Source organism: Chiloscyllium plagiosum, unplaced genomic scaffold (assembly GCF_037043375.1).
Source record: "Chiloscyllium plagiosum isolate Xiang-an unplaced genomic scaffold, Cpla_swu_hap1 HiC_scaffold_8, whole genome shotgun sequence".
Lineage (NCBI taxonomy): Eukaryota > Metazoa > Chordata > Chondrichthyes > Orectolobiformes > Hemiscylliidae > Chiloscyllium > Chiloscyllium plagiosum.
In genome coordinates this window covers 84,323,873-84,548,134 of record NW_028270146.1, presented here as the reverse complement: position 1 = coordinate 84,548,134, position 224,262 = coordinate 84,323,873, and the positions used below count along the sequence as shown (strand labels likewise).

At 41.2% G+C, this 224,262-nt stretch overlaps 2 protein-coding genes across 3 annotated transcripts; both read right to left on the bottom strand.

Moving 5' to 3' along the window:
• Positions 1–1,397: 1,397 nt before the first annotated feature.
• gpx2 (glutathione peroxidase 2) lies at positions 1,398–5,780 on the bottom strand. The gene is made up of 2 exons (XM_043698079.2): positions 5,473–5,780; positions 1,398–2,637 (listed from the first exon to the last, which is right to left on the bottom strand). Exons 1-2 carry the CDS (start codon positions 5,737–5,739, stop codon positions 2,287–2,289), a joined length of 618 nt encoding a protein of 205 aa, XP_043554014.1. The 5' UTR covers positions 5,740–5,780; the 3' UTR covers positions 1,398–2,286.
• Positions 5,781–8,466: 2,686 nt separating this feature from the next.
• Positions 8,467–167,285, bottom strand: rab15 (RAB15, member RAS oncogene family). 2 transcript variants are annotated; one of them, XM_043698077.2, is made up of 7 exons: positions 166,915–167,285; positions 42,989–43,049; positions 14,335–14,395; positions 12,793–12,870; positions 12,578–12,667; positions 11,362–11,427; positions 8,467–10,419 (listed from the first exon to the last, which is right to left on the bottom strand). In XM_043698077.2, the coding sequence occupies exons 1-7, from the start codon at positions 167,036–167,038 to the stop codon at positions 10,261–10,263; spliced, it is 639 nt and encodes a 212-aa protein (XP_043554012.1). In that variant the 5' UTR covers positions 167,039–167,285; the 3' UTR covers positions 8,467–10,260. The 2 variants fall into 2 exon arrangements, with proteins under 2 accessions (XP_043554012.1, XP_087846179.1); XM_087990053.1 differs by lacking the exon at positions 166,915–167,285 and adding an exon at positions 55,508–55,527.
• Positions 167,286–224,262: the final 56,977 nt, after the last annotated feature.

Sequence of the window (224,262 nt, the reverse complement as noted above, 5' to 3'; positions counted from 1 at the left end):
GCACTTTGGATCACATTAGAAATTTTATACCAATCCACTTTACTTATAGATGTATCTAACTGTGGTTTTATAGTTCATTTAAATCTTAGCTTTCTTTCTAATTCCCAGAGCTCTTGAGGCTCAAACATGAAATATGTGCATAATGAGCTAAATGCATAGGTTAACAGAGTCAAAGGCAGAAATGGCTTATTGCCCATAATTTCTCACTTTTACAAATTGTTTCTGGATTGGTTACTTTTCAGTATTGTTAATGGAAAATCACTCAAAATGGTGCTTCTCATTTTTGTCACCATAATTAAACACTTCTTGATAAGGATTTCTCACAACTATTTTACCAATTAAGTGTGATATCTACTACTTTCTATTACTGTCACTTTTAAATCTTCAGCCTGCTTGACAAACAAATCTTATCATTCCTCATAATTAGTCAATTCATTTTAGTTTATAGAAAACTTGCAATATTAGAGGAGTTTTCACATGCATGACTCTGCATACTTACAGGAAAAAGGATACAATCTGCAAGAATTAAGCATATTTTGTGGTTAGCAACTGATTGTGAACAAGAGTTAAACATAATGTTTAAGACTTCATTGGAATGAAGTTACTATTTTGATCCCCAAAATATTATTTTCTTTCACTTTTTAATATTGACTGATCTGTTGCACATCTATTTCTTTGCTATTAGTGATAAGCTTGATAATTCAAAACTATGCCAAAGATTTATTCTAAGTACTTTTCAAAATACCCATTACTTATCAGACATGACAAAAATCAGAGGACTTGTTGGTTTCCTTGTCCATAGTGTAATTAAGATTAATAATTTTCATTTTAAGCCCTTCAGCCTTTCTCCAAAATAAAGGCAATCAGCTTAACCACAGATATACATCAGTGCTGATTTAATTGTCCACCTTGATTGGACAGTGTTTTACTTGTCTCCATCAGAAAGTTTCACTTTTTCTCCACAATATAGCTCACACCGGTTACTGGCTGTCTGGAATACAAGATTAGTTTTGATGTGAAAACAAATTAAGACTGGGAAATACTTTATATTTCATACAAGCATCAAGGTTAGAGATACATGTGCCAACTCAGCAAGTAGTATGGCCACTTTCTTTGTGGCTTTGGAATTCCATTCATTCCTGCTAACCTAATTCCAGGTGAAATATGATGACTAATTACATATATGAAGAATTTATTGTGCTGCAGATTGAAGGTCTTAAGAATAAAGTATAGTTTCAGGGAACAAATGTTCAAATAATTAAGAGCATGAGGCCTGTTCATCCAGAATGACCAAAGTGACTGATTAATTTCAGGCAGGTGATCAAGAAATTGTTTTTATTTTGAGAAATTAAGTACATTCTTAATTGCTGGAACTGAACCAAAAAGAAACAAACAAGTTTTATTTTCAAAACATTCTTTATTATTCATTTCTCATACACAATGTCTACACCAAAAAAATTTCAAACAGTAACATCCTGAAAATTCAGTAACTTTCCTTGGTTTTTCTGGCAGCTTCCTTATTGGATTTAGGAGGATGCCTTCATTTATGAAAGTTCTGAAGAACAGAAGAACTGTTTAAAAACTTCTAAAGGAAGTAGACCTATTTCTAAGATCCATAAATTGGGACAAAAGCAAATTCTCAGCACTTCTGGCAACTTACTGCACAACAATTTTGAAGTGTAACAGATGGTTGACTTATTGGAAGCACATTTACCCTCTTACATTGGGAAAACTGCTTTATTTTCCTTTTATAGTTGAGGTTTTCAGTAACCAGTACGTTCAGGAGGTCCAATCAACAACTAAAATCTCAGATTATCTTCACTATGGCAGGTACTGATCAGATTAATTTTCTAGTTGATTAGATAGTGAGATCAACATGATATTTATCCTTTCTTTCAACATTTGAAAAAGATGTACTAGCTAATGTGATGAGAGAACACAAAGGCTTTTGTTGCAACAAACAGCATTTAAAGATGTTTTTTGAAAAGAAGGAAGCAGCTCAAGTCGTGAGCAAAGATGAAAATTAGTAGAAGACAAAGTAAATCAGTCATGCACTGATCTTGAAGGCAGATGAGAAGACGGAAAGCTATGCAAGGAGCTCAAATGATTGGATGAAATATCTCAACCTCCAATTTTTGTGCACAGCAAACAAGTTCTGTATTTAATTTAGAGTCCGAATTGATAAAAGTCAACTAAAAAAGGTTATTGCAGTTTTCCCATTAGTGAAGGTAATGTGTAAAGAAATATAACTCTGCCTCCTTGCTTATTCCACTAAACTTGGATTCTTTATTTGATAACTTTCAAAAGCCTTTTGATGTCAGGTTCAATCTGGATGGTTTGGAATGTTTTGCTGTAGCGTTTGAAAGGCTCCCCTTCAGGGCCAATAAGAAACTTTTCAAAATTCCAAGCGATATCTGATCGGCTGACTGGACTCCAGATGAAGAATTTGGGATCATTCATAAAGGATGTAGCATCATCTGAAGGAACGGGCAACTTCTCCTTCAGAAATGCAAAGACAGGGTGTGTGCCAGCACCGTTGACGTTGATCTTCTGGAACATGGTGAAATTGGGCTCAAAACCACCACCAGGACGGACATACTTCAGAGAACTGAGTATCTCTTCATTATGACAGTTTTCCTAAAAAAGGTTATAACAAAATGCATAACACATGAATTTCAAATTTAATTCATTCATTAGCATTATACACAATGACATTTACACCTTCGGCCACTGAGTAGATGTTTCTCAAGGTAGGATACAAAGCCCAATCATAGTCATAGGGGTGTATAACACAAACGTTGTTTGTTGCAGACCCAATGGGCCAATGAAGAACAACAAATCTAATCCCATTTTCTAACACTGTCCATAACCTTGCATGCTTTGACATTGCAAGTGCACATATAAATATTTCTTAAAATGTTAAGAGTTTCTGCCTCTAACACACTAAAAGGCAGTGACTTCCAAATTCCACCACCCTCTGGACGAGCTACACAAATACTTTGGCTACAAGAGCAGGTCAGAATCTGGGAATTGTGTGGATATAAACCTCCTGACTACAGGTCAGGAGATTGATGGCATATTCTTTACCTACTTGGAAGGGTACAGCTCTAACAGCACTTAAGAGGCTTAACAATCCAGGACAAAGCAGACTGATTGAAAGTGGTGGATGTTTTGCTAATCAATACTCATTCCCTCCAGATAGCTCAAATCAGTGCACAGTAGCAGCAAGGTCTTCCATCCACAAGTAATTAATTAACTTCAAAAGCACCTTCCATAACTGCAAGCTCTATTGCCTAGTAAAACAAAGAAAATAGGACCACAGGAATGTTATCATTTACAGGTTTCCCTCCAGACTGCCTACCATTCTCATTCAAAATACATTGTCATTCTCCATTAGTCATCGGATCACATTCAGGAACTCCCTTTTTCACTGCGGGTGTACTTATGTCATATGGTCTGCTGTGGTTCAATACGACAGAACTTTAAGGCATAAGAGAACATTATCTAGATTTTTGGATAATGAGGATGTGAAGGGATATGTGGAAGGGGATTGCACTACGTAATAGAGCCAAACTAGATATAGCACTGGTGTAGGCACAATGGGTTGAAATAGCCTCCTTCTGCACTATTGTAATATTTCTGATTCTATGATTAGAGTTTGATCAAAGTGATAATTAGTATCTTAAAGTGAGGTTGCAGAATGTAGACTAGTTTGGAACCAAGGTAACTGAAGATAGTCACTAATGGAGGAGTAATTAAAACTGGGGACACAAGAGGTCAGACATAGAAAAGTGCAGATACCTCCTAGGATGGTGAAAAGGGAATGGTACTTACTACAAGCCAAGACACTGGCAAACCAGTTTACTGTATTTAGATTAGTATTTGGGAGACCAGTTAAGAATGGTGTTGAAACTATCAAGTGTAAAGGCAAATAACAAAAGCACAGGAGGGTTTCAGCAAGGTTCAGAAAAGTTTTACAAAGATGTTGCTAGGATTGAAGGGTTTGAGCTAGAGGAGAGGCTGAATAGACTGGGTTTTTTTTCCCTGAAGCATTAGAGACTGAGGGATGATCTGAGGGGTTTATTAAATCATGAAGGGCATGGATCACGAAAAGAGCCAAGGTCTTTTTCCCAGGGGAGGAGACGTGAGTCCACAAAACTAAAGGCTGTAGGTTTAAGGAGAGAGGGGAAAGATTGAAAAGAAACCGGAGGGGTAACACAGAGGGTGGGTGCATGCATGGAAAGAGCTGCCAGAGGTGGTAGAGGCAGGTACAATTACATCATTTAAAAGGCCCCTGGATAGGTATATGAATAGGAAGGGTTTAGAGCAGTATGAACCAAATACTGGCAAATTAAACTCTATCAGTTCAGAATAATCTAAACTTTTCATGTTGGACCAAAGGGTTGTTTCCATGCTGCATAGCTATTACTTGGTAAGCAGAGATAAGAGTGAAGTTGGAATGATGATACAGTGGTTAAAAAAAAAACCGATGGGTTTTTGTGATGGCATGAATATAAGTTTGAAATTTCATTAGGGCCAAACACGACATAAGGGATGTGAATACTATCTAACCACATTGTTGCTCAGCAGAGCTCAGTGGTTAGCACTGTTGCCTCAGCACCAGAGTTTCAGGTTCGATTCCAGCCTCGGGCGACTGTGGAGTTTGTACATTCTCCCAGTGTCTGCGTGGGTTTCCTCTGGGTGCTCCGGTTAAATTTCCAACTTTGCTGACCTCAGTTTGTGAAGTAATTTATTCCCAGTCTAAAGCTCCAATATCAAGAAACATTGTATACATTAAAAGGATATTCAACTCTCTCCCTCCAAGATGAATGTTAAAAGTTCATGGGAAGAAGCATTTCCATTCCAGTAAAACAAAACCACAAACATTTTATCATGGGCTTGGGCGACAGCCATTAGCGATTACGATGTACAAAGGAAAAACATTTGGAGTGTAACGATTTAATATTTAACAAATTTTAAATGCACTCTTTAAACATGGAAGGCGATAGGTTGCTCTGGGTGTTGCAGTCCATGCCCAGATCGAGATAGTGCAGAAACAAAAAACCCAGGCTCCAAACCCCCACTCCCCCGAACAGGGTTCTCTGGCCCAGACACCAATCCCCAAAAGGGCGACGCCAGGCTAATGAGACCATGTTCAGAATCGCTCCAGTAATTTTCCATGGTGATAGTTGAAGTGAAACCCAGCCTTTTTTAAAAAAAGCACTAAATAAAACACGAGGGTGCGCTCAGAATTTCCGCTCGAAAGTGCACAACTAACCAACCCCCAGAACAGCCACTGAATGAAGTCAGAGAAAATGACCACGGGTTTAAAAATAAGCATAGACTTGAACATAATAAGTAGGTTTGCGCTAAAATGTCTCGGTTAAATCGAGCGAGTTCACTTTACGTTAAAAGGAGCGGGGATTGGTGGCATATGTTACCATAACTCAGCTGGTTTGCGGACTCTCTCACCTGGTGCCCGAATTGGTTACAAGGGAAACCCAGCACAACGAAGCGGTTCGGGTGGCGACTCTGGAGCTCGTTGAGCTGGGTGAAATCCCTTGTGGTCGTGCCTCAGAGAGAGGCCACGTTCTCGATCAGGACCACCTTGCCCCTGAAGACATTGAAGTCCAGCTTTTCCCCGGCCAGGGTGACGGCGCTGAGGTCGTAGAATGACTTGATGCTCTGAGCCATGGTGCAAAACAACCGAGTGCAGACTCGCTGAGGGACAGCACTCATCCAACGGCAGCTAACAGCCACCTGACTACAACTATAAAGAGTTCTGTCTCTGAGCAATGACTGTGCGAAAATTTAGCCCCTCCCTTTCCAGAGGTTGGAATACTTAATTATCCAGAATAGCAGGAAACAGGCTGACCTCAGATACTGGTGAGGATTTTTAGACTACTCCCCACGAGAATCAAAATCTGACACTCCTCTGTTAGGCGGGACTTAAGAATGTTTCATAACTGGTCATGTTTTAAACAAACCAAATTTGGAAGAGGCAGATTATTTGTCTGCACAACCGTCTTGTGAAAAGTGCGGTAAATTAACACTTCCGCAAAAGCGAACCAAGACTACCCGAAACCAAAAAATACATTGAAATTCCAAATTTAATTAACACATAGCCTCAGCAGTTTTGTGGGCTTGATTTAGACATAAGTGGGAATTTTAAGTCATCCTTTCTAAAGAATAGTTTTAACAAGGCAGTTCCGCCAATATTTGTTCAGTCATCAGAAATGAATTAAATCAAAGGTGCTTAATGTATCACTTTCCATTCTGATGTGGACAGGTTCCCCAGTGTCATCGAAACAACCTTTTTACACATAACCTGTATGGTCAACAGGGACTACAAGTGGTGACTCTATTTTTTTCTTTTTGGATGGGAACACTCCTTTTTTTTTTTCTTTTTTAACCCCCACACTACCGCCTAACCGCGGTAGTGCTTATTTTTCCCCAGCACCCATGGTGTGTGTGTGTGTAAGTGTGAGACACAAGGTGCACAAATCTTTATTCAATTTCCACCACCAGGAAGAAAGGAAAACACCCAGGTAGCCAGTGACAAGCACTGCCCTTCACATCAAGGGCAGTGCTGTGTGATCAAAACAGTGAAGGGGAGGGTAGGGACTAAATCAAGTGGTGACTCTAGATGACTGTTAACATGTGTTCCAGTTTAGTGCACTGATTAAAATGGTTTGCTGTAATTAAAGGTCCTTTTGTCGAACTAAACCAACTAGTTATTTTTGAGCTCGGTGAAAATACTTAAGCAATCGACAATACTCATCTCCCATTGGTTTCTGTCTTTATACTTACTGGGCGTTAACCGTCAAGGCCTGGGAATTAGGTTACACGCTTCAGGTATCGCTGCAATTCTCTGATTCAGACTAATGGCACCAAAGGGATTAATATTTAATAAGAAAACAAAACAATCAGACTAAAGCTGCATTGTACACTTGATTTGAAGCCTAGGCTTTGTTGATTAAATTTAGTCTGGAATGAAACAAGATATTTTGCTGGAAAACAAATAAGTTAATGTTCAATTTTGTTCACGTTTACAACTAAGCTCCGATGAACACGAGTCTTTCTGAATGCATTCACATTGTAGGTAAACTCTGTTTTGGGGAAAGAGGGCAATTGTTGCACAAGCTTCTATGATAAAATACATGGATTTCAGCGACAAATGTCATCTTCTCATTAAGTGAATGCTGAAGTAATTTTTCACTTCTGCCCCGTCACTTTCTGCTGCATGTGATTTCCTTCGTTTATTCATTCTGTCAGATACTATTATTGAAGTTGCACCTATTACCATATGACAAATCCGAACTGGTTACATATTGCATCGAAAGTTTTTCCTCCTGTCCCCTCAGGTTCTCTGGTGGATCATCTTAGGTGTGTCTCCTGGTTACTAATCCTTCAACGTTCAGAAACTGTTTCTCTTTAAAATAATGTATGGTTTCAGACAGAATTAAACATCACAATCATTTTTTTTCATAACCTGCTCTATTCTATCCCAACTTTTCCAGTCTATTCATTTAAAAGTATTTCTTTATCCCCTGGAGCTATTCTAGTAAGTTAGTTTTGTGTATCCTTTCCAAAGTTTTTACATCTTTCCCATGGAAGAACTGAATACAAGATTCAACTGGGCTGAACGAATGCTTTATACTGGTTCAGCAAAATGTCTGTATTTTGTATTCTATGCCCAAAAATTAGATGTTACATCTCTTCCATTCATTCAGCCCTGGAATTCTTAATGAAATTGTTATGCGTGGAATTACTGATACACCCTATTTACAACTCTAAGTACAATTTTTAGGGGTCACACTGTCTTGTACAATGAAACAGTTCAGCTTTCTGCACAAGAATGTATACACATAATGTAGCATGCATAATAGCATTTTAACCAAATGTTCAAAAAGAGATAGATCATTAGGAAACTACGAGAGCGAGTCACTTAAGGTTTCAACACATGCAGCGCAAGCCAATACTTAAATCTTTTATGGAACTAAAGGATTGTATAGATGAAATGGTGGTATAATTCAGTGTACAGATGTCAATAGATGCACAAATATTTCTGAGCACTGCACTTTTCAGTAAGACTCTAGCAATGAGTTAAACAGATTGAGCATTTCAATAAGGTAAAAACAAGGACTGCAGTTGCTGGAAACCAGAGTCCAGATTAGAGTGGTGCTGGAAAAGCACAGCAGGTTAGGCAGCATCTGAGGAGCAGGGAAATCGAGGTTTTGGGCAAAAGCCCTTCATCATGAAGGGCTTTTGCACAAAACATCGATTTTCCTGCTCCTTGAATGCTGCCTGACCTGCTGTGCTTTTCCAGCACTACTCTAATCTAGACTGAGCATTTCAATAGACAATTCATGTACAAGAACAGATGGCAAGATGCTTTCATAGACAGACCAAGATTGAAAACTGTTGTGATATTAAGTCAAATACTCTGGTATATTGACATAGTAGCACAATTAAACCCTTGATGAAATTTATTTGTAGACATCTGTGAATAAAATCATGGTTTTTCAATAGCAGGTAATTATAATTAATTTCAGTCAAATTCTATGTTTTCCTTCACAAATACAGTAATTAAGAAAATTAAGATGCTTTAATCAGCATATCACATTCATTTGACTCTTCCAGGCAGAGTGAAGTACATTGGGCAATCGTTATGTTCATACAATCTTTGATTACAAGAGGAAAAAAGCTAAAAGCACAAATATTCAAAACATCAGGTTCAAATCTCTGTAAATCACATAATTACTTCAACCTTTATCATGGATGTTGCATTCTACCACTGAGAGGAAAGTAATTGACACAGGCTGTGAACTGAACAACAGTATTCGCAGTTATGAAGAAATGTTAACATCACCACACTGCAATACTATATCACTGAGGTAGCCAAATCCTAATTTATTTGAAACAGGATATGCCTCATTTGGGTTCTTAGCCAAATGATGCTGCACTAACCATTCAAACATGCAATGTCTGAGAATACAATTTTATTTACGAATACTTAATAGGAATTCTTGCTGTTTTCTTTGCAACACCAGTCTGTTTCCACTGAAAACATATCTAACCTCTGTCACTTTACTGCAAAAGGGATATTGTTCTTCGAAGTTTGTGATGCTGATATTAAAAAGGAATTCACAAACAATCATAACTATAGAATTCAATGCATAGAATATTCATCCTTGAAAATTCTAATTACTCATTTTTATAGTAATTCTTCATTCAAAATGTTAAAGTGCAAAAGAAAAATCATTAATTTCACAAGGACTGTAAAGTAAAACTTGCAATGAAATGGAATTTGGATGGAATACTGGTTTCGTTACATAGTTTGTCACTTAGAAAATAGTTTAATTCTCTGTTTCTGGCACAGTCAATTGTGATGAATGAGAGAAAGGTGTATCAGTCATTACTTACCCCAAGCAACAATCATCTATCAATTTAGTCAGTATTGGATATTTTTGAATCAAATGACAAAATAAAAGTAAAACTGAACACAGCTTTGTAACTATTATGTCAAATCAATCAAAAGCATCACTTAGATCATGAACCTAGCAGGGCAGTGCAAGTCTTAGAATACACAAGAGAGATAATGCTTATTTCACAACAATGTTTCAAGATACAGAAAAATTGAAATTGATAAAATCACCTTTTGACAGTGTCCACAATAACATGTTCTGTTTCAGGAGTCATAATCTCAAGCTTAAGTTGAATTTCTAAATTGAGCAAGATGTAATAATCATGCTGGGTTCAAAAATTCTTAATTAAGCAGCAAAGGTGACAAACAGAGCACTTTTATTGAGCTTGGCTAAAAATATTTTAAAAGCATACTGAAGAAACTACTTATTAATTACACAAAAAGGGGAAATCCGGGCAATTGTAATGATAAGTATCTAATTGCAAAAACAATGGTGTCACAAAGTCTGGAAGGGCTGTCCACATAGAAAACAAATACTGAAACAGCAGTCTTGTAGAAACCAGGCTACTGAACCATCAGTTGAGCACCTGAACACAAATTACAGCACAGTAACTGTACAAAATGCACAGCACACAAGCCAGGTCCAAGACGTGGTTGAACCACAGAGCTGGGACAAAAATACAACACCTATTTGAATCAGCTGGAAGAATCAGTCCAACTCCAGAGAGAAGCAGGATTCGTGTGAATATTTAAGGTGGCACAAAATAACAGCAGGCAACCAGGTCTTGAGGCATGATTCAGACCGCTGAACTGGATTTTGTTTGGCTCCGTTTCTAGCACCAGCAAACTTTCTGTGAGTTACTCGTCCCTTCAATTTTGCTGTCATCCTCCTCTAAATCAGCAATACTAAGTTCATCAGGGGTTGATAGTCGAAGCCCATCTAACTCCTTCTTGTGGGCCTGTAACACTAGTTCTGTCAGTCTAGTAAATGACTGTGGAATAAGAACATGCCAAAATACCACAACATTACAAATGCAACAATTCAACTTGCGCTTTTTACCTGAAATTAAACTTACATATGTACATATATGTTTCATCATGCACATTAAACAAAATCTCACTGCAATATTCAAAGGACGAGAGAGGGGAAACAATTCTCTGCTAAAGCAATATTTATTCTTGAAAAAAGCTTTCATTTATGGGTGCTAAGTCACTTGAGTGACTTTATTGAAAGATAACATCAATGTAAAAGAATGAATTGTCATGTGAGTTTAGATAGGTTATAATTGGGGATTAAATAATTGGCATCTTACTTGCTGTACACGAAGCCTAGTTCATAACCTGGTCAATGGCTTACAAAGATTAGCATAAACAAAAGTGCCAAACTATCTCCTATGTTATACACATGTTTGGTTCTATTATAAGTGGTGTTGTTATATATTTTCCTTTAAAAAGTCTAACAGACAATATAATTAATGGATAATTTAATTAACACATTCAATTACAAAATATTCATATTTTACATTCAATATTTACAATTAAGTTTAGATTTTCAGTGTTCATAGTCAACAATAATATCAGGGATGGAGAACTGTAATTACAAGGTGCATAAATACTAGGAGCAAAGTTAGAAATTCAGCCCATTTGAGCCTGCTCCATCATTTGAGATAACCATGGTGGACTCATCTTGGCCTCAGAAGCAGAAAAAAAGGTTGGCAATGATTAGTAAATTTAAAACAGCTACTCAGACGATAAGAAGCTTAGGAGGAATTTCTTTCCAATTGGTTGTGGTTGGGAGATTTGGGAAGCAAGTAACATAGTGAGATTAATTTTAGATTATACTGGGAGGGCATGGGAAAAGATACAACATGCCAAATTGCCTCTCTCTGTGCTACAAATATTTACATTTCTGTGATTGTAATGCTTGCACTGACCTCTTTAATATTATAATTGGTGCAGGCACTTGTTTCGAAGAAGTCCATTCCATATTCTTTTGCAAGCTGTGGAAGCAAGTGTTAATAGAACTTTTAAAACCAGGTAGTGATTCCTAAATTATACAGCACATTCTTAATTTATGGTGTTACATATCAGAACAGGCGTAAGCTATTCTGCCCTTTGTACCATTCAATCAGAACAGTTTGTTACTACTCCAATACCAGAGATTTATAATCCTGGATACCCCAACCTAGCACAGATGATATTGTGTTTTACACACACTGATAAAGGAACCAGGATAGGAAACTCAATCTTTGTTGGAATTTATTGTGTGGTGTCTTTAAATAGTGAGTCCAGCAGCATTCAATCTGTCTTCAGAGTATTTCTGCTTTTATGTTAGACATGTTCCTCCCCTAAAAACGGCAATATCACCAAGTACAAAGAATGTAAATTTATCAGTTATAATATTAACCTCTATTTTACAGATTATAGGCACCAGCTAATACTGCTGACTAGATTGCTAGTTCAGAGTAAAGTGAAATAGTTTGGGACCGACATTCTGACCTTGTCCCAGAGCGTGCAAGGCAAATTACTGCTGAGAATAAACTGCCAAGAAAAATGAAACAAAAAGCAGAAACTGTTGGAAAAGCTCAAGCAGGTCTAGCAGCATCTGTAGAGAGAAAGTGGGGCTAACATTTTGGGTTAAGTCAGCTAGGAAGAGGTGGGTACTGCAGATGCTTGAGATTAGAGTCAAGATTAGAGTAGTGCTGGAAAAGCACAGCAGGTCAGGCAGCATCCGATGTTTCGGGCCTTTCTTGATGAAGAGCTTTTGCCTGAAATGTCGATTTTCCTGCTCCTCGGATGCTGCCTGACCGGCTGTACTTTTCCAGCACCACTCTGATTTTGTGTTAAGTAACCATTCTTCAAAACAGTTCTGAGCTGCTGAGTTTAACCAGCAGCTTCTTCTGCTGCTCAGAACTGTTCTGAAGAAGGGTTACGTAACCCAAAATATTAACTCCACTTTCTCTCTACAGATGCTGCCAGACCTGCTTGAGTTTTTCCAGCAATTTTTGTTTCTAATTTCCAGCATCCTCGGTTCTTTAGTTTCTTTGTCAAAAAAATGGTTTGGGATGAAATATCAGCTAAACTTATATGATATTACAAGTAGAACACACATTGAATGGAATAGGAACATAAATGACGGTGAATACTTACTTTTTGACCTTGTTCAGCACTCACTTGTCTTTTCTGTTCCTCATCAGCTTTGTTGGCTATGAGAATTTTCTGAACACCTTCAGGAGCATACTTGGGGTAGGGTGATGAAGAAATACAATGTGAGTACTGTAACTAATTAAACATAGATAATGCTTTTCCTACAGTCTTAACGTTTATTCAAAGATAAAATTATGCATAGTCACTTTGTCTCTTACCTCATCAACATCACTGGCCCATTTCATAATATGCTGAAAGGAGCGTTCACTGGTAATATCATACACCAGAAAAATTCCCTGTAAATAAAAATCAATAAATCCTATTTAGTATATGATTTCGTGGAAAACATGTTACACTTATCCTAGTAACCAAGCCTTAACCATAATACATATTAGCAAAGTGGATTGCTGTCATAATCTAGAGATAGGATTGCTACAGGCTACAAGGAAGTCAGTACCTTCAAGGCCAATGCTGAAAAAAAACTACAAAGCAAAGGTAATTAAAGCAACTCATAAACTATAGGCGGTGCAACTGATGTCTCAAGAGTCTATATAACTTGTCTAAATCTACAATGTTAGATAATGATTTTATCTGATGATTTTATTAGCATTTTGCTTGAAGTGCAATAGTGAATTATGACAGAGACTGGGATTGGCTTTCTAAATTCAGTAGCAACTTAACTACCTGGAACTTTGTTTATCCTGGAATGTACTTAATGTTTCTACATTCAAATTTACTTCCTCGCAGAGGGGTAGAACTTTCTGAGGTAGTTTGCCCCTTTGGCAGCAGCCCCTAAGTGACCATTCTTCCTAAGTACTTTTCACCAGGTGTCTGACAATGGGAGATGATGGCAACAAAACACCACACAGATATTGGCAGCAGTCACCACAGAATTACTGGACCACTTTTTGCTCCTTCAAGTTATTGAACAGCTCACTCTTGTCTTGGCTGATCACTTACACTATATGAGGGAACACAGCAGTTTAGTGCCTCATCTGCATGACTCAGAACTACAAGGAAATAAATTCACCCACTTCAATGAAAACCTTGTTAGTTAGAATTTTAATGTCCATTCCGTGTTGACAAATGCTGTTGTTGACCTACCTCTTTGATTCTTACCACTAAGAGGCCATTATTTATATCTTTGCCCATCCTGTTTTTAAAGGCAAGTGGCCTCCTGCAGTGAGAGCTTTAAGTGACTTCAAATTTGGCAAAGTGAAGGTGATACTAATGGTGACAGTTTGCTGTCAGGCTGGTAAGTGAACAGGGCCTGATCTTCACCCCTCCTTGCACTGCTCTTGTTAGGCAGGCTAAAATGGACTCTTAAATCTTTGCATACTACCTGATAGTGGAAAATATTGTATTCAATCATCACCTGACCCCTGCGCTATCACTTTCAAGGTGCAGTCACTGGGTTGAGGCAAAAAGCAGAATCTCCAGTATAATTCTCCTCTTCCTAGCCATGTTCAGAAGGCTACCTCAGTCACTCACAACTGCAGCCATGATTAAAAGTAAGTGGGGACCAAGCCTGGGCTCTTATGGTTTGCATAGTCAATGTCACACCATTTATTTTGGGTGATTAAAACATAGCCAGAAATAAAAACAACTTGTAACGATTATGGCAGATCTATCAAACAGTTCAGCCACTGAACCACTAGAGGAAGCTTCTTTGTTTTCCATTTCAATTAGTTTTGAACTCAATTGTGTCATCTTGCCTTATTTGCTTTCCCAAATCTGGCAGAGTGTAATGTGAAGCTCACCTGGGCACGTCTGTAGTACTGCTTTGTGATTGTCTGATATCGTTCCTGGCCTGCAGTATCCCTGAGAAATAATTCAAACAAAAGAGGAAAGTATTAAAATTTCTCATTGCCATACTCAGAAAAGTTTTAACTACAGGATCTGCATATTATTCCAAAATCAATCCCTATTTCCTTCATTAACAGTCACAGTCATGGAGTCATACAGCAGAACAACAGATTCTTCAGTCCAACCAGACCACACTGACCACATTTCCAAACTAAATTAGTCCCACCTGCCTGTGCTTGGCCCATATCCTTCCAAATCTTTCTTATTCATGAACTTATCCAAATGTCTTTTAAATGTTGTAAACATACCTGCATCCACCACTTTCTCCGGGAGTTCATTCTACACACGCACCAACCTCTACAAAAAACGTTGCCCCCCCATATCCTTTTCAAATCTTCCTCCTTCCAACTTAAAGATATGCCCCCATCATAGAGAAAAGATTCTTGTCAATCACCTTATTATGCCCCTTATGATTTTATAAACCTCAATAAGAACACCCCTCAACCTATGCTACACTGAAAAACCTTCCCAGCCTTTCAATTTTTATATCTCAAACCCTCCATTCCAGGCAACATCCTGGTAAACCTTTTCTAAATCTCACCAGTTTAATAAAACATCTTTCCTATAACAGGGAGAACAGAAGAGTCCTGTACAATCTCGAAGTGACTTCCCAACTCCTGTCCTTAATGGTCCGGGCAATGAAGGCAAGTGTGCTAAATGCCTTTTTAATCACCCTATCTACCTGTGATGCAAATTTCAAAGAATTATGTACCTGAATCCCTAGGTCTCTCTGTTCTACAACACTGCTCAAGGGGTTACTATTAATTGTGCAAGTCCTGCTCTTGTTTGTTTTACCGAAATGCAATATCTAGCATTTTCTCAAATTAAACTCCATCTGTCACTCCTCAGCCCCATTGACCCAATTAATCTTAGATAACCTTCTTCACTGTCCAATATACCACCAATCTTGGTGTAATCTGCAAACTTGCCAACCATGCCTCCTACATTTTCATCCAAATCATTTGTATAAATGACAAACAAAAGTGGATCCAGTGCCGACCCCTGCAGAACACCCTACCCTCATGAGAAATGGGTATATTTAATTGTTCAAAAGTCGTGCTATGCAGCAAACAGTTTTTTTTTCCCTTTATTTATTTATCCGATGAGGGCATTACTGGCTAGGGAGCATTTATTGCCCATCGCTAGCCAAGGGCAGTTAAGAGACAACCATTGTTGTGGGTCTGGAGTCACATGTGGGCCAGACCATATAAGGATGGCAGTTTCCTTCCCTAAAGGCCATTAGCAAACCAGAAAGGTTTTTCCAACAATCAACAATTAGATTCTTATTTCAATATTTTTCTTTATAGAACTCAAATTCCACCATCTGCTGTGGTGGGTCACCAGAACATTACCTGGGTCTCTGGATTAACAGTTCAATGATAATACCATTAGGCCATTGGCTCCCCCTATTATGGTTATGTATTATGGTTATTTTTAACAACTCAACTATAAGTTTCTTCTTTAAAAGATCTTTTTATTCATGAGAAAGAGTGTCCATTAAACCATTTTTGGATTTTGTTTTTGAACAACGACAGCCTGAAAAGCTGTGCTCGGCAAATATAAATCAGGGCTTTCTATGACATATTGACAAAACAAACAATAAAAGTTTGCCCATGGAGACATTTCTGACATCCATTATGAACAGCCAGATAGCTGTCAAATTGTCTATGGGTTGTAATGTCACAATATCCCTTGAAGGACTTGCTTTTGAAGTGGAGTAAGTTACTACTGGGGAATTCCATAATAAAATTGGAGGCACATGTTCTGCTCACTTCCAATTCCGTGAGTCAGTGATGTAGCTTCCTGGATCAGCTGGCCTTATTGTCCCGCCATTCTCCTGCAACAAATTCACTGGGGTCAAAACTTGGGTAAGGCCCCATCATAATGTAGAGCAGCAGCCGACGGTAGGCTTGCCTCAGTGACAACAACAAACACCTCCATCTCAGGAGCCTCTTACCATTATTCAGGCTCCAACTGTGACAAATGCACTGAAAAGCTCCACTGAGAGTGGAGGGATATGAGATGCAGCTGCTATGTTCAGGATTGGATGGGAGGGTTGGAAAATTGCAGGGCAGAATATTTACCTTGTCTGTAAAGATATTTCACCTCTCTTCAGCTTCCATGTTCCAAAGGTTTGGGACGTGAGTTAAATTAGAGTTTACGAGCTTCAGTAAAATATTTAATCGGCCAAGCCATTTCCAGCCCTTTCCTTGTTCTGCCTGGATTCAACATGTTTGGAAGTTTGGAGGTAGATGGTGTTTGTCTGTCTATTTGTTATTGTTTTAACATCTCATAGTAGCTTACCCAAACTATGTATTTTTGGGTGTTAAGATATAGTCCCTTGCTTCTGTGCCAGCCTGGTATGCGAGGATGCTATATACAGATCATAAGCAAATGCTTAAACTACTGTAAAATGAATGCATCAAGTCAGTTTAAAAGGCTTCACAATTTGAGCAGTGATGAGCATTCAACGAGTTTTATGGATGCCAAGGTCATTCTGTGTTGTAAAAGAATCCTGCCTTTCTTTTTGAAAAATGGTCTATCTCCTATTACACTTTGTAGATGGTTGCTCTAGAAACCAAGCAACTAGATATTGTTCTTTGTAGTGACACTCTGCCAGTTCATCAACGCGGCTGATCTCCCAATGGGCCCTTTGAAATGGTCACAGTCAAAACAAATTGAAGGCGTCACTAGCAGCCTCTATCTGCCCTGGAAATAGGCTGTACACCCTCCAGCAGCACGCCATACAGTTCTGCAAATGCTTCTTTGATAAACTGCAGCTTCCAAAAGGCAATGGACTTGAGATTTCGAGCACACCGTGGTTACTATCTACATTTGGCAAGAGCACAGCAAACAAGATGTCCTCCTCTGACAAGGAGACCTCACTTCACAAACATTCAAATATTTTTCTTTCTCCTCTCTCTCCTTTTACTCTTCCACCAAAAGCTAAGTCTTCAATGGAATTCTGAATGAACATTAATTTTGACATTCTCCTTTCACCTTGGGTGGGGGATTTCAAGACTAGAGGGCATATTTTTAAGGTGAGAGGAGAAATATTTTTTAAAAAGACATGAGGGGCAATATTTTTACACACAGGGTGGTTCATGTGTGGAATGAACTTCCAGAGGAAGTGGTGGATGTGGTTACAGTCACAATGTTTAAAAGACATTTGGATAAGTACATGAATAAGAAATGTTTGGAGAGATATGGGCCAAACACAAGCAGGTGGGACTAGTTTAGTTTGGGATTATGGTTGGGTCAAAGGGTCTGTTTCTGGGCTGTATGACTCTATATTCATAGCATACTATTCTAACATCTACCTTAAAGGTTCTTGATCACAGGGCTTTACAGAATTCAATAACTTTAAAATTGTTCTTAGCGTGCACCGGCAATTAGTATTGAAAGGCTGCTGTGAGAAAACTTTGCATGCACATCAGGCACCTGGCTAAAGGATTGGACCAGGCTGCATCTCAGAACTGCATGCATGGTCTCTTAGCGCTTGCTCACTCAGCGCCAACTTGCACGCTCACAGCATCCATGCCTTGCCATGCTGCGTCAATCCTGTTGGTGCATTGGCAATTCAGTCAGGTCTAAAGGCTCTCAGTAATGTCATATTGACATGATCTTTTGTTGCAGATACTCAGAGAAGCTGCTTGTCATTATAGATCTGTCCAGTGTTAGAGGAAGAGGATGGTGTCCTTCATGTCCAGCACAACGAGAAGTTAATCTAACACCTTCAGCATGTGACAACTTCCCGCATGGCAAACACACTGCACACATTATTCAACCAAGTTGGTGGGGGCTGGTCCTCAGTGAATATAGATTGCTGTAAGGATTATTCTACCATCAGCAGAAAGATCTGAGCAAATACAGGCAAATGACCACACAGAAACAGATCATTTGGCCATATCATTCCATGTTGGTACTTATTTCTGTTTGAGCTGTAACAGTAATTTCTAGGTCCACATGGTTATCGTAAGCATTTCTTCTCTCCTTAAATCGTCTTTGATTAAAGAGATGAGCAATCTGACCACCTAGGAGCTTTTAGAAAAGGACATTCTATCCACTTGCAAGAATCTTAATGCATGAACCTCATACTACGTGTGTTTGCTTGTGAGTTTCTAGTCAGTGGGTACAGCCTCTTCCTCCCAGTGAAGTCTTGGCCTTTTTCTCACAACCCATTATAAACTGCTGTTCTAGCTGGGATTTGCAGTGTAACATGAAATGACTGACAGGCAGAAATCCAACCTGGACTAGACTAGAAATGCTAAATTTGGCTTAGAATATTGTATGTTCCCACCAAAGAGAGTGATCAAAGTTACACAGAAGTATGTAGCTAAATGTTATTCAGCAGGAATCTTTTCATGGAGCAGGTAAAAGGCTCTCTTAGCAATAATCGTATTAACACTGTTTTTCTTTCTATAGATGCTGCCTAAATGACTGAATGTTTCCTATATTTCCCTTCCCTGTCACTGCATCAGGAACCTGGAGTTTCCTTGCTTGCAGTACCTGCACCAGAAAAAAAAACTGCTGCAGTTCAACAAGGCAGCTCAGCACTACCTTCTCAGTTAGGGTTGGGCCGTAAGTGTGAGCAACGCCCGCATCCTAAGAAAAATCAATGAACATGAAGAGGAAAACGAACAATCATTCCAGTATTGATGCAGCAATGTGTTGTGAAATGAACAATGACCTCTGGCCATACCTCCACACATTCTGTATTCTAAATCTTAGGGAGATGATCTGTCAAAATTGTTATGAAATGGGAGTGGAACATTTATGTATACAGCTACTACAAAAATGAAAACACATTTCTGTTTGTTTACATGGCATAAGGAGACGTTTGTAGGTCACTGACTGACTTATTTTGAAATCTTTCATGAGATATGGGCGTAACCGGCTAGGTGAGGGTTTATTGCTGCCCCTCACAAAATTCCATTTACTGCATGAATGCCTCATAAGAGAAGTTTAGAATTGATTAAAACTCCAGCAGAGTACATGCTTCCTTGTAGCAGAGCCAAGGCTTGGCAATTTCTTGGCAACTGTGTATTATTTCATTAGACTGCTCCAGCCAATTGTTAAGACCGTACAAGTGAAATCTGAACTTGCCTGGAACTTGCATATGTTCGTTCAATTCCAAATCGGTTAGTGAGACGTGAAACTAGAGACTAATATTTTTCTTGTTAATAGGTTTATTCACTGAAAATGGCATTACTGATTGGAGGGAGGGGAGAAATGAGCAATTTAGGTTTCTTGTAACAATAGGTATGTTAAATGATATGATTGGATAAAATAATCATGTGTTAGTTTCAATAAATTGGATAATATAGTCATGCGTACTACCTTGAAATATGACTTGTGAAACCAGGTTTGGACAAAGAAATGGGAAAGTGTGTAAACCATTGATTGGAAATGATTACCTGCAGTAATAGTCAGCTTGAAGCTTGTTAACTGTAAAACTGCTATAAAACCTTTGTTTTCCTAATAAGACCATAAGAAATAGAAGTAGGCCATTCAGCCCCTTGAGCCTGCTTTGCTATTCAGTAGGATTGTGGTTGATCCAACATTCCTCATGTCCACTTTCCTGCATTTTCCCCACAACCCTTGATTCTCTGACTTACCAAGAATTTATCTATCTCAGCCTTAAATATACCACAAGGGCTACCTCCATAGCTCTCTATATCAAGGATAAGATCAGAGTTGCATGCCATTTTCTTGATGAGTACATCTCCGCTGTACGCATGAATAAACATTTAAACAAAGATACCCGAGTCTTGTCTGGTCCAAGAGGAAATAAAGGGTTAATACCCACCCTCGCAATTACACATCTCTGTTTCCTAATGACAACTCATAAACTAATGAAAAAGAACTAACATGTGACAACCCCAGTTCATGGCACTGAACTAAAATCAAATCATGAAAGAACACACAGCAAATTTAAAATAGAATCTGTTTTGGAGGGGGTATATAACATACTCTAGTCCCTGCACTGTCCACTGTCACAGCCCCTCAAGTGGATACTGCATACTCCATCTTCCAGGGCTACCTAGGTGTGAATTTAGCTACAGAAGAGATGCAGGTAGTCAGGTATAATGACTGTCTTGCCTAGACCTGTTAATGGACATCCTGGCCAGACACAGCAGCAGATTAATGCAGAGGTCCTCCAGCTTTCCCATCCTCCTACAACGAGGTGCCCAAAAATCAGGACCATGAGGAATTTCTCTTTGTAAGTGTTCCACGTACTTACTAAAACACTGACCTTCAGCAGTGCATCTTGACCACATAATTAACAGACCATTAATAGCAAGTTGCCTTTTGATATCTGCTTGCTGGGGCTGCATAGGAATCTGAATGCATAACATCCCAAGTGATAGAAAGAGAGAATGAAGAAACCACTTTTCACACCCTCAGGACAATAGATCACTTTTGATATGTTGTTAGTGTGTGACAGATGTCATCACCAATTGGCACAATGCAATGCCTGACAAGCAGTAAATGAAATAAATGCTCAGACAGTGCACAATTTGAATGAATAATTAATTAATTTGAAAATGAGAGGATTTTGAGAATGTGTTAAGTAGCAAGGACTAAAAGTAAAGGGAAGAAAGTGCCTCAAATTGTGTTGGTTAAAAAACAACAAGATTTTAGATGGCTGCCAACAGACTATTTACACACGAGAGAGATGAAGCTCACACGACTAAACTGTTCTTCTTGTGGGAGTTACCCTGTGGGACTATCTCGATGTCAGTAACATGGCAGGCCTGTTTAATATAGATAAAAAGCTACACTACATCATATTCAAAGTATCTTTCTCCCCAGCTGCAGCTGACACCCCTTGAAAACCAGAACAACTGTGACTGATAGTCCATACTGTTGTCTGTTATCTTTAATTAAAGTAACAGTTAGTGCTGCTTTTAGTTGAATGCATATTTCTTTGCATAAGTTGAAAGTTACTTTTAAAAATTAACAGACTCCACTTTTGAATTTTCAGTTCTTTATCACTGTAGCTGTTATTCCAAAAGTCCCCCTGTTAAATGAATTAGAGTACTTCGAAGAGCTAAATATCACAATAAAGTTTTCCCGTATAATACCAACATGAGTTTTCATAACATTTAATTGGTTTACCATTGGTCTCAAGCAGAATAACAACAGAACAATAATCTCAGCAAGGAGTTCAGACAAACAACAGGAATGAAACCTGAATGATTGGGGTGACTAGAATCAATGTCAATTATCATTCAGTTGTCTCAGGGCAATGCTAGTAAGATTAAATTTGCGATGTAATCCAAGCAAACTTATCAGAGTTTAATTTGCTGTGGACCACAAGGAAATAAAATTGCTTAAAATATTGATGTGCAAATGTCGTCATCTTTGACTTAATGCCAAATGTTTGCCTGCATAAGTTCTTTTGAAGCACTCCAGGTCATCTCTTTACATTAAAAGTGTAATATCAACACAAAGAGGAAATAACAGAAGTTAATATTTTGGCAACAGTGGCAAAGATCATGGAAAATAAAAAAACAGGAGCAGAAATGGGAATCAGGGGAAAAAAACAATGGCTTTTGGTGTTAGACCGTGCAAAAAGAAAGATGGTTGTGGTTGTTAGAGGTCAGTCACCTCAGCTCCAGGATATCTCTGCAGGAATTCCTCAGGGAAGTGTCCTAGGTCCAACCATTTTCAGCTACTTCATCAATGACCTTCCCTCCATCATAAGGTCAGAAGTGGGAATATTTGCTGATGATTGCACACTGTTCAGCACTATTTGTGACTTCTCAGATGCCGAAGCAATCCATGTTCAAATGCAACAGAGCCTGAATATTATCTGACTCGGGTTGCAAGTGGTAAGTAATATTTAAGCCACACAAATACCAGGCAATGACCATCTTAACAAGAGTGAAGTTAACCTTTGTCCCTTGACATTCAATGGCATCACCATCATTGAATCCACCATTATCAACATCCTGGAGTTTGACCAAGACTGTACAGGAGTAGCCATACAAGTGTTGTGGTTACAAGGTCAAAAGCTCTGAATCATGCAACAAGCAATCACCTCCTCATGTTCTAAAACCCATTCACCATCTACAAGGCACAAATCAGGAGTGTGACAGACTACTTCCTCTTGTCTGGATTAGTGGAGCTCCAAATAATATGCAAAAAGTTTGACACCATCCAAGATAAAGCACAAAGATTGTCACCACATCCATGATAATGCAATTCCCTTGACCACTGACACTCAGGAGCAGCAGTGTGCACCATCTACAAGATGCACTGCAGAAATGCTCAAAGGCTCCTTTGACAGCACTTTTCAAACCCATGAGCAATATCATCTAGAGTAACAAGACCTGCAGAAAAATGGGAATACAACCACCTAAATGTTCCCTTCCATGTCACCCACCATCCCGACTTGTCAATATATTGCTGTATCTTCAGTGTCGCTGGGTCAAAGTCTTGGGACACCCTCCTTCTCAGCATTGTGGGCCTACCTGCGCCAAACAGATTGCAACTTACCATCACCTTCTCATAGGCAACTAGAGATGGGCAATAAATGCTGGCACCTACATCTCATGAATGAATTAAAAAGATGTCATTCAGCGTTTTGAGCCCATTCCACCACTCATGGATGATCTTTTAGTTTCTGTACTATCCTTTGATGTTTATAAATATGCAAAAAGTGATTAATCTCGGTCTTAAACATACACAGTGGCTGGCCCTTTACAGCTGCTGGATGAGAGAGTTCCAAAGATTCACCACCCGCTAAGCAGTGTTTCATCTGAACTTTCTTTCTGGTTGGGTGGGCCACTGGACTCGGACTATGTCGATGCAACATTGGAAAGGTTGTACAATCCCTCCTCACCTCAGTGCTAAATGGCCTGCCCTTTATTCTGGAACTACCTCCCACTGGTTCTAGACCCCCTGAGCCAGGGGAAGCATCGTTCCTGCATCTACTCTGGCAACCCCCTCTCAGAACTTTGCGAATTTGAAAGAGATCACATTGCAAGGGTGAAAGAGCTTGCCATTATATCATTTCACTGTAAATTCTCCAGTCTGGAAACCTGTTGTTTGGATACACCAGTTGTCCAGAAATGTTTTGAGCTGACTCAAATAGTTAATAGCGTTAATTGAGTGCAGTACTTTGGAAATGGAAAAGTGGAAAATAGTGTTGGAATAAGTAAAACAATTTTTGTTATCGCTTTATAATATTTTCTGTTTTGTGACAATATTTATATCTGTAGTGTTTTCCAATTCACATATTGGTGGTTAGGCATTCTATCATCATTTTATAATCCAGAAAATATTAAAATTGAAAAATGACTTGATCCAAAGTTTAGCGCTCACTTTGTATTTTTAAATATCATATTTATAGTTGCTGTTCTTTGTCCAGGGACAAGTGAATCGGATTGTGCAGTTTGGATTAATCCTAACACATTTTTTTTTCTTTATTTAGATTATCCCCAGGATCTGGGTGTCTTTGGCAAAGTCAGTATTTATCACCTGGGCACTGCAGTGATTTTTGATGTCACTAACGTGAGGGGAAAACTAAAATTATCACTGAATATTGTGAATAAAATAAAAGACAAAGAGGAAAGGCTGTTCACCTGGTTAGTGGTATTTACAAAAGGCTGTTGATATTAGTTGGTATGAGGAACATTTTTTAACGATGACACAGAAAAAAGGTGCGCTGTGCAAATGCATCAGTAACCAATATTATTCTTAACGCCGCTTCTTATATAACAATTAGTGATTCCTGCCAGCAGTTAAATAACACTCATGCCACTTCCCTGATTCACTTTTTATCCTGGTGTGATGATGCTTGGTACTGCTTGAAATGCTTCCTTTTCCAAAGCAATTAATTTTGAATAGTAGAAAGATGCGTAGGTGTATGTTTGAGGCAGTCATACAGATCATATTTGAACCAAAGCAATTATACCAAAGAAAGACACATGTAATTTAAATTAAATGCATTGTCAATCGGGGTGTCCTGACAAGGCTGACGTTTGTTGTCCATCCCTAGTTGCTCTAAGAAGGAAAACGTAATTCAATGCAAGAGGGTAACTTCTCTTATTATTAGCACCATATACCATTAAAGGTAAATACTGGACTGTATTCTCAGTAGAGAGAGTTACTGGACCCTGAGGGTCACCACATCTCAGGTGAGGGGAGAGGTTGTGGAGGAGTCATACACCAGTATCATGTCCCAAGTGTGGACCAGGTCTGCCAATCTCTGCTCATCTTCCATGTGAATCTATCGCCCCCTAGCTATAGATGAGATATCTTGCTACTATCCATTTTCTTAAACTGGGCAGTTTGTGGGACTGGCAGGAAAGTTGGCTGGTGTGCATTTAAAGATTGTTGGCATTTTCCCCAAATCTTAGTGGGTGAAACTGGTCAACATTCTAAAACCAAAGTTGGCCAAGAGCAATTGTTGGCCCGGTTTACATTATGTTTGATTTATTTTTGTCATACAATCCCTACAGTGTGGAAACAGGTTATTTGACCCAAAAGGCCACACCAACCCTCCGAAAAGTAACCCACCCAGACTCATTCCCCTACCATAATACTCTACATTTTGCACCTAACCTACACATCACTGAACACTATGGGCAATTTAGCATGGCCAATTCACCTAACCTGCGCATCTTTAGATTGTGGGAGGAAACTGGAGCACCTGGAGGAAGCCCATGCAGACAGGGGAGAATACATCCACACATACAGTTGTCCGAGGCTGGAATCAAATCCAGGTCCCTGGTGCTGCGAGGCAGCAGTGCTGACCACTGAGACACCATGCTACACCACCACCTCACACCAACCTCTTCCAGTAGTCTGTGGAAAAGAAAATCAGACCAATGTTGACGAATTTCACACCAAATAGAGGGATGGAGCAAAGAAACAGGTTGTTTGACCCATTAAGTCTGTTCTGATATTTTTCCCGAAATGAATCACTTGATTTAATCTCACAACTTGCTTGTTCATAGTGCCCTTTAGTATTGCACTTTCCAAACAGTTCTCACATTCCCTTTTAAACCTAAATGCGGGCTTGGCAACAGTGACAGAAAACTCCACAGTCTGACCTTTTGCAATGTCAAGAAAGTAAGGCAGAATTTTTGGCAAGGCATTGGTTGAAGGAATCATGAGAAGGGCAAGTACACAAGATGGATAGATACAGTATCCATCTACTTAGATCAATATCATATTCCAAGGATGTTTCTGTTCACATTCGACAGCAAGGAGTGGTCTTCTGAGATTGTCCTGTAATTGGGTGTGGGGTTAGTCTTTATTCTACTCATGGTACGTTATTACAAAAAAAAGGGTGTCAAAGGTAGAATGGGTCACAATATTAGGTATTCATTATTTGGTTTTATATAAGTCTTAATGACCTATCAGTCAAACAAGTAGGTTGCTACACAACGTCAAGCCATTTCCAACCAATTTTAATGCCATTGAAACCAAACCAGTACCTCCAAATCTCTTTATCCATTTCTATGTTAACATGGTCCACCACCAGATAGGGAAGAGTCTTCTTGTTTTAGCATGTGCAGCCTACCATCATGATCAAAATATCAATGGTAACACTGATTGCAACTAAACTTTTCAAGCACTATTTTCCAGTGATGAAAATCCAGCCATAATACTAAGTCTGAAATGATTAGAAAGTCTAAGTGAGTAGGAGGTGGCATTTATCAAAAGTCTATGGAAATGTGCCAATGACAAATTGCAGCGCAGCGTTAAATTCCTTTGGGATGTACAGCCACCCACATTATCTGACCTCCATCAAATTGTTTGAAAAAGACAGCGTTTATACAGGATGGGAAATAAATATCTGAAGCAATTACTTTAACGAAGGTATTGCATTCATTAGCTCTTCCACTTACGACTAAGATAAGGAGAATATTTTTCTCGCGGGGGGGTTATCAGTCTGTGGAATTCTTCCTGCACAAAGCAGCAAAGGCAGGTTCAGTGAATATGGTTAATGCAGATTGTTGCTGTGTGAGTGATAGACGTGTAATGCATTGAGCAGCATGAGAGGTTGGCATTGTGCTCGGCTGAGGATGCCATGTGTTATTAAAAGGTGTGATCTAAACACTATTTGTGAAAACAATATGCGGACCATATAAATATGTCTTGAACTTTTACACAAAGGACACTTTGCTAAGGAAAAGACACTGGCTACAGCAGCAGCAATGTTGCACCTACAAGGAGCATAGGCTCCAGTAGAATCACACAGTCGAAGAACTTTCAGAGAGATGTCACATGGCTGAATTAGTAGATGGAATACGACAATAGTATTTTTGAACTCAGCAAAACAGATTTTGACTCCCCATGATTAACAACAGTCCATTGCTCCCTCCATGAGTAGGCCATAACACACTGAAATGATAAATGGATATAGTGACTTAGACAGCTTCCTACTCTAGGACTTAACCCTTTCCCCAACTATACCTTAAGTCATGTCCTTGCTCATGTTAAAATTCCCATTTATGCTCCTCCCATCACTGGATGTATAAGACATTGAAATCCTCTTTCAGTACACAAGATGGTTCAATGATTAACATCCAGGGAACTTCCATCAAAATGCTAGAATCAGAGCAAATGGAATTGACTTTTTAAACAAAAGATAGTCAGGTAACTTCAGCAGCTGACCAATATCAATGGACTGGGTAGGGAAATCCACATTTTGTACACTTGGCTTTCTACAGAATGGGATAGGGTTCTATATGTGCTGCCTGTAGTGATTGTAATGGGGTCAGCAAGCTAGGCATCGTAGGATATTAGTTCCCAGATTAACAGCCCCAATCAGGGAGCCCTGGCTGACAGATATAAACAGGAGTGTCAGACATTCTTTCACTCTGAGAGCCGACTCTGAGAAAGCCGGACCAATGTCAAAGACTCTCCATGTGCAACTAAAGGGTGACTTGGTGATGGGATACCATCATCTGTGGAATTATTTCACTGCCAAGGGTTCACTAGGTAAAATTGGCCTTAAAATAGTGTCAATTCCATTTTAAAAGTGATCCATCACTGGTAACCAAAGTGCCTGACTCGATCATGGGTTTGAGCTTGTCTTGATATGTAAACCAGTGTCCTTGAACCCTGACTGTCACTTCAGTTTGATTGACGTATGCGCCACTCAATTCCAACCATTCCCATGGACTGAATGGAGCTGCTTAGTGCCTAAACAATATGTTTGATATTTTGGGGGGATGGTAGCTGTTGTTCTTGAGAATTAGGCATGTTCCTTGGGTCCCACATAAATTACCTGGGTTACTGACTCTCCTGCAGTCGCTGACACATTTTTACCTCAATTACCACCATTTTCCTTAATGGCAAATCAATATTCCCCAGGGTGTTAATATTCTGCAGCTCACAGGCTTCGTATAAATGTATTTGAGGCCTTAAGGTCTTGGTAGTCTGTTCACCATTGGTTCAAGCAACCGGTCACATGGCCCTGCTACTGATTGTCCAAAAGTCTAAATGCTCCCTAATATCTTACCTTCCTCAAATAACTCATCCTTCCAAAAATTCAGATCATCATTCCTTAAATAGCTAAATAAAATAAACCAATGAGGTCCAGTGAATTCTCAGTGGAAGTTATTTTTAAAATAATTTTGACTGCCCAGGAAGTCAAGGGCATGATGCAAGGAAGAGTCTTAATTCTCTAAACCTTTCTTGATCTACTAATTGACCTAAAGATGAAATCAGCTTTTATCTCTTCATTTGAAGCATTTCCATTGCCTCCGTATTTCCGCTTTGGACTGGATTTTTAAAACACATTTGTTCATTCGCAGCATATGGACATGGCTGGCTAGGCTGGCAGCTTTTGTCCCCAGTTGTCCATCAGAAGATGGTAGTGAGCTGCCTTCCTGAACCCCTGCAGTTCATGTGATGTTGGTGCACCCACAGTGCTGTTAGGAAATTCCTCACAGGTCTAATGGTGCCTTCAATTAATTAATCCACTTGCTAAACTTTGGAAGTTGTGGGAATGCATGAAAAACGTACCGTATAAAAATGTAGGCGTTACAAGGAATGTGTTGTATTTAACAAGACACCCATTTGTGATTTGTTTCACAGGCGCAATATAAAAGGGACTGTTGTGACATGTAATTGTGAATGAAATGAGTTGAAATATCTGTACCATGTGTTCTCCAGCCAAACATTTTTCAGGTACATGAGGACAAGGTCCTCATGCTTTAGGTCTTTGCATGCAAGTCGATTTCTGGGAAAACTAGAGCAATATGCAGTAAATACACGTGGAGACCCAAATTCAAAGCATTAACTCAAATGCTGAAACTGCCGTAAAGGGTATACTAAGGGCACGATTGAATGATTTGTTTTGCAGAATCCCTATGCACACCATTTCAGCCGAGTCATTCATACTCGACTCATTTATAGTAAAAGAACATCTCCAGTGTTCACCTGGAACTTTATAAGCTGTAAGTCAAATATCCCTGGAGTAAAATGCTGGAGGTAGATATTTCTAATCAATAACCGAAGCCAAGCTGACATATGGACATTGTTTACTGTGGAAACGTAAATCTTAGTTCCTCTCTGTGGCTTCGGCCAGTTCTATTTGACTTTTCTCTTTCTAGCTACACATCAGCATTGACCGGATCTGTCAGGTAATTGATAATCACAGTGTGCGGGCCCACGGCACTCTTGCGAGAAGGGTGGCAATGGAACAAATTATGAAGCAAAAGGCGAATCCAGGGAAAGCCTAAATTACCAGATAATGTACAATCATTATTGAAAATTTCTGGCTGCAAAGTAAATGTTTCCAGTGACTACAATCAGAAATTGTGGAATGTTGAGCCCTCAAGGATCCTTCGATGAGGTGCTGATCCTTGAGCTCCAGTGAGCTTCATTAGAAATGAAATAGCTAACATTCTGATGTCAAGTCCCGCAATATGGAGCACAAATGAGTTTGATTCTGAGACTGAATAAGATTATGTCAATTCTCTTTCTCCATGGCCAGAAGAAACAGAGAAAGCACCAAGGGGAAACTGAATTAGCATGGGTTTCCTCGTGTTTCAACTGGTGATCCTTTCAGGCAAGAGGTTATAGTTTTAGGCTAAGGATTTAAAAGGAAAAATAAAATTGAGTAGCATCTCTGTTATGGATAGCAGAGGAGGACAGTAAAATTTATTCAATTTGTCTGAGATGTGTAATTGGTCACATATTTCAATATTTTACCCAGTTACTAATATGTTGTAATCAGTAGAGTTATGGAAATTTAGAGGGACAGTGCACTCCTCTGAACTGAGTTGGAACAGAGGCCAGGTGCAAGAAAGAGATTGAAACATGATAAAACATATCCACTTATTGACTAAACAACAAATCTGCAAAACAGAAATAAAAGTGAAAGATTTTTTTTCGAACAGTGTTTTGTATGTGTGTGTTGAGTTTTTCTGAATAAGACTAGCATTCTATGCCACAATCACCTAAACTCCAGTGCATCATCACAAGCGTTCCTCAGGGCACTCCACAAAGTCCAACTATTTCAGATATTTCATCAATGATCTCTCCATTCAAAAGTGGGGATATTCATGGATTAGTGCACAATGTTCAGCACCATTTTCTAGCCCACAGATACTGAAGCATTTGTGTCCTCATGCAGCAATATTTGTGCCACATTCAGGTTTGTGCCCACAAGTACCAAACAATGACCATTTCCACAAGATAAAATCCAACAATTTCCCCTTGACATTCAACACCATAGATCAGAGAATTCCTACTGTGTGGAAACAGGCCATTTAGCCCAACAAGTCCACACTGACTCTCCGAAAAGTAACCAACCCAGACCCATCCCTTTACCCTATTACTCTATGTTTACCCCTGACTAATGCACCTAATTTACACATCCCTGAACACCATGGACAATTTAGCATGGCCAATTCACCTAACCTCCACATCTTTGGATTGTGGAAGGAAACCGGGGCACCCAGAGGAAACCCACTTAGAGACGGGGAGAATGTGCAAACTCCACTCAAACAGTCGCCCGAGGTTGGAATCAAACCTGGGTCCCTGGCGCTGTTAGGCAGCAGTGTTAATCTCTGAGCCACCGTGCTACCCTTACCAGTGTTGAGTCCTGTACCATCAACACTCTGGGAGGTTACCAATGACCAGAAGCTTAACCAGACCAGCTATATAAATACTGTAGTCTTATAACCAGAAGGACAGGACAAAAGTTTGGAATTCTGAGTGAACAATGTACATCCTGAAGCCACGAAGCTTGTGTGCCACCTACAAGACACTAGTCAGAAACATGATAGAATACTCTACACTGCCCTGAATAGGTCCAGTTCTGTTAACTTTCAAGGAGCTTGGCAACCATCCAGGACAAAGCAGGTCACTTGAGGAGAACCCCATCCACCACCTTAAACATTTACTTCCTCCACCATGTGCTAACCAAAAGATGGACTAAGGCTTCGTTGGCAACTCCCTAACCACAAGCTTTATTACGAAGATTGAAAAGGGCATCAGATGCATGGGAATACCACCGCCTCCTGATTTCCACGTGAGTAAAACACTGTTCCAAATTGAAACTATATCACTGTTCCAGGGTCAAAATCCTGGAACATCCTTCCTAATAACACTGTGGGTGGACCAATGTTGCATGGACTGCTGCAGTTCAAAAGGATGACTTATCATCACTTTTACAAGGGCTGTTGGGATGGGCATCATTACTGGCCCAACTGGTATTATACACATCCCACGAATGATCTTTCAAAAAGTTGACTCATAAAACCATTGGCAATATTTTATGTTTTATTGAATTGCTGGACAATTTGGTCACATTTGGGATGACTATGTAGACTGTATTAAAAAGGCAAAGATACAAAATGAAGGGTTTCGAGAAACTACTGGTCACCTGAGAGAAAAATATAAATCCCTTAAGCAAAGAACTCACATAAAGCGAAAAGATAATACACAGATACACATTAAGTTCTTACAGGAAACATTGTGCCCAGAATTTAATGCAGTGGTTTTAATATCCTACCTACAGTGCCCAAAATTGAGCACAATACTCCAACAGAGGCTTAATCAGCACTTGAGAAAGAAAATATCTAATTTCCTTGATGTTGTAATGGTTCTCTTTGTAATAAAGCCAGGGATTCCACATGCTTCTTTATTAATTTGACACTGCCACCTTCTAAGAGTTGTGTGAACACATCCCCAGTTCCCTTGGTTTCTACATCCCATTCCCTACTTAAATATTGTGTCATTTCTTTGATGTTGTATCTCATTTTTCTTACAAAAACACACGCTTTTCTTCATTAAATTTCATCTGACATGTAACTGCCTATTTCATCCGTGCTCTGAGATCTGTTACTACCCGTCAAATTGTTTACAACCTGTGCACTCTGACATTGATCATTTGCGATATTTATGTATATGTTTATGCATATATCATATTAAATACAGGAAACTTTTAATTCAGGCTGATAAGATTAGATTAGATTAGATTAGATTAGATTAGATTACTTACAGTGTGGAAACAGGCCCTTTGGCCCAACAAGTCCACACTGACCCACCCAGACCCATTCCGCTACATTTACCCCTTCACCTAACACTACGGGCAATTTAGCATGGCCAATTCACCTGAACTGCACATTTTTGGACTGTGGGAGGAAACCGGAGCACCTGGAGGAAACCCACGCAGACATGGGGAGAATGTGCAAACTCCACACAGAGGGTCGCCTGAGGCGGGATAAGTGAACAAAAAGTGTCACAATCATAACATAAGAGATTATGCCCTTGATTCTCTATTGAATGAATTCTTGCTATCGTTTCTAACGCCATGGGGAGCACTGCTTTTGGAAGGCTCTTTCTCCCGTGTATGAAGAGAACCTTAAACCAGAAAAGGGTTTTCAATCTAGCAGTCCGATAGCCTTCCATCAGATGGTCCTGACAAATAATTGAAAACAGAAAAGCCAACCATTGTAGCATGTCCAGTTGTGCATATCATTTTAATAACTTTAAACATGACGGTGTATGTATGGAGCTTCAGAAATTTATTTTTATATTTTAAAATGGATGCTGAACTATTAAAATGGCTCCCAAGAGGGTTAGGTTACCTTGTCAACTTTAACAGAGACAATCCATCTTCCAGAAAGTTCTGAATTAGATTAGATTAGATTACTTTACAGTGTGGAAACAGGCCCTTCGGCCCAACAAGTCCACACCGACCCGCCGAAGCGCAAACCACCCATACCCCTACATTTTCCCCTTACCTAACACTACGAACAATTTAGCATGGCCAATTCACCTGACCTGCACATCTTTGTGGCTGTGGGAGGAAACCGGAACACCCGGAGGAAACCCACGCAGACACGGGGAGAATGTGCAAACTCCACACAGTCAGTCGCCTGAGGCGGGAATTGAACCTGGGTCTCTGGCGCTGTGAGGCAGCAGTGCTAACCACTGTGCCACCGTGCTGCCCACCAGAATTGAAACACATTGGGTGGGGATGGAGTGCTCCTCCTTACAAAGACCTGCCTAGATAGCAACCCTTTGTTGAAAAGACAAACCCAATTGTTCAAAGCTACCCAAAAAACAAAATCAATTGATTTTAAGCAACTAAGTTTACATTTATCTTGGACTGTATCTTGAAATGTAGGCTGAACGAAATTAATCAAGTGACCTAATCTGGTATCTGTCTGACTGCTAAACCTGGCTGCTTTAATCTTTAGATCAACAGAGGGTTTAACTGAGATAGAAGTGCTGGAAGTTAATATCTGGGGAGAATGATGATGGTTTCTGAATCCACAATGAGAGAAGTGACTCCGTTGTTGCCTTAAAACCAGAAAGGTGTTTTGATAATAAGTTGCGAACAATTGTGCTGGAGCCTGTGCTATTGTTTCCAAGATGAATGGCAATAGTTATTTGAGAGAGCTGATTAACATTTCGATTTAATCACAAGGCTAGTGTATTTCCTGTCGCCATGGAGATAAGGATAGAGAAAGCCATTTTGAGATGAGATTATCAGCTTCCCAGTAAACCTAGAGATATCACAGAGAGAAAGGTAGGTGCAGTTTCTGATGTGACAATGTGTGCCTTTAAGAGGAATTTGTGTGCTGTAGTTTCTCTTGAAGGGACATGTAGTAAACCTGATGCAAAGGTGCCTGCTCCATGAAGTAAATAGTTTGGAATTTTTTAAAGTTAGACAAAAGAAGCATGAGTGGTGGAGTCAGGCTCACACAGACTCAGGGTTTAGTTTTCCCTTCAGCTGTTGAAATTGGGATTTAGGAGTTGAAGCTGCTGGATACAGCTCTCTCTGCTGCTGCTGCAAAAGCTTGAGCTCTCTCCCTGCTGCCAGATTCCTTCTCTCAATGTTCCTCTCCTGGGCTGGAGAGGATAGCAAGACAGAGAAAGCTGTTTTGTTGAATTTGCCTTTGCCAAGGGCGTGTTTATGGGATGCAAGTATATTAGAACATTTAATGAGTAGTAGTTAAATAATATTTTATTTTGTTAAGTGGTTTGATAGCGTAAGAGGGAATGGCAATTTTTTTGTTTGTATTTTAATTGTAGTGCAAGAACAAAGTGTGTTTTGCTTAAAGCCTTGATGTTTGACGAATCAAATCATATCTGGAATGCAGTGCTTTACACTTACCTTTAAATAAGATAAAACTAGAATCTAGGCTATCTCCTTGATATGTTTTGAGCAGGTTTGATCTGGTCCATTACACTGTTCATGTCCAGTCTAGGTTAACTGTTCCTTGTGAGATCAGAAAGATGGAAGTAAGCAACACCATGCACCATGTGGAATGTGACGAGGAGTTCATGCTTAATTTCAAATCGAGTTTATGAGGGGTTAGGCTGGAGAGTTTGCCTTGCTGAAGCTAGACAACAGACAATAGACAATAGGTGCAGGAGTAGGCCATTCTGCCCTTCAAGCCTGCACCACCATTCATTATGATCATGGTTGATCATCCTCAATCAGTATCCTTTTCCTGCCTTATCTCCATAACCCTTGATTCCACTATCCTTGAGAGCTCTATCCAACTCTTTCTTAAACGAATCCAGAGACTGGGCCTCCGCTGCCTTCTGGGGCATCGCATTCCACACACCCACCACTCTCTGGGTGAAGAAGTTTCTCCTCATCTCTGTCCTAAATGGCCTACCCCTTATTTTTAAGCTGTGTTCTCTGGTCGGGACTCACCCATCAGCGGGAACATGTTTCCTGCCTCCAGAGTGTCCAATCCTTTAATAATCTTATACACCTCAATCAGATCCCCTCTCAGTCTTCTAAACTCAAGGGTATACAAGCCCAGTCGCTCCAATCTTTCAACATAAGATAGTCCCGCCATTCCAGGAATTGACCTCGTGAACCTACGCTGCACTCCCTCAATAGCCAGAATGTCTTTCCTCAGATTTGGAGACCAGAACTGCACACAATATTCCAGGTGTGGTCTCACCAGGGCCCTGTACAGCTGCAGAAGAACCTCTTTGCTTCTATACTCAATCCCTCTTGTTATGAAGGCCAGCATGCTATTAGCTTTCTTCACTACCTGCTGTACCTGCATGCTTGCCTTCATTGACTGGTGTACAAGAACACCCAGATCTCTTTGTACTGCCCCTTTACCTAACTTGACTCCATTTAGGTAGTAATCTGCCTTCCTATTCTTGCCACCAAAGTGGATAACCATACATTTATCCACATTAAACTGCATCTACCATGCATCTGTCCACTCACCTAACCTGTCCAGGTCACCCTGTAATCTCCTAACATCCTCCTCACATTTCACCCTGCCACCCAGCTTTGTATCATCAGCAAATTTGCTAATGTTACTATTAATACCATCTTCTATATCATTAATATATATTGTAAAAAGCTGCGGTCCCAGTACTGATCCCTGCGGTACCCCACTGGTCACCACCTGCCATTCCGAAATGGAGCCGTTTATCACTACTCTTTGTTTCCTGTCAGCCAGCCAATTTTCAATCCAAGTCAGTACTTTGCCCCCAATACCATGCGTCCTAATTTTGCTCACTACAGCAAGAATCCCTAGGAAAGCTCTCAATGGAAGGTAGTATTAGGACATAGAAAAGAAAGAACTAAACAATTGTAGAACTATGAATTCTCTTGGGCTTGGTTTCAGGACATTGATGTCTGCTTCAGAGTCCATGTAACATTTTTAAAAAAGGGGTTCTCAGTTGTCAGTGAAAAGTAGAAAAGGATAAACTCTGTTCAGTGGGTGAAAGTATAAATTACTTTTACAAAAAGGAAATAGTGTTTCATGAATAGTGTTTTATGTTTGGTCATTGATAAACATTTTTTTAAACCTGAAATTTTGATGCGTCATCATGCCGGAGAATAAGTGGAAATTTGACTGGAGGGAAAGGCTAATAAATTGGGCAACTTGCTCATTGGAGAGAGATTCACTCTCTTCTTGCCACCTTAGCAATTTAGTCACAGAGTCATAGTCACAGAGATGGAAACAGACTGTTTGGTCCAACTAGTCCATGCCACCTAGATATCCTAAAAGTTATTTAAACATTATTAGTCTTTTCCAGAGTTTGTAATCTATATTCAAACAGTTTCAGTAAAAGTTTGCTCCAGTATAGTGTAAGAAATTTACAATTACACATCACAAGTACTTCACTGACTGTAAGGGTGTTGGCACAGCCTCAGGTGGTGAATGACGCTTTGCAAATGGAAGTCTTTCAATCAATGGGAGTTACCATAGAGGTATACCTGTCTAAAGAGCATCAATTCCCAGTCCAAGTGTTAGTCCATTTCTGTGCTGTATGACTCTATGACTCCAAGGACAAGGTAGAAATTGCAGATTGTTTTGGTAACTGGATACGTTACTTAACGTTACAGTCTGAGGAACAATTTTCAAATACAGGCAGAACTGATTGTGGTTAGCCAGTAGGTGGGGTTATCTACCAATGAACAGGATTCCTTTGTAAATATGTGGATTCAGTTTAAAGTTTCAGTCAATATTCAGTCATGTTAAACAATTCACCAAGCTTGCCATGGTTTCAACAGTCACAGATTACTATACCTCCCCAAAGTGTGCTTAATGAAAGTAGTGAAGGGATGTGACCAGTGGAAGAAGTATACTGCTTTTAACAATCATAGAAGTGCAGATTTGGAACGGCATTTTGTCGTAAAATTTCCCAGTGCAATTAATTGTTGATGATTGGTCCCATACAGAAGTGATACTTCACCCTGTGTGGTTTATTCCCCACTTATTCTATCACAGTGCTAACACCAGTCCTCATTTTCAATGGCCTTGCTATGCAAAGCAGGAAGAATTACATAAAGAACTGGGTTATGCTGATGATAAGGGAGTTGGCGCTGCCCTGATCCATATTTGGAGGAAGTTTCCCTCTCCATGGAGGTGGAGAGAAAGGCTAATAAACTGGGCAAGTTGCTCATTCGAGAGAGACTCATCCCTTTCTTGCCTCCTTAGCAATTCAGTGCTGAGCGTTTAAGTCCACTAAAGCTTTTTTCTCATATCTGGATGAGTTATCACACAAATGAAAGGCCTTTTCCCCACAGCAAATCATCCGTTGTAACCACTGGGGGCTTTTGTAACTTGCCAGCAATTAAAGTCCTTGATTGGTCAATTAATAGCCACTTAAGCACCTCAACTCACAACCTATCTGTATTCCCAGCAGGTGAGAATAGTAGCTGGTCTCTTGACTTTTTGGTTAGTTGGGGTGCAGCTCATACTTTCTACGTTTAAATGTCTCAAAAATGGCTTGCACATGGGCATTGTGGGCAAGGTTTGAATTGGACAAAGTTCAATCTTCCCACTCAAGGTCACTGCCCAAGCTCACATGAAAAGTGACCAGCTGTGTGAATTTTGAAGAGGATGAGCGGCTAGCCATAGAATTGTACTTTGTAATGGGGAACACGGGGGAAAATTGGGTGGAACAGTATGTTAAGTCGAGCTTCTCAAAGCCTGTCCACCAAAGACAATGCACAAGTAAGGGGTGTGATGGAATACTCCCCACTTGCCTGGATGGGTGTGATTCCAACAATGCTCAAGAAGCTTGTCAACATCCAGGACAAAGCATTCCCACTTAATTGGCACTACATTCACCACCTTCAAAATTCACTCCTTCTTCCACTAACTCAAATCTGTCATGGTTAATACAATATTTATGCACTTATATAGATGAGAATATGGGATGTATGGTTACTAAGTTTGCAGATGACACCAAAATTGGAGGTGGAGTGGTCAATCTAAGATTATAAAGAGTTCTTCATCAATTGGCTGAGGAGTGGCAGATATAGTTTATTTGGATAAATGTAAGGTATTGCATTTTGGTAAAACAAACAAGGGTAGGACTTATAATTTTAATGGTAGGGCCTTGGGTAGTGTTGTAGAACACAGAGACCTAGGGGTTCAGGTATATAACTCTTTAAAGTTTGCATCATAGATAGATAGGGTTACTAAGAAGACGTTGTCTTCAATGCTCACACCTTTGAGTACAGGAGTTGGGATAACATGTTGAGGTTGTATGGGACATTGGTAAGGCCTCTTTTGGAGTACTGTTCTGGTCACCCTGCTGTAGGAAGGATATTATTAAATTGAAGAGGGTTCAGAAAAAGATTACGAGGATGTTGCCGGGAGCGGAGGGTTTGAGTCATAAAAATAGTCTGGACAGGATAGGACGTTTTTCACTGAAGCATAGGAGGTTGAGGGCTGACCTCTAGAGTTTATAAAATCATGAGGGGCACAGATAAGGTGACTAGCAAAGCTCTTTTCCCAAGGGTGAATCTGTTCAAAACAAGGGGGCTTATTTTTAAGGTGAGAGAAGAACATTTTAAAAAGGACATGAAGGGTAACTTTTTTACAGAGTGTGTGGAATGAACTGCCAGAGGATGTCATGGATGCAGGTACAGGAACAACATTTAAAAGACATTTTGGTACATACATGGGCCATGCACAGGCAGGTGGGACGAGTTTAGTTTGGGAACATGGTCGGCATGGACTGGTTGAACCGAAGGGTCTGGTTTCATGCTGTATCACTCTGTGACTCTATGACAGTCAAAAAGACAAGAGAACAAAATAACAATTGTTCATTGTTTTTCAAACACTGGTTATGTAACTGTGCAGAACAAATTTCCTTGCAGTTTGTATGTGGGGAGTGAAACTTTGAAAAGGTCTCACTAAACAGTTTGTAGGTGATTACTTCAGAAGAACAAAATGGTCAGAAAGAATGGTTCTGCACAGTGGAAAATGCACCACAAACACAGGTAGACAATTTTCCTTTGGCTGTGTTGCACTTATATCCTGATTGCTCAAACATAAGAGCTCATTGGAAAGCTGGCGCTGATCTATTTTTTCTTGCTGTAAGTCTGGTCTAAGTGGGTAAGAGCTGGTGAATAACTTACAAAACTGGGGATGCGCTCACAGCACTTAATTTTCAAGTGACAGGGTTTTTGTAATATTATTCAGACCCCTGTAATGCTATGCCTACTGAAGGACCAGTGCCTTTGTGAATTATTTCAGCAACACACTGCAGATGTGATAACGCTTATATCAAAATAGAAAATGCTCAGACAAATTAGGCATGTGGAGACAAGATGGTGATCAGCCTGAAATGTTAACTAATATCTCTCTCTCATAGGATAGAGTGTTTCCAGCATTTTCTGCCTTAATGTTTTCCAAATCCTTTGGCTTGAACTGTTTGAATGACCCTGCTGCCCTCTGCAAGAAGAATTAGGGGGCAGAGCTTAAAGATATTTATGACAAAGTTTAGGAGAAATTATTTCTCTGATAGAAGTTTGGAACACAGACAACCATGGAGGTTGGGTCATCGAGTGAGTATCGTTAAGTCTGAGTTTGGCAAGTGTTTGATTCAAAAGGGTGTCAAGGAAAAGGGATTTAAGGCCACAATCACATCAGCTGTTATCTAACTGAATGGCAGAGCAGGGTCAATGGACTGAATGGTGTACTGTTACTTCTTAAAATCTGGTGATCTGCATTGACCTGCCATTTTTTTTGGAGTCATTTTTTAAGTGGCGTGGGATGGAGTTATCAACTTAACAGAAACATATTCTTATTGCCACCATCAGGGATTTCAGAAAGGTGTTTTTGCATTGGGTGTAGTGTGTGTATTACATGGTAAGTGGAGCTGTAAATTAATGGATTATTCAATTGCTGGAACTAAAATCTGGTACCAATGGGCAAAAAGCAAAGTATTAAATTTGATGACTATATCCTTGAACGGTCAGGGGAAGTTGTCTGACAGTTAATGTAGAATGAATGAGACATGCGAGATTAGTTATCCATTAAGGAGACTCTCATTAGAGAGATGAAGATGTCTTGAGTTATAGTAATAGCAGTTGTGGCAAGGAAGATTTCTTCATCAGCCTAAGGTACTAATTGGGTTGGAAATGAGGGTTTCCCTGGGTGCTGCTTGAAATCTGAACATCTGGAAAGGTCGTGGCTGTGAGCCTAATCCAAGGGAATTGACAGCTGATTTACTGGAACATTGATGCTGATCAATATCACATTTGCAAAGTTTTGAAAAGTGATTATCTTTGCTGACGGGGATCAGACACAAAGTAACATCAAAGATATGCAAAGCTAAGGATCTGAACAAATAATTTTTTGTTGCACAGCACTTTTCAATATAATGTAGAAATGTATAGAGCCCAATGAATTAGCTTCGGAGGCTGTAGTTTAAGCAGCTTTGAAAACCTTTAGTCTTTTTATTGAGTTACTCACATCTTAGTGACAAACATCTCTTGTCGAGAGTGTGGTGCTGGCAAAGCCCAGCAGGTCAGGTAGTGTCCGAGGAGCAGGAGAATCGACTTTTCTGGCGTAAGCCCTTCATTCCAAAACGTCGATTGTCCTGCTCCTCGGATGCTACCTGACCTGCTGTGCTTTGCCAGCACCACACCCTCAACTCTGATCTCCAGCATCTGCAGGCCTCACTTTCTCCAAACATCTCTTGTCTCTAGCTACAGTCTGAGGCAGGGAAAACAATAGCAAATGTGGGATCTATACAAGGTGTTTAATGCATAACAGATACAATATTATTTGGCATTGTGGACAATGGTTAAAACGTTTGGTGACTCATAGACATTTGCCGCAGAGAAAGAGGCTACTTGGGCCATTGTGTCTATGCTGGCAAACACAAATCTGACTATACTAACCCCATTTTGCAGCTGTGGGCCCATTACACTGGAGGCTACAGCAATACAAGTGAATATCTAAATACTGTTGAAATACTTTGAGAGTTTCTGACTCAGCCGTTATTTTAGGCAATGGGTTTCAGACTCCCAACACTCTCTGGGTGAAAAACATTTCTCTCCATCTCTCCAGTTGGTCTCGTACCCTAAATCTACCCCCCAGGTTATTGATCCATCTACTAATGGAAAAAGTGCTTTCCAATCCATCCTACCAATGCCCCTCATAATCTGAGACACCACTGTAATGGTTCACCGTTGTTCTCTAAGATATAGACTTGCAGAGGAGGTGGCTATCTCTGGGAATCATGGTTTTTATTGCAACCTTTAAGGTGTTGGTGGCAATGATCCCTGGGAGTATGCAGAACCAGACCAAATCCTTTCTCGGTTTTGTAAGGAACCTGTCCAAATGCTTTCTGATATTCTGAAGTTCATATTAACAATAAAACATGCAGCCCAGCCTGAAAACAATCCCCACCTTCAACAACAACATTCTGAAACCCACAGTGGGGACTTTTGTCTTATACAATCAACCGCTCTCAATTCAAATCCTTTTGCTCAGGAAGGGCTTTGACCGCTCTCCGTGGATTCCTTTCCATGACAGTGCATGACAGAGTCATCAATCATTCCAGTGGGAAGCAATGTGAGCATAAACTGGAGCGGTAGCATTCACTACTAGTGTGACCTGTCCAGTTCCCAAGTGTAAGAGAAAGATGAATAACATTGCGGGATCACACATTTGACTTCAATCCCAAATTATCTCCCGCTCATTGGTCATTTTCAGCCAGTTTCTTCCTACAGAAGCGCTAACAGTTTTCCTGATTTTCTTTTTTCTTTGGTGACCCCCTTCCTTTGTAATTCCCCATTTAAACAGGAATTTCAAAAAGCTGATTGCTATTACGTTTCACTAACTGTCAAATACAGAAGTGCTGTCCCAAGCACTATGGCATGATCCAGTTGGATTCTCAAACAAATAAATTATGCTCAGTGGTTTTAACTAATTCTGCAGCCAATTTTCTTTCTCCTTTCCTCAGTAAAGGTGGCCACTTTGTGCATACATACTTATATTTTGCTAGTCACAAACAGGCCTTCAACGATGATGCAACCTTTTGCGATCTGAAGAAACCATGAATTGTACAGTACCATTCCGTAGTCGCTACACAGTACGTATGAAGATATTCCAGTCATCTTGGTTTGAACGTTTGGAAGGATAAGCAGAATGAGAAATGTAGAAACTCAGTGTAGATGAGGGCCATTTAGCCTCTTGCGCTTGTGTCAGCTCTTTGAAAAATCAGTCAAGTCATACTTAATCCAATTGTGCCCCACATCCGTTAAATCAGAGAAACTTACAGGAATGTACTGTTCCTCTTGTCCATTTTATCCTTCCACCACCACACCCACCCCACGCCGAATTGGTGGGTGCTGGGTGCAACCTAGTGCTGAATGCCAACCTGCCATTATTCAGATGACCCTCAAAGGTAAGTACTAATCAGCTATTTGATCATGTAGGGTATCACAGCCAAACCTAATCCTGCAGACTATATATATAACTGCAAGATCTAGATCACAAGTTCATTTATGTCTAGGGATCTTCTAGCCTCTGACTCACCCTTACTGTAATTTTTCAACCACATTTTTTCATTCTGAAGAATTTAGCTGATGACAGATTTAGCAAAATAATCTGCATTTGACAGGAAGCAGGATAAAACATCACTTTGAAGGATCACACTGCATACTGATTTTTAAAAATATGTTCTGATGAGATAAGACATCAGAATTAAAATCTGACAAATCCTGTCCTCATGCAATGTCTTCATAGCTGTTGTTGCAACCAGCGTTACTTTACAAAGATAAAAAGAGAATCTGAATTTCTCCTCCTTAATCCAAAGGTGCTGAGGTCACCAGTATTGCCATTGCTGCCACACAAGTCTAGAATCAGCCAAGTCAGCACATTCCTCTGGTCTGGCTGCCTCAGCCTCTTACAGTACAAACTCACTGACATATCCAAGTATTCTTACATTTATCTTGCATAAAATTATGCTTGCATAAAATGCATTTTCATGAAAATACACAAGAAAAACGTTTTATGGAAAGTTTTCATGTACTTAAATTCCTTTTAAGTCCTTAAAACTCCATTACATCAACTAACTGTAAACATAATAGCTCTTCTATAATGCAATGGTTGCGTTCTTGTGCAACCCTGCATTATAGAAAAATCATGCTTTAGAAACAGCGCTAAAAATGTTGGCACTGTTATAGCCAACACACATTTTCAAAGCTCGCGCTTGAGAATCAGTGTCCCTAATTTATCAATCGCATTACAGCGAATTCGTGTTAATGAAATGTATGTTATAGCAGAACGATCTGTACTCAGTTCTGGTTAATCCTTGTGAACTTACCAAATCTGTATTCGCACCTTGATTCCATCAACATCTATTGTCTTCATTTTGAAGTCGACTCCTGTGAATGAGACAAGAACTGAATGATTTTGAAGTGGTGCCAGGAACAAACAGAAGATAACATCAACGTACCGATGTCAATGTTTTCATTGATTTGAATGCAAGATCTTGATATTGCCATAGTCTTGTTGTGCTTATACAATCTCTGGACCATTTACTTTTCTTAAAGCCTGCATCTCATCTCTAGAATACAGCTCTCTGATTCTATGTCAGCCTTTCCTGATGGGAGTTATCTCTATTCCAACCCTTCCCTGCACAGCCTGATCACCACAGCATTTTATTTTTAAAATTTAGAGTTTAAAAATGTTTTTAAAGTTTAATGTGCAGATGAAAGATTGCAATATTTTTACCTTGTACTTTATACAATCTCTGGACCATTTAGATTAGATTACATTACAATGTGGAAACAGGCCCTTCGGCCCAACAAGTCCACACCGACCCGCCGAAGCGCAACCCACCCATACCCCTACATTTACCCCTTACCTAACACTACGGGCAATTTAGCATGGCCAATTCACCTGACCCTGCACATCTTTGGAAACCGGAGCACCCGGAGGAAACCCACGCAGACACGGGGAGAACGTGCAAACTCCACACAGTCAGTCGCCTGAGTCGGGAATTGAACCCGGGTCTCTGGCGCTGTGAGGCAACAGTGCTAACCACTGTGCCACCGTGCCGCCCACTTTTCTTAAAGCCTGCATATCATCTCGAGAATACAGCTATAACCTGTCTTTTTTTCCAAGCCCCACCGAAACATCAGAGAGATTTATTTTCAGTTCCTGTATCTTACTGGTCTTTAAGGTTATCGAACGCCAAGTCATTTGCCATTTTGTATTATCAGTATTATGGGCTGATATTCACGAAAAACAGGATGAGAACAATGCCACATCATATTCATTACGACACTTCAATTTTTTTTCTTTATTAGATCCTAAGGAAATTAAAATCTGTTATTTGACAATACGTTTTTGAAATAACTCCATGAAGACCAGTATCCCATCACCAGGACATGGACATGTGTGTAGTACATGATACTGATCCAGCTAGCACAGACTCTACTGACCCGGTAAGCAGAACCCCTGACTCCTGTTTGTATCTGTCAGCTAGGGCTTTCTGACTGGACAAGATTAACAGCCCCAGTCAGGGAACCCATATTCTATATTGTCCATCTGGCTGACCTTGTTACAATCACTACAGCTTTCTTTACAAAGAAATACAAATCAACTGATGTTTCTAGAAGGCCACCACAGAGTAAGTTCAACTGATATCAAATTGACAATTCCACTTGAAGATGACTGAGGCAGGGAAATGGAGAAAGTCTAGAAGGTTCAGAGGGTGTGCCGTGCTAAGATTATGGAAAAGCAGAGGAAATAAGTACCAAAACAGATGGAGGGGATTTTGTCCCCTTTGCACTGGCATCCCTCAATGACATTGCTTCTATTTGAGAAACATATTTTTACAAAAACTTACATTTAAATTCTACAGGTTAGCTACTTGCGATCTCGTTAACGAAAAAAAACAGAATATCGGAGCAGTTTATAAAGGGAAACATTCTGTGCACGGCAAGTGCTCACGTAATTATAACCGTCAAAGTAATTATTAGAGAATGGTTGGCTCCATTGAGATGGCAAACAAACCATTGCAAGTAACACGTTTCCTAAAGAGATGAAGTGAACATTTCCTGAAGGCAGCACTGCACTGAGGCTCACGTCCCAGCAGCTCTGCATCTGTTCAGAAAACATGAATATTTTATTACCTGATACACTGACTAGATAAGCACCAAAGCTCAGTGTCCATCAATTCTGCTGTCAGCCATAGTTTTCCCTGAAATAAATTTGCATAAAAGCTATAATTCAAATGGACCCTTATCAGTGCAAGATTTTAGAACTGGAGATGTGCTTATCAAAAGTCATAACTTGATTCTTGTTGAATACAAGCTGCCTGATTTAACATTAAAGCAAGGACAGTACTGCAGGCGCAGTCTAATTCAGTTCAGTAGCAGGTTTTATCCCTCTGGTACCAGGGGAAGTGATCGAAGTGACAATGCATCAAGCAGGTTCAGACTAATTAAGTTGATAAAATTATTTAGTTTCAAATCCAGTGGATGGGTTGTTTCCAAAGCTTGACTCTCATGTGATCCCTTTTCCCATTCGCACTATTGTTTCTGAAAACTATACTTCTGAAAACATTACTGCAAGATCTAAATCACATGCTCACTTGTGTCTTGGGATTAAAACATCTTCTAACCTCTGACTCGTCCTTACCATAATTTTCCAACAAACATTATTTCATTCTTGATGGATGACAGATTTGGCAAAACAAACTGCTTTTGACAGGAAGTAGGACATAGCTTTGATACTGATTTTTTTTTAAAAATTCTGATTTCACGGAAGCCTTTTGAGATGAGAGATCAGAATTACAATCTGAGAAAAGTCATTCCCGTTTTGACTTGGTGCAGCCACTTAACAATTACTATCAAACCTAAAACCTCGACCATCTTGAACCATCAGATTTTTACTTAATTCGAGGTACGTTAGACACATTTACTAAACAATATGAAGCGATCTGTCTTCACCAACTCTGTTCAGCCAACTGTTTGGTGAAGGTTTTGCAGCGCACACTTCAGCTTTGTAGACACGACACAGCAGAGATTGCCAACCTGAAGCTATTAATTCACTTCCCGGTAACTCCATTCATTGCTACAGTATGCAGGGTCATGAACTTCTCTATGCACAATCACATACAAAATGGTGAACAACCAGAGTTCAATTAAATGCAATTAAGAAGAAGATTCAGATGTACTTAGCTGAAACTGACTGGATGGAAATGTCACACATTTCAAGGCTGCATTGTTGATTAAATTTGTCCAGTTTGACCACAGTTTTACACATTTTCCAAGGAGTGGCAATTAAATGCAGATTACCTCTCAGTTCCCTCTGTTCATTTTTACATTAAGAAAGATCTCCATGTTTCTAACAGGAGATTTCAGTCAGGGGTCCTTCAAAAATATGGAGTTGTACTTTCAATGTGACAGGTCCCTGGTAATGCAGGATAAGAGCACCACCCTTTTCACAGCAATCTGCTGCTCTATTCTGTGGTTTAAAGATCCAGCAACACAGACAGCCACTTGACTGCTCCTTTGTGTGAGGTTAGAGCACCTGGAGGGTATGGGCAAGAACGCCAGGGGGACAGGGGTAAGGAACCAGGTATTTAGGGTGCCAGTTGAGGAAGTTGCCAGGTAGTTAGGGTGTTTAGGGCCAGGTAGGTAAGGTGCCAGGTGGGTAGCGAGAAGGAAAGCAGATAAGCAAGGGGCCAGAGTCAAGGTGGCAAAGAGGTCAAGTAAATAATGGATTGTTTAGGATAGGTTGGAATGGGCAAATGATATTGGGTCTATTGCGAGCATGGCATGTGTCAGATCCAGGATGGGAAACAGAACATCCGGGATAGCAACGGCAGAGGAATGTTGGGTCTATGGCTGGAATGGGAAAAGCAGAATGAGGACGTTGGGTCCAGTTTCCGGAGGGTAGAGGGGCATGTTAGTCCCGGTGGGTGTCGGGTCAAGGTGTGGGGTGAGTACGGTGTTTCATGATCAGTGGTTTGCACTGCTGCCTCACAGCTGTGAGGGACCTGGGTTCAATTTCAGCCTTCGGTGACTGTCTGTGTGGAGTTTGCACTTTCTCCCCGTGTCTGTGTGGGTTTCCTCTCACAGTCTGAAAATGTGCAGATTAGGTGGATTGGCCTCGGGAAATTTCCCATAGTATCCAGGGATGTGCAGACTAGGTGGGTTAGACATGGGAAATGTAGGGTAACACGGATGGGGTGGGTCCAGAAGGGATGCTCTGTGAAGGGTTGGTGTGGAGTCGTTGGGCTGAATGGCCTGTTTCCACACTGAAGGGATTCTGAACGTTGGTGGGGGTTTGGGGTTAGTTAAATAATTCCTCAGTCAGACTAGGTTTTTAATAGTCTCACATTTTCTGAGTCATTATTTACTTAACTGCAGCAGAACACCCATATTCTGCAATTTAAATGGATACTTTTGGAGGATTCCAAGCTCAGATGTGCTGCCCAGCATTTCCTGCGCAATTCCTTTAAAGTTTATTATGCCATAGGGCCCCCCCTGCCCAACTCCCAACTACACTACTGGCCATCAGAAAATCCAAGCCAATATTTGCAAAGTGCTTCAGTTATTCTAGCAGATCCACGTTTAGCAAATTTGCTCTTGTTTAATGGGAGGGAAATTACAAAGCATTCACAATAATTCCAAACTTTTAACTGGACGACATGGATCACCTTCAGCACTCTTTTAACCAATGGAGTTTGCTGTTTCTCTCCCTCACTATTGTCAAGCTCAATAGTTGAAGGCTGCCCTCCTGAGTCTCGTCCATTTGCCTATTTAGATGCGGAAGCATTGCAAGTTGGCTATCACGCTGTAGAGCTCGTAGTCGCTGATCTCCAACCTATCCTTACCCCCTGTTCACACACTCTCCCATACCTCCAAAGGTGGGAGGGCGATGATGAAATCCTGAATGTGCACCACTGATGTAAACCAAGAAGTTTAGGCCAGTGGTTCGTTAACTGGAACATTTTTACCAAAATCATAGAAACAAAAATTACAGTACATCAACCACACAAAGTATGTTATCAATGCCTATAAAGGCTAAGACAAATTCGACTCAGCTATTGTCCTACTGGCCTAATCCCAGCATCAGTGAACTGTGTCATTGACAATGGCACTTCCTCATTTCCTACATTACTAAAACAAAAGCTGTGTGGGGAGTTGCAACAATTGTTGAAAGCGCTATATTAATGCAAGTATCTCTTTCTCTCAAAAACTGAAATTATTACCATGTAGATGAGAGATGAAAAAATTTGAATGATAATTATACACATATTTAATAACATGCCTTATCAGGACCTCCTTCTCTTGTACCAAGTGTGATGGCTCAATGTTTGCAAACATCGCTATCATTGTGTTTCAAAATGAATTCATTGTGCGAAACATTTTAAGTAATTCTATTCATTTCCTTCCCTTTAGGTGTCAGACCTTGGTTCAGTGGCAACACCATCACTGCTGAGTGAGAAAGTTTGGAGCTTAATGCATCATCCACGCAACCTACTGCAGTGCAGAAGCAGCACGAACTGAGCGCAATTTCTCTCCATTTAGTCCTTAATCAACACCTTAAAACAAATGCTGAAAGGTCACTCGATTTGAAACTTAACTCTGTTTGTCCATTCAACAGATGTTTCTTGGTCTGCTGGGTCTTTCTAGTACCTTCTGTTTTGATTTCAGATTTCCAGCCTATGCAGCATTCTGTTTTTCAGTTGTGTCAGGGATCAATCAACTGATCTGAGCATTTATTCATGCTGTCACTGATTTCAAAGTAGCAACTGTGTTTTTCACGTTGCAATAGCCAATTACAACACCTTGGAGCAGGGAAAGCAAAAGGTAAACTTGGAGGCCAGTTCTGTGGAGGATCACTCATAAGCCATTTAGCCCACTGAGCCTGTTCTGCCATTCAATGAGATCATGGTTGACCTGATAATCCTTAACTCTACTTTCCTGCCTTTTACCCATTCCCTAGAATCCCTTACTGGATCCCTTAAAAATCTATCTCAGCCTGGAATATACTTCATGACCCAGCTTCTACAGTCCTCTGCAGTAAAGGATTCCACAGATTCAATACCCTCTGAAAGAAAGGTATTCACAAGGGGAAGCAACCCAAAGAGTCTTGTATGTTTCAATTAGGTCATTTCTCATTCTTCTATCTCCAATGAGTACGGACCTAATCTACTCAACCTTGCCTCGTAAGACAGTATCAGCCTTGTCTGGACTGCCTCTAATACCATTTTATCCTCTCTTGGACAATGGGCCCAAAACTGTATACAGTAATCCTGCTGTAATCTGACTCGTGCTTTGTACAGTTTCAGCACGATCTCCATACTTTCATATTCCATTCCCTTTGAAATAAAGGCAACTTCTATTTACCTATCCTGTAACCTGCTGAACCTTTACACTTGCTTTTTTTGATGTAGGCATGACGACTCTTACATCCCTCTGTCCTGTAAGTATCTGCTGTCTTTTTACATTTCAAAAATGTTTAGCTTCCTAGCAATAGTTTGCCTCGAACTTTGTTCTCCAGTGATATTTATTGTGTTTATTTGTTTATTTCTGCTCCTCCTTTTTCCTCTTGATTCCTTAATATTTTGGAACATTATTAGTGTCTTCTGTGAAGACTGATCAAAAGTATTTATTTGACTCCTCTGCCATTTTCTGGCTCCCCATTATTATTTCCCCAACCTCCTTCTCTAAGGAGTCTATGTTCACTTTGGCCTTTCCCTATCTTTTTTTTATACATTTAAATAAGTTCTTGTTGTCTGTCTTGATATTACTTGCAATTTTGCCCTCAAAGTTTATTTTCTCCCTTTTCATAATTTTTTCTGTGGTCTTTTAAAATGTTCCCAATTCTCTGGTACACCACTAATCTTTGCCACATTGTATGTCTTTTTTAATTACAATGCAGTGCCATTCTTAACTTCCTTGGTTAAACATGGTTGGCTTTTCCCCTTCCCAGAATCCTTCTTTCTCACTGGGATATATCATTGCTGCGAGCAATGAACTATTTTCTTAAATGTCTGCCATTGTTCCTCAACCGTCTTTGCAGCTAAACTCCTTTTCCAGTTCAGTTCAGCTAACACTGTCCTTATTCCTTTGTAATGACTCTTAGGTAAGCTTAGCACAGTTGTTTCCGTCTTGAGTTCCTCACTCCAAAACTGAATGCTAAAATCTACCATGTTATGGTCACTGTTTCCTAGGTGATCCTTTACTCTAACATAAAGAGGCAAGTTTGATAAATTACACATACATAAAATCCGAGGTGGATTCACAATGTATTATTCTTTGAAGCTGTCCTCAATATATTCTATGAATTCTTCCTCCTGGTTACCTCTGTCATTTCACACAGAGGGTGGTATGTGTATGGAGTGAGCTGCCAGAGGAAGTGGTGCAGGCTAGTACAATTGCAACATTTAAAAGGCATCTGGAGGGGTATATGAATAGGAGCGGTTTAGAGGGATATGGGCTGGGTGCTGGCACTTGGGACTAGATTGTATTGGGATATCTGGTCAGTATGGACAAGTTGGACCGAAGGGTCTGTTTCCGTGCTATACATCTCTATGACTCTATGACTAATCTGATTATCACCAATGCTTAATATTTTAATTGCAAGCCCTCATTAACCCCATTTATTTTGAGGAACAAACCTCTATTTACATTGGGATAGATTCCAGAGTGGCAATAAAGAAATAACTGCTCATAGTCAAGTATCCTGAGCAGCAGATTTTAGTTTAGGCGTTTTCAATGGAAACTGAAGATTTGTGATCAGTTACATCGGAATGCCACTGCTGAAACTATAGCAAGTCACAAGTGCCCCTGCTTTTGTTGCTAATAGCACAGCTCTTCCTGTGATTGTAGCAGTTCACAATGAAAACAAAATAAGTAAACAAAGGGATACACTACACATTCTGGTACCTCAGCTAATAGGGAAGAAAATCTTATGAATGTATTGTCAATATCTTTCTTTTCAGATGGAGTTCAAAGCATATTTTCACTGCCTTCCCATCGTTCTGGTTCCCAACCAGTAATATTGGAAACAGCGCAGAGTGGGTGAAACGCGATCCACATCATAGCCTCACAGTCTCATCATATGTCCCCTGGGAAGATGGAGGTAATACCTTGAGATGACACAGCTGTTGATTTTCAATGACAAAATTATTTACTTGGAAAGAATCAGAATTTGGCATCTGTGACATGTGATGAATTTAACAGCTGCCTGCTTTGGATTTTCTGGGCGTAATTATGGGAAAGGATGAACGATGCCGTGTGTATCTGTTAGCAATTAGCAGATAATATATAAATTATTTACAGCACTTTAGCTTACAGTATTTTGTTACAATCATTACTTTGGAACCCAATGTTCATGCTCTGTTAGACTTCCTGTCACCTAGAAATAAGTCTTCCATCGGGTACCACTTTCAATTGACATATTGATCTTCTCATTTACTCACAAAACCCTCAACCAACCCCATCTCTTAAGAGAGTAATAAATAGTATTATTAATTCTGATAGGTACAGAGTCAGAGGCTAAAAGAATTCCTGGAGCTATGTTGCCTCTATACTGGCTTTATCAAAACTCTTTTCTATTTGTATTATTTTATTAGTGTTTTTACGTCAAGGGAGGATACATTGAACAAAATCCCTCCCATGACTAATGTTCAGTGCAAATAGCATGGAACAAGTAAAGGAGGAATTCTAGAATGTTTCGGCAAATGTTAAGTGGTTCTCATCGATGCATTATTGTTTCCTGTAGCTGCTCCTGTTGAATCCCAAAGATTCAACCAAGGCTCAAAAGGCACGGGAGTAGAGGGCACCCAAAAGTAGTCACATTTACAGGGAGGAGGGGCAGCAAAGCCGGGCGAGGATCGGAAAAGTGGGGAAGGATTGCAAAGCAAGGAGAGACTGCAAAGCAGGGCACAGCAAAAAATGGGAGAAAGACGGCACAGAGAGGAGAAACTGTAAGGGCAACAGGGACACTGCAAAATGGGGTGGGGGAATTGCAAAGCAGGGCACAGTAAGTGTTTGGGAGGCATACCAGGGGAATGAAAGGAGTCGCTAAGGAGGAGAAAGCACTTTTAAACTTGTCAATGAAGGGACAGAATGAACATTATTATTTGTAATGAGCACTGTTAATCAGATAATTGAATACTGAACCAAATTATTTTATAAAGATTAGCATTTGTGTGTTATTCATCTCAACATATCCCACATATGAGACCTGTTTGTCTGTGACCTCATGAGTGTACAACTGTGTCAAGGTGTTTTAGAAAAACAGTTGTTGCCAACGTATGTCTTCCATAACGTACCAACATTCATGTCTTGAAATTAATGCTTACATTGTGTCTTGTAGCTTTAGATTGGAGTGGTGATGATTATTGAGGAAATTGTTAATTAGATTTTCCCATTCTGCTTCTGTGTGTTAAAATATCCCATATATGAACACAAACTCAGAAATTAATTTGACTACACAACAGCATCATCCAACAACGTAGTTTATTCGAATGAGAAAGGAGGCCTTAGTTGGTTGGAATGAGGGCTAGGTGGATATCATCGACTATGAGATCCCTGATTGGACTGCTAACCTGGGCTAATCTGGGAGCCCTAGCTGACAGGAGATTCAGAGGCTCCTCACTTTAGGGACTGGCTCTGAGCTGGCTGGTCAGAGCCCATATACTGTGCACATGTAAATAAAGGGTGACTTGGTGATGGGATATAGGCCTCTGTCCAGTTATTTCAAAGCCCTTGAAAATCAAAAATAAGGAATGCCTGACAATCAGAAAAATAGAGCCTTCATTAGCAAAACATTCCTCTAGCTTCAACATGTTTAAAACATCTTTCTCTCTTTATTTTGGAATTATCCTGGGTTCTATTGCATAGCCAATTTGTATATCATAAGATAAATTCCACACATCAGGATATAAAGGCTTTATCCTGTCTCTGAGCCAGGAAGCCAAGGCTCAAGGCATACCTGCCCCAGAGGTGTGTGATAACATCTCTGAACAGGTTGCTTAGAAAATATCTGTAAAGACTGATCCTGGAAGGAGCTAACCAGTATTTTGCAGAGTGTCTCCAAGTTTTCGTTTCTTGTGCTAAGTCAAGGTAGCCAACAGTAATGTTGACTGACTCTTAAGCAGCGTCTGAAGTTTCACAAGAGACTATCATGTCATGTAAGGAGCTATTAAATAATATGTAATAAACCTACTACTGTTCATCAGGACTGAGCCTATCTTCTACTGAAGACTTTGTGAAGGCATCCTTTTTCGTTTGGTTTTTGCCAATATCAATAAGAATTGGTGGAAGTGCATATGTCCAAGGTTTCTCAGTCACAATATACAGTTAGTTCCAATATAACGTGATTGTTCCTTTCTTGTTCGATCACGTGTTATAAGAAATTGTGCAATAGCAACACCATTTAAACTAATGGAGCCAGAATCATGTTATAGCCAATACATGTCAGGACAGTTCTTGTTCTATAAATAATGGTCTACATTCTTCTATCACGTTAAAGCCAATTTGCATTGAAGAAACACATTATAGCAGAGTCGAATATACTGTGATAGCTGCTTGGAGCCATGGCATGTCAATTATTTTCTCGGAATAAATCTCAGGTCCATGGTGGGGCAGAATCTTCTGCTCTGTTTGGTGATGTTCTTGGCTGAGTGGAATGTAACTGATTCAGTGGGACGGTGTACCTGAAACTTGCCCCTTTCCCAACTCCACCTTCACCTAGGGTTGACCATCTTGTCCCACTGCCAACTAAGGTTCTTACGTGGTCAATCAATGATTGTTCAAGAGCCTCATCCAATCATGAACTCATTTGCAACTGAGAACAGGATTCTTGAGGTTGAGTGGTAATACTCCTACCTCTGAGGTAGCTGCCCGGATTCAAGTTTCACCTTCTCCAAAGGGGTATCATAACATCTCTGGGAACAGGTTGGTTTAAAAAATATCTAGTTGCAGCTGAATCTGTCAGTCTGTCTAATAGCGAAAAATGTGAGGGCCACTTCTCACCTCAGTGCACACCGAAGAGTGATTTGACCACTTTATTGAAGGACTGGACATTAGGAAGGGCAGCACTACAAATTATTCCCTTCATTGTGTGAAATAACAACACCAACATTATGCATCTATAGCCTGGGTCTTTCACTATAAATCTGGGACTCTGGAGAGTATTCTTTTGGGATGAGTCATGGCCTAAGCAATGGTGTTGTTAAGCAAAATAGCTGATGGCAAATCAGGTGATAGTTCCATTCCTGAGGTCTTGATTCCAGGGAAGACTTCACCATTGCCCGATTGACTCGTGATTTGGCAGGCTTTCCCCAAAAAGAAACAGTGCAAGTCTCCTGTTGGCTGTCCAAGTGAGACCTCTAACTCCTTAACAAAATGCCATAGTACTTTTGGCATAGTACGTTTGAGAGTTATTATTGTTACTGCTATCTCCGTTGTCTCAGCATCAGAAACTGTAATCTGTATTTGACTAACATTTATTTTTAAATGAATATGTTTAACAATGTAAATAATGGCCATTAAGTCATACAGTACAGAAATAGACCTGTTTTTGTGATGTTGATGAAGAATAGATATTAGCCAAGACCCTAGAGTTAATTCTTCTTTGTAGTGCCATGGGGATCTTCTATATTCATTTAAACAGGAAGATGTAACACCTTATCTGAATGGTAACATCACTGACAATGTAACACTCCCTCAGTACTGCACTGGATCTATTCAAGCTCTGGTTCAAGGGCACACGTACACTAACTGAGCCACAGCTGACAACTTGTAAAAGTTCCTATTCTCCCTTATATAACAGAAATAATTAGCATCATGAAATTTAAAAAGAGCAACTAAGGAGGTTTAATAAGTAAACGCAGAGCACTAGAGGATTGAGAAACAAAACAGAACTTCGAAAAAAAACAGCAAACCTGAGGGGACAGAAGCATTTCTGTAGCAGAACCAACATAGCCTACATTGAACCTTTCTCTTCCAAAACACAAATCACAAATTAGGATGACATATTTCTGGAGTAGTTAATTTTACATCTGATCATAACATTCACTTCATTTCTGACTGTTATTGAAAGATGTGCATGTTTTGTGGATTCATTGCGTTAAATAGAGGGAAATATGACACTCATGGTGTAAGTGACAGGTTTCACTTCCACAGCTTGCCTCATGCTGTTTTGCTTTTGAACTCTGTTACGACTCTTCCTGTGATAACAAATAGTCATTTCACTTCAATTTAGATACTTAATTCCTTCAACAAAACCTGAAGAAAATACGAACATAAACTAATGTGGCGAGTGTACAACACACACAAGCCTTTCATTACGTTGTCCTCCTCAGGGAATGGCTTCTGTAGAAACAGGTTTGCTGGGCTGGAAGCTAAATCTTCAATCCTTATCCTTCTGGGAACTGACTCAGACAAGTGATGCAATTCCATGCAAAGTAAGTTGCTAGGTGAATGCAAGGTCAGCTTCATACAGTAGGTGAGAGAATTATTATCTGATTTGCTAATGCCACGATATATCAAGGAAACAATGTTAGACATATTTCTGTTCTTATAGCTGAGACATTTTCCAGAAGGTAAACTCTGCCAGTTTGAAAATACAGTGTTGAAAAAACTTACAACATCACAGAAAACTTTTTCAAGATATGAAAATTCAAGATATGGCACTGGTGATGGGTTAGGGTTAGAGTTAGGGTTAAGATAGTGCTACAAGGGGATTTAGTATTTCTGGGCTACAGTGGGAAATCAGAAATGCCTCACATTTCTGGTCACCATTCACCAGTGTCTACTGGAAGCATAGTTGCATAGCCATTGGATAAAGAATGGTTTAGGGCATACACCTTTGCATAGGCTGCTAATCTTCCAAGATAACAGTCTCAGCACCTCACATCAAGAAACCTGTGGAGAAACATAGAAATATAAAAAAAAAGGTGAAGATGTAGGCCATTTGGCCCTTCAAGCCTACACCATCATTCAATATGATCTTGCAATCTCAGTATCCCAATTCCACTTCTCTCCATACCCCTTGATCCCTTTAACTGCAAGGGCCATGCCCAGCTCCCTCTCAAATATAACTAATGAACTGGTCCCAACAGCTTCCTGTGGGAGAAAATTCCAAAAGTTCACAACTCTCTGAGTGCAGAAATTCTTCTTCATCTCAGTCCTGAATGGCTTACCCCTTATTCTTAGACTATCACCCCTAGTTCTAGACTTTCTCAACATCGGGAACTTTCTTCTCACATCTAGTCTGCCCAGTCCCATCAGGATTTTAATATTTCTATGAGATTCACTCCCTCACTCTTCTAAATTCCAGTGAATACAAACCCAGTTGATCCAGTCTTTCCTCATATGTCAGTCCTGCCATCCCAGGAATCAGTCTGGTGAACCTTCGCTGGATCCCTCAATAGCAAGAATGTCCTTCCTCAGACTAGGACACCAAAACTGCGTACAATACTGAAGGTGTTGCCTCACCAAGGCCCTGTATAACTGCAGCAAGAAATCCTTACTCCAATACTCAAATCCTCTCACTATGGAGACCAATGTGCCATTAGGTTTCCTCACCACCTCCTCCACCTATATGCCAACCTTCAGCAGCTATTCCACCATGACACCCAGGTCTTGTCGCACCTTGCCTTTTCCAAAATTGCCACCAATCAGATCATAACCAGCTTTCCTGTTTTTGCCACCAAAGTGGATAACCTCACATTTATCCACATTATATTGTATTTGCCAAGTATTTGCCCACTTAGCCAGGCTGTCCAAGTCACCCTGCAACCTCTCAGCAACCTCTTCACAGCACACATTACCACCCAGCTTAGTGTTGTCTGCACAGACATGTACTGTGCCCTTGATACTATACTGCAGCAAGTGTGGCTGATTACAAAGGTGGTAAATAAAAAAGTCAGGAAACAATGGATACAAGTGTCACCTGGATTGGATAACTAAGACAAGTTTGCAACTTATTTTCTAACATTCTGCAATTGAAATATGTTTAGAAGGCAACAAAGAGCAAATTATTTCAATGCTGTATTCACCATTTTAACTAAGAATACTCTAATCTTCCAAGTACATTGGCTACCACAGTCTTGAGGGAGGGTGGAACAGGGGCATAAGATAAAGAAAAGCATATCCCATATTCAAGAAAATATTTAATAAATATGAACTTCAATCATGGAAGTGTAGCCTATAATTTCAATCTTGCAACCAGAGTCAGATTTGTTTAAGAATAATATGCTCCTTCACAATTTTTATTCCATGGATTTCAGCATCTTTCAGTTCCAGCTTTCTTACGTAGTGGTCAGTAGTGCACAGCTTGACGGGAGCGCAGCAGATAGTTCATCCTTTTGCAGCACAAGGTTTATTTGAGCCACCCACGACCTCCAGAGCCATATATATCCATTGGCCTTCTGTTGCCATTGCTAGGGAATTGAACTCCTTCCCCCAGTCCTGAACAGGCATCAGGACAACTTTGAGGGAGGCATTGCGAAAGTGTGGCTCAGATAACACAAAACCCGCAAGTTTGCCATGGTTAAAAAACAAAGAACTGCGGTTGCTGGAAACTATTGGAGAAACTCAGCAGGTCTGGCAGCATCTGTGCAGAGAAAGTAGAGTTAACGTTTTGGGTTCAGTGACCCTTCTTCAGAATGGAGGGTATCTAGGAAAAGGTAGCATTTATACTGAAGACAGCGGATCGGGGGTGGGGAGGATGGTGGAATTGGGTGCGGGACGGGAGTGAGAGGATAGGTGGAGATGGAGCCCAGAGAGAGAGAGAGAGAGAGCAAGAGCGTGAGAAAGAACCGTAGTTAGGGAGTCAAAGAGATGGATGATAGTGTAGTCCTGAGAAAAGAAATCAAATAATATGCCACATTTTCCTAGCTACTACTCCATTCACCAGGGCCTCCAGGCCCCTCCCTGCAAAGTGGGAAATCGATTTTCACAGCCCTGTGAAGTCTGGGGCAAATGTCTGCAACCATGCAGAGCAGTTTCAGACTAACAGTGCTTGTCCATGCACACAACAACTTTTTAAAGATGATGCCAGCACCAGGGATGCCAGCAGTGCTGAAACTTCTATGCAAACAGCGAATGGTAAGAGAGGACAAGAATCAGTCGAGCTAGGTGTATAGGAATGGGATAAATAGTTAACATGACAATATTGGTAATATATATACTCTTACTGCGCCTTGCAATGAAAAGTCTTCCAAAAAACCCTAGTATAACTGACACTTAGTTAAATAAAAGTAAGATCCATCCCTAAATGTATTACTTTATGTTGATCCTCAGATTTGGGCCAGTTATGATCTTTTTAGGGTTTTTATTTCTTTTCTGGCTGCCTTTTCACGTCTGCTGTATAGGAGGAACTCCCCTCTAACAAAGCAGGAAGGTTTTGAATTAAATCCCAGATTTCTGAGCATGGCTTAATAGCCCAAGCTTCAAGACACAGCTTTGATCTCCTGTTAGGCACTAGAATGTTAACTCACTCCTCTAAGTGACCTAAGTATCTTACATTTTAAGAGAGTCCTCCATATTGTCCAGTATTTAATAATACGATCATTTTCGGTGTAACATTTGGACTACATTGTGATCTGAAGTAGATGTTTCTGTTTCTTGAATATAGGTGCTCTTGTATCATTTCACGGACTGAAATGGAGCCCAATACAAATCAGGAAATGGTTTTAATTCAATCAGCACAACCTGATTTCATATTCGGAATAACCAACACCTCTCAACTTCCCTACATCAGTGAATGATCTTACAGATGTTTTGTCGACGTGTTAAACCAAGGCTCTGTCTGCCATTCCATATTCATGTAAGAAAAATCCCACAGCATCATTCGAGAAAAAGCGACACGTTCTCTCCATGTCCCGGCAAATATTTAATCCCCAAACCTCATCACAACAGATACTGTTTTCAAACTGGATTTTAGGTTTCCCCATATTGTATTACTGAGTACAGCTGTGTTTCAGTGACTATGAAATACTCTAGGATGTCCTGTGCTCATGGACAGGTGCTGCACAGACGCAGATTCTCTGCTCGTTTGGAGATCAACTGTGTAACCTTTCTTGGTTGGGCTGAATGTTCTGTCTCCCTCTGTTCATAGGCAGTCTGGTGTGACCTGAAACATGCTAACAAAATGTTTATTTGTTTTTTTTTAAACCACCATCAAACGCTAATCCTAGTTCCACACAATTGTGCTTGAAGGTGATGTTCTCTGAAGGGTCAAGCCAAATGAATTGGGATGGTTAAATGTGGCCGTACCAGTGTCAACAACATACTCGGTACAAATGCTTTTAAAATGACTCCATCATTTCATAAGCAAATGCATCATGTAATGGTTATCTCCTCAATGTGCTCATTTGTTCTTGATATGCATGGTGTAAACCTTTTGGCAATATTTGATCTACAAAAGTCTGTTTTCCATTGTCATTTTGTGGCAAAGCTTGCTGGGTGTGATGCTTTTAGCGTTTTTACCTACCTGTTTGCATTGACAGTGGGTTGCTATGGCTGTTGTCAGGGAAACACTACAAGGTATAGAATAAAGGCAGTTCTAGTATCAGACCTTGGTGAGAAAAAGTATGATTGGCTGGTAGTCTTCGCATCAAACTGTGGGTCTACACTTGTGTTTGACATTAAATGTTAAAGTTTGACAGTTAGCCTTAGGGTTCCCTTGAATATTTTTCTGATGAACATGAAGGAATCTTGCAAATTCAGTCTTTCTTTCTGAGACTGTATGTACATCTGGATTGTTGTAATCTCAAAGTAAATTTCTGAGAAATGTAAAAAAAATGTGAAAACAGAATTATGTTTAGTTTCAGTTTGCTCATGATATGTAATTATATTATTTAGATACAAAGTGAAGAGTATTGCTTGATGAAGTACCTCAAACACTTTTTAAAGGGAGACTGCTGGGACACTGAGTTTGTAAGTGTGAAGCAGATAAATGCAATCTGTTTGCTGTAAATAAACATACTTTTAAGAAAACTGTTTCTGTCTCATTTGGAATCCAATTAACATAGCAAACATAAACATGATGCATACAAACATATGAATTAGGAACAAGGGAGGCCATTTTGCTTTTCAAACCTGATGCCTAATCTGTGTCTTCAATTCCACTTTCCTGCCTTTCTCTCGTATGCTTTGACTTGTTTACCCATTAAGAATCTGTACAACTCTGCCTTGAAATTATACAATGACACTGCTTTCTGGGCAAGAGAGTTCCATTGGTTCACAATCCTCCGAAAGAAAAGAAGTTCTCCTTGTGTCCATCTTAAATGCGTGGTGACAAAACAGCTGAAAACAAACATACCAGCTCTGCGAGCAAAACTTATGACCTGAGCCTCAACCTGGGCTGCAAATCTTCTCAAAAATCACAAGATATCTCATTTTTAAATTGTGTCCTCTGTGATCTAGTCCTTGGCACAAAAGAGAACATCCTATCAGCATCCACCCTGTCAAGTCACCTCAGCATCCCATGTTTCAATAAGGTCACCTCTCATTCTTCTAAGTTCCAATGTCCCTCATGTGATACCACCCCCATCCCAGGAATCAATTGTCTCTGAACTGCTCCCAAAGCAATAACACCCTTTATAAATACAAAGGCAAAACTATAGGCAATTTTTCAGATGTGACCTTGTCAAAGCTCAGTACAATGGCATCTTTATATTTCATTCTCCTTGCAATAAATGCCAGCAATCTATTTGCATTCTGAATCACTTGTTGTACCTGCAGAATAATATTTTGTAATTCACAGTGAGTGTGAGCTGCAAATGTAAAAGCAAATGAGTTTGGCCAGCAAATCATTGGGATCTTAAGACTGGATATTGTTTCCTTAACACCCAATATTAGCAATTTTCTGTCAATTCATATAATAATTGGCTGCATTATTTAAATTAAGAAGACAGCCAAAGATCATAAGGGATAGTATAGAGGAAGCTGTTTTTATATCGTATTTCACTTCCTAACAGTGAACATGCAAGAAAAGAATGTTGAGATTTCTCGGTTCAAGCCCTTCACAAAGTACAAATAAAGTTTCGCAAGAGATGAACAATAATGATGTATTATTGCAGGGGCCACATTTCATAAAACAGCTGGATTGTGTTCAATTATTTATCTTATAGATTAAAATTGATATTTCCAGATTTCCACTGTATCATCTTCATAGGGGACAGTGATTTCAGACAGTAATTCTGCAGAACTTATCAAGTTCCAAGTCAGCATGGTGCGTGGTTTAGAGGGGAACTTGTAGGTCATGATGTTCTCATTAATCTGCTGCGCTTCTTCTTTTAGATGGTTGAGGGTATGAGTTTTGAAGGTGCTGTTGGAGGGGCCTTGATGAGTTATTGCTGTCCATATTGTAGATAATCCATACAGCTGTCATTGTGCATCAAAAGGAGTGAATGCACAAGATGCTGGATGTGGTGATAATCAAGTGGGTTGCTTTGTTTTGAACAGTGTCTAGCTTCATGAGCGTTAGAATAGTATCCCTACAGAGTGGAAAACAGGCTATTTGACCCACCAAGTCACATCAACCCTCTGAAGAGTATTCCACCCAACCCCACACCCCCATCATCGCTGTAATCCTGCATTTCCCATGGCTAATCCACATAATCGACATCCCCTGGACACTATGGGCAATTTAACATGGCCAATCCACCTAACTTGTGCATCTTTGGACTGTGGGAGGAAATCGGAGCACCCAGTGGAAATCCACACAGACACGGGGAGAATATGCAAACTCCACACAGACAGGCGCCCAAGAGTGGGATTCAATCTGTGTCCCTAGCATTGTGAGGCAGCAATGCTGACCAATGAGCCACCGTGCTGCCCATGTTGTTGGAGCTGCAACCATCCAGTTAAGTGGGAAGTATTCTGTTGCACTCCTGACTTGTACTTTGTAGATGGTAGACAAGCTTTGAGGAGTCAGGAGGTGAGTTACTTGCTACTTGTTATCAGCCTCTGATCTGCTTTTGTAGCTGTAATTTTTTTTGGTTAGATCGGTTCAACTTCTGGTGAACAGTAACTCCCAGCATGTTAGTAGTGGGAGCCTTAGTGACAGTAATACCATCAAGAGCAGTGGTTAGATTCTCTCTAGTTGGAGATGATCATTGTCTGGCTCTTGAAGTATGAATGTTCCTTATCATTCCAAGGCTGGGTGTTGTCCAGGTCTTGAAGCATATGGATATGGACTTCTCTGTATCTGAGAATCTTAGAATGATGATGAACATATGCAATCATCAGCAAAGATTCCCACTTCTTCAGGTGGATGGGAGGTCATTAAAGCAGTTGAAGATGATTGAAGATGAAGAACTGTGGCCCTTGTGGTGCAGTGGTACTATCCCCATTCTGGGTCTGGAAACCTGGGTTCAAGCTTTCCCTATAACCCTTCTCTAGAGGTGTATACTAACATCGCTGAACAGGTTGATTAGAAAATATCTACCCTGAGGAACTCCTGCAGAGGTAGCCTGGGGCTGAGATGATTGACCTCCAATGACCACAACTTGTATAGGTTGGAGCTTTTCCATTCTCTTCTCTGTGACTCCAGTTTTATAAGGGCTCCTTGATACCACGCTCGGTTGAGTTTGGCCTTGAAGTCAATGGCAGTCGCTCTCACCTTCCCTCTGGAATTCAGCTCTTTTGTCCAAATTTTGACAACAGTTGTAATGAGGTTAAGAGCCCAGTAGACCTACGAGAAACCAAACTGAGCATCAGTGAACAGGTTATTTCTTCCCAAGTGCTACTCAATAACACTGTTGACAATCCTTTCCATCACTTTGATGATTATTAAGAGTAGATTCAGGTGGCAGCAATTGGCTGGATTGGATTTGTCTTACTTTTCATGGATAAGACACAGCTGGACAAGTTTCCCTATTGTCCATAGGTGCCAGTGTTGTAGCTGAATTGGAAGAGCTTGGCTAGTGCACAGCTGGTTTTGGAGCAAAAGTTTTCAACACTGTTGCCAGAATCTTGTGAGGGCCCAAAGCTTTTTCAGTATCCAGTGCTTCCAATCTTTTCTTGCTATCATGTAGAGTGAACCAAATTAGTTGAAGAGTGGTACCTGTGAAGTTGGGGATCCCAGAAGTAGGTCTAGATGGATCACCTACTTACGACTTCTGACTGTTGCAAATTCTTCAGCCTTGTCTTTTGCACTAATGTCATCATTGAGGATGGGGATATTTGTGGAGCTTCCTCCTCTGAGTTGTTTAATTGTCCACCATCATTCGCAACCAGATGAGGCAGGACTGCAGAACTTAGATCTAATTCTGCGATTGTGGAATCATTCATCGCTATCCACCGCATACAGCATATGCTATTGGGCTCACCAGTAGTCCTGTGTTGTAGCTTCACCAGGCTGACACCTCATTATTAAAAATGCCTGGCTCTGCTCTTGGCATGGTCTCCTGCACTCCTCATTGGCTTAGGATAGATATCTTGACTTGATAGTAATAGGAGAAGTGGGGGTTACGCCATTTGGTCAAATACAGTTTTGTTGCTGATGGCCTAGAGTGTCTTGTGGATGCCCAGGCTTTGAGTTGTCAGATCCGCCTGAAGTCTGTCCAATTTAACATGGAGGGTTAGTACCACACAATCCGAAAGAGGGTATTCTTAATGTCAACATGAGATTTTGTCACCGAAAGAACTGCACAATCCTGAACAGATGTAACTGTGACAGTTCAACAGGTGAGGACAGAGTCGTGCAAATGTGTTCCTCTTGTTATTTCCTTCACCACCTGTCGCAGACCCAATCTAACATCTATGTCCTATAGAACACTATTACAAATCACACAACACCAGGTTATAGTCCAACAGGTTTATTTGGAAGTACAAGCTTTCAAAGTGCTGCGCCTTCATCAGGTAGCTGCTTTAGAACTCTGCCAGTTCACTCAGTAGTGTTACTACCAAGCCACTCTTCAGGACAGGTATTAAAGCATATTCTGTGCCCTTGCCATACTCTGTTTTTTATAAGTGGTGTTCAACTGATTCATCAACCAAGGGGGAAGTTAAATGATAATCAGCAGGCTTCCTTGACCAAGTTTGAACTGATGCCATGAAATTTCATGTGGTTCTGAGTTGATGTTGAATAATCCACAGAGAAACTCCCTCCTGACTCTACACCACTGTGCTTCCACCTCTGGTGGGTCTGTCCAGTCAGTACAGGACAGGACACCCTCAGGGATGGTGATGGTGGTGTCTGTGCCTTTACCTACAGAGAAAGATTCTGTGAATGTAACTATGTCAGGCTAACATTCGGCTACTCTGTGGAGCGGCTTTCTCAAATTTGGAAGAAGATCCGAGATATGTGGAAGGAGGACTTTGCAGAGTTGACAGTGCCATGTTTGCCATTGTCAATTCCAAAGCCAGCCAGTCGATCCAGTTTCATCGTCATGTAGCGTTTGATTAATTTCAACAGACAGTTCAGAGGGAACCAGATGGATGTATTCACAAATCGGTCACATCAGGTAAGGATAGCAGATTTCCTTATCCAAAGTGAATTCATGAACTTGATGCTTCTTTTTTACTCACAATAATCAACAGTAGTTACCTGGGTGTTGTTGAAGCTAGTTTTAAATTCCAGAGTATATTGAATGCAAGTTTGACCATCTGCCATGGCAGGATTTGAAGCCAAGTCCCTCAAACATCAGAGCCTGGGATTCTGCATTACTAGTGAGATTACCACTATGCCCATCTTATGTTCACTCTTCATCAATAACGGTTGTAGTGAGTTTTGAGAAGACTTGCAGCTCAACTTGAGATTCTGAATGTAGGTTTGCTCGCTGAGCTGGGAGGTTCATTTCCAGACATTTTGTCACCCTACTAGGTAACATTTTCAGTCGGCCTTAGGCGAAGCAGTGTACATGATTCCTGCTTTCTATATATATCTATTTATTTATTGGGTCAATTATGTCATTTCCCCTGGTGACGTCATTTCCGGTTCTTTTTCTCATTGGTGGTAGATGGGGTCTAACTCGATGTTTAGATTAGATTAGATTACTTACAGTGTGGAAACAGGCCCTTTGGCCCAACAAGTCCACACCGACCCGCCAAAGCGCAACCCACCCCAAACCCATTCCCCTACATTTTACCCCTTCACCTAACACTACGGGTAATTTAGCATGGCCAACCCATCTAACCTGCACATTTTTGGAACGTAGGAGGAAACCGGAGCACCCGGAGGAAACCCACGCAGACACGGGGAGAATGTGCAAACTCCACACACTCAGTCGCCTGAGGTGGGAATTGAATCCGAGTCTCTGGCACTGTGAGGCAACAGTGCGAACCACTGTGCCACCGTGCCGCCTATGTGTTTGTTGATAAGAGTTCCAGTTGGAATGCCATGCTTCTAGGAATTCTCGTGTGTGTCTCTGTTTGGCTTGCCCTAAGATGGATGTGTTGTCCCAGTCAAAGTGGTGTCCTTCCCTATCTGTATGTAAGGATACTAGTGAGAGAGGTAATGGTTGTTTTCAGCTGGAATATTATGGCCAATACCGGTCCCCACACTTTACAAAGCATGTTAGTGCTTTGGAGAGATTACAGTGAGCTATTTGAAGAAATTAGAGACCTAGAGTTGTCCACTTTCAAGTTGTTTGTCTTAAGGGAAAACTTAATAAAGGTGTTAAAAGTTATGAGGAGTTTTGATACAGTGCATAGTAAGAATTGCTTCCACTAGGAGGGTCAGTATGCAAAAAACACAGTGAAAATAATTGTGACGAAAGAACCAGAGGAGAGATAAAGAGATGCTACTCTATTACACAGCGGGATGTTATGAACTGGAATGCACCACCTCAGGTTGATGGAAGCTGATTCAACAGTAAGTTTTAAAAGGGAATTTAAAGAAATGCTTCTTGAATGGAAATTAATTGCAAGCATGTGGGAAAGAGCAGAGGAGTTGGTTTAATTGAATAGCTCTAATAAGAAGCCAGCACCAACATAATGAGTAAAATAGCTTCCTTCGGTGCTGCATGATTCTATGAAATTCCATTGTATTAGAGGAAATTATGACCCACTCAGGATTTATATATATCTGTGTATAGAGACTGTCATAGGCATGGTGCTTCTGAGAGATCAGGACCCATGATTGAGGATAATATCTTCATGGATCGCACATCTACTTCATTCAATGAGCTTTCCACATGCCGTCAAATCAAGCAAAGCTTCTACTGATAGGGCACATGACATTCACCCTACATGGTAGTACTTACAAACAGTGAACAATGCAAAGAATATATTAGTGCCATTTCCAAGTGAGAACTCATGCTTCTGACATTACACAGCATCTTTCAAAGGAAATTACAAAATGTACATTTTGCCAGGGGAGTGGGGTGTTGGGAATAAAGTGCTATTTTTCATAATATTATCATCGCGAGAAAATAAAAACAAATTCTCTGAAAAATATAGGGTGTAAACAGAAGGGTATGATGACTCAACTCATTCATAAAATGCATATACTGTATCAAACCAGAAAGCAACCACAATCATGGTTAGACCTGTGTAAAAAATTTACTGGGAGATTTTAATTTAAAATAATGTATTTGTTGTTGGCACTTTAATGGAAAATTATCCATTTACTGTGAAATTAATTATCCATTTACTGTGAAATTTAAAGAGAATGCTTTTCTTCATATCAATGCTGTGCTGAGCTTTGTAAACGATGCTTTGATGAAGGTCTGCAGTCAGCTTTTCTCTACTTGAATTCTGCAAACACTCAACTCAACCTTGCGATACTTGAATTCAATGAAAGCTGAAGAACTGTTATGTCTAGGACCAGGGGATGAGAGGATAACAACTTGAGTTTCCCCAGTCTCTGCCCTTGAGTGTGTGATAAGGAATGCTATAAGGCAGGCGTCTGCGTAAATGTTTTAGTACTCATTGCATTGGCTTGGTGTAATGAGTCAATCTTGCAAGATTTTTAATAAAGACCCTTGCTTTGCTCTTGCTAATTATTGAGTCAAGTCGATTTAATTTCCATGACAGTAAACTTGGAGGCTCGTCCCAGGACCCCGCAACTGGGTGAGATTCTGAAGATTCCCAGGAGGCGCAGGCGCCAGCGCCTTGAAGGTCTTTCACTTCATCTCGAATGCTGAATTGGCCTGTTTGCGTGAGAGGACTGGAAATCTGTGGATTACCCTAGCGCTGGGGTTTTGAATCAAATAAGGCCGGGGTAAGAGCTGTGGGTTAAGTAATCCTGCACAGAAACTCATTCTAAGAGAATAAATTCAGCAGGAAAAGGGTTCAGTGAACTCTCACGTGGTATTAGAGTAAAACCTCAAGGGGAAGGGGCTTGCCGTCTCAAGAGTGTTTAGGAGACAGCAAGGTTAAGGGTGGTTTTAGACTTGGAACCACCACTGGCTGAGTTGGACTCACCTAAGACGTACTGGATACGTGGTTTCTTGGTTTACGAAAACCAAGGCATTAAGGCGGACGCGGCCAATGCGAAATGGGACCTCTGGAGGTAAAAGCAAGTCAAAAAGGAAAAGATAATGGTACCACGAGAGTGAGAGTGAGAGAGAGAGAGAACTGAACACTTTTCCAGCGACACTAAAAATGGGCTCCAGCAAGAGCAAACAAAGGGAGAGTCGACACAGGACTTGGAATGGCCAACCAAAAATACAATACATGTTAAATAATTACAGCCCAGAGTCTGTGAAGCAGTTAGAATTGTGGATTAAGGAATGTGGTTTTCCGGAGGGAGGAGGTTTTAGTAAAAGACAGCTGGAAATATTGAGGTCGCGGTTGGAGGAGAGAGAGAGAAGGAGAAAAGGAAGGAAAAAATAGAACCGGTGAATTGGAGTGCTTACAACATGTGGAAGGCTGAGGCTGATATCAGAGAAAGGAAATCTCAAGTAAAGGATAGATCAAATACACGTACAAACACCAGCGCACATGCAGACATGCACAGAAAACAACCTAACGAAGCTGTACAGTGTCTTAAGTCTGTTTCAGATCCTGACCTTGATGACTGCCCTCCGAGACCTGCAGCCCCCGCTACGAGATCCGCCTGGCGAAGGTTCCAAGTCAGCAGCCCCTGCCTCAGGGTTTGCTGAATCACCGGTAGCATCTTGTACCCCCAACAGATCGAAGCAAGAGGGCCACGAGAAGTATAACTGGCCAGCCGTAAATGTCCATGCCAGAGTAGCCCACCCGCTAGCAGAAGAGAATGGAGACATTAATGCTTTTGTTGTAGCGCTGGCAACCGTCTATAGGGAGGCATTCCCAGTGCGAATGGACATGACCAAAACAGCAATGTGTAAACAACGAGGAGGTGAGATAGTGTCCCAGTACCTTACGCGTCTCACTGAAGTCCACAATGTCCATAGTGGACTGAGACCACCTGAAGACATAATGGCAGCAGAAATTACGCCGTAAGAGGCACACCTGAGGAACAGCGTCATCAATGGAATGAAGGATAAAATAGACAAAAAGATGGTCACCCAGACGTTGGAGGAAGGTGCTGCAGGAAAAGAGATCGCGGAAGGGGTGCTGGTAGAGGTAGATCTGGCGGGTGCTTTGTTTGCGGAGCAATGGACAGCCTCAATCAGCCCTGGAGGCTGGACAGCAGGGTGATTGACAGGGTAAGGCTGACGTGGAGGTGGGCAGCCCACAAGGTACAGGTAAGCCTCTTTCCTTTATGCTTAGCAATGAAGACTCGCTTATGCTAATTTCTTCTACTAACCTTGTGGGCACTGAGACATGTCACACCTCTATGTTGAGCGCTGAGATTGCAAAGTGTGGACAGTATGTCCAATATCACAATGATGCATATAAGTTAATGCCCACCTCTATGTTATGTGTGGAAGGTACATCAGTTACCTTTTTGGTAGATACAGGGGCAACATACTCAGTCCTTACATTAAGCCAGTTTACACAAACGACAAAATAAAGATGAGTGAAAGGTTCCTGAACACAATGGGTGCATCAGGAGTTGTGGTGGGGGAGAGAAATTCCGCACCCCTATTGTGCGAAACTACTAACAGGGAAACCTTCCAATTCTCCTTCTTGTTATCGGAATTTTGTCCTTCAAATCTGATGGGTCGGGATCTCATAGGGAGACTGGGGTTGGACTTGCTCAGTACTCCGACAGGCTTGCAGGTAATTCAAAGGGAAGATTTACCAGTGCAGGCTGTAAAATATGACCCACGACCCCTGATGTATGTCTATGAGTGGCGATTAAGCCAGAGACTGATAAATTCAGTGAGCGATTCACTCACCCTGGAAGCAAGCAACCATGTTAATCCTATTAACACCAATTTTCTTGCTGGAGATATGTTGCACTGCGCAGCACACATACACCGTGACGGCCCTGACAAACCATATGAGAAGGATTGGTTCAGGAGGTTGGTTAAACCAGATCACTTGTTATTGTGCAAATTTTATTGGAGTGATCACAGATGTGCAGTTAGTGTGAACTTATCTAAGGTACCTGTAACAGCAGGCAGACCCTATCGTTTTGATGTGTAAGGCTCCTCTCCTCATGTGTCACTGGCGAAGGCGTCTGGTGACAGGCGGCAGGATTTGGGACCATGGGTGCTAAAGGCACAAAGAACGAAAGGTTGGGTCTTCAGGGACAATGTGGGTATCTGGTTCAATGCAGATATGTGAACATATAAAAATAAACTAAATTGGCTAACTCAGGCAGATAGGACAGTCCAGGTAACCCCCGCTAGCCCTGAGAAGCCTAGGGGGATTGCCTAGCGTTTCCCTAAGATAGAAGTCTCAGACCCCAAGATTAAAAATGGTCCCTTCTGAGGTGTGGGCAAAGGGCAAACATGATGTGGGGCTCATACGGGGCTGTGAATCCATAAGGATAACCCCGAAGTCTGAGTATCGTCCTTGCAGAGCTCAATACCCTCTAAAAGCCGAAGCCATAGAAGGAATTACTCCAGTCTTTGAATCCCTCCTAAAGGCTGGAGTGATAATCCCCTGTGAAAACTCACTGGTGAGAATCCCCATTTTTCCGGTCAAAAAGGCAAAAATTCCTGGTAAACCGGAGGAATGGAGGTTTGTTCATGACCTGCAGGCAGTCAATAGCGCTGTTGTCCTGCACGCCTCAAATGTTCCCAACCCTTATACTATATTGGTTCAAATTCCACCAGACAGTAAATGGTTCTCTGCTGTGGATTTAGCAAATGCCTTCTTTAGTGTTACCGGTACACCCAGATAGGCAATTCTGGTTCACTTTTTCATTCAAAGGGAAATCATATACTTTCACATGACTTTGTCAAGGTTACTGCGAGTCCCCCACCATATATAATGAGGCTCTGCACAGGAGTCTGGAGACTCTTGTTCTCACCCAGGGGTCAGCGCTTTTGCAGTAAGTAGATGATTGCTTGATAGCGGCACCAACAGAGGAACAATGTGAGAAGGATACCCTTACGTTGCTCTGCCATCTCACAAGGGAGGGGCACAAAGTCAGTCTCGCAAAGTTACAATTTGTGCAACAACAGGTGATGTTCTTAGGTCACTTAATATCTGAACAAGCCAAGGGCATTGGTCAAGACCAAGTTCTAGCAATCCAGCAAATTCCAAAGCCTCACACGAAGAAACAATTACTATCCTTTCTGGGCATGTGCTCCTACTGTAGAACGGTTATCCCACATTACACCCCTTGAGGCGCCCCTATGTGACATAGCCCATGGCAAAGGGTTGCAGAACCAGAGTCCGTTGCAGTGGACCCCAGAGGCCGAGAGTGCCTTTGTTGAATTAAAAAGGGCGCTCCAAACTACACCTACAATGGGGATTCCGAATCCAATCAAGCCTTTTGTACAAACGGTGGATGAGAAGCGTGGCTGCATGACATCTGGGCTGTTGCAGGATCATGGGGGAAGATTGAGGCCTGTAGCTTATTTTTCAGCTAAACTAGACCCCGTAGCAGCAGGCTTACCTAAATGTCTGTGCACCGTGGCTGCAGCTGAAAAAGCTGTTGTAGCGTCCAGAGATATAGTTGGCTACAGTGTATTAACCCTACTGGTCCCACATGCAGTATCCTTACTGCTGTCCGTGCAAAGGACCGCACACATGTCAGCAGCACGTTGGCTCAGATACAATACTGTGTTATTGGAGATGTCTAACATTATAATAAAGCAATGTAACGTCCTTAACCCTGCTAGCCTTCTCCCCACAGAAGGAATGGAGTCCCACATGATTGTGTCGCTGTAACTAATGAAATTTGCAACCCCAGACCAGATTTGCCGGATTCGCCACTTCAGAATCTGGATATGGAGTTTTTAATAGACGGGTTAGCATTCAGGGGCAAGGAGACAAGCCAGAGTTGTGCTGGGTATGCTGTAGTAACTACCTACGAGATAGTCAAAATGGGATCACTCCCTTCTCATCTGTCAGCGCAAGCAGCAGAGCTGATTGCCTTGACTGAGGCCTGTAAATTGGCTGAGGAAAAGACAGTAAATATTTACACCGAGAGCAGATACACATTCGGGGTTGTACATGATTTTGGAACCCTGTGGAAACACAGGGGTTTCTTAACCTCCACCGGAAAGCCCATCACACACCCTGGCCTGATTTCTGACCTCCTGGAAGCGGTGCTGTTGCCTAAATCAATCAATGTGTGTAAATGTGAAGCCCACACAAAAAATAATGATTTTATTTCTCAAGGCAATGCAAGGGCAGACTCAGCAGCAAAAATAGCAACTCAGCAGCCGCCAGGTGAGAAGATTGACGTGCGTATGACAACATACGCAGACGTACGGGAGTTACAGTCACAGGCCACACCGGAAGGAAAGTGTGAGTGGACAAAAGCAGGATGCAGTGTGAGGGAAGGAGTATGGTGTGGTCCCAATGGGAAACCCTGTCTACCACCATCATTATTTCCATTCTATGCCAAACTGACACACGGTAAGGACCATGTGTCAAAAGGCAGGGTGTACGACAGTATTTCAGCACACTGGTACACTAAGGGATTTACTCATTACTCCCAGAAATATTGTTTTATCTGTGCAACTAATAATGTGGGGTGGGGAATACAGATGAGTCATGTAGCACACCCCCAATCCCAAAAACCTTTTGAACATTTACAGATGGATTTCATTAAACTAATGCCCAGTGAAGGGAAAAGGTATTGTCTGGTAATAGTTGATATGTTTTCCAAATGGGTGGAAGCATTCCCCACGTCTAAACAGGATGCCAGTGCAGTAGCCAAGGCTTTGCTAACAGAGATAATTCCAAGATGGGGCATCCCTGAAAGGCTTAGTAGAAACAATGGGACGCCACTTGTCAAAAATGCCTTACAGCAGATCAGTGAGTATTTGGGAATAAACATGAGACAACACTGTGCCTACCACCCAGCGAGCAGTGGGGCAGTGGAAAGAGAAAATGCTATCCAAAAAAAAAATTGACAAAACATTGTGAGGAACTAGGGGTGACATGGACAAAGGCACTTCTGACTGTGCTAGTGTATATGAGATCCAGGAGGGGAGGAAGAGCTAATCTTAGCCCGTTTGAGATTTTGTTTGGTAGACCGCCCAAGACCTAAAGTAAGACAGATAACAGGCCGCTGTGAGGATGAGATGTGTTACTGTATAAAACTCTCTACACTTTTGTCTCAAATACAGAATCAAGTGAAAGCAGCACTACCCCAACAAGCAGAAGTGAAACTGCACGATCGAGAACTGGGAGACTGGAGAGTGGTGAAGGCCTTCAGGAGGAAAAACTGGAAGGCGAAGAGATGGCTGGGACCATTTCCAGTGCTCCTTACAACACAGACAGCAGTTAAGATCGCAGAAAGAGCCACGTGGATACACGCCAGCCATTGCAAGCCTGTATTTGGGCCTGAGGAGACATCGGACAGCACCGGAACCAATTAAGTGCAAGTAGTGATTATAAGCCTCATATAAATATGGGGCTGCCCCAGCTCACACTTTTAGCAAGTACCCTGGTAGGACTATTTGTAAGGGCAGGGGCATTGCATGGACCCCACCCTACCATGGTTTTGACGAGTGTAACGTGTGAACATGGGCTGTGTACAGGGCACACCAGAGCAAGTGACGATACCACCACAAAGCTGTGTTTTGGGGAGGTGGTGTCTGAGGAAAAGGCCTGGTGTTTCCTCAACATTTTCTGTTGTTGTTGCTGTAGTTGTCCTTGTTGTCATAAAATGACAAAAATGAAGAAAATGTAATGGAAAATTATCCATTTACTGTGAAATTTAAAGAGAATGCTTTTCTTCAAATCAATGCTGTACTGAGTTTTGTAAACGATGCTTTGATGAAGGTCTGCAGTTAGCTTATCTCTGTTTGAATTCTGTAAACATTCAACTCGACCTTGCGATAGTCGAATTCAGCGAAAGCTGAAGAACTGTTATGTCTAGGACCAGGGGATGAGAGGATAACAACTTGAGTTTCCCCAGTCTTTGCCCTTGAGAGTGCGATACAAATGCTATAAGGCAGGCGTTTGTGTAAATGTTTCGGTACTCATTGCATTAAGGCATCTGGCTTGGTGTAATGAGTCAATCTTGCAAGATTTTTAATAAAGATCCCTGCTTTGCTCTTGCTAATTATTGAGTCAAGTCGATTTAATTTCCACGACAGGCACCAAAAGAAATACCTTTACTTGAACTTGACAAGATCATGCAGTGCAATGATTTTCATTCCATAATTTTGTAAATCATTTGTGCAGATCCTAAATACCCTTTATAAACTGAAGTAAAAGTAGATAAACTTAAAAAAGGTAACTATTGTAAAGAAAGTACTATATATTAAAATGTAATAAATCCATGTATGAAATTTTTCTCCATTCTAAGATGTTATTTTTGATTATTTTTGTTATAAATGTTAAAAAAAAAAAGCTGGAGTATGGAACAACTTATTAACTTTCATTTATTAGTCAATAAGGTTCATCATTGTTGAGTGCAAAAACATTTTCTCCACAAGCGAAAGCAATTTGATTAATAAGTTTAATGGAACAAGTTGGTGCACACTATATCTTATTGAAGTAATGCCATACTTGGTTGATGTTTGACTTTTGATAGGGGCAGCACTTGAAAGGTTTCTCTAGAAACTCAATTTTGCCCATTGGTTCTGGTTTGCAAAACAGATAATCAATATCATTGGTCTATCCCTTCATTTAAAAGGTGAGACAGTGGGACATCACTATAGCCATTTTTAATGGTGAAACACTTTGGGAGAGATAGTAGTACACAGGTTACTACTATGTATGTCAGCAGCTCACCCAAGTGCTGTTTGACTGCCTCAATCCGGAGGTGTGCCACAAATGTGCTCAGCTCATTCTCGACTTGAATTTCAGAGACATTTCTGCATGAACAATATATGCAGAAGTAGATCCCTCTTTATAAAACTTAAGAATATTTTATGAATGCTTTAGTTTTCCAAGTTTTAGTTTGTTCTGAGGTCAGAGAGCAAAGAGCAACTTCTTCTCATTTCTCTATGCACAAACCTATCAGCAAGTCTGTGAAAACGATGAGGCAAAATATAGTATGTTCACCACAGACATCTCAAGTCATGCTCACATGAATAGAATTTTCCTCATCATACGAGATGTCAATATTTGTTAGCTGGCCAAGGTAAGGTAAGAAATAAGGGGGACTATGATAGAATGATGGAAGACCTGGCTAAAGTAGCTGGAAACAAATACTTTTTGGTGCAACAGTTGGCAAGCAGTGGAGGACCTTCACAGTAATTTTTCAAAGTGCTCAGCAAAAGTATATTCTGGTGAGAAGGAAGGACTGTAAGAGGAGGGGTAATCTGTCATGGGTGTGTAAGGAAATAAGGCAGGCTATCAAAGTGAAAGAGAAGACATACAAAATGGCCAAAAACAGCAGGAATCTAGAAGATAGGGAAAACTTTAAAGGTCAACAGAAAGCCACAAAAAGAGCTAGAAAGAAAAGTAAGATAGAGTATGAGAAAGACTAACACAGAATATAAAGACAGAGAGCAAAGGGTGTAGGTTTGCTCGCTGAGCTGTAGGTTTGATATCCAGACGTTTCATTACCTGGCTAGGTAACATCATCAGTGGCGACCTCCAAGTGAAGCGAAGCTGTTGTCTCCTGCTTTCTATTTATATCTTTCTCCTGGATGGGGTTCCTGGGATTTGTGGTGATGTCATTTCCTGTTCGTTTTCTGAGGGGTTGATAGATGGTATCTAGATCTATGTGCTTGTTTATGGCGTCGTGGTTGGAGTGCCAGGCCTCTAGGAATTCTCTGGCATGTTTTTGCTTGGCCTGTCCCAGGATAGATGTGTTGTCCCAGTCGAAATGGTGTTTTTTTTGCCAGAAACCCTAACCACCTTACCATACATCAAAGAGTTTCAGAAATGACAGCCAGACTACTAAGACCCCTCGGAATCCTAGTAGCACACAAACCCACCAACACTCTCAAACAAAAACTAACAAACTTAAAAGACCCAGTACATCCCATGGACAAAACCAACGTCGTCTACAAAATTCCATGCAAGGACTGCCAGAAACACTACGTAGGACAAACAGGAAGAAAGTTAGCCACCAGGATACATGAACACCAGCTAGCCACAAAAAGACACGACCCTCTCTCCCTCGTAGCCCTACACATGGAGGAAAAAAAACACTGATGATGTTACCCTAGCCAGGTAATGAAACATCTGGATATCAAACCTATAGCTCAGTGAACAAAGCTACACCCTAAACCTCAACCTGAGCTACAAACTTTCACAAACCTTGCAACAGAGAGCAAAGTTATATAAATATATAAAACAAATAAGTAAATATTAGTCCTTTACAGAATGCATCGGTCTTCATAGTGGAGGACACTAATAACATGCCAGTGAGTGACGAAGAGACAAAGGTAGGTGAGGACCTGGAAGAGTTAGTGTTGCGTAAACTAATGGAGCTCAGGATAGATAAGTCTCCTGGCCCTGATGGAATGCATCCCAGGGTACTAAAAGAGATGGCGGGAGAAATAGCAGGTGAACTGGCGGTAATTTTCCAAAATTCGCTGGATTCCGGGGCAGTCCCAGCAGATTGGAAAATAGCAAATGTGACACCACGGTTTAAAAAGGAAAGTAGACAAAAGATGGGGAATTATAGGCCAGTGAGCTTAACCTCCGTAGTGGGGAAGATGCTTGAGTCTATTATCAAGGAAGAAATAGCAGGATGCCACAAAGCTAGTCCTTTTTTTCCCTAAAAGCTATTCCTTGACTCAAGGATACTCTGTCCTTGATTTTTTTCAGAGGGGTAATAAACCAGGCCAGGCTCCGATCAGTCTGATGAAAGTGATTTTAAGAGGCCTTTTGTTTATATGTAAACAGATAAGACTTCAGGCCAAAGTGATCATGTTTTAGAAGTGACCTGGAGAATGAAAGGTGAATGGTTAGCTGTCTAGCTGAGTAGTTTAGTTCAGTCAGGAACTAGTTGGGAGTTCAACAGTGAGCTGTGTGGAAACAAACTCTCTCTCTCTCTCCTTCGGCCCCTTTAACTTTAGCCTGTTCCATTTATACGGTTTGTCAAGAGGGTTTGCTTATTGGGACTGTTGTGTTTATTCAGAATAGCACACTTAAATCTAGTTTGGATACACTGAGTTCTGTAGGGGTTCTTCATCCTGTTCGTGGTGTTTCATTGTGTAATTTTGTGAATTCTTTTTCAGTTTTAAACCTGGTAGTCAACCTCACGAACTTAATCCGGGTAATTTTCACTGCCCACTTACCGAAACAAATTGCAAAGTTATGGTCTGGGTTGCCTGCTTAAGAATGTTTGAGTGGTCTAGCCTAGTCCATAACAGACTGGGGGCTCTTTACAGGATTTTGAACAGCGAGTGGTAGGTGCTAGTGTCTTTATTTCGGGTATTGGTTTGGTTGTTATACAAAGCTTGGGGTAGTAATGGCTCTTTCAGTCATTAAAAGCTTTCTGAATGTGGATGCGGTGACTTTGGAAGTTTTGCAAAGAGTGAATAAAACCAAACTGCAGCAGTTAGCAGAGAAGCTTGGGTTGGACCTGACTGCTTCTGTGAGGAAAGGAGAGATAATTACAGCAGTCGCTCAGCATTTAAACTTGCCGGAGAAGCCATCAGAATCTATAGAGATGGCAAGAATTCGATTGCAAATGAAGCAGCTTGAGTTAGAGGTAAGAGTTAAGGAAGGGGCAGTGGGAATGAAACAGTTTGAGTTACAATTGAAAGCAGAAGAGACGGAAAAAGAGAGAGCAGCAGAACAGAGAGAAAAAGAGAGAGCAGCAGCAGAGAAAGAAAAAGAAAAAGAGAGAGCTCTTGAACTTCAAAAACTGACACTTAAAAAGGAAAGTCAGCTTAAAAGGCTGGTGATAAAGGCTGAGGGTAGGCTTAGTGAGGAAGGGAGTGGGGATGAGCAAGCCCATGGTAGTCAGACGCTGAGTGAGAAACTGGTTCGGTATGTTGAAACATTGCTTAAATTTGATGAAAAGGATGTGGAAGTCTTTTTCGTCTCATTTGAAAAGGTGCTAAACCAATGCAGTGACCAGTAGCAATGTGGGTTTTGTTGATCCAAACAAAACTTGTGGGTAGGACTAGTGAGGTATTTGCATCACTATCAAAGGAGGTATCTGGGGAGTATGAGGAGGTGAAAAAAGCCATTGTAACTGCATATGAGCTTGTACCAGAAGCCTATAGACAATGTTTCAGGAATCTAAGGAGGTATCCTGGTCAAACCTATATAGAGTTTGAAAGGATCAAACAGAATAATTTCAATAGATGGATAAGAGCTTTAAAAATCAAGCAAACCTATGCTGCCTTTAGAGAGGTAATTATTTTGAAGGAATTCACTCTGCAAACTTATGTGGAAGAGCAGAGTTAAAACAGCATGATTAAGTCCAGTCTAGATAGACTGAGTTCTGTAGGGGTTCTTTATTCTGTTCTTTGTGTTTCATTGGGTAATTTTGTGAATAAATTTTTTGGTTGTTTTGAAACTGGTAGTCAACCTCACTAACTTACTCGGGGTAATTTTCACTGTACACTTAACGAAACAAATTGCAAAGTTATGGTCTGGGCTGCCTGCTTCTGAATGTTTTGAGTGGTTTGGCCTAGTCCATAACAAGGGCATCTCAAAAGAAATTGTCCCATTGTACAGATGCAGCCTGGGTTCATGTAGGGCAGGTCATGCTTCTCAAATCTTTTGAAGCCATTACGAGCAAGGTGGACAACAGGGACCCAGCGAATGTGGTGTACCTGAATTTTCAAAAGGCCTTCGATCAAGTGCCGCATAAGATAAGGATGCTGCTGCACAAGATAAGGGTGCATGATGTGAAGGGTAGAGTATTAGCATGGATAGAGGATTGGTTGATTGACAGGAAGCAAAGAGTGGGGATAAATGAGTGCTATTCTGGCTGGCAATCAGTGACTAGTGGTGTGCCTCAGGTATTGGGACCACAATTATGTATAATTTATATTGATGATTTGGAGTTGGGGACCACGTGTATGGTGTCACAATTTGCCGATGACACTAAGATGAGTGGCAGAGCAAAGTGTGCAGAGGACTGTGAAACTTTGCAGAGGAACATAGATACATTGAGTGAGTGGGCAAAGATCTGGCAGATGGAATACAATGTTAGTAAATATGAAGTCATACATTTTGGTAGGAGTAACAGTAAAATAGATTATTACTTGAATAGCAAAACGTTGCAGCATGCTGATTTACAGCGGGACCTGGGTGTCCTTGTGCATGAATTGCACAAGGTTGGTCTGCAGGTACAACAAGCAATTAGGAAGGCGAATGGAATTTTGTCCTTCATTGTGAAAGAAGTTGTGTTTAAAAGCAGCGAGATAATTTTACAGCTGTGCAAGGTGCTGGTGAGGCCACACCTGGAGTACTGTGTGCAGATGTGGGCTCCAAACTTAAGAGAGGATGTACTGGTACGAGAGGGGGTGCAGAAGAGGTTCACTAGATTGATTCCAGAGTTGAGGGGGTTGGCTTATGAGGAGAGGCTGAGTGGATAGGGATTATATTTATTGGAATTCAGAAGATTGAGGTGGGATCTTACAGAAACATATAAAATGATGCAGGGAATCGATAAAATAGAAATAAGTAGGATATTTCCACTGGTAGGTGAAACTAAGACAGGAGGGCATAGACTCAAAATTAGAGGAAGCAGGTTTAGAACTGAACTGAGAGGGTCATTAATCTATGGAATTCCTTGCCCAGGTTAGTTGACATTACTTCAGTGATCGCTTTGCAAGCTAAGGTAGATACTTTTTTGAAAAATAAAGGAATTAAGGGATATAGTGAGAGGGAGGATAAGTAGAGCTGAGTCCATGAAAAGATCAACCATGATCTTATTGAGTGGCGGAGCAGGCTCAAAGAGCCGGACGGCCTACTCCTGTTCCTCTTTCTTATGTTCTTAAATTCCTAAGATTATTTATCATTGTGAAGACCTCTACAAAGTCCACTTCATGGATCCTATTGCCACCAGCTAGATTCCTGTGCCTTTTTAAAACTTGAAGTCATCGAGTATCTTTTTAAAAACACAATGCTTCAACATAACTAAGTCCTGAACCATTTTTTTCTGAAAATTGGTCCAGGATTTATTTATATTAAAGCATTGTGTTTTTCAGAAAATTGTCAAAGAAAACTTGAAGCGAGACAGGGGCACAAGCTGAATCAGTTGTTTATAAATGCTTTGGCAAGTCACAATTGCATTATTCTCTGCAAAAAAACGATGTCTCATATTTCAAAATGAACAGTTGCTGCCAACTTGCTAAGGGGCTGACACGACATTAAGTGGCAAGTGGTGTGAGTTTGCCTTCAGGGTGTTTTACCTGATGTGATGATTTGGAGATGCCGGTGTTGGACTGAGGTGTACAAAGTTAAAAAATCACACAACACCAGGTTATAGTCCAATAGGTTTAACTGGAAGCACACTAGCTTTCAGAGCATCACGGCAATTCTTATATTATTCGCTGTAACACAAACTAGGTGAGGATATCATAGCATTGAAAACCCCAACATATTATTTGTGCTAACTATTATGCATTGGCATTACATTCCTCAGACACCTAAGGTCCTGTGCTAACAGTAGGTTAACATGTTACAAAAAAGGAATATGCTTCCTATAACATGTCATGCTTAAAGTAATCCCTGAGCATATGATACTCTTAGGTCATATACTATAATACAAGAGTAATATCATGAGCATGTTTCTATAAGGTATGTTGCTGAAAATGTGTTGCTGGAACAGCGCAGCAGGTCAGGCAGCATCCAGGGAACAGGAGAATCGACGTTTCGGGCATAAGCCCTTCTTCAGGAATGAGGTATGTGTAAGGTATGTAACAAACTGACCATGAGATACAAGACATGTTTTCTCAAAGATTTAAATATTTATTTCAAACAGATAAATATGGTTGTACAAAGGCGTGTACTATCAATTTGATGATTAAACTAACAGGTAAAAATGTTCACAAGAATGACATTTCAGAGTTCAATGTAATGTTTTAAGAGTCTGTCAACTCATCCTAATTTGGTGATCATATACATGCCTGAATAGGTACAGATTGCTCATTATGACAATCTGTTCTCCATTTGTCCACTTGATTGCCATTCCCCTGATTACAGTCACTCAAAATCATAACAATCAATGTCGGAGTGTTCTTCTTTAGTCCCTTTGGTGTGTCATCTATGGTCTAAGCTGGCTTCTGTTCCTTTCCCATACAGAACGATGAGCAGCAATTGCTTTGTATGACCTGGACTGGTTGTCCATTTTAAAAAAGTGTGTTGGTATCAACATACTTGTACTTCTAACTTGCACTCTTGATTCATGAGTAGGTTTGGCAATTCTCTACCTCCTCACTTGTTGCGTACCTCTTTACATTCTCTTCCGTCTTCAATAAAGAATGCCCCATGTCTTAAAGTGTTAGAAAGTGATTCTGAGCAAGATCAGCCACACTTGCCTTCTAAGCATAAGTTGTGCTGGAGATGATAAATCTCCTCCATTGGTATTGCACACAAATGCAGAAATTCAATGTGAAAATTGTGCTTTATTGTTCAATGCTTAATGAACACTGATTTGACAGTAATATACCATTAGTTCTGCTGGCCTGCTCGAATCTAGTGGAAGGATGACTGTGGATATGTTGTGGATGGCTCCATCCTTAGCATATGGATCTTTAAGCAGCTTGCCATTGCCATGTGATCTGTTGACAGACACTGTCTGATACGGTATGTTGAATGAACTGAAAGTAATGCTGATTATTATCACGGGTGTTGTGATCATTGTGCGGTCAAGTTATTGAACAATGAGAAATTTAGAGAAGTAATCTAGTCACAGGAGTATAGTTTTCTCTGCACATTGAGCAGAGGTTTGCAGCTGTTTTAATCTGCGAAATGCATCGAACATTGTGTGGGTGCAGAGTTTCCTCGTGAACTATTCTGATTCATTCCTGGTTAGTACAGCCATTTACATGCTAGCTGTCTTGTGCATTCAATATCTTACATCCCTGGTATAACATAGATATGATATCTTGGCATAATACTTATGGCATTAGGACTTAATTCTGCTCGAAAATGACTGAGACATTTCAAGTTCATCTCTGTCTGATCACAATGAGTAAATCAGGTACTTTAGCACTGTCAGGCCATTCTGAATAATGAACTTTGGCAATGTTTGTTCTTACTCATCTTTTTTTAAAAACGTATATTTTTACTGAAAAAAAGATTTTTTTGGATATTACACCAAATACAAAACACAACATTTCAGTACAGTACAAAGAAATCCACTAATTACATAAATAAATAAATAACAACTAAAAAAAAAGACAACAACAATAATAATAATAATAATAATAATACAGCTCAGTAAGACAAAGTGATAGCCCTCGATCATTGACAACATAAATTTATACATCTTCATGTGTTCATAGGTCCTCCTCTTTGAATACCAGATTCATTAAACAGAATCATTATGGCTATATAAAGGCCCTTACTAATATGGCAGACATCTGTGCCCAGGTAGTCCAAAAAGGGCCGCCATGTTTTATAGCAGTTTTCCATTTTATGGTGCACCATGCTTGTGAGAAAATCCAAAAATATGCTCCATGACGAGCTTACATCAACCTGGCAACCCCAGGGGATTCTCTGACACCCACCCTCACAAAATGCTCTTTCTTGCATAAAAAAGTGAGGATACTGAAAAGCTTTTTTGTTTGTGCGTGTTTAAAGGAGGTACATTAGCTGGGCCAAGAAGAAGAGATACCAGGTCCATCTCCACCTCTGTCCCCAAGACCCTCTCTATTTTGCCTGCCATAGTACCCAGTATACCTGGAGCCTGTGGCAAGACCGCAGACAATGAGTGAGCGTACCCACACTCATTTTGCACTTGGGACACATTGAAGGTACTCCCACTTTAAAGTTTTGAGAGACGATCCGAAGCCAAGTGGACCCTGTGGAGCATCTTCAATTGCAAGATTGATGGGTCCTATTGCAAATGGCGATATTTGTTGCATTTTCCCAGATACCCTCCCATGTCTGAGAGGATATCTCAATGTCCAGTTCCCTCTCCCACACCTTACAGAGCCGCTCAGTCTCGTCAAAGGAGCCCTCTCCCAATAGGCGATAAAGAGTGCTGACAGAAAGTGTGTTTTTAGCACTAAGCACCCTCTTCTTTATGTTGGATCTATTAGAGTCAGTTAAGATTGTAGTCCTTTTTTGAATATAGTACCTCATTTGGAAACAAACGGAAGATATCCCTGCTAGGTAACTCGCATTTCCAAGCTAACTGGTCAAAAGACATCAATGTGTCCCCCTGAAATAGGTCACCCAGGCAAAACACAGCCCTAACTGCCCAAAATTTAGACACTGAGTCCATCACCCCCAGCTGAAAACCTGGCATACCAACTATGGTTGTCAAAAATGATGTTTTAGCAATACTGCCCTCGCTCGGTCACATTGCCCTCCATGCTTTATCAGTATTAATACCTACTGGCTTATGACAATATTCCTTGACTGTCCCCATTTTGTCCAAGAACAGTAAGCTAGAAAGGGGACACCTTGCCTAAGAAGCTTTAATGTCTAACCATAGTGAGTGAGTGTCCCCCCAAGCCCAGTCACTCATGTGCTATAGCAACGAGCTTCATTGATAGCTTTTAATATCTGGGAGGTCCACTCCTCGCAATTTATGGGGTGGCTGTAATTTCGTTCGTTTAATAAGGGGTCACTTGCGACACCAAATGAAAGAACTGAACAAGCCATTCAGTCTCCTGAGCATTTGTTTAGTAAAGATCAAGGGGAGGATTCACATAGGGTACAGGAGACAGGGGAGAATGTTATTTTAATGAGGGGTATCCGACCTAGAAGCACCTCCCATCTTCGAAGGTCTTGTTTAATTTTGTAGAATAAATGGGCAAAGTTTTAAATAGCCAATCAAAGAGAGGAGTAATAAATATACCTAACTAAAGAAAACCCTCCTGTGACCATTTAAAGTGGAAATTGAGATGGGTCTATAGGAAGCACAATTCTTTGGGGCCTTCCCTTTTTTAAGGATAAGAGAGATGTTTGCCTCCCTTAAAGATGGCCGAAGGAGGCCAGGGCTGTGAATCGTTAAACATACTAAACATCGGTCCTGACAATACATTTATAAATTCCTAATAAAATTCACTGGGGAGTCCATCAGGACCAGGTACCTTTCCATTCTGGAGCTGCCTCACAGCTTCCTGCACTGACAATGGGGAGTTAAGGAGAGACTCTTGTTCTGGGGTCACACCCAGGAGATCCAGATTCCTACAAAAAAAGACTCCATCCTAGCCCATCCATCCTCACAACTTTCAGACTGGTACAGTTAGAGTTCCAGCACCTTCCCAGATTGAGGTGAAGGCTTGAGGAGCACTCCTTTTCCTGGCAAGATATGCTAAGTACTTGCCTGGCTTGTCTCCATGCTCAAACAACCTTTGTTTTGCAAAAGGAAGCTCCTTCTTAGTTGTCTGTGTGAACATGGAATTCAATGTGGACTGGAGCACTGTGATCCTCTGTAATTTAGCCAGTTAGGGCCTATCAAAGTATGCCTTCTCTGCTACCTTCAGCTGTGTTTCAAGCAAGCGTTGCTGCTCACCCTTCTGCCATTTCTTACTGGCAGAATAGGAAATAACTAACCCCTGCTTTCGCAGTTTCCCAGAGGATGGATGAATTGCTAGCTGAGCCTGAATTAAATGTCTAGAAAATCCCTGAATTCATTGAAAAAGTACTCGACAAACTTGCTATCCTTAAGAATGAAGGGATCCAGTCGCCAGTCCTCTGAACATTGTTGCCAATTGTACGTGACATCACTGAGCCCAAACGCACTGCGAGAGTCAGAAAGAGATCAATCCCAGTATAACATTTGTGCAGATTGGAAAAAAAAACATGAAATCCCTGCCTGTACGGTGAAGGTGACTCCAGATATCCCCCAGTGCTAGTTCAACACACAAATCCCTTAAGTTTAGGGATTTAGAAAGTGCATCTACCAGGAACCCAAGGGGGTGGACCGGGGGACAGTAAACATCTAACATCCCATATTCTTCCCCATTTATCAGGGCTTTAAGAATTACAAATCTTCCGTGTGTATCATTAATATACTTTAACAACTTAAATGGAGATTCTTCCTAACAAGTATGGCCACTACCCTACTCCTGGTATTAAAAAGATGAGAAATAAACCCAGTCATACTCATTCTGTGGCAATTTCAAATGTTCTGCATCATCTAGGTGTGTCTCCTGCAATAAGACGACATCTAACCTTTCCTTTTTATTCTTGACAGTACCTTTTTCCTCTTGACGGGCAGTTGGCTCCCCTTAATGTTTCAGGTACACCACTTAAACACACCCTTAGCCATTACTTCTATTGGAACACAGACTCCAGAGAGGACAAATTCAAATTACAAATCGCTGAGTTTCAGAAAAAGAAAGTCCACAGAACATCAAAATTACACAAACTAAAACAGCTACAACCAACAAACCTATAAAACTTATAAAAACCATGTGCAACAGAAACCAAAAAACAAAACCATACACAAAGTGCCAAAGGCACTGATTAGGAGAATTTACCCCCCATTCAACGGGGGCGCCCACACATCCCAAAACCCTGCTATCCATCCTAAACCCCCTTTTAAATCCTCTTAGCTAGGGTCATGCCACAAACACAGGCAGTTCAGGATAAAGTAGAACGGGAAAAAAAGAAAAGATTAGCAATGCGCACAAGTGAAGTTAAAATAAATACATCATCCATCCCCTGCTATAGCTTAACTCAGAAATTAAAGGTACATACTCTATCCATTCAAAACAGAATTTAACGGAACTTATTACTAAATCCTCCACTTCAAGTGAGTGTGTCCACAAAGTCCTTCACTTTCACTGGCGAGTCAAATAAATGTATAGATCCATTATAGGTAATCCGAAGCACCGCTGGGTATCTGAGAGAGTACTGGACCCTGAGCTCTCTCAATCTCTTCTTGATACCATCAAAGGACTTCCTTTTCTGGATCACCATTGCCGAAAAGTCTTGGAAAAACATGACTCTACAGCCCTCGCACACCAATGCCCCTGGATCCTTCCCCTGGGTTCTGGAAGCTTCCATGACTCTGTTTGTCCATATAATGATGTTACTTTACCAGGACAGGGCAAGGGATTTGGTCCATACCTGGCCTCCGTGCCACAACCTGGTGAGCTCTCTCAATCTTTATCCTTCCCCTTTCAACCTCTAAGCTAAGGAATTCCGGTAACCACTTTTCAAAAAATTCCATTGGCCATCCACCTTCCTTCCTCTCTGGCAGACCGGCAACATAAAGATTCTTCCTTCTGTCCCAGTTTTCGAGATCATCAAGCAAACCACTGACCTGTGTTTCCAGGGCTTCAATCCAACTCTTGGATGAATCAGTTTCAACTTCCACTCCTGTGATTCAGCGTTCAAGCTCATCTGTCCTTTTCCCGAGGTCTTCCAGTTGCTGTGCGTGTATTTGGAGCATTGTAGAGATCAGAGCCAGCTTTTCCTTCGTTTTTTCCTTCGAGCTGTTTTCCCAAGACTTGGAGAGTTCAGCAATCAAGGCCTGGTGAGTAAGTAGGCCCACCTCCCCAGTGGATCAGGCCTCAGGCAAACTTCCTCCTTCTTTCAGAATTCTCCCCTAGCAAAAGCGAAGGCAAGTAAAATTTTAAAATTCTATAGCCCTTTTACTGTTTTTAAAGTCAAAATGACTTGGTTGGGATGGGTTCCATTTCTGTCCTGCGGATGTTGAAGCGCAGAGCCCAGTTAACGCGATCCTCCTAGACTGCAGCCATCTTGAATTTCCCCCTTACTCATCTTTAATGGTTGATGAGTGCAACTGTTCATACTGGGTCTGGCCAAACAATCTTTAAAGACTTTTGGTATTCAAAATCATTGATGTATCGTACAAGAGGAATACCTTGTTCTCTGTCTGGATTGCTCAGTGTAACCAGCTTGGTGTCAAATTTATATTGCATTTCAAAGTCTCATCCAGGGCAACTGTTGACTGACCTGATTGTGTCATGTGTGGCCTGTTCTGGCACAGTGGATGAGGTTGCAATCTCATGAATTGTGACTATATTGAGTTCTGGGCACACAGTTTGCCACTGCCGAGCTATTGGTATTTGCCAGGTAGAAGATTTTGAGAAGTCAAAGCTATTTTACCAGATGCGTCAATGCTTATGTTATCGCCCATATTCAAGGCAATTTTAATGGTTATGGGGGAAGGCAGGAAAGTGGAGTTGAGGATGATCTCATTGAATTTGATGGACTGAATGGCCTACTTGTGCTCCTATGTCTTATAGTAACCAGCCAGAAACCTTAATTTTGCTGGATATCTGCCACTCTTCAATCTATTATAAATACTTGAGCAAATCACATTTGGATAGCTCCATTAGTGTCGGACAGCTTCCCAGGGAAATATAATCAATCAGACAAGTATTGTGATCTCGTGGCTTCACTTGTTAAAGGGCAATGTCCAGTTATCCTACTGGCCAAGTCAGATCCCAAACAGGGATCTAGCTGGTTTGATCATAATTTTGTTTTAAAAAAAATGTTGTTATTGAAGTGATCTTTCACTAAAACATGAGCACACAATGATACAGTCTGTTAAAAAAAGAAAGGTTCATTACCAACAGAAACGAAGCTAAACAAGAAACAAAGAATACTTTATTCCCTCAGAAGACGGTCCCAAAGACTGAGCAGAAAAAAACAGCTTTGTATAGGAATGGGAACACCCTGGTACAGTTTATAAACATTGTTGCAGTTCCTCGAGCAAGATCCAGTCCAGTTCTTTCCAAAGGAGAGAGACGTTTTAAAAATATTTTGGTAGGCTTGAAGTATTTAAAATTTCAAATAATTTGCTGGAGTTGTAGATAGCTATTCACTAATTGTTAACACCCCTGACTTAGCTTCCTTCCAGTAATGTACTGTCCATGATGCAGCTACAATTACTTTTCTTCCTCTTTATTTTAAACTTCAAAGCTTCACTTCACTTCTTTTCTGCCGAGGTGACAAAGTCTGTGATGTCTCTCGAGGTCTCAGATCTTCATTAAGGCCGGTTCCAGGCACTAGTCCAGGGTCAGTCCACTTCCACAGGATGTTGGTCAAATCTCTATTCGCCCTCTTTCTGTGTGGGGTTTCATCAGAGAGCCCTTTTGTGGCACAGTGGTAGTGCCTTTACCCCTGAAATGAGATGCCTGGGTTCAAGTCCCACCTGCTCCAGAGATGTGTAGTAACATCGCTGAACAGGGTGAACCAAAAAAATAATGGTTTCAAAAATAGAGTGTAGCCTCGTATAATCCAGGAAAGGTAAATGCAGAGAAGATGAGCACTAAGCTTGACAAGAACTGCAGACTCAGTTCTTCAAACGTCCTGGTCTGTCTTACATGAAGATTGACAGATTTAGCTCAGTCTGTCAGTTGGCAAGACATTTGAGAAACAGATAAGTACATGGAGCTGAATAATTCAAGAAAGTGGAGACAGGCAAATGTGAGTTAAGGTAATGGATATTCTTATAGATTGAAAGGGTGCCTGCTGGCAGGCTGTAATCGAAAATACTTGAAGAGACTTTCCCGACATTTTGTTTTTCTGTAAGGCACTTAAAAATCACAAACACACAATATGCTGAGTTATTCAACTGAACGTTAATTAGCAGTCAGCTTGAAGTTATTTCTTGAGGATTTTTTTTGCACAACAAATCCTCACAGAAGTCCCTGTCATCCTCAACTCTCAATTTTTCGAAACCATTAATTGCATTTAAAACATGGAATAATAGTGCAGGGAGCGAGGTGAAGGACTGATTCCCACAGAAACTGTCATAACAACACCTCGTGGAAAGTAATACTCTAATTAATATTTAGCTGGAAAAAGCGCTAGTTTATCATTAGTTTGCCAGTGACAACAGCTGCAGTTGTCACTTCTTCCTGGCTGGGACAGATTATGTGCTGTGATAATTTTTTTTGTTCTTTGGTATATTCACATTGCTCATTCCTGATGAAGGGCTTATGCTTGAAACGTCGACTCTCCTGCTCCTCAGATGTTGCCTGACTGGCTGTGCTTTTCCAGCACCACACTCTTCGACTCAGATCTCCAGCATCCGCAGTCCTCACTTTCTCCTATATTCACAACACTCTTAAAGCCAGCATTTGTTGCCCACGCCTCACTGCCCTGGGGAAGTTAGTGATGAGTTGCCTTCTTGAACCATCAGTGTAGTTAGATTAAGTTCAGAGGTTTGAGAATGTGGTTGTCTATTCTTACCAATTTTACCTTATCCAATGTAGTAAATGAGTTTCTTGCATTGGCTTCTCTCCCCTACTTCAACATTGTTGTTTCTGGAGTCTCTAATGGGTTTACCTTTGGCTCCCTCCTATTTCCTATCTCCATCTACCTCTTGGCAACATCATCGAAAGGCCCAAAGTCAGGTTTGACAGCTACATCTTATTTCAGTGATAATCTCTAGATCACCTCATTAGTCAGATCTCATTCATGACCCATAGATCACCTCACAACTTGTATCCTGTCAATGACCTCTAGATCACCCAACTCCTCATTATTATGCTTCATCATTGAGATCTCCCATTCACTGCTCTAAAGAGAACAATCTTAGTATCCTTAGTCAACGAAAAATATCTTTGATACTGTCTTTCTAATAAAGTTTCCTAAACCTGCTCCAATACCTTAATATCAAGCTTAATGCCCAGAATTGACCAGGATTCTCCACTGCCTCAGCCACAGACAGTTTTTATGATCCACAATGTCCTCCAATTAAAGACTGGGAGGTATAAATGTTTTAGCCCTGCCACACTGAATCCACTACCACCTTCTGGCCCTGGTTGCATGTTGACCAGGTCTGCTCACAATCATGATGACTTTGTTCACACTGTGATGTGCTGCCGGTCCCATTTCCTCAGCTATCACCAAAGCCACCTTTGTCTCTGCCAACGCTTCAGTTTTTCTGCACTGTAACCCTCATCAAAATTTACTTGCCTCTGAACATCCTAATATTCTTCTGGCTGACATCCCACTACTCTATTTACTTCACTTCATGAAAAATTCTGCTGCCCATGTCTAAACCATACTATGCCCAAGCCAAAATGTGATGTTGCCTGATCTACATTGGCATTTGGCCAATGACTTTACTTTAAAGTTTTCATCTTATGTTCAAGCCCTGTCTGTGAACACACCTCTTTATGTCTCCTGTTTCACCCCTACAAGTCTGCAGGAATTCTACTAATGCTGGTACGGTGTATATTTCTATCGCCTTCACTGCAGCACTTGAGGACATGCCTGATGTCATCTCAATCTTTGCATTGTCTTGCTCAGACTAAGTCTCAGAAAATTTATTCATAGAGCAACTAAAATGTATAATAACACTATCATAGGCGTTCGTACAGTTTTGGGCTCAAGCTGGTAGACCAACTGACTTTCCTGATGGGTTACCATTTACAGCAAGGGCTACTCAAATGGGTCAGATTCTTTCAGACAATAACAACACATGGCATGATGTCATCACAACGCTCTTAAAGCTACACGTTTGCTTAGCCATAGAGACAGGTAATATCACAACAGTAATAAGCTTTTGAATTTCAAAACTTCACCGCATCTCTCTCTCTCTCTCTCAAACCCTCCTTAGAATCTACCTCTTTGATCATATTTTAAGGTCCTGCCCTCCTACTATCTCCTTCCTTGGTGCAATGCCAATTTATTGATAGCATGCCTGCAAAACACCTTGGGATATCATCTGATGTTAGATTAGATTAGATTACTTACAGTGTAGAAACAGGCCCTTCGGCCCAACAAGTCTACACTGACCCTCCGAAGAGTAACCCACCCAGACCCATTCCCCTACATTTACCCCTTCACATAACACTATGGGCAATTTAGCATGGCTAATTCACCTAACCTGCACATGTTTGGATTGTGGGAGGAAACCGGAGCACTTGGAGGAAACTCACGCAGACACAGGGAGAATATGCAAACTCCACACAGACAGTTGTCCGAGCTGGGAATTGAACTCGGGTCTCTGGCGCTGTGAAGCAGCAGTGCTAACCACTGAGCCACCGTGCCACTGTAAAAATACAATTTTTTCTTTCTGTTGGCTACACAAAATACAAATGCATTCAGACTCCTTCAAATGTTCTGACAGCACTCATAAGATACTGCTGGTGCTGAAAACCTGACATTAAAAACAGGGAACACTGAAAATATTAAACAGGTCAGGCATCATCTGTGAAGTAGGAAGCACAGTGAACATTCTAGTTCAACAATCCTTTGTCTGAACATAGGACAGATGATTCAGAACAGGATAGTTTAAGTGACAAAAGTTTTCATGGTCCAAAATCCAAGCAAACGGTAATGGATAAAATAAACAAAAAAAAACATATTTTGTGAATCATGGATTACAGGATAGCAGCCATTCAAATGAAAACTAAAACAAAAAATGTCAGAAATGAGAAATAAATGGAGTTGGAAAATACAATCAACTCCATTTTGAATTTCCACCCCATTCTCTACCTTCATCTGGTCTTTTGTGGACTTTTCCCATCCTTTTCTTCAATTTTTTACCTCTATTTCTGTGGAAATCTTCAGATTAATTGCCCTCCTCCTACTCCCAAATCCTAATATTTATCTCTCCTCACTTCTGATGAAGGGTTATTGACCAGAAAGTAAATTGAGTAAATTGTCGGCTCAGCTCTAATTTCTACAAAAAAATTGTTTAGATCATGGATTTCGATCATTGTCATTTTTTAACAAAAAATTCCTTGAATGTTATCTGTATTGATTGAAGATATTTCCAGAATCCGGAAACCTTACTGAATGCAGTTTATGCTCGCCATATGGATCAAATTGGACCACACTAAAGAGGGGTAAGAGTGGATAATACGACCAACCAAATTCAATAAGATCATGGCTGATCTTCTTCCTCAACTACACTTTCCCATCTGCCCACCATATCTCTTGATTTCCTGAGACACCAAAAACCCATCTAGCTCATAGCCAATAAAATGCTGGTCAACCAGCATCGCTCACATTCCACAAATTAATAATTTTAAAAAAAAATGTTAAGTAGCAAAATATAAGAACATAAAAGCAGGGGTAGATCATCCCACTCTTCAAGCTTTGTCTGTGATTCTGGATCATGGCTGATCATCTACCTCAACACTAACTCCCTCCACTAGCCTCATATCCATTAATTTTGCTACCAACTAGAATTCTATCTTGGATAGAGAATTCCAAAGATGCACTAATGACTGAGTGAAGATGTTTCTCCTTGTTACAGTCATAAATGGTTTGCCTTTTAATTTAAGGCTGCGTCCCTAGATCTAGGCCCACAGCCAGAATAAACATCCTTTTGGCATCTACTCTGTTTAATCCTTTAAGAATGTTGTAAATTTCTGGGAGCTTGCTGAACTCCGGAGAATACTGGCCAGGGTCTCCTCATTCTCTCCTCCGAGGCAGTCCTCCCCGTCCCAGGCAACAATCTGGTGAACCTCCTCTGCACTCCTCAACAGCAAGAATAATCCTTCCTCAGCAAAAGGGACTAGCACTGCACACAACAATCCAGATGTGGTCTCACCAATGTTGTCTACAATTGGAGCAAGGTTTTTCGCTCCTGTACTCAAATCCTCTCACACAAAATCCTCTCAAATAAAATCTAGCAAACCATTTGAGTTTGTGTTATGTGCTGCATGTTCATGCTCACACTTATGAATATCAAAACTTTCCTATTATTTATCAGTAATCTGTTCCAATCAATGTGAATAACTTTTTACTTGACCACAATATATTCCCACAGCCATCCTCTTGTTGACTGACTCAGTTGTCATGTCCCTTCATAAATTCACACTGACTATGCCCAATCAGACAACTAGTTTTGAAATATCCAGTGATCACATCCTTTGTAATAATTGCAAGTATTTTCCCTAACTCTGACATCAACTTGAGATCTATAGTTCCCCGTTTTCTCTCTCCCTCCTTTCTTAAGCAGTCGGGTTACATTTGTAATCTTTCAATCATTGCAGAATTAATACAATTTAGAAGATGATTACCAATGCATCTCTATCTCTATGACCACCTCATTCAACACTCAGCCCTAGGGGATATGTCAACTTGCAGTCCTATTAATTTTTCCATTACATTTTTACAAAAACTAATTTCTTTCAAATCCACATTGGTCACAAGACTCTTGAGACATAATTATTTCATTTCATCACAATCTGTGAAGACAGGCACAAAATGCATATTTTGCTTCTCTACCATTTCTTTATTTCCCTACTTTAATTTCTTATGCCTCTGCCTGTAATGGATCAACAGTTGTCTATCCTAATCTTTTTCTTTTCACATATATATAGAAGTATTTATCATCTGTTTTAGGTTTATTGCTTTTTTTCGTATTCTACTTTATTTTTTAAAAATTAGTTTTTTTTTGCTTTTTCCTGAATTTTAAAATTCTGCCAATCCTTGGACTGAAAATGTTTATTTGCAATTTTCTAAGCTTTCTCCTTTCATGTAATACAATCTTTAAATCCCTTGTTAGCCGTGGCTTTCAATCTTCGTGTTTTCCTTTAAAAATATGTATTTTTTAAAATCTAAGCAAGACTTCTTTAGATACTGACCAGTACCTAACCAACATTTGTTCCATTTGCTCCATTCCACCACAGCTAACTTTCTCTTCATACATTAATAAATGCATGTCTCAGTGTCTTCATGTGGCTCAACAGACTTGTTCCCGAGCTGGCAGGACTATCTTATGAAGTGAGATTAAGGAAAATGGGCTAGACTCCAGACGTTTGAAGAATGAGGGGTGATCTCACTGAACCCTACAAAATACTCAAAGGGATAGACAGAGTAGATGAAGGACAGGTTTTGATTCCCTGGTTCAGGAGCCCAGAGCCACCGAACACAATTTCAAAACAAGAATGAACCCACTTAGGAAAGAAATGAGGAGAAACTTCTTTACTCAGAGGATCGTGAATTTTTGGAATTCCCTGCCCCAGGGAGGTCAGTGGAAGCTCAGTCTTTGAGTATGTTTGAACTAGAGTGTGACAGATTTTTGATGACCAATTACGAAAAGGGATAATGGGGATGTAGGCATTTGTGGATGAGCAGCCCTGGTTATACTGCATGGCAGACTTGACCTGCTGAATGACTACTCCTATATACATACAATCTCCCTCCAAAACATGGGGCTCAGCACAATCTTCAACCTAACTTTCAATTAATTTCAGTGTGGGAGATGCCTCGCATCAGAAATGTCCATTTTTGAACATTGTGTTAATGAGTAATCATTTGGTAGGTGATGCTACAAATATAGTAGCAGAATGGGAGCTTGTATCCATAAGGAGCTTGTTCCTGTATCACCAAGGCACTTCTCTGAACCAAAAGCTTCTACATGGCTCAATTGATTTATTAATTATTAATCTGTGATAAATGCAACCAAAATTCTGCTCATTGTTTCTTACAATCTTCAAATCTTCATAATGAAGAACTTAAAAATGAATTATTTACAAAATATTAGAATTATTGAATCCCTAGAGTGTGGAAACTGGCTCTTCGGCCCAACAAGTCCATACTGACTCTCCGAACAGTAATCCACCCAGGCCCATTCCCCTACCCTATTATCCTACATTTACCCCTGACTAATGCACCTAACCTACACATCCCTGAACACTATGGGCAATTTAGCATGGCCAATTCACCTAAACGTGCGCACCTTTGGATTGTGAGAGGAAACTGGAGCACTCGGAAAAAATCCATGCAGACACAGGGAGGATGTAAAAACTCCACACAGACAGTCGCCTGAGGTTGGAGTCAAACCCGGGTCCCTGGCACTGTCAGGCAGTAGTGCTAACCACTGAGCCGCCATACTGCCCCAATCTCAAGCCAAAGGTTGTGTACCAAATAAATTATGTATTAATCCATGGAATTGAATTAATTTGAGTTTGCTGCAAATAGACCGAAATCTACATTTTATGATTAGGATTATTTGAACTCATTTATTTTAAATAGGGTAACACGGGTAGGAAAATTTTGCCATTCAAAAAAATGTGAATTTAATCATCCTTGCCATACAAATGGCTTCATTGTAACTTTATCTATTTCGAATGTGTTCAATTCACTTGTTCTGAAAATGCAAAAGATATTTGAAGACAGATTCTGCGTTCTATGAAACTTACTGTAAATGACAATTTTGTCTGAGGATCCCATTCTAATGGTCCTGAATTGTGGGGAAACGGTCTGAACGTCAGCTCCTTACTGAGGTGGAGAGCTTTTTGGCTGCTCAGAAATTCCTATCCCATTGATGGAGAAGCGCATGTCCAGAACAGATCCTCAAGCTTGCTACAAGTTTTGCTTTGGAATTGAGTGGGGTCTTTTGTTTCTCTATGAAGGAGTTGAAAATTAAATATTGCAACAAAGGCCATTGGCAATGCTGAACTGCTGCTGCTGTTTAATTACTCCTTTTAATAAGCCTGGATTCTGGATCGCATCCTGTGATCAGGCAATCTCATGGAGACACTAGGAGTAAATGAAAGTGAGATTGTTATGGTACAGCAGAGGTCTGTTCAAACCTTGCTGACATTACATTGCCTCATATTGCACATAAATGTCAATTCCTTGCCAAGTGAGGAAATAATCCCTGGTGTTTAGTTCCAGAAAAGTATTTTTAAAAGAGCTTTACAATTTTTACAAATAGCAGTTAAATAACATCGATTACAACAAATCAGAAAAATCTATAAGATTGAGTCATGAACATAACCATATCCAATAAAAATATTTGCGGAAAATCCTATAATTTATTGAGAGTTGCACTGAATTCTTTGTGGACTGCAGATCCAATTTTTTTATGTAACTTGAAGATTAAGAACTGTGGAAAGATGAACAATACAACTGGAATTATTCCAAGTCAATACTGAAATTAACATGATTGCAGTAGATCAGAGTATTCTGCCTTTCGTGCTCAGTTGCCAAGTAACTGATCAATGCAAATCAGAAGATTGAAGGTTGGATTTGGTCCGCACCACTTTTGTCAGAGGAACAGCAGAGAAACTACACATAGCCTCAGCAGCCCCCAAAAGTAGCTAGCAAGGACTGGGGAAAATAATCATCCAAGGTCCTTCCTGGTCACTATCCAGTGGTCACTGCCAGAATGTGCACTTGAGCTCACCGGCCAATCTTTGGCACAACAACCCAACATTGCCCAATTCTGCCACCCTGTCCCCATCAAAACACAAAATGGTGACTGTGTAGAGGGGCCCCATTCAATCACCCGCTGTCTTTGATCGTAACTCCAACAACAGATGAAGCAACGGTGAGCAGACATTGCGCAGACGTTGCCAAATCAAAGATCTCATCAAAGTCAAACACTGAAATCTCCTGAATTAAACAAAAACAAATTCAGTACATCAGCCCATAGGGGAAAGTAGGGAAGGGACAATGTGGATTAGATTTAAAAAGGAGCAGCAAAGAGTGTGAAGAATGACAGGGAAGGGGAATGTGGGGTAGTAAAATGGTGCCAGAATTAGTGTGAAAAATACGCCAAAAGTGACCAATGACTGAGGAAGATGGATCTCTTGGAAGAGTCAGTTACCCACAAAACTATGGGGATCTCTGATTCAGGAAATACAGCTAATAGGAATAAGTAGTAGCTCTAGTAAAGAAAAAGTATATGACTAGCATTAAAAATTAAAGCCTATGTTTAAAAATGATGAGAGGCTGAAGGAAACGGTGGCACAGTGGCACAGTGGTTAGCACTGCTGTCTCACAGCGCCAGAGACCCAGGTTCAATTCCCGCCTCAGGCGACTGACTGTGTGGAGTTTGCACATTCTCCCCGTGTCTGCGTGGGTTTCCTCCGGGTGCTCCGGTTTCCTCCCACAGTCCAAAGATGTGCAGGTCAGGTGAATTGGCCATGTTAAATTGCCAGTAGTGTTAGGTAAGGGGTAGATGTAGGGGTATGGGTGGGTTGCGCTTCGGCGGGGCGGTGTGGACTTGTTGGGCCGAAGGGCCTGTTTCCACACTGTAAGTAATCTAATCTAAAAATAAAAGAAGACAAAGAAAATTAGGCACAGCAGGATGTTGAAATTAGACCTGCAGGTTACGTAGATGATAAAAGCCAGGACAGACTGTTTGAACTGAATGGTAAGTTTTCAAAAAAGGACAATGATGGTGATTTTTATGAATGGAAGTCTCTGAGCTGGAAAAATATCTGTAGCTGGGAGATGATGGGATGAGGATGAGTTGAGGTTAGAATTGTGATGGTCGGTGAAGAACCATGGCTGGCAAAACTCTTTGATGATCAGTGCAGCCTTGGAAAGGTCTGCAAAGGGCCACAGAGGAACAGTGCATATGCAAATTCAGCAGAATCCACAGCATGTTCCAGAGGCTGCATTTCATCAATTCTGGTCTGATTTGTAACTCCATGATAGACACAAGGGTCAGGAATTCACTTATGTAGAATACAGTAACAGATAGATGGAGTAGGGCCTGAATATTAATGATGACTTTGCAGTCTATGGATATTTATTCAAAGAGGTAAAAAGTTTTCATTCTTCTGCTTATCACTGTAGTATAAAAAAATAAAAACAAAGTCTTTTGCTATCCAGTTTGATTTTCTGGACATTGCACGTTGAAAATGTGAATTTCCCCATTCAAAATCAAGTTTTTATTATTCTTTTCATCGGATGCAGGTGTCACTGGCAATGTGTTGCCTATTGCTAATTGTTCTTTGAGGGCAGTGAAGATTCAGGCACATTACCATGGGTCTGGATTTGGCTGGAGGCCAGAACAGGTAAGCTCAGCAAATTTTTTTCTCTAAACAATATAAGTGAATCAGAAGGATTTTACGTAAATCAATCTGTTCCATGATCATTCTTGCTGTTTACGAGTACAAAAGGTAATAAATACGATACGCCCTGATAGAGTGCTGTAAGCACCACTCATTGTGAAGATATCACAGGAACTCGTTCAGAGTAAAGCAAGAGTTTGTAGGAGACAGACTTGAACTGAGTGTGTTCCTAATAGTCTCTGTAATAATGTAAGACATTTTTCTGTACTTTCTCCCATTCATTCAGAGGCCTGGAACTTTGCTGGCTGGACCAGCTATTTATTATCTATCCATAATTGCCCTGGAAGAGATGCCAGTGAGAAACTTTCTTGAACTGATGTTGTCCATTTGATGTAGCTACACCCACAGTGCTGATAAGGAGGGGGTTCCATGATTTTGACTCAATGGCACTATAGGATACATTTCCAAATCAGGATGGGGAGTGCCTTGGAAAGAAACCTGCAGTTGGTGGTGTCCCTATACATCTGCTGCCCTTGCCCTTCTAGGAGAAAATGGTCATGCATTTGGAAGATGTTGTCTAATAAACTTTGGTGAATTTTTATGCATTTTATAGAAGGTACACACTGTCACTGAGCATTCGTAGTAGAGAATGCTGAAGGTGGTGGATATGATGCTGATTTAGGAGGCTGCATCATCCTGAGTGATGCAAGGCTTCTTGAGTATTGTAAGAGCTGCATTCTTCCAGGCAAGTGAGAAGTATTCCACTACACTCCTGCCTTGTAAATGTAACGTTGCCATAGTCACAGAGCACACACTTTCGAGAGAGAAGACTGATGATGAGGTAAAAACAATGACTGCAGATGCTGGAAACCAGATTCTGGATTAGTGGTGCTGGAAGAGCACAGCAATTCAGGCAGCATCCGAGCTCGGATGCTGCCTGAATTGCTGTGCTCTTCCAGCACCACTAATCAAGACTGATGATGAGTCTAACCTGAGGATCATCACGCCTCGGGAGAGGGGTAAGGTTGAGAAGGCAGGACCTTTATGGTAATATCAGCCAATGTGGGAATTGAACCCACGCTGTTGACATCACTCAGCAACACAAACCAGCTATCCAGCTTTGTGCTGTGCAGGTGATGGACAGGCTTTGGAAGTTATTTTCAAATTTTAGCCAATTAAAATTGTTGCAAGGAAACATTATAAATACTTTTGAGAGCCAGATTTGGGGTGCTGTAGCATATAAGGTGCGTTTGTTTATGAACTTCTTTAGTTATAAATTGCCAAATATCTGACATCAATTTCAAAAACAATCTCAATTTGAAATAGAATGAACAATATTTAAAAGCCAAATGCCCCAGGATATTCCTCACATCGCCTGAACATCACACCATTAACACTATAGTATAAGGTTGCTGCGAAGTAGTCTGTATCCATCGGGGACATAAATGACTGTCACAACACAAGAAGGAACAAAGAACAACTAATTATCTGGACCACTGAAAAGCCTGTTTTATTCCAGGAGCCATTACATAAGTCAAAGCTGATCCAGTAGTGAGTTGCAAACTGCAGATATGGGCTCCTATCATTCCACATTTTTAAACGTTTTATTCAACAACAGTGAATTAATATCCCAACATGTAAAACATCCCAAGAACATTATCAGACATGGGGAGATATTAGGACAGGTGACCAAAAGCTTTTTCCAAGAGGTACGTTTTAAGGATTGATTTAAAGCTGGAGGGAGAGGGGGAGGGGCTATGAACATTCAGATAGAGAATTCCAGAACTTGGGACAGAAACAGATGAAAGCGCAGACACCAAAGATTTAAAAAAAAGATAATCAAGAGTCTAGAACTGGTGGAATGCAGGGATCTTAGGAGACTGTAAGGTGGGCTGAGCTTACAGAGAACGGGAAATGAAAGATAATGGAACAATTTGAACACAAGTTGGATAAATTTAAATTGGAGTCATTGTCAGACCAAGGGTCAATCTGGGCACGGGGCTGACAAGTCCAGTTCCACCATCTCCTTTTGCTTTTCTATTTTTTCATTTCTTATATTGCAAGTAGAACAGCAGTAACATGGCTCCTTGCATTATTTACAAGCAGACTGGATGTTCACTCAGCATAATTGCTTGTTTTGTTAACAACCCTGGTTTAGAAGATAAATTGACCTCGTAAGGATCACCAAAGTTTATTGCATTGAGTTGTCTCTTCCCCACCCTAATCAACAGCCATATCTGAGTAGCCTACAGTTAAACATAGTAATTGTCAAGACCAACACCACAACAGACATGATATTTGTGGTTGAGATGTTACAGCTGCTAGTCTCATGCTCTTTCAGGCCTGACTGAACACATTTTCTGTGTGCTTATCGTCATTATCATAGTTATGACAAGTAACATCTCAATGGGAACAAAGGACAGATTGGCATTTCGTGTTTATTTTTTGATTTACAAAATAAGCAAAGGAAACACAATTAAATAAACATGTTTCAAGCAACTTGGTTTCTAGAGAAACCTTCATTATTCACAAGTGAGTTTAGAATGCCTAATTTACAAATCCTTTGCTGTGTTATTTCTTACAATGTTTCTTATCCAAAGATAAGCATTATATTTTAAGCATTCTGTAGACTACTAGTATCATGATTACAACTAGATCAAATGACCAAGGATAATCTGTGAACATTAATAATAACACAACCAGGGAACTACATAATTGAAAGACTGAAGCATGGTCTGATGAACAGGCCAAAAGCACCAAGGTGACCTAAGTCATTTATTTTTGCAATTTTGTTAACAAGCGAGTTAAAGTTTAACCAAGATTGGGAATTCTAATGGATTCCTTTACCTCCCCTTTTAATTTCATTTTGGAATACATGAGAGCACTTTGCCAACCCAGTTTTGATAAGTTAACCGTCAACACAACTTGTCACCCAGTGTGTCTGTAAAACACTGAAGTATTTCTTCAGTTTATAACTGAGTACACCTTTCTGCTGAAATTAATGACATTGTAAATGATACATTACAAAACATACGTACACTTAAGTCTTGAGCTCCTGAAATCTCCCAACATCATTTTTTGAAATCTTTCTTAATACTCAAGTTATATTTTGTGCCAAAATCAATTATGGATTTCTAAATGCCTGTTAATGCTGATTAAAGTGACTGAAGAAATGCTGAGCAACAGACAATGAAGTGCACTCCAAGCTAAGGTCATACAGCTTGCTACATCATGTCACTATGATTTTCTTCAAAACAATGTCAATTCATATCTGTATATGTATTTACTGATGGTTTTAAAAGCAAATTAAATAGCCCAACAAACATGGTTGCCATAATCTTGTGACTGCACATAATAATCTTCCAGAAGCTTCTCAGAAGCCTAAAGCAGCCGTACAGTCATCATCTCATGTAAACTACTGACGGAACTGGAATACTAACATGCCACAGAAACATAGGGAACTCTAAGGAAAACTCCAACACAGTAGAACTATAAGTTACAATCCACAGAGGCTGCCAGACGTGCTGCCACTTTCCAGGAATTTCTGTTTCTGATATCCAACATCTTCAGATCCTTTGGTTTTTACTTTGCAAGTTACACCAACTTTATACCAAATGTTAATGACTTTCAAGACAAACTAGGCTGAAATAGGTGAACAAAATTAAGATCAAAGTATAGCAATCCAGTAGGCATAATGTCAAGGAATAGTTTGTGAAACTAATGCCGGAACGGGACAAAGCTGCAAGGACCTCTTGGAGTTCCTTTTTGAGGTTTGGCAAATTCTCTAATGTGGCAGAAGAATTTAATCAGTAATGGGGTTTGGAGCTGTGTTATCAATACTTCAAGCTATTTCATTGGTTGCAAGAGAGTTTTGGGATGTTCAGAGTACAGTAACATCTAATTGCAAGTTATTTCATTTTCTAAACTTGTTAGTCTCATTGTCTGGATGGTTAGTTGATGTCTGCATTTCTGCATCCAATCAGTGGATACAAGTGTTGCACTTGCATACAATGAAACAATGTTCAAAACCAGAAAGCAGCATGGAGTTCATTTCCAAATTATAAAGTCTAATCTTGGCCAAACTTGGGTTAGCTGTCAAACAACAGCCTGACATAATTCCCTCCCGAAGGGTATTGTGGGACAATGGCAGTTAAAGAAGGCAGCTCATCACCACGTTCTCAAGGGCAACTAGGGATGGGCAATAAATGCTGGGCCCAGCCAGCGACACCCACATCCCACTAATGAATAAATTTTAAAAATCCTTAAACCCTTCCTGTTCATGTACCTATCCAGATGCCTTTTAAATGTTGTATTGTGCTCTCTGTAAGTATTCAACTTTTCTTCAGCAAAAACAGTGACACAGAAGTTCAATTGCAGCAAAACAAAAATCCAAAGACCACCTTCAAGTCATTTTTTTAAAGAGAAAAAAACTGCCAACAACTTCTCAACTGCAGGCTACCCCAATCAAACGCTCCCACTAAAGAACTGCAGTGTGCTAATTCTAGTTGTTGAATGTTTAGACCCAGTCTTAAAAGCAAGGTCAATGGTCAACTGAATCCACTTGGTTATTCTTCTATTTAAGTTGTTGGCAGTTGAATAATATCTTTATCTTTTTGATTTGATCTCTCCTTCCATGTTTGCAAATGTACCTGTGCTGAGCTGTATTCATTTACATCGAAGACTGGAATCAAAACCCTTCTTCTCATTTAACAGTGTTGTTGCAATGATTCCAAATTAAGGTCCTCACACAGAGGGAGTAAAGAAGACATGTCCTCACTCACTGTCTGCTTCTGGATTCATGGCGAGGACAAAGGGAGATGTTGGTTGTACAACACACTAACAACCTATCCGTAACAACAGCTTCAGTGTTGCACCTCAACTTAAAAATCAAAGGGTTCGGCCATGACTTTTTTTTTGTGTACCTGTGCAACATCACTTTGGAATGTACGTAAACCCTGAGTGTCAAATGAATAGCAAAATTGGTTCAGCTTTTGCTCTTCTTTAACCCTGTCTACTTTTTTCAGCCTTGAAGACAGTGACTGTATGATCCCACAGGGAGATTAAAGATAGCACTGACACCGAGTGACTCTGTGAGCTCTCTACAGCATATTTTATTCTCATTTCTTATAACCGTTTCACACTTTTAAACCTAATTTCTAAGTATCTTGCTCTGTGCACCTCCTGTGCCACCGTAACCTTGTATGTCTCGCTCTGTCTAAGCGACCTATGATCTGTGTGTCCTTGTTCGCTATGATTTGCCTGTACTGCTCGCAAAACAAAGCTTTTCACTGTACTTAGGTACATGTGACTCCAATAAATCAAACAAACGACCAAGTAAAAACTGAAAGAACTGGAGATTCTGGAATTCAGAAACAAAAACAGAAATTGCTGGAAAATCTCAGCAGGTCTGGCAGCATCTGTGGAAAGAAATCAGAGTTAGCATTTCGGGTCCAGTGACCCTGCCTCAGAATTGCCCGTATATGAGCCTAGGTTACTGAAGCTGACACAGTTTACCCCAGGAGAGGCAAATCCTAACCAATGCGCCCTCAATGTCTCCACAAGTACGTTGCTCAGTCGTGGTTGCTGCAGAGTGACCAAGAGAAGGAACTCTTGCTCATTTTCTTTCTCTCCTCCCAGAAACATTGAAATAAATTATCAAATTACCACTGCCATCTCAGTCAAGATTAATTCACTCAGATATTTGATCAAATCTGGGCCTATTTATTTGGCTGGTGCAACTTTCATCTGAATTTGATTCACGATTAAAATGACTGAGGCAGCCACACATAAAAGCTCAAAGAGGCTTCTGCCTTTCATCCCTGGATTTAGTCACGCTCTGTTCTCCACATAAAAAGCCAGGATGAAGTATTGATCTCCCTTTTCAGATTCAATTTCAACAATGCCAGATTGAATCCACTGCCCCACACATAAAAATCCAGTTCACTGCTCTATACTCACTTTATATGTTGTTACTTATTTGTCAGATCCAACATACATGCTGACTGTGAACAGGATTTCTTGAGATGACGTGTTTCTTAAAGTGGTGCTTTGCAGCTTTGAAATGAATAACTTGCAGCACAGTTCAAATCCTACCAATTGCTACCCACCAACCAAGAACTCTGCCTCATCTGCCCCTAATTTCTTCTGCCTTTTTAAACAACTTTTTTCTGTTCTGATTCATTCAGATACAGAAAACGCAGCTGTGATATTGTGAAGGCACAAGTTTAGAAGAGAACTATAAGGCTCACTGGTGGTACTTGTCAAACTGCAACATCATTGGGCTAAGATGTAGGCCCACAGCCTTGGGTCAATTTGCCCCCTGCCAGTATGGATAAGGGCCAATAATTGGATGAATCAGCCCCAGAGAGGTACTCGCCTCCTTCTTACCAATTTGGCAAATAAATTTTGGGCAAGACAGCCCATGGAATAACTTTTTGATCCGCCATCAATTCAGGACTTTTCATTAACAATTAACAACTACTTCAAGGCCTCAAGGTGAGGCCCTAAACCCGCCACCAGCTTAATATCTACCTTCCCAGCAGGCAAAAGCAATGATCTACCTGCTGGGTGTAAGGGGGAGGGGACCCCTCCCTTTTGCTCCAGTTTGGCACAATTGGGAATAGGAATGGCAGCCTGACCTTGCTCCACTGACCGCGCGACCCCTCCCTGCAACCCCCAGCACATGGACACCTGTAAAAAGACACCGAGTGGCTCACTAGTGCAGTTCCTTATTGGCTGCACAGCCTGGACCTCCACCAATGCTGCAAAGCTTAGTAACACTGCTGGCTTCTGATTGGCTGACCACCTCAGGCAGTGCAGGATTTCAATGGCAACGATCCTGATTGGATGGGAAGCTTGCCGGTCAGCACTTTGGTATCTACTGGTACTGAAGCTAGGTTTGGTAGGCTCTGTCACTGCTGGAGGTAAGGAGCCAATTAGCCCTAATGTCACCCGTCCCAACAGTGAGTGTACGGAATACAGGTCTGCATTTCTCTCCAAACTAGACCTTCAAATCATTACTCTATGCTGGTGAGGCAGTACCAAACTGGGAAGAGGTTTGTTGTCAAAGGGAGAAGTCACAGATCAAATTGGGCACTCATTCATGTACAATTCATTGATCAGTTTATGCCACAATTTTATATGTTTATGGGAGAGACTATAATGTCGTGGTTATGTCATTAGACTAGTAATCTCGAACCCCAGGCTAACGTTCTGGGGTATAGTCTTCCTCACTTTCTCCAAACTTTCTAGGGTCATGGTTTTGAATCTCAACATGGCTGATAGTCAAATTTGAATTGAATAAAAAGCTAGCTTAATGGTGAGCATAGGATCACTGTCAATTGTTACAAAAACCCATCTCGTTCACTAATGTCCTTAAGTGAACAAAATCTGTCATCCTTGCCTGATCTGGCCTATATTTGACTCCATTTTCACAGCAATGTGGTTTCCTCTTAATTGTCCTCAAGGATTGGCAATAAATGCTGGCCTAGCCAGTGACACCTATCACACGAGTGAATTTAAAAAAGTTGTGAATCAAAGTAGCAGCATAGACGAGTAAATAACAAATGTACTAATACAATACAAATCCTGCCAAATGTTGGAAATCAAAAGCAGCAAACATGAGAGAGATGTGGGTAAACAGTACAAATCTATTAATAACTCATTCAAAGTGCTGCAATTTATCAGACAAATCTATACAACTTGCATTTACATTGCATCTTTTACTGGGACACTGTCTCAGGTACTTTGCCTGAACATTCTCAAACAATTTGACAATGCTCCACTTAAACAGATGTTACAGTAGATAGCAAGAACAGGTGGTCACAAGCATTTCAAAGGAGGAGAGAAGAGAGCTGGTGGTGTCATGGACGTGAAGGATGCCCAAGAGGCCAGAATTAGAAGAACATAGAGAACTTGAGAGGCTGTCAGGCTGAAAGACATGGCAGCAGCTATGGAGGGATTTTTTAAAAAAACTTCTTTGACGGTCTGTGAGGGTTGGTAGCAAGGCAAGCATGTTTTGCCGATCCCTAATTCCCTTTGTACTGAGTGTCTTGGAACATAAATCACAGCAAAGGATCAGGTCCTTCAGCCCACCATGTCTGTGCCAACCATGGTGCCATTTTAAATTAATCCCCTCCGCCTGCACTTGGTCTGTTTCCCTCTATTCACAGGTGAATCTTAATCCGTCTTACTTTTTTTTATCCTATCTGTTTCTACCACCTCCCCTTGCAGCATTGCACAGCCATTTTTGACAGCCATGATGTGGAGGTGCCAGTATTGGACTGGGGTGGACATTAGAAATCACACAACACCAGGTTCTAATCCAACAGGTTTATTTGGAAGTACAAGCTTTCAGAGTGCTGTTTCTTCATCAGGTAGCTATAATCTGATGTTGCGTGATTTTTATTGCTATGGCTCTGGAGTCACAGGTAAGCCAGGGTGGCTGATTTCATTTCTAAACGGAATTACAGATGGGTTTGGATGACTCTTGTCAAGGTTATTTTATATTCCAAATTTATGAACTGATTTTAATCCCAACCATGGATTTTGAACATGTTCTCAGAACATTAACCTGGGTCTCAGGATTACGAGTCCAGTGACATCACCACTAAAGGGTTGTTTCCCCTACAGAACACTGAGATGTTCTGGACCTGGACTCAATGTAGGGCAATGAGTTCAAAGCATGGTGAGTGAATGATACACTTTAAAATCACCGTCCAAGAAGTGACACAATTGGAACTTCGACTCTACATAATAGGAAGCTTTTATTTATAGAAACATACATGATAAATGTGCATCATTAAATTCAATCCACACAGTGACCATCTGTTCCTATTAATAGGGGCACAAGTGAATCCCCAGCTCATGCCCATCAGCTGACGTCTTTGTAATGTTCAATTGATATGCAAATAGCAAAGGGGACTTGGTACCAGTGATGACATCAGCAACATTTTTTTTAGCTGAGCTTAGATTTAGACAAAGATAGAAGGTTGGATGCCAGCCAGGAGAGCAATCAGATATTTGCATAAGGAGACAGCAACGGCAAGGATAATGGTTTCAGCAGCAAATGGAATGAGTTAAAGGCAGGCAATATTCCCAAGGTAAGAACAGATAGTCTTGGTGCTGACCAAAATATGGGGTTGGAAGCTCAGGTCAACTAGGAACCTTAAGGTTTGCAGATTGTCTGGTGGAGCATAAGAAATAGGTTCAGTATCCAGGAAGAGAGATGGGATCGATGGATAGGATGCAAAGTTTACAGCATGGCCTCAAGATGATAGCACCATGCCAGAGGATCAGCTCATATTCTGAAATATATAACTGGCCTCTTCGTCATGACTGTCCACATCTCACACATTCAGGGGAGTCACCTGCTCCCAAGAAAGGGGCAGGGAAGGTGTTGGAAGGGGAAAAATGGTGGGTAGGTTAGGAGTGAGGGACATATCGGCTGTTGTCCCACCACCATAAGAATTAAGTCCTGGATGAGTCCAAGCTTCTGTCTCATTGATGTCTAAGACCCTAAAGTGCTTGATTAGTATCCACTTTTCTCACCATTTCTATGATTAACCCAGCAATCCTGCAGATTGATAAAACTGACTATCTTGATGTAGAGGGAGGGAGGGAGGGAGGGAGCTCTGGCCCAGTGTGGAATGATCAGGGGCACAGGGGGCAGCCACTGAAAGTCACACTTTGCCTTTCCTTCCAAATCACCTGACCCTCCTCTGCCTAGAATTACAACTCCATGATTCTCCCCCACCCCATGTCCCACTGAAAACTGGTGGCCTTCCTCACCCACTGCTTTTACCTTTGATGTTAGAGTCAGAGTCATAGAGATGTACAGCATGGAAACAGACCCTTTGGTCCAACCCGTCCATGCCAACCATATATCCCAACCCAATCTAGTCCCACCTGCCAGCACATATCCCTCCAAACCCTTCCTATTCATATACCCATCCAGATGTCTTTTAAATGCTGTAATTGTACCAGCCAACACCACTTCCTCTGGCAGCTCATTCCATACACATGCGTGAAAATGTTGCCTCTGCGTGAAAATGTTGCCTCTTAGGTCTCTTTTATATCTTTCCCCTTGCACCCTAAACCTATGCCCTCTATTTCTGAACTCCCCGACCCCAGGGAAAAGACTTTGCCTATTTACCCTATCCATGCTTCTCATGATTTTATAAACCCCTAGAAGGTCACCCTTCAGCCTCCAACAATCCAGGGAAAACAGGCCTAACCTATTCAACCTCTCTTTATAGCTTAAATCCTCCAACCCTAGCAATATCCTTATAATTCTTTTCTGAACACTTTCAAGTTTCACAAGATCTTTCCGATAGGAAGGAGACGAGAATCACACACAATATTCCAACAGTGGCCTAACCAATGTCCTGTACAGCCACAGCATGACCTCCCAACTCCTGTACTCAATACTCTGACCAATAAAAGAAAGCATACCAAACACCTTCTTCACTCTCCTATCTACCTGCGACTCCACTTTCAAGGAGCTATGAACCTGCACTCCAAGGTCTCTTTGTTCAGCAACACTCCCTAGGACCTTACCATTAAGTGTATAAGTCCTGCTAAGATCTGCTTTCCCAAAATGCAGCACCTCACATTTATCTAAATTAAACTCCATTTGCCACTTCTCAGCCCATTAGCCCATCTGTTCAAGATGCCATTGTAATCTGAGGAAACCTTCTTCGCTGTCCACTACACCTCCAATTTTGGTGTCATCTGCAAACTTACTATCTATACCTCTTCTGCTCACATCCAAATCATTTATATAAATGACAACAAGTAATGGACCCAGCACCGATCCTTATGGCACTCCACTGGTCACAGGCCTCCAGTTTGAAAAACAACCCTCCACCACCACCCTCTGTCTTCTGTCTTTGAGCCAGTTCTGTATCCAAATGGCTAGTTCTCCCTGTTGTCCATGAGATCTAACCTTGCTAATCAGTTTCCCATGGGGAACCTTGTCTAACACCTTACTAAAGTCCACATAGATCACATCTATTGCTCTGCCCTCATCAATCCTCTTTCTTACTTCTTCAAAAAACCCTATTCCAACAACTTGCCCACCACCGACGTCAGGCTCACTGGTCTATAGTTCCCTGGCTTGCCCTAACCACCCTTCTTAAAGAGTGGCACCACGTTAGCCAACCTCCAGACTTCTGGCACCTCACCTGTGACTATCGATGATACAAATATCTCAACAAGGGGCCCAGCAATCAATACCCTAGCTTCCTACAGAGTTCTCGGGTACACCTGATCAGGTCCTGGGGATTTATCCACTTTTATGCATTTCAAGACATTCAGCACTTCCTCCTCTTAATATGGAAATTTTTCAAGATGTCACCAATTATTTCCCTACAGTCTATACCTTCCATGTCCTCTTCCACAGTAAACGCTGATGCAGAATACTCATTTAGTATCTCCCCCATCTCCGGTGGTTCTACAGAAAGGCCGTCTTGTTGATCTTTGAGAGGACCTATTCTCTCCCTAGTTACCCTTTTGTCCTTAATGTATTTGTAAAAACCCTTTAGATTCTCCTTAAGTCTATTTGCCAAAGCTATCTTATGTCCCTTTTTGCCCTCCTGATTTCCCTCTTAAATATACTCCTACTTCCTTTATACTCTCAGGATTCATTTGATCAACCTTGTCTATACCTGACATATGCTTCCTTCTTTTTTTAACCAAACCCTCAATTTCTTTAGTCATCCAGCATTCCCTATACCTACCAGCCTTTCCTTTCACTTTCTCTGGATTCTTGTTATCTCATTTCTGAAGGTTTCCAATTTTCCAGCCGTCCCGTTACCTCCGAATATCTGCCCCCAATCAGCTTTCTAAAGTTCTTGCCTAATACTGTCAAAATTAGACTTCCTCCAATTTCGAACTTCAACTCTTGGGTCTGGTCTATCCTTTTTCATCATTATTTAAAACAAATAGAATTATGGTCGCTGGCCCCAAAGTGCTCGCCCACTGACACCTCAGTCAGCTGCACTGCCTTATTTCCCAAAAGTAGGTACATCCGCATATTTAATCAGAAACTTTTCTTGTACACACTTAACAAATTCCTCTCCACCCAAACCCTTAACAATATGGCAGTCCCAGTCTATGTTTGGAAAGTTAAAATCCCCTACCATAACCACCCTATTATTCTTACAGATAGCTGAGATCTCCTTACAAGTTTGTTTGTCAATTTCCCTCTGACTATTAGGGGGTCTATAATACAATCTCAATAAGGTGATCATCCCTTTCTTATTTCTCAGTTCAACCCAAATCCTGGATGTATTTTCAGGAATAACCTCCCTCAGCACAACTGTAATGCTATCCCTTATCAAAAACACCACTCCCCCTCCTCTCTTGCCTCCCTTTCTATCCTTCCTTTAGCATTTGTATCCTGGAACATTAAGCTGCTAGTCCTGTCCATCCTTGAGCCATGTTTCTGTAATTGCTATGATATCCCAGTCCCATGTTCCTAACCATGCCCTGAGTTCATCTGCCTTCCCTGTTTGGCCTCTGGTATTGAAATTAATGCAGTTTAATTTATCAGTCCTACCTTGTTCTCTGCTTTGTCTCTGCCTGCCCTGACTGTTTGACTCACTTCTGTTATCAACTGTACCAGTCTCAGATCGATCCCTTTCCTCACTATCTCCCTGGGTCCCACCCCCCACCCCACCTTACTAGTTTAAATCCTCCTGAGTATCTCTCGCAAATCTCCCTGCCAGTATATTAGTCCCCTTCCAATTCAGGTGCAATCCGTCCTTCTTGTACAGGTCACTTCAACCTCAGAAGAGATTCCAATGGTCCAAAAACGTGAATCCTTCCCCCATACACCAGCTCCTCAGCCATGCATTCATCTGCCCTATCTTCCTATTCCTGCCCTCACTCACTCGCAGCACAGGGAGTAATCCAAATATTATTACTCTCGAGGATCCTCTTTTTAAATTCCTGCCTAACTCTCTATGTTCTCCCTTCAGAATCTCATCCTTTTGCCTTCCTATGTCATTGGTTCCAATGTGTACAATGACCTGCTGCTGGTCCCTCTCTCCCTTGAGGACATTCTGCACCATCTCTGAGAGATCCTTAATCCTGGCACCAGGGAAGCAACGCACCATTTTGCTTTTTCTCTGCTGGCCACAAAACATTTATCTGTGCCTCGGACTGGAGAGTCCCCACAATTGATCTCTTGGAACCCAACGTACCCCTCATTGCATTAGAGCCAGTGCTGAACCAATGCTGCTGTTCACCGCATCTCATTGGGTTGCAACCTCCATCAAGTGAAATATTATCATCCCAGGAAATGATGTTCCAAAGATTCCAGTGGGTGACCACTTAAGAATTCGATAGATGCCAGATCCGATGGATTTTTCCATTCACTGTGGTGAGGTCATCCTGTATCATGGCACTCACCGCCACACTTGAAAATGTAGATGGAAAACTCCAGCCATTAACTTTGTCAATGAAATACATATCTGACTTAGATCCTCCTCCTATGTTACTCACATCATCCATTGGCAGCTGTACCAGAAAAGCCTTGTACAAACCTCCCCACACCAACACACCTTGAAAAACATCTGGCCTGGCTTATTCAGTATCACCATCAGTGACAGTGTTGGTTCTAATCTGTCCCGTTTTGCAAAGGAATATTGTGGTGCAGTGATACTGTCCCTACCTCTGGGTAATGGGGTCTGGGTTCAAGTCCCACCTTCTCCAGAGATATGTAATGTCATTTCTGAACAGATTGATTAGAAAATATCAAAAATCACTGACTCTCTCTTTGGGGAAAGAAAAGCAAAAGAACTACGGATGGTGAAGATCTGAAACAAGAACATAAATTGCTGGAAAATCTCAGCAGGTCTGGCAGCATCTGTGGAGAGAAATCAGAGGTAATGTTTCAGATCCAGTGGCCCGTCTTCATAATGAGCTGCTACTAAATACAATGAGTTTTTCTTGTAATAAATAACTATCCCTTTAATTATTAATAGCTACTAATCAAACTCTTTTTCAAAGGAAGCAAATATTTTGAAACAGGTGCCATATTCCTTTAGGTAGTAAATGGTTGTTGGGTATTTAGAAAATACAATTTTACATTTATTAGCTTGTCACTGCCGCCTTTATCCTCTCTATTATTCTAATCTTACTTTTCTCTCATTATTTCTCTTTCAATATCTGATTCACCCACATAATTCTTAGTTGATTTTGTCAATCCTTAAATCTCATTAAAAGGTGGTACACTTTTGGTCCCACTGCACACTAAGATGCCTCCACCAGGAAACTTAGGCCCATCATTTTTTCTTGATTAGATACTGTGGTGATTAAAATTGATCAGTTACAGAGTCTCCAGAGTCTAATGTCCAATGCTGATCTTGCCAGCAGACACACATCATTTTTCAGTTGCTTCCCTGCCCACGTCAACTGAGACAATAACAACTATCATCTTTGTTCTTCTCACTTTGACGTGAAATGTCTGCCAAGGGATTTCACTGCCCACACAACCAGATTATCAATTTTCTGTTTTCCTAACAGAAGCATCCATCAGCCCTTTGAAATTCTGGTTTCTCACAGTAGACTAGAACATGATATAATTCTCTGAAAAAGCACACAATCAATTTGACTCAAACCTCATCCTTATCCCTTCCTACACATACTCTGACATTTCACATGGTATACGCTGATTATCATCATTCTGGGCATCATAAAATACAATTAAAACTGAGATGAAGCATTGAATTCATCACTGGTTATCACATACTCAATAAACAATAATCAAACTGACCATGTCACAACTACTTGTATCATAGACAGACCATTGAGTATAGGAGTTGGAAGGTCATGTTGCGGCTATGCAGGACATTAGTTAGGCCACTTTTGGAGTATTGTGTGCAATTCTGGCCTCCCTCCTATAAAGGAGGATGTTGTGAAACTTGGAAGGGTTAAGAAAAGATTTACAAGAATGTTGCCAGAATTGGTGGGTTTGAGTTATAGGGAGAGGCTGAATAGGCTGGGCCTGTTTTCCCTGGGGTGTCGGAGGCTGAGGGGTGACCTTACAGAAGCTTATAAAATCTTGAAGGAGCTGGATAGGGTGAATAGACAAAGTCTTTTCCGTGGGGTGAGGGAATCCAGAACTAGAGGGCATAGGTTTAATGTGAGAGGGAAAAAATTTAAAAGGGGTCGAAGGGGCAACGTTTTCAAGCAGAGGGGTAGTGTGTGTATGTAATGAGCTGCCAGAGGAACTGGTGGAGGCTGGTACAATTACAACACTTAAAAGGCATCTGGATAGATATATGAACTGGAAGAGTTGAGAGGGATATGGGCCAAATGCTGGTAAATGGGACTAGATTTATTTAAGACATCTGATCAGTATAGTTGAAGAGTCTGTTTCCGTGCTGTACATCTCTATGACTCTGAGTAAGTTTAAAATGTAAGATGACAAGATTAAGTTTCTGCTTTAGGGATAGGTATTAGATTTCCTGACTTAGTTTGGCCAGTATATGAATCTAGATCTGCAGTAATGTGGTTGATTTTTACATGTCCTCTGAAAGGGCCAAATGAACCACTTGGTTGTATCAAATGGATGGAACAAAGGATAAGGACAATACAGGTTGAACCACTCAGCATTGATCTGGGCACTGGAAATGCAAAAGGCAAGACCCAACTGAATTAACCTGGCAAAGTTCTCCTCAGTAACATCTGGGGACTTGTGCCAAAATTGTGAGAACTCACTCATAGTCTGGTCAGCCAAGGCTGGTTTAGCCTTGGTCATGAAGACATAACCTCCATCCAAAGTCTCACATTCCTCCATCAACATCCTGGATATTAGTTTAATTTGTCTTTACGTAGCTGATTATTCCTCATGGTTGAGTTAAACTTTCATGAGGTTTGAGATTCAGTGTTCTATCCTGCTCTGCTGAAGGATGACTTCCTTAGAATGTACTGTCTCTGCTCAGTGTGCTGTGTCAACTTCTCTGTCTTACCTAACAGTGACCAGTGTCAGACTCTCAGAAATTCATGCAAACTCTTAATTACGCAGGATTATACACAATACTGAGTTCTGCAATACTGCTATCTTGGACACTTCTCAGTCTCAATAACAAGTAATGGCTGATATCAGCATTACATCATGAACATATCATTAATAGATGCATTTTCCTTAAATTGGGAGTTTGACTTTTACCAGAAACAAGACATACCCATAAGAGGTGATAGTACCATTGAATTCAGTCAACGGAAAGGGACACTGGGAGCCGTTGACCTAAATTGAAAATTTCTTGATATCAGGTCAAATATAGACAAGGAAAATCTGTTGATTATCACTTAAGTCTTCCCTTGGTTGACAAATCAGCGATTCTCCATTGTGAATATTAACTAGAAGCATTGAAAGGAATAAGGACAGAGAATACAATTAGAGCGAGGGAGTTTAATGTGGCTCACTAACACCACTATTGACTAAACTGACTGGATTCTAAACAGCAGAGCTGTCAGATTGGTCTGCAGCAAATGGTGAACAAAACAACCCACAGGAAAATCCAATTTGACTTTATTGAAACCAATTTGCCTGTCACAGCTGCATCTCTTCATATTATTAGTGGGAGCGATCACTGCACAGTTTTGATGGAAACAGAATCCTGACTTTATGCTCAGGGCACTGTCCAGTATCTGTCGCTACAACTTATTAAATTGGAGATATTCAAAACAGATCTTGTAGCTCGAAACTGGACATCTATGGAGGTGACATGAACAGCAGCTAATATTGCATTCCAGCAGAATCCAGGTTTGTTAAGGTCAACCATTGTTGGTAATTGGGTTCAAGCCTTCACGTTTCTGCTGGTGAACCTTGTATCATGTCTGGGACAGATCTACGCAAACTAACAAAAGTCTTATGCATTAGTGGCCAGAATAATGATGGTATGTGGCATATATAAAGAAGAAAATATAAATTAATGTTGCCATTTATGGCCTGCTTGTTCATGGTTGCTGCTGGGTACCCTATTACAATGGAGGATTGGGGGAGGAATGTGAGAAAAGGAACCATCTAAGAATTAACTTTATGCCCCAGAGATTAAAGGAAGAAACGTATTTAACTAGATAAAAACATTTGAGGGTTGTATTGTAATGTAAGATTGTATGGTCAGTTTGGAGGCATCATTGAATCCTGACGGTGTGGAAGCAGGTCATTCAGTCCATTTGTTGAATCTACAGCAAACCCCTGAAGAGCATATGTATTCCTGCATATCCCATGGCTCGTCCACCTAACCTATACATCCCTGGACACTACAGGCAACTTATCATGGCTAATCCACCTACCTGCACACCTTTGGACTGTGGGAGGAAACTGGAGCACCCAAAAGAAACCCACACCAATACAAGGAAAATGTGCAAACTCCACACAGACAGTCACCGAGGCTGGAATTGAACCAGTGCTAACCACTGAGCCACCATGCTACCCAGTCAAAGTTTCACAGAGGAAATGAAGTGGAGTTGTGCTTTAGCATGCTCTCTCTTTATTAAAGCCTTTGCAAGAGCTGTTTCCTTCAGTTAAGACTGATGAGATGGATGTTCCTTCTCCATTGTCACTTGTAAGTGCAAAGGTGAGGGTAACTCAGGCAGCATGGAGGCAGACCCTAGTCACTGTGAGCTTCTTGCACGGAAAAGAACTCCACCTGCAATTTGGCACGAAATCAACAGCAATGCAGAAATGGAAGAACTGCACTGTTCCAGAACAGAGTGTTGTGCAACATTGTTGAGGTGCATTGTACTGCAGAAGAGCAAAACTCATTTTCTCCTCCTGGCTCATATTAAACCAAATTATGAACAAAAACTTCAATACATGTAAAAAGTCAGACAGTTCTAGGAGCATGATCTATTTCAAACTTGAGCATGATACCACAAACGTAATACTGAAGTAGGGCCGCATTGTTGCAGTTGTGGTGTCCAAGATAATACATTAAACCATAGCCTCATCTGCCCTCTCAGATGTATTTCAAAAGTCCTCTGACACTATTTCACAGAAAGGCAGTGCCTTTACCAATATTTATCTTTCAATCAACATCATGCTAACAAATGATTTGGTCCTTATCACTGACATATTGGGAGCTGGATGGACGCAGATAGCTACCACAATTCATTCATTTATAAAGTGCTATCACTATCTAAGTACTTTATTGGCTGTAAAACATTTTTGGAAATTCCAAATTCTTGAAAGTTGGTCTATAAATACAAGTCTTTGTTTTTTAAAAAACAATTAGTTGCATCCGAATTTGTGTGGCAATGACAATTTTCTAAGATTTAGGAGACTACTTAAGGTTCCTATTGGAAAATAACCCAACTGCATCTAAGGGAACATTTGACTTTTAGCATATATATCTTTCTTTTCTGTTTTATATCCACTTTGGACACTTCTCCCCTTATTGAACACACGCACTTTTAAGATCACATATTCAAAGATGACTTTGGAAAATCTCCAACACTCATCCTTCTCAGCTTGTGAATGATACATGCATGAGGAACACAGCAGAAATTAACCAAGGTGCTTTTGTTAAAGTCAAAGTTAAAGTTAAATTGGCTGGGGTGTATAATGGGAAGCTAAATCCCATGCAGCAGTTTTCCGGTCAAAGTTGAAACTAGTTCTGAAGAGAGTACAGTGGCTGAAAATTGGAAGGCTGGGAGAACAAAGAGAGACAGATTTAAATTAAAAGGTACTCAAGTTCAAATCATTGATATAATAAATGCTTTAATGTTAGGCAGCTTGTTGAGATTGTTGAACAAGAATTCAGCTTCTCAAAAGTGCTCCTGCATCCGAACAGAATCAACATAGAACCTGAGACAAAATGCAACTCGCAGAAAGTAAATGGGACCAACATGCACCAACTAAAATGGAGTCTTGTGTTTCTCTTCAAGTGATAGTTTTGTACGATATTACTTTCCAGTAAAATAGATGTCGGCCAATTCACACCTCAGAGTACTGTGTTTGGTGTTGAATTACTTTATAAAAGGCAAAAATCACACAACACCAGATTATAGTCCAACAGGTTTATTTGGAAGTACTAGCTTTCAGAGCGCTGTTCCTTCATCAGGTAGCTAGTGGAGCAGGATCATAACACATAAGGTGACATAAGATCGTAAGGTGTCTTATGATTCTGTCCCCATTGCACCCCCCCCCCCCACCCTCACCCCACCCCCCACCCCCACACAAAGCCATGGGTAATGCACACTTGAATGTCAGGAGAGGTCCTGGGCATTGCACCTTTGGAGGGATAACATGGCCCTTGGAAAGTAGGGTTACAAATGTTTTATCAGAATGGCATTCTGTCCTTCAATTCTTAAATTAAGAGGCATTATATAAACTCTAACAAATAAAAGCCTATCGGAAATAATTCCCCAGAGGCCAGTATCCCATCAATAAGTCCTCTTTTATTTACACATGGAGAGCCCTTGACACTGATCCAGCTTCCTCAGAGTCAGCTCTCACAATGAATAGAACCTTAAACACTCCTGTTCTTTTTTCCCCACTGACTGTGGGCCAGCTAGTTCAGAATCAGTCCCCTCCTCTTGATACAAACAAGGAGAGTCCTTGACACTGGTCCAGCTCCCTCAAGAGCCAGCTCTCAGAGTGAACAGAACCTATTACACTCCTGTTTTTTTTCTCTTTTTTCATTACCCCCACACTACTGCCTAACACTCCTGTTTTTATCTGTCAGCCAGGCTCCCTGATTGTACCAGATTAACATCACTAATCAGGGAACTCACATTCTCTGAGGTCTACCTGGCTGATCTCATTACCATCACGAAGTCTCTTTAAAAGGAGCATTATGAAACAAAACATGGCACAAATTTAAGGGGGACATACGGACAGCTAACAAAAAAATGATCAAAGAGGTAGATTTTACAGACGTTTGGCTGGAGGCAAGAGAGACAGCTGGAGAGATTACTCTAGAGATTAGCAGTTAGGTGACTAAAGGAAGTACAATAAGGATTAAGCCCCCTGAAATTCAAAATGATAAGATGTAATTGGCTGGAAATTATCAAAACATTAAGGGGAAGTGATAGGGTAGAACGAGGGGAGAGCTAGAATGAGGACAACTCAGAGCCAAGCCTGTCTAGACAGAATTCTACACATCAAGTGTGTTGCAAGTTTAAAATTCTGTTATCTTAATAATTGTTATTTTAAATTCTGGATTTACTTTTATTTTACAATACACCTAGTCAGCATTACTGGGACCAGGATTAGACTAAATACCAAATCCCTGCACTTACTCATTATTACTTGGTGAAATAAACGATCAAGCAAATGATCCAACCTACATCCGTACTGAGATCATGCCTGACTGCATTAGTTCTTCAATTTAATGGATAAAAGTATAGGTTTCATTTTTAACAACTATTCCCATTTTAACTTTTTTGATATCCCATGAGATATATGGTGCTGTCATGCTGAGAATTCTCTCTCTGAGCAGAATCAGATTTCGAGACTGTGCTGGGAAAAGCTCCTTTGATTTAGAAGAAATTTATATTATTTTGACATGTTGCCAGGGTTGGAGAGTTTGAGTGATAGGGAAAGGCTGAATAGGCTGGGACTATTTTGCCTGGAGTGTCGGAGTCTAAGGGGTGACCTTACAGAGATTTATAAATCATGAGGTGCATGGATAGGGTAAATAGGCAAAGTCTTTTCCTATTTGAGGTGAGGGACTGCAAAATTAGAGGGCATAGGTTTAAGGTGAAAGGGGAAAAATTAAAAAGGGTCCTGAGAGGCAGCTTTTTCACTCAGAGGGTGGTGCATGTATAGAATGAGCTGCCAGACAAAGTGGAGGCGGCTGATATGGTTACAACATTTTAAAGGCATCTGGTTGAGTCAATGAATAGGAAGGGTTTAGAGGGAAATGGGCTAAATGCTACCAAATGGGGCTAGATTTATACAGGAGATCTGGTTGGACTGAAGAATCTGTTTCTGTGCTGTATAACACTATGATTCTGTGACTTTAAGCATTCTGAAGTTTAGTTCTATAGCTGATCTTGTGGCAAGCAAGACCCCAGCTTCACCGATTGTTTGAAAAAACGGCAGAGACATGTTCAGTCAAATCATTGCACCATGGATAGCTCATCTGTGCAATATTATCTAGCAGATAAAGTTAGAGGTTTACAGCATGGAAACAGGCCCTTCGGCCCAACTTGTCCTTGCTGCCCAGTTTTCAAAATAAAACTCGCTTCATTTGCCTGCATTTGGTCCATGCCTATCCCATCCATGTCCAAATATTTCTAAGTGGCAAAATTGTATTTGCCTCCACCACAACGTCTGGTAGCCTGTACCAAACACTCTCCACCCTTTGTGAAATTAATTGTCTCTCAGGCCACTTTGTATCTCTTTTCTCTCATCTTAAACCTATGCCCTTTAGTTTTTGACACCCCTATCATGACAAAAGGCTGAGGGTGGCACAATGGCTCAGTGGTTAGCACTGTTGCCTCACAGTACCAGGGATCCAGATTCGATTCCAGCCTCAGGCGACTGTCTGTGTGGAGTTTGCACATTCTCCCCGTGTCTGTGTGGGTTTCCTCCGGGTGCTCTGGTTTCCTCCCACCGTCCAAAGATGTGCAAATTAGGTGAATTGGCCATGTTAAATTGCCTATGGTACTAGGTGCATTAGCCTTGGTAAATATAGGGTAGGGAAATGGACCTGGGTGGTTTACTCTTCAGAGGTTTGGTGTGGATTTGTTGGGCCAAAGGGCCTGTTTACGTACTGTAGGGAATCTAACTTAATCTCTTCTTGTGAATCTAATCTGTTGGCTATCTATCTAACCTATGCCCCTCATGATTTTATAAACCTCTATAAGGTTGCCCCCTCAGTCTCCTATCCTATAGTTCCAGTGAATGAAGACAAGTCATTAGTAGAGCATGCACCAGTGAAGTTTAATATTTGTATCAAGGTTGACTGCTGCTACTTCACTGTACAGCTTTTTGCTGCTGCACCCATTTTCATTGAATTCATTCACATTACTCCACTAATGATACTTGGATCAGGAGTAAGACTAAACACTATGGCCCTGCATCCATTTATGACAAGAAGGGAAGCTTCCACAAAGTGACTCAGCCAACAAATAATACACAAACAGAAATTGCTGGAGAAACCCAGCTGGTCTGGGAGACAGAGCAGAATTTTCGGGTCCAGAGACCCTTTCTTCAAGACTGGACCTGAAACGTTAACTCTGCTTTCTCTCCACAGATGCTGCCAGATCTGCTGAGTTTTTCTACTTGTGTTTTCAACTTCCAGCATTGGCAGTCTTTTTTTTTGTGAAAAGAATTATCTGTGCTATGTTGATAGCAGTACCAGTGAAGGGAGTTATGATATAATTCCAAATTCAGATGGTATGTTGCGTGGAGGTGGACTGATCTGCAGGTGGTGGTGCTCCCACCTGTTGATGTGTCTTTCCAGGAGGGACAGATTGTGGTGTGGGAGTTGCTGTTGGAGGGGACTTGGTGAGTTGCTTTTATGTTCAAGGACCTTTTCTGGTACAATTCCACCACTTTACTCTTATCTGGTACCTCAACATAAACTCTAAACTCTTTCCAACTAGTTCACTTCCTTTGCCTTGCCTCTCTTACTAGTTCATCCTTAGACTCATTGGAAGCTATTAAGCCTCCATGAGCAATGTGGACTTCTGTTTCACATTGTGTTCTGTGGTATTCTAAGACTTCCAGCACAGTGGCACAGTGGTTGGCATTGCTGCCTCACAGCACCAGGGTCCCAGATTTGATTCCAGTCTCGGGCGACTGTCTGTATGGAGTTTGCACGTTCCCTCTGTGTCTGCATGGTTTTCTTCTGGGTGGTCCCGGTTTCCTCCCACAATCCAAAGAAGTGCAGGTTAGGTGAATTGGCCATGCTAAATTGCTCATACTGTTCAGGGATGTGGAAGTTAGGTGCATTCATTCAGGAGAAATGTAGAGTAATAGGGTAGGGGAATGGGTCTGGGTGAGTTAATCTTTGGAGCATTGGTGTGGACTTGTTGGGCCAAATGGTCTGTTTCCACACTGTAGGGATTCCATGATTCTAAGTTGTTCAACCTTCACCATTTATTTCTACTTCTGTGCCTGTCTGTTGAGGCAATGACTATAAAACCTATCCCACACTATCAAAGGCCTTTTTCTCTGGTATGTGCTCGTTTTCCTGAGCACCCACTGTGTAGGGAGGATAAGTTCATTGACCTATGAATGTATCAATGATCGCTCACATCAGCAAAAAATACCACTTGATCTATATAATGTGTTCCTGACAACAAAAGAAGAAGCCGATGAGATGGAACGTATCTTGTCTACTTGTATCAGCTGCTCAAATCAAAGATTTTGTAATTAATTCCGAGTAATGGTGAGGAAGCTTCACAATTTGGTTACCATGCTTAATGTGCACTGTCTTATCATCATGGCCTGTTACCAATCCCAGTGACGTTCTTTTTTATTGTGTCCTAAATCTCCTGAATTCAAGTTTCTTGTGGACAGTTTTACATCATGCCCTCCAAATTGTCTCTCAGGCCTCTGTCCGATAAAAGACCCGGCATGCAAAACATTCAAATAAGCAGTAAAATATTGAACTAATTTTCATACCTTCTGCTGCAGGTGGACTATTGCTTGAAACAGAGGGTAATTTGAAACTTTGCCCATAGACTAACTAATTGGGACCAAATCCTTTGATCATCTGGAGTGAATTCTTTGCATGAACAGCCCACGTCAAGGCAGCTGCTACAGTCTAGCTGATGAGCTGAAATTTTACGTTACAATTCATCAATCACCATATGATTTCCTTTCACAAGGTCCATTACTCAAAAGACTGTCAAGTGCATCATTCATGATCACAATGTTTATCTTTTCACAATTAACTCATTATTTACAAATTGGCCATCATCATCATTAAGGAACTTTGCTAGTGACCCAAGTTCGGTTCCTATCCACTTCTCCACTCTTTAACCAAAAACCCGTTCATCCTTACCAAATAATATTGTAGAGAAACTATACCTGGTCACCAGCTGCACAAAATATGAAAACAATTCAGTGTTTGTCCCATATGCATAAAGCAATGGCAACAACCTTGCTAAATGACATGTTAACGGAAGGTTTACAAATGGCTTCTACATGTCTTGCATTCTCCTCATTAACTGCACCTTTTCAAAGATCTTTAATCTTTGACAAGTAGGATGAGCAAATTATTGATGTAACTCTCAGATAATTTGTTTCACTCTGATTTTTATCATCTGATGCTATCGATACTTGTTTCACACTCCAACGAGAAACATCAATTTGTGTCAAGACAGCATTTGGACAATCAGAAGTACAAGTTGGAATCCTATAGATGTCCTGACTTGTTGCCTCCATGGGAATTTCCCAGGAACTTTGTTTCCAATGGGCAATTCCCCTTCTATTTGCGACACTCCAGAAAAGACCCTGGGTTAGAGCCAGAGACTTTGGATGCTTCAGACACACTAACTTGGATAATTATCCTGGAAAATCCTCGTACACTTTCTGGATAATTATATGAATGAACTCCAGCACTTGCCAATCTCACACTCTGAGCATATCAACAGATTTTCCAACAACCATGTTCATTTCCAAGTTTCTTTTGTGCCATTTTCATACTCAAAAGATCAGTATCCCACCAGAGACTAAGTCGGTATTTACTCAGTGACCACAATGTGTTATCATCAAACCTAATGTGAGTAAACCTTTATGTTCTTCATTCATGTGTTTATTGTCACTATTTAGTGAAACAAAATACAATAGCATCTTAAACATGTCTGTCCCACATAATGGCCCAGATCTTCCATTTATAATTTGAATGGTGTGCATTGAGACCTCTCCAAAGTGCAAAATATTGACTGTACACTGAAATTGCTCATAAAGTTCAATCTTCTGATGGGCAAGGATCTGAAGCCCACTGAAAATATTACCAACTCGAGTTAAAGTTGGAGACTTCAGAAGCTTCCAACTTACGAATAGTTATCTAGGAAAAGTTAGTAGTATTAAAATCGGTGATGGCTATAAAATGGAGACCTCTCCCCCAACCGTCTCACTGATGCTGAACGTACCAACACCAGGAATGAAGGGCTTGAGTTTTAAGGAAAGGCTGGGACGTCTTTCACGAAAGCATAGGAGATTGAGGGATGACCTTATAGAGATTTATAAAATCTTGAGGGGCATAGATAAAGTTGATAGTAAAAGCCTTTTCCCTAAGGTGGGGGAAATTCAAAATCTTGGGACCTATTTGTAAGGTGAGAGCAGAAAGATTTTAAAGGGACTGGAGGGACAATGTTTTCCACACAGAGGATCTCGTATATGTAATGAACTGCCAGAGGAAGTAGTAGATATAGGTACAGTTACAACATTTAAAAGATGTTTGGAAACGTTTAGAGAGATATGGGCCAAATGCAGGCAGGTGGGACTAGTTTAGTTTGGGAAACTTGGTTGGCATGGAGAAATTGGACCAAAGGTTCAGTTTGCATGCTATGAGTCAAAGTGTGGCACTGGAGGTCAGGCAGCATCCAAGGAGCAGGAGTGTCGACATTTCAGGCATAAGCCCTTCATCATTCCTAATGTAGCAGTACCACCCTAATGCTCACTTCGTTTACACATGTCAAAGTGGCTCGGGAGCCTGGAATAGGCCCTGCTGCCACAAAAAGGCATGTTTACAAAGGCAATCTATTAGGCTGTTGCTTGTGTAGTTTGCTGGACTGCTTTGGTATCTCAGAGATTTGGCTGAAAACTTCTGGAAACGTCAGCAATGTTTTGTCTAACTTGAGTCAGAAAAAAATGGATTCTAAGCCCAATTGAGATATTTAGACCATTTTGAAAATACAAGTACTATCCAGTAAAAGGACCCCATGATTAACACATTTATTACTGGACTAAAGATTCCTGTGACCAGTGTAATTTGTTTGAATTCATCATTATTTTTATCTATCAGAAGCCTCTTTATCTATGTGTTATGTGGGCAGCACGGTGGCACAATGGTTAGCACTGCTGCCTCACAGCGCCAGAGACCCGGGTTCAATTCCTACCTCAGGTGACTCTCTGTGTGGAGTTTGCACATTCTCCTCGTGTCTGCCCGGAGGGTTTCCTCCCACAATCCAAAAATGTGCAGGTTAGGTGAATTGGCCATGCTAAATTGCCTGTAGTGTTAGGGGAATGGGTCTGGGTGGGTTGCGGGTCGATGTGGACTTGTTGGGCCGAAGGGCCTGTTTCCACACTAAGTAATTTAATCTTATTTGAGCGTACTGCTCCTTCGACTTGGTCATTTCACCACATAATGATCCTCAGAAGACACACTTGAAACATCAATTAACTGTTCCTGAGGAATCCTGGAATTCATTTGCCTGTAATATTTGTGTTCCAATTTTGTTTTTTTGTAACGATAACCAAATATGTTAAAGGTGTTTTTATTCTCATTGTCTGCCTTTAATCCTTCCATTAGATTGCCATTGATACCTGGAAGTGGAGTATTTGAAATGTGGTAATCATTGAGTCTTCTGTCATTTATATCATCATGGAATGATTCATATGTTCCATGAATACTGTTGGAAATGACAGATGTCCAGTGAATTTTTATTAAGGGATCTGACCCAACAGGGTGCCCTTTCCCAGACACCCAGCACAAGTTAGAGACAATCACATCCGTATATTACTCCTTTGCACCACCCAGTAGTCTAAATACTAATTCCAACCCATAGATCCCCCAAGTTGAATTTCATCAGCTTTTCATACAATCTGTATGATTAGTTGTTTCCCATAATTTACCAAAAGCCGACTGCATATCATCCTTCTTGTGGATTACGAGAAGGAAATCGAACACAAGGTCCAATCCTTCAACACGAATCATTGACTGATGGCCATCTCACAAAATACACTTGATCATTCTTTTTGTAGGATGTGATCATAACAATGCCACACTTTATTTTCTCTTTGGTAGGCCGATATCCCATCTGTATACATCCTCTTAATTCTTCCACGAGCTAGATCATTCAGACTCCAAAAATGACAGAGGGTGACCATACTCTGATAATTTATATTTGTTTTCAGTCATTTTCCTAATGGCTATTAACATGCTAGTTTTCTGTCTTGAAAAGTTTTTCTCTTAGTTTCCAATCTTCATCTTTAAGCAACCATTCAATTCGAGCATGTTATTTGTTCAGTAAAGGTGTAGTGAAGGACAGAACTAAAGAAAGTACTTACATGCTTTTCTAGTCTTGCATTTGTTGATATACAATGACACATCTGCACCTTCTATTTCAGCCACTGCAGTTTCAGCCTGTTCCTATTTATTGAAGTACATTCCCCCTCTCCTCAAAGGCCTCTGTTATATGTCCAACAAACTTGGAGCTTGTTATCACCAATGCTGAGCTATTCATTACTGCTTCCCAGGATGGGTTCACTTCCAGCAGACTCTCCGACACCCACCTCAATGCATATTCCCTTTGAGAGGTGTAAGTACCCATTCTAATCACAACCTCACCTGACATGACATTTGCTAATCAACTGTGTGGTCAGATTTGGCTGCACATTGACATCCACAGGCAGCACAAAAATCAATCAATAAATACAGTTTGCACCTTTTAATCTTGTATGAAGGTTTTGTAGGGATCAATTAATAATTTGGTTTGCCTGTACATGGGATATTCTAACTAAAGTTTGCTGCTGGCATTGACAAATTATAATTGGATAGAATCATCTAATGATCATTCAGTACACAGGTCTGGAATAAAAAAAAACAGAAAATACTTAGTATAGAGCTAAAAATCACACAACACCAGGTTATAGTCCAACAGGTTTAATTGGAAGCACACTAGCTTTCGGAGCGACGCTCCTTTATCAGGTGATAGAAAGCTAGTGTGCTTCCAATTAAACCCAATGGACTATAACCTGGTGTTGTGTGATTTTTAACTTTGTACACCCCAGTCCAACACCGGCATCTCCAAATCATTAGTATAGAGCATCAGTCAGCTTGGTTAAAGATACAGCATGATCCCACTTCAGGGGCTATCCAATTCAGTCTCAAACATTCCTGAATAGAGGCAATGATTAATCCCGTCAATGTCAATGGCATTGTGTTTCCTGCAGTTTCTAGCATAACAGACGCCAGCTCTTGCAAACAAATCCAGCCACAGGAACATTGATTAATTGTGCTTAATGTTACAGCATTTTTTTAAACCCAATACTCTTGCCCTCCCACAGAAATATGTTCCTTTTGCTGGTTAGCACTATAGAATTCTCTGCAGCAAAGCCAAATTATTTTCAAAAGGTAAAATGCAGATGGAGAACATAATCAGAAAAGTTCATCTTATATTATGTGCATGTCCCATTGACGACAACATTGCAATCTTATCCAACTTACGTTAGAGAAGCATATTAACCATTCCTTTCTCTTGGCAAATACTGATAACCTTGTGTGGCTTTTCCCTGTATATGAACATGAGCAGGAAATAAATTCCCTCGAACTTGTGCCACCACTAAATTAGATCGTAGCTAATTAGTGTCCCCAGCCTACTTACCCACCCTTTGTTACATATCCCTTGTTACCCTAACAAAATCTTTCAAAACAAAAACCTATCAATGGCAGGTGTTCAATGCTTTGTGTGCAAAAGCAGTAATCACTTATTTTAATATTATTTCTTATTGTTTTAGAATTCCACAATGTAGCCCAGTAAACTCCTTGATCATTTAAATACCTCAATTAGAACATACTCCAAAGCTCCTGGTAAAATCAATCAATTGTTTACGCCCTACCCATACAACTTACATTTTTATCCATCATAGCACTATGGTGAATTTGAACTATGCTTCTTTTATATATCACCAAAGACTGAGTATCCAAACTGAAACATAATGGTCCACATGGAAGCTGACCAAGGTTCTATGCTAAGTATTTTCATTTTTAATTCCAGATGTGTGTAATGCTTGATCACTAAATGATTTCTTCCAGTATAATCTGTCAATTAGCAATTCTAGCAGCAACGTTTGTTTGAATACCCCAAGAACAAGCAAGCCAATTTTTTTATTTGATTCCTGCAGAATCTTCATACAAGATTAAGAAAAAAGGTGCAAAGAGAATTTGCAGTTTCCCTGGTAACTGCTGTGACGTAATTCAGTGATGGGTACTTCAAGTGAGTTTTGAACAGCAGCCTGCCGTCAGCATTTTGAACATTTTATCAAGAATGCTTGTGGTCAATGTTCTTAATATATACAAATACACAGTGGATCAAGACTCGGTGTAACATTTACACACAAACGCACATAGATGAACATACACACACACCGTGTTAATGTACTGAAAGGTCTAAAATTAGAATCATCCATTATATTACTTTCTCTGTCTTTGCAAAATATACTGCAGTTTCCACAATTCTAATGTGCTCCTATAAATTTGTCTCGAGTATATCCCACACCATTCGACTTCCATTTTGTGGAGAACGTCTGGACATATCCAGTGGTGTAGTCTGTCTGCAGTGGTACTGAGGATGCCTACTGTCACTTCCTGGGATGTAACTGGCCAATTCCAACATGGAGGCACAGTGTTAGAGATGCAGAGTGGGCACAGGTTCATCTTAAGTAGTCCTGGAAGGTTTTTAATCAGAGCTACTGTGACGCCATGCAGCCAAAGAGCTGATGCGATGCAAGGTTACCAATCTTGGGCGATGCTTGACATGGGAACCTATTTGCTCATTATTCTTGAAAGGTCCAGTGGGAGGTTGCATGATAGCCCTGCACTAGCCCTACTTAAAGGGCCAGCACTCGAATTACAAGCAAAATAATTTTTGACAGCTTTTTCTAATGGTCGGTGTCTGGAGACCTTCTGGAGGTCTTTCGTGCCAAGAATTTGCGGCAGAATAATCCTGCATCCTCACAGGAAGGGCAGAGGTTGGGGCTGACCTGTCCATTGTCACACCTCATTCAGATAGGTCACTGGAAATTAACCACCGGTATTGCTGGAGCCATCACAAAAGTTAAAGATTTTAAAATAAATATGCAAAATTCCCCAATTTACTTGATTTTCAGACTCAGGTTGATAGAAAGGATGGATCAAGTTTTTGTACTTAACAAGAATTGTTATTCATTACGAATAATTAGACTCTGGTTACAGGTAAAGTTATAAATCATTGGTATAGACGACTACATTTGAAGTTCTAATCCCCTTATAAACACTCTCTCTCACACACGCGCGCGCGCACACACACACACACACACACACACACACACAGAGAAAAATATAGATTATGGCAGAGGAAAACTGGGACACAGTTCAGTGGTTGCCATTGACAGATTGGTGACAGGATTCTTATAAAGGTCAAAATATTGCTTTTTAGTCATCTTTCTCCAGATGCTGAGAGATACAACCTTGCTGGTTTGCTTATAAAAGGTCTCTGAGTTATCTGTTAAGTCACTGCTTACAGCAACTGCTGAAGGAAAGATAAACTGGGTTTCTTCAGGTTTAAAATGGATTTGACTGCAGAAAATAAAAAGAGACAGTTCCTGACATGGAAGTATTCAAACCATTTCTCCCTAACTTGCTTCCAGACACAAGCTGTTCAGTTACCAAAGAATCATAGGGTTTTTGGAAGACAAAAGGGCTTTATCATCAATAACTGATCAACAGTCCATAGACCAATCAACTTCCTGTTGTCAACCAGAAATGTATTTTACACAACCCCTCAGTTCCAGTTCATCCAACAAAACATGCTGTGGGTGAGGGACTTTCAAGGTCCATTCATCATGCTGGTTAAGTCTTGAAGGACATTGCTGCTCGACTGAGTCTGCAGCAGGTGGTCAGGGAACCAACAAGATGGAAAAACTTACTTGACCTCATCCTTTCCAATTTGCCTGCCACAGGTCCATCTGTCCATTGCAGTATCAGTAACCACCACATTGTCCTTGTGGAGACAAAGTCCTACCTTCTCATTGAGGATACTCTCCATTGTTGCTAAATAGAACAACTTTAAACAGATTTAGCGACTCAATACTGGGCATCCATGAATCTTTGTGGACATCAGCAACAACACAATCATAACCCAAAACAATCTGCAACCTCACGGCCCAGCATTTCTGCACTCCCCCATTACCCGCAAACCAGGGCATCAATCCTGGTTAAATGCAGAGTGCAAGAGGGCATCCAGGAGCAGTGCCAGGCATATGTAAAAATGGTACAATTCGTCTAAAGATATTAATTTTTGAAGCAATGACATTACATCCACTTGTGTCTCAAATAAGCAGATACCAAAAATATTGTGATGCACCTTGCTATGTAAGAAGAAAATCAGAAAACTGTAAGAAAGCAGACGATCAGGAGATAACTGGTATTGGCATCAACAAGTCAGCATTAAAAGGAATCATAAACTAATTCTGCATTACTCAATCCAATCAGAGTCCAATAACACCACTGATTATGCGGATTACAGATTGTTCTGCTATAACTTGTGTATCGTTAACTCAAATTCGCTGTGACATGATTGCTGAATTTGGGACACAGTTTCTAAAGCACAAACTTTTAAAACGTGTATTGGCTGTAACATGATTACATCACCAACACTTTCAGTGCTGTTTCTAAAGCGCGATTGCACAAGAACAGGGTGCAGTGATTGCATTGTGGAAGGACTACCTGAAAATGTTAATAAGCACCAACTTACAGCAGCGCAGTGTCTCACTTGTGAAAAAAAAACAAGAGGATGATAGACTGGTTAACAGAACACAGCAAGAGACAAAATGCCAGAGTTAGCTGGAAGCTGAGATCTGGTATTCCAAAGTGAATGGGCTTGCAAATTCCACTGCCAAGAGATTGGTGTAACTACCACATCCTTTCAGAGCAAACCATGCACCAAGTTGTTCTGGAAAAATCCAATATCAGGGTATCAGAGCCAACTGGATCTGGTCATCACCAGACATGACTTTCTGAACAGCATTCTTAACACATGCAGCTATGGCAGTGCAGGCGGTGATACAGATCACTTCCTGATGTGCATTAGTGTTACAATTCTTCCCTGCTACCAATCCCACCTCTACCTGCTAACTCTCGTAGCTTGAACCAGACAGTTCACAAACATGGTATATGCAACCAGGTCACTGTGTCATCAGCAAGACCACCTCACTCCAAATCAATAATGTCACTAAACCTACCTCTACTTCAGTTAATGTCTGAGAAAGCCCTTGTTAATTACAGTGCCTCATAAATAAAGAAAGTTCATCAAAAGCTACGTAGCCCTTATTCTAACTTGCATCAAGTGTCACTTAGCCATCACCCTTGTTCTTGCTGGCATACATTGGCTCTGTGTTGGGCAATGCCTCAATTTTATCAATCTTATCCCCCCAATGCCAAATTTTGGTGGACAATGTTCCTGTCAAGTGAGTTGAGATGTTTCACAACATTAAACATTACACTACATGAATGCAAGTTGATGTTGTTGAAAGGTCCTGAACTAAGATTCCAAAGGTTATAAAGAAGAAAAGTTCCAGAAAGCCAAGCCATCTACACTAATCAGCCCTGACTCAGCTGTCATGGCTCACCCATAAAATAATGGATTGATCAAGGGTTCAAATTCCACGTCAATATTTTGATCGCATCATTACGAGCTGATGTTAAGTCATGATCCCCCTCCTCCGCAGATTGATGTAATTCACAGTAGCTGTTGACATTCTAAGAAATTACCCCCATGTCCTGGCCAACACATTTCCTTCACACAACACATTATTTAGCTATAGCTGTTCAGGGGAGCGCTGCACAAAATTAGCTTGCTACACTTGTCTATATAATTGCAGTACAGCACATCTAAAATAATGCTTTGTTGACTGCAAAGTGCTTTGGGACATCCTAAAGACATGAAAAGCCCTTTTATGTCCAAGTTCTTCCTTTTCACAATTTATTTGATCCCTCCAGTGCACATCTTCCATTGAATACGCAGTTAACTCTGACTATACTCATCTCAATAACCTTCAATCTCATTTGTGCCTAAATATTCATCCAGCATTTTTGAAGGGCTTAATTGTCACTGCATAAGTTCAGAACATCCTGCAATGTTCATAGCCTCTGCTTCCCTATTGCTGTTTAATACATTGTTGTTCTGTTATTTCTGATTTTTCCGTTAAAAGCACTTCAGCTCAAACATGATTCTATTGATCTACAAATCAAATAGCCAATCTCTAGCTTCAGCTACACCAACAGAGGCCAATCATAAGATCGAAGAGTTTGTTGGCTTAAGTGGCTCAGTCACACAAAACAGTGTATTTTGAACTAACAAAGCAATTAATTTGCCATTGCAAATTTTTTAAAAACAATTTACAGAGTGATGAAAGACAATAAAAACAAAGTCAAAAAGTCAAAGTCCTGATGAAGGATCACCAGACTCGAAACATTAACTCTAAAAATGCTGCCAGAACTGCTGAGTTTTTCCAGAAATGTCTGTTTTTGTTTCAGATCTCCAGCACCCACAGTTCTTTGTTTTTATCAAAAGTAACATTAGTAAAAGTGCCACGGCTTAGTGATATGCAATTCTGATCAACCTGGGGACCGCGATCCTGGTCAGTCACATTGTGCAAACTAATGTTCGTCACTTTTCAAAGCAGTACCAGGTAAGAGGAGTATCTGTAGAGTTCTCGATCATTCAGGTCTTCCCAGCTTCTGAAAGGATCTTCTACACATTCACTCCCACCTCATGCCTGGTAACGTTGCCTTCATTAACAGTCTTGTTCAAAACTAACAATAACTACCCTCTACCTCTGATGGACTCCCTTTCAGTTATATCTTTTTACTCTTAAACTATTCAAAATGGTGCCTGGATTGTGGCATCAATTGAAACTTTTCACTGTAAAATACACGTGACAATAAATCATGCAATTCAATTAAATTCTTCTATATGTAAAATATTTGTACTTTATAAAGTTCAGAGAGCATAATGCAAATAATGAGGTTTCTTAAGCCTTGGTCTGAACTGTTATAGCTTTTAATAATGTACAGTGAATGAGAACTGTGAGGACAAATTTGGTATGTTCTGATGTTGATTAAAGCTCATATGCATTCATGTTTAGCAGCACTCATTTTGCAGAGTTGTCCAGGCAAGTTCATTTTCCTCAATTAAAATTCATGCCTGGACCATCATAAAAGTGTCCGGGTTCCGGACAGTCAAATTTGAGACAGTACCACAAAATACTGAGATGCCTAGACAGAGTGGACATGCAGAAGAGTTCTGGATGTAGGTTTGCTCGCTCAGCTGGAAGATTCATTTTCAGATGTTTCATCACCCTACCAGGTAACATCTTCAGTGGGCCTCCAGGCAAAGCACTATTGATAATTCCTGCTTTCTGTTCGGGTTTCTTTGGGTTGGTGATGTCAGCAAACCTACATTCAGAACCTCAACCTGAGCTACAAATCTTCTCAAAACTCACTATGGAGAAGAGTTTTCCACTTGTAGGAGAGACAGGACCCCAAGGGCACAGGCAAAGAGTGAAGGGATGACCCTTTAGAACTGAGATGATGAGGAATTTCTTCAGCCAGAGAGTGGTGAATCTGTGGAGTTCAACGCTGCAGAAGGCCAAGTAATTGAGTATATTTAGGGCAAAAGTTCTTAATTAGTAAGGGGATCAAGGGTTATGGGGAAAAGGCAGGAGAATGGGGTTGAGAAGCAGATGAATGATTGATTTGTGAGCAGACTGGATGGTCCAAATGGGCTAATTCTGCTCCTATATTTTATGGTCTATAGTAGCTGATCTTCAAATACAAATATCAATGAGGTGTTTAATTTCTATGGACTGTTAACATGGTGCTTACTGTGACAGTATGTATGTAGTCTATATGTTTTGGTGCACGACATATATATCTAACCATATCAGGCATGAATAGCATGCAACTGTTTGTGAGTAATCAATGCCCTTTGAGGAGATCAAAAGTACAATCTTCAAGATGACATTGCTTTGAGACAGTTAGGAATCTCTGACAGTGGCTCCTTAGGGGCTATACTATCTCCGTAAGTGTGCTTTTAGTGTGCTTTTCTGCAAGAAAGGAGGGAATTTGTTTAATGGAAGGTCCATCAATAGTCACTCAATGGGCAATGGAACACCATTTTAACATTCTGAATGGATCCTGACACTTTCTGAACCTCTAATAGGTGGTTGGTTCGGAGTGCTAACATGAACTGGGCTCAGTCATGGTTCCATCAATTTTCTCAGAATAAACCAACTTCAAGTCAGTGTATAGAAGTGAATTGTGCTTTCAAAACTCAAAGTAAAGGAAAGAACTCTTTCGTAGCTGCATTCCAATGCATGAAAATTCAAACCTGAATCAGTAACAATCTTTTTTTCCAGTTGGATGGGTTTAAAATGGAAATAATTCTGTGAAAGGAATAAACCGCATCAGGCGTCAATTTAAAATAAATTTGAAATTAAAAATAAGAAAGCTATTTTTGCTGATTTATTGATGACAAAATTGAAGGATGCTACATGGCAATCTTCATCGTGTTTAGTCGAAACAGTATCCTAATTAAAACTAATCATTTAATACTTGTGAGAAACATTGGATAGAGCAATGCCATGTAATTGTGTTAATGTCCATCCACTTAAAAACAATTTAGTCTTGACAAGTTAATTGAGGAGCTCCAACATGAATAAGTCAAACTAACTCAGTATTTTTGTCTATCTTTCTCGGCTTGGCCTAGCGGTGTCTCAGCCTGATGTGGTGATCTCTTGGCGTCCTCGAGATGATTCTGGAACGTTCTCCTGGCCTAGACAACCTTGAGGTGAAGCCTGGTACAGATCATGGGTTAGGTACTGGCATGGGCTGGGTAGAATGACGGCTATTTTAAAACTTTTGTTTCTTTATTTTTCTAATTTATTTCTTTGATCTGCAAACCTAGACTTTTTATTTCTTTATTTTTCCAATTATTTTCCCCCTAAGCATTTGTACTTCAAAATCTGTACCTAGGTACCGAAGATGGTGCCATAATATGTATAGAATCCCCACAGTGTGGAAACAGGCCATTCAGCCCAACAAGATCACATCAATCCTCTGAAGAGCATCCCACCCATTCCTTCTCTGTAACCTTACATTTCCCATGGCTAACACACCTAACCTACACATCTCTGAACACAATGAGTAATTTAGCACATCAAATGCACCTAACCTGCACATCTTTGGATTGTGGGAGGAAACTGGAGCACCCAGAGGAAACCCACACAGATACAGGGAGAATGTGCAAACTCCACACAGACAGTCACCTGAGGCTGGAATCGAATCCAGGTCCCTGGCGCGTGAGACAGCAGTGCTAGCCACTGAGCCACAGTGCCATCCTGCTAAGTTGCGACTTCTAAACTTTTCATGGTACTCAGTTGAGTACATGTGACAATAAAGCTAATTCTGATATCCCTTAACTGTAGAAGTGGGAAAAAAAGGTGTTCCATCAGTATTGTTTGAAAACCAGAATCTAACCCTTCTTCATAGCTGGAGGACAATATTTGTTAACTAGGAAGAGCCCAAACAGTGCTGTCAGTTGGTGGGAAGAAAATGAATCATCCCAACTGCTCTTGGAATCCAGAGTGGGGAAAACTCAGCGATTGCGTCAAGGTACACTGTTTGGTGGTTGTGGGGGGGGGGGGGGAGGTGGTGCGAGGACATTGGAAGCAGTAACTGAGGTCAGTTCTTAGGACGTTAGCAAGAACAGAATCCCTACAATGTGGAAACAGGCCATTTTGCCTAAACAAGTCCATACCGACCATCCGGAGAGTAACCCACACTGCCTCTTTGCGCTACTACTCTACATTTACCCTAGACTAATGCACCTGCCTACACATCCCTGAACACTACGGCCAATTTAGCCTGGCCAATTCAGCTAACCTGCACATCTTTGGATTGTGGGAGGAAACCAGAGCACCCAGAGAAAACCCACGCAGACACGGAGAGAATGCGCAAACTCAACACAGACAGTTGCCTGAGGCAATCGAGTTGTAATTGGTAATGGGAGCCCAGTTCATGTTCACTGTCAAAACCAACCTATTAGAGGTTCAGAAGGTCTCTGGTTCCATTCAGAGTGTTAAAATCTTGTTCCATGAAACATTTGCTCGTTGAGTGACTATTGATACAGGAATAGCATAGGGGGATGGGTCGGGTGAGATGCTCTGAGGGCTGGTATGGACTTGTTGAGCTGAATGGTCTGTTTCCATACTGTGCCATTCAACAAATTCCGTTCTTTCAATCTCTTTTGTGTGGGAAAAAAACCACAAAGCATTTTCAGTCTGTAAGAATAATAGGGTAGTTATGGTAGGGGATTTTAACTTGGAGAAAGTGAGGACTGCAGATGCTGGAGATCAGAGCTGAAAAATGTGTTGCTGGAAAAGCGCAGCAGGTCAGGCAGCATCCAAGGAGCACGAGAATCAACATTTCGGGCATTCCTGAAGAAGGGCTTATGCCCGAAATGTCAATTCTCCTGCACCTTGGATGCTGCCTGACCTGCGGGGATTTTAACTTTCCAAACATAGACTGCGACTACCATAGTGTTAAAGGTTTAGATGGATAGGAATCTGTTAAGTGTGTACAAGAAAGTTTTCTGATTCAGTATGTGAATGTACCTACTAGAGAAGGTGCAAAACTTGACCTACTCTTGGGAAATAAGGCAGGGCGGGTGACTGAGGTGTCAGTGGGGGAGCACTTTGGGGCCAGTGACCTTAATTCTATTAATTTTAAAATAGTGATGTAAAAGAATAGATCAGATCTAAAAGTTGACGTTTTAAATGGGAAAAAGGTAAATTTTGAACTATCAAAAGCTGATTGGGTGCAGATGTTCACAGGTAAAAGGACGGCTGGAAAATGAGAAGCCTTCAGAAATGAGAAATGAGACATTGGAAATGGTAGAAAGCCTGGAGAGGCTTGGGGTTGCTGTAAGAGGCAAGCCTGCATTTGCCAAATCTGTCTCACTGCTGTGTTCCCTCAGTTACGGGGAGGACACTGGGGAGCTGTAAATTGCAGTGTTAAAAAAAGAGATGGGTCTGACTGTATGATGTTCTAATGGAGTAAGAAAGCATCATCACAGGAAGTGACACAACGGCAAACAATCTTGGAGCCATGTGGTAAGATGAAGCCATGATAAGACATCTTGTGCACGCAGTAGATATTGTTGAAAAAATACACACTTTGGCAAAGCTTTTTTGTCTTGCACTCATCAGGACACTTGCCAGAATGCCAGTGTAATTAATCTAGAGGGTGAGATGGTGATTACAGCTGAAGTAAGTAAGGGACATGGACAGTCTCAGGCAACTGGAATAAATAACAGCAGATGGAGTATATAAAATAAAATCAATCATTTTGGATCCAGTAAAGACACACCTGAATGTTTAATTAATAACAGACTGGATGCATAGAGATCGAGATATTTATGTATACAAATCACCAAAGGCCAGGGATTAATAGAATGTCACCCTTCATCTCAGGATGGAATACAAAAGGTGAGGAAGTGATACTGCAGCAATACAGTTAGTTCAACGCCACCTTGAGACCCTGCAATCAGCTTTGATTGCCAACCATCGAGCAACATAGACCAAACTTGAATGAGCACAGTGCAGATTTACCAGGGTTTAAAGAGCTAAATTGCAAGTTTTGACATTTTGCACAATCTTGCTTATTTTATTCCATGTGAATGTAGAAAATTGCGGAGAGGTTTTCTGGAGGTCTTGGCATGGTAAAGGGTTGATGCAGATAAACAATTTCCTTTGGGGTATTACATTGGAGTGAAATTAAAAGACGTTTTCACACAAAGGGCATTGATAAATCCAATCTCTTCCTCCCCTGTGAGTGTAAATGTTAAGCTAATTGAAATTTTGAACACAGATGGTTATTAAATAAAGTATCAAGGAATATGGAACAAAAATAAGCAAATCACACTGAGATACAAATCAGTCGTGATCTAATTAAACTGGGAACAAACTCAAGGGTCTTCAATGACCTCCTCCTGTTCCTATCTGTTCTCTTTCATAGCTGTGAATAATAGATTAATTTGAAAAGGATTGATAACTTCACAAGAAAGTTTTATTGATTTTCATAAATACTCATCAGTCCTTGAATTTTCACACAAATAGGTACAGATCTATATCGTGGATGCATTAAATTATATGCAAGATAATTTCAATGTGATTTAGTGCAAAATGCAATATCCATACAGGAGCTCATTGTACCAGCATCCAGATTTCACTCAACACCTGAAAATGAAGTTACAATGTTGAGGCAGGAAACACTGTTCTACAGGCACCAACTACCTACTATACTGATGTTTCAATTAAGTGGTAGTTCTTCATTTTCGAACCCAAGTGTTCAATGTTGACAGTCATTCAAACCCTACAGGGTACTGCACATCAATCCAATTGTGTCTGCCTGTGTGAAGTCAGGTTCTCTGTTCAGCAGATTTCAGATGGAGATGAACAGCAGGAAACCTGATTTATGTCTCCAGTTCTCTCCATCATGAACCCAAAATTCAAAGCAAATTCTAATATTCCAACTGCTGCACTGATGGAGATTCATTAATTCAGCACAAAATGGGTCAAATCCATGGTCTTCTTGCTTATGAGCTGTTAGAACATCATACACTGCGTTGACCCACAAACTACATTCCTAATGAAGGGCTTTTGCCCGAAACGTCAATTCACCAGCCCCTCAGATGCTGCCTGATCTACTGTGCTCTTCCAGCACCACACTCTCGACCACAAACTAACGATCAATTATTCTGCAATATTTGAAAAACTTCAGTAGCTTCCCACTTCTTGGCACATGAAGCGGACAAACATCAGATGCTTACATCTGTTTCCTGTGGCTCGTTTTAGCCAGAAGGGTTCACTCACCTGAAGGTGGAGGCTAAAGCTCAAGGAGGTTCACTCTACAAGAAGCATGGCTGCTTCCATCTTCTAAAGACATACTGCAAAGATTTGCCGCCTAGTACCCAACCTGTTCGGCAATGTTATTAATGCATCTTCTTTGGCAGTCAGACTGGATGGGACTTGAACCCAGGGCTCAGAGCTCAAAGATGTGGATGCTACCCATTTTACCACAAGTACTCCCAATACTTAAAAGGCTACATTTACAATTAAACATGTTTCTATTTAAAACAGTTTAAAATAGATTCAGTCCAAGTTGAGTCCAAGCAACTTAAGAGGACATAAAACTCATTTTTCAAACTGAGCAATGCAAACCAAAAATGTCCAGGTTTAATCTTAATAACTACTCTGTGTCTATATGATGATGGAACGCTACAAGTAGCTTCAATGTTCTCAGATAAATAGGAGGATCAGCACAAGTTCCTGCTCATGAATAATACCCAATCACCTTGCTGAAAAGCCTGTTTGCTTGAATGCAGGTCTACATGTTTTGTATATATCTACTGGCCTACTACAAAGTTGGGATTGGGCTACTTACAAGTGTCTGCACAACAGTAGAACCAGTTGTAACAGCTCATGCATGCAAAACTAAAAGAAAAATGCCTCCAAGCCACAAAGAACTATATCTACACTGAAACAAGAGCTCAGAGTAATTTTAACCAAAATTGCTTGGTTAGGAATCCATACGATCAAACAGACCGGTTATCATAAATCCTGTTCAATATTATTCCCCAATGTGGAAAATGGAGAGTAAAATTAGGCAGACAGTAAAAGCCAGAATTGTACCTGAGACTATATCAGTCTCAGTAAGGCCAGCTTCCAGCCTTCAGGAAAACAAACAGTAAAGCAAGCTATTTCTCTGTAACAACTGCCCATATCTCCAGTAGCTCTGCACCAATGTCTGCTCGACAAAGAATTACTTTGGATTTTATGATTCTTGCTCTGTACTGATGCTGTAATATCTACCTTGTGTTAATAGAATCCCACGTCATTCCAACTGCTATAATGAATCTCAGGAGGAATGTGGATTTATGAATGAGTTCATTCATCAATAGGGTCATTATAAAGGATGACAGTTCAGGAGCAGTAAGCGGTGAGTCAGCCCTGGTGCTGACTTTCTACTGTCAGTGTCAGTGCAGCATCTCCCTGACAAACTCAGGAAGCTGAACACTGGGTGACGATTGCAGAAAGAGGAATGCAGTGTAGTCAATTCTTCAGAGTCAAAAAGCATCACCTTTGGAATCCATAGATAACCTCCACATAAAGGGGAGGATTGATAAGGATGGCAAGAAGCCTGATGTACATCACTAGAATATGTGACCACCCCAAGTCACCCCAGCTCTAGGAAATTATTAGCAATGAGAAGTCTGCTCAGTGGGACTCCCAGCTTTATTTGTTGCACTTCTCTCAATAGGTCAAAGTTAGAAATCACAACACCAGGTTAAAGTCCAACAGGTTTATTTGGAAGTATTAGTTTTCGGAGTGTTGCTCCTTCATCAGGTAGCTGTGGAGCAGGATCAAAAGACACTGAATTTATAGCAAATGATCACAGTGTCCTGCAACTGACACGATATATTGAACAAACCTAGATTGCTGTTAAGTATTTCATCTTTTAGAGTGGGTTGCAGGTTTTGGTTCAATAACATGTAAATCCCAGAACTTCTTTCAAATCACATTCTTGAGAATAATTTAAGGTTTTATGAAAAAAGGTGATATCTTATCTCAGGCAATGCAGTAAAAGGTGTGAGGTTAGAGTCTGTCTGTATCCCAATCTTGAGTCAGAATGGTTCTACTTCCAAAGTAGGAATTAATAAAATGTTACACGGATTGACTGCCTGCGGATTGTGTGCTTTATGAAGGAATCTGCAATTACAATTCTGCAAATGCAAATTCACCCTGGGGAGAGTGGAGAGTGTGTAAGAGTGTGAGCGTGTGGAAGAGAGTGAGAATGTGTACACGTGAGTGAGAGAGTGTGTGTGTTTGCATGTGTGCGTGCTTGGTAGATTGTGTGCATGAGTGTGATGGAGTAGAAACCTATGAGAAGGTGTGTGTGGGTGAGAGTGTGGGGGGGGAGGGGGGGGTGTGTTTGTCTGAGAGAGCATGTGTACAAGAGAGGGTCTGCGTGAGTGTGAGAGTATGTAAGTGTGCGTGTGTGTATGTGTGCATGTGTGAGATTGTAAAGTGTAGTGGAGTCACCAGTAGCGTGACATGCAGGGTCATTCGACCTCAGATCTTTGGGTGACCATCCTCCAAGGTGGACTTTGGGATACGTAACAACAGAGTGACCAAGCAGATATTGATAGCCAAGTTCGGTACCCATGGGGATGGTCTCAACCGGGACTTTGGGTTCATGTTACACTACAGGTGACACCACAACACTATACATTCACACATGCACACACACACAGACTCTTACTTAATCATACACTGATGCAGACCCTCTCTCATACACATGCTCTCTCAAACATACACATACACCCCCCACACTCTCACGCTTATATTCCATCACAATCACGCACACACTTCACCAAGCATGCACACATGCAAACAGACACTCTCTCATGCACCTCCCTCACATGAATAAGTCTACGGGGTGAATTTGCATTTGCAGAATTGTTGTTGCAGATTCTTTGTTTTGTTCAAAAAGCACATAATCCGCAGGCAGTCAATCCATGCGACGTTTTATAAATTCCTAATTTGGAAACAGAACCAGTCTGACTCAAGATTGGGATACAGCCAGACTCTAACCTTGCACCTTTAACGGACTGTCTGAAATGAGATGTCACCTTTTGTTGTTCTAGCAGCAGGAAATGCGGGAGAGTCGAGCATCTGTGTGTGTGGATGAGGGAAAGGGCTGCGGGGAGGATGAGCCAGCTGACCACGGCACCATGGTGCAGCAGGCCATTCAAGAGGGGGGAGCAAAAAGACAAGTGGTAATTATGGGGGATTCTATAATTTGGGGGACAGATAGTATCCTTTGCAAACCGGATCGGAAGTCTCACATGGTATGTTGCCTGCCCAGTGCCAGGATACAGGATATCTCTGACTGGCTCGACAGGATATTGGAGCGGGAGGGGGAGGATCCAGTTGTTGTGGTCCATGTTGGGACTAACATAGGCAAGGTTAGTATGGAGGACCTGTTTGGGGATTATCAAGCACTAGGAATGAAATTAAGGAACAGGTCCTCAATGGTCACAATCTCTGGATTACTGCCCCAGCCACATGCAAATTGGCTGAGGGACAAGAAAGTTGGGGAAGTAAACAAGTGGCTCAGGTAATGGTATGGGAAAGAGGAGTTCCATTGCATGGGGCATTGGCACAGTTTTGGAACTGGGGGGGGGGGGGGGGGGGATCTGTACCGATGGGACGGTCTCCACCTGAACCAATCTGGAACCAGTTTTCAAGGGAAAAAAAAAGGGTGCTCACTTGGACTTTAAAATGGTGAGTCGGGGGCCAGGGGGGAAGCAACAGGAACTATGCTGATAAATGAAAAGGTAGGCAGCCAGTTAGCAGGTATGCAGGAGGGTTTAAGTTAAAGGCAGACAATGAAAGAAGCAAAAAGGAAGAATAACTCAGGAGATACTAGAGATGTTGTAAATCACGAGGGTAAGAAAGCTAGCACAAAGGCACTTTACCTGAATGCTCATAGCATTGGTAACAAGGTCGATGAGTTAATGGCACAAATCATCGCAAACGAATCTGATTTGGTAGCCATCACAGAGACATGGTTACAGAATGGTCACGACTGGGAGTTAAATATCCAGGGGTAACCAGACTATTCAGAAGGACAGACAGCAATGCAAGGGAGGTTGTGTAGCTCTGATATTCAAGGATGACATCAAGGCAGTGTTGAGAGATAATATAGGTTCTGTGGAGCAATGAGGTTGAATCCATTTGGATGGAAATTAGGAATTCGAAGAAGAAAAAGTCATTGATAGTCTATAGGCCGCCAAATAATAACATCACATTGGGGTGGGTAATAAACAAGGAAATAACCAATGCCTGCAAAAATGGTACAGGAGTTATCATGGTGCATTTTAATCTGCATGTAGATTGGTTGAACCAGTTTGGTCAGGGAAGCCTTGAGGAGGAGATCGTTGTGTGTATCCACGACAGCATGTAATGGAACCAACGAGGGAGCAAACTATCCTAGATCTGGTCCTGTGTAACGAGACAGGAATAATTAATGACCTCACAGTTAGGGATCCTCTTGGAAGGAGTGATCACAATATGGTTGAATTTAGAATACCAGGTGGAGAGTGTGGAGATAAAATTCCACACCAGGGTCCTGTGCTTGAATAAGGGGGACTATGATAGAATGATGGAGGACCTGGCTAAAGTAGCTGGAAACAGATACTTTTTGGTGTGACAGTTGACAAGCAGTTGAGGACCTTCAAAGTAATTTTTCAAAGTGCTCAGCAAAAGTATATTCTGGTGAGAAGGAAACACTGTAAGAGGAGGGGTAATCTGTCATGGGTGTGCAAGGAAATAAGGCAGGCTATCAAAGTGAAAGAGAAGACATACAAAGTGGCCAAAGACAGCAGGAATCTAAAAGATTGGGAAAACTTTAAAGGTCAACAGAAAGCCACAAAAGGGCTATAAAGAAAAGTGAGATAGAATTTGAGAAAACACTGGCACAGAATATAAAGACGGAGAGCAAAGTTTCTATAAATATACAAAACAAAGAAGAGTGGCTTAAGTAGTTGTTGATCCTTTAGAGGATGAGAAGGGGCAGTTAGTTATAGGATATGATGACATGGCTGAGGCATTGAACAGGTACTTTGCATCAGTCTTCACAGTGGAGGACACCAATAACATGCCAGTAAGTGACAGAGACAAAAGTAGGTGAGGACCTGGAAACAATTATTATTATGGAAGAGGTAGTGTCGGGTAGCTAATAGAGCTAAGGACAGATAAGTCTCCTGACCCTTATGGAATGCATCCTGGGGTACTAAAAGAGATGGTGGGAGAAATAGCAGATGGACTGGCTGCAATTTTCCAAATTCCCTGGACTCTGGGCCAGTCCCAACAGTTTGGAAAATAGCAAATATGATGCCACTGTTTAAAAAGGGAAGTGGACAAAAGATGAGGAATTATAGGCAAGTGAACTTAACCTCTGTAGTAGAGAAGATGCTTAAGTCTATTATCAAGGAAGAAATAGCATGGCATCTCGATAGAAATTGTCCTATTGGGCAGATGCAGCATGGGTTCATGAAGGGCAGGTCATACTTCACAAATATTTTGTATTTCGAGAAAGACATACCAAGCAAGGTGGACCGTGGGGACCCAGTGGGTGTGGTGTAACTAGATTTCCAAAAGGCCTTTGACAAGGTGCTACACATGAGGCTGCTGCATAAGATAAGAATGCATCATGTTAGAGATAGACTATTAGCGTGGATAGAGGATTGGTTGATTGACAGGAAGCAAAGAGTGGGGATAAATGAATGCTATTCTGGCTGGCAATCAGTGACTAGAGCTATGCCTCAGGGATCGGTGTTGGGAACACAATTATTCACAATTTAGATCAATGATTTGGAGTTGGGGACCACATGTATGGTGTCACAATTTGCTGATGACACTAAGATGAGTGGCAGAGCAAAGTGTGCAGAGGACTGTGAAACTTTGCAGAGGAACATAGATACATTGAGTGAGTGGGCAAAGGTCTGGCAGATGGAATACAATGTTAGTAAATGTGAAGTCATACATTTTGGTAGGAGTAACAGTAAAATAGATTATTACTTGAATGGTAAGAAGTTGCAGCATGCTGATTGCAGAGGGACCTGGGTGTCCTGGTGCATGAATTACAGAAGGTATGTCTGCAGGTGCAATAAGTAATTAGGAAGGCAAATGGAATTTTATCCTTCATTGCTAAAGGGGTTGTATTTAAAAGCAGGGAGGCTATGTTACAGCGGTACAGGGTGCTGGTGAGGCCACACCTGGAGTACTGTGTGCAGATTTGGTCTCCTTACTTGAGAAAGGATGCACCGGCACTGGAGGGGGTGTAGAGGAGGTTCACTAGGTTGATTCCAGGGTTGGGGGAGCGGCTTATGACTAAAGACTGAGTAGATTGGGATTATATTCATTGGAATTCAGAAGAATGGGGTGGGGAGATCTTATAGAAACATATAAATTATGAAGGGAATTAATAAAATTGAAATAGATGGAATGTTTCCAATTGTAGGGAGATGAGGACAAGACAGAATAGCCTCAAGGTTAGAGGAAGCAGGTTTCGAACTGAACTGAGAAGGAACTTCTTCATCCAGAGGGTTATTAATCTGTGGAATTCCTTGCCCAGGGAAGTAGTAGATGCTACTTCAGTAATCGCTTTTCAAGTTAAGTTTTTGAATTAAGGGATATGGTGAAATCGCGGGTGAGTGAAGCTGAGTCCACGAGAAGATCAGCCATGGTCTTATTGAATGGCAGAGCAGGCTCGAAGGGCCAGAGGGCCTACTCCTGCTCCTAGTTCTTCTGTTCTTAATGAAACCTCAACAGGCCAGAAAGCTTAGCCCTCCCAAATGTCAGTCCCAATATGTCTTAGTCAAATGACTCGACCAGGAGGCATACTACCTGTGGTAGATATCTCAGAGTCATACAGCACACAAAGTCCTCATGTTGAACACAGTCCTGTGCTTTACACTTGAGACATGGTGTCAGAGGGGCAAACTACTGCAGATGCTGGAATCTGTACTAGAAACAAGAAATGCTGGAGATCACAGCGGGTCAGACAGCATCCATGGAGAGAGCGCAATGTAATGTTTCGAATCTAGATGACTCTCCATCAGAGCTGAACAAGAGTCATCTAGACTCGAAACGTTAGTTTGGTCTCTCTCCCTCTTTCCATGGATGCTGCCTGACCTGCTGTGGTCTCCAGCGATCGTGCCAGAAGGGGCGCCAGCTGAGTGTCTGGAACTGAAATAAAAAGCACGAACTGCCACTGCAAAAGAAATGAAGACCGCAGATGAAATGGCTGCAGCTTTTCCCCTAAGAGCTGCTGTTCAAATTACTGGGGATATGAGTCAGAACTGGTCATTCATTCATGAACAATGGCTGGATTATGCAATTGCTATGGATGTCTCGAGCAAACCAGAACAAGCACAAGTTGTTACACTATTGTGAAGAGAATGTTTAAAAATATATTCTACCTTAAATCTCCCTCAACAACAGAAAAAAATGCATGGCAAAAAAAATTAAATGTTTAAGGCACATTTTGATCCCAAAATTAATGTTACATATGTGCAATAAGTATTCAATACTAGGTAAAGGGAAGTAGAGTTCATGAGTAATATGTACCATCATAAATACAGCTTGTAGAAATTGTGAATAAATACAGCTTGTGAATTTATACAATTAAAGGATGAGCAATTAGAGACAGGATTGTATTAGGAATAAGGGATCCAAAAGTGAAAGTGTGTCTACTAAGAGAAGACAAAATTACATTCAGGAGAGCAATTGATCTGTGCAGAAGTGCTGAGGTTGCAAATCAACATCTTGAGCAGATTCATGGTTGAACAGACCAGGGTCTTGCTTAAGCTGACAGGTACGCTAGGCACAAAGGGAGTGGGGATCACAGACACAGGGCAGGGTGCAAATACTGTCAAACACATCATACAAAAAAGAAGAAGGCCTGTCCAGAATGTTGAAACCAGTGTTCTCACTGAATCATTCTGCACATAAGTGTATTGCAGAAAAGAATCTGACCTTGCCAAGTGAACCTGAAGTAGGACAAGAAAACATAATAATTACGGATGCCTGAATGCCTGAAGTAATGTACATAGGCCATGTATTGACAGTAAAACTATTTCCCCAGATACCAAAAAGGTGAGAAGTGTAGAATCGATGCAGTGAGCAACACAACTAAAAGGAATGCAGTGATTTATTAACTGTTTGGCAAAATTCTTGCCCAGTTGTTCACTGGAGAGTGAACGATTATGGCAATTCTTGGGAAAGGACATGCAGTGTGTTGGGGCACAGAACAAAAAGCAGCAATAATTAAAATCAAGCAATTAGTGACAGAAACACCACTGCTGGAATACTGCAACATAAATAAGGAGGCATGACTTGGAGCAACCCAAATACAACAATGTTTGCATTTTCATCCAGGGCGCACTAGCCTAAATAGAAAGATATTATGCCCTGATCCAGAAAGTGTACCTTCCAACTGTCTTTACCCATGAATAGTTCAAATGATACTTACTTCAAAGAAACAACAACATCGAGTCTGACCATAAACCACTCCATTACTACCTGCTCCAAAGTGTCTGCAATGAATGCTACTTTAGTTACTGAGATTTCATCCGGATGGGACATATGAACAAAGGAAGCAGATGCACATTGCAGGCATACTGATGAAAAGTGTCTTCCTGTTAATGAAAAAGTGGAGGATGCTACAACAGATTCTTCCAGATTCTTCTCATCAACCCAGCAAAGATGCTGAATATAACTGACAAGCAACTTGCTCAAATCAAGCAAGCTTCCCACAAATGCAATGCACCTAGTGTGGCAGAAAGCCATGGTGAAAGAATAGCCAGACAGCATCGAGGATACACCTGCTGCTTTAAGAGTATACTGGGCATGGAGAGGTGAATTGATGGCAAATTGTGTAAAGGAAATAGAGTAATGATCCTGAAACAGTGGAGAGGAGAGAAAAGAAAAGTGTATCCATGCAAACCCCAAAACAACTGAATCAACACAGAGGAAGGCAAGAGATGTACTTTATTGGCCAAATATTTTCATTTATTCATGTATGGAATGTGAGTGGCACTGGGAAGACCAGCATTTATTACCCTCTGTAATTACCCAGAGAGCAGTTAAGAATCAAGCACTTTGTTATGGGTCTAAAATCGTTAGGCCAGACCAGGTAAGGTTGGCTGTTTCCTTCTTTAAACAACATTAGTTGGCTTCTTTCAGGCAATGGAGACACAGTCATCATTAGGATCTTAATTCAAGATTTTTATTGAATTAAAATTTCACCATCGGCCATGGTGGGATTCAAGCCCAGATCCCCAGAACATCACCTGTGTCTCTGGATTCACAGTCCAGTGTAATAATTGCTGCAGTCCCCTCCCCTAAACTTGAGCAATGAAAGCAAGGGTGGGGGTATCAGCCAGTGCAATGCTTGTCCTGAGTATCAAGCTAAACAAGCAAGTTAGCCACTGATGACACTGGCATCCAGTGTTCCTTCAAATTTTCTTCTGCACAGTCCATGCACAGTAGTGACTTCTGCAATCGGCAGTCAATGCTGTGATCCACGTCGACACACCAATCGGGTACATGGAACATTGAGGTAACCGCGTGCATGTGCAGCTGAGAGGGAATGTTGCTGACATCCCAGACAGACCATGGATGGGGCTAGGAGCAGATCTCTTCACACTGACAGGAACTGACTTATCACAGTGCACTCTACTATCCTGACAAGTGGGAGGTCAGCCAATTAGCTTCAGTAACTAATCGCTGGAAGTTGTGGAATGCCTAAAAGCACAATTCCGCTATCACTGCATTTCTAACATTGTCATTAACTGAAAGAATTGAGTCACTTCATGCAAGTTTGGGAAATCCACAACCACAATTTTCTCCACACTATTGCCAGTCAAATGTACAGGCTGAAGTCACAGTGAAAAATCACCATAGGAATCATAAAGAGATCGAGCAAACCCTGCACAGATGTTTACACGGCCATCCTCAAGCAGAGAAACATACCTACTGAAAATCTGGAAAGTAGTCCTGTACAAAGTCTCATCTCATACCGCACATCGACTACTCTTGGTTTCAGTAGCTTCTTTGCTATTGGAAGAGTAAAACTAGTTGTGAGTAGAAGAAATTAGGATTAAATGGCAGAAAATCAAATTCCATTTCAATAAAATTGCTAAAATGCTGTTAGAGTTGAGTATTGCAGAGCCAGTGTCTCAGCTAAAAGCAAGCCAAGTGGCAACTTGGGAACTGTAAGGAGCTGTTGTCATCTTGATTGGATGTGATAGAAGTATAAGATCAGGTAACCATAGGCACATACATCTCATTGGAGGAGCTGTTCCTCAACTGCAGGTGTTTGGACAGGAAGATGTGAAAGTGCAACCAATACACATTTCATATTATATCAGTTATTAGACCCAGAGGTGCACAGGATTCCAATGAGAGAAACAGAGCAATAACTACTTTAGCAACAAATGACACAGGAATGACACTCCTTGGTAAAATAACATTACCCAGAAGAGTAGCTAACAACAACATGCCCACATGCCATTTAAAGACCAGCATGATTTAAAAACCACATGCACTATACATACACACAGACTAATGGAAATAATGACATCACTAAGACACAAGAACAGTCACACTTATACTGGGGAAACTAAAAATACGCAATATAAAACATGCCAATTTTTTTTGTTTACAAAGGGAATGTTGGGAATGAAATGTAACTTTATACAAATGACTGACCAAATCTGCCATAGTCATGTGACCTCTACCATGAGCTACACAGCCTGTAGGTTGATACTACGTTTCTCTTCAACAACGTTCTTGTGTTGAAAACACCGCTGCGTTAAGACACTCAAAACAGGGGGGTGACAGAGGAAATGGTGAAGGCTAGACTTCTGCCAACCAGCCCAACTTCCTGATGATGGGTCCTTCAATCAGGCACGGAGTATCTTTGAATGAGGGGCACAGTCAGGGAGGCAGTGGGTGCAGAACCTGTACCCTCTTGTCCTATCAAATCAGCATTCCACCTTTAGGGAAATTATTAAGTTCTGCCTAAAATGTCTAGAAATAAATTGGGCTATTAAAATTGAATGCTATTAAATGGAAGGATGTGGAGATTTAAAAGGTGGCTTACATCTGTTCTATTCCTTGAATAAAAGCTTGGACTCGGTTTTAGTGTACAGACATCGATGTTATGACAGTGATGAAACTAATCTAACATCAAATGAACAAAAGAAAATATTCCAGTAACAAATTTGAACTTGTAACAAGCAATCCTATCAAACAATGTTTCACATGTAGTTTCCACAAAGTAGAATATCTATAACTTTCTCTTTGAAAGTATCTCCTGTTCTCCTGACAGTGCAGCTGAGGCAAAATCCTGAGCAACTAATCTAAATACAGACTCATCATGAGATATGAGACCACAATATCTATCCGACTGCATGCTCCAGTAAGAAAGAATTTTCCTTGTTGAAAATATTGAGTTTTCAAAAGTTCAGCATTCAAATTGTGTCATGTTCTGATGTACCAATCTCACTGCTGAGAGTTATTAATCTACTGGGAGTACTCAAAACTGCAGGTAGGCCATGTAGGATCAAATACAAAAAAAAAGTCTTATGTACAAACTGCAATTGAAATCTGGAAAACTTACTCCGCAAAAAGCAATTGAAGGTATCCCAAATGTGCGTTCAATGGAATTTAGCCAGATCAGGGTATTAGTACCCATGAAAGAAATGGAGATCAATGAGGTACTATCAGCTGTGATCTAACAGAATGACAGAACATACTCAAGGAAGTGAAAGTATATTCTTATTCTTATGTAGATACTGAATTAACATGTTGAACTAACATGACAATTTAAGGAAAAGGACATTAGAATCGTAGAATCCCTGCAGTATGGAAACAGGCCCTTCGGCCCAACAAGTCCATACTGACCCTCCGAAGAGTAACCCACCCAGACTCATTCCCCTTCCCTATTACCCTATATTTATCCCAGACTAATGCACCTAACCTACACATTCCTGAACACTATGGGCAATTTAGCGTGGCCAATTCACCTGACCTGCACGTCTCTGGATTATGGGAGGAAACTAGAACCCCTGGAGGAAACCCATGCAAACACGGGGAGGATGTGCAAACTCCACACAGACAGTCGCCTGAAATGGAAATCGAATCCAGGTCCCTGGCACTGTGAGGCAATAGTGCTAACCACTGAGACACAATGCTGCCCTGTGTCAATACACACTGATGAACAAATCCAGTCACACAAAGGCCCTTGGATTCTTTGGTGTTGTAAGGCCTTAGTGTGTTTTACTGTATTTAGATGGCGTACCTGTCCTTCCAGGACTCTAATTAAGCAGCTGCACATTTATTTTATGGTCAATTAAACATGGCAATTTCATGTGTGCCAATTTGTAATCTCTGCAGACAGATTTAGTGACAGCTTCGCTTCACTTGGAGGTCGCCACTGATGATGTTACCTAGCCAGGTAATGAAACGTCTGGATATCAAACCTACAGCTCAGCGAGCAAACCTACACCCTAAACCTCAACCTGAGCTACAAACCTTCACAAACCTTGCAAACCAAATGATGCCTGACTGCTCATCAAACAACCTTTATTGCCCATCCCCACTATGTTATAAATAACAAATAATTCTTTCAAGAACATCAGAAAAATCAACAATTTTCATTTTCAAAAACCACAGCTACGATTTTTGTCTTGCACTTCTGCAGCAGTTATAACTCAAATTCCTGGAAACGCCCAAGAGAATCCAGAATGGTTTGCAATATTAGTTTGGATGCATTTAAAAAGCCAAATGTTTCACTGGAGTGCAATGTATTACCAGACAGTCAGCAATTAGAAGGAACACAACCATATTATAATGGCAGTACTGTGGAAGCATTTCCAGTAAGCTTAAAAATAAATGTTAAAAGATGGAGTTGCAGGTAGATAGGATAGTGAAAAAGGCATTTGGTATGCTTTCCTTTATTGGTCAGAGTATTGAGTACAGGAGCTGGGAGGTCATGTTGCGGCTGTACAGGACATTGGTTAGGCCACTGTTGGAATATTGCGTGCAATTCTGATCTCCTTCCTATCAGAAAGATGTTGTGAAACTTGAAGGGGTTCAGAAAAGATTTACAAGGCTGTTGCCAGGGTTGGAGGATCTGAGCTATAGGGAGAGGCTGAACAGGCTGGGGCTGTTTTCCCTGGGGCGTCCAAGGCTGAAGGGTGACCTTATAGAGGCTTACAAAATTATGAGGGGCATGATTAGGTTAAATAGGCAAATCTTTTCCCTGGGGTTGGGGAGTCCAGAACTAGAGGGCATAGGTTTAGGGTGAGAGGGGAAAGATATAAGAGAGACCTAAAGGGCAACTTTTTCACACAGAGGGTGGTACAGGTATGGAATGAACTGCCAGAGGATGTGGTGGAGGCTGGTACAATTGCAACATTTAAGAGGCATTTGGATGGGTATATGAATAGGGTTTGGAGGGATATGGGCTGGGTGCTGGCAGGTGGGACTAGATTGGGTTGGGATATCTGGTCGGCGTGGACGGGTTGGACCGAAAGGTCTGTTTCCATGCTGTACATCGCCAGGATTCGATGACTATGTAGTTATGACTAAACATCCACGTTTCTGAAATCCAAATCTTCGGAGTTCAATTGGTGTAACATGCTAGTTACTTAAAACAAAGCTTTTTGATCATGTAGTCAGAGAATGGAATGTTTCACAGTAAAACCTGATGACAAACATTTTAAAAGACTTATAAAGAGTAGAGAAATTAGGAAACCTGCTGTGTAAAATTTGTGTTCAACCCTAACAGATTTATTGGTCTATCTATATCGCGTGGTCCTAAATTATGTAGAATTCGAATTCCAAATAAAAATGTGTCTGAAGCCAGGGCCAGGACAGAAATCATGGGCACAAGGGTTACTCTCGAGTTAGGCCTCAAACTGAGCACAACAGTCCCACTCCTAAACAGGGCACATTGTTTCAGTTGGAGGGTGGGCTCAATCTCTTTCATTGTTCAGCTGAAATGTTTCAATTCAGAACAAATTAATAAAGTAAGACTAGTATCCCTCATTTGTGGCTGCAGATAAAACTCTTTGATGCAGAAAATCATGGAAGGTCAAGTTTAATCGATATGGAGAGATTGGGTCAATTGGACCTGTATTCACTGGAGTTCATAGAGTCTTAGCATCTGGATGGCTAAATGGATAGGAAGGATTTAAGAGGGATATGGGCCATGTGCTGGCAAATGGGACTAGGTTAGGTAGGGATATCTGGTCAGCATGGATGAGTTGGACTGAAAGTTCTGTTCCCGTGCTGTACAGAAAAATTACAGGGGGTGTCGTAGAAACATATCAATTTCTGATACTGCTGAGCAGGCTGATTACGGGAATGATGTGACCCCCGACTGGCCAGGAGTGCCCAGAAGACTGGGACATGGTCTCAGGCGATGCATTAGACCATCTCATACTAAGATGAAGAGAACTTTCTCATGGAATATATCCAAGAAAGAAACAGAGATAAAGGTTCAGCCATGTTTAATGGTGGATTGGACTCAATGAACCTATTAGCTTGCTTCTGCTCCTGGGTTTTATATTTCTATGTTTCCAGACAGCATGGTGAAGGCAAGGTCTTTGAGTATTTTTAAGACAAAGATAGACAAGTTCTGGAGTAAAAAGACAGACAAAAGGTATTAGGAATTCAGCAAGAATCTGGAGTTGAAGTCACAAATCAGATCAGGCATGAACACCTCATCTTCCACCTGGGAAGGAGGGAAAGGAGAAGAGTGTTAGTCATTGGTGACTCGATAGTTAGAGGCTCAGATAGGTTTGTTGGAAATGAATGAGACTCGCGGTTGGTGTGTTGCCTCCCAGGTGCCAGGGTCCGTGATGTCTCGGATCATATCTCTGGGGTCCTGAAGGGAGAGGGTGACCAGTCTCAAGTCGTTGTCCAATGACATAGGTAGAAAGAGGAATAGGGATGTAAGGCAGGATTTCAGGGAGCTAGGGTGGAAGCTGAGAGCTAGAACTAACAGTTGTTATCTCTGGTTTGTTACCTGTGCCTTGTGATAGTGAGGCAAGGAATAGGGGGAGATATCAGCTGAACACGTGGCTGCAAGGATGGTGCAGGAGGGAGGGTTTCAGGTTCTTGGATAATTGGGGCTCATTCTGGGGAAGGTGGGACTTGTACAAACCGGACAGTCTTTACTTGAACCAGAGGGGTACTAATATCCTGGGCTGGAAATTTGCTGGTGCTATTCGGGTGGGTTTAAACTAGCTCAGCAGGGGGATGGGAACTGGAAGTGTAGTTGCAGTGCACAGGAGGATGAAAGTAGGGAGGACAGGGACAGGATTTCAGGAACGTGCTGGCAGACAGCGAACTGGTTTCAAGTGTGTCTACTTCAACGCCAGAAGTATCTGAAATAAGGTAGGTGAGCTTGCAGCATGGATAGGTACTGGGACTTCGATGTTATGGCCATTTTGGAGACATGGATAGAGCAGGGTGAGGAATGGATGTTGCAGGTTCCAGGGTTTAGATCTTTCGTTAAGAACAGGTAAGGCGGTAAAAGATGGGGAGGCGTGGTCTTGTTAGTCAAGGTTAGTATAACGGTGGCTGAGAGAACTTTTGATGAGGACTTGTCCACTGAGGTAGTGTGGGCTGAGGTTAGAAACAGGAGAGGAGAGATCACACTGCTTGGAATCTTTTTGCAGGTTTCCACAGAGTTCCAGGGAGGTGGAAGAGAGGATTAGCAAAATTATTCTGGGTAGGAGTGAAAATAACAAGGTGGTCATTATGGGGGACTTTAACTTCCCCAACATTGACTGGAAATGCCACAACTCTAGTACGTCGGATGGATCAGTTTTTGTCCAATGTGTACAGGAGGGTTTCCTGACACAGTATGTCGAAGGGCCGAGAAGAGGGGAGGCCACATTGGATCTGGTGCTTGGTAATGAACCAGGCCAGGTGTTTGATTTAGTTGTAGGTGAGCACTTTGGGGAGAGTGACCATAATTCAGTTATGTTTAGTTTAGCGATGGAAAGGGATAGGTACATGCCACAGGTCAAGAGTTATCGATGGGGCAAGGGCAATTATAATGCGATTAGGCAAGAATTATGATGCATAAAATGGGGTAGCAAAATGCAGGGGATGGGGACAATGGAAATGTGGAGCTGGTTTAAGGAACAGATATTGCGTGTCCTTGATAGGTATATCCCTGTCAGGCAGGGAGGAAGTAATAAGGTAAGGGAACCGTGGTTTACTACAGAAATTGCATCTCTTGTTAAGAAGAAGAAGGAAGCTTATGTGTTGATGAGGCAAGATTGTTCAGAATGAGGCGACGGAGAGTTATAGATCAGCTAGGAAGGATTTAAAGAGAGAGTTAAGAAGAGCAAAGAGAGGACACAAGCAGTCTTTAGCAAATACAATAAAGGGGAACCCTAAAGCTTTCTAAAGGAATATGAGGAATAAAGGGATGATTAGGGTAGGAATAGGGCCAGTCAAAGACAGAAGTGGGAAGTTGTGCATGGACCCTGTGGAGATCGGAGAGGTGCTAAGTGAACATTTCTCATTGGTTTTCACTCAGGAAAAGGAGAATATTGTAGAGGAGAAGAATGCGGTACAAGATATTAGACTAGAAAGGATCGAGGTTAGTTACGAACAGGAGTTATCGATTCTAGAAGGAGTGAAAGTGGACAAGTCCCCTGGGCCGGATGGGATTATCAGAGGATTCTCTGGGAAGCTAGGAAGGAGATAGCAGAGCCTTTGGCTTTGATATTTGAGCCGTCATTGTCGATAGGTTTAGTACCAGAGGACTGGAGGATTGCAAATGTTGTGCCCTTGTTCAAGAAGGGCAGCAGAGATGACCCAGGTAATTATAGACCAGTGAGCCTTACTTCTGTTGTAGGAAAGGTTTTGGAAAGGATTATAAGAGATAAGATTTATAATCACCTAGCAAGCAACAATTTGATTTCTGATAGTCAACATGGTTTCGTCAAGGGCAGGTCATGTCTGATAAACCTCATTGAGTTTTTTGAGAAGGTGACCAAGCATATAGATGAGGGTAGGGTAGTTGACATGGTGTACGTGGACTTCAGTAAAGCCTTTGATAAGGTTCCACATGGTAGGCTGTTGGAGAAAATGCAGAGGCATGGAATTGAGGGTGATTTAGCGGTTTGGATTAGAAACTGGCTTTCTGAAAGAAGGCAGCGAGTGGTAGTTGATGGAAAATATTCAGCCTGGGCTCCGGTTACTAGTGGTGCGCCATAAGGATCTGTTTTGGGACCACTGCTGTTTCTCATTTTTATAAATGACTTCGATGCAGGCATAGGTGGATGGATTAGCAGATTTGCAGATGACACTAAAGTCGGTGGAGTAGTGGACAGTGTGGAAGAATGTTACAGGTTGCAGGGGGGACTTGGATAAACTGCAGAATTGGGCTGAGAGATGGCAAATGGAGTTCAATGCAGCTAAATGTGAGGTGATGCACTTTGGGAAGAATAACAGGAAGGCAGAATACTGGGTCAATGGAAAGATTCTCGGTAGTGTGGATGTGCAGAGGGATCTTGGAGTCCATGTACGTAGATCCCTGAAAGTTGCCAGCCAAGTGGATAGTGCTGTTAAGAAGGCATATGGTGTGTTAGGTTTCATTCATAGAGGGATTGCGTTCCGGAGCCGCAATATCATGCTGCAACTATACAAAACGCTAGTGCGGCCACACTTGGAATATTGTGTACAGTTCTGGTTGCCATATTTCGGGAAGGATGTGGAAGCATTGGAAAAAGTGCAGAGGAGATTTACCAGGATGTTGCCTGGTCTGGAGGAAAGGCTGAGACACTTGGGTCTGTTCTCATTGGAAAGAAGGTGGCTAAGGGGGGTTTTGATAGAGACATATAAGATGATCAGAGGATTGGATAGGGTAGACAGTGAAAGTCTTTTTCCTAGGATGATGACATCAGCTTGCATGAGGGGGCATAACTACAAATTGAGGGGTGATAGATTTAAGACAGATGTCAGAGGCAGGTTCTTTACGCAGAGAGTGGTAAGGGTGTGGAATGCCCTACCTGCTAAGGTAGTCAACTCAGCCACATTAGGGAGATTTAAACAATCCTTAGGTAAGCACATGGATGATTTTGGGATAGTGTAGGGGGACGAGCTGAGAATAGTTCACTGGTTGGTGCAACATCGAGGGCCGAAGGGCCTGTTCTGCACTGTATTGTTCTATGTTCTATGTTTGCGGAATGTTGTTATGCAAAAATTGACTTCTGTAGGCAGCCTATATAAAATTGTAATTGCATGTTAGCAATAATTTATTAGAAATGTTTTATGCATTTCTGAATGATGTGTTAAGGACACCGTGTAAATACAATTAAAAGCAAACCACCGTTGATGCTGTAAATAAGCAGCAGTAAAAGCTGGAGAAGCTCTGTTAGTCTGGCAGCATCTGTGAAGACAAACAAAGCTGACAGAGCCCAATATGCTCTCCTTTAAAACACTGTTCAAAATGTTTATGTAAATTCAAATTATTTTCTTCTTCACTGATAACTGTGGGTTCAGTACTGGGTTTGCCTGGAAGAGAGAATGCTGACTGATGGTGCCTAAAATTCAAATTCTTACTGTCATAGAGATGTACAGCAAGGAAACAGAGCCTTGGTCCAATTCGTCCATGCCGAACAGCTATCTTAAATTAATCTAGTCCCATTTGCCAGCACTTGGCCCATACCCCTCTAATCCCTTCCTATTCATGTACCCATTCAGATGCCTTTTAAATGCTTGTAATTATACGAGACTCCACAATTTCCTCTGGCAGCTCATTTCATACATGCACCATCCTCTGCATGAAACAATTGTCCCTTAGGTCCCTTTTAAATTTTACCTCTCTCACCTTAAACTGATGCCCTCTCGTTTTGGACTCCCCTATCCTGGATAAAGGTTCATCGCTATTTACCCTACCCATGCCACTCATGATTTACAAACTTCTAGAATGTCACCCCTCAGCCTTTCCCTACATTCAAATCCTCCAACCTCAGCCACATCCTTATAAATCTTTTTTGCAACCTTTCAAGTTTAACATTTCTCCTATAGCAGGGAGACCAGAATTGAATATAGTATTCAAAAAGTGGCCTCACCAATGTCCTATACAGCCACAACATGACTGCCCAACTCCTATACTCAATGCACTGACCAATAAAGGCGAGCATACCAAACGCCGCCTTCACTACCCTGTCTACCTGCGACTCCATCTTCAAGGAACGAGGACCCTGCACTCAAGGCCACTTTGTTTGGCAACAATCCCCAGGACCTTACCTTTAAGGACCTACCATGAGTTGCCTTACCAAAATGCAACACTTTACGTTTATCTTCTCCCAGAAATTGTGACAATACTTACAAGTTGTTCAACAGTTGGGGACAAGTATCGAAGACCAGCCTTTGGTGAGGATCAAAGGACAGACAGCAATGAGACCATATACACTGACGTTTTTGTATGCATTAAATGGAGTTCTCAACACATCCAACAATTGGGAGAATGTAAAGCTAACTGAGATGTAAATTGCAACAGCCAGGATTTAGGGGCAAAGAGAGTGAGAGGGGTTACAGTGCTACAAAAAAAGTTATGGGTTTAACGAGTTAAGAGATGGATACTCCAATGGAAATAAACCAATGGACAAAATTTAATTTTCTATGACTTTAACTGTAACAAAGTTAAGTCAATGGACTGCAGCAGGTTAAGAAGGCACCACCTTCTCATGAGCAGCTAGGGACGGACAATAAATGCTGGCCAGCCAGCAACGCCCACATCCCACAATGAATAAAAGAAAAAAAAATTTGAATGAAACACAAATTAACAGTCAAGTAATACAGCAATCGAAAACACAATGAAGCTCTCGTGCTGCAACTACCTAATGCAACCAAAGTAAGTATGAATTTCTTATACTCTGAGCCATACTTCTGGCCATATAACACAATAAAGGAAAACTCCGACAACCATCCACCAGTTCTTCCACAGTCATCCATTTCTCCTCATCACCATAGAGTCAGAGATGTACAGCATGGAAACAGACCCTTCAGTCCAACCTGTCCATGCCGACCAGATATCCCAACCCAATTTAGTCCCACCAGCCCATATCCCTCCAAACCCTTCCTATTCATATACCCATCCAACTGCCTCTTCAATGTTGCAATTGTACCAGCCTCCACCACATCCTCTGGCAGCTCATTCCATACACGTACCATCTGTGTGAAAAAGTTGCCCCTTAGGTCTCTTTTATATCTTGCCCCTCTCACCCTAAACCTATGCCCTCTAGTTCTGGACTCCCCGACCCCAGGGAAAAGACTTTGTCTATTTATTCTATCCATGCCCCTCAATTTTGTAAACCTCTATAAGGTCACCCCTCAGCCTCCGACGGTCCAGGGAAAACAGCCCCAGCCTGTTCAACCTCTCCCTGTAGCTCAGATCCTCCAACCCTGGCAACATCTTTGTAAATCTTTTCTGAATCCTTTCAGGTTTCACAACATCTTTCCGATAGGGAGGAGACCAGAATTGCACGCAATATTCCAGCAGTGGCCTAACCAATGTCCTGTACAGCCGCAACATGACCTTCCAATTCCTGTACTCAATACTCTGACCAATAAAGGAAAGCATACCAAACACCTTCTCCTCTATACTATCTACCTGCGACTCCACTTTCAAGGAGCTATGAACCTGCAGTCCAAGGTCTCTTTGTTCAGCAACACTCCCTAGGACCTTACCATTAAGTGTATAAGTCCTGCTAAGATTTGCTTTCCCAAAATGCATTTATCTGAATTAAACTCCACCTGCCACTTCTCAGCCCATTGGCTCATCTGGTCCAGATCCTGTTGTAATCTGAGGTATCCCTCTTGGCTGTCCACTACACCTCCAATTTTGGGGTCATCTGCAAACTTACTAACTGTACCTCTTATGCTCGCCTCCAAATCATTTATGTAAATGACAAAAAGTAGAAGGCTCAGCACCGTTCCTTGTGGCACTCCACTGGTCACAGGCCTCCAGTCTGAAAAACAACTCTCCACCACCACCCTCTGTCTTCTACCTTTGAGCCAGTTCTGTATCCAAATGGCTAGTTCTCCCTGTATTCAATGAGATCCAACCTTGCTAATCAGTCTCCCATGGGGAACCTTGTCGAACGCCTTACTGAAGTCCACATAGATCACATCTACTGCTCTGCCCTCATCAATCTTCTTTGTTACTTCATCAAAAAACTCAATCAAGTTTGTGAGACATGATTTCCCACGCACAAAGCCATGTTGACTATCCCGAATCAGTCCTTGCCTTTCCAAATACATGTACATCCTGTCCCTCAGGATTCCCTCCAACAACTTGCCCACCACCGAGGTCAGGCTCACTAGTCTATAGTTCCCTATCTTGTCTTTACCACCCTTCTTAAACAGTGGCACCACGTTTGCCAACCTCCAGTCTTCTGGCACCTCACCTGTGACTATCGATGATACAAATATCTCAGCAAGAGGCTCAGCAATCACTCTCTAGCTTCCCACAGAGTTCTTGGGTACACCTGATCAGGTCCTGGGGATTTATCCACCTTTAACCGTTTCAAATCATCCAGCACTTCCTCCTCTGTAATCTGGACATTTTGCAAGACGTCATCATCTATTTCCCTACATATCCTTTTCCACAGTAAATACTGATGCAAAATATTCATTTAGTATCTCCCCAATTTTCTGTGGCTCCACACAAAGGCCACCTTGCTGATCTTTGAGGGGCCCTATTCTCTCCCTAGTTACCCTTTTGTCCTTAATATATTTGTAAAACCCCTTTGGATTCTCCTTAATTCAATTTGCCAAAGCTATCTCATGTCCCCGTTTTGCCCTCCTGATTTCCCTCTTAAGTATACTCCTACTTTCTTTATATTCTAAGGATTCACTCGATCTATCCTGTCTGTATCTGCCATATGCTTCCTTCTTTTTCTTAACCAAACCCTCAATTTCTTGAGTCATCCAGCATTCCCTATAGCTACCAACCTTCCCTTTCACCCTGACAGGAATATACTTTCCCTGGATTCTTGTTATCTCATTTCTGAAGGCTTCCCATTTTGCAGCCGTCCCTTTACCTGCGAACATCTGCCTCCAATCAGCTTTTGAAAGGTCTTGCCTAATACCGTCAAAATTGGCCTTTCTCCAATTTAGAACTTCAACTTTTAGATCTGGTCTATCCTTTTCCATCACTATTTTAAAACGAATAGAAGTATGGTCACTGGCCCCAAAGTGCTCCCCCACTGATACCTCAGTCACCCGCCCGGCCTTATTTCCCAAGAGTAGGTCAAGTTTTGCACCTTCTCTAGTAGGTACATAATTGTTCCACTCCACCCAAGTGTTTTTGGGTACAATTATCACCTGTAGATGCACCTCAAGGATGCCCATTCCTTAAATCTTCAAGAGCAAATCTGTACTCTTCCCTTTCTTTCAAACAGAAATGGAACGGTCAGAGCATCCTGGCTTGGTGGCTAACACAAGAGCAATCTTCCTGCTTTTCCTCAGCAGTAGCTGGCTTGTTTCTACATCTTCAGCAGCAGCTGTCCATTTTCTGTGAAATACTGCAAAAGGTGTTAAAACTGCTATCCTTCCTCAAAGGGTTTCTACTTGAACTTCTCTCTCCATGGAAACAAGGTCATGTGGGCATTTCCTCCAATTAAAAACTGTTTACCAGAAGTTCACCCTTTCCCCATGTTCAGAATATTCTGTCATAGCTTAAACTAAACCGAGCATTTTAAAAGCTGCAAAGTTCCACATTTATGACACAGTGGTGCAGTTTGCTAGCTTGGAGCAAAAAAAAAGACAGAAAAAAAGCTGGAAATCTTAAACAAAATACAGAAACTGCTGAAGCATCCATACTGTCAACGCACATCCCCAGAGAGAACAGACAAGCCAATGTTTTAAGTATAGCTCCCTCATGAGGACTGGAAGAAATACAGATGAACAGCTTTAATAAAGGAAAAAAGGATGAAAAACACACCTGTCCACGTACACACAAGCAAGAGATGAATCTTGTTGGATAATACCTTTGGCAGATTGTAAGGGTCTGGAACCAAAAGTTAACCAATAGTTTTTTTTCAGCTGAACTGAAGGTAAACAAAGTTCGCTACTGTAATATCATAAAAGATTTACTACTATTTAATAAGGTGTCTAAACATATTGTAGTTTTGGCAGAGCTAAAATAGTATAAAAATGCCTCAGCATCAAGCATCACTGAGGTTACAGGTTTACGGAGGTCTGAAAATTTGAGATCGTTCGCTGAATCCCAAGCCAGACTATCTCCAAGAGGCAGGAGGGAATGTGCTGGTGCTAAGGTCGCTAGCATTTACTGGGGATCAATGCAAGGACAAATAAAAAGAGCATAATAAATGATTACATAATAAATATAATAAAATTCATTTAAGGCTATGGAAACCAAGTAAATTGGATCTAAGAAATGGTGGCTGTGCCAAGTATAATAAATCTTATAAAAGGGACATGGTGTACACTAGGAATAGGTGTTGTGATGAATAGACCACAGAAGACTGCTTGAATAATTAGTTCCCACAACACAGCTAGTCATCTTATCCTCAGAGTATAATGTCCTCTTAATGCTTTGATCATTTTTTTTCTTTCATACATCAGTGGGTGTGGGCAGCACTGGATTCTGACTCCATATCCTCACAAGTACAAAGGCTGCCAACTTTAACCTCCACAGTATTGTCGGTCTCCTCTTTCTTCAACTCATTTTCTACAGAAATTTGCACTCATGCTTTATGTAACTCCAGACCCCAATGTTCTAAAGATCGCGGTCAGCCAGTTGTCTGTCCTCCATAAACATCAGCCCAAGAAATGTCCAGCTGTCCAAGATCTGACCTGTACCAAATCTCCCACATCCGGTGCTAATGTCCTTGCCTATTTATATTTGATTCCTATCCTTGATGACTGTGATTTGAAATTCGTGTTCAAATTCCTACATGGCTTCACCTCTCACTAACTCATCATAGCTTACAAACCTCTGAATTCCTCATTTTTCTAACTTTGGCTACGTATGAGTCTCCCTCCTACTTAATAGGAGCATCTTCTACTTGTAGGCTTTTTTGCTTTCTCCAGAAGCCCATCTGACTCTCCACAGATCTTACAACCCTGTTTGAAATCTACCTCTTTGCTCAAGCTTTTGATAGGCTCTTTAAAATTCTCCTCCTTTAGGTCAGCACCGATGTACAGTATTTCTGGTTATGCCATTGAAAATCTTTGTCTAAAAGAACTGATATAAATACACATTCTTGTGCCTGAGGGGCTGTTGACGATGCCTATGAGCAAGAAGGCCTGGGGTTAAAGACCCACTCCTATACTCGTCGGCCACAGAAGAACTCAGTCAGTAACACCAGCAAACCAATATATATCAGTGCCTGTCACAAAACCTAGATAAAGAGGAGGGTTAGCAACAAGCTAAATCTAAACTCCTGCATATCAAAACCAAAAACAAAATTGGTATTTGATACAAAATTTAAAGAGCTGAAAATGTATTGCTGGAAAAGCGCAGGTCAGGCAGCATCCAAGGAACGGGAGAATCGACGTTTCGGGAAGGGCTTATGCCCGAAACGTCGATTTTCCTGTTCCGTGGATGCTGCCTGACCTGCTGCGCTTTTCCAGCAACACATTTTCAGCTCTGATCTCCAGCATCTGCAGCCCTCACTTTCTCACAAAATTTAAAGAACCAACATTGGGCTGACCCAATGAGATAAGGAAAATCCAAAGGTGGAGACATAAATGCAAGTTGTTGACAGGCTGGATTCTCACAAAGTGCCATTCTACACTTTTTCACATTCCATTGCTTTAATCAGTCCTACTAGATTTCAATGGGAAATGCACAGAGCCACTGATTCCCACCAGCTTCATTCCAAATGTAGGGTCTGATGGGAAAATAATTTTAAAAAATACATTCACAGAATTAGGCTTTGCTGACTGGGCCAGTATTTAATTTCCATCCCTAATTGCCCAGAGGGCAGTTAAAAGTCAACCACTTGCTTGAGCATAGTGTCACTTGGAGGCCAGACCAAGTAAGGATGGCAGTTTTCTTTCCTAAAGGACATGAGTGAACCAGAGGGCTTTTCTGACGATTAACAATGATTTCATTCCAGATTCCACCATCTGCCGTGGCAGAATTCAAACCCAGAGTCCAGAAGATCACATGGATCTCTGGATTAGTGATTTAGAAATAATACCAATAAACTGTCACATTGGATCCAGCCAGGGATTAGGCTGTTTTGAACCTGGTAATGTGTCATGAGGTAGGTTGAATAATTGACCTTAGGATGAAAGATCCTCAAGGGAACAGTGACCATGACATGGCAGTATTTAGTATTACGTTTGAGAGAGAAATGACCGCATTAAACTTAAGTGAGTGTAATTACAAGAGAACGAGACCAATGATATATCCCAGTAAAAGGAGAAAGAGTCTCAGAGGAGGTAAACTGACCATGGTTAATCAAAGTTATGAATGTTATCAATTTGAAAGAAAAAAATAAATGCGTCAAACATTAGTGGTAACTCGGAGGATTGGAAAAGTTTTTAAAATGACCCGAAAACAAAAATTGGGAAGAAAATTAAGTTTGAGGGCAAACTAGGATGTGACACAAAAAACAGACAGTTAGAGCTTTGATTAGATTAGATTCCCTACAGTGTGGAAACAGGCCCATTGGCCCAACTAACTTAAAATATATACAAAGGGAGGGGCAACATAAGCTTCTTAGAGAACAAGGGTGGAGAAATAATAACGGAGTCAGGAAATGGCAGAGGAGTTGAACAAATAATCTGTATTAGTTTTCTTTGTTTAGAACACTGACAGCATTCCAGAACTCCTAAATAATCAAGGGGCTGAAGGTTTGGAAACAAAAACATAACTATTATGAGGAAAATCTTTAAGCTGTCCCAGAGTTGTGAATGGATTCTGTTCTGGAACCCATTCGCAAGTCGATTTTTACGTAAGTCAGAAAACAATGCAGGACATTGGACAGCAGCTTAAGTGCACAAAATGTTCATATGTCAGGTCTTCAAAATTACACACTGTATGGGATAACGTTCCTAAGTATGAGCATTCGTATGTAAACTGGGGACCCCGTGTACTAATGGGAACAAATGCCAATAAGTTTCTGGACCCAATGAATTGTATCCTAAGACTTTAAACGAAGTCATTACAGAGATGGTGGATGCACTGGTAGTAATCTTACAAGAATTCTTAGATTCCAGAGAAGTTTCAGAGGATAGGAAAACTGTCAATCTAACACTCTTATTCAAAAGGGGAGTGAGACAAAATAAACAGATAACTATAGAAAAGTTAGCCTACCATTGTCATTGAGATAATGTTAATATCTATTATGAAGGATATAACAGCAAAGCATGTATAAATATATAACGCAATCAGCAGAGTTAGCATGGCTTCATGATGGGGACATCATTCTTGACAAATTAATTACAGCAACGTAGATAAACATGAACCAATAGGTGTAATATATTTGGATTTCCAACAGGCATTTGATACGACTCTGCACATAAGGCTACTTAAGAAGATAAGAGCCCACAGAGTTGGAAATGATATATTAGCATGGACAGAAGATTGGCTAACTAATATAAGATGGAGTTCAGATAACTGGGCCATTTGCAGAATTGCAAGATTGCAACTAGTAGAGTGCTAAAAGGGATCAGTGTTGGATCCACAATTATTTCCAATACATATTCAGGACTTGAAACAACAAGGTACATGTGCTATCACCAAGTTTGGAGGTGACATGAAAATACTTGGGAAGACAAATAACGAGGATGACATAAGGAGACTCCAATTGGAACATAGCTAGGTTCAGTACAAAATTACAAACAAGGACTAAGGGGAGGCTACTTGGCCCTTTGAGACTCTTTGCCATTCATTAAGATTGTAGCTTATCTGATTTTAATCTCAACTCTACATTTCTCAATGTGCCCGATAATATTTTATCCTGTTGTAATCAAAAAACTGTCTACTTGTGCTTAAAAATATTTAAAAATTCAGTATCCATTGCCTTTTGAGGAAGGGAATTCCAAAGAACCTCAATTCCGAGAGAACAAAAAAAAACCTTCACCTCGGTCTTAGATTTCTCATTTTCAAACTGTAAGGCCTAATTCTGAATTCTCCCACAAGAGGAACTAACCTTTTCCACTTACATCCAGTCAAGTCCTCTCAGAATGTTATATACTTCAGTTAAGTCACTTCCAATTTTTACTAAACTCTAGAGAATGCAGGGCTGATCAGTCTAGCCTTTCCTCATAAGGCAATTGATTCATTCCAGATATTAGTCTGGTAAATCTTCTGCTTCCAATGCATTAACATCCTTCTTTCAGTACACAGTGACCAACATCTGTACACTTAACTCTAGGTACGGTCTCACAAATGCTCTGTGTAACTGAAGTATAATTTCCCTAGTCTTTCATTCTACTCCCCTTGCAATAAAACATAATATTCTATTAGTTTTCCTGACTTCCTGCTATACCTGAATACTAACCTTCTGCAGTCCATGCACTAGGACACCCAGATCTCGCTGCATCTCCAAACTCCGCAACCTCTCGCCATTTAGATAATGTTTTTTTCTGTCGAAATTGTCAATTTCACACTTCCCACATTATACTCCATTTGCCAGACCTTTGCCTGTTCAGTTAACCTAACTACCCCTTTCCATCTCTTTGTAGGCTCCACATCTTGTCTTCACAACTCACATTCCTACCTTTTTTGTGACATCTACAAATCTAGCTCCCACAACTTTTGTCGCTTCACACAAATCATTTATATGAATTGTAAAGTATTGAAGCTCCGGCACTGACCCCTATAGCACACTACTCATTACATCCTGCCAGCCTGAAAAAGACCCATTTATTCCTACTTCAGTTCCTGTTAGCCAGCCAGTCTTCTATCCATGTTAATACATTATCCAATGCCATGAATTTTTATTTTCTGCAATAACCATTGTTGCAGCACCTTATCAAATGCCTTCTGGAAATCCAAATGCATAACATCCACTGGCTCCTCATTATCTGCAGCATAAGTTACTTCTTCAAAGAACTCCAATTAATTAAGCCATTTAGAATTTATCAAGAAGCCCTATTATAACATCTTTAATAACAGTTTCCGTATGACAGATGTTAAGCTAACTAGCCTGTAGTCTTTTGCTTTCTGCCACTCTCCTTTTAAAAAAAAGATTCACATCAATTCCTTTTCAATCTAAAAGGATCCTTCCTTGAACCTAATGAGTTTCAAGAAATGAAATCCCTCAGGATCTGGGGACTTGTGAACTCTCAGTTTCAACAATTTACTTAGTACTATTTCCCTGGTCATTTTAAATTTCTTGAGTTCCTCTCTCCCTTCCGGGTCCTGGTTGACAGCTATTTCCGGGATATTATGAACTGGGTCCAAATTTGGCTGATGGAATAAAGTTTGGAAAATAATGTGGAAAAATGTCACGTGTTGCACTTTAAAGAAGAATAGACGAGATGACTATTATTTCAATAGTAAAGACTAAAGAAAGCTGCAGCACAGGGGGATTTGGGTGCCCTAATGTATGATTTATTTAAAAATTCAGTGAATTATAGGGAAGGCAAATCGCATTCCCTTTGAAATAAAAGCCATGTAAAAATAGGGAGGTCTTATGAAAACTATGTGGATTAGTCAGACCACACCTGGAACTCTAAACTGTTTTTGGTGACCTTGGCTTCATTGTGCTGATCTCAAGTATGGAGGGACTTTCTTATGAGGAAAGGTTAAGATTGGGCTTATACTAATTGGAGCTTGAAAGAAAGGGGTGGCCTTATTGAAATGTATAAGATTCCTTGGGGGGCTTTTGTAGTGCCTCTACCTCTGAGCTAGAAGGTCCAGGTTCAATTCCCACTGGTGCTGAAAGTGTTTCATAACTTAGCTGAACAAGTTGAATAAAAATATCTATCTAGAAATTCCTTAAGGAGCTTTACAGGGCAGATGCGGAGATTTTGTTTCCTTTTTGGAGATCTAGGACCACAGGGCATAATCTCAGAATCACACATTTTTAAAAATTCATTCATGGGATGAGGGCGTCGCTGACTAGGTGAGTATTTACTGCCCACCCCTAATTGCCTAGAGGGCAGTTGAGAATCAACCACCTTGCTATAGGTCTGGAGTCACATGTGGGCCAACCAGATAAGGATGGTAGTTTCCTTCCCTACAGGACATTAGTGAACAAGAGGGGTTTTCCTACAATCAATAATGGCTTCACAGTCATCATTAGAGTCCTAATTTCAGATATTTATAGAACTGAAATTCCACTGTCTGCCATAGTGGGCATTGAACATTGTCTGGGTTTCTTGATTAACAAATCAGTGATAATATCACTAGGCCATCACCTCCCCTAAATTTTAGGATGTAAGGAGGAATTTATTCCCCTAAAAGGTTAATGATTTGGTGGAATTCTTTACTGCAGAGGGCTCTCAAGGCTAGATGATTAAGTATATTCAGGGCTGATATAATCAGTAAGGGGTTCAAAGGTTAAAGGGAAAAGGCAGGAAAGTAGAGTTGAAAATTATCAAGATGAGCCATAATCTTATTGACTGGCACAGGCTGGATGGGCCAAGTGGCCTACTTTTGCTCCACATGTTACCATCCTTGAGCCAGGCTATTCAATGTTTTCTTACAGAGCTGTAGACACGTCACCTTCAAGTGAATCTGCCACAGAAATTGGGTTATCGTGTCAGAGAGTCATAAGCATGGAAACAGACCTTTCAGTCCAACTCTCCATGACCACTAAATTTCCCAAACTAATCTAATCCCATTTGCCTGCGTTTGGCCAATATCCCTCCAAGTTTTTTCCTATTCACGTACCTGTACAGCATAGAAACAGACTCTTTGGTCCAAATCGTCCATGCCCACCAGATACCCTGAATGAATCTCGTCCCATTTGCCAGCCTTTGGCCCAATGCCTTGCCTCCAGTCACAACCTTGGCAGCCACTTCAATCCTCCAAAATTGTCCCAATTCCCTGATTCCCTCACATGTGAGTTCTTGAAGGACTGTTGACAAAAATCTCTCTGACAATATACTCTGCCCACCAGCAGCATCAGTTCTGAATAGTGACTTTACCTAAATTAATCCGAGTTTACAGCAATGCAAATTGCTTATATATTCCCAGAGTGGGTCTCCGTGCAGTGGGAATCCAGTGGAATGGGCTGCTTGCTCTTCGTGCTTCGAGCCGGCTGCACACAATTGGTGTGCATTCGATGAAAAACTACTATCACTAAGTCAACAAACCTCCCCGCTCGACTTTGAAATGCAGCAACAGGAAACTTCCAAAAACAAACAATTCCCACTTCCACAAAGCATCACGACCAGAAGCCTGAGTCCTGTCAATGCAGGAAACAAAGGGTTTCGGGCTGTGCGGTGCCGAACAGCATTACAACAGAAAGTACACACCTTGCCTCAAATCTCAATCTCTCTCTCTTACCTATAGTGGAGATGTGGGAAGAGTGGAATTGGTTGTCGGTGAAACGGCACAGGAGGCAAGTCTTCCCCACTCCGGAGTCTCCGATCAGCAGCAGCCTGAACAACACATCATACTGCTTAGCCATGGTGTGTCCTCATGGACCTGCCCAGGCGAACCCGACCACTTTACCCAGACAGCGAAAGCCCGAGAACGGCTCCCTTATTCCGCTCCAGTCCCATATCTGCCCCGGGCAGGCAGGCTGTAGTGGTGGGGGCAGACGCCTTGTTTGCTGCTGTTGCTGTCCACCTCACTGATTGGAAATGGTATTTTCACCTTCCCCCCCCCGTGCTGCCGGCTTTAACCTGCGCTGCTGGGGCTGTCAAGGGAGGAAGAGCGTTCTGTTGCTGCTGCCACTGAGAGGGAATGGGGATGTGGGGAGGGGACTCTCAGTGTCTGCAATGAATGACGCGATATGTGAAACCCCACCTCAAATCAGCCAGTCTCTCCAAGCAATCCACTGTCACAGCCTTCCCTTTACCCTCAATCCCTTCCCTGCCTTTAGCCTTTTGTCTATATCCTTCGCTGACCCCAATTCCATTTTTTTAACCCTTCAAATCTCCCTTTAGTATTTTCCATTTAAAATTAAACGTACTTTTTTCTTACACTTTTTTTTCAAAAAGCGTATTCTTGCTCTTAGCCTTTGTCCATTTCGATTCCCCCCTCGGGGATTATTTAGTGATCTTTTTAAGTTAGAAGTGGAGTTCATTTTCTATCTCCAGTCTGGCGCTTTAAAATATATATATAAATCGCCCTGTTCAAATCAAGAGCGATGCGTCAGTAGCCCGTTTTCTGAACAGAAGGGGAAGCACACACGCGACTGGCCAAACGGCCTCCTGTGCTGAAACCATTGAGAATTGTTGCCTTCCCTGCCACAGCCAAACTGACACGATGTTGATATCAGAAGTTATCCGGTTGCAAGGAGAGCTAATGGCCTTGGAGGGGGGAAAAAGCACATCTTGTTCAATTAGCTATTTAGAAAGGCCATTAAACAGCACCAATCTGACCTGGTTACGGATTGTTACATCAGAAGCAGGAAGAGCGCTATTCTTCACTATAATGGGAGAAAATGCTTTTGCAATTTACATCCTGTTAAGCTGTTTGTAGTTAGTTGTTTGTTGCTATCATTCTCGCTTTCATTGTCCTGGCATGATCTAATGTTCACTTCACACACAGTGGTACTGTGATGCTGTGAAAAGCCTCCTTCATGTAACTGGCAGCATGGGACCCTTGCTTTTGTTTCTGTTAGACTGGCTGTGCAAATGTGATGAAGTGAAGCAAATGTTCACTACTCTGTCACCAGGTTTTTAAACAGGGTTATCTTGTTCAAAGTGTTACAGTGGCAGTGCCCAGTGCAGTTTACAAAATGGTCCACATTTCACATTCTCAAACAAAACAGCAATTGCTGGAAAAGCTTGGCAGGTCTGGCAGCATCTGTGGAGGGAAATCAGAGTTAACATTTTGGGTTGAGTGATCCTTCCCCGAAATATTTCATGTTTCTTCGGTGAACAAGCATGAGGGGCCATTCTGAAGGATCAGATCCTGGTAGAGGACATTTTGTTGCCTTTAGTGAGGGGAACGGAGGAACTCTGTTTCAGAGGAGATGCAAACTGAAGATCTTTAGATCTAGCCCTTCAAACAACACCTTATGGTTTCGGCTAGAAAGACAGCTCTGGTCATCTACCCTATTTGTACTAAATGGATAAATTAATGATATTTTTGAAAAATAATTGAAACATTATTAGTAATTTTGGAAGGAAGGGACGAATATTGCATCAGAAAATGATGCCCTACATCTGTCAAATCAAATTGTTAATTTTCTGGTGTTGGCATTTATAAAATCTTATCCTCTGTCCCCGTTGCTAAGTAATGTAATATCATCCTACATATATGGTGGATGGAAGTTTTCAAAGATCAAATAGAGTGCACTACCTCACTTCCAGAAAATTAATTGAAAAATGTAGCTGGAGAGCCAAAGGCTACAGTCCAGGCCAACACATGGATTGAAACAGGAAAGCCAGATAAACTGTGCTGGTTAGATGATAGAAAGCTTGGGTTTTAAAAACCTAGGAGGAAAGACATGCTGTGAATTTGATCTCTTGTAGTAAATATGCTTCCCAGAAGTCTTATGACTGTCTAACTTTTCTATTCATTCATACTGCCTGGCTTTGCTGGCTAAGCTTGCATTACTAATTACCCTTGAGAAACTGGTGGTGAGCTGCCTTCTTGAACCTCTGCAATCCATGTGGTGTAGGTACACCCACAATGCTGGAAGGGACTTCCAGAACTTTAACCCAGCAACAGTGACAGAACAGCGATATAGTTGCAAGTCAGGATGCTGTGTGGCTTGGAGGGGAACTTGTACCAGTGTTTCCATGTATACTTTCTACCTGGATGGTAGAAGTCGCGGGTCTGAATCGTGCTGCCTAATGAGCCTTGGTGAGAAATTGCAGTGCATCTTTTAGATGACACACATTGCTACCAGATAGCCTGCTTCAGTATCTGAGGAATCACAAATGGTGATGAACATCAGCAGCAATCACCTCTTCTGACCTTAAAATGAAAGGAAAGTCATTGATAACAACTAAATGTGGCTGAGTCTATCCTGGGGAACTCCCCTGAAATGATATCCTGTGGCTCACATGATTGACCTCCAAAAAGCACAACCATGTTCTTTTCTGCTGGGTATGGCTCCAACTTGCAGAGAGCTTTCTCCTTAATTCCCATTCACTCCAGTTTTGCTAGGGCTCATTGATGTCACACACAGTTAAATTCTGCCTTGATGCCAAGGAAAGTCACCCTCACTTCATTCTTGATGTCACCTCTTTGTCCATGTTTGGCCAAAGTCTGTAATAAGGACAGAAGGTGAGTGGAATTGAATCTAAACTGAGCATCACTGAGCAGATATTGATGAGTAACTGCTGCTAATAGCACTGTCAACAGCACTTTCTATCACTTTATTGATGATTGAGAGTAGACTGATGGCTAGGTGGGTATATCCTGCTTTTGTGGGCATGACATACCTCGGCAATTTTTCACATTGCTGGGAAGTTGCTAGTGATGTAGCTGGAACAGCTTGGCTAGGGGCCCAGCAAGTTCTGGAAGCTATTTTCAGTATGATTGCAGGGCTATTGTTAGGGCCCTTGGCCGTTGCAATTCCCAGTGCCTTCAGTTGTTTCTTGATATCAGGTGGAGTGAATCAAATTGACTGAAGACTCAAATCTGTGATGGTGCTACCGTAGAAGGAGACTGAGATGAGTCATCCACTTAGCATTTCTGGCTGAAGATAGATGCAATTGCTTCAGCCTTTTGTTTTGATCTGCTGGGCTGTTCCTTCAGTGGCGATGGGGATACTTGTGGACCCACCTCCTCCAGCGAGTTGTTTAACTGGTCACCATCATTCATAGCTGAATGTGCGAGAATAGCAATGTCTAGGTCTGATGCATTGGTTGTGGGATCACTTAGCTTGGTGGAGAAAGTGAGGTCTGCAGATGCTGGAGATCAAAGTTGAAACTTTATTGCTGGAACAGCACAGCAGGTCAGGCAGCATCCAGGGAACAGGAGATTCGACGTTTCGGGCACAGGCCGAACAACTCTCTCACAGACCTGTAAAGGACCTCTACTGTTCTTCATTTACAGAAGAATCCATAGACTGAACAAACAGTTCTTTCTAGCCATTTCGGAAATTAAAGGCAGTAAGTACCAAAAACTTTCATTTACTTACCCCCAAACTCCGGATTCCTCAACCATTCCAGAACCTTCCATCGGCCTCCAGTCCGGCGCCATTACACACGAGGCCGCTACAGCGCCCGCGGCAATAGCCGCAGCCCATTCCTGAAGAAGGGCCTGTGCCCGAAACGTCGAATCTCCTGTTCCCTGGATGCTGCCTGACCTGCTGTGCTGTTCCAGCAATAAAGTTTCACTTAGCTTGGTACATCACTTTCTGCTTACACCACTTTGATCTCACGTAGAGCCGTTAGGTAGCTTCACCAGGTTGATACCTCATTTTTAGGTATGCCTATTGCTGCTCCTGGCCTGCCCAACTGCACTCTCCATTGAAACAGGGTTGAACTTTTAGCTTGGTAAAATTGAGGATATGACTGGCCACAAGGTTAGAAATTGTAGCTGAATACAATTCTGCTACTGTTAATGGCCCACAGTGCCTCCATGTCAATCTTGAGTTGCTAGGTTTGTTTCAAATCCATTTCACATGGTGGTGGTGGTGACACAGAGCACAATGGATAGTATTCTCAATGTGAACGCAGGACTTTGTCTCAACAGCAACTGTGTGGAGGTCACTCTTGCTGAAACTTTCATGGACAGAAGCATCTGCTAGGGGTTGATTGGTAATACTCAACTCAAGTATGATTTGCCTGTTGCTTCTGCCTCACCACTTGATGCAGGACCAGTCTAACAGTTATGTCCTTTAGGACTCAAGCACCTTGGTCACTAGTGTTGCTATGAGACCCTCTTGGTGATAGTTATTGAAGGCCTTGTCCAAAGGACATTTTGATTCCTTTTCAACCTCATTGCTTCCTCTAAATGTTGTTTATGGAGAATTACTGATTCATCATTGGGAGGTGACATGTGGTAATCACCAGGAAATTTCTTCACCCATGTTTGATCTGATGCCACAAGACTTCATGGATCCTGGAGTCAACATTGAGGACTCCCAAAGCAACATCCTCCTTACTGTATACCACAACACCACTACCTCTGGTGGGGTCAGTCTTACACATGAGAATGACTATGTCAGCTGACTAATTGACTAATCTGTGAGACAACGCTCCCAATTCTGGCACAGATCTCAAATGTTAGGAAGGAGGTTTTTCTAGGCCGACATGGACTCTATGTGCCATCGTGCATCTAATGCTATTGAGTAGTCCATCCAATTCCATTCCTTTGATCAGACTTTATAGAGTATAAATACAACTCAGTGGTTAGCTAGGCCTTTTCAGAGATTACTTTAGAGGGAACTGCGTTGCTGTGAGTCTGCATTCACACGTAAGCCAGTAAATTTTTTTAGATTAGATTAGATTACTTACAGTGTGGAAACAGGCCCTTCGGCCCAACAAGTCCACACCGACCCGCCGAAGCACAACCCACCCATACCCCTACATTTATCCCTTACTTAACACTACGGGCAATTTAGCATGGCCAATTCACCTGACCTGCACATCTTTGGACTGTGGGAGGAAACCGGAGCACCCGGAGGAAACCCACGCAGACACGGGGAGAACGTGCAAACTCCACACAGTCAGTCGCCTGAGGCGGGAATTGAACCCGGGTCTCGGGCGCTTTGAGGCAGCAGTGCTTACCACTGTGCCACCGTGCCGCCCACCAATGTGGAAGATTTCCTTCTGAAAGGACTTTAGTGAACACATTGAGTTCATCCCTTCCATGTAAGAACATTAATATTTTCTCCAAACTGGGTTTGAGGTGCTTAGTTTAACAGAATATCTTGGAATTATAAGAATTTAGACTGATCCCTGTCAATTTATGACTGAATGCATACACTGCATGTTGAAATTTCATGTTAGGTAAAGCAGCTAAATATACTACAAAATATAATGACTGTTATCTGTTTGCCTAATATAAAGGAATGCTGTTTGTCTTGATGGTTGTCTGAATGCTGAACATTCTGGGATAGTTACTCTCTTAGGGTGTTGTGCAACATTATTTTGCCCTCCGTATTCACCTTGCCTTCAATCATAAGGGAAAGGTGTAAGCATGTGGTGATTCATGACTTTAACCTGAACTCCTAGTGTACCACACCCATTGATGAGCTCCATGATGAATAAGTATTGAAGGTGCTGCCTGTCATCAATAGAGTTACATTATTGTCAGCTCACCAATAGCCTGACAGGCTACCTACCTGTGCAATGTGAAAATATAGTCCAATGGCCACTGTTAACCATTCAGTAAGTTCCTAATCATGAAGAGAGATGATGGGTTGGTATTAAGTATCCCCCTTTTCCCCAAAAGTGGAAGTCCAAGTCACCATTAAATAGAACTTAGAATCATAGAATCCCTACAGTGTGGAAGCAGGCCCTTCAGCCTGTCAAGAATACACTGACCATCTGAAGAGCATCCCACCCAGACTTACCCCATCCCATCTCTGTAACGTTGCATTTCCCATGGCTAATCCACTTAGCCTGAACATCCCCGGATACTATGGGAAATTAATCATTGCAAATCCGGCCAACTAGCACACCTTTGGACTGTGGGAGGAAACTGGACCACCCAGAGGAAACCCACGCAGACACAGGGAGAATGTGCAAACTCTACACAGGCAAGGGTGCCCAAGGCTGAAATCAAGCCTGCGTCCCTGGCGCTGTAAGGCAGCAGTGCTAACCACTGAACCACTGTGCCACCCACACTTACCTATCCTGTTGGTTGCATAAGGCTATTTGTCCATGAAGGATTGTTTTAAAAAATAAATTGTCTTTGCAACATAAAATTGTGAATAACAAACAGAATGACAAACAGAAACTGCTTGTAGTTTGTTCTTCTATTCTTTCCTTAAAGGAAACAAAACATAGGAGGTTCTGGATCAAACAAGTCAAAGTTCAACTAATTCACCTGCCAGTCTGTTAGTGGCATGATCTTGGAGTTGCTGATCCATCATAACAATCAATCTTGATTAATTAGTCTGCAACAGAGTCGGACGCAAGTTGGAGAAAACTTCAGTGGTGCCAACGTTCAGAACCATTGATCTAAAGTCACCCATCTCTCCCAAGTATGCCACACTTTCATATACCTGGTATGTCAACTGTACCATTCAAGATTGGAAATGGTTACAGAGAGTGGTGAACTCGGCTCGGACAATCACAAAGGCCGACCTCCCATCTATAGAATCCATATAGGCCCCCTGTCAAGGCCGCCAGCATTCTCAAAGATCCATCCCACCCTGGCAATGTTTTTCTACAAACTCTACCATTGGGCAGAAGGTACAGAAGCCAGTTGGTTTTGAAACAGTTTCTACCCGACTGTTGTTAGAATAATGAATGGACTGACAAACTTTTAGCATTTGCCTGCACCTGTGTTTTGGTTTTTGCCACTGTTTACCTATTATTTACTTATCTATGCTATTTAACTATGGGATCTGCCTGCATTGCTCATTTGACAAAGCTTTTCACTGTACCTCGGTACATGTGACAAAAAATTCAATTCAATTCAATTCAATTGTGGTGAAGTGGTAGTGTCCCATCCTCTGCTAGGTTCAAGCCCCGCTGGTTCCAATAGATGTTTTGTAACACGTCTGAACAGGTTGATTAGAAAATATCTACCATGCTTTCACAGGTGATGTTACAAATTACTCATTTATTGTATCCAAAGTAATTCTTTCTGAGAGAAGTTATCAAGTCTGTATTTCAATAAATCAGTAATTTGGTTCTACCTCTGTTACTATTAAATTTATTTTGAACCAGCCCCTCCCCCACCTGCTTCAAACCCACAACATCTGCTTCTGGAGAAAATGAAGCAACATTTAAGGTCTGCAGTGTCCAGTCCCTTTAGAATCCATACATAATTATATCACCTCTCAATTTTCTATTTTCCAATGGTAGCATTCTCAAATTACATAATCGCTTGTTGTAATGCAAACCTTATGTCCCCTCAATCATTGTGATTGCTCTTTCTTATATCTTTACAACATCTGTTCTGTACTGTGGAAACCAAATGTGTAAATTGCTGAGTACTGTCATACCAATTATTTATAAAGTAGCAGAATTACCTCACATTTTTTGTCTCAATAAAAGTTAATGTGAAAAATATTGAACAAAGTTCTGCTGAAAATCACACATTTCTTATCTATTTTTGATGACACTTGTTTTGATGATACTTGGCATATATGGAAGCACTGTGTATTTAAACTAAGAAGTACATCTATATCATTTCATGAAATTGTCTGTGTTAGTTTTAGTCTACAAGATGGAATAGCCATTGTAAACGTATCTTTTCTGCAAGGAGAAAGTGAGGTCTGCAGATGCTGGAGATCAGAGCTGAAAATGTGTTGCTGGAAAAGCACAGCAGGTCAGGCAGCATCTAGGGAACAGGAGAATCGACGTTTCGGGCATAAGCCCTTCTTCAGGAATCTTTTCTGCAAACAAAACATATATATTAAAGACTAATTCTGCAGGTGCTACAATAAATACAAAGCCAAGCCTGGGAATAGCAGAAATTATCTCAATAAGAGTTTGCAGCTAAACACGAAGAAATATTGTGGGCTTACAGCTAATTAGTTAGGAAACTAAGGGATTCACCTTTGTGAAAACAGTTAGTTATGGATTCAATTGTAAGACATAAGGAAGGAAAATGTTCAGGATACTGATATCTATATTTTCTCATTAATGGTATAACAAGCAAGGAAGGTTTAGTGTTGCATGTATAGAAAAGATTATCTAATAAATACCATTTGCTACAATATAACTAGACATAGATAGGACATGTTGACAAAATAGCATCATTTTATAGGAAATGATTAAACCTTTACACACACCAGAGCTTTTTGTGGATTTTAACATAGTTTGGTTAATGTTACCAATAGTAAATGGTAACATCACCACCTGCAATTCCCCTATAAGCCACTTACCATCTTGATTTGAAAATACATCACCACTCCTTCACTGTGGCTGGGTCAAAATCATGGAATTCCCTCCCTAAGGGCATTGTGGATCAACCTACAACACTTGGACTGCAGGTATTTAATAGACAGCTTAACACCAGCTTCTCAGGTGCAACTTGTGTTGGGCAATAAACAAATGCTGGCCAGCAAACAATGTCTGCGTACCATGAGTAAATAAAAGAAAAGGACATAAGAAAATTGCAACCATGCTGAATATTTCCTTGAGTCAGTACTCACAGAAAAGAAAGAGACCATAATACATGGGAGCAGAAATTAGGCCAGTTGGTCCATTGAATCTGTTTAATCATGGCTGGTATCCCAATGAAATTAATACTACATTAGAGACAGGAATTCACAAAGTTAACACAAGAGATATAACAAAAGTCACGGAGAAATTAGTATGGCACTCAACAGTGACAGCTTGCCAGATTAAATGCTTTCTGTCCTAGGATTTACATTAGAAAATTGCAGGTGGCCTAACTATAATCTTCCAAAGTTCTCTCAATTCGGAAATGGATTTTGAAGTTTGGAACATTTTGCATACCACCTTACTTTTGAAGATGTGTGAGAAGAGGACTCCAGGACATTATAGATTAGTTTGCTAACACATGTTGACGGGAAATTGCTAATTAAAGATAGGGTGACTGAACGCAGTTGAAATTTTCAACTTGTCAACAAAAGTGAGCTTGGATTTATTCTTTATTAACATCATTGAACATTTTATAGAAAAAACTGAAATAGAGGATAGGAAAATTTTCCCATGAAGCTCGTGTTGAAGCAGCAAAACTATGGCAAATGGATTCCAAAGAAAGCAAATGTCAGCCCTTTTTGACTTAAAAGTATAGATGTGAGTGCTTTCAAAATGTGGAACTGTAGGACTAATTGTGGTCCAAAAGAATTTGTGGGTCTTGGTACATCGATTTTATTAAAATATAATGACTTGCTGTAGAAAGTAATTTAAAAATGCTAATGGAATGCTGGCCCTTACATGTAGGGTTATAGAATACATAGGGGTAGAAATGAGCTTCAGCTGTTAAAAGCCATGGTTAGACCACATCTGGATGACTGTGAGCAATTCTGGGTGCCACACTTTAAGGAAGCTATATTGGCCTTGATTGAAGTGCAGCGTTGATTTATCAGAGTGGTACCTGGTCTAGGTGCTAATATAAATAAAGATCGTATTCCATAAATATAGAAAATCTACTGAGATCATGAAGACCTCACATTCAATAAATGGTCTGTCCTGGCAGTTAATTGCATGGAGGACACAATTGAGATGCAATGCTAATGGATTTTTTTGTTCTTGGGCTATTAATGGCTAGATCAATCAGTGAAGAATCTTTTTCTGATCTCTGCTTAGTTACTCTCAGAGGAAAGTGCATGAATAATCCTGAACTGATATTTCAATGGCAGAGATAGCAGCCAAAGCATAATATCTGGGTTCCCTGCTGAAGAGAAACTATCTGTATGGAGCACTGGTGAATGGGCCACAACTGTGAAGCTGTATCCAAATCTCTGAGGTAGGGGTATCACTACTCCAGACTGCACTGGAATTTCAATTAAATGTTGAGGAAAAAAATCCAACCAGAGTGAGGTCTTAAACAGAGGGTCTAGCTGAGTTGCTATTGTAGACAGCCAGCACAGAGCTGACAAGACAAATGAACTCTAGCTGTGCTGTAACGACTTTATGGTTTTTATGAAATGACTGAAGCTTTTTGTGTGAAATTTGTAAATCCAGTTTGTCAAGAGAATGACCCAGAATGAGAAAAGGTTAACCTTTGAAGGAAGGTGATTTGCAGATTCATATTTAGCAATTTTAGTAATCTGGTTCTCTGAAAATAAAGCCCCAAAATTTAAATTGCCCCCACAAGCTATCAAGAGGGACAGTTTGTCAAATAATGGCAGTCCATTCTCACTACATTGTTTCAAATGCTAGTAGGTCTGACCCATGCTCCTCAATGTTGATTTAAACGCCTGCCATTCAACATACTCCTCCGTTAAACACTATAATTAAAATGTCTAATGGTGTGGTAAATGGATGTACAGTTTTGAAAAATATAGCTAAAATTAATTTTAATGCCCTGAAAAAGACATTTGAAGCAACTTCACTGCTATTAAGGAGTCTGGATAAAACCAGATGCTATTTAAACTTATACTGAGTACTTCTTCCCATTAATAAAACTGTTGCATGACAGAGGTTTCTCCTAAATTAAGGAAATTAGGCAATAAAATCTACCAGGAATGATTTTTAGTCAGACACAGGATTCCACATCATGTTAGTGCCTGACTAATTAGAATCTCATAGGCATGAGAGAATCCTCTTGGCAGCTGACGTTTCATTTAAATTTGTTTCACCAGTAAGGATGTCAATTTGACATTTTAGTAAATGACTAGATTGACACAGTTGTCACAAATGAGACTGCAAGCAAAACAACCACCTTCAACTCCATAGTAAATCCTTCTGTTTTCACAGGAATAGCATGAATGCAGCAACGCAAGATTTCTTTCCCTGCCAAATGTTCTCCCTCAACTCCTTTCCAAAGCTTATTAGTTCATACTGAGATATGGTTCAGAAGAGAATCGAAACAGATTTAATATTGTGGGATGCAGCAGTCAAGTTGAATCTTGTTTTTACCACCTGTGTTTCCATTGTCTTCCAGCAGAGTTTGCTGGACTGTGATTCAAAGCAGGAGGACCAGCTTAATTTTCTTTTCCAAGCATAAAGGCTTTATAACTGAATGAACCCACTGAGCCAGCAGGTCAAATCATTTATTTTCAAACAGGGCTCAGTTTACACTGTGTTTTGAATGCCCTCAATCTCAAGCATTATAATCTTGAACACAACATAGATAGTACTTGAGTGCGGCTGAAAAGAAAAGATACATTTTCTCACCACCTTTCATTTTGTGTTCTTCAGGACAGTTGATAAAAACACCAATATAAAATGGGACAACATTTTAGACTCAATGAGAAGAGAGTGCTGGTTGGTTGGCAAGTGGACCCTGATTGGTAGAAGTGTTACCACAGAGAAATGTACCAGCTTAATGATGACTGACAGTTAACTGCCAACAAATATAGAGAATGCTGGAGAAACTCAGCAGGTCTGGCAGCATCTGTGGATAGAGAAACAGTAGCAGGGAGGACCAATTCTTTCCCTGTTTTAAATTACTTTGCACCTATTTTACGTCTTTTTTTTCTTTTTGACAAACAACATCTTTGTCTTGTGCACTGGGCAAAAGTTTAAATATAACCTATCTTCCAACACATTTCAGTTCTGAAGAAGTGGTATATTAGACTCAAAATGTTAACTCTGTTTCTCTCTCCACAGATGCATCAGTCCTACTGAGTTTCTCCAGCATTGTCTGTGCTTGTTTAACATTTTGAAACCTGTTTAATCCTTCTTCAGAATGATTAATGACCAAGATTTGTTTAAATTTAAACCAGGAAGGTTGACACTGATCAATATTGCCTTGAGAAATGAGCTAGAGAGTGGGAGTTGCAAACTTTGTATTTTGAAACAGGTGCAATATTTGTCCTTTCCATTTTTAAAAGAACAGGACCTTATGCATTGAAGCATGTAGCTTTCAGTATACACAAGAGAGCCACACTAAAAGTCTGGCTGATAATTTTAAATTGGTTATCCACATAATTTGTAGCACATCTGGGGAGATACTGGTGTAGTGCTAAGGTTGCCGCACGAGTAATCCTGAACCCCAGGCTAATACTCTGGGAAGAAGAGATTAGAGTGGTGCTGGAAAAGCACAGCAGGTCAGGCAGCATCCGAGGAGCAGGAAAATCAATGTTTCAAGCAAAAGCCCTTCATCAGAAATTCCTGAAGGGCTTTTGCCAGAAACATCGATTTTCCTGCTCCTTGGATGCTGCCTGACCTGCTGTGCTTTTCCAGCACCACTCTAATCTTGACTCTGATCTCCAGCATCTGCAGTACCCACTTCTGCCTAATACTATAGGGACATGAGTGCAAATCACACAAAGGCAAATAGTAAAGTTTGAATTCAGTAAAAAAATGAAAGTAAAAGCTAGCCTGATGTCAACAATGTAACTAATATTGATTGCCATAATATTAGTTTGCCATAGTGCATAAAAACACAGCATTTCGATCCTCAACGAAACATTTGCATAACTGCATAGACACACACACACACAAACATACACATATTTTAAAAAGGGAAGCCTCTCATTTCAAAACAAAACAAAATCACTCTTCATCTTTTCATCTATCTTCCTGGGTCAGTCACGTCTCTGGCCTGATCTCCCACCAAATCACTCGTAAGAAAAATGTGTGAATGAACTTCTGTAAATATGTGTAGAGCATGTCCTCTTGAGTGTCCTTTTCAAATGTTGGAAATATAGAGGACAATTTGTAATCAGTAAGGTCTCACAAATTGCAGTGTGATAATGACCAGAAAATATGACGCACTAGTGTTGGTCAGGATGTCAAGAAGAACTCTCCTGATCTTCAAAATATTATGAATAGGCAAATGGTGTATTTAGTTTAATATCAAAGGACAACATTTCACTCCCACCACCTTCCAGCTCAGAAGTGGAAATGCCAACACTGAATCATATGTGATGCAATAAATGCACAAGAGCAAAATAAATGTGAGGTGAGATGGACCATGTAATTCTTCTTTCCTCAACAACTGATTGAAACTCTTAAATGCACAATTAATATCCACTTATGGGTCTCATCTTGTCACTGCTCATAGTCAAGCAGTGGCAATGATGAGAACAAACCAGAAAGGCAAACTTATTGGCTTTCACTAGGGATAGGAGAAGTTGGGATGTGGGGTGGAGGTTTATTGTTAAGAGTCAGCCCTCCTGCCCTTTTCTACCTCCTGTGCTCTCCTCAACTGAAGACTTACTCCATGAAATCTCCATCCCACCTTCACCCAGTTGGGTGTCTGGTGGGTACATTGCTGGCCATTCCCACTGCCCCTGCCCCCAGTGGCACTGATGGCAATGAAGAGCTGCTGGTCTCTGTTTGGCTAACATCAGTCATGGGTTAGGACTTTCATCCATCCCTTGATCCTGGGGAAGGACTTTTTTGCTGGCCGCTTAAAGGCCCAGCTGTCACTTAATGCAGTGGGTCTTCCCCAAAGGAGCCCTCCATCATCTGGTTTAAACTTCACCCTTTGTTTCCAACTCCAATTAATGGACTTGAATATACAAGTTTCTGACTCAGAGGAGAGATTCAACCTCGAAATAAATCAAGCAACAAATACATTTTTCCCCCACCTACATGTTACATCTGTTCAATTCCATCTGCCATTTTTTCTCCCTATTCTCTTTGGCAGCTTCCAAATTAATTCTTCGATACAATTGCCCCTCCTACTTGGTATTATTTGATGTTTTAGCAATTATATCATGAGATTATTAACACATATTAGAAACCAACGGAGATTGCAAAATCGAACCGTGTATCATACCACTTAGTATTTCTCTCCCCCACATAACACCTTGAACACGTATGTGTCATTTTCCACAGTTAAACAACTTTTCAATTAATGTTTCAAGCTTTATCTTAAATCCCTGCAGCTTTTAAGCTTAGTTGGTAGACTTGCATGCAGGGATTAATCAAATCCTTTTTGAGAGCCAAGGTAATGCTACATTCTAGTACAATCCAATTCCAATATTAAGGAATTTTGTTCAGGTAGAATCCATCCAAAAATCCTCGTTGGGAAATGCATGTGCTTGGACATCAAGGATCAAAAGAGTAGGATTCTACTGTGATGACTTCCAGAGTTGAATAGCATGCACTGACAATTAGATAAGGTACTGAGGGGTTGGTCTGAAGTAAATACCAACATGAACAAGTGCTTTTCGAAAAGGAAACAAGGTGAAGATTAAAATTCATGAAAATCCTTGTGTGTAATAGAGAAACAACAGAGGAATAATAAAGATCATGAATCTTGGTAATTCATCTCAAATTACTCTGAATGTGACATGGAGAATTATTTTTATTAAGAATTACATTCTGTCTTATTACATTGCCTCTTGGTATTATTTTCACTTAGACCCATGACTCATCATGTGGGTCAAGCCTACTTGCTACAGTATATTAGATTTTGAAAGGGATTAAATTAATGCCAGATCTATTTTCAGGCATTTTATTAGCTCAGAACTATATCAGTAATCCAACGAGTTGTTTTTGAATAGCACCTATTCTCCATTTTGTTCTGCTACTCTTCTATTTCAGGAATTTGAGAGTTATTTGGTATTTTTATGAAGTGTTTTGGAGAGAATGAAAAATAGATGCCGATCAATCAAATATAAAATGATTGTAAACAGCTATAACAGCACTAGCTGCTGCACATAGGCAGCCACATTCAATGTTTTTTTGTTTGTCTTTGATTACTGTCTTTCCCTTATGCAAAATAATACCCCTTTGGTTCTGAAGGTAACCAGCTGACTGTGATGTTAACTCAATAGGTTCTATCCTCTGAACAACATGGGCCATGGCAAGAAAGGCCATCATGTGAGGTGCCTAGCGAAGTGCTTCTCAGCATATCGAACAAAACGTCCCAGGTGCATGTATGGAATGAGTTGCCAGATGAAGTGGTGGTGGCTGATACAATTCAACATTTAAAAGACATCTGGATGGGTATATGAACAGGAGGGGTTTGGAGGGATATGGGCCAAGTGCTGGCAAATGGGACTAGATTAAGTTAGAATATCTGGTTGGCTTAGATGCATCGGATCAAATGGTCTGTTTCCATGCTATACATCTCTATGACTCTATTTTAAAGTGTTGAATGAGATTCTCACTAGTGAACATTGAGAGGCCTGCTGCAAGAATTCAGGGTCAGGCATCTATCTCTTGGCTTGGACCAGAGTGCATCTCAGGGCTGCTTGCTCACTCTCTTCGCACTCACTCATGCTGCGCCACATTCCCAATTTGCTTTGCAGGTATTTTTTAATGCTTTGTTCCCTCAGCCAGGGATTAAAGGCTCACAATACATTGTCTTGTTTTTTAGCGCAGACACAAAGCCAGGGGCAGCTGGACATCCTCGCCAACTGTGATCGATCAAGGGGTGGACATGTTGCTCTACAGCACCATACTCTGCCATCTGCACCATGTGCCTTCTGCGAACATCATAAACGCACTGCTTGTGTTCCAAGCAACTGGCCATGCTCAAAGTCTGAGAGACGTGGTTCTTAGCCAAAGAAGCCAATCTTCAGCAGGGGTTCCTGACATAGTAAGCCAAGTGCAGCCTCTAATGATAATCCAGGGGCTTGGAGATAGTCAGTCAACTGTTCAGGGTGGTCATAGCTAGGGGGTCTATTCCTCTACAGTCTAGGGTTAGGCCACAGTCAGCTCTGTGCATCTAGTGCAACTAATTTGTGAAGTCATGAGCAGTCAGTCAGGACGCTGTGGTAGATATAAGCTAAGTTCTGGTCACTTGTTGTTTGAGGCTGTCTAAAATTAATGAAGGGGGTAAGTGATGGTCATTCTGGGGGTCTATCAATGAAAAGTCAAAAGGAGTATGGTTATCAGGGATCACTGCTGCAGGACGTATCTGAAGAACTCAATAGTGTAAATTAGAGGCAGCGCACTGGAAGCAGAGCCGTAACAATTGTGGAAGGTGGGGAGAGACTCAATATGTAATGGGTAAGATGGGAAGATAGGAGCTTGGGAACAGGAGTAGGCCACACAGTCCTTCACACCTGCTCCATCATTCAATAGGATCAGAGTTGATCTATGAGCTAACTCCATTTGCCTGCTTTGGCCCATATCCCCTGTCACCCTTTCTTCATAAAAAATGTCTCTCAGATTAAAATTTAACAATTGAATTAGCATCAACTTCTTTTTGAAGAAGAGAGTTCCAAACATTTTGTGCATAGGAGTGCTTTCTCACTTCTCTCCTGAATGGTCTGGACTAATTTTTACACTACGACCCAGTTCTAGAATCTACAGTAAGTGGAAACAGTTTTCTTCATCTACCCTGTCTTTCCCCATTATTATCCTCAAGACCTCGACCCCTTAACCTTTTAAATTCTAGAGAATAAAGGCCTACTTTGTTTACTCTCTTCTCATAACTGAAGTCCAAGTGTTATTCTTGGAAAACCTGCACTGAACTCCTTCCAGGGCCAAAGCATCTTTCTTAACCTGCTGAAGTGGGGTCTCACTAGTTGTTTATATAACTGCAGCACAACATCTGCATCCCTCTGCTCTAGTCCTTTAGACACGAAGCAAGAATTGCATTAGCCTTCTTGACTACTTTCTGCACCTGACTGTGGCATTTTAAAGAATTGTGCACCTGACCCCCTAAATTTTATTGGACATCCACTTTATTTAACTTTGTGCCTTCTAACAATACTCTGATGTATAATGTCTTGGTCCTAAATGGAGAACCTCACACTTATCAAGTCATAGAGGTCTATAGCATGGAAACAGGCCCTTTGGCCCAACTTGCCAATGACATCCAGTTTTCACAATTTAATCCGGTCCCATTTGCCTGCGTTTAGTCCATATCCCTCCATACCCATCCCATCTATGTACCTGTCTAAATGTTTCTGAAATGACAAAATTGTACTTACTTCTGTCACTACCTCTGGCAACCTGTTCCAGACACTCACTACCCTCTATGTTAAAAAATCGCCCCTTGGACCCTTTTGTATCTCTCCCCTCTTACCCCAAACCTATGCCCTCTAGTTTTAGATTCCTCTAACATGGAGACAAGGTGTTGGCTATCTATTATCTATGCCTCTCAAGATTTTAAAGACCTCCATAAGCTTACCTCTGCTATTCTAACAAAAATCCTCAAGCTATCCACCCTCTCCTTATAACTCAGACCTTCAGTCCCACGTAGCTTCCTAGTAAAACCTTTCTGCACTCTTTCTAGTTTAATAATATCATTTCTATAATAGGGTGACCAGAACTGCATGCAATACTTCAAATGTGGCCTCACCAATATGTTGTATATCTTCAACAAGACGTCCTAATTCTTATGCTCAATGCTCTGACTGATAAAATCAAGCATGCTGAAAGCCTTCTTCATCACTCTGTGTACTTTTGACTCCAGTTTTATGCAGATATAAACCTGTACCTCTAGATCTCTTTGTTCTATCACACTCCCTGGGGCCCTACAATTGCCTGGCTTGTCTTACCAAAATGCAAAACCTTGCATTTATCTAAATTAAACTTCATCTGCCATTCCTCAGCCCACTGGTTCATTTGATCAAGACCTCGCTGCATTCCCACATAACCTTCTTCATTGTCCACTTTACCACTAATCTTGGTGTCATCTGCAAACCTATTAACTATACCTCCTAAATTCTCTTCCAAATAATTTACATAATTAACAAGTAACAGTGGACCCAGCACCAATCCCTGTGGCACGCCACTGGTTGCAGTCTTCAAGTCTGAAAAACAACCCAATACCATCACTCTCTGCCTTGTACCATGAAGCTAATTTTGTACCCAATTGACTAACTCTTCCTGGATCCCATTCTTGTAGTAGATCTTGTAGATTTACCTTGCAGCGCCTAGTCAAAGGCCTTACTAAAATTCATGTGGACAATGTCTACCTCACTGCCCTCATCTATTTGCTTCCCATGGTTTCCCATGCACAAAGGTATGTTAACTATCCCAAATGAGTCCTTACCTGTCCAGATGCCAGTAGATCCAGTCTCTCAGAATCTGGTTATATTAAAATCCATCTGCCACACCTTTACCCATTCACCTCATCTATCAACATTCTGTTGTAATTTAATGTCGACATTAACACTGTCTACAATGCTGCCTACTTTTGTGTCATCAGCAAATTTGGATATCTGACTTTTTATGCCATTATCGAAGTCATTAATGAACATTGCAAATAATTAAAGTCCTAACCTGGATCGCTGCACCAATTTGAGTACTTGCCTATTATTCCAAATCAATCAATTTTTTATCCATGCCAGTAATTTGCTGTCAATTCCATGGGCTTCCACCTTAGCTAATAGCTGGGACTTTATCAAAAATTCTGCTGGAAGGCCATACAAGCAACATCCATTGACTGACCTGCATTATAAACTTCAACAATTTCCCCACCAGAGATGTTCGACTAACTAGCGACAAGAGTAAGTTACCAATCTACAGGTGCAGCTCCTGAACCCAGGGAACTCTGAAAGTTTATAGTTAGGGCATCAGCAATGTGATCTTCTATTTACTTAAACAACCGTGGATGGAAATCATTGGGGATTTGTCACTTTGGTTCAAATAATTTCACCATTATCAATGATTTATTAAAGCTAATTTTATCTTAGCCTTATTCCAGATACTCTGAAAGTCTTTGAGATTTCTGGCAAACTATCCTCCTTTTCAGCTGTGAATACTGAAGGAAAGTTATCATTCCACATGTTCCCCATGGTCATGGACAATATCCCCATTCCCAGCCTTCAGTGGGCCAAGAGTACTCTTAACCAGCTGCTTTCCTTTTAAAGAAATATAAAATCTCTTCTTGCTTTTTATGTCTCTTGTAAGTTTCCCTTCATAACCCTTTTTAGCCACTCTTATAAATTGCTTTGTGTCCCTTTGTTGGTCTTTCTACTTATCCCATTGACAGACAGATGATAGAGCATTAAAAGTAAGGATCATGGGGAATGTCATTGACAGTCAGTAGTGCCTTGGCGTCTGGGGAGTGGGGGACAGCAGACTACTATTTCTGGCAGGAAATGGGCACAGCTCCATCCAAAAGTGCAAGGTCTACCATATTGGTAAAGGATATTGATTCATGAACGTAAAAATGTTATACCCTTTACATATTCAAATAAGACCTACGTAAGGTCCATGAGGCTAGCTTCTAGATGTTATATATAAACATAATAATGCTATATTCAAAACTTGCTGCTTTCACAGACAGGGGAAGCGGCAACTCAGTAAAAATCTAGAATACATGGGGTTCCAGAAGATATATTATGACCAAAAAGATCCCTTTTCTCATTCAAGTTAGAACCAACTTTAACAGGCATTCCTCCTGAATGTTTTTTATTAATATTGTAATTAATTTAATTTGAAATAATAAACACTGACAATATCAATACTGAGAAACTTGACGTTCTTGGCAACATGACAGCTGAATTCGCCTTAATCAACTTGGAACTAACACTGCAATTCTAATCATTACAATTGTTAATTCAGTTACCTAATGCTATTGGGTGGCTAAACTTTCCCACAATGATTTTCGACTGGTACAATTAGAATATAATACATAGATTGAAAGGGGAAGAAATGTTCATATTTTAAAAATATTTGAACATTTTAAATTTTAAAGATTTTAAGGAGTTGAAGCATGTGTCAAATGATGTAGCAATTTTACAGCCTTTTTGTGATACGAGTGTACAGTTCTGTGTACAGTTTTTGTTTCTGAAAGGTCTTAATTGCCTTCAAGGAGTGCACAAAGGTTTCCTGGATAGAATTGACAAACACTCTCTGATAAACGTGCTGCCCAATGAGGAGAGATTGAGGAGAACTCAAAAACATGAGATGTGACCTCCTTGAAATTTATATGATCCTGAGGCTTGTCATGGTAGATGTTGCAAGTCTATTTCTTCTGGTTGAAAAATCCAGAATTAGTATACATAGTCACAGCTATAAAGAACTATAATGAGAGGGAATTTCTACAGAGGATTGTGAAACATTGGCATTCTCTACCTAAGAAGGCTGTGGGCTATATTCTGTCAATGGATGCTTGGTCTCTAGAGCAGGGCTACCGAAGTGGGGCTGGGATCCCATGTAAGTCCATGATCACCACTTCTGGAATCACCAACACTGAGGCAACAAGGGTGAAGCCTCCTCCCCCGAATCTCATATGTCTCCACGTCTCCCATGGTATGCCTCCACTGAGGCACCATGACAATGTTTAAGTCTCAAAATGGGATGACAATGATGAAACATGTTTGGGAAGAATTTTCTAGTGGAAATCAAGGAAAATTGGGTTTGGTCAAGTTGCCACCATGATTTTAATCAATGGTAGAGCAGGTTCCAAGTGCTATATGACCTATTCACACTCCTGTTTCTTAAGATCTTACATTCAATTTCCAGATGTCATTTCCAGGCACAAGGATGACATGGGGTTCCTTTCCCAAAGCCTCTGATCATATAACTCTATAGATACACGTGAAGGCTTCAAAGGGCATTCTTTGAGCCATAACATCAGAGAGGTTTTCTATAAATTCGTCCAATTAGCAGCAATTCAAGAACATATTTGCCTCAAAAAGAGAAAATTATTGCTTTTTTGGCTAGATATGTGTCAGTAATTTACACATTAGCATTACCTGAGAAAAAAATTTTAAAAATTAATTATATTGTTTTGGCAGCAACAATTGCAGCTCATAAAAACTTACATTACGGCTTCCCTCAAGACTAGAACTCAAATTTCTGATCTTGACAAAGTCTTAATACATTTAAATAGATTATGGTGTATCTTTAAATAGAATTGAATATTTAATTAAGAAACAGATTTTTCATTACTAATATGGATTCCCTTCCATCTCACAGGGGAGCTACTGGTTTTGATTTAAATTCTGAATTGTAAAAAAAAAAGTATGAATGCCTTGTATTTCAACTAAAAGTTGACTTGAATAACATTATAATAGCCCCTTCTATTTCTGCACATATTTAACTGGAAGAGAGTTTTTAAACAGAAGAATAATAAAGGAAACAAGATTGTGCCTGGACTATTTACGAAACATTTAAATGAGGATCTTTTTTAAAAATGCATAAATAAACCTTTATGGATAATAACGAAATTTGTGCCTTCTCATTTCCGTGAAGAAAATTTTTTAAAAATTAATCACTTTCTATTTGACTTTATTTGTTAAAATTAGAAATGATATGAATTTCAATCCCCACTTCCATTTTTGTTTCCTCCAGCCTTTGATGACAGCACTGTACGTATTTGCTTTTCTGTCAACTGTCAGCATCAGTAGTTTTTTGATGATCAAAATTACAATTATATCACACAGAGAAAGTCTATTTATTTCCACTTACCAAGACCTTAAAATTCAAGGAGAATGAAGTCTTTCTGCCTCTGAGGTTTGTGTGTGAATGCTGGATTTGCTGATTTTTTTAAGATCCTTCTGTAAGTTTGTAGAACTGCATACCTAAAGACACTGTTGGGGCTTCTCTCGATGGCTCATTTGAGTTTAACTTTAGTAACTAATCTGGGGAATAGCATCGTCACTCCATGTTTTATCTTTGGTCTGTGTTAATCTGAAAAAGATAGTGCTCCCTCAGTTAAGAAGAGGGGAAATCAGAGAGACACTCTGTTCTTCATCTATAACCGTCCAAAGATGTGAAGGTTAGATGAATTGGCTGTGCTAAATTGCTCATAGTGTCCAGAGATATGCAAGCTAGGTGGATTAGTCATGGGAAAAGGTTTACAGGACTAGGGTTGGGGGGGTGGGGGTGGGGGTGGGGGTGGGGGGCGTGGAGGTGTTAGGTCTCGGTGGGATGCATTTCAGAGGGTCAGTGTGGACTCGATAGGATGAATGGCCAATTTCCACACTGGTAGCTCTCACTGGAAACAGATTTTTGGATGAGAATAGAATTTCTAATCAAGAACTTTGATACCTATAAAACCTGTTAAACAAATACACATGATCATTGCAATGTATACGAGGTACTGGAGGTGTAAAATGAGACCTTAACAAAGAAGTTATGGTTTTAGTTGTGAAGCAAGATCCATCACTAAAACCAATTCCAACTGAGTGACTTAGTGGCTTAGCACACATATATGATCTCCCATAACAATGAGTTGTGTGATTATATCCCACCCATATTGCATTGTCCCAACACGATGAATTCTCAATTATGTTATATACTGGCTTGGATAGTTTGTTCCCAAAATCCCCCTTTATCTATACAGAATCTAGGGCTTGTCAGTTGAGAACAGATGACTGATGAGTCTAAACAAAAGAGGTATTTGTGTTACATAGTATTGCATGATAGCAATGGACCTAGCTGACATTAACTTGCGAGGCAATATTAATTAGGAATGTCAAGAACTGTGCAGAACATATCTGCCCCTCTCAAGAACTATTAACTGCTTTACCCAAAGGTAGTGTGACATCATCAGATTGACTGGAGCTAAAGCGGTATCAAATTAACTCCTTCACAACCATTATCTTGGTTCACATGTGGAATGATCTTCCTGAGGAAATGATGGATGTAGGTACTTGGATAAGGACATGAATAGGAAGGATTTGGAGGGATATAGACCAGGATCAGGCAGGGTGGGACTAGTTTAGTTTGGGGTTAAGTTTGGTATGAATTGTTTGGCCAAATGGTCTATTTCTGTCCTATGTGTCTCTATCACTCTATAATCTTGAGGCAATTCCTCACAGAGAGAAAGAAAAGGGTAAGGTGATACAATTTACTCATATATTCTTGTATCCATCTGAGTCATGGTGTAGGAAAGGATCCCATGACATAAAATTGGGCCTGAGGTTAGGATGTCAGGCAGCATCCAGGGAACAGGAGAATCGACGTTTCGGGCATAAGCCCTTCTTCAGGAATGAGGAAAGTTTGTCCAGCAGGCTAAGATAAAAGGTAGGGAGGAGGGACTTGGGGGAGGGGCGTTGGAAATACGATAGGTGGAAAGAGGTCAAAGTGAGGGTGATAGGTCAGACTGGGGTGGGGGCGGAGAGGTCAGGAAGAAGATTGCAGGTTAGGAAGGCGGTGCTGAGTTCGATGGATTTGACTGAGACAAGGTGGGGGGAGGGGAAATGAGGAAACTGGTGAAATCCGAGTTCATCCCTTGTGGTTGGAGGGTTCCCAGGCAGAAGATGAGGCGCTCTTCCTCCAACCATCGTGTTGTTGTGGTCTGGCGATGGAGGAGTCCAAAGACCTGCATATCCTTGGTGGAGTGGGAGGGGGAGTTGAAGTGTTGAGCCACAGGGTGGTTGGGTTGATTGGTCCGGGTGTCCCAGACCATCCATAACCTCATCACCTCGGGGGATCTCCCATCCACCGCCTCCAACCTCATAGTCCCACAACCCTGCACCGCCCGCATCTACCTCTTGCTCAAAATCCACAAACCTGACTGCCCCGGCCGACCCATTGTCTCCGCCTGCTCCTGCCCCACCGAACTCATCTCCGCATACCTCAATACGGTTCTGTCCCCCTTAGTCCAAGAACTCCCCACCTACGTTCGGGACACCACCCGTGCCCTCCACCTACTCCATGATTTTCGCTTCCCCGGTCCCCAACGCCTTATCTTCACCATGGACATCCAGTCCCTGTACACCTCCATCCCCCATCACGAAGGACTCAAAGCCCTCCGCTTCTTCCTTTCCCTCCGTACCAACCAGTACCCTTCCACTGACACCCTCCTTCGACTGACTGAACTGGTCCTCACCCTGAACAACTTCTCTTTCCAATCCTCCCACTTCCTCCAAATGAAAGGAGTAGCCATGGGCACCCGCATAGGCCCCAGCTATGCCTGCCTCTTTGTAGGATATGTGGAACAGTCCATCTTCCGCAACTACACTGGCCCCACCGCCCACCTTTTCCTCCGCTACATCGATGACTGTATTGGCGCCGCCTCATGCTTCCTTCGTCTCCGCTGCATCTGCTCCCAGGAGGACCAGTTCCAAAAACGCACAACCCAGATGGCCTCCTTCTTCAAGGACCGCAATTTCCCCCCTGACGTGGTCGATGATGCCCTCCCCCGCATCTCTTCCACTTCCCGCTCCTCCGCCCTTGAGCCCTGCCCCTCCAACCGCCACCAGGACAGAACCCCACTGGTCCTCACCTACCACCTCACCAATCTCCATGTACAGCGCATTATCCGCCGTCATTTCCGCCACCTCCAAACGGACCCCACCACCAAGGATATATTTCCCTCCCCTCCCCTATCAGCATTCCGTAAAGACCACTCCCTCCGTGACTCCCTCGTCAGATCCACACCCCCCACCAACCCAACCTCCACTTCCGGCACCTTCCCCTGCAACCGCAGGAGGTGCAAGACTTGCGCCCACACCTCCCCCCTCACCTCCTCCAAGGCCCCAAAGGAAACTTCCATATCCGCCACAGATTCACCTGCACCTCCACACACATCATCTATTGCATCCTCTGCACCCGATGTGGCCTTCTCTATATTGGGGAGACAGGCCGCCTACTTGCGGAGCGTTTCAGAGAACACCTCTGGGTCACCCGGACCAACCAACCCAACCACCCTGTGGCTCAACACTTCAACTCCCCCTCCCACTCCACCAAGCATATGCAGGTCTTTGGGTTCCTCCATTGCCAACCACAACAACACGACGATTGGAGGAAGAGCACCTCATCTTCCGCCTAGGAACCCTCCAACCACAAGGGATGAACTCGGATTTCACCAGTTTCCTCATTTCCCCTCCCCCCACCTTGTCTCAGTCAAATCCATCGAACTCAGCACCGCCTTCCTAACCTGCAATCTTCTTCCTGACCTCTCCGCCCCCACCCCAGTCTGACCTATCACCCTCACCTTGACCTCTTTCTACCTATCGCATTTCCGACGCCCCTCCCCCAAGTCCCTCCTCCCTATCTTTTATCTTAGCCTGCTGGACAAACCTTCCTCATTCCTGAAGAAGTGCTTATGCCCGAAACGTCGATTCTCCTGTTCCCTGGATGCTGCCTGACCTGCTGCGCTTTTCCAGCAACACATGTTCAGCTCTGATCTCCAGCATCTGCAGACCTCACTTTCTCTTGAGGTTAGGATATCTGGATGGCATGGAGGAGTTGGACCGAACAGTCTGTTTCCGTGCTATACATCTCTATGACCCTATGACTCTTAAGAGATGGAAAAAAACAAGGAATTGCTAGTTCCAAAAAAAATCTTACTATGTTTACATTTGCTTCAATTTTTAATGCTATTGCTGTAAAGAGCTTTTCAGTCTCGAGGGAAGATTGCAGGAATTTTTGTTTTCTTTTAAATGTCAAAAAGCACAAAAAGACAAACTATTGAGTAATATATTATGGGTTTATGAAAAATGAATAATGAATAATGATGGTTTTTAAATTGCTACATGTAGCTCAACGCATAGTAGGACTAAGTGTAGTAAATCAGAGAAATAATAGTAATTTATAACAGAAAATGAATGCTATGACTTATAGCAAGATTTCTTTTCTCAAATATAATTTTGTTGTCAATAAATGTGGAGTTCATACTCAACTAAAATAACATCTTAAAGCGAGTAAATCAGCCATTTGGTTACACATAATAAATTTCAATTCAATTTATCGTTGCACTGATAGTGCTAAGTTAGAGGTGTATATTAGTTATTTACTGTAAGTGATTCATTAGCAATATAATCTAAAGTAGAAATTGGAAGACTTCATGTCAGTTCTACGAGGAAAGGTAGTGGGTTATTTGAGGTTGTCAAACTGAAATTAGCTGTGTCAGGCATGGCTTAGTTGATAGCACGCTCAGAAATTTCCACTGCAGAGACTTAAGCACACAGCGTAGGCTGGCACTTCAGGCAGTAGAGGGACTATTGCATTGTCTCAAATGCTATCTTTAAAAGAAGACATTAAACTGAGGCTCTATCTGTTCTCTCAGATGGACATTAAAGTTGCCAAGATGGGCACCATTTTAAAAAGGACTGAGGGGAGTTATCCGTTGTTGCTCGGCCACTGTTTATCCCGCTGTCAGCATCACAGAAACAGATTACCTGGTCTTTATTTTACTGCTATTTATCGGAGCTGCATTGCAACCACAATAACAATGGCATGACAAAAGTCCTTTGGAATGCCACAAGGTTGTGAAAGGCATGACATAAATGCAAGTCTATATTATGTTTTGAAATGATTTTGGGCAGCATTAACTTCATCAAACTTGATTTAACAGCACAAAACTGAATACAGCATTGTATTTGACAGTCTGACCCAGAGGTGTTCCAAAAGATGGTAAGTTCTTTATGTATTACTCCGTTGGTAGCATGGTTCAATTCCATCATTGACAGGCTCACCAGGAAGGTCCTGCCTTTACCGCTTTATCCCATCCCTGAGGGATGGTGACCCTCAGTTAAAACTGCCACCAGCCATCTCTTTGTGATGAGAAAGCAGCCCTACAGTCCTCTGGGACTATGGTGACAGTTTTACCTCATTGATGACATTGCAATAACTGTCTATCGCATAGATAGTCAATACTTTTTAAAGGGATGACCTGGAACATTAAAATATCAGATTTTTAATGGTGGCACGATGGCTCAGTGGTTAGCATTGTTGCCTTACAGCGCAAGGGACCCGGTTTTAATTGACTGTCTGTGTGGAGTTTACACATTCACCCCATGTCTGCATGGGTTTCCCCAGAGTGCTCCAGTTTCCTCCAACAATCCAAAGATGTGCAGGTTAGGTGGATTAGCCATGCTAAATTGCCCATAATGTTCAGGGATGTGCAGATAAGGTGCATTAGTCAGGGGTAAATGTAGGATAGTAGGGCAATGGGTCTGGGTGTGTTACTCTTTAGAGATTTGGTGTGGACTTGTTAGGCAGAAGGGCCTGTTCCCACACTGTAGGGATTCTAATTTTAAGTACACAACAATGAAAACTATAATTTGTCTGGACTGTCCTCGGTAATCATTAATTTTGATATATTTGATAAAGGCCTGTATTTGGTCAGAAAATGAAATGAAACCTTAAATGTTGCTTCCTTCTATTCCTTTTTAGAATTATAGAATCCCTACATTGCAGAAAGAGGATGTTTGGCCCACCGAGTTTGTACTGACCCTTTCATTCCACCCAGACCCAAAAGACCAAACAGCTATTGATGTTGGAAATCAGAAGCAAAAACATGAAGGGCCACTGAATCTGAAACATTAACTCTGCTTTCACTCCACAGATGCCACCTGACCAGCTGATGATTTCCAGCATTTTCTTTTTTCACTTTGAAGAATGTTTACTGGGTCTACGACCACTAGATTAATAACAGCAATATGCATTTCCAAAGGAAAGTAACACCAGTTGGCTGAGCTCAGTCTGTGAGTTTATCTTCAGGATGCAGCCCACTGAGTGCAGCAGACAACGCACAAGAGAAGATAATCAAACCAAAGCCTGGCTTGCTAAGATAAGTGTTATAGTATAGGCACAGGAAGGAATTTAAGCCAATTTTCTTTGTAAATATATGCAAAATGTCACTATTTGCATAAATTTTGTTGAAGTATTGTCAAACTGTGAGAATTATCAACTGCGAGACATAGTGAAGTTGTATTCGCAAAGAAAGAAAAATGCCCAGCTGTAACATCTGAACAGTGATGGGTGATTTGTCACCTTCACTTACATCTTGGGAGAGCTGAATTGTGCTCAAGAATGGTTCCGTGGTTCATTATTCCTGATCACTTTACCTAAGGGGTCTTCCTTTATGTGTGTTCCGAGACAATGAATGTGTGCAGATTATTTAACTATTGTGTATATCAAAGTTGAGACCCAATCCATCCTCTCTAGCCATCCACATGCTTGCATTTTTCCCCCCGTGAACTCGGCATGGAGCAAGGTATCCTTCTGCCAGTTGTACATGAAGCTGTGGGCCTGCTATATAGGCGAGTTGTACATGAAGCTGTGGGCCTGCTATATAGGCGAGTTCTACATGAGGCTGTACCTATTAGAGAAACAACAATGGAAGTAGTTTTTGTCCAGATTGTATCTCCCTTGTATGTAGTGCTGGAATGTAGTGAGGAAGGAGTGTTCTGGTCACCTCCATTATCACAGAAATGGAGCTCTCTCTTACAACCGGTGAAATTTCCATGAATTTGTGTGGTTTGGTTCATTGCTTCCTATTATTAGCGTTATCTAACCCCAGATGTTTTTTTTAAAAACCTGCTGAATAAATCATCTACATATGGGAGATGTAAGTGTAATGATAATGTCACTGGGCTAGTAATTCTGAAGGCCAGAGTGGTGCTCTGGTGAAATTAGAAATTCCAGTATTGGAATTTCAATTCAGTTCATTAATCTGTAACATAAAGCTAAGCTCAGTGATGGTGAATTGTCATCAACTGCTTTAAAACGTTTTCCATATTTACAAGGTCATCCTTACCCAATCTGGTATCTGTGATGCGGAGATACCGGGTGTTGGACTGGGGTGGACAAAGTCAGAAGTCACACATGACCAGGTTATAATCCAACAGGTTTATTTGAAATTGGAGGGCTGCTCCTTCATCAAGTGAAGTCACTTCACCTGACAAAGGAGCAGCACTCAAAAAGTATGTGATTTCAAGTAAACTGGTTGGACTATAGCTTGGTGTCATGTGACTTCTGACACAATCTGGTATTCATGACTATAGGATTAACTGTTGACTGTCCTCAGAAAGGGCTTAGCAAGACACTCAGTTCAAGGTATTTATGAATGTTGGCCTTTTCAATGATGTCCATATCCCGTGAAATAAAAAAGACATAGCAAATATTTGTTCAAGAAGGTGGAAGATTCTCAATATTGTACCCAGACGGCACTATTTATTTTTCACTACTGCTATTCTAGATACTGCTAAACTGTTGCCAACATTGTACAATTACTGACAAGCGTATGTTAAAAATGTCAACTGTAGCAGAGAAGCTTTATAAAACCTTTATGGTTTGCAATAAATTTTGTAAACTTTCATCTGTACCAATGCAGTGCGAATTTTTGTTCAAGTCTACAAAATCATGTTAAGTAATAATATCTGTCTTGGAAGATGCAAACACATTCATAAAATAAACAATGAGGATACTGATCAATGCAGGAAATCTAAATGCTGTCCTTTCATCTTTGAGATGTCAGTACAAATCTATGTAACACTGATTGGATAAAAGCCTGGTTCTCCCAGCTGTGAAAATTGAACATGAAATTAGTCCCTGTTAATTTTTGCTGGAATAGTGGATATGTACCAACTTAACAAAAATCTCTCTGACTGGTAACTTACCTGAAAGGTGAGTGAGACTTGAATAAACTGTGGGGAAATGAAACATGATGTTGAAGTACTCAGAGATTTGAAACTGATTTTTGGAAAAGTGATATTTTATTCACAAATAATCTAAAGTTCCATTCAAAATCATTTCCAGATTCCACATTTGGGAAAATCCAAGGCTCACACATCTTGCACCTGCAACAGAATACACCAGGGCTTCCTTTCAACTAAATACTTCAAGTATCTAACTGCTGTGACTGCTTCATTCCTTTCCTAGAGGGCTGTGGAAGCTATTGTAACACTAGAAGAAATGTGCATTAGTGCAGACATTATGACTGGATCACCACATTCATCAATCTGGGAAGCAGTCCAGAAACAGTGGGGAAAATTATGGGTCTTAAAATATCAAAGAGCTTAGACCAATGATGCGACTACTTACAAAGGACAGAGGGCTAAATTAGATAGCCCCCTGAAAATGAGGACAGGGAAATGCATGGCATAATTATCCTGCCCCTTTGATGTGATGCAGAGGGCATGGTGTCTTCCTGTTGCTCATTCATAGTTCTGAATGCAGCCAACAGTAACCATGCTGTTGTTAGCTGCACATAACAGCATGAACCCAAAAATCATAACCTGCTCACACTGCTTTAATCTAATCTGCTCTTCTTAAATTGGAAGTGGGCTGTGGCTGGAGCAGGTGATGAGAGTTCATTGTCAGCTGAATTTGACCTGGTAAAAACAGACGGTGAGCTTTCGAGAGAGCAGTCTCCAATGTTTTCTGAAGTCACAATGGAGGCCTTGGCAAGGGAGATGGAAATGAGGTGAGATATTGTGTAAACACAGTGAGGTGAGAAGACAGTGGGAACCAGTAGCTGCGAAGTCTCAAGGACTAGGGAGATATATATGCAGTGCTACTGAAAATTCAATGACCTTCCAAGAGTGGTCAAGGTCAACTGGACATATTTCTAAATGTCAATTCCTATCAAATGTATCACCAGGTCACTACAGCACTCAATTCATCACATCCCCATCATTCACCTTCACCCAACAGTCTCTATCAATCTATCACTCACATCTAACTGGCATGTAATTTTGCCTCAGCCTCACACACTTAATACTGCTGCATCTCAGACCCACATTTGTGGCTTTCACACACTGTCAGCTATTAAATCATGACAGTCTCATCATTCAAAACAGATTGCACCACACTGACTAATGCACTTCATTCTCTTGTCAGGAAGGTGACACATAGTTATGGGAATGAACTGGAGGCAAACACACCTCTCTACATGTCCTAACACCACTGACGTAGTTGTAGAGGCAGCCAATATTGCGTTGTGAACAGCAGCAGGGCTGAAACCACTCAAGTTGACAGTATCTTCATACCTGATGCACCTTCTCATAAGCCATTTTGCTTTCATGTTTCAATTCTTTATGATTTACTAGCTACACTTCTTATTTTCCTGCTGTACCCTCATTACGACCTATGCTTTTTGTTCAGATACCCAAGACGTGTAACCTAGCCAGGAAGTGGTGGAACATCAGAAAGTGATATGATAGAGACTCAGCACCAACACACTTGCAAAGTCAGACTCACATAATGCATTGGGGTCAATATCCTAAAACGCCTTTCTGAACAGCACTGTAATGTCCCTACACCCAAAAGCCTTCAGCAGTTCAAGAGGGTAACTCACCACCACCTTCTAAAGGGCAATTAGGAATTGGCAATGAATGATGGTCCAGCTAACGACGTTCACATCCCATGAATGAACTAAAACAAATCAGGGCAGCAAGGGTGAGGGGGCTGGGATCTTCACATGGAATGACTGGGGTATGGAACAACGGGAACTTGAGCCAGAGGGCAAGGTCGTACACTGGACTTGCAGCAGATGAGCACGTTAGTTAGGTGGCACACAGTAAAAAACTGATGGACTGGATGAAATGCTTGGTGTATTGGAAAGCCTGCCAGAAAGTCAGCAATCAGATATCAAGGAGCACAGATGTGTCCAGGTGCTCCCAACCTGGCATAGGGCTTTGCACAGAGCATGGAAGTGGGAGCTAATTCCATTTGCACTAACACCATGCAGCAGTTGATGTCACAGCTTCTATTGTACTTCAGGAATAGCCAACCCAATGTCTAGGGGCAGCAGTGGAAGAGCAGACCCTGTCACAAAAGCTCAGGAAGTCACTAAAGGGCCTTGGATATGAGTGCTGAATGGGACTACAGGATGTCACAGTAGTCAAGTAGTTCTGTCCTCTGATTGTACTCGGATTTCTGAGGCACTGCCTTCTCTGTGGACACAAGCTAAGTGCCCTCTCTTGGGAAGGCAACATTAGTGATCTCAGACCTGCCACACAGCCTTGTTTTTGCCTATCAGACAGGGCTGCTGTCCATACTGAGCTGGGGCAGGTTGAAGCTGGGTTATCGTAAGGTGAACCTGTAATATTAATTGCATTCCCTTTACTGAAATTCAGCAACCTTCTAATGAGGAAGTTAGAAAGCCACAAAGGAGTCAGTTCCATATTTGACTTCTCTTACAAGGTATACTGAGGACTCAGGGGTTAAACATTCCACTACCAAAGAGACTCATTGCAATATCAATTGCATGTCTGTCCTCTTACAGTAAAGACAGAACATTTCAGTAGGGAGGAGGCTGACTGGATCCAATAGAAGGAATCCATTGGAGCCACACCTGTGGATTCCTCTGCAGCCTCAGCCTCGCCAGACAAGACTGATAGCCTTGGCCACAACCCTATTAAAGTGCTTCCTGCTCCCATTGTCTTGCTACCTGCTGTATTAGCATAGGTATGTGAATCCCCCATTGAGTACAGGCAAAACCCTTCTGGTTAATCTCTTCCCACCAACATGAAGAATACGATAATCAGTCCCTGTCATCCATTCACTCAATATCACAGGACATCGACATTCACCAGGCTTTGTAAATTTATAATTGCCTATCTTAAACTATGTAATGACAATCGACCATGTGACTGATTGACCTTTGGTTTTATTCCTATAAAAAATACTGTATTTGTGTGTCAGGCAGAGATTCGTGAAGAAGTGTCACCACAAGTAGACAAGCGACTACTTTTGGTCACATTGAGAATCTCTTGCTGATTGTCCGATAATAAAGCATCTACCTTTGTGCAGAAACTTGGTCATCTGGATTTCTGGGAAAAAAGGACATCAACACTGTCAGCCATGTAGTCACTGCTATAGAGCTTCACAGGAGTACTAAGACATGGGGCCATGAGATTGCACAAGAGTGACTAGTAGGTTTGCATGTAAAATGGCAGTTAATTTTACAGGTTTGACTTTGGATGTATATTTTGTGCTCAGTCTTCACATGGTCAATGTGTTATATCAGAATGCAAGTAGTATAATGAGCTTGTGGTGCAGATTGAAATTAGCATCACGGAGTCATGGCTGAAAGGGCATCAGAATTGGGAGCTGAATATTCAAGGGTATACATCCTATCAAAAAGATAGGCAGGTGGGCAAAGGGTGTGGGGTTACCTTGTTAGTAAGAAATGAAATTAAATCAATAGTAAGAAACTAAGAAGGGTCAGATAGTGTAGAATCTTTGTGGGTAGAATTGAGGAACCGCAAAGGTAAAGAAACCATAGTTGAAATCATGTGTAGGCCTCCAAACAGTAGTCTGGAGCTAGGACTCAAGATACAGCAGGACACAGAAGAGATGTGTAGGAAAGGCAAGGTTACAGAGATCATGGGGGATTTCAATATGCAGGTGGACTGGGAAAACAAGGTTGGTAGTAGATCACAAGAAAAGGTATTTGTGGAATGCCTACTAGATCGCTTTTTGGAGCTGCTTGTGGTGGAGCCCACTAGGGAACAGACAATACTGGATTTAGTACAATGAAGCAGACTTTATAAGGGAGCTTAAGGTGAAGGAACCCTTAGGAGGCAGTGATCGTAATATGATTGAATTTACTCTGCAATTTGAGAGGGTGAAGATAGAATCAGAGGTAATGGTATTACAACTGAATAAAGGTAACTACAGAGTTTTTGATTGTATTTTTCAATAATTTTATATGTTTGTAAAGTTAAAAAAAGTTTGCTAATAAATATATTTACAAAAAAAAGTAACTACAGAGACATGAGGGAGGAGCTGGGTAGAATTGACTGGAAGAGGAGCCTAGCAGGAAAGACAGTGGAACAGCAAGGGCAGGAGTATCTTGGAGTAATGTGGGAGACAAAGCAGAGACTCATCCTGAGGAAAAGGCAGTTTGGTACAGGGAGGATAAGGCAAACATGGGTGACTAGGGAAGTCAGGGGTAGCAAAAAAGCAAAAGAGAAAGCATAATGTGTGGAAAAGGGCACTGAGAAAGCAAAGGATTGGGAAGCTTTCAAAGACCAACACAGAGTAACAAAAAAAAGGAGGGAGAAGATTAAATATGAGGGTATACTAGCCAGTAATATAAAGGAAGACCGTAAGAGTTTCTTCAGAGTTATATAGGGCAAAAGAGAAGCAAAACTGAATGTTGGGTCACTGGAATATTGACACTAGAGAGATAGAAGTGAGGAACAAAGAAACGGTTAAGGAACTGAATAATTACTTTGCGTCAGTCTTCAAGGTGGAAGACACAAGTAATTTCCCAAAAATTCAAGAGAGTCATGGGGCAGAGCTGAGTATGGTATCATCACCAAGGAGAAGGTGCTGGAAAAACTGAATGGCCTGAAGGTGGATAAATCACCTGGACCAGATGGACTACACCCCAGAGTTCTAAGGGAGATAGCTGAAGGATAGTGGAGGCGTTAGTGGTGATCTTTCAGGAATCACTAGAAGGGGTAGGGTCCCAGAGGACTGGAAAATCACTGACATTACATCTCTGTTTAAAAAGGGAGTAAGGCCTTAAAAATACAGACCGATTAGCCTAATCTCGGTCGTGCGTAAGCTCTAGGAATCCATTGTCAAGAATGAGATTTCTGAATACTTGGAAGTGTACGGTAAAATCAGGCAGAGTCAGCATGATTTCATTAAGGGGAGGTCATGCCTGACAAATCTGCTAGAATTCTTTGAGGAAGTAACAAGCAGGTTAGACCAAGAAGAGCCAATGGATGCTATTGACCTCGACTTCAAGAAGGCCACACAGGTGCCACACAGGAGGCTATTGAGTAAGATAAGGGCCTATGGTGTTAGAGGCAAGGTGCTAGCATGGATAGAAACTTGGCTGTCTGGCAGAAAGCAGAGAGTGGAGTTAAAAGGGTCATTCTCAGGATAGCAGCCAGTGGTGTTCCACAAGGCTCAGTGTTGGGACCACATGTTTTCACTTTATATATGAATGATCTAGATGAAGAAACTGAGGGCATTCTGACTAAGTTTGCAGATAATGCAAAGATACGTAAAGGAACAGGTAGCATTGAGGAACCGGGAGGCCACAGAAGGATTTGGACAGTTTAGGAGAATGGGCAAAGCAGTGGAGTACAATGTGAAAAATGTGAGGTCATGAACCTTGATAGGAAAAAGAAGAGGCATGCACTCTTTTCTCAATAGGAAGAAAATTCAGAAGTCTGAAGTGCAAAGAGACTTGAGAGTTCCAGTCTAGGATTCTTTCAAGGTAAACTTGCTGATTGAGTCAGTAGTTAGGAAGGCAAATGCAATTATGACATTTATTTTGAGAGGACTTGAATATAAAAGCAGTGATGCACTTCTATAAGGCTCTGTTCAGACCACATTTGGAGTATTGTGCGCAGTTTTGGGCCCCATATCTCAGGAAGAATGTACTGGCCCTGGAATGTGTTTAGATTAGATTACTTACAGTGTGGAAACAGGCCCTTCGGCCCAACAAGTCCACACCACCCGCCGAAGCGCAACCCACCCATTTCCCTACATTTACCCCTTTACCTAACACTACGGGCAATTTAGCATGGCCAATTCACCTGACCTGCACATCTTTGGACTGTGGGAGGAAACCGGAGCACCCGGAGGAAACCCACGCAGACACGGGGAGAATGTGCAAACTCCACACAGTCAGTCGCCTGAGTCGGGAATTGAACCCGGGTCTCTGGTGCTGTGAGGCAGCAGTGCTAACCTCTGTGCCACCGTGCCGACCAGGGGAGGTTCATGAGAATGGTCCCAAGAATGAAAGGCTTAACAAATGAGGAATGTTTGAGGACTCTGCGTGAATATTCAATAGAGTTTAGAAGGATGAGGATCCTGGATAATCCAATATTCAGATAATTGAATTCCAGATAACCTAGTTTCCTCTGTATATTTAAGACTGAGATAGATAGGCTCTTGAGTATCAAGGGGATCAAGGGTTATGGGGAGAAATTGGGAAAGTGGAATTGAGAAACTTATCGGCCATAACAGAATGGCGGAACAGATTCGATGGGCTCAATAGCCTAATTTCTGCTCCTATGTCTAATGGTCTTTTGGTCTTGTGGACTTGACGGGCTTGTTTTGACACTGTAGGGATTTTATGATTCAATTGAAAGATTAACATTGAGAATTCCTCTCTGTTGGTAATTTGTAATATTGCCAGAGTGACCTGCAGAAAGCCAGGGCTAAGTTTTTCTAAAATTTGGTTAAGTGTTAATTTCAGGGAGTTTCATGGAGGATTCCTCTTCACGGGGTTTAGCATATTTTCTTCCAGAGTTTAACAGTGCTCACCTCATTGTATATGCCGCCTGCCTCTATGGTCCTGCTCATGTTATCCTGTACTTACCAGTGACAAAGTACCCAACTCTGCCATGACCCTCGGCATTCCTGCCACCGGAACCATATTTAGAGCCCAGCTGCACACCAGTTTAAATACTGCCAATCAGGAATAGCCCTTCACAGTAGTAATATGGGAAGAATTGTCTCCCAAGATACCTGATAGAGGGAAATTGGAACACTGCTTTGCTGACAGGGACCTGGAGGTCCTGGTGGGTGGGGTAGTGGACAGCAGGGTCATCCTCTTCCCTCAGGACCACCGGAGAGCCAGACCACCAGGTCATGCTCTCTGTCACTCACGAATAAAACCCAGACTAGTGCAAACTTGGGAACCTTCTCTTGAGGAGACAATTTGTGTCCCTCAATAGCCTCAGGAGAATAGGATGCTGTATTGTATATACGCTTAGCCTCACATGAAGTTCTCATCCCTACCTGTGCACAGTCTATAGTGCCCTGCGCCGGGACTAATCTAGCAGATGACACAGTTCTGTCATAGTGTCCTGGAATATCTTCATTCAGCAACACCACTGAATGAGTTAATATGGGAAATATCATAAACAGAGCACTCCTCAGTAATGTGATCAGTCAGCAAGTGCAGCACACCCAAATGACATTTAACCATTGTCCTCATATTTTGGGACGTGCAACCTCTGACAAGGAGGGAAATGGGATCTATTATATAATAGATCTTGTCTAGCCATTGAAACTTACAACAGAAATTATGTCTTTTTTTCTTAATATCATCTTTCCTCTCTCATCAAATACATTTGCAACAGTCTTGGCATTGCCCATATGTTCAGGAGTGGGATAACATACACTTTAGAGCTGCACAGAAAAGGAGTGCTACATTTGGATAATGTAATATGGACAAAATCTAAAGTACAAATTGCTGAATAGTAGGGGAAGGAAAATTTTCACAACATACAATAGTTTAATTAGGTCTCCTATGTTCATTAATTTCTCTATTAATTTTTTGAGGACTTCCCAACACTATAACGGGCTGTATAAATGGATTCACTTGGTGTTTAGCTGCTATACATGACTAAATAATTGGCAATTCAGTCTATTTTCTGCAAGCATATGGTGATGTGTTACTGAAAAGGAACAAACTATTCAAATATTTCAAAAGTGGAATTGATTCATATTTTTAAAAATGTATTTTAATCCAGATTTTTCCATGCTTTTCATTGTATTTTTTGACTCATATTGATGACCGTTTCACAATGCTTTCATTCCTGGCTGCAATGGCAGCAAAGCAATGAGATCCCTGGACTGTGCTGATGTTACTTACCAGTCATTACTGGGAAAAGCGCAAGAGGTTCCTTGGTGACTAACTTCCTGATTCAGTCTCCCTTGTTCACAGAGATACCACATCAAGTCTCATTGCTTTTCAAAACAGAATAACATAGCAGAAAATCCTGCTTAAACTTCAGGACACTATTTATCAGCCTGCAGCTCTGTTTTATATTATAAACCAGTCAGCAACAAACCCTCGTCACAGAGTTGTGTGCTTTTATCTCCTGTTCTTTACCACTGAAGTAAAATGTTCAAATGTTCCTTTGACATTTGACCCAAATCCAAGAAGTTTTCGATTAAATAGAACATTATCTTGGATTATTTCAGGGAAGACATTGTGAATATATGGTTCATTGGGAATAATATTCTAGTTTGTAATGAATAGAGGCATCTGGCTCTGAATTGCTATATTCCTTTGAAATAGAATTAATATCTCAGCCCTGTGAAATGTGGGATAGGTATTAATTTAGAGAAATAAAAAATGCTGAAAAAGTTCAGTGGTCTGGCAGCAACTGTGGAGATGGAAATTGAGATAATGTATCTAGTCATTGACCTTTGGCCACAATTGTTGAGTTGATGTTGCTTGTTGCGAACTTATCAAAGAATGTAATTCAGCTAAATCAACTCAGTATCAGGGAATGCAAAGAATGCAGAGAATTCCCCCACTCCCAAACACTTCACTATAATGTTTGATCTTGCTATGCATGCTGGGTTAGCAGTTTAGGAGTAGACCATTCAACCCATCCAGCTTGCTCAGTCATTCAATACAATTGTGACTGATTAATACCTTTGGGCCCAATAATTGGGAGATAGTCTGCAACTAACTTTCATTCTGGTTCATTCTCAGGTCATTATATTCACCTATATATGTTGCTGGATGAAGGAGAGAATCTAAGGCTCCTATCTATTTATAAGCAGGATTGTTTATCTTGTTTTCTGTTTAGATGCATTAGTTGAACTAAGTCCAAACGTCAGTTGAATCCTATCTTTCTTTTCTTCTTACGATTAATGTGAGTACATTTCCTGCATGGATTTGCATGTGCAAATTTTTCTTAAGTAGTTTAGTAGTTTTATGTTCTGAAAATAATGTTACGTTAGAAATTTGCATAAAATAGTGCGGCAAATAACTGATTGTTTTTGAGAAAGAGCCAGATTGAGAATGTATGGGCACAACTGACACACATAAAGACTGCACAATGCCTACAGAGACCACAAAAGGAGGGAGAAAACACAAGGGAGTGCTCTTATTCATTTAAGCAAAGAAAGAAGTTAATAGTTCATTGGACTCCTTGTACTGGAAATCTTTATTGGGCAACTTAGTTCTGTTAGATCCAAATTCAAAAAAGCATAAAGGAAATGTTTTTAAAAGAAGGCTTTGCAGAGGAGGTGGTGAGGAAGCCATCTGGATGGATTCATAATGATTTCAGTCTACCAATCTTGGGTAGTTCAGGGAGTTGTTAAGAAGAAGAAATGGGGAAGAAAACAACTGTTCATGCAACTATTCTTTCCGAGCAAGGTAGAACTCACCAAGTCATAGAGATTTAGAGTTATACAGCATAGAGACAGACACTTCGGTCCAACTCGTCCACGTTGACCAGATATCCTGAATTAATCCGGTCCCATTTCCCAGCATTTGTCCTATATCCCTGTAAACCCTTCCTATTCATTGAGGTTGTGAGTATGTTCACCGAGCTAGGAAGTTGGCTTGCAGACGTTTTGTCCCCTGTCTAGGTGACATCTTCAGTGGTTTGTAGCCTCCTGTGTCCTCTAGAGTTTATTTGGATCCAGTTCTGCAATTTCTAGTTGCTGGTTCTGGTAGCTCATTGTAGTGGCCAGTATATTAGGCCCAGGTCAATGTGCTTGCTGACAGGGTCCATGGATGAGTGCTATGCATCTAGGAATTCTCTGGCTGTCCTCTGTTTAGTTCGACCTATGATTGCTGTATTGTCCCAGTCGAATTTGTGGTCCCTTGCATCTGTGTGTGTGGCTACTAGGGACAGCTGGTCATGGCATTTAGTGACTAGTTGGTGTTTGTGGATGTAGATTGTTAGTTAGGTTAAAAACAATGACTTCAGATACTGAAAACCAGATTCTGGATTAGAGTGGTGCTGGAAAAGTACAGCAGTTCAGGCAGCATCCGAGGAGCAGGAAAATCGACGTTTCGGGCAAAAGCCCTTCATCAGGAATAGAGGCAGAGTGCCTGAAGAGTGGAGAGATAAATGAGAGGAGGGTGGGGGTGGGGAGAAAGTAGCATAGAGTATAAATAGGTGAGTCGGGTTGGGGATGAAGGTGATAGGTCAGGGAGGAGGGTGGGGGAAGGTAGCAAAGCGTACAATGGGTGAATGGGGGTGGAATGAAGGTGATAGGTCAGAGAGGAGGGTGGAGTGGATAGGTGGAAAGGAAGATAGACAGGTAGGACAGGTCATGGGGACAGTGCTGAGCTGGAATTTGGAACTGGGGTGAGGTGGGGGAAGGGGAAATGAGGAAACTGTTGAAGTCCACATTGATGCCCTGGGGTTGAAGTGTTCTGAGGCGGAAGATGAGGCGTTCTTCCTCCAGGTGTCTGGTGGTGAGGGAGCGGCGGTGAAGGAGGCCCAGGACCTCCATGTCCACGGCAGAGTGGGAGGGGAGTTGAAATGTTGAGCCACAGGGCGGTGTGGTTGATTGGTGCGGGTGTCTCAAAGATGTTCCATAAAGCGCTCTGCTAGGAGGTGTCCAGTCTCCATAATGTAGAGGAGACCACATCGGGAGCAACGGATACAATAAATGATATTGGTGGATGTGCAGGTAAAACTTTGATGGATGTGGAAGGCTCCTTTGGGGCCTTGGATAGAGGTGAGGGTGCAGGTTTTGCAATTCCTGCGGTGGCAGAGGAAGGTACCAGGATGGGAAGGTGGGTTGTAGGGGGGCATGGACCTGACCAGGTAGTCACGAGGGAACGGTGGTTGTGGAAGGTGGGAAGGGGTGGGGAGGGAAATATATCCCTGGTGGTGGGGTCGGTTTGGAGGTGGCGGAAATGTCGTCGGATGATTTGGTTTATGCGAAGGTTGGTAGGGTGGAAGGTGAGCACCAGGGGTCCTTGTTATAGTTGGAGGGGTCTGAGGGCGGAGGTGCGGGATGTGGACGAGATGCATTGGAGGGCATTTTAACCACGTGGGAAGGGAAATTACGATCTCTAAAGAAGGAGGCCATCTGGTGTGTTGTATGGTGGAACTGCTCCTCCTGGGAGCAGATACAGTGGAGGCAGAGGAATTGGGAATACGGGATAGCATTTTTGCAGGAGGTAGGGTGGGAAGAGGTGTAATCCAGGTAGCTGTGGGAGTCGGTGGGTTTGTAAAAAATGTCGGTGTCAAGTCGGTCGTCATTAATGGAGATGGAGAGGTCCAGGAAGGGGAGGGAGGTGTCAGAGATGGTCCAGGTAAATTTAGGGTCGGGGTGGAATGTGTTGGTGAAGTTGATGAATTGCTCAACCTCCTCGTGGGAGCACAAGGTGTCACCGATGCAGTCATCAATGTAGCAGAGGAAGAGGTGGGGAGTGGTGCCAATGTAACTACGGAAATGGACTGTTATACGTAGCCAACAAAGAGACAGGCATAGCTAGGGCCCATACGGGTGCCCATGGCTACTCCTTCGGTCTGGAGGAAGTGGGAGGATTCGAAGGAGAAATTGTTAAGGGTGAGGACCAATTTGGCCAAACGAATGAGTGTGTCGGTGTACTGCTGGGGACGTCGGGAGAGGAAGAAACAGAGGGGTTGGAGGCCCTGGTCATGGCGGTTGGAGGTGTAGAGGGATTGGATATCCATGGTGAAGATGAGGCGTTGGGGACCAGGGAAACGGAAGTCTTGGAGGAGGTGGAGGGCGAGGGTGGTGTCTCAAACTTATGTGGAGAGTTCCTGGACTAGAGGGGATAGGACAATGTCGAGGTAGGTAGAGATGAGTTCAGTGGGGCAGGAGCAGGCTGAGACAATGGGTCGGCCAGGATGGTCAGGCTTGTGGACCTTGGGAAGAAGGTAGAATGGGGTTCCTGGATTATGAGGTTGGAAGCTGTGGATGGGAGATCTCCTGAGGTGATGAGGTTCTGTATGATCTGGGAGATGATGGTTTGGTGATGGGGGTTGGGGTCATGGTCGAGGGGGCGGTAGGAAGAGGTGTCCTCGAGTTGGCGTCTGGCTTCAGCGGTGTAGTTAGTTGTCTGCCTTTTTGCCCTATATAGTGTTTCACGCAGTCTTTGCATGGAATCTTATAAATTACTTTAGTCTTGCACAAGATGGGTATCCTGGTAAGTTGTTGGCTGAGCATGGCTGTTGGTTATGGGCTGTCATGAATCCCAGTAGTTGGAGTAGTCTGTCTGTCAGTTCCAAGACGTTTTTTATGTAAGGTAGCGTGGCTAGTGAGTTAGATCATGGCAAGTGCTCATCGCGTTGTTTGTCTGTAAGGCATCTGTGGATGAAGTTGTGGGGATATCCGTTCTTGGTGAATACTGTATAGAGGTGTTCTTCTTCTTTACTTCATAGGTTCGTAGTGCTGCAGTGTGTTGAACAATGTCCTAATGCAGCTTCTCTTGTGTGTGTTTGGGTGGTTGCTGTTGTAATTCAGGACCTGGTCAGTGTGTATGGCTTTCCTGTACACTTTTGGGGTGCATTCACCATTCTGTGTTCATTGTACCATCACATCCAGGAATGGGACCTGATTGTTGGTTTCCTTCTCTCTTGTAAATCTGATCCCTGTGAATATGGTGTTGATAATCTGATGAGTGTTCTCAATTTCTGTTCTCTTCCTGATAACAAAATTGTCTTCTATGTATCTGATGCAGAGTCTGGGTTGGATTTGTGTTAGGGCTGTTTGTTCCAATCTTTGCATCACTGCTTCTTCTATAAGCCCAGAGATGGATGAGCCCATAGGTGTTACAATAGAGTTATAGAGATGTACAGCATGGAAACAGACCCTTCAGTCCAACCCGTCCATGCCGACCAGATATCCCAACCCAATCTAGTCCCACCTGCCAGCACCCGGCCGATATCCCTCCAAACCCTTCCTATTCATATATCCATCCAAATGCCTTTTAAATGTTGCAATTGTACCAGCCTCCACCACTTCCTCTGGCAGCTCATTCCATACACGTACCACCCTCTGTGTGAAAACGTTGTCTCTTAGGTCTCTTTCATATCTTTCTCCTCTAACCTTAAACCTATTCCCTCTAGTTCTGGACTCCCCCACCCCAGGGAAGAGACTTTGTCTATTTATCCTATCCATGCCCCTCATGATTTTATAAATCTCTATAAGGTCACCCCTCCACCTCCGACACTCCAGGGAAAACAGCCCCAGCCTATTCAACCTCTCCCTATAGCTCAACTCCTCCAAGCCTGGCAACATCCTTGTAAATCTTTTCTGAACCTTTTCAAGTATCACAACATCTTTCCGATAGGAAGGAGACCAGAATTGCTTGATCTATTCATATATTTGGTTGTTGAATGTGATGTGTGTTGTCAAGTACATCTCTAGTAGTTTGAGTATGTCATCCTTGTTGATAGGTTCCCCGTCGTGTTGTCTGTTCTGCCTGTCCAGGAGATTGGCTACTGTCTCTCTGGCTGGAGTTTTGTCAATTGAAGTGAACAGTACTGTTACATCAAATGAGACCATTTCTCCACTCTTGTCTATATTTATGCTCTTGATGTTGTCCAGGAATTCCTGTGATGATTATATGGAGTGTTTGATAAGATGTTTTAGTTGTTGTTGTAGTTATAGAGTCATAGAGTCATAGAGATGTACGGCATGGAAACAGACTCTTCGGTCCAACCTGTCCACGCCGACCAGATATCCCAACCCAACCTAGTCCCACCTGCCAGCACCCGGCCCATATCCCTCCAAACCCTTCCTATTCATATACCCATCCAGATACCTCTTAATTGTTTCAATTGTACCAGGCTCCACCACATCCTCTGGCAGCTCATTCCATACACGTACCACCCTCTCCGTGAAAATGTTGCCCCTTAGGTCTCTTTTATATCTTTCCCCTCTCACCCTAAACCTATACCCTCTAGTTCTGGACTCTCCAATCCCAGGGAAAAGACTGTGTCTACTTATCCTATCCATGCCCCTCATAATTTTGTAAACCTCTGGAAGGTCACCCCTCAGCCCCCGACGCTCCAGGGAAAACAGCCTCAGCATGTTCAGCTCAAATTTAGCTCAAATTTTCCAACCCTGGCAACATCCTTGTAAATCTTTTCTGAATCCTTTCAAGTTTCACAACATCTTTCTGATAAGAAGGAGACCAGAATTGCATGCAATATTCCAACAGTGTCCTAACCAATGTCCTGTACAACCACAACATGACCTCCCAACTCCTGTACTCAATACTCTGATCAATAAAGGAAAGCATTCCAAACGCCTTCTTCACTATCCTATCTACCTGCGAGTCCAGTTTCAAGGAGCTATGAACCTGCACTCCAAGGTCTTTTTGTTCAGCAACACTCCCTAGAACCTTAACATTAAGCGTATAAGTTCTGCTAAGATTTGCTTTCCCAAAATGCAGCACCTCGCATTTATCTGAATTAAACTCCATCTGCCACTTCTCAGCCGATTGGCCCATCTGGTCCAGATCCTGTTGTAATCTGTGGTAACCCTCTTCGCTGTCCACTACACCTCCAATTTTGGTGTCATCTGCAAACTTATCAACTGTACCTCTTATGCTCACATCCAAATCATTTATGTAAATGACAAAAAGTAGAGGACCCAGCACCAATCCTTATGGCACTCCACTGGTCACATGCCTCCAGTCTGAAAAACAACCCTCCACCACCACCACTCTCTGTCTTTTACCTTTGAGCCAGTTCTGTATCCAAATGGCTAGTTCTCCCTGTATTCCATGAGATCTAACCTTGCTAATCAGTCTTCCATGGGGAACCTTGTCAAACGCCTTACTGAAGTCCATATAGATCACATCTACTGCTCTGCCCTCATCAATCTTCTTTGTTACTTCATCAAAAAACTCAATCAAGTTTGTGAGACATGATTTCCCATGCACAAAGCCATGTTGACTATCCCTAATCAGTCCTTGCCTTTCCAAATACATGTACATCCTGTCCCTCAGGATTCCCTCCAACAACTTGCCCACCACTGAGATCAGGCTCACTGGTCTATAGTTCCCTGGCTTGTCTTTACCGCCCTTCTTAAACAGTGGCACCACGTTTGCCAATCTCCAGTCTTCCGGCACTCACCTGTGACTATCGATGATACAAATATCTCAGCAAGAGGCCCAGCAATCACTTCTCTAGCTTCCCACAGAGTTCTTGGGTACACCTGATCAGGTCCTGGGGAGTTATCCACCTTTAACCATTTCAAGACATCCAGCACTTCCTCCTCTGTAATCTGAACATTTTGCAAGATGTCACCATCTATTTCCCTACAGTCTATATTTTCCATATGCTTTTCCACAGTAAATACTGATGCAAAATATTCATTTAGTATCTCCCCCATTTTCTGTGGCTCCACACAAAGGCCGCCTTGCTGATCTTTGAGGTGCCCTATTCTCTCCCTAGTTACCCTTTTGTCCTTAATATATTTGTAAAAACCCTTTGGATTCACCTTAATTCTATTTGCCAGCGCTATCTCATGTCCCCTTTTTGCCCTCCTGATTTCCCTCTTAAGTATACTCCTGCTTCCTTTATACTCTTCTAAGGATTCGCTCGATCTATTCTGTTTATACCTGACATATGCTTCCTTCTTTTTCTTAACCAAACCCTCAATTTCTTTAGTCATCCAGCATTCCCTGAACCTACCAGCCTTCCCTTTCACCCTGACAGGAATATACTTTCTCTGGATTCTTGTTATCTAATTTCTGAAGACTTCCCATTTCCTAGCCGTCCCTTTACCTGTGAACATCTGCCTCCAATTAGCTTTCGAAAGTTCTTGCCTAATACCGTCAAAATTGGCCTTTCTCCAATTTAGAACTTCATCTTTTAGATCCTTTTCCATCACAATTTTAAAACGAATAGAATTATGGTCGCTGGCCCTAAAGTGCTCCCCCACTGACACCTCAGTCACCTGCCCTGCCTTATTTCCCAAGAGTAGGTCAAGTTTTGCAACTTCTCTAGTAGGTACATCCACATACTGAATCAGAAAATTGTTTTGTACACACTTAAGAAATTCCTCTCCATCTAAACCTTTAATACTATATGAGTCCCAGTGGATGTTTGGAAAGTTAAAATCCCCTACCATAACTATCCTATTATTCTTACAGATAGCTGAGATCTCCTGACAAGTTTGTTTCTCAATTTCCCTCTGACTATTAGGGGGTCTGTAGTACAATCCCAATAAGGTGATCATCACTTTCTTATTTCTCAGTTCCACCAAAATCACTTCCCTGGATATATTTCCGGAAATGTCCTCCCTCAGCACAGCTGTAATGCTATCCCTTATCAAAAATGCCACTCTCCCTCCTCTCTTCCCTCCCTTTCTATCCTTCCTGTAGCATTTGTATCCTGGAACATTAAGCTGCCAGTCTTGCCCATCCCTGAGCCATGTTTCTGTAATTGCTGTGATATCCCAGTCCCATGTTCCTAACAATGCCCTGAGTTCATCTGCCTTCCCTGTTAGGCCCCTTGCATTGAAATAAATGCAGTTTAATTTATTAGTCCTACCTTGTCCCTGCTTGCCCTGAATGTTTGATTCACTTCTGTTCTCAACTGTACCAGTCTCAAATCGAACTCTTTCCTCACTATCTCCCTGAGTCCACCCCCCCCCCCCACCTTACTAGTTTAAATCCTCCCGAGCAGCTCTAGCAAATTTCCCTGCCCATATACTAGTCCCCTTCCAATTTAGGTGCAATCCATCCTTCTTGTACGGGTCACTTCTACCGCAAAAGAGATTCCAATGATCAAAAAATGTGAATCCTTCTCCCATACACCAGCTCCTCAGCCATGCATTAATCTGCTCTATCCTCCTATTCCTGCCCTCACTAGCTCATAGCTCTGGGAGTAATCCAGATATTACTACTCTCGAGGACCTCCTTTTTAAATTTCTGCCTAACTCTCTGTAATCTCCCTTCAGAAACTCAACCTTTTCCCTTCCAATGTCATTGGTTCCAATGTGGACAATGACCTCCTGCTGGCTCCTCCCCCCTGTGAGAACATTCTGCACCTTCTCTGAGACATCCTTGATCCTGGCACCAGGGAAACAACACACCATTCTGATTTTTCTCTGCTGGCCACAGAAACGTCTGTCTGTACCTCAGACTAGAGAGTCCCCTAACACAATTGATCTCTTGGAAGCCGACGTACCCCTCGTTGCATTAGAGCCAGTCTCAATACCAGAAACTTGGCTGTTGGTGCTACGTTCCCCTGAGAATCCATCATGCTAGTTTATGTGATGGTGTCCCCGGCAGTGCCACAATGGGTCTGAATGGTATGTCAATTTGTGTACTTTGGGTAATCCATAAATTCCTGGAGCGTTGTTGTTTCCTGGTTTCATCCTTTGTAGCACATTGACCTGGAACCAATATACAAGCTACTGCAATGAACAGCCTGAACCAGCAACCAGAAGCAGCAGGAATGGAACCAAATAAATTCCAGAAGACACAGTACAGCAGGGCTTTACAGGGGGCTTCAAAGCCCTGAAGATGTCACCTAGACAGGGGATGAAACATCTGCAAATCAACTTCCCAGCTCGGTGAATATACCCGCAGCCACGGCAACTGGCACCCGAGCTACAAATCTTTACACAAACTTTCCATTCATGTCCCATCCAGATGCCTTTTAAATGTCGCAATTGTACCAGCCTCCGCTACTTCCTCTGGCAGCTCATTCCACACACACAACACCTTCTGCATGAAAAAGTTGCCCCTTAGATTCTTTTTAAATCTTTCCTCTCTCACCTTAAACCTATGCTCTCTATTTTCTGTCTCTCCTACCCTGGGAAAATATCCCCCTACTATTCAACCTCTTGTTCTTTATTTCGCAGTTTAACTAATCTGTTGTATCTCATTCTATACTTTGGATGTTCGTTGAATGTAGGTGATAGTCAATCCTGATTGATTCAAAGAACAAATTGTGTTTAAGTTGGAATTCAAGAAATGTGAAATTGACATTGTGAAAAAGAAACAAATTTGAACTCTTCAAGGTCTCATCGGATCTTCAGGGGTAGAAGCTTTTTTTTGTAAAAGCCTCCACTTTTCAGGGTTGCTTTTCTTTTTCACCTGTTACACTAACTTTCCTGTATCTTGCCCTTGCTTCTCTTGCTCAAAGCAAAAAGCAAGTAGTTGTAAAGTAAGGAAATGATCCTGAGGTGCCTTACTATTATTGCAAATTAGACACAATTCCCTGGAAAATAAAGAAATCCACTTTTCCTCACACTTATACCTCTGTCTTCAATCAAAATGCAGTCAAGGGCACCATGGTGTCATAGAATCATAATCATAGAGACATACAGCACAGAAACAGACCCTTCGGTCCAACTTGTCCATGCCGACCAGATATCCCAATCTAGCATAGTCCCATTTGTCAGGCTCAGTGGTTAGTACTACTGCCTCACAAAATCAGGGACCCAAGTTTGATTCCACACTTGGGCGACTGTCTGTGTGGAGTTTGCACATTCTCCCCGTGTTTGCGTGGGTTTCCTCTAGATGGTCCAGTTTCCACCTACGGTACGACCATGTGCCGGATAAGTAGATTGGCTATGCTAAAATTGCCCTATAATGTCCAGGTATGTGCAGACTAAGTGGATTAGCCATGGAAAATGCAGGTTTTACAGGGATAGGGTAGGTGGGTGAGATGCTCTTTGGAGAGTTGGTGTGGATTCAATGGACTGAATGACCTGCTCCCACGCTGTGCAGATTCTATGAAAATGCAGTGAGCTTCTGTCAATGTTGATCCAAAGTCAGCAAAGGTTAATTGTCCATCTTTCTATTCTTATGGAGAGGCAAAGCTCTGTACAATCAGGTCAGGTCTATGTATGGATCTGGTTCCATACCAATGTGGTTGGCATTTAACTGCTCAGGGAATTAGCACCACTCCGACTGCCACAAGATGCACTCTGGTGGGGGAAAAATATTCCGGCCTTGTCAGTAGTGCCCATGTCTCCAGAGTGCAAACTTATTTTTAAAATTCCACTTTTTGGGAGAACGTCAGCCAGACTCCATGCCTCTGCCAATGTTTCAGACAGAAACATCAGTGTGTGGAAAATGGCAGGGACAGAAATATCATTCAACAATGCTATTCATTGGGAGGTCAACTTGTTGCACAATGGGTCATCCTGCATGGCTGAATTCTCATAATAATACTTGATACTATTATCAAAACATTATTTTAATTTGAAGGACTGTCCCTCGTAAGTCACATTCACAAGCAGAATAAATTGGAGAATGAGGATGATAGTGTCAGGGACTATCTCCAAATTGTGTTCCCTATGTGTAGAGATTAGATTAGATTCTCTACAGTGTGGAAACAGGCCTTTTGGCCCAACCAGTCCACACTGACCCTTCAAAAAGTAATGCACCTAACACTATGGGCAATTTAGCATCGCCAATTCACCTGACCTGCACATCTTTGGACTGTGGGAGGAAACCGGAGGAAACCCATGCAGACATGAGGAGAAAATGCAAACTCCACACAGACAGTCACCTGAGGCTGGAATCGAACCTAGGACCTTGGTGCTGTGAGGTAGCAGTGCTAATCACTGAGCCACCATGCCACCCCAGGAGTGTCCCAGGCATGAAGGCAGGGGTGTTTTGTCACTGCTTGTGGGTGAATCAGCTTGCTACTTAACTTATAATATCAAGATATCTCACTTAACAAGAAGAAAAAGGTCAGCAGTCACATGGAATATCATTTATACATGTAGCAGGAATGCTACAAGTGCAAGCCTTAGAGGGAAGGTGAACCACACACTTTATTTCATTCAGAAAAACATCGACACATGCTTGTGTTTTGACATGTTGTACAAAGAGGAGAATACAATAGCGCATTGTAGTCATCAATGTGGTAGTGCAAACAACCTACATTAATATGGATAATATAACAAATATTCCAAGGGTATAGTTGCAGAACAACAAAACAGCAAGGTGCCTTTTGGTCTTGGGTGATTCATTTTTATGAATTTGACAAGTAAGTTATTATTAAAATTTGATCAGTTATCTCCAACTTGAGGAAGGGAGGAAAATTATTGCTTTACATTATGTTAACTTCAAGAAAGAGCTCCAGACAGCTCAGAGTATCCACAGATCCAGGTTGAGGATAATTCTTGTTGGAACTCAAGCTCAGTTTCGAATGCCAGTGTGTAACCGTTTTGCAACTGAAAGAACTGCAGATGCTGTAAATCAGAAACAAAATCAGATTTCTCTCTGCAGATGCTGCCAGACCCCTGCTGAGATTTTTCTAGCAACTTCTGTTTTTGTTTCTGAATTTTGTTTTGCTGCGTTCTTCTAAATTTTGTTTAATACTGTGTCTGAACAACATCACAGATATGCCAAGCAACAGAATTAAAAAGGTAGACATTTATACACATTATGAAATCTCTGCATGAACTTCAGCCACCTACACAATATGAAGCATCACACAGTCTCCTGGTTTTTAATTTCCTGAGCTGTCCTTTATATATTGTGCATGAACACACGGATATGACTCATGGTATTCAGCAGGACAGCAGACAGCTTTGAGTAAAATTACCTTCATGCCAAACACAGAGATCACATCTGCCACATCTTAAATAAGGTGAGGTGTGAATTCAAAAGTAAACTTAAAATTCCAGCCACGCGCTCTAGATCTTCATTCAAATGCTACACCAAATGTTTCAAGAACATGAGAGCATTCACACTCCACTCAGACCTCCATTCCTGTGCGTTGTTTTGAACTGGCAGAAGTGCCATATGGTTTAGGATAATATTCCCTCGGCCAAGTTGGTCCCCACATTTTTAAGGTTGGTTAATTATGCACTGATGAGCATGTGTGAGCAAGTAATGAAATGTTCTCTACAAGATCAAAAGCATTCTGAAAACTCATACAGCTGAGCGAAATGCAGTATAATGTTGTCTGAATTTTTTTCCATTGTAAAGAAAATAACACCATTAGGCATCCCAAAGCACTATAAAACTCATGAAGTGCTTTTGAAAGATGGTAATTGTTGTCACCTTAAAAATGCAGAAGTTACGTTAACACACAGCAAGGTTGCACAAAACAGCAATGTGGTAATGACCAAATTCTTTTGTAATGTTGAGTGTAGGATATATATTTGCTAGAACATCAGAAATAATACTCCCATTCTTCTTCAAAAGTGTTCCATGGGATCTTTTATGTCCATCTAAAAGAACAGACTGGGCCTCCTTGCCACAATTCAAACCTCAGAAATGCAGATCTACTGTGACAAAAATTCATTTCTCACTCAAGACATCTTGCAGTCTCTGTCAATAAGATCTACATTCACTGACCAACCTTACAGTCTTTGTGATGAACCCAGTTTAGCAGCAATAAATTTCAAACAATTTATATTCACTTACTTATACAATTAATTTTACACAACCTAAGGTGACATGGGATGACATGGTGATTCAGTGGTTAAAGCTGCTATCTTGCAGTGCCAGGGACCTGGGTTCAATTCCAGCCTTGGACAACTGTCTGTCTGAAGTTTGCACATTATCCCCATGTCTGTGTGGATTCCCTGCAGGTGCTCTGGATTCTTCCCACAGTCTAAAGATGGACACATTAATTGGACTTGTTAAATTGCTCACAGTGTATAGGGATGTACAGGCTAGGTGCATTAGCCATGGGAAATGCAGGGTTATAGGTTAGGAGGGTGGAATACCCTTTAGAAGATCGATGTTGACTTGATGGGCTGAATGACCGACTTCTACACTATAGGGATTCTATTATTCTAAGTGTCATTTTGTGGCAATACAGTATACCAAATAGTCATTCATGCATGGGGAACTCATTCATCACATTCTATCTCAGGAAAGTCCAAATTGGTACTTTGTTATTTCAGTCTACACACCTACTAACTGACAGTATAGTATAGTTACATCAGTGATGCTCCCTAACTTTGTTTGCTATTTGGACTTTTTTTTTTGGATACATCTTTGGGTTGAGTGAGACTTGAACCCCAGCATTCCAGTGCAGAGTTAGGGACATTAGCACTGCACCACAAGAGCCCCACCTTCTCAATTACCATAGATTGTGGGACTAATGTAGTGCTACATTAAAAGCCAGACTTTTTCTGGCTTTCCATCAATTCTTACAACTTTCCGTAAGGATAGGGAGTGGAATAAGTCTAGTTATGGCTTAACAAAGGCAGTGCATAGTGCATTAAATCAAGTACCAGGAGATTCCTTGCAAGAACTTACAAAATGTGAGAGATGCTGCACAAGCTGGCTTGGTTGAAAATTGTTTTAAACTACGTCATTGTAGGTAGCCAAATTTAATTTTATTTGGGGAGTTAATCTAGCCAAATCCATCCAAGAAGAGTCCATGACTTTGAGTTAATTGTTAAAGTTAACAGTATCCAATTTTCAAAAGCAAACAATGTGAGAACAACAAGCAGCGCACAGTTTAATGGAGTCTGACAAAGACTCAGACCGAACTCGAAGTGCTAACTCCGAAGCTGACAGTATTCTTTGTGCTTGTTTCAGGTCAGCAGCATACACAGTGCTCTGTTTTTAGTTGAAGGGAGAGCACTGAGGCCTGCCAAATTACACCTTGAGCCTCAACTTTATATTCTGGGCTTTTAAGAAATGCTGATTGTGATAGACAGTGGATTCACTATTACTCATTTTACACTTTCCTATTGGGCTATTTCTGTATTTGCTAATCTATAGAATCTTCAACAAGTATATAGTTTCATGAACAAATACAAACTAACGTGTGAATTCATTGTTATTAACTTTCCAGTTGTTTACGTTAAAATGTCTTGAAAAAGTGATCCAGAGGAGAAAGTTTTTTCACTGAATTCTCCAAGAGAAAATTCAGAAAACAAAGAGAGAAACAAATTGCTAGAACTCACATGGGCAGCTAATGATTTTGAAGAAGATGATTTCTCTTCCAAATAACTGCTTTGAACCTCAAGACAGGATCCCTCTTTGGTCCAAAGAGGGAAAGAAACAATGTCAACAATGTCAACAAATTAAAACCCACAAAGCGTGTATGGAGCATAAACACTGGCATGGACTTCTGATTTGGATGCCTGTAAATATTGTGTAAGGCTATATATTCCTTATTATAGTCTCGAGAGACAATTCAAAGTTATAACGGAGTACTTAGAGCTTTGAGAATTTAGTTTCCAATTCTTCTTTTGGAAAAAGCAATACAACTGACAAATCTCCACCAGATAAGGCAATGTACTTTCACATCAAATCATGCTGATAGATAGGAGACAATTGAGAATACTGCACATGTTCAGAATACAGAATGTCATGCTGAGATATCTTGCCCACTTTGAGAAGTGGACAGGGCTTGGCTGAGCTTTTCTTTGAATGATATTTTAGAATCAAATTTCTTATGTTGGACTTCCAAGACTTGTTTTCAGTCGGTAGCAAATATCTGAAATTTAAAATTAAAGCTCTAATGTTCTAAATGTTGTAAAGCCAACCTGCTGTGTTGCTGAGTTAGATGTCAAACAGTCGCCTAATCCAGAGGGCACAAAATGAGCCAATGTTTGAAGTTCAAAACAAATAGCATATTTATTACTTTTATTTATAGACAATCTTCGTTAACTTGCATATTTGCTTGTGTAACATTGATTCTTTTTTACTTTAATGTTATTAAATCTATTTCCTTGAGCAAAACATGATTTATTGAGAGTGTACAGTCAATCTATCTCTCAAAGTGTGGATTATCAGGCTAAAGCACATTATATATTCCACAAGTTAGTTTGCAGATGTCAGAAAATACCATTTATGTAGTGAACGTTCAAAGTGGACTTTTTCACTACTTTTGGACAATGATTGGAATTACTGATTTGTCTGTGCTATTTTTGAGAATGGTCTTGAAGTGCAGAAATACTGACTGTAAAATGTTGGGTTGCATGTCTCTGCCTTTCTTCCATTCCTGAGAGTGAAAGGAACATATCTTTATTCCTCCCCCACTTCATTTACATTGTAGTTGAGATGGTTAAAAAAAAATATGCATACATGTTTGGGTTCCTAATATCTACATTTGGGTTCCAAAATTGAACTTTCCACAGGAAAACAACAACAAGGTAGTAAACATCTCTCCATATTAACATTACTTCATGGGTTACAATTTTCAACTTACAAAAGATACATGTACAAACATGAGGAGTAGAACAGTTGCCTAAACGCTGTGTTATTCTATTATTCAATCACGTAATTTTGCTCCAGGGTGGGCTTGAAATCAGCAGGGAGTGGTGCCTATAAGTCAAGAGGTTGGCCTATACATAACATTTGTGAAAAATGAATGACTTTTTTGGACAAAAGTTGGTACTCAACAACACATGAGATCAACCATTACATGAGTATGTACAGTGTGTGACAATTGCTTTTCCTATGAGTACACAATCTTGTTCATTCAGTGATTTTGATTAAAGGCGCTAATGGAGAAGGGCACAACTGAGTACAGGAGCTGATTTGCTTTGTATGTGTGGGACTGTAGTCCTTTCCTTGAGCACACCAAAGTAATACTGACAGAAGAAATTAACCTCAGTGTTCAGGTTAGTCCTTACTTACTCTAAAACTCATTGAAAACATTTGCTATTGTCAGTGAAATAAAAATCATTACTTTTACCTTAGTAATTGAAATTCACAAGTTCAAAATAATTATTCAGCAAAATCAAAAATTACAGATTTGATGTATCAATCAATGTCTTCCGTTCATTTTTACTCCAAGGTTCAAAAGAAAGTAGAGAATTTCCTGTCAGGTTGGTGTATTCTAAGCATGTACATAGTTTACAGACTGTCTTTGCCATACTCGAGGTAAAAAAATGGAGAGCAGATGCTGTAAACCAGAGTTTAAATCAGTGTGGTACTGGAAAAGCACAGCAGGTCAGACAGCATCCGAGGAGCAGGATAATCGACGTTTCGGGCAATATTCCTGATGACGGGCTTTTGCCCAAAACATCGATTTTCCTGCTCCTCGGATGCTGCCTGACCTGCTGTGCTTTTCCAGCACCACTCTAATTTAGACTTTGCCATACTCTGTCTATTCTGACCGTGTGTAATTTTCTAATACACACCTCCATGGATTTATGTCCATGATGTACTTGATTCCTTAATGTGGAGAAGATTTGTCATGTTGTTTCAAGAAACATAAGATTGAATTTTCTAACCTTTATTTCAAGGCAGTACACAAATAAAACCACAATCATCTCCATTTCTGCTATTTCTAGCAAAAAGACTGTACAGCTTAAATAAAATTTGGCACAAATGGTATATTTTTGCTCTAGTGGTTTTAATGCAAATACTTTTCATATTTGCATTGCTGTGTTATGTTCTGCCAGCAATGTTTTGACTGTAATAAATGAAAAACTATAAAAATGCAATAAGGTTTCCTTATCCACCATAGTTTTCTTGAAGTTGAACTCTGAATGAAAAGGTTTGATTATGCTCCTGTGAGCTTCCTAGGACTTTCTAATCAATTTTGGGTGGCATGTAAGTGCAAGTTGTTGTTGCAAGTATGTTAAACCGAGACCCTTTCTGTTGCTTCAGATAGATGTAATACATATCATGATTTGAAGGAAAGATGAAGGGAACAATTTTCCCCATTGCTGAAGTGACATGAGAGTTGATAAGAAAGGGAAATTATTGGGTGAGTTGGTCTTGGAGAGATATTTGCTTCCTTAGTGCCAGCTCACCAGTTAAGCACTGAGTGAGAATATTCACAGGCATCTTCCTCAACTCACCATCAATTAATGCCTTTAAGAGGTTAATTAACAGACATTTAAAGGTCACAATGGGTCACTGGCCTGATTATATGTAGGTTAACCAGGGCAACCTGTTTGCCAGTTTGAGAGGAGGCCCTATTTGTCCTAATTTGGGATTAATCAAATATAATAGTTGGGGGCAAGGAAGTGTCATCCAAGGAAGGACCCCATCTATCCTTGCCTTCAAACCATCTCTCCCCCTGAACCCCATCCAAAAAACAAAAGGAAAAGAATTATCTTATTGCCATTAGATCCCTTGAAGAGTAGATCCCTTGAAGAATAGATCTCGACCAATGATCTTTAGGACTCAGGATCTACCAGCCACCAATTGGGTAGTAGCTACTGGAAAACTGTGCACTATTGTTGAGTCCCTTGGCTTGATGAAAAGCCTGTCAATCAGTTCTTAAATGCCCAATCCAGTGAGCTTTCTCAGCGGTGGAGGCGTTGAGTCAGTTGGTATCTAACCCATCTCACACTGCTAGAGAAAGGGAAAGTCTCAGCTGAGGAGTTATTTTTAGGCATGATCTCTGTTTGTTTTCAGTCATTCCCCACAAAAAAAATAAATTAACTGCTCACATTTTATTTAAAGTTTGTGGGAACTTGCCGTGTGTAAACCAGCTGCTGTGTCTTCCTGTGTAACAACAATGTCCACTGACAAAACTGCACTTTAATGCCTCGTCAAACCTCTCACTCTGGGTATTCGGCCTAGATTTTTGCACTTAAGTCCTGGAGAGATACTTGAATCCTCAACCATCTGATTCAGAAGCAAAGGTTCTATACCCACTGAGCCACCAATATAGCTTTTCCTTCAAATGGAGAGAATGGCACATCAGAACCACTTAATTTCAGACCCCTCTCCCAGTTTTCTTCCTGAGGCTCATTTCCCTGTTGAAGCAGGGTGCAGTTCCACTGACACCAACAACTTATCTTTATCATTATTTTTTCCCCCAGTAAATGAAACAAATTCATCATTGGTAGAACACATAGCTAAATTTGCTTTGATCTCACTGGACTTCAAAAGGCATAGGTATAACAGCAAGGATCACCGGTTAGCTTTCAGGAATGAGAACTCTGTTAATTTTTAAATAGTTACCTTTCTGATTCATTTTCCAGAGATATAACCCAAAATTTCAGCAATAATAAGTAGAGGTTTCTGTTACATTTCTTTTGAATATGAAAACAAATTATTTGCTTCATTGAAACACTCAATAAAGTTTCAATAGCTAAATATTGAATTCCAAAATATCATTTTGCCTCAGAAACAGGACTATATCATGCAATGAGGATATGGTGAATTGAGCGAGACCAACCCACCAACAAAATCCAAGATTTTAAATGTGAGCAATGGGAATCTCTGGGGTCACTGGTGCTAGAGGTCCAATGAGCTGTATTATGAATCCTAGACACATAGCACACACATGCTTGCAATGTTTAGGAGTCTCATTGAAGGAGTGGCCCTTATGATCAGGAAAAGTGATACAGCTTACAAATGTGAATGTTTTATAGGAGCGATGTCTTATAAAATAGTCTGCCAATCTGCACCAAAATACATGAATAGTGCTCAAAATGAGCAACAACTGGGAGATCAGGGATTCCTAACGTGTTAATTTTCAACTTGCATCTGCAAGTGGGGGGGGGGGGGCGGTGACCGCATGATTTCCCATACAGAAGAAAGTGAAATTCTTGAGAAGAAAATAATGGGCATTTTCAGGCATTTCTCTGCAGAAAAAAAAAACAGCATTGCAAAGGGCAACAGGCTTTCAGCAGCTTAAAAGGGGAAATAGGGCCAGAAAATAATGTCTGGCAGATTAAAAAGAATTATCTTTTCGTACGCACAAAAGTAGAGAGTTTCATCCAATAATCCCTGCTGTTTCATGCGCCCCCTCTTGGAAGTATAGCTGCTCTACAGCTGACTTGAGGCACTAAAGATGCATTGCTTCCATTCCACAACAAGTAATGACATGCTGACATGAGTTCAAATGACTTG

What these genes read in the sequence shown, in the direction of transcription:
- rab15 (XM_043698077.2), bottom strand. Translation starts at nt 167,038, where the DNA reads ATGGCTAAGCAGTATGATGTGTTGTTCAGGCTGCTGCTGATCGGAGAC. An exon ending in AAGGTGCGAATACAGATTTG is followed by an intron (nt 14,396 to 42,988) that starts GTAAGTTCACAA and finishes ATTATTTCTCAG; the next exon opens with GGATACTGCAGGCCAGGAAC. An exon ending in AGTACTACAGACGTGCCCAG is followed by an intron (nt 12,871 to 14,334) that starts GTGAGCTTCACA and finishes TTTTATTTACAG; the next exon opens with GGAATTTTTCTGGTGTATGA.